This window comes from Drosophila montana, unplaced genomic scaffold (assembly GCF_035044405.1).
Source record: "Drosophila montana isolate Dmon_TW-CO22-7 unplaced genomic scaffold, ASM3504440v1 contig_329_1, whole genome shotgun sequence".
In the NCBI taxonomy this organism is placed as follows: Eukaryota; Metazoa; Arthropoda; class Insecta; order Diptera; family Drosophilidae; genus Drosophila; species Drosophila montana.
In genome coordinates this window covers 1-288,358 of record NW_026998183.1, presented here as the reverse complement: position 1 = coordinate 288,358, position 288,358 = coordinate 1, and the positions used below count along the sequence as shown (strand labels likewise).

Here is a 288,358-nt window from a genome sequence, read left to right as displayed (position 1 = left end):
AGAGCCCGAGTCACAAGGGTCTTTTTCCCGGTGTCGAGCAGCACTATGGCGGGGGGCAGTATACTGACCCCCTTGTGCTGGAGAAGGGACGTAAGCGACGTCCGTATAATAGCACGTCTCGGGCTTGGGGGTGATGTGCCGCTGGAGGGCGAGGAGCCAGAAGCTCTTCTTGTGGGCCTGTTGTCTGACCGAGAGGGTCGAGCGCTGCGGGGATCACGCATGTGGAGTAAGGTGTGGTGGTCCTTTTTGCAAATTTTGCACTTGGCTCCACTGCGACATGATTCCCCTGAATGCTGATGAGCCAGGCAGTTGGAGCAATATTTGTTAATCAAAACGGCTCGGAGACGCTTCTCGGGCGTGAGCTTCAAGAAGCGCTGGCACTTGCGTAGCGCATGGATGCCTCTACACACCCGGCATCTAAAACAGTCCGTTCCTTGGCGTTGATTGGATGCCTTCGCTGACGGTGCCATGCTGGTTCTCTGCAGAGGTGTGAACTGGAGAATAAGATGTAGGAAAGGTGTTATTATATGATGGTTTTGTTTTGAAAGAGGGATTAGTTGCCTTTAAGGATTAGTCGGTGGTGTTATTTGCCTCAGTAGGAAGAAGGACCAATTTGGCTATTGGCCTTCGGATGACACAACGAGCGGTAAGCACGTCCACTACGCGGACCTTATCATCTGTGCCTGGGCAAGCCAGCTGGACTCGGCCACGGCGCCATTCATTTATTGGTAGGTTATCTTCCTTGATAATCACCATATCACCGACTTGGAGGTCCCTTGTAGGGGACTGCCATTTGTTTCGCTTATGGAGCTCTTTTAAAAATTCTTTTTTATCAGGCTAGATTTTAAGAAATCTAATTCTGCTTGTAGCTTTTGGGCTGTTGCCCAAGTAGGTGGTGGTGATTTTGTGTATAATAGCCACTTAATGTGGGCTATTCTTTTATTTATTTTAGTTTTCTGACCACCGCTGTGTTTTCCCATTGGCGCACTCTACTCAGTCAGTAATTTGTATTTTTCCGGTCCACGATCCTCGTCATCTGCCTCCAGGCAGGGATTTATTTATCCTCTTTTCTTTGTGTTCGACTGCCTCCAGGCAGGGATTTATTTATCCTCTTTTCTTTGTGTTCGACTGCCTCCAGGCAGGGATTTATTTATCCTCTTGTTTTTCTACTGCCTCCAGGCAGGGAATCGTGGTCCTGTCACGGTCGCCATGTAATGATGATATCTTCCACTTGTATAGTATTGTAAGTGTTCCACTTATAAATGTTTCAAACTGATAGATAAAGGCACGTCAGTGCTGTTTTGCATTGTTCATAAGAATGATTTTATTCTGAGTCAATATAATCACTAACCAAAAAACATATAGACTGGACATGCCGTGTACAATAGGTGGTCTCCAAAAATTGGTTTGCATGTGGTCCAACGAGCGAGTAAGATATACATATGACATCTTTTGATCGCTCACACTACAGGAAACTCCTTTGACTTACTCTCTTCCATATGATTTGTGCGATAGAACGGCATCGCTGTTTTTTATCTCGCTCCCACTACAGGAAACTGCTTTGGCTTACTCTCTTCCATATAATTTGTGCGATAGAACGGCATCGCTGTTTATTTTTATCTCGCTCGCACTTACTCTCAGTGCTCTCAATGCTCTCTTTATGTCTAGGTACCGTTTAAATGTTTGTGTGTGCATGTGGCCGCACAAGCAAAAATGCCCACAAATTCAATTTTTGTCAAAAGTCGGTGGCATTTCTTCCCTTTTGAGGGGACGAGTAATATGAAATCATGAAAGGGTTTGCCAAGTCGATGCGAAATTCTTTCATTTTAGCTCGGTATTGCTGGAAAGGGTACCTAAGCGTTGGCATGTGTGCATTTTAAAGTTTTTGGACTTGCTATTCACGCATACTTGCGTATTTTGTATTTGAATAGAAGCATTTATGCGCATGTGTGCCTGTTGGTCCCTGCCTGCCTGTCCGATCCAAATTTGACAATATTTTGTGATTTCTGAATTTCGAGCTCTGCGCACACACACACACAGACACAAATGTGTGTGAATGGGCAGATCATGGGCGCAAAAGAAAATATCATTTTTGGCCTGCGGTTGTCACGCACCCTTCTTTTTATGATGTTGGGTTTGAACCCCTGCAGCAGCCCGTTGGGTGGAAAGGGTAAAATTTTGCCAAGCACCTGTACCTGCATATGTAGGTCAAGTGACTGATCACTTAACTAGTTTTAGGAAAATTGTGTAAAAAATAAAATCTTTAAAATATTCAAATATACCAAATACAAAATAAGAGCAATTATATATTTATAGTATTCATAATTTTATTGTCTTTAAATATTTAGCTTTTTCATATGTATATGAATTGGATCTGCAGGTATTGAGGGGTCAACATTTTTTCATCGATTCAACCCCAAAATTAAAAAAAGAAGGGTGCGCGACAACCGCGGGCCAAAAATGATATTTTCTTTTGCGCCCATGATCTGCCCATTCACACACATTTGTGTCTGTGTGTGTGTGTGCGCAGAGCTCGAAATTCAGAAATCACAAAATATTGTGAAATTTGGATCGGACAGGCAGGCAGGGACCAACAGGCACACATGCGCATAAATGCTTCTATTCAAATACAAAATACGCAAGTATGCGTGAATAGCAAGTCCAAAAACTTTAAAATGCACACATGCCAACGCTTAGGTACCCTTTCCAGCAATACCGAGCTAAAATGAAAGAATTTCGCATCGACTTGGCAAACCCTTTCATGATTTCATATTACTCGTCCCCTCAAAAGGGAAGAAATGCCACCGACTTTTGACAAAAATTGAATTTGTGGGCATTTTTGCTTGTGCGGCCACATGCACACACAAACATTTAAACGGTACCTAGACATAAAGAGAGCATTGAGAGCACTGAGAGTAAGTGCGAGCGAGATAAAAATAAACAGCGATGCCGTTCTATCGCACAAATTATATGGAAGAGAGTAAGCCAAAGCAGTTTCCTGTAGTGGGAGCGAGATAAAAAACAGCGATGCCGTTCTATCGCACAAATCATATGGAAGAGAGTAAGTCAAAGGAGTTTCCTGTAGTGTGAGCGATCAAAAGATGTCATATGTATATCTTACTCGCTCGTTGGACCACATGCAAACCAATTTTTGGAGACCACCTATTGTACACGGCATGTCCAGTCTATATGTTTTTTGGTTAGTGATATAATGCACTAAGCCTATGGATACATGTATACCACTTACCAAATAACATATAGATGGGACATGCCGTACTAGAAATTTGGTCACCAAAAAAAATATGCATCTGGTCCAACGAGCGAGTAAGATATACATATGATATCTTTTGATCGCTCACACTACAGGAAACTCCTTTGGCTTACTCACTTCCATATGATAAAAGAAAGAGCGAGATAAAAATAAACAGCGATTCCGTTCTATCGCACAAATCATATGGAAAGTTCGTTTTTTTTTGCGATGATTTATCGATAGAAATATCGGTGTTGTGAAAAATGTGAATGTGTTCATTATCATAAACAGCTGATATTGCAACGAAGGCAAGCGGTAACTTTAAATTATAATTTTAAATTTTAATATTCCCACAGTTCTGAATATTTAAAATTGGCCATATCCCGAAAAGAGTCCATTAAATGAAGCCCCTACTTCGGGGCCGTATTACTTGACTTGGAAGGAAATCTTTGCGGCGCATATGTAAATTAAAGCAAGTCGATCAGCTGCTTATGTAAAGAAGCGGCACTTTTGCAACTCGCATGTTACCGACAGCCGATGGAGCACCAATATGTGAAATTTGAAAATGTGACATTTCTTAAGCATAGTGGACAAAGGCTATAAGGCTATTAAAATTTTTGCCATGCCAGCATCTTCCCATTAATTTCAACATATCTGAGAGATGCTCCTATCCTACACTGTTCCATACAATATTTAGCCGATTATGTTTTGTATATCCGTAAACAATCGTCAAGCCATTTTAAAAGTTTATTTAAAATGTCTGACGAGCGTGCAAGTAAGTATTGAAGACAATATGATATATTTATATTTATTTAATTTTTGTGTCTATGGGTGTAAATTCCCACATATATGTATATGTATGTAAATGAAGATGTCAGAGCAGATTAAGCAATCCGGGTGCACTGGGGGATGGACTCACATCCAATCTAAATTGAATAACCTCACCCGGAAATTTGAGTAAGATTTTATGTTGCAGTGGAAAATAGATTAATTGAATATATTTCTGACAAGAAAAACAATACAATTGGACCGAGTAGAGGAGCTCCATATACATGGGTCCATAATAAATTGACCAAATATTAGGCTCGTTTAAGAGCTATGCTGCTGTCACGGTGGATAACCATGGTAAGTTGTAATAATAGTGTTTAATTATTTAGTTGGTATGCGTATTATATTTTGCATATTTTACCGAGTACCTTCAAATATACAACAGTTGCCAATTTTATTATTAATTCATATTTTTGGGGCTTTTTTTGACAACTATCAGTTGTAAATATGTTAGTTGTTCGAAGTTAGCAATGTGAACGCAGTTTCACATCTTCATTTCATTAGTTTCCCGAAAATATACTCAGTGTAAATTGACCATTACTTGCGACTGCAAGTATCCACATTAAAAATATTGGATTTAAGTCCATGATCTATAAAAACAGTAGTAGACGCTATCATGCACCCGATTTTTGAATGAACTAATAATTCAGTTCGCATAAGCATTCGTTGCACGTGACATTATTGGCAGCATCGATAGTTTGGGTAGTTTTTTTGCATTCTTTATTATCGGCCACGCCGATATCTTGTCAGAGTATCAGGGGTGAAGCCGCCACACAGCGTCTTCTTCTTCCAATTAATGGAAGAGTGGCAACGCCGGGCTTGCGATCCACGGTTCCGAAAGGGGAACGAAATGTTATTGTCCGCCCGATTCGGTCCTAAAGAGATTATAGGGAGAGCGGATCGCATGCACTAATGGCCTTGGCCTTCATTGGGGCCCGTTGACCCAAGAATGCAGCTGTGCATATGGGCAGCAACGGTGACCACCAAATGTATGCGTGTGCCGAAATTCGGCACCGATGATGTTGATGCCCAACAATTTATAGCAGTGGAGTTCGACTTGGTCAGCGGTTAACGGCAGGCGTGTTGTGCACAAACGCAGCTTTGAGATAAATTTAAAGAACCCATAAATTAACATTATGTAATGCAAATAGAAATAGAACAGACATACCTGCAGCAGCCTGTTGGGCCGAAAGGGCCCAAGCACCTGGACCAGCATATGAAGGTCAAGTGACTGATCACTTAAATAATTTAAGGACCAGCGGAAATTTGTGAAAAAAATGAAATCTTTAAAATTTTCAAATATACCAAATACAAAAAAGGAGCGATTATATATTTATAGTATTAATAATTTTATTGGCTTTTTCATATATGATTTTGATCTGCAGGTAATAAGGGGTCAACATTCATTTAACCATTCAAACCCAAAATCTAGTGCCAGTAATGATATTTTCTTTTGCGCCCATGATCTGCCCATTCACACATTCGAAATTCAGAAATCACAAAATATTGTCAAATTTGCATCGGACAGGCTGGCAGGGACCAACAGGCACACATGCGCATAAATGCTTCTATTCATATACAAAATATGCAAGTATGCGTGAATAGCAAGTCCAAAAACTTTAAAATGCACACATGCCAACGCTTAGGTACCCTTTCCAACAATAACGAGCTAAAATGCAAGAATTTCGTTTTCATTATTTTCATTATTTCATATTACTGTCCATTCAAAAGGGAAGATATTTGAGAAAAATTTAATTTGTGGGCATTTTTGCTTGTGCGGACACACACACACAAACATTTAAACGGTACCTAGACATAAAGAGAGCATTGAGAGCACTGAGAGTAAGTGCAAGCGAGATAAAAATAAACAGCGATGCCGTTCTATCGCACAAATCATATGGAAGAGAGTAAGCCAAAGCTGTTTCCTGTAGTGTAAGCGATCAAAAGACATCATATGTATATCTTACTCGCTCGTTGGACCAGATGTACCGATATTTTTTGTGTCCACTTTGGTGACACGGCATGTCCCATCTATATGTTCTTTGGTTAGTGATTCAAGCGATGTATGTATCGATAGAATAAGGGAATTTATCGATGTCGGAAATAAGGCAACATCAATAAAAAGGAGGAAAGACGGCACTAATGTTTGAGCGGTTGAACTGAGTGGAAATTAAGAAAAATTGTAGCATAAAGATAAAATAAGAAAAGAGTACGAACTTTACAAATCAGGTGTGGGGTTTGCCCAGTAAATCAAATTGTAAATATAGAAAAGGTGGATAATTTGGTCGATGCGGCGGTTCCAAACTAACATGTTGAGAATGTGGCCTGTTAGCAGATTTCGAGACAAGCAACGCCGACAACGTGGCGCCGGCCTCCGATGAAATTCTGGTAAGAAACAAAATAGCAGAACAACCGTTATGTACAGCACAAAACTTGAACAACGCAAATGCAGACTAATTATGCGAAATAGCGGAAAACTATGTGACCGATGTGACTCGCACTGAGTCAGTGCAAAAAGATGCTTTGAGCATTAAAGATGTTGAAGCTTTGGTACGTGCTTCCTCTGGTGACGATAACTAACCTGTGTCAATTTGGACACGCGATTTCGAGGATATTATGGACCTCCACAAAGTAAACTTGATGAAACGATTTATTTATGCTAAACATCTGCTGGCCGGATCTGCCCAATTATATATGAACAATACTGGAATCTTAACTTGGAAGGACATGACAGAGGAGTTAATCCATATCTTTTAGGGTTAGGGTGAAAACTTGGGGCATTGGGAAGCAGATGGAGTTAAGAAAAAAGAAAAAAAAGAAGAAAGCACTCTTCAGTATTTCGTTGCGATGTGCAGCATAGCTGTGCAAGCAGAGTTGGCAACGAATGACGTCATTCAGTTCATTGTGAAGGGACTGCAATTATCTTGGCGCTAACAGGCGCTGCTGCATTTTTGATTTATTGTACATCGCTGGATGAACTGCTTGAAAAGCTCCTCAATCGATCAGTTTCGTGAAAAGCCAGCAGTTGCTGTTGCTAGTGCTGAAGGTAGCGGAAATACTAAGCCGAGGACATCTTTGGTTCAACAAGAAATAAGGTGCTTTAACTGCCGTCAGTTGGGGCATCGGATAACTGATTGTAAGCAGCCAAAAAGACCCGAGGGAGCCTGCTTCAAATGTTGGAGCACCGAGCATCAGTATCGTCAGTATCGACGACAGGGGGTTAATGGCTGCACAGTGATGCTACAAGAAGAATCCAAATCTGGAGAAAAATTAGAGGAGTGTACGACAATCGCTGTAACGCAGCTGTTTGATTTATGAGTAGCGCCTGGTGAGCAGAGATATTATATTCGTGCTTTTATTGATACCGGTAGTCCAGTAAGTTTCATTGATGAATCATAAGTTTCACAATCTTTAGTATTAAGACCATGCTTTGAAAAATATTATGGATTAGGAGGAAATATTATCCCAATAAAGGCCAGATTGATTTTATTTTATGTGGTAAGATCCAAAGTATTACCCAGCAACGTGTTATTCGGCCGTGATTTCTTGACAAAAATGAATATTAAATTAGTTTATCAAAATAAAATGAAAAAAACGCAAATGATAATAATCAATCTTTGTTCACCAATACTATTGATAATGGGAAAATAAATAATCTACCGTCTAACAAAATAACTTCAGACACCAGTCCATTGCAGCCGACGTGTAACAATGAAAGCGACAACATTAATGAATTTTGCGCAAATATTGATACTTAAATAAATGAAGAGTATAATGTCGGGCCAGGTTTTGGCAAGCAGGCAACTGACGAATATACTGTACTGATAGATCAAGATATTTGAGTAGCAAAAGTGACAATACCACACGTCAGAGACAGCAGATGACTATTAGATTAACTGATACAACACCATTTCATTGTACACCCAGACGTCTTATTATTAAAGAGAGATAGTGGCCGAAATTGTTGAGGACTTATTAAAAAAAAATATAATACGGCCTAGTGCGGCTCCATATGCATCTCCCATTGTTCTAGTAAAAAAGAAATCGGGAGAGATTCATATGTGTGTTGATTATAGAGACCGTAATTAACATACTGTTCGTGATATTTTATTTATTTATTTACTTATTCAATACTAGCGGGTATAACCCGGCCTTGCCCGTGGCACGTATGTTATAAAATCAATGTTCTCAAACAAATTCGAAATGATTTTGAAACTGATCGGACGGTAAACAAATAACTTTCTGTTTGTGGTGGAGGCGTCGGATAAGTAAAAATAGTCGTCTTCAAATCAAACAATGGTTTTTTGCTTTAAATTGTAGTAGGTTTTATTTCACTTGTGGCTGCATATAACGAACTTTACATTAGAAGTGATTTGCATTTTCTTGTGTCAAAACGGTTGAGGTGGAGTGGAGATCGTGGGGAGAGTTCTGAGCGTACTTTGGATCCTATTTGAGAGTGAGTCTCTCTCAGTGAGTGAGTCTGTCTCACTGAGTGACTCTCTCACACTGAGTGAGGCTCAGTCGATGCTGTGTTCAGACTAGCAATGAACTGGCATGAACATTCTCCCCCCCCCTGGCAATATGCAGATTGCAAGGATTACTATTGCGTGCATGTGCCAGAGAGTATCCATCCAAACTTAGTATTTTGAGCCATCGGCAGACCGCCTTGGCTCGGGAGGATACCTGGTAGGATGATGTCTGGGTAGACGTCGGCGCCGAGTACCAAAGGTACTGGAGATGGACGGAACCAGTCGTTGTCCGCCAAAGCGACGTTGCTAAACGGGTCCTTCATGTCCGCTCTGATAGCTCGGGCTGGAGTTATGCAGCTGAGTTGCGGGTCAGCCATTAAGACCACCTCTCGAGACATCTGAGTTGTCTTGGAGCGTAGCACGGCTGTGCACGCTCCTTCTGCGCCAATGCGTGTGACGGAAAGGCCATAGGCCCTTGCCACGGTTGCATTAATGCGGCTTACTGAACAACATGGATCGATCAGAGCCCGAGTCACAAGGGTCTTTTTCCCGGTGTCGAGCAGCACTATGGCGGTGGGCAGTATACTGACCCCCTTGTGCTGGAGAAGGGACGTAAGCGACGTCCGTATAGTAGCACGTCTCGGGCTTGGGGGTGATGTGCCGCTGGAGGGCGAGGAGCCAGAAGCTCTTCTTGTGGGCCTGTTGTCTGACCGAGAGGGTCGAGCGCTGCGGGGATCACGCATGTGGAGTAAGGTGTGGTGGTCCTTTTTGCAAATTTTGCACTTGGCTCCACTGCGACATGATTCCCCTGAATGCTGATGAGCCAGGCAGTTGGAGCAATATTTGTTAATCAAAACGGCTCGGAGACGCTTCTCGGGCGTGAGCTTCAAGAAGCGCTGGCACTTGCGTAGCGCATGGATGCCTCTACACACCCGGCATCTAAAAGAGTCCGTTCCTTGGCGTTGATTGGATGCCTTCGCTGACGGTGCCATGCTGGTTCTCTGCAGAGGTGTGAACTGGAGAATAAGATGTAGGAAAGGTGTTATTATATGATGGTTTTGTTTTGAAAGAGGGATTAGTTGCCTTTAAGGATTAGTCGGTGGTGTTATTTGCCTCAGTAGGAAGAAGGACCAATTTGGCTATTGGCCTTCGGATGACACAACGAGCGGTAAGCACGTCCACTACGCGGACCTTATCATCTGTGCCTGGGCAAGCCAGCTGGACTCGGCCAAGGCGCCATTCATTTATTGGTAGGTTATCTTCCTTGATAATCACCATATCACCGACTTGGAGGTCCCTTGTAGGGGACTGCCATTTGTTTCGCTTATGGAGCTCTTTTAAAAATTCTTTTTTATCAGGCTAGATTTTAAGAAATCTAATTCTGCTTGTAGCTTTTGGGCTGTTGCCCAAGTAGGTGGTGGTGATTTTGTGTATAATAGCCACTTAATGTGGGCTATTCTTTTATTTATTTTAGTTTTCTGACCACCGCTGTGTTTTCCCATTGGCGCACTCTACTCAGTCAGTAATTTGTATTTTTCCGGTCCACGATCCTCGTCATCTGCCTCCAGGCAGGGATTTATTTATCCTCTTTTCTTTGTGTTCGACTGCCTCCAGGCAGAGATTTATTTATCCTCTTGTTTTTCTACTGCCTCCAGGCAGGGAATCGTGGTCCTGTCACGGTCGCCATGTAATGATGATATCTTCCACTTGTATAGTATTGTAAGTGTTCCACTTATAAATGTTTCAAACTGATAGATAAAGGCACGTCAGTGCTGTTTTGCATTGTTCATAAGAATGATTTTATTCTGAGTCAATATAATCACTAACCAAAAAACATATAGACTGGACATGCCGTGTACAATAGGTGGTCTCCAAAAATTGGTTTGCATGTGGTCCAACGAGCGAGTAAGATATACATATGACATCTTTTGATCGCTCACACTACAGGAAACTCCTTTGACTTACTCTCTTCCATATGATTTGTGCGATAGAACGGCATCGCTGTTTTTTATCTCGCTCCCACTACAGGAAACTGCTTTGGCTTACTCTCTTCCATATAATTTGTGCGATAGAACGGCATCGCTGTTTATTTTTATCTCGCTCGCACTTACTCTCAGTGCTCTCAATGCTCTCTTTATGTCTAGGTACCGTTTAAATGTTTGTGTGTGCATGTGGCCGCACAAGCAAAAATGCCCACAAATTCAATTTTTGTCAAAAGTCGGTGGCATTTCTTCCCTTTTGAGGGGACGAGTAATATGAAATCATGAAAGGGTTTGCCAAGTCGATGCGAAATTCTTTCATTTTAGCTCGGTATTGCTGGAAAGGGTACCTAAGCGTTGGCATGTGTGCATTTTAAAGTTTTTGGACTTGCTATTCACGCATACTTGCGTATTTTGTATTTGAATAGAAGCATTTATGCGCATGTGTGCCTGTTGGTCCCTGCCTGCCTGTCCGATCCAAATTTCACAATATTTTGTGATTTCTGAATTTCGAGCTCTGCGCACACACACACACAGACACAAATGTGTGTGAATGGGCAGATCATGGGCGCAAAAGAAAATATCATTTTTGGCCCGCGGTTGTCGCGCACCCTTCTTTTTTTAATTTTGGGGTTGAATCGATGAAAAAATGTTGACCCCTCAATACCTGCAGATCCAATTCATATACATATGAAAAAGCTAAATATTTAAAGACAATAAAATTATGAATACTATAAATATATAATTGCTCTTATTTTGTATTTGGTATATTTGAATATTTTAAAGATTTTATTTTTTACACAATTTTCCTAAAACTAGTTAAGTGATCAGTCACTTGACCTACATATGCAGGTACAGGTGCTTGGCAAAATTTTACCCTTTCCACCCAACGGGCTGCTGCAGGGGTTCAAACCCAACATCATAAAAAGAAGGGTGCGTGACAACCGCAGGCCAAAAATGATATTTTCTTTTGCGCCCATGATCTGCCCATTCACACACATTTGTGTCTGTGTGTGTGTGTGCGCAGAGCTCGAAATTCAGAAATCACAAAATATTGTCAAATTTGGATCGGACAGGCAGGCAGGGACCAACAGGCACACATGCGCATAAATGCTTCTATTCAAATACAAAATACGCAAGTATGCGTGAATAGCAAGTCCAAAAACTTTAAAATGCACACATGCCAACGCTTAGGTACCCTTTCCAGCAATACCGAGCTAAAATGAAAGAATTTCGCATCGACTTGGCAAACCCTTTCATGATTTCATATTACTCGTCCCCTCAAAAGGGAAGAAATGCCACCGACTTTTGACAAAAATTGAATTTGTGGGCATTTTTGCTTGTGCGGCCACATGCACACACAAACATTTAAACGGTACCTAGACATAAAGAGAGCATTGAGAGCACTGAGAGTAAGTGCGAGCGAGATAAAAATAAACAGCGATGCCGTTCTATCGCACAAATTATATGGAAGAGAGTAAGCCAAAGCAGTTTCCTGTAGTGGGAGCGAGATAAAAAACAGCGATGCCGTTCTATCGCACAAATCATATGGAAGAGAGTAAGTCAAAGGAGTTTCCTGTAGTGTGAGCGATCAAAAGATGTCATATGTATATCTTACTCGCTCGTTGGACCAGATGCAAACCAATTTTTGGAGACCACCTATTGTACACGGCATGTCCAGTCTATATGTTTTTTGGTTAGTGATATAATGCACTAAGCCTATGGATACATGTATACCACTTACCAAATAACATATAGATGGGACATGCCGTACTAGAAATTTGGTCACCAAAAAAAATATGCATCTGGTCCAACGAGCGAGTAAGATATACATATGATATCTTTTGATCGCTCACACTACAGGAAACTCCTTTGGCTTACTCACTTCCATATGATAAAAGGAAGAGCGAGATAAAAATAAACAGCGATTCCGTTCTATCGCACAAATCATTTGGAAAGTTCGTTTTTTTTTGCGATGATTTATCGATAGAAATATCGGTGTTGTGAAAAATTTGAATGTGTTCATTATCATAAACAGCTGATATTGCAACGAAGGCAAGCGGTAACTTTAAATTATAATTTTAAATTTTAATATTCCCACAGTTCTGAATATTTAAAATTGGCCATATCCCGAAAAGAGTCCATTAAATGAAGCCCCTACTTCGGGGCCGTATTACTTGACTTGGAAGGAAATCTTTGTGGTGCATATGTTAATTAAAGCAAGTCGATCAGCTGCTTATGTAAAGAAGCGGCACTTTTGCAACTCGCATGTTACCGACAGCCGATGGAGCACCAATATGTGAAATTTGAAAATGTGACATTTCTTAAGCATAGTGGACAAAGGCTTTAAGGCTATTAAAATTTTTGCCATGCCAGCATCTTCCCATTAATTTCAACATATCTGAGAGATGCTCCTATCCTACACTGTTCCATACAACATTTAGCCGATTATGTTTTGTATATCCGTAAACAATCGTCAAGCCATTTTAAAAGTTTATTTAAAATGTCTGACGAGCGTGCAAGTAAGTATTGAAGACAATATGATATATTTATATTTATTTAATTTTTGTGTCTATGGGTGTAAATTCCCACATATATGTATATGTATGTAAATGAAGATGTCAGAGCAGATTAAGCAATCCGGGTGCACTGGGGGATGGACTCACATCCAATCTAAATTGAATAACCTCACCCGGAAATTTGAGTAAGATTTTATGTTGCAGTGGAAAATAGATTAATTGAATATATTTCTGACAAGAAAAACAATACAATTGGACCGAGTAGAGGAGCTCCATATACATGGGTCCATAATAAATTGACCAAATATTAGGCTCGTTTAAGAGCTATGCTGCTGTCACGGTGGATAACCATGGTAAGTTGTAATAATAGTGTTTAATTATTTAGTTGGTATGCGTATTATATTTTGCATATTTTACCGAGTACCTTCAAATATACAACAGTTGCCAATTTTATTATTAATTCATATTTTTGGGGCTTTTTTTGACAACTATCAGTTGTAAATATGTTAGTTGTTCGAAGTTAGCAATGTGAACGCAGTTTCACATCTTCATTTCATTAGTTTCCCGAAAATATACTCAGTGTAAATTGACCATTACTTGCGACTGCAAGTATCCACATTAAAAATATTGGATTTAAGTCCATGATCTATAAAAACAGTAGTAGACGCTATCATGCACCCGATTTTTGAATGAACTAATAATTCAGTTCGCATAAGCATTCGTTGCACGTGACATTATTGGCAGCATCGATAGTTTGGGTAGTTTTTTTGCATTCTTTATTATCGGCCACGCCGATATCTTGTCAGAGTATCAGGGGTGAAGCCGCCACACAGCGTCTTCTTCTTCCAATTAATGGAAGAGTGGCAACGCCGGGCTTGCGATCCACGGTTCCGAAAGGGGAACGAAATGTTATTGTCCGCCCGATTCGGTCCTAAAGAGATTATAGGGAGAGCGGATCGCATGCACTAATGGCCTTGGCCTTCATTGGGGCCCGTTGACCCAAGAATGCAGCTGTGCATATGGGCAGCAACGGTGACCACCAAATGTATGCGTGTGCCGAAATTCGGCACCGATGATGTTGATGCCCAACAATTTATAGCAGTGGAGTTCGACTTGGTCAGCGGTTAACGGCAGGCGTGTTGTGCACAAACGCACCTTTGAGATAAATTTAAAGAACCCATAAATTAACATTATGTAATGCAAATAGAAATAGAACAGACATACCTGCAGCAGCCTGTTGGGCCGAAAGGGCCCAAGCACCTGGACCAGCATATGAAGGTCAAGTGACTGATCACTTAAATAATTTAAGGACCAGCGGAAATTTGTGAAAAAAATGAAATCTTTAAAATTTTCAAATTTACCAAATACAAAAAAGGAGCGATTATATATTTATAGTATTAATAATTTTATTGGCTTTTTCATATATGATTTTGATCTGCAGGTAATAAGGGGTCAACATTCATTTAACCATTCAAACCCAAAATCTAGTGCCAGTAATGATATTTTCTTTTGCGCCCATGATCTGCCCATTCACACATTCGAAATTCAGGCATTTTTGCTTGTGCGGACACACACACACAAACATTTAAACGGTACCTAGACATAAAGAGAGCATTGAGAGCACTGAGAGTAAGTGCAAGCGAGATAAAAATAAACAGCGATGCCGTTCTATCGCACAAATCATATGGAAGAGAGTAAGCCAAAGCTGTTTCCTGTAGTGTAAGCGATCAAAAGACATCATATGTATATCTTACTCGCTCGTTGGACCAGATGTACCGATATTTTTTGTGTCCACTTTGGTGACACGGCATGTCCCATCTATATGTTCTTTGGTTAGTGATTCAAGCGATGTATGTATCGATAGAATAAGGGAATTTATCGGTGTCGGAAATAAGGCAACATCAATAAAAAGGAGGAAAGACGGCACTAATGTTTGAGCGGTTGAACTGAGTGGAAATTAAGAAAAATTGTAGCATAAAGATAAAATATGAAAAGAGTACGAACTTTACAAATCAGGTGTGGGGTTTGCCCAGTAAATCAAATTGTAAATATAGAAAAGGTGGATAATTTGGTCGATGCGGCTCCAAACTAACATGTTGAGAATGTGGCCTGTTAGCAGGTTTCGAGACAAGCAACGCCGACAACGTGGCGCCGGCCTCCGATGAAATTCTGGTAAGAAACAAAATAGCAGAACAACCGTTATGTACAGCACAAAACTTGAACAACGCAAATGCAGACTAATTATGCGAAATAGCGGAAAACTATGTGACCGATGTGACTCGCACTGAGTCAGTGCAAAAAGATGCTTTGAGCATTAAAGATGTTGAAGCTTTGGTACGTGCTTCCTCTGGTGACGATAACTAACCTGTGTCAATTTGGACACGCGATTTCGAGGATATTATGGACCTCCACAAAGTAAACTTGATGAAACGATTTATTTATGCTAAACATCTGCTGGCCGGATCTGCCCAATTATATATGAACAATACTGGAATCTTAACTTGGAAGGACATGACAGAGGAGTTAATCCATATCTTTTAGGGTTAGGGTGAAAACTTGGGGCATTGGGAAGCAGATGGAGTTAAGAAAAAAGAAAAAAAAGAAGAAAGCACTCTTCAGTATTTCGTTGCGATGTGCAGCATAGCTGTGCAAGCAGAGTTGGCAACGAATGACGTCATTCAGTTCATTGTGAAGGGACTGCAATTATCTTGGCGCTAACAGGCGCTGCTGCATTTTTGATTTATTGTACATCGCTGGATGAACTGCTTGAAAAGCTCCTCAATCGATCAGTTTCGTGAAAAGCCAGCAGTTGCTGTTGCTAGTGCTGAAGGTAGCGGAAATACTAAGCCGAGGACATCTTTGGTTCAACAAGAAATAAGGTGCTTTAACTGCCGTCAGTTGGGGCATCGGATAACTGATTGTAAGCAGCCAAAAAGACCCGAGGGAGCCTGCTTCAAATGTTGGAGCACCGAGCATCAGTATCGTCAGTATCGACGACAGGGGGTTAATGGCTGCACAGTGATGCTACAAGAAGAATCCAAATCTGGAGAAAAATTAGAGGAGTGTACGACAATCGCTGTAACGCAGCTGTTTGATTTATGAGTAGCGCCTGGTGAGCAGAGATATTATATTCGTGCTTTTATTGATACCGGTAGTCCAGTAAGTTTCATTGATGAATCATAAGTTTCACAATCTTTAGTATTAAGACCATGCTTTGAAAAATATTATGGATTAGGAGGAAATATTATCCCAATAAAGGCCAGATTGATTTTAATTTATGTGGTAAGATCCAAAGTATTACCCAGCAACGTGTTATTCGGCCGTGATTTCTTGACAAAAATGAATATTAAATTAGTTTATCAAAATAAAATGAAAAACGCAAATGATAATAATCAATCTTTGTTCACCAATACTATTGATAATGGGAAAATAAATAATCTACCGTCTAACAAAATAACTTCAGACACCAGTCCATTGCAGCCGACGTGTAACAATGAAAGCGACAACATTAATGAATTTTGCGCAAATATTGATACTTAAATAAATGAAGAGTATAATGTCGGGCCAGGTTTTGGCAAGCAGGCAACTGACGAATATACTGTACTGATAGATCAAGATATTTGAGTAGCAAAAGTGACAATACCACACGTCAGAGACAGCAGATGACTATTAGATTAACTGATACAACACCATTTCATTGTACACCCAGACGTCTTATTATTAAAGAGAGATAGTGGCCGAAATTGTTGAGGACTTATTAAAAAAAAATATAATACGGCCTAGTGCGGCTCCATATGCATCTCCCATTGTTCTAGTAAAAAAGAAATCGGGAGAGATTCATATGTGTGTTGATTATAGAGACCGTAATTAACATACTGTTCGTGATATTTTATTTATTTATTTACTTATTCAATACTAGCGGGTATAACCCGGCCTTGCCCGTGGCACGTATGTTATAAAATCAATGTTCTCAAACAAATTCGAAATGATTTTGAAACTGATCGGACGGTAAACAAATAACTTTCTGTTTGTGGTGGAGGCGTCGGATAAGTAAAAATAGTCGTCTTCAAATCAAACAATGGTTTTTTGCTATTGATTGTAGTAGGTTTTATTTCACTTGTGGCTGCATATAACGAACTTTACATTAGAAGTGATTTGCATTTTTCTAGTGTCAAAACGGTTGAGGTGGAGTGGAGATCGTGGGGAGAGTTCTGAGCGTACTTTGGATCCTATTTGAGAGTGAGTCTCTCTCAGTGAGTGAGTCTGTCTCACTGAGTGACTCTCTCACACTGAGTGAGGCTCAGTCGATGCTGTGTTCAGACTAGCTATGAACTGGCATGAACATTCTCCCCCCCCCTGGCAATATGCAGATTGCAAGGATTACTATTGCGTGCATGTGCCAGAGAGTATCCATCCAAACTTAGTATTTTGAGCCATCGGCAGACCGCCTTGGCTCGGGAGGATACCTGGTAGGATGATGTCTGGGTAGACGTCGGCGCCGAGTACCAAAGGTACTGGAGATGGACGGAACCAGTCGTTGTCCGCCAAAGCGACATTGCTAAACGGGTCCTTCATGTCCGCTCTGACAGCTCGGGCTGGAGTTATGCAGCTGAGTTGCGGGTCAGCCATTAAGACCACCTCTCGAGACATCTGAGTTGTCTTGGAGCGTAGCACGGCTGTGCACGCTCCTTCTGCGCCAATGCGTGTGACGGAAAGGCCATAGGCCCTTGCCACGGTTGCATTAATGCGGCTTACTGAACAACATGGATCGATCAGAGCCCGAGTCTCAAGGGTCTTTTTCCCGGTGTCGAGCAGCACTATGGCGGTGGGCAGTATACTGACCCCCTTGTGCTGGAGAAGGGACGTAAGCGACGTCCGTATAGTAGCACGTCTCGGGCTTGGGGGTGATGTGCCGCTGGAGGGCGAGGAGCCAGAAGCTCTTCGAAAGGTCCGGCAAAGTCTACACCCGTATGTGTGAAGGGTCGGGAAAAGGTTGATCTCGCCCTTGGGAGCTCGCCCATAAGTTGGGTCTGGAGTCGTCTGCGGTGTATTACACAGACCTTGCAGGAGTTTATGGTAGATTTTACCAGGACCTTGAGCTTTGGGATCCAGTATTTTGCTCTTATGAGGCGCATTACCAACTGATTGCCTCCGTGAAAACAAATGAGGTGGGTAAATCGGACCAGGAGGCGTGAAAAATCACAATTGGCCGGAATGATTATGGGGTGTCGCTCATCATAGCCTAACGAGGTTGACGCTCTCACCCGTGCACAGGATCGCAGAATACCCCTTTGATCGATGAAAGGGGTTAAATTGCGAATGCTGCTTGATCCTTGAATTGGCTTCTTATCGAGCAAACAGCTATACTCCTTAGGATAAGCTTGGCGTTGAGTATACTCGATAAGTCGGAACTGAACTCTCGTAAGTTCTTCATTACGGAGCTCGGCGGGAAAGTGGATCGCTGGATTTCTACAGCGCTGGATAAAGCGACAGACATATGCGATAACTCGCAATGCCTTGTCGAATCTGGAGAATCGTTCCAGAAGGTTATAGGAGGGTAGCTGTGAGACATTGCACTTCACTGCGCGTTGTTCAATCTCTGTCTCAAGTACCGTAACAGGAACTGGCCATTGGGTTTGTGGTAGTTGTAACCATTCCGGTCCATGCCACCACAAAGTGCTGCCTAATAGGTCCCGAGGAGAAACCCCCCGACTAGCTAGGTCAGCTGGGTTATGTTCGGATCGAACATGGGACCATTTGCCATTGGTTGATGTTATCTTGGCTACCCGATTAGCCACAAAGGTAGACCATTTGCATGGAGGTTTATCCAACCAGGCAAGAACAATAGTGGAGTCTGTCCAATTGAAATTTTCTCTACTCTGGATGGGGAGCTGAGGAATAAGAGCCGTGGTGAGCTCGGAAAGAAGAACGGCGCCACACAGCTCTAAGCGTGGTAGTGATACCGTCTTAACTGGCGCGACTCTCGTTTTTGCTGCGAGAAGGTGAGTGGAGATGCATCCGTTGATCTCGACGCGCAAATAAAGTGCAGCACCATATGCGCGCTGGGACGCGTCGCAGAAGCCGTGAAACTGCACCTTTGCCTTTTGCTGAAAATCGACCCATCTTGGAATACGGATCTCTTCGAGAGAGGGATAGTCGGTTAGGAAGTCATGCCAACGTTGAACGAGATCTTCCGGCAGGGAATCATCCCACCCCAGCTCTTGGAGCCAGATCTCTTGCATGAAAATCTTTGCTCGAACTATCACAGGTGCTAGCCATCCAGCAGGATCGAACAATTTCGCAATCTGTGATAGTACTTCACGTTAGTGAAGGCTGAGATACCATTTTGGACGGAGCAAAGAAAAACTGGTCTGTTGTGGCTTGCCATCGAATGCCTAGCGTTTTAGCGACGCTGGCCTCTTCGATTTCTAAGAAATCCGCACACAGTAAGTGGTCCCTTGGTATTCCTTTTAACACTTCCTTTGTGTTGGATGTCCACTTTCTCAGAGGGAACCCGGCTCTGTCGAGTGCCATGCGGAGTTCTGCAATGGCTGAAATGGCTTGTTGCTTCGTGTGTGCCCCTGCTAGAACATCATCGACATACATATTCAATTACATACAATTTTCAATTATGTCGGATGCGATACGACATTGTTCTCGTATATCACGAGCAAGTTGATGGAGGACCCGAATTGCGAGGTATGGGGCACAGTTTACCCCAAAGGTAACTGTATTGAGTTCGAAGTCGCAAAGTTCTTCGTTCTCATTGCGAAATAGTATTCGTTGGTAGGGCGTATGTCTTGGATCGACCTGGATTTGCCGATACATCTTAGTTATATCGGCATTGAAAACGTAGCGGTAGAATCGCCACTTTAGTATCTGAATCGTCAGATCGGATTGGAGTACTGGTCCCGTGTGTAGGATATCATTGTGGTCGATAATTTGCCATTGGTAGACGGGCTGGAGGCGCTAAACGCAACGTGGAACACTTTGTTGCTGGTGCCATCGAGCTTAACTTCGAGCATGATGCGGCAAGTCACGACATTGTGAATCCGCTGTCTCATTGAGATCTTGATGAGATTTATCATCTGGCTTCGCCCGCTCTCCCCGCCGCACTACATGTACAATCCGAGTCAAGACGATAAAGACCAACACAATGGGCACCATCAATGTCACTGGGCCTGTTAAAATCCACCCGAAAATAGTTTCCTGGCCCAGCAACGTGCCACATATATTAGGATGGGAGCCGCCCGTTAGTATCCGCAGCACAGACATCTATCTGCGAACTCCTGTGGAAATTCGGGTCCGCTAACTGGAGATTTGGCAGGGTTGTCAATAAACTTTGGGGGATCGAACATGATGGTAGATTCCCTGCCAAATGTGGTAGGACGTAGGCTGATGCCTCGATTTGGATACGAGGCTTGGAAGGAGAGCCAATACTAAAATGGCAGAGCTTGCGAGGCTGGGCTGCAACAGCTTGATTTAATCCCGATACTTGTGCCTGTACGGATTTGTAGGTGGAAGAGTCGCTCGGAAATAAATGTTGCCTCTGATCCCGAGTCGATCAGTGCACGAGCTGTATAATTTACACCCAAATGGCGAACATATATAACAGCCGTACTTAGGAGAACACCGTGGGTATTAATTGCAACATAATTGTGAACATTCATTTGTTGGGATGGAGTGGACTGTATGGATTGATTGAAGGGAGCTGTTGCTTGTGGCATGGAGACTACCGTAGGGCTCAATTGTGGAGTGTCACTACGATGCAAGAGCGTATTGTGACGACCCTTGCACGTAAAACAATTGTGAGCACTTGTGCAATCCCTTAACTGATGACCCCTAGCGAAACAGTTCAAACATAGTTTTTGCTGTTTGATGTAAGTTGCCCGTTCGCTGACGGGCATTTGGAGAAATCGTGGGCACAGACGGATAGGGTGATTCTCCCTGGAGCACAATTTGCAGGCTTGCGGCTTGTTAGCGACCTTATTCTCAAATGAGTTAAGCCTTCTAGTGGTAGGAGGTTCTGTTCGAACAATTCTGGAGTGCGCTGGAGTATTTGCGCTTGGCTTAAGCTCTTCTATCGCTTCTAGAATGCGATAGCGTTCTAAGAGAAAGGCGTTCATCTCAAGCCAAGATGAGATGTCGTTTTTTCTGGAGATGGACTGTTCCCATAAGGAGAGTGTTAATTTGGGTAATTTGGAGGAACATAGGAACACGAGGATACAGTCCCAGTTTTCTATGTTGATTTCGGATAACTCCAGAGCTGTTAAGCAACCTTGAATGGTGCTCTGAAGTTCCTTAATTGCCGTTCCAGACTCTTGGGAGATTGGCTGCAGGTTGAAAAGAATCTTGAGCTGGCTGTTGACTAACAATTTTCGGTTCTCAAAACGCTCAGTCAGATTGGCCCAGGCTGATCGGAAGCCATCGTTAGTCAAAGGTGACTTCGATACAATCGCCTGAGCCTCACCGCTGGTTTTCGCATTGAGATGGAATAATTTCTCGACCTCTGATAACCTAGGATTATTTATGTAAATTGCGGTAAAGAGGTCTCGAAATGTGGGCCAACGTATGTAATCTCCGCTGAAGATTTCTGTGTCGCAAGGAGGTAAGCGACACCCGGTGGGAACATATGTCGGAATGGTGGACTGAGCGGATGGTCTATTTTGGGCGTTAGCGGTATCGATTTGCTCGCTAAGTTTAGCGGCGCATCTCTCATATACCATGTAACAATAGTCGTACTTGGACTGCATAACTGAAATGGTTTCCATTGAACCGGCTTCCGAGATTATTGTTGAGCCGACCTCGTACTCTTTTTCAACCTTGTCCCACAAGGCTCGCACTTGGTCCCGACGGACCTGGCACGTATAGAGAGACGGGTCAGAGCCTCCAGGAGTGTTTATTTTTGCCTCAAACTGACTTAGCCGATCAGTGACAGCAATAAACTTGATTAAGGCCGCGTCTGTCATATTTTGGGCCGTTTTGGTATTAGCTCGCGTGGAAATCGGACTAGATCTTGTGCTAATGGTTGCCTTAGTGCGTCCGACTGCAGTGGTCAGGGATGCTTCGCTTTTAGCTTTGGACGGCGGGCGACTGATTTTTATCAGTGGACTTGGCCTCGAACTAAGAGGTGCCTTAACAGTTCCCCTTGGCGTGGACGCGGATGATTCGCTTTTAGTCCGGGACGATGTTTCCCTTTCGACTCTAAGGGCTGCTGTTGGAGACGGAGAAGTTCTGGAGGTGCTTGCGGACGGAACTGCTAATTGATGCTTTGTTTCTTCCCCTTTGCCAGTTGGCATACTAGGCGGAAGCGATTGGGTAGGAAAACAAAGGTGCTCGCTTCTAGTAGAAGAGGTTGCGATGCTTAAAACAAAGAAACACTGGAATGCCGAGACAGGTAAATAATCGAGTTTATAATTCGATTGAGATTGCGGAAGATTTAAAAAATTTTGCTTGAAATTAAAAATTTATTTGATTTGATCAATTTAATTAATAAATTTTTAACTTGGTAATTTAAAAAAAATACGATTATTTATTGAACAAGGGAAATAATAATAAAGAATTTCGATGCTCGTTTTCGATAATTTTATTATTATATTAGTCTTTAAATACGGTAACGGTTGGTTTACTTTTACTTTTTTGTGGTACTCATAAAATACCCACTATTGTGGCTGAGTACACACCGCTGACAAATGTAGAACTTCGAAGTTAATGTGTAGTGTTTTTGTTTATTTACAATAAATTAGTAGTATTATTAATCTATTAATTATGATTGTTGTGTTTTTATTGGTGCGTCTCGGAACAAGAGTAATTGTATGGGAATGTGTGCAATTGCATAAAAACGTGTAATTGGAGTACGGATCGGCAGCTGTTTATTTTTACATATGTGTGTGGTGTGTACATACGCACTTACGCCGGTTGTAATTGCAATGTGTTATAATTGTTATAATTATTCTATTGTATATTGTGCACTTAAAAATATTATATGTGGACACGCATAGTACAGATGATTTGTGGATTTATTTATCGGATGTGTGTACTATGTGGTTGCACAAATATATTCGGTTGCACTATGCAATAAATCATCAGTTGAGAAATTGAACTGGAGTTTTTATTTATGTTTATTAAATAATAATGTTAAATATAGTGTCTATTCAAAATGCATATGGGCAATTATATTCGGATTGAATATATGTATGTACGTATGCATGTATGTACAATACGTGCTGGTGACCCTGGTGTATGTTTGTGTGTCGGACCAAGAACATGAATTAACAATATTAATTAGGAAACAATATTGTGGAGCAACTTGTCGGATTAAATGCGGACACGTAATTAATTTTTTTTTTCTTTTATAGTTAGGAAAGTGCACGAGTGCGTACGTATGTACATACAAAAAAAATGTTGAAGTGGATTTCTTTTGTAGTTGGAAGTAACTACCACAAAATTTAACTAAACTGTTTTTAGTTTTTATCGGATAATTTATATATATTTGTATATATATATAATATATATATTTTCAGAAAATTGCCGATCACTTTTCTTAAAGGAAAAAATATGGCGGATATTGCCGAATATATATATAAAGGAAATTTTGTATTTACTTATCTTTGCCAAAAAAACTTGTGTAGGGGCGAACGGTTTATATATATCCGGCTCGAAGGACCAATAGGACCGTTGATCCATAGGTCGCTGGTTCATATCCGGCTCGAAGGACCAATGTTTGTGGTGGAGGCGTCGGATAAGTAAAAATAGTCGTCTTCAAATCAAACAATGGTTTTTTGCTATTGATTGTAGTAGGTTTTATTTCACTTGTGGCTGCATATAACGAACTTTACATTAGAAGTGATTTGCATTTTTCTAGTGTCAAAACGGTTGAGGTGGAGTGGAGATCGTGGGGAGAGTTCTGAGCGTACTTTGGATCCTATTTGAGAGTGAGTCTCTCTCAGTGAGTGAGTCTGTCTCACTGAGTGACTCTCTCACACTGAGTGAGGCTCAGTCGATGCTGTGTTCAGACTAGCTATGAACTGGCATGAACACTTTCATGCAAACGTTTTCCGCCAATTTACCACTGTTACGAGTGGAATTTCCCAAATCGCTGAAATACGTATTCATTACATTCTTATGTACAGCTTTGAAAATAAGTTTGAAGCAAATCGGACACAATTTAAAACTTCGCACAAAAAATCTTTGAGTCGCATTCCACCCGAAAAAGTTTGGATTCTGCGAAAAGTGTGAAACACGTATCAAATGATTTTTCTTATAGATCTTTGGAAACGAATTTGAGCGCGAAACGTCACCCACCAAATCTCTGACCTCCATTTCCACCAAGGAGGATCGGATTTTTCGAAATGTATGAAACAGCCCTTAAATGAATTTGAACAAAGATCTTTGAAAATAAGTTTGGGGCCTATCGGATGGTAAACAAAAAACTTTCATACAACCGTTTTCCGCCAATTTACCATTGTTGCGGGTGGAATTTCCCAAATCGCTAAAATACGTATTTATTAAGTTCTTATGTAGAGCTTTGAAAATAAGTTTGAAGCATATCGGACACAACTTAAAACTTCTCCCAAAAAATTTTTAAATCGCATTCCCCCCGAAGAAGTTTGAATTCTGCGAAAAGTGTGAAACACGTATCAAATGATTTTTCTTATAAATCTCTGGAAATGAATTTGAGCGCGAAACGTCACCCACCAAATCTTTGACCTCCATTTCCACCCAGGAGGAACGGATTTTTCTAAAAGTGTGAAACACCCCTCAAATGAATTTGAACAAAGATCTTTGAAAATAAGTTTGAGGCCGATCGGATGGTAAACAAAAAAGTTACATACAAATGTTTTTCGCGATTTTTCCACACTTGCGGGTGGAATTTCCCGAAACCCCGTCTTAACGTGCACCTACATCACATAAGGTAGCTACAGTGAAAATTTCAGCTTCCTAGCTCTTACGGTTTGGGCTGTGCGTTGATCACCAATCAGTCAGTCAGTCAGTCAGTCAGTCAGGACAAACAGTTTTATATATAGAGATAAGTAAGATTTGTTGGTGGATGTTTATTTACTTATTTATTTAATAGGAATTGTTTGTGAAGTTTTTTTTTGTGTTAGAGTTAGTAAGCCTTATAGTAAAGAGGGGTACATTTTTCTGAACGGATTAGGATGGCTGAGGAACAGGTGTCGGACTGGGTTTCTGACGCTGACGAAGCGTCGGCACTGCCGCCGCCGCGTCCAGCAGGAGGTCTCGCGCGAACGCCAATGAATTTCCCCGGATTTTATGAGCGACATATCCCGGCGGAGGGTCATCTGGTAGACTTAGAGAAGGAATTAGCGCAACAAGATAGATCTCCACAAAACCTAGAGTTCCCAAAAGTGACTAAGGACTCAGTGCTCACATCGGCAGCGAACCCGGCAATTGCTCAAACCCACCAGACATATTTGCATGCTCTGCCATCCGGCATCAGCGAGGAGATGCAAACAGGCTTCATAGAGCTGATGAAGGGCATCATTAATGTGCTAAGGCCGCCAGGAAGCTACGCCGGAGAGCCCAACACCGAAGCCGCCGAGACACGTCGTGCCGGGACCGCGAACAGGCGCCATTCCGAAAGAGCAAAAGAGATCTAGCGCGAGGCATTTCCCCCACCGAAACCACACAGATAAGGCGCGCGAGGAGCGGAGTACTCATTCAGCAGCCCAGTATACGTCGCAGATGCTCAGACGAGGAACTGGCGTAATCAGAATAATCGCCACTTCCGAGTATAGGCCGGAGAGCGGATGACTTTCAGCCGGAGGAAGCGTATGCCAACGTACGAGACGCAGCGTACCTGAAGCTCGAGCGGTGGAATGTAAAGTTCGATGGCGAGGACGCCATGAATTCTGTCGAGGAGTTTGTGTTTCGGCTGGAGTTCCTGCTGAGGCAATATCAATGCCCGTGGAAGGAGGTCCTGCTCGGTTTTCATCTGCTCCAGACCAGCCGTGCCCGCGAATGGTATTGGATGCACGCGCGGCATTTTAGGGTCGGCAGCTGGTACAACTGCGGCACGCTCTCTAAGACAGGTTCCGGGGCTATCAGATGGAGCATGATGTGATGCAGGAGCTACTACAGCGAGAGCAACAGACCAGCGAAGGGGCGGATGTTTTCATCCACCACATGCGTCAGCTCGCAGCGCGATTCCAGAAGCCGTTGAGAGACCGCGAACTGGTTAAAACATTTAAAGCGTGGATTGAAGGAGAGTCTGTCAAAATACATCTATGCTATGGATGTACTCACAGTGGATGAGCTGCGTCAAGAGTGCATAAAAGTGGAGAGGCACATTGGGCATTCTAACGATTAGCTGACTTAGAAGATATTAGTGTAGGATCCTGAGGCTAACGCGGCTTATAAAGGCGTATGTTGCTCCAGGGTTTGTGTTTCTATTAATTTATCTGGCTGTCTCACGGGAGCTGTTTTGTCTTCGCTTCGTTTTTTAATACTTAACGATTTGCCAATACGAACATTGCCTGCTACAAAAATATTGATATGAACGAGACCGAGGCTGATAAAATGTTGTGATATAGAGTAAATTAGGCTAGTAAATAATTGTGCCGGTGAAAATAAGTAAATTCGGTTTTTTTGTGTTGTTTCCTCGTAGTGGTCTTCAGGTCTATCTTGACGTCAGAGCTTTCCCAGAGAATGATGAAGTCACTTTGCGTTGCACTATAATTCTGGGTAGAGTAATAGCATATCTCGATTTAGGAAATCGTAATGGATTATTTGACGCTGGTAAATGATTTTGCACTGCCGGTCATCCACGAGAGGTATGACGTGAGCAATGGACAATCAAACCTAGGAGTCGGAAATTGGATGGTGTAGTTTAGATTAGATGGCATTCCAACCAAAACATGGCATTCCCTCCCCTCTTTAATTGATAGGTGATTGTTATAAAGCAGGCGTTAGAATTTCGGTGGCATTAGAATTTAATTTAAATGGCGACTGGCCGAGGTCAAGGTGAACATGGTCACCAATCCCGGTCTAGGGACCTGACTAGGAATTATTACTTGTAGAGCGAGGGCGAGATTACAGAGCAAACGGTATTGGGTCTGCTATTAATGTGTCGTTGGATCAAGCCTAGGCCACTTATAAGCAGCCGTTAACCGGGGGGTTAAGTGATTCGTTTAGGGAAGAGATCACGGCCGGCATGCAGACCATGATTCAACTCCTGTAGACGCACAAAAAGCTGAACGCTCGGAAACTCCGCTGGTTAAGGCAAATGTAGTTCTACAGGACCGTCTGCCATTGGCAAGAACAATTTAAAAGACACTCTTTCAAAAGGGCCACTTTTTCGACTGAAATCAGTGCATAGTAGCCCAGAGTATTAATCGCGCAGGGATCATGATTGGCGTAAACCATAGGGAAAAATGCTATGCTTTCATACGCTCTTGACTCGCAAAGCTAGAATTGGTATTGGCTGCATGTGAGGCGATCGAATGTCGATCAGTGGCCATTTCTGAGAAGGCGATGCTTGATAGGTTTCGGGTCCGTGGTCTGAGCATGACCAGATGCACGAGCTACTACAACGCGGGCGTCATGGGACACCTAGCGTCGCAGCTACTGTCTTAGTCAGACAGACATTTAGTGGAAATATTAAATATTAAAAAAGGTCTGCGAGAGAATGTAACCAGAAACGTATACGCGTAGACATCTTCACAGTCGACCAGTTTATGAATGAGCTTAACGAGGTGGAAGCCAGTTTCGGCTCCTCCACGATATAGTGAAGGACAAAAACCAATCGTGAATGAGTTAGAGGCGAAGAAATCGTGGACGAAGTACGCTCTGATCAGAGGCGCACGAACAGACTCGGATGCTGGAACTGTGGGAAGTGCGCCCCAGATTTCACCGACTGCCCATCTATAGAACGGAAACTGCTTTGCTTTAAATGAGGTTATCCAGGCACCATCTCTTCCAAATGTCCAGAATGCTCGGGAAAACCTTGGGTGGGCGTGAAGGGGCGTGGCGACTCACGTTCGGAACGCAGTCTTCTGAAGAAAGGTGGAGGAAATAATTAGAAATAATGTATTTAATGCGTGACAATTAGGTGGGATGCTAACAGTGACACCCCGTATCAAAAAGTCATGAGATTTGGTCGAAAAACTAGGGGTTAGGGTGTGTGTGGGCGAGGCGTCAGATAAGTAATCCGTCTTCAATTGAATCAGTATAATTTTCGTTTTATATAGTAGCTTATAATAAAAGCGGCTCCATATAAGGAACTTTACATAAGAAGTGATTTGCATATTTTTTATATCGGAGCTGTTGTTGTGGAGTGGAAACCGTGGGGAGAGTTCTGAGTGAACTCAGGATCGTGTATGTGAGTGAATCTTTCTCATTGAGTGAGTCTCTCTCACTGAATGAGACTCTCCCACTAAGTGAGTCTCAGTCAATGCTGTGTTCAGGCACTGGCACTGAACTCGGTTCAATATTTTCCCTTCCCTTGCAACATGCAGATTGAAAAGCTCCCTATTTTGTGCACGTGGCAGAGAGGATCTATCCAAACTTTGAATGTTGGGCCATGGGCAGGCCGCCTTGGCTCGGGTAGAATATTGTGTGGGTAGAAGTCGGCGCCGAGTACTAATCGTACTGGAGATAGGCGGAACCAGTCGTTGTCGCAAAGGAAATTGTTCATTGCTGAATCAGCTAATTTATGCAACCGATTGGTCTTTCTTATATGACTCCCTCTTAGATATGTGTATTCCCAAGTCAATTCCTTCGATTACTTCTTTAAAGCCACCTTGGTTTACTCCCAGATAATCAAATCTAAAAAATATGAAATCTAAATATTTTAAAAAGTTTAATAAGTCTGGATCGTGTACAGACTTGGCTAAATATTCCATTGCCAAGTCGAACTTCTTTCTTCTGAATTCTCAATGCTATGAGAATTATCTAACTCGTTGCAAAAGGCAATTTGCCCTAAATCCGAGACAGTTTTACAATTTTGTAAGCTTGAAGCGTAAATCTTCAAGTTTCCCATCTTCTTTTTCTCTCGGGATGGATAAAGCTAGTAATGACTCTGTTTCTGCTAACCTCTTTGCTAATTTGTTCTAATCAACCTACTCTTCAGTCTGTCCTAATAATAATTCTTACCCTTATACTATTACTTCCTCTAGTTCTATACCTCCTCCTATTATTTCCCATTCCTCTCTCCTTTTAGCTTTAAATTCTTTAAAATCTTCTTTCTCTCCTGGGCCTGACAATATCCCTAGTTGTCTACTCAAGGAGTGTAGTTCTTCCCTTGTTTATCCATTGCTAAGGCTTTTTAATCTATCCCTTGAATCTTCTGTCTTTCCATCTATTTGGAAAGAATCTCATAACATTCCTCTCCACAAGAAAGGTGGAAAGTCTGATATACTAAATTATAGGGGCATTGCAAAACTGTCCGCTATTCCTAAATTATTTGAAAAAATAATCACTTCGAATTTGCAGCATTTCTGCAAATCAGTTGTTTCCCCTGTTCAACATGGATTCGTAAAGAATCGGTCAACTACGACCAATCTGCTTGAGTTTACTTCCTTGGTAAATGATGCTTTCCTTTCGAAAATGCAACTGATGTCATTTACACTGACTTCAGTAAGGCGTTTGACTCTGTGCACCATGACATTTTACTTTTTAAACTTGACCGAATAGGTTTCCCTCCGTCTCTTTTGCTTTGGATTAGTTCTTATTTAAAAGGTAGGACCCAAAGAGTAATGCTGAGGCTGACTACCTCTAAACAGGTTCACGTTACTTCTGGTGTTCCTCAAGGTAGTCATCTTGGACCTTTACTCTTTACTCTTTTTATTAATGATCTCCCCTCTGTTATATCCCATGCCCGTGTACTCATGTATGCGGACGACGTGAAACTTATTGTATCATACACTAATCCCCTACATCATTCTCGTCTTCAAGACGATTTGAACGCTATGCAACTTTGGTGTTCGGCCAATCAATTGCATCTGAATTGTTCAAAGTGTATGTTTATGACATTTAATCGTACTACACCTTATCTTGTCAGTTATACAATCGACAATACTCCATTGCAACGTATACTAACAGTTAAGGATCTAGGCGTTCTTATTGATTCTAAACTCTGCTTCAATCTTCACATAGATACCATCGTTAATGAGGCAAAAGGTGTACTTGGATTCATTAAACGATGGTCTAAAGAGTTTAACGATCCTTTTATAACGAAACTTCTGTACATCTCTCTTGTTCGTCCTATCCTTGAATAGTGCACTTGTATCTGGTCTCCGCAGTATAACAATAGCCAGGATCGTATTGAATCTGTTCAGAAGCAATTTCTGCTTTTTGCCTTACGAGGTTTAAATTGGGACCCTAATCTTCGTTTGCTTTCCAGCAGGCTGCTTCTTCTTAATCTTCCGTCGTTAACCAACCGTAGGACAATTCTCGGTGTTGTCCTTCTACATAAGTTGGTTGTTGGCGATATAGATTCTCCTTTTCTGCTAGGGCGTCTTCAATTATCTGTTCCAGCTAGACCAACCAGAAATTACCGCTCCTTATTCCTATCGACGTGCACAACAGACTACGCTATGCACAATCCTTTTCGCGTGCTATGTAAAAATTACAATAGTTTGCATCACGTTTTCTCTACCGAACTTTCTCTACCCCTAATAAAATCGTTGCTTTCAGGATACCTTCGGGAACTCACTGACCATTCCCAGCTATGAGCAGGGGCATAGCTTGCCGGACTGGCTGTAAATTTTCCCTCACCGGGTCGGTGATTTCCCATTACTATATCTTTATCCTATCTACTTAACACTCTGTATATCTAGCATACAGTTCTTTACTTTATTAACAATCTTCTTACTTTCTTTTCTCCTATTTATAGTATATTCTTAAATAATATAGCAAATTAAGATTATTTTTAAATTTAGTTAAGAACACTTTTTCCTACTTACACCCTTCTTCTTAGATGTAGGCTCTAATAGCGTCACTGACAAAATTAGCTGTGAAAAGGGGCACAGCTGGCCGGACTGGCAAATAAAACACCTCCATCGGTCAGTGATGATATTAGAAATTTGTGTTCCCTAACTAGGCTTTTAGCATTTAATTTTCATAATTGTATATAAAATGTATTGAATAATTAGGAAGACACTCGACTTGTCGACCACTAATAAATAAATAAATAAAAAAAAAAATAAAAATTTAGGCTTTTGCCGTTGGAAGACGGTCTGGAGGAGCCAACTGTTGTTGTGGTGCTGTCGGCATTAAAAACAACAAGCTTAAACATTTTTGGGGTTGCTGTTTGGAGAAACTTGCGTCATATGACCCAACTCGGAGGACTCCTGAATCACGGAGTCGTACTGCTCTTTCAAAGGAATGTTTTTTTTAAACAATTCTCGTTCTTTAGAAACTGTGCCAGTGCGATAGACCTTGAATGTCCTAAGTTTATGTGATTAGTTTCCCGGAAAGGTAGGGTACCTATATGTCTGCCATTCTCGCTCCTCGTTGTTGTTTGAATGAAATTACTCTATTAGGAGTCGAAGTTCTACCAATTTGACTGGAAAACCACCTCTCAAAATTTTGTGAGAATAAAGTATAATTATTCTTCTTGAGATACGGATATACGAGTTAAATATGACGAGATTGCGTTGGATGCTGTCTTTTAAATTGGGCCTGTAAGAATCCAGTCGAAAACAGTTTCCTGACCCATCAACGTGCCACATATATTAGGATGGGAGCCGCCTCTGTGTATGGACGGCAGGATATCAGCGCCAATCAGAACATCTATCTGCGAACTCCTATAGAAATTAGTTTCAGCCAACTGGAGGGTTGCCAGGGCTCTCAATAAACTTTGGGGGATCGAACACAATGGTAGATTCCCTGTTAAGTGTGGTAGGACATAGGCTGATGCCTCGATTTGGATACGGGGCTCGGAAGAGAAAATATTAAAATGGCAGAGCTTGCGAGGCTGGGCTGTAACAACTTGGTTAAGTCCCGATACCTGTGCCTGTACGGATTTGTAAGGCAGCTTTATCAGGCAGAAGAGTCGCTCGGAAATAAAGGTTGCCTCTGATTTCGAGTCGATCAGTGCACAAGCTGTAAATTTTACATCCAAATAGGAAGCATTTATAAAAGCTGTATGGATCGATTGGAGGGAACTGATACAGCTTGTAGCATGGAGGCTACGACAGGGGCCAATTGTGGGGTGTCATTACGGGGAAAGAGTGTGTTGTGACGACCCTTGCACGTAAAACAATTTTGAGCACTTGTGTAATCCTTTAAATGGTGGCCCTTCGCGAAACAGTTCAAACATAGTTTTTGATTTTTGTTGTAAGAAGCCCGTTCGATGACGCGCATTTGGAGGAATCGTAGGCACAGACGGATAGGGTGATTCTCCTTGGAGTACAATTTAAAAAATTTGCAGCTTGTTAGCGACCTTTTTCTCAGGAGGTTCTGTGCGAATAATTCTGGAGTGCGCTTCCATATTTGCGATTGGCTAAGCTCTTCCTAGTGTGATAGCATTCTAAGAGAAAGGCGTTCATCTCAAGCCATGATGAGATGTCGTTTTTTCTCAAAATGGATTGTTCCCATAAGGAGAGTGTAATCTTGGGTAGCTTGGAGGAGTAAAGGAACACGAGGATACAATCCCAGTTTTCAATATTATTCTCGGATAACTCTAGAGCTGTTAAGCATCCTTGGATGGTGCTCTGAAGTTCTTTTATTGCCGTTCCCGATTCTTGGGAGATTGGTTGCAACAATCTTCAGTCAGATTGACACAGGCTGATCGAAAGCAATCGTTAGTCAAAGGTAACTTCGACACAATCGCCTGAGCCTCGCCGCGTTGAGATGGAATAATTTCTCTACATCTGAAATTTGGTCCAAAGTATATAGTCTGGGTGGACGGTGTATTTTGGGCTTTAGCAGCAACAATTTGCGTACTAAGTTTAGCGGCGCATATTGCAGGAGTCTTACATAAACTGCACGACTGGAATGTTTTCTATTTTACCGGCTTCTGAAATTGCTGCAGAACAGACCTCATAATCTTTTTAAACCTTGTCCCACAAGGCTCGCACTTGGTCCCGGGGGCCCTGGTACGTATAGAGAAACGGGTCAGAGCTTCGAGGAGTGGTTAGTTTTGCCTCAAACTGACAGAGCCTTTCAGTGACAGCAATTAACTTTACTAAAGCTGCCCCTGTCATATTTTGTGCCGTTTTGGTGTTAGCCCGTGTGGTAATCGGACTACTTCTTTGGCTTATGGGTGCCTTGGTGCGTCCGACAACAGTGATCAGGAATGCTTCGTTTTGCTTAGCTTTGGACGCCGGGAGACTGATATTTATCAGTGGACTTGGAATTTGAAATTTTAAATGCACACCTGCCAGCGGTTAGGTACCCTTACCAACAATAACGAGCTAAACTCTAAGAATTTCAAATCGAAGTGCAAACTCTTTCATTATTTCATATTACTCGCCCCTTCAAAAGGGGAAAAATGCTCATTGTTGCTTGTGCGGACACGTATGTGTCACACATACACACATACATTTAAACGATCCGTAGACATAATGAGAGAGCACTGAGAGTAAGCCAAAGCAGTTTCCTGAGAGCGAGATAAAAAACAGCGATGCCGTTCTATCACACATGAACACGTTAAAGCGAGTCTCACTTAGACCATACGTAAAATTTCATTTTGTACCAAACTGCAAGCAGCAGCATAAAAATAGATGACACTCATGTGGTCGCTTAAGATTGTAAAGTGACCCACGAAAAGAAATTGTGAAAGTGCCTGTTGTTTAAATAGAAATTTGAAAATTATGAATGCTCGCTATACACATTATTTCCGCCATGACTGTAATTAGAATCCACATAAGCTTTCATGCTGTACGATCAAGAACATATGATATGATGAGGCTGCGCTTTGGGAAGCTTATATGCAGGTGTGCATTGAAAAGCTTGGGCTGCGGAGTCTTTTCTACATCTACTGTGATCAAGTGCAGAAGTGCCCAATTAAGTTTTTCTAAGTCTCGGTGATACATAAACTAATCCGAGTTTACTGTTCCTAAATCTCGTCCAAATACGAGAGCAAATACTCGAAATACACCACAGGTATCTACTGTACGTTCAAACCAAAATACTCAACTTTGGCGTGAAAGTATCCGTCAGAGAGCCGCCTCCGATTCTAATGGTTTGTCAGAAGAGAAAATTCAGCAGATTATTTTGAAATCCCTAGAAAGTTATAAGGCTAGTATGATTGCAACCGTGACAGAGCAAATAAGTGCGACTCTAGGAAATTTAAATGTATCCTCTCGAGATGTTCGGGAAGATCCTCAACTGGAATGGCACAATGAGATTCCCAATGTGCGTCCACGCTCAAACAATGTTCGCGATAGCTTTCCGAGAATTAGACACTCTGTTGATCAAGCCAATGGAAGCGACTTCACAGTCGATCGACCCGATAGGATCTCAAGTGTGATTTCGAACTGGCATTTAAAATTTAGCGGCTCGGCAAAGGATATTAATATTGAAGATTTTATTTATAGGCTTAATTGTCTAACTTCACAGTGTCTTAATGGAAACTTTGAGTTGTTGTATCAATTCGCAAATCTACTGTTTACGGGTTCTGCTTTAACCTTCTACTGGCGAGTCCATCGGGACTCAGAGAATATGGGTTGGTTTAGCCTATGTAATCGTTTTAGGGAAAGATATCAAGACCAACGTACTGATCGAGATATCAAGAATGCTATGCGGCGTCGTAAGCAGAGTGGCAATGAATCCTTTGACGATTTTCTAGACGCAATGCTAGTCATAGCTGATGCTTTAAGAGAGCCTATGTCTGAGAGCGACATGGCGATAGAAGTTAGACACAACTTAAGGTCAGAATTACAACATGAGCTGTTACATGTAGATACTCCAAACCTGGCAATTCTCCGAAGAGAATGTCACAAGCATGAAGAATTTATTAATGGTCTCCGATCGAAACAATTTTCTCGTTCAAATCGTTGTACGTGCAATGAAATTTTCGTTGATGAAGAAGATAACAGTCTTGCGACTTACAACCTCAGAATGTCGAAGAGATCTGTGCAATACGCTCTACAGATAAACCAAAATGCTGGAATTGCGACGAGCTAGGTCATAGATATCACGATTGCCTAAAGGCGCGTCGAGTGTTTTGTTATGGGTGCGGTGCACCAAACACATACAAACCCAACTGTGTAAAATGCAAACCAGCTTCGGAAAACTCGGCATCGGATGTTCGTCGGCCTCCGAGAGCGGATGTCCATCATTAATCTCGGAATTAAAAATAAATAACCCCGCTAGTCCTGAAATATCACCGGACTTACAACGCACCACAAAGTGTACTCCCTTTAGACCACTGCACATACGTCTAGAAGAATATTATTTGCACAATTCAAAAATAGATCGCTCTAAGAAATGTGAATATCCTAGGAAAAATCCGCAGAACGTATGCGAAAGTTTGGAGCAATATAGTAGTTATAGTTTCACCATATCTTCTTTGTGTATAAGAGTAGCGATATAAGACCTTTCACGAAAGTAGAAATTTTTGGCCAACCATTCCTGGCACTATTAGATAGTGGAGCCAATAAGAGCGTAATCGGTGGAGCCCTAGCGGAACAAATTATATCTAAACAATTAAAGTTCAACAGAAGGAAAGGTGTGGTTCGAACTGCAGATGGGCAAACACAAACTATTATAGGCACAATTACAATACCGTTAACCTACAATTCAACCAAAGAAGAAATGAACATTCTAATAGTACCGTCAATTAAACAAGATGTTATATGTGGAATGGACTTTTGGAAAAAATTCGGCATTTCTATTTCCCATTCTTGTCACATTAATGAAGTTCAAACAGATTTGGAAGAGGGAGCTGATACGTTAAAGCTAACTTCTAGTCAACAATCTAAGTTACAGTCCATAATTGATTTCTTTCCTTCCTTCGAAAGAGATGGACTCGGCAAGACAACATTGATAGAGCACTCGATTGACACATTCAATTCCAGACCCATTAAGCAGAGATTTTATCCTCTGTCTCCAGCGAAAGAAAAAGTTTTATGCAAAGAGATTGATCGCATGATGGAGTAAGGTGTTATCGAAGAAGCCCCATCGTCGCCTTGGTCATCTCCGGTTATATTGATTATAAAACCTGGCAAGGTTAGATTTTGTTTAGATGCGCGTAAATTAAATGCCGTCACCATAAAAGATGCATATATGCAATTAGTTGTTACGACTACCACCTGTGTATGGCATCTCGAAAATAGACCTCAAGGACGCGTTCTGGCAAATTTGCTTAGATTTTTCGTCACGACCAACAACAGCATTTACAGTTCCAAATCGTCCACTATATCAATTCAAAAAATGCCATTTGGATTAACAAATGCCCCCAAACGATGTGTCGACTTATGGACCAGGTCATTCCATATCAGTTAAAGTCACATGTCTTAGTAAATCTGGATGATCTGTTGGAATTATCAAATAGGTTTTGAGGAACATTTCTTGCACCTTGCTGAGGTTGCCACTCAACTGCGTAAAGCAGGACTGACTATTAACATTAAGAAAATGAAATTCTTCCTCAAAAAGTGCTACCTTGGATACGTAGTAGGCGAAGGTACTTTGCGAATTAATCCCGACAAAATTCGAGCAGTTGCGGAATTTCCGGTTCCTAAAACTCAGAAGCAGCTAAGAACATTTTTGGCGATGACTGGGTGGTCCGTAATTCTCAATAAACCTCTTCATCTACAGAACTGCTACTAACCATATATGGAATGAGAGAATTGCTGGTATCTAGCACAATGCGATAAACCTGGATCGTAGAAGCGACCAATTGTACGTAGTGCGATTAATCTGACGATGTCGACCAATTGCAACATGTCCAAAAAGCTAAATAAAGCCCAGCGTAACTATACAGTAACGGAGTTGGAATGTCTAGCAGTGGTCCTGGCTATCAAAAAGTTTCGTATGTTAATTGAGGGTCATTCATTCAAAGTAGTAACTGACCATGCAAGTCTTCGTTGGTTGATGAGTCAGTCAGACCTCAGTGGAAGACTGGCGCGCAGGGCGATTAAATTGCAAGGATTTTGTTTTGAAATTGAGCATCGAAAAGGGAAAGAAAATGTAGTACCCGATGCTCTCTCACGCTGTTTTGAAGACACAGCCTGATATCGCTGCTGTTACTATCGAAACTTTGCCCGAAATTGATATACAATCCGAGGCCTTTCGATCAGCAGAGTACTCGAGCTTAAGAGAAAATTTTAAGTTATCTAAATTACCAGACTTTCAGGTAGTCGATGACTACATCTATCACAGAACTTGTTTTCCGAGCAGTTCAGAAAATGCTGATGACTGCTGGAAGTTGTTTATTCCCGAAGAGTTGCGCAAAGGCGTGATCAGCACGTGTCACGATCAGCCATCATCGGCACACTGCGGCATAGCTAAATGTTTGGAGCGCATTCGACGTAGTTTTTACTGGCCGAAAATGGTCACTGATGTGCGAAATTATATAGCGAAATGCGAATTATGACAAACCTCTAAATATCCTACGTGTATTCTTAAACCTCCTATGGGCAGTCAAGTTATAAGTGAAAGGCCATTCCAAAGATTATTTATTGATTTTATTGGACCCTTCCCGCGCACGAAGAAAGGAAATATTGGTATATTTATCGTTCTAGATCACTTCTCTAAATTTACCTTTCCCAAGGCAGTAAAAAAGTTTAATTCGTGTGTAGCGATTGAATACTTGGGAGAAATATTTGCATGCTTCGGTGTTCCTGAAATAATTGTGAGCGACAATGGAACTCAGTTTAAAAGCCATGAATTCGCTAATTTTCTTGCGTACGGCGTGCGACGCAATCAAACGCTGCAGAACGAGTAAACCGTTCTATTAATGCTGCATTACGAGCATATTTGCGATCAGACCAACGAGATTGGGACACTTTCCTCAGTAGCATAAATTGTGCTTTAAGAAATTCGATTCACCAATCGATTGGGTTTGCCATCCTTTTAGCTTATTCGTTCTCGAGTCTTTGGTCAACATATAATCACCCACGGCCATGACTATAAACTGCTGAAAAATTTACATTTACTTAGTGAGGGTGCCGTATCATTACAAAGAACCGATGAATTCTCAAAGATTCGTTCTGACATTCAAAAGAATTTACGAAAAGCATACATGAAAAATCAGCGAACATATGATTTACGAGCCAGACCTCGTTCATTTGAAATAGGGCAAATCGTTATCGAAAGAAATTTCGCCTTAAGTAATTTAGCGGCCAATTTTAATGCAAAATTAGCACCGACTGGAATTAAGGCCCGCGTAAAACAAAAATTGGGTCAGTCTGTATATCTGCTCGAAGATATGCATGGAAAGGAGTTAGGAAAAATCCACGCAAAAGACATTTGGGAAGCATAAAATATTTCCACCCTTTTTCCAGCATTTTAAAAAATTCATCTGACGCGCAGATGGGCGCTTTAATATATATTTTCGCCCCCAAAGTGGAAAAATATACTTTTAACGGACATAACCTTAATATAAGGTATTGATACGAAGTATAGCGTCCAAACTCTGTCTTAAGGTGTATTTTTTTTTGCAGTGTTCTCTCGACGTGTACCCTTAAGACCATTGCAATTTTGGCATCACTACTTTCCTTGTCATATTTTCGGTGTGAAAGTGGTGATTGCTGCCGGTCCGAATATAGCACGTGGCCAACCCTATCTGGCCTAAGGCCAGTTATGAGGCACTAAGATTCATAACATCTTCAAAGAGGACTAGGCCTCGACAAAACCTAGAGAAAAAAAAGAGAATAAGGAAAACAAAAAAATCGTCCCCATGCAGTTTGGCAGTGCCTAATTCAGGAAGCCCCCTCCAGGTTTCGTAAGGGCAAATTCAGTTGCGAGGCATAATAACTTGGTCAATCTAATGGCACGGTCACTCCATGTCTTTCTACGGAATACGATGCGGAATGATTTTTAGTATCGCCACGTAAATGAAAAGATTAAAATTATAATTGTTATATACTAGTTTATACTTATTCTTAATTTCGATCTACTTTAGTTTATGCGCCGCTAACAACATTTAACCAGATAACTTAATGCACATTTAGCAAATCATCATCAACGTCAACAGGCCTGCTGACATCGATGGACTCGACGACTTGTATAAATGCATATGTTAGGTTAAATGTGTTAGCGCACCCACATTGTAAGCTCAGCTGATAAGCATACATTCAACCTTTTTGCGCCAGCTTTTACTCAGCTATTATGTTGCGTTGAGCTTTCAATATAATCTACATAGATAATAAGCTTAACGATCATCCAACATACAGATTATTTGTTTTTATTTTCTTTATGACAAAAGAGCCATCTGCTTTATAATGATCATTAGTGAACACAAAGAATTTATCAGTTCAACATATTTTTTTTCTTTTGCCTTGTTTTGCTCATCCTATTTGTAAACAATTGCTAGACTTAAGTAAACTTTGTAATCACCTGAAGTCTAACGTGGATTCTCCTTTTATATGATATTCTTTTCTTGAGCATATTAATCTAAGCAAATGTTGTACGAACGCGATACCTTTTTGAATTATATTATAGATATCTAAAATGAATCAGTGCTAGAGTTATTTTTTGGGCTCCTTTTAGCAGCCAGCACCACATGCATGTATAGGGTAGAATTAGAATTCTACATGGCAGGGCGGGTACAGAAAGAAGGACTTTAACATCTTAGCTCTTCTTCAATTACTGCATCACATTAAATTAATACTATGGTTTGTATCTTCCTGTCCCTTTCGGGGACAGGATACTCTGTCAGTATATAAGGCCAAGGATTTGTAAGAATGAATTAGTATCTATCAAGTACTCAATAAGAACACACTTGTTCACACAAATCATATGGATGAGAGTAAGACAAAGCAGTTTCCTGAAGTGAGAGCGAGCAAAAAAAACAGTGATGCCGTACTACCTCACAAATCATAAGTATTTCTTACTCTCTTGCTCTCTGGGCAAATGAGCGAGTCTCGGACCCGAACAAAAACGAAGTCGAGTGTGGACCAGTCCTAAAAAATTTCAATGTCCACATGCAATCGTACTAGAAGTATTATGGTTAGTGGATTTATGTACTATATGGTTGCACAAATACATTATTTGCACTATGCAGTAAATCATAAGTTAATAAATTAAACTTGTGTTCGCATCAGCACAGTGAAACCATTCATTTCAATATACCGAACTGCTGGAAGAAAGGATCAATCGGTTATCGGTCGGGTCGAACTCCCAATATCGTGCGGGGAACAGAAAAACAAAATAACGTTTCGTATCTGCCTTTACCTGGAACAGCGATCCTATTTTGGAATTGATTTCTGGCATTAGACCTAGCTCCCGAAGAAAGCCAAGTAGAAGAGTTACTGGACGTTTCGATGACACACTATGGGGAAGAAGGGAAAGAGAAGAAATGGTAGTGTACCGGATTCCTGGAAGTTGTCTAGGGAGGAAGAAACAGTTGCAGGCGGTCAAGCGGGAATTTTTGTCTTTTGAACAAAGTGGATTGGAAACAACGTACTTAAAGAAACATACGGTCGACTTAGTCTACCAGCCGTTCCAATATGAACACTACCTGTTATCGCCAGCGACGCAGAGAGTAGTGGATGTTGCGGTTAAAAGAAGAGTGCAATAGCCCATGGAGTAACCGCACCACAGTACACAGTGCAGTAATCAATTTGACAGTGAACATCGCGTATCCGTTACTCTGTATAGAAGGCATTCTATTTAAAATAGATCAGACCTACTATATATTTAGTGTAGATTTGAAGTTCGCGCATTGGCAAGTCGAGCAAGACGACAAAAATATGCCCTATAGAGCATTTACAGTCCTAGGCAGACCCTTTGATCAATTCTTGCCATTTGAGCTACACAATGCAGCACAACGATTAGTTTGCCAAGATAATCTCCACCGAGCTACGGTTCTATGTGTTTGTTAGCTTATCTAGATCTGCTGGTTATTGCCCCAGAATCGGATAGTGACTAAGGAAATCAAATTTCTCCATCGGGCTGCACAAATCCAAATGCTGCTGCAAAGTTTTGAAATACCGAACAGGTTATAGCTAATAAGCGAATCCTAGCCCTTGTTCGCGCAAAAAAGTCTCCCCACTTTTGAGTAAAGCCGGTTTGAAATTGCTTTTTATGCGAGATTTTGCGGCCATGGCTACACCACTGACGGAAATGCTAAAGAAGGATAACGGCAAGTTTGTGTTGATGGAAGAGGCAATACAAGCCATTGATAAATTGAAGGCCGCACTGACCAGAGCACAAGTGCTTGTGCATGCCGACTTTTCTAAACCATTCTTCTTGCATCGGGGAGCGGTGTTGTTCTAAAATGACGCCAATAATCAGGGACGACCCAGAGACTTTTTTTTAGCCAAGTTGAATAAACTCCAACGGAACTATTCCATCAGTGAAAAGGAGTGTTTAGCGCCGATACTGTCACTATCAGCCATCATCGGCACACTGCGGCTTAGCTAAATGTTTGGAGCGCATTCGACGTCACTGATGTGCGAAATTATATAGCGAAATGCGAATTATGTCAAACCTCTAAATATCCTACGTGTATTCTTAAACCTCCTATGGGCAGTCAAGTTATAAGTGAAAGGCCATTCCAACGAGTATTTATTGATTTTATTGGACCCTTCCCGCGCACGAAGAAAGGAAATATTGGTATATTTATCGTTCTAGATCACTTCTCTAAATTTACCTTTCTCAAGGCAGTAAAAAAGTTTAATTCGTGTGTAGCGATTGAATACTTGGGAGAAATATTTGCAACTCAGTTTAAAAGCCATGAATTCGCTAACTTTATTTCTAAATATGGCGTGGACCATAGGTTTACTGGTGCGTACGCTCCGCAATCAAACGCTGCAGAACAAGTAAACCGTTCTATTAATGCTGCATTACGAGCATATTTGCGATCAGACCATCGAGATTGGGACACTTTCCTCAGTAGCATAAATTGTGCGTTAAGAAATTCGATTCACCAATCGATTGGATTGCCTCCTTACTTTGTAGTCTTTGGTCAACATATGATCACCCATGGCCATGACTATAAACTGCTGAAAAATTTACATTTACTTAGTGAGGGTGCCGTATCATTACAAAGAACCGATGAATTCTCAAAGATTCGTTCTGACATTCAAAAGAATTTACGAAAAGCATACATGAAAAATCAGCGAACATATGATTTACGAGCCAGACCTCGTTCATTTGAAATAGGGCAAATCCTTATCAAAAGAAATTTTGCCTTAAGTAATTTAGCGGCCAATTTTAATGCAAAATTAGCACCGACTGGAATTAAGGCCCGCGTAAAACAAAAACTGTATATCTGCTAGAAGATATGCATGGAAAGGAGTTAGGAAAAATCCACGCAAAAGACATTTGGGAAGCATAAAATATTTTCCACCCTTTTTCCAGCTTTTATTTTCATCTCGTCGCCAAAAATCAAACCTGTGTTTGTGAGGGTGCCTGTTGTTTAAATAGAAATTTGAAAATTATGAATGCTCGCTATACGCATTATTTCCGCCATGACTGTAATTAGAATCCACATAAGCTTTCATGCTGTGCGATCAAGAACATGTGTGCTTTGGGAAGCTTATATGCAGGTGTGCATTGAAAAGCTTTTACGCATGTGTCATTTGTGGTCTGCCGAGTCTTTTCTACATCTACTGTGATCAAGTGCAGAAGTGCCCAATTAAGTTTTCCCAAGTGTCGGTGATACATAAACTAATCCGAGTTTATTGATGCGAAATAAAAGCATCCTCCAAAATATATATGGAAAAAATTTGTCTGCCGCTCAGAAGGGCGCTTTAATATATATTTTCGTCCCCAAAGTGGAAAAATATACTTTTAACGGACATAACCTTAATATAAGGTATGTAGAGTATAGAGTCCAAACTCTGTCTTAAGGTGTATTTTTTTTTTTTGCAGTGTTCCTTACCCTTAAGACATCACTACTTTCCTTGTCATATTTTCGGTGTGAAAGTGGTGATTGATTGCCGGTCGGAATATAGCACGTGGCCAACCCTATCTGGCCTAAGGCCAGTATTTTTTTTTTTGCAGTGTTCCTTACCCTTAAGACATCACTACTTTCCTTATCATATTTTCGGTGTGAAAGTGGTGATTGATTGCCGGTCGGAATATAGCACGTGGCCAACCCTATCTGGCCTAAGGCCAGTATTTTTTTTTTTGCAGTGTTCCTTACCCTTAAGACATCACTACTTTCCTTGTCATATTTTCGGTGTGAAAGTGGTGATTGATTGCCGGTCGGAATATAGCACGTGGCCAACCCTATCTGGCACTAAGTTTCATAACATCTTCAAAGAGGACTAGGCCTCGACAAAACCTAGAGAAAAAAAAAAGAATAAGGAAAACAAAAATCGTCCCCAATGCAATTTGGCAGTGCCTAAGTCAGGAAGCCCCCTCCAGGTTTCGTAATGGCAAATTCAGTTGCGAGGCATAACAACTTGGTCAATCTAATGGCACGGTCACTCCACGTCTTTCTACCGAACACGATGCGGAATGATTTTTAGTATCGCCAGTATCGCCGTAAATGAAATGATTAAAATTATAATTGTTATTAACTAGTTTATACTTATTCTTAATTTCGATCTACTTTAGTTTATGCGCCGCTAACAACATTTAACCAGATAACTTAATGCACATTTAGCAAATTATCATCAACGTCAACAGGCCTGCTGACATCGATGGACTCGACGACTTGTAAGTACGGCACAGCCGGCGTAAGCATGCATGCATAAATGCATATGTTAGGTTAAAAGTGTTAGCGCACCCACATTGTAAGCTCAGCTGATAAGCATACATACAACCTTTTTGCGCCAGCTTTTACTCAGCTATTATGTTGCGTTGCGCTTTCAATATAATCTACATAGATAATAAGCTTAACGATCAACCAACATACAGATTATTTGTTTTTATTTTCTTTATGACAAAAGAGCCTTCTGCTTTATAATGATCATTAGCCTTTCTTTTGCCTTGTTTTGCTCATCTTATTTGAAAACAATTGCTAGACTTAAGTAAACTTTGTAACCACCTGAAGTCTAACGTGTATTCTCCTTTTATATGATATTCTTTTCTTGAGCATATTAATCTAAGCAAATGTTGTACGAACGCGATACCTTTTTGAAATTTATTATAGATATCTAAAATGAATCAGTGCTAGAGTAATTTTGGGGCTCCTAGAATTAGAACTCTACATGGCAGGGCGGGTACAGAAAGAAGGACTTTAACATCTTAGCTCTTCTTCAATTACTGCATCACATTTAATTAATACTATGGTTTGTATATTCCTGTCCCTTTCGGGGACAGGATACTCTGTCAGTATATAAGGCCAAGGATTTGTAAGAATGAATTAGTATCTATCAAGTACTCAATAAGAACACACTTGTTCACACAAATCATATGGATGAGAGTAAGGCAAAGCAGTTTCCTGAAGTGAATGCGAGCAAAAAAAACAGTGATGCCGTACTACCTCACAAATCATAAGTATTTCTTACTCTCTTGCTCTCTGGGCAAATGAGCGAGTCTCGGACCCGAACAAAAACGAAGTCGAGTGTGGACCAGTCCTAAAAAAATTCAATGTCCACATGCAATCGTACTAGAAGAATTATGGTTAGTGGATTTATGTACTATATGGTTGCACAAATACATTATTTGCACTATGCAGTAAATCATAAGTTAATAAATTAAACTTGTGTTCGCATCAGCACAGTGAAACCATTCATTTCAATATACCGAACTGCTGGAAGAAAGGATCAATCGGTTATCGGTCGGGTCGAACTCCCAATATCGTGCGGGGAACAGAAAAACAAAATAACGTTTCGTATCTGCCTTTACCTGGAACAGCGATCCTATTTTGGAATTGATTTCTGGCATTAGACCTAGCTCCCGAAGAAAGCCAAGTAGAAGAGTTACTGGACGTTTCAATGACACACTATGGGGAAGAAGGGAAAGAGAAGAAATGGTAGTGTACCGGATTCCTGGAAGTTGTCTAGGGAGGAAGAAACAGTTGCGGGCGGTCAAGCGGGAATTTTTGTCTTTTGAACAAAGTGGATTGGAAACAACGTACTTAAAGAAACATACGGTCGACTTAGTCGACCAGCCGTTCCAATATGAACACTACCTGTTATCGCCAGCGACGCAGAGAGTAGTGGATGTTGCGGTTAAAAGAAGAGTGCAATAGCCCATGGAGTAACCGCACCACAGTACACAGTGCAGTAATCAATTTGACAGTGAACATCGCGTATCCGTTACTCTGTATAGAAGGCATTCTATTTAAAATAGATCAGACCTACTATATATTTAGTGTAGATTTGAAGTTCGCGTATTGGCAAGTCGAGCAAGACGACAAAAATAAGCCCTATAGAGCATTTACAGTCCTAGGCAGACCCTTTGATCAATTCTTGCCATTTGAGCTACACAATGCAGCACAACGATTAGTTTGCCAAGATAATCTCCACCGAGCTACGGTTCTATGTGTTTGTTAGCTTATATAGATCTGCTGGTTATTGCCCCAGAATCGGATAGTGACTAAGGAAATCAAATTTCTCCATCGGGCTGCACAAATCCAAATGCTGCTGCAAAGTTTTGAAATACCGAACAGGTTATAGCTAATAAGCGAATCCTAGCCCTTGTTCGCGCAAAAAAGTCTCCCCACTTTTGAGTAAAGCCGGTTTGAAATTGCTTTTTATGCGAGATTTTGCGGCCATGGCTACACCACTGACGGAAATGCTAAAGAAGGATAACGGCAAGTTTGTGTTGATGGAAGAGGCAATACAAGCCATTGATAAATTGAAGGCCGCACTGAGCAGAGCACAAGTGCTTGTGCATGCCGACTTTTCTAAACCATTCTTCTTGCATCGGGGAGCGGTGTTGTTCTAAAATGACGCCAATAATCAGGGACGACCTAGAGACTTTTTTTTAGCCAAGTTGAATAAACATCAACGGAACTATTCCATCAGTGAAAAGGAGTGTTTAGCGCCGATACTGGCCACAAAAAAAAAAGACTGAACATAGAAGGGCTGCCATTTACGTGCATCGTGGACAACTCCAGCTTAAAATGGCTGATGTCCATAAAGGACCTATACGGAAGGTCGTTGTGTTTTGTAACTACCAGGCTACGATTTAATATTGAGCGCAGCAAAGGTACCGAAGTAGCCGATATTCTATCGCGCAGGGTGAAAGCTGTAGGCAGGGATTCTGAAAGGCTGTTGGGATTTGTGACCACTGAGTTCGAGTGAGCTGAATAGCAAGCATTGGTCGAACAGGTACGGTAGAATCAGGACAAATTGCTAGGGTTATGGTTGTGGGACATCTGTTTTTTTAATGGCATAAGCTTGGGTCGCCTAGAAGATGAGTTAGAGGGCACAGTATGGATGTTGTGGGTGCAAGCTCTTTGACAGCCGGCCTGATAGCCAAGGCTTATATATACGAGATGGCTGGCAAAAGATACTTGAGACTTTGCAATGTCAGTTTCACTGGCTCGGCGATGTGCAAGGAATGCAAGTCTCCCAAATTTCGCATGCAAGTGGGCCTGAGAAAAGAGGTAGTGACCGAGCGACCGTTCCAAAAACTTAACGTGGACTTTTATGGGAAATACCCCCTATCTAAGCAAAGGCACTCGTGGATATTCGTTGTAGTTGATTATTTCACGGGGTTCCCGTTTTTGAAAGCGACGCGGATTTCACGGCATCTAAAGTAGTAAACTTATTGATAAACGATGTCTTTTACAAGTTTGGAGTGCCCGAGGTCAACTCCGAAAAGGGACGCCAATTCATATCCAATATCTTCCAAAGCATGATTGAAGCTTCGGAATCGCTCAAATGCGCACCGCAGACTGCGCGCCACACAGTATTGCAGTCGAGCGAGTTAACCGTTGCGCAATCAGGGCATACCTTGAGCAAGATCGCCGCGAGTGGGACTTCTGCCTTCTGGAAGCCATTCCCAATGCGATACACACGGGGACTGAGTGACTCCATTCTTCGCAGTTTTAGGACATAACATGCGATTATGAGATTTCTCATTTGCTCCCAGCAGACATAATACATATCATTCGGGCAGTTAAATAATTCCGATTTTGTTTTAATAAATTTAGCTACCCTTTGTCTCTAGCCTTTGTATGCATTTTGGGAGTCAGCTGCTTGGTAATTTGCAGATTTAGTGTAGTGTTGTGCATCCCTAAAGAGAGTACTAGCCTGCGCTGCCCCTCGATAGATAAACCGACACTTATCAAGTTTCTGCTGAAATTTTCCGAAACCTAGTCTGAGTTTGCTCTTACATCACATAGGATAACTTTGGCTAAAAATGCAGCTTTTCAATTCTTTTTTTTGAGCTGGCACCGCGCACATCATTTCCCGTCATAATAAACGATAAATCTTGAAAGGTATTTCTAGTATATAAAGATTGAGCACTTTGCTACGGTCATGCTTATTTCTCTTTGGTTCGCGCCGACTGGCTCATCGGTTCCCAGGGTAGTCGGATCCCTGGACCGTATAATAAACATTTGTAGCGAGTGCACTTAAGCAACACTACAGCAGAACGAACTACAAAAATGAACATCAAAGGCATCTAAGACTGCAAAGTAATGACAACTAAATTTAGACTCTAATCACAACAAACAAGTAAGATGTTTTAGTCTGGAGCTCCCGACTAGGGAATACCCTGAACACTCTTATCCCAACACTAAATGCAGCTCGCGCTACCCGCTCGTTTGCTTTAGTAGTAATAAAGGTAAATAAAAAATTTATAAACATGTTTCCTTGGCAGGGTTCGAACTCGCAATTGTCCGCATTACTTGCTGTCGCCTCTACTCAGCAGCCACAATAATTAAGTCTTAATGAGAAAAAAACGAAGTAAAAAAGCAGTACAGAAAACAATACAACCGTAATTTCAATGCTGTTGACAGAATTTAAAGCAGACGCGCGTGAATTTGCATGTGTACATGTATACAGAAATTCTCGGAAATTGCGCTTGCTGCCGCTGATACGAGGGAAGCCAAGAAACGTTTTCTTAAATAACTACTGTGTGTTCTTAACCGATTTTGATGAAATTTTCTACAGTATCCACATCTTATTGTGCTATACAAATTTTCAAAAAGTCAATTACAGTTAAATTGTGGCTTATATTGGTGGGCAGCATAAATTAGTTTATTTACTTTATTTATAGTTATGAGGTAGTAGCGGGGAGGTGGTGATAGCTATAAAATGAAAGATACTTTATATATATATATATATATATACTATTCTAGTAGCTACATGTCAAGTTTAGTGACTCTAGCTCTTAATATTTACCAAAATTTCTAAACAAACAGGATTTTGATATCGATTTTTATAGATTACTTCGAAACGGGGAAAGCTGTCGAATATCGGAAACAAACTCGATCTGCGCAGGCACTAGGAGGACCTACTGATAAAATGTTAACTCTCTAGCTCTTATAGGTTCTAAGATCCCTGCGTTCATACATACGGACGGACGGACAGGCGTACATGGCTAGATCGACTCGGCTATTAGTTTTTTTTACTACTAATGCTGATTTTGGCAACCTTTCCATATTTAAATTATTTCGTTGGCTGGCTCGAAGTCCGGGGATCCCGGACGTCCCAGGCTGAAATTCGTTTTTGACGATCTGGTGCAGAACAGCGCCAACGGATGTATCGCTTGCGTCCGAAGAATTTTATTAATCTCTTACTTACTTATCGTCCCATAAGATTTCTCGGGTGTGGTAAGTGGCGATGCAGGGAGGCATTCTACTGCGGAAATGTGTATAAGCGAGAATGGTTCGTGTTTGTGATTAATATTCAAATTAAATCCGTTAATGGCTGAAATAATTTAAGAATTTTCCTCTCCTTCCTTTCTTTTCAACTTGCCATACAAAAATAACTTCCAGATAAAAATTGAACTTCTAGCATACAAAATGAATTTAAATAAACAAAATCAATTCAATTTTCCTGCAGCCGCTGCTGCTTCTTGACTAAGTCTGAGGCGGACTTACCGCTTTTCTTCCGTCGTTGTCGTGCCCCGTGCCCCTGGTCCTCCCCCCGCTTCGTTAAAGATTTGCTGGACCCGGAAATGTTGTCGGCCAGTCCAGCGCCTTTGGCGAGGATATTTTTAGACTACGATAATATATGTATATAGTTCTTTTCAGATCATTCTAATGTGTAAGATTTCTGTTTTTCCCTGTTCAGTTTTAGTTTTAATTTTAAAGGGGCCCGATAATTGTACGACGTTTTTATTGTTGTGCGGAACAGTAAAACCTTGAAAGTTTTAGTCTTCGGCCGGCAGAATTAATTTTCTAAAATTGTTTTATTTATTTGTTTTCAACTTTGGGAAAGTTTACAAAGTTTTGGCTCAGAGATTTTAGCTGGCAAATATTTAACGCCTGTCGTTGACCGCCACCAAAGTCGAATTCCTCGCCCGCTACTCATCTAGAAAGCAACTAAACCGATGCCGTTGCAGCCCATCTGCACAGTTATATATATTTGTCAACGGCCTAGGCTAAGGGAATCTCAAAAGGCACCAAAATCGCTTTACTTTTATTGTTGACTGAATTTTATAAAATCGTTGGTTGGTCGCAGAATTAGCTGGATTAAAAGGTTTTTGCTTGAGTTAGTCTAACGGTGTTACATATTACGTTTTTTTCCAAAAATTAAAACGACGAGTCCGTGCTATAAAAAATTATTTCGCGTGCTTTCCACGCAAACTTCATCAACGCGAAGAGCACGATCTCTAAAGTCAAGCTCCAGACAAAAACGTGTACATATCCAACTCTACTGTCTCATAAATAAATACAATTTTATATCAAAAATTAATAATACAAAATATTTGATTATATCATTACCGCTTGCGCGTGGCCAAGTCCTATAAATTAAAGCAATTCCTATAAGTAATAATATTAATTTAATTATAATATTATATTACATAATATGCGTTTAATTATTAATTATGTGAATACCATTTATTTATATTATTTGCTTCTTTTTGAGCGAAGAAGGAGTCTGGGAGCCAATGGTGCGAACCCCGCCGGTGAGGACAGCAGCTCTTGCTGCTGTGTGTTTATATCAGCCTTTCACTTTAAAGCTGCTTGCCAAGAATTCTTTACAAAAATGTCGATTATATTAAGACAAAATCTGCGTGCGCCCTGGCTTTTTAAGCAAATTTGTTACAGCACCAGCGCTAAACCAAGCGGCGATGCAGCTGCGACAGCCAAAACAATACCCAAAAATTTGCTCGAGGATAAGCAAACGGCGAATTTGCAAAAGGAAAACGGCGCCGTATTCGACAAGCGACCATTTAAACTGCATCTGGAGAAAGATAAAACCTACAGCTGGTGCCTGTGCGGCAAGTCCAAGTCGCAGCTGCTGTGCGATGGCACGCACAAAAATGAATTTCTCAAGATTAAGCTGAGGCCCATTCGGTTCAAGGTGGAGAAAACCGGCGACTATTGGCTCTGCAACTGCAAACACACCACACACCGACCCTTCTGCGATGGCACCCACAAGCAGCCGGACATTTAGTCAGCCGTTAGATAATTAATAAATTTTAATTCAATACTTTGTTTAATATTGAATGCATTTTGTAGCATATATTAAAAATGCGATGAGCATAATTTTAAATCAAAAAAAAAAAAAAAAAAAAAAATTATGTTATTTATGAAAAACCAACCACCCACGGGTGGTGGCCAATCCACTAAACTAGGGCCTGATCCTCGTCTGGCTTATCTGCGGCTCCTCCCGAATAGTGGAACTCTTAGTTCACAACCTTTTTTGTTATCGCAAATATTCTTCTAATTTTGTTTTGTATACTTATTGTTATCCCCTCAACCTTTTGAAAATGGGTAAAAATGGTATAATGTATTTGTGCAAATGTGTGCAGAAGGAAGCATCTCGGACCCCATAATACATATTCTTGATCAGCATCCATAGCCAATTCGATCTAGCAATGTCCGTCTGTTTGTCCGTCTATCCGTATGCATGAACGCAAGGATCTCAGAACCTATAAGAGCTGGAGACTTGAAATTTGGAATGTAGGTCTTCCTAGTGCCCGAGTTATCGTCCCTGGCCGAGAGATAACGCTAGAAGTCCTGGTTGAAGGAGGGAATTTTATTCCAATTTCACTGTGTATTTAAATGTATAAAAGAATGTGTTTCCAATAAAGTGACCACTGGTGGGTTTGGTTGTTCAGTAAGGTCTGATTTTACATTATATTCTTTGATCTTAAGCTAAGCTAGTGTTTACAATAACTTTTGAAGTTGCTTCTCAACACGAGTCTGAGAAATTGCTGAATTTGGTATTTTCGAATGCTAGCAACAAGAAATGTCGCAACCACATCCTCGTAAACTGTTTCACTTGAAACTTCATACCTTGCACTTAAACTGTAACAATGTACTCATGCCCTCTTGATTGGGCAGCGAGAGTTAAGAGGAAAAGGGGAAGGGGTCTTTTTTGTATACGTCTTGCTGGTTTGGCTGGTTGTATCGACTCTGCGATATGCAGATCCTTGATCCTTGTATGGATCTTTTTTCTCCGCAGTCTGAATCTATGTTGGTTGCTGGTGCGTTAAATACAAATATCACACTTTTCTCTGGTTCAAATATTTGTTGGTGTTTACCTAGGTTTTTGTGCTACAACTACTTGTGTTTTGTTTAAAGATAGTAGTTATACAATTTTTGTTTGTTATAATTTCCTCCATTTCTGAGGCTTCGCAAATGTTTAGTGTGTGTATTTTGTGCCATGGTATGTTGATTTGTCTTATGGTATTCTTATTATATAGTACATATTTGGGTGTTATAACAAACTGTGTTTCGTTTATTGGTAGTGGTATGATTCGCTACATTTGAAATTCTTCATTGCTTAATATAGGTATCTTAATTTGGAATATGATACTTTGGTTTTGTTGAATTGTCTCTAAGGTTAACGATCTGTATAAGTGTTCTACTGATTGTATTTTAATATTTTGTATTTCTATGGTCTTTGTGATTTTTTCTATTTCTTCATTAGTTAGTATGAATTTAGGTATGATTTTTAATTTGGATAGTAAAATACTCTCTGCTATATTGTTTAAGTAATAATAAAATATGTCTATATTGAAACTTATTCTATACATATATTGTATTAATGCAATTTGTTTACTTTCTAGGTTTAGATCTTTATATATTGAATTTTGGTAATTTCTTAAAAAATTATTTATTGTTTCTTGTTCTTTGTTGATGTTTGTAGATATGTTTGTGAGTCTTATTAGTATCTCTTTATTTAATTCAACTTCTATTTTAATATTATTTGTATAATTATTAGTTTCCTTTTTTAATTTTTTAATGTCTCTGTCTACTCTGTCTTCTGCATCCATGTTTCCCGTTATGGTTTTAATTACTGTGCCTAATCCGTTAATTATCCCTCTTCGATGTCTTTTGGTAGTTATAAGGCTTTGGACCCTATATTCTAATTGGTTTACTTTTTCTTTGAGGACGTTTTTTAATTCGTTTGTTTCTTGTTCGTCTTCGATAGTTTCTATAGCTGTTTTAAATTTATCTATGCTACTTTCGTATTATTTTAGGTGTATAACGTGTGATTTGGTTTTAAATGAGTTTACTGTCCTTGTCGGTCCTAAGTTGATCTTTGCAATCGGTTGTTCTCCGGTAATTGAGTGAAATTCAATATTTGTTTGTTTGCTAAGTCTTTGTGTCATTTTATTTCGTCTATTTTTTTTCTAAATACCGTTTCTTCTGTCTCGTATTCTTCAGGCTGGTTCCAGTCTTTGTTCAGTTTTCCTAATCTACTGTTTTTTCTTCTGAGATATGTTTTTGAATTTTCCGATATAGTTCCTGTCTAAATTTGTTTAATTTTCTGAGGTAGTCGTGTTCATTGTCAAATTTTATGTCTCTGTTGAATATGTGTGTTCGTCCACTGAAAAGTTCGAATGGGGTATATTGTGTGGCAGAGTGGATTGAGTTATTGTAAGTCATCATTGTTTCCGCCAACACTTCCTCATGATCTATTGGTGTGTTAGTTTTCTTTTTCTTTTCTACTATTATTCTATGTATTTCAGTCAATGTCGAATGCAGTCTTTCTGCAGGGGCTTATGGATGACAGCTGGAAGGATGTTATGTGGAGTTGTAGGTTATACTGTTTACAAAAATCTTTAAAAAGATTTGAAGAGTATTCTGCTCTTTGGTCGCAAATAATTTTTCTTGGTATAACGAATGATTGTATAAAGTGTTGGATTGCCTTAACCACATTTGTGCTATCCCGTATCGGGATTGTGGTGCCTGTTGTAAATCGTGAAAATTTGTCGATTATTGTACTTTCCATTTAATGTGTATAGGTCTGTATATATAATGTCTAATGGTTTTTTGGGTGTTTCAGTTTCTTGAAATTGTATTTTAGGTGGGTATCGATCGTACTTCAGTGTTTTGCAGGTGTCACAGTTGTTAATTGCTTGCGTGACTTTTGCTTTTATGTTTGGGAAAAAATATTGTCCTTTCAATTGGGCGGTGACCTCGTCAATGCCTCTATGATTAGACGAAATGTGTTGTCCACGGATTTCTTCTTCCTTAGTGTCTGCTGTTGTCAGGTCTATTTATTGAATCGTACATCTAACAACTTTATAAATTCTGCTGTGTGCGAAGAATCTCGCGTAACTTTCCTTAATTATTTTGAAGATTTCATCTGGTGCGTAAATTGCACAAGCCTTGTTCCGGTTCGGTAATAGTTCGTCTAATTTTGTTTTTAAAAGGCATAATTGTGAGGATTTTAGAGTTTTTGTCTATTGAAAATATCAATTGAATATTGTAGTCGTTTATCGGTTTTTCTGATATATAAATATGATCATCTAGTTCTTCTAAATTGGAGTGTATTGGAGACAGGAGACAGTGTTAGCAATTATCGACTCGTGATCGTTAACATGGTCTTCTATTTGAATTCTACTTAATGCGTCTGCCATTATATTTTGTGATCCTTTTTTATAGATAACTTCAAAATCGTATTCTAATAGTTGGAGTTTCCAACCAACCAACTTTGAATTGGGTTCTTTAAAACTCATGAGCCAAGTTAATTGTCGATGGTCTGTGATGATTTTGAATTCGTTACCATAAAGGTAGGGTCTATAGTATTTTGTCACCCAAATTATTCTTTTTCGACGGTTGAGTAATTTTGTTCCGTCTCAGACAAGGTTCAGCTGGCGAATGACACTGGTCTGTCTTTTGCTAATGTACCCTGTGAAAGGACTGCTCCTATCGCTACATTGCTAGCGTCAGTGGTTAGAATAAATTGTTTTGAAAAGTCCGGGTATTGGAGTATTGGATCATTGCAGAATAAAGTTTTGCAAAGCTCAAAGGTATCTGTGTGTTCTTTCTTTATGATTACTTGCTTTTTGCCTTTTAATTGCGTTGTAAGGGGTTTTGTGACCTTTGCGAAGTCTTTAATAAATTGTCTGTAATAACCCAATGGTTCTAAAAAAGATTTAATTTCTTTTCTAGTTTTGGGGAGTGGCAATTTTTTTATTGTGTCAATTTTCTTTGGGTTTGGTTTTATTCTATTTCTTTTTTTAAAAACTCAGATTTTTCCGGTTGTAGTTTTAGCTATGCGTCTGTCAGTTTGTTAAATACTTGTTTTAAGTTTTCCTCTTATGTCTTGTAAGGCACTGTCCATAATTGTTTGGAATGTCGCGGGTGCATTTGTTAGCCCGAAGGGCATTCTAGTGAACTAATCGTGTCCGCCTTCGGCCGAAAATGCCGTTTTTGCTATATCTTAGAGTGCCATCTCTATCTGATGGTAGCCACTTGCTAAGTCAAGAATCGAAAAGTATTGTGCCCTTCCTATTCTGTCGAGTACGTCGTTAATATTGGGCATGGGATATTTATCTTTGATAGTTTTTTCATTTAATTTTCTACAATTGATCTCCATATTTTCTCTAGGAATGCGTCCTGTTTTTTCGGTAGCGAGACTGGAGCACTCCAGGGTGAATGGCCGGTCGTTGTAAAATAAGGATGGATACCTATTGCATAATTTTATAATCTTCGTACGTTCTTCAGGGTGGTTTACTCGTATGTTGAGGTGGTTTGCTCTGTCCGTTTCTTTTTCCTTGGTATAAATGTCTATTGTGTTTATTTCTATGTATTCGTTAATTTCAAATTGTTTTACCGGTAAGGGGGAGTCTAGATAAGTTTTTTGAGGTTGGTATGAATAATTGACCACTTCCATATAGCTTATGTGCTCTTTGGCTTGATAAAGCCCTTCAGTAATGTACACTTTTTCTGTTATTTGAATTTCAGTTTCTAGAAATGTGCCATTGTTGATGTTTACCAGGAGTGGTACTATGGCTTATAGTTTTCCTCTATTGTATAGCTTTGTGTTATTTTGTTTTGGTTGAAAATTGGTAAGTTAGCTTGGGGTGTATGGAGATATAGTTTTTCTAAGTCTAATTTGGCTTTTAATTGTTGTAGAATGCCGATGCCTATTAGGCCATCGTGAAATTTGAATAAGAGGAATGTTAGTTTTCCACTGGTTTGAAATTCCTTGAATATGGGAAATTCGAGTTTTTCGTAAAGTGTATGTTCGTTTAGAACTGTTTTGATCTGAACTGGTATATTTAGCTTGATTCTATTTATTTTCTGGGTAAACATAGGGTCAAGGAAAGAGCTTGATGCTCCTGTATCTACTAAGAATTTTAGCGGTCTGCCAAATGGGGAATCTTTTTTAATAAATGGAAGTGTTGATACGTGTTTGTTCACGTCTATGTATCCTGTCTGTGGTTTGAGGCTTCTATTTGAAAATTTGATTGTTCGTTAAAATTGTGTGAATGGTCTGTCATCGTGTTTGCGTTCTTTCTTCTATATTGTAAATTTGATTGTTAGGGTATCTCTGTGTCTGAGTACTAGTCTTTTCGGGTTTTGGCATAATTGCCGGTCTATTGGAATTGTTGTTCGAGTTATTGTTCCAGCTGTTATTTGATCGTTGCTGATTCTTGTTATGTGGGTAATCGTTGTCCTGTCTCCTACCTTGTCCGTTATAAGAGTTTGAGTTATATGGCTTGTTCTTATTATTTCTGTATTCTATTGGTTTGTCCTTTCTATCAGTTTGGTTTCTATTTCCTGATGGTCTTGCCCTTTCCGAAGTGTTACGTCTACGTCGGCATTCTTGATAGTAAATGTCTCTTTCCTGAATTGCTGCGTCATAAGCATCTTTAAGATATGTTGGTCTCATTGCCCTTAGAAATGCTCCTAAGAGTCCCCTTACTCCTGTTACGAAAGTGTTTAGACATATTTTCATGTACGAATCTTTTTTTGCTTTAATAATGCTATGTTCTACTTCTGTATTTTCTATTAGGTTGAATAGGGCTATTTTTATTTCATTTATTTGTTCGTACAGTCGGGTCACTTACGAGTCTTTTTGTGTTAGCAAGTGTAAATCATATAGAAGGGCGGATTCTTCGCGTTTATCTGCAAAATTGTTTATAAGTGTCTCTTTAATTTGGTCCCAATCGAGTGGGATCCCTGCTGATAATAGTACGTCGTTGGATTTTCCCTCTATTTCATTCCTGATAGCTCTCATTAATAATTGTCCGTACGGAGTGTGGTCTGTGCCTCTAATTAGTAGTAAGATTTCTTCAACGTTTGTTATAAATTCTTTAAGTGCCTTAATATTCCCGTCAAAGGGTGGTAGATAACGAATTGCATCTGGGATGCGCATAGATGCAAATACATCTTGGGGGTTAGGCGGTGTCGGTTGGTGTGGGGGTAGTGTGTTCGAGGTCGATGCCATTGTTACCGCCATTTCTTGTGTAATATTCTTGGGTGTGTGTATAGTTTTGCGGGCAGTTACTTCTGTTATATCGGACAAACTAGCACTTATTCTTGTTCTACTTCTTGTTAACGTTGGCTTTACTTTTCCTAATTTAGACATTAATGTTTGTGTTTTGTTATTTGTTGTTCTTATGCTTAGTAGTTTAGGTATTGTTATGTATGTGTCTTATATTAAAACTTAGATTATTATTATATTATGTGTTGTTTTTTTTTTGTATACTTATAATAATGTGTCTTATTTCCAGGTTATTGTATGTTTGTATGTAGTTGCTCGTATCTATGATGAATCGCTGTGTGGTGTGTTTTGTGTTTCACAATGTTCTGTAATAAGAGATACTTTAGTATTTTATTTCTTTCATAATCTTAACTTACATCTTGTGAATAAAAATTGAATTGGTAGGTTATTGAATATTTTTTTTTTTTTTAATTTTTGTATATATCTATTTATAACTTGTATATAACTTTATTGATATTCTTTTATTCTATTTATTTTTTGTTAAAAAATTTTGTTTTGCTTTTTTGCAATGGTACCACCCCATTTTGTGTTCACTCTTATTTGGTTCGACTGCAGATCGGTAGAATGCAACGTATGAAACTTGCTCGATGCAATTCCCACCATCAATGCGATTCCACACATTCTTTAGTCTGCGGCCAAAAAGCGATCATATTATTATCGTTGATAATATTCCCTTTCTGCAATGGTTCTTTCTTAACCTTGAAGAGCATGACTTGTTTATTTCTTGCCGAATGTTGCGAAGTGTCAAGCCAATTGAAATTGGTTTGCGTCCAACAAGCTTTACAACGCGGTTCGATCCCGCCCTTAATTATTAGTACATGCCATCGTTTATGTTTGAGCTCGCCATCGTATTGCTAAGTTCGGTCCCAACTCTATCGTGTCTGCCGCGCCGCACTTATTCGTCCGAGCCTCGCATTGCAACGGATTTGTTGGATTGAGCGGACGCAAACGTTCGTTTGCCCCGTTCCAATATGTTGCGCCTAAGTCCGAATCGAACCACTGCAGCTACGCCACACGATATGACGTGGTCCGCTACTTGTCGCATCACTTTTAACGTCGCCTGTACAATTGTTTTGCATTTATTTCTTTTAATTTCGTTATTTTTGTATCTTATATGCACTTTTTTCTTTACTTGTAACGCTACCATTTCACTTTTCGTTTTTTGCTTTCTTTTTGGGTACTTATACTATTACTTTACATAATTGTTGTTCTCCTACATTGTTATGAATATAGCGGTTGATATCATGATTAGTCCGAGTCCGGCTACGCCAGTTATCGTCCCTTGCCGAGAGATAACGCTAGAAGTCCTGGTTGAAGGAGGGAATTTTATTCCAATTTCACTGTGTATTTAAATGTATAAAAGAATGTGTTTCCAATAAAGTGACCACTGGTGGGTTTGGTTGTTTTAGTAAGGGCTGATTTTACATTATATTCTTTGATCTTAAGCTAAGCTAGTGTTTACAATAACTTTTTAAGTTGCTTCTCAACATGAGTCTGAGAAATTGCTGAATTAGGTATTTTCGAATGCTAACAACAATAAATGTCGCAACCACATCCTCTTAAACTGCTTCGCTTGAAATTTTTTTTTTTAGCTTATTATTTTGGTTTATTTTGCGCTGGAATCGATCAGTGCCTTCTGATCTCTACCAAGCGGAGTTAAAGGTAAAGTGTATAGTTATTATTTAATAACTTAAATGATTATTACAGACTTAATGCTGTTGATAGAATTCAAAGCGGACGCGCATGAATGTGTGTGTGTAGATGTATACAGAAATTCTTGGAATTTGCGCTAGCTGCCGCAAACACGTGGACAGGCAAAAAAAATTTCTTTTGTGTTTTTTAACCGATTTTGATGAAATTTTCAGAAGCAGATCTTATTATACTATAAAATATCGTATTCTTACAATGACAATTGCGTCGTTTATATTGGTGGGCAGCATAAATTTGTTTATATACTTGATTTATAGCCTTGAGGTAGTAGCGGGGAGGTGGTGATTGTTATAAAATGAAATATACTTGATATATATATAGTGACATATGTACCACACCCACAACACATACTACACTTGCACATACACTTATATAGCATATAACATAAGTCCACTGCACTCAATTCCAACCCCTTATACATAAGCCCTAGCAACTAAGCACATCACCTAAATATTGTAATACGATACATACCAATTGGAATTTGTATTTGGTGACAATAACAATGCTGGCGTGGGACAAATCATAAAATCACTAGACATAAACATCCGCCACAATCGTTATTCCCACCAAATGCCCAAATTACCAACGCAGCACAAATCCAGGCTCTTAGAATATTCCAGAAAACTCACAAAGAGAGTTCATAATAAAGACCATTGCTAAAAGAGAAAAAGCTCATGATCTTGAAAGCTCAGCCGAGGTTTGCTAAGCGTTGATAACAGTTTGGAGTTTGAGTTTATCCGACGCATCCAAACCGTCAACTTGAATATATTATTTCCGCTTAAGTTACGCACCGTTAAATAAATTAAAAAAATTAAAAATTGGCGCAGCCGGTAGGATACGCGAGTGATAAAAGACCAATAAAGGACAATTGTAGTCCCAGGTCTTAAAAGCAAATCGAAGTCGGCGCTGACGATCGACGCGAACGCACAATCATTCAAAAACGTATCCGCATAAGGACACACGCGAACTTGCCGCGATTGCCGTTGACCGCTAAAGGATTATTATATCCCAGGTCAACCAATAACCCAACAACGCAATTTTATTGCGATAAACTAGTAATTCATTCTGGTATTGATCCATTGGATAATCGGAATTACTAGGTAGTGAATCTGCTTCACTACATAACAGTAAGTGTGCCCGTGGATTTGCAAATCCTTTGATCCCTGCAAAACGCACTCATTGGTTAGCGCGCGCGACTAACGCGAATAACGTTAAACCAAATAAAAAGACACCACAAAGACAACAAAACAAAAAGTGAAGTGAATTAAGATGGCACAGCCAACGGAATCAATACTCCAGTTGAGTGAGCTGCATCTAAATCAAGCACTTGGCCAGATTAGGCAAGTGGCAACGTTCAATGGAGCTACAGAAAGATCTAAGCGCCTTTAAAAGATGCATTGACTTTATAATGCTCTTGTATCCAACGAGAGACGTGCGACAACATAGCGTCCTGTTCGGCGCTATTGAATTACAAATCGGAGGAGATGCCCAGAGAGCAACACAGCTATCCGCTTCAAACACCTGGACAGAGTTGAGGTCAGCACTTATTTCGGAATTCAAGACGCAGACACCCTGCGAAGAGCTCCTTAGACGTATCTACAATATCCCCTTCACTGGAAGTATTCGTAAGTTTGTAGAAGAACTAGAATACAAATCTTATATTATATCAAAAAGTTAATGTTAGAAGATAACCAAATGAATACGATGCTTTATACAAGCGCTTTAAACAACGCAGTTAAAGACGTGATAATGAGAAAATTTCCTGACAGACTGTTCATGACCCTAGCTCGTCATGATATAACTACAGTTTCTAGGCTCAAGCAAGCAGCGCAACGAGAAGGCGTCTACGATGTAGCATTGTCCGATAAATCTAAAAATCAAAACAATCAAAATGGTCTGTCTAACTCTAACAAAAATCGGAGCAATAACGACTCCCGTGAGATTGCAAAAAATCATAATTATAGCTAATCATAATTAGGCTCTCGCTTAAACACAAAACTATAGTAACAACACGCAGAAACCAAAATCCCAAGTCGATTGTAGTCCGCAAATAAATCAAGAATTTAGGCAGGGCTCAAAATCCTATTAACTACCAAAACCAACAAAGCTATTCAGCAGCCCCTAATCCACCAGTTAAGAGGCAACGCGAAAGCGCTAGCGGGTAGATGAAAATGGAACCCAGTGAAAGTTTTCATCAAGCTGCCTCGGATTCAGAAACAGACACTGAAGAACCAACCCATATATAAAACAAACTATGAACAACAAAGTTCTAAAATGCATATTAGACACAGGGTCGTCTATTAATTTAATGAAAGAAAATTTTGTGAAATTCCCCATAAAAAATGGCTAACTAGAAGTTCATACCATTAAAGGTATAGTAACATTAAATCAAAGCATTTCGCTGAAACCTAGCAAGCTTTGCCCAACACATCAGAAATTTTATTTACATAATTTTTCAGAAAATTTTGATTTGCTATTAGGTCGTGAATTCCAAGAGAGTTCTCAAGCATTAATAGACTATACAAATAAAACCGTTCGTATTAATGAATACACATTTACCATGCAAAACAATTCAGAAATCGAATTGTCACCGGACGAGTCAAAAACTGAATACCTCGTTCCATCCCCATCTGACGACGAACAATTTGTGTCCGCCATCAACAACGAACTCTCAGAGTTCAACGAATTCCGCCTAGATCATCTAAACGATAAAGAGAAAGGCAAACTAACTAAAGTCTTACATGAGTTTGGTGACATTCAGTACCGAGAAGGTGAAAATTTGACTTTCACGAGTACTGTGAAACATGTCATTCAAACCAAACATGAAGACCCGGCTTACAAAAACCACACAAATATGCCCAAGCATACGACCAAGAAGTCGAAAACCAGACCAAAGAAATGATCAAACAAGGGATAGTTCGCAAGTCGAAATCTCCTTACTGCTCGCCTATTTGGATCTAACCCAAAAAGAGGGATGCATCCGGCAAACAAAAATTTAAGATAATCATTGACTATCGAAGCCTTCATGAAATCACAATAGATGACAAATACCCTATACCAGCAATCCAAATGGATGAAAACTCAATTCCTAAGACACCGTTTTCAACGAAAATTGGAAATTATGAGTACACTCGAATGCCGTTTGGTTTGAAAAATGCACCTGCAACGTTTCAACGCTGCATGAACAATCTCCTTGAAGATTTGATCTACAAGGATTGTCTTGTCTATATGGACGACATACTTGTATACTCCACTTCATTGGAGGAACATATATTGTCATTGAGGAAGGTATTCACAAAGGTCAATCTAAAACTACAATGAAATAAATGTGAATTCATGAAAAAACAAACTTAATGTTTAGGCCATATAATCACATCGGAAGGTATAAAACCTAACCCAGCCAAAATTGAGGCGATACAAAAATTCCTAATACCTAAAACGGCGAAAGGAATTCAATCATTTTTGGGACTTTGCGGTTTCTACCGAAAGTTCATCCCAAATTTTGCAAAAATAGCAAAGCAAATGACAGCAAATAATGTAACCAAGTTAGAACCACTATCATACATTCATGCCAAAGAAATTGTAAAAGATCACACTAAAATATACAACACTTTTCAAATTGTAATTATAACCATACTTTGCATAATCGTAATCGGTAAAATATTGTACATTATCTATAAGTTTAAAGCATTACCCCAAAAAATAATTGTAAAATATAAGAAACAAAAAGAAGAAATACAAATTGAAGAAATCAATGCACAACCACATGAAAATATTATAAGCAAAAGAAACCTAAATGAAACCGATAATATTGTAATTACCAATACCCCAACATTATATCCATAAATGTCCGCCTGAAGACAGGCTAGTTTCTTAGGGATGGGGAAGTGACATATGTACCACACCCACAACACATACTACACTTGCACATACACTTATATAGCATATAGCATATGTCCACTGCACTCAATTCCAACCCCTTATACATAAGCCCTAGCAACTAAGCACATCACCTAAATATTGTAATACAATACACACCAATTGGAATTTGTATTTGGTGACAATAACAATGCTGGCGTGGGACAAATCATAAAATCACTAGACATAAACATCCGCCACAATCGTTATTCCCACCAAATGCCCAAATTACCAACGCAGCACAAATCCAGGCTCTTAGAATATTCCAGAAAACTCACAAAGAGAGTTCATAATAAAGACCATTGCTAAAAGAGAAAAAGCTCATGATCTTGAAAGCTCAGCCGAGGTTTGCTAAGCGTTGATAACAGTTTGGAGTTTGAGTTTATCCGACGCATCCAAACCGTCAACTTGAATATATTATTTCTGCAAATTCCGCTTAAGTTACGCACCGTTAAATAAAATTATATTTTTATTTTGAAGAACGCGTTTTGACTTATTTAATTATATACTATTCTAGAAGCTACATGTCAAGTTTGGAGACTCTTGCTCTTATTATTTACCAAAATTGCTCAAAAAAAAGGATTTCGATATCGATTTTTATCGATTGCTTGAAAACGGAAGTTATCGAATATCGGCAACAAACTTGATCTGCGCAGGCACTAGGAGGACCTACAGCTAAATTTGCAAGTCTCTAGCTCTTATAGGTTCTGAGACCCGTGCGTTCATACATACGGACGGATGGACGGACGGACATGGCTAGATCGACTCGGCTATTGATGCTGATCAAGAATATATATACTTTATGGTGTCGGAGATGCTTCCTTCTGCCTGTTACATACATTTGCACAAATACATTATACTCTTTTTACCCATTTTCAAAGGGTTCGGCGTATATAAAAAGGTATATACAAATTTAGAAGAATATTTGCAATAACAAAATATATATATTTCATTAAATTTGATAGTGCTTGCATTGCTGCAGAAGGATTGGCTATCGGATAGGGATGTGGAAAGTTTTGGGCTTAGTGAATGCAAGAGATTGGTGAAAGAGTGTGTTCTATCTGACTGGTAAGTCAGGTAGGACGCATGTGTGAATGGGCGTGTCACTTATCGGTTTGTATGGGAGAATACATTTGCCGGCAGCCGACCAGACTTCGGGTTCTGCCTGAGTCTTGGATTCCCTTTGATGCATTTTTGCATTCGAGAAGCCTTTGCAGAGACATGGGAGCATGTTCTCTGTGAGTGCACAAGGTATGCAGATCTTCGTGATCTGAGGGGGATGGGCATCTGTGAGGTTAGTGGCGGGTTTGAAGTAAGTCAATCACTCTCCAGTGATAGGGTTAGAAGAATAAGTGATCTTGCAAGAGCTGCATTTGCAAGGCGACGTTTGCAATTACAGGAAGGAACTGTATGAATGACTAGCGGGTATAACCCGGCCTTGCCCGTGGCACGTATGTTATAAAATCAATGTTTTCAAAAGGCTTTGAAAATGATTTTGAAACTGATCGGACGGGAATCAAACAACTTTTATGCAAAATAGATTTTGTGAAAAATGTGAAACACGTCTCAAATGATTTTTCTTATAGATCTTTGGAAATAAATTTTAACGCAAAACGTTGACCACCAAATCTTCGAACACCTTTGCACCAAGGAGGGAGTGATTTTTCATAAAGTATGAAACACCCCTGAAATGAATTTGAACATAAATCTTTGAAAATTAGTTTGGGGCCGATCGGATGGTAAACAAAAAACCGTTTTCCGCCAATTTACCACTGTTGCGGGTGGAATTTCCCAAATCGCAGAAATACGCATTTATTAAGTTCTTATGTAGAGCTTTGAAAATAAGTTTGAAGCAAATCGGACACAACTTAAAACTTCGCCCAAAAAATCTTTAATTCGCATTCCCCCCGAAGAAGATTGAATTCTGCGAAAAGTGTAAAAGACACGTCTCAAATAATTTTTCTTATAGATCTCTGGAAATAAATTTGAACACAAAACGTCATCCACCAAATCTTCGACTCCCATTTGCACCAAGGAGGGATGGAATTTTAAAAAAGTGTGAAACACCCCTCAAATGAATTTGAAAATAAGTTTGGGGGCGATCGGATGGCAAACAAAAAAGTTACATACAAACGTTTTTCGCGTTTTTTCCACACTTGCGGGTGGAATTTCCCGAAACCCCGTCTTAACGTGCACCTGCATCACACAAGGTAACAGTGAAAATTACAGCTTCCTAGCTCTTACGGTTTGGGCTGTGCGTTGATCACCAATCAGTCAGTCAGTCAGTCAGTCAGGACAAACAGTTTTATATATAGAGATAGATGGTATATTTACAAATGTGGGGTACGAATGTTGGGGTACGAACGTTTGGGTGTGTATGTGTATGGGCATCTCAATGAACATTGTGTTTGTCCGGGGCTACCAGTCCCCAGCATCATTGAGCTAAAACTGGAAGTATCCTTTTAGGGTACGAGCTCTGACCAGGGGACTGGTCTGGTACCTTGGGCGTTGGGGAACACAGAGGCGGTCTCGGCTCTCTGCTCTCTTCGCCATAGTCTTTTGGGACTCGTTGGGGACACTAGCTGGCCGCCTAGCGGTTTAGTCTATGATCAACTTGTAAATGCCGTCGTTTGCGGAAGAGGCAGGAATAAGCCTACCTCCCCACAGTGAGAAAACCATGCCCATAAACATAGCGTATACTGTTTCACCTCTTAGTGCTGTTTTTACATCAATTGCGTTCTATTCCCTGCAGCAGTGTTTAATCGTTTCTGGGGCCACCAACCCTAAACTGTTTGGAGTTTAAATTAGAACTACCCTTCTGGTACGAGGCCTGACCAGAGGCTTGTTATCTGGTACCATGGGTAATCAGAGGCCCACGGAACTTGTTCCGTCTTGATTTTTTTGATGCGGCCCTTCGGGGAGTATCGTGCGGGTAGAGCGTCGCTCGACGTGGAGTTGCGTTATACAGCCGGGTTCCGTGATCCACAGATCGGAAGAGGCTTAGATGGGCCTCGTGCCAAACCAAAGTAGAAGACACAACCAAACAGTCGTGTCTTTAATTGATACTTGCGGAATTGATGTTCCAAGGGGGCGGTGATTGACGCTTAAATTAATCCTATATTAGAAACCGTGAGATTAAGCCATCGTGGCAGGTGCTCGCGTAAAGCCCACTGACTTTCATGTCCGTCTGTCTGTCCTCCGTCCGTTCATCTGTCCGTATGTATGAAGGCAAGTATCTCAGAACGTATAAAAGCTAGGGAAACCTATAAAAGCAGAACCTTAAAAGCTAAATGAAAGCATCGTTTGCTTACACAAGTTATGGGAAATTTACCAGCAAATTGGTTCCGAGTGCTCAGCCAACTTTTATACCTTTGTAGTGGGTATTAAATTTTTTAGACATGAAATGTGTAACGCATAGAAGGATCTCCGACCACATATAGTATATATATTCTAGATCAACGTAAATAGCCGAGTTAATATAGCCCTGTCCGCATATCCGTCTTTCGTGTTCTATGCGTACTAGCCCCTCAGTTCTAAAGCTATCTTGTAGCTTAAAACTTTGCATAGGTCCGTCTTTATGTTCGCAGGCAGTATATAAATTAACCAATTCGATGGTAATATTTATAAAAAAAATATAATTTTTATTATTTATCAGCACCATGTGCTTACATTGAGTTGCAGTTATAAACTAAATTTTATATCTTAATTAATCCCTAATGAAACTTCAGTCCAACTAAGAAGCGTCGCTGTCGGCGTCGGCGCCTCCAGCTTGGTGTTATTGCATCTGTGGAAATGCCCCCATTCTGCATTTCGCAGGGGTTCGCATTTCTTGGGAACCAACGAACTTTATTGATTCCGCTGATTCCACAATTATTCGCATGTGCGGTAAATATGCCAATTTAGCGATCCCACGGTTGGCTGTCCCATGATTGCATACGCGACACCTTGCTTCAGCTTTTCCCAGCACGTTGAATGGTCACGTGCGGGAACCAAATGTTGGTAAGCTGGATATCAAAGGTGTTGTTATTTTGGATATCTTAGGTATTAAGTCCTCCCTCTCTGATCTCGAACGTCCTGGTCGATTGTTAGAAACCAGGTAAATCGTGGATGCTTCTGTGTTTTTTTATGTGGCTTTCCGGGGGAATTTCTGTTACGTCAACTTTGTCTGGGCGCTGTTCGTTGCTGGTGGGAGTGGCTGTAACTTCAATAACAGTGGTTTGCCTGCTCAGCTTGAGTTATAGTGCATAAACCACGAAGACCAATAGTATTCCGGCAGTTACTCCGAAATTAGCGATAGTGTTTGTTTTGAAATTGTCTCGTAGTATGCCTATCTTCTCAGTGTTCTTGGTATGGAGATCTCTCATTAGCTGCAGTGATAACACCTCTTCTATTGCCGTTATTGGCCTTTCCAGTTGGATCATGGCTGGTATTGGTTTAAAGTTGGAGGTTTCATATGAAGAGAAAAATTCGTTTCCTATCCCTAATGTACAGTTGTTAAACTTAATTACAAATGACCCTTTAATGGGTTTTAGTTCGTTATCGATAGAAATGTTACCCTTAAAATCATTAAGCAGAATAATGCCAGTATCTATTGATTCTACTACAATGGTACAATTATTGTGCCTGCTTGTTAGTAACTTAGCAATACAATTATCGTTTGAGATATCTATAAAGTTTGACTTTAAACACATACTGATTTTATTAATATTTTTACATTGATTGTTAATAGCAAAAACTGCATTTTTACATTTTATAATGTTTTCATGTCTTATTTTAATTACATTTCCTGTCTTCTATAAAGGTTTTAAAAGTAAATGTTTACAAATTTTTTTGTCAGATTTAGGGATGTCGATTACATAAATAAGCTTTTCGCCATTAAATGCGATTTTGATGTTTGCAAAATATAAGGCTTCTTCTATGTTATTAAATGGAATATTTTCTTCAGCAAAAATGTTACTTATTATTCTAGTCTCCTCTTCGGAAATGATAAAAGTGTTTACAATATTGGCTTTCGACAAATGTATAGCAAGGTTTATGATATTTAAATCTTCTTTAATTAAATCTATTTTACATTTTAACTGCGTAGCAAGAATATTTTGAAAGTTTTCTGAATTTTTTAAATTTATTTTTAATTATGACATTATTGTCGTTGGTTATCTTATTTATCCTATCTATAATGTCTTTGTTTATTATAACTTGTTCATTATTGTTTTTTATTATATTGTGTAAGTTATTTGAGATTATCTCGAAATTTTCATGGTCTGGATTTCCTGCAATCTATTTCCATACAGATCCGATTTCGTTTATGGCCCGTTTACGTATAACGTGGGAAGTTAGTTTATTAATTTGAAAGTTAATTAGATTGATTTCATTCTTTATAAAAGGAAAAAGAGGATTGTTTTAGGAAATGTTAGTGAGTTCTTTTTCTATTTGATCTGTGGTGACCTTATTATCATTAATGTTAATATTGTGTAGAATTTTATAATTTCCTGACTGTACTTTACTATCTCCGAGTTCGATGATGGCTACCTCGGACTTGGAGTAATCCAAAATTTCGTATGTGGCATAGCAACATGAGATGAACCTGGTGGGCAGGGGAGAATGAAGAAATTTTTAATTTCTTATATGATTTTTATGGATTGCGTAGTAACAGTAGAGTGCTTGTTTTCTTTTACTATTTCTTCTTTTAAACGCTTAGACATTTTAGTCCCTACTCTGATATTTCTTTTTTTGTTGTTGTGAAAATCTAAATCCTGCTGTTGTTTTTTATAAGTTTTTCATAATTATTGTTTCTGGTTTTTTCGTAGTCTGCTGTACCAAAGTTAGTAGGTCTTCCAAAAAATAAATCAACGGGTTTTTTTCCTGTGGTGGAATGAATAGTATGATTGTATTCACACACTGCCAAATGTAGTAGATCGTCAAAATTGTCTATGCCTTTTTCTTGTTTTATGCATCTTATTATCTCTATTAGAGTTGAGTGGAACCTCTCGACCTGGCCATTTACTGTACTCTTGTGCGGTGGTGTGTTAAAAACTTCAATTCCTAATTCATTTTTTAGCATGAACTCTATTGACTGTGAATTAAGTGACTTTTCGTTATCGATGATAACTGATTTCGGAAGTCCAAAATAAAACAAAATTTCTCGTAATGGTTTTCTGATGGCCTCAATCACTAACCAAATAACATATAGACTGGTCAAACCGTACTTTTGTTGGTGACATTCGTTTTTTTTTGCGGCTGGTCCAAACTCGCCTTCGTTTTTGTTCGGGTGCGAGACATGCCCGCATGCTCGCACAGCAAGAGAGTAAGAATACATATGTGTCGTGGAACGGCATCGCTGTCTTTTTACTCGCTCACTCTACAGGAAACTGCTTTGGCTTACTCTCATCCATATGATTTGTGCGATAGAACGGCATAGCTGATTTTTATCTCTCTCCCACTACATGAAACTGCTTTGGCTTACTCTCAGTGCTCTTTCAATTTGTCTATGTACCGTTTAAATGTTTGTGTGTGTATGTGCCCCCACAAGCAAAAATGCCCACAAATTCAATTTTTCTCAAAAGTCGGTGGCATTTCTTCCCTTTTGAGGGGACGAGTAATATGAAATAATGAAAGGGTTTGCCAAGTCGATGCGAAATTCTTTCATTTTAGCTCGTTCTTGTTCGAAAGGGTACCTAAGCGTTGGCATGTGTGCATTTAAAAGTTTTTGGACTTGCTATTCACGCATACTTGCATATTTTGTATATGAATAGAAACATTTATGTACCTGTTGGTACCTACACACACACACAGAGACACAAATGTGTGAATGGGCTGAATTGGCACGCGACAGTCTGTCGACAGTCTGTCGCGTGCCAATTCAGTCTGTCGACAGTCTGTCGCGTGCCAATTCAGCCCATTCACACATTTGTGTCTCTGTGTGTGTGTGTAGAGCTCGAAATTCAGAAAACCAAAAATATTGTCAAATTTGCATCGGACAGGCAGGCAGGGACCAACAGGCACACATGCGCATAAATGTTTCTATTCATATACAAAATATGCAAGTATGCGTGAATAGCAAGTCCAAAAACTTTTAAATGCACACATGCCAACGCTTAGGTACCCTTTCGAACAAGAACGAGCTAAAAACAAAGAATTTCGCATCGACTTGGCAAACCCTTTCATTATTTCATATTACTCGTCCCCTCAAAAGGGAAGTAATGCCACCGACTTTTGAGAAAAATTGAATTTGTGGGCATTTTTGCTTGTGGGGGCACATACACACACAAACATTTAAACGGTACATAGACAAATTGAAAGAGCACTGAGAGTAAGCCAAAGCAGTTTCATGTAGTGGGAGAGAGATAAAAAACAGCTATGCCGTTCTATCGCACAAATCATATGGATGAGAGTAAGCCAAAGCAGTTTCCTGTAGAGTGAGCGAGTAAAAAGACAGCGATGCCGTTCCACGACACAGGCCATATGTATTCTTACTCTCTTGCTGTGAGAGCATGCGGGCATGTCTCAAACCTGAACAAAAACGAGGGCGAGTTTGGACCAGCCGCAAAAATAACGAATGTCACCAACAAAAGTACGGTTTGACCAGTCTATATGTTATTTGGTTAGTGCCTCAATGCTTCTGTTTTCTAATGGTTTAACGACTGATAATTTTGTAAATTTATCTATAGAAGCTAGTACCAGTTCTCTGTTTGCCGAAAAAATGTCTATGTGAAGTATTTCTCCTGGATACCTGGGTAAGGGTGTTTCTCCAAGTTTTATATTATTTGGATGTCGTTCATATTTATTTTCCTTGCAAATTTTACAAAGTTTAAAATTTTTTTTAATTTTTTGCCTCATAGATGAAAATATGCTGTTTCTAAAATTTGAAGTCTATTTTCTTTTTCGTTCCTGTGTGCTCTATTGTGAGTTTTTATTATGATTTCTCGCTGCTCCTACACGTTCGTTACGTCGTCTACTACAATTTGGGTAAAACGTACTTTATAATTCGAAAAATGTAATGGGTAAATGCTTTAGATTGTAAGCATAATTGGTTCCGTTGTTTTTATGCAATTTATAATTGACGGGTTTAGATATCGCTTAAGTAATTGTTTTAAATGTTCAATCGAGAATTCTTTTTCTTTTATTATGTGTCGGTGATACGTGGGAAATACTATTTTGAATTGGTATGACGAACTTTCGTTAATTTCAAAGAATATTTGATTTTTAAAAGCATTAATAGGAATTTCTACTGAGTGTATTAGTTTTTCTGAGGAGCTTGCGCTACTGTGCATAGTAGGGGTTAATGAATTTAAACTGGCCTGAGGGGGTCTAGATAAAAGATCTGCAACTACGTTGGTGTTGCCTGGTTTATAAAAAAGTTCGTAATTTTATTCTTCTAACTGAGCCTTCCATCTTATCATTTTAGCGTTAGTGTTTTTGTTGCTAAGCGCAAAAGTTAGCGGCTGGTGATCTGTGAAAATTTTGAGTTTGCTTACATCATAGAGAAAACAGCGTAGCTCTCGAAGTGCCCAAATAATTCCTAGCATTTCTTTTTCATTTGTAGCGTAATTTTCTTCGGATGAACTAAGTGTTCGTGAAAGCAAGGTTATTGGCCTGCCTCCTTGAGAAACGTTAGCGCCTAAAGCACAGTTTGATGAGTTAATGGTTAGTTCAAATGGTTCAGTGAATTTGGGAAAATGTAATATTACGTCTTCGGAAATGAGACAATTTTTTACTTTATTAAAGGCTTCTATTTGTTTTGTATCTAAGTTGATATGAGTTCTTTTTGAAATTGTTTTAGAGATTCTACCCGCTTCTCCTCTAATGGTTTTGTTATTTCTGCGTAACCTTTGATGAATCTGCGATAATATCCAGACATGCCTAAAAATGAAAGAAGGTCATGGATTGTTTTTGGTTTAGGAAAGTTGACAAATGTTTTTACTTTTTATGAGTTGGTTTTTAAACCGTCTTTGCTGATTACAAATCCTAAAAATTCTAAATTATCTTTCATAAATTCGCATTTGTCCAATTGGACTTTGAGATTGGCTCGTTCGAGCGTCTCGAAAACTAATCGTAAGTTGTTAAAATGTTCTTCTTTTGTTTTTCCGAATATTACGATGTCATCTATGTAAACATAGCATCGTTTACCTATGTGTTCTCTTAATATGTCATCAAGAGTTCTTTGAAAAATGGCTGGGGCGTTGCGTAGCCCGAAGGGGAGTCTGAGGAATTCGAATTTTCCATTATTGATAGAAAAGGCTGTCTTTTCGATGTCTGAATCTTTTAACGCAATTTGATGAAATCCGCTTTTGAGGTCTATTGTGGTGAAGAAGTTGTTCTCACCGAGATTTGATAAGATACTATTTATTTCTGGCATTGGATACCTGTCAGGGATGGTAATTTCGTTTCACTTTCTGTAGTCGATTACCATGCGGTGTTTTTTTTTCCCTGACGCGTCTTCTTTTTTTGGAACAATGAAGACCGGAGAACTATATGGGGAGCGCGACGGTCGAACAATGCCGTCGGCTAACAATACTTTTATCTGACTATCTATTGCTTCTTTTAGTGCCATAGGGTAGGTGTACGCCTTGGAATAGACAGGATTATCGCTTTAAGTTTTTATTTCACCTCTAACTTGAGTGACGAAGGTGAGTTTTCTGTCCGGTTCGTCGAAGAGACCTGGGCATTCTAAGTGAGAAAGTCTAAGTTCTATGTAAGTTATAAGTCCCATTGAGAGTTCCTTAGTTTTGTATTAAAATTTTCCTAACAGCGTAAAATAGTTTCCATGTGTATCTATTAAGGCCTTTAAATTTTTTAATGTGTCGTGACCTATGATACCGTCAAAGGTACCTAGTTCTGATAAGAGGAAAAATTGAATTTTGCCTATTCCGTTGCCGATTTGTATCTATGTTTGCATAATGCGTGATATTAGTCTTGCCTCCTATGGACTTTGCTGCGAAGCATATTTCATTCGGTATGGGTGCCCGAATGAGTGAAGGTTTTACGTCATTTTTGTTGGAGCCGGTATCTATTAAACATTTTATTTTTTTCTCGTTCCTCATTTTAACCTCTATTTCTTGATTATCAGTTAGAACATACTCTTGCTCGTTATAATCTTGTTCTTTTTCATAACCCTGTTCTTCTTCTATGATAACTTCTGTATTGTAAACTCTCTGTTGTTTGTTGGGTTGGTGTGTGACCTGAGAAAGAGGTCGTTTCATTTGCTGCGGAGCTTGATTATTCTGTCTATTTTGCGGAGCTGTTTGTCTATAACTCTGTTGTGTGGTATTTGGACGCTGAACTGCTATTTGAGGTCTATTTTGGTAGTTAACTTGATGCGTTTGTACGGAACTATCTACCTCCATCGGAGTGGGTGGAAGTTGACGCCCTGGCGGTAATGAGGGTGGGAATTGTTGTTGCTGTTGTACGAATCTGGGCTGACCTTGTCCAAAATGTGCTTATTCTGGGAAAAAGTGTTGGTTACGTACTGGTCTTTGAGGTACTTGTCTGCCTCCGTTGTTGTAGTATGTTGGCTGTGGACCACGTCTAACGTTATGCGACAAGGTGTTATACATAGTGTTAGCTTGATTCGCCCTAAAATTTAGGTTGTCCAACTTAAGACAAATGTTCAAGGCTTCTGGCAAGCTTGTAGGTCTATTAACACTTAACAGACTTGGCCAGTTGCCGTTTAATCCTCTTATGAACGTGTCTAATGCCTTATCTCTATAAGAATTAGTCATTGCAAGCAATGCTTCCACCTTATAATCTAGACAGTCGATCTTGTCCAGGATTAACGAGACAATCTCGTAGATTTTTTGATAGTAGGAGTTTATATTATCTCTGCCTTGAACTGGCGTGTAAGGTACCAATATCTCGTTTGTCTGCGTAATGTTGCATGAGGCAACGTCTGATTTTGGTCCAGTTTAGAGGCGTACGATACGACGGCCTCTCCTATAATCTTGTGTCTGATAGTATTCCAAGTGGCAAAGTATTTTGGTGAATTTTTCTGACTTTCGTACTTTCGATTTTTTCGATTTTCTCCATAAGTTAAACTCACTTGCTTTTCCTGAAAATTCCCTGAGACATTTTACTATGTCTGGTACCTTTTCAGAATCTGAGAGGTTTTTGCTGAAATCTATTTGTGGCTCGTCATCTTCTTCTATGACCGAACTAACAGCGTTTATAACTACCTGTTCAATCAAGTTGGTTAGTTCTATTTTTTGGGATGTGAAAAAAAGAGTAAGTGGGGAAGGACCTGAGGGGTTAGTCGTATTGGGCAAATTATTTAGTGACATTGTTGACAAGTATTCTATTATCAGCTCTTCTGCATTCATATAATTTGTATTTCTTAAAGTTTTTTTTTTTCTTTTTTCTTAATAATAGTGATTCTTAATTGCTGAAGCTCTTGTAGTTTAACAATATAAATGATAATAATGACTAACATTAAGGTTAAAACTATCCTGGAATCCATGTGGGTATTTTCGGAGTAGTTATAGTTGGAGTTGATCTTCTTGTAGTAGATGTTTATTTGTTGTTCTTGTTTTGCTCTGCCTTCTTCTAGGCTTCGTACTATAGTTAGTAGTTTCTTTTGTTTTTGTTTGTGGTTGATTTTTTTTTAATTTTTTTTGGTCACTTTTTTATTTATTATGTGAACCCCTTTTTTTGTTATTAGTAATCACTACGTGATTATTTGTTTTTCTACACTATGTGAATTTTATATTATTGTGAACAGGATGTGGCTGGGACTAAACATGTCCCTCCTTTTTGCACTAAACTTGTGTTGGTAGCCTACTAAGGGGCCAATCACTATAACACGTTTGACTCGCGAAAAACTTTAAAAACTGTAGCCTTTGTTGGCTTTAGTTGAACGAACTTCTTATGGTCCTTTTTGTTTTTATAAGTTTCGCGGGTCCCTGTTCGGGCGCCAATTAACCAATTCGATGGTAATATTTATAAAAAAAATATAATTTTTTTATTATTAATCAGCACTATGTGCTTACATTGAGTTCCAGTTATAAACTAATTTTTATATCTTAATTAATCCCTAATGAAACTTCAGTCCAACTAAGAAGCGCCGCTGTCGGCGTCGGCGTCTCCAGCTTGGTGTTATTGCATCTGTGGAAATGCCCCCATTCTGCATTTCGCAGGGGTTCGCATTTCTTGGGAACCAACGAACTTTATTGATTCCGCTGATTCCACAATTATTCGCATGTGCGGTAAATATGCCAATTTAGCGATCCCACGGTTGGCTGTCCCATGAGCGCGTTGACCTGCTATGCACCTAAATTTGCATACGCGACACCTTGCTTCAGCTTTTCCCAGCACGTTGAATGGCCACGTGCGGGAACCAAATGTTGGTAAGCTGGATATCAAAAGTGTTGTTATTTTTTATATCTTAGGTATTAACTTATAAGTCGAAGCTGGCCGGATCGGAGCCCTAAGCCATATAGCTACCATAGAAACGATCGATCGAAATGAAGTACTTATATGAACAATGTTTTTTTTATTAAGGTATCTAACCAAAATTCGGCATTAATAAGTTTTACTTTACCCCCTACGTGTGTACAAAATCTTATCACCATCACCATTATATCCTATAGCTGCTATAGAAACCTTTTTTTTATTAAGGTAACTTGAGCAAACTCGAGATTTGTTAGTTCTATTATGGTCAACATTGGACAACTATGTCATTTAGCTGCTATAGAAAAGATCGGTGGAACAGTTGGATCTTATAAGTCAAAATATTTTGTTTTGAAAGCATTATCGAGCTGCACTATTCTCACGTTTCTGCGAAAGGGAAGTTTCTGCAAGATATCCTTACTTGCTCGTTTATTTGTGCAATAGATTTTCTTGCTCCAAACGCGATTTTGTCTTTTCAAAGGATCGGGGATCGTGTGAGAAAGGTATGAAGTCTACAAAACATCTACTCCTACGGACTGTAGGCAGTCTGCTGTGATCGACAGCAGAGCTCCAGACGACTCTAGTCGCGGTGAAAGCCGTTTTAATTTTAAAGCGCGCACCATCGCCTTCAAACGTGACCATGGGAGAGCTGGTAGTTGTCGCCAAAGAGCAATCTGCAGCCACAGAAGATTGCTTCATCACTTCGCCACCATGGCTTAATCTAGCCTTTAGAATTTTTAAAGTTAAGTTGCAAAAAATGATATGAACTATCACCACGAGGCGCCCAATTTTGTGTTTTAAGACCACCAATAATTTGGGTTTGTAATTTATATAAACGTATAAACATTTTCAGGAAGGAATGCAATCGCTGTGCGAAGAACTGCAAGAAACTCAGCTTCAATGGGGCGGTTTTTTCGTGGTGATGCTAGTTTTGTAGGTATGCATATAGGAGATCGTTGCTATCGTTAATTTTGCTTCGTATATAACCATAATAATTTCCGACAGAAGCTTCTATATTTTTTTGTTCACTTTCGCAATATAGCTTTAAAATGCAAGCCTTCCAGTATTTGTATCTTTCAGTTGTTCATTATGTAATAGTCCAGCCAAAACGGTGGTAGATATATTCGGTTTAAGAAATTTTAAATGTAAGTCCTCCTAGTGCTTGCGCAGTACGAGTTTGTTTCCGATATTTGAGTTATCAAAGTAATCGATAAAAATCAATACTAAAGTACGGTTTTTTTAGCAATTTAAGCCACAATTTAAATGAAATTGAGAATATATAAATATTCTGTAATACAATAAGATCTACTGTTAAAAATTTCATCAAGATAGGTTAAGATACACAAAAGTAATTAAATAAACTGCGATTCTATTGTTTTCCGTGCTGCTATTTTAAATCGTTTTTTCTCATTAAGACTCAATTATTGGTGTGGCCGTTAAGTAGAGGCGGCGGCAATAGTGTGGTCTGTTGCGAGTTCGAACCCTACGAGGGAACTATTTATTTTTTAAATTTATTTTTATTACTACTTAAGAAATGAACGCGAAACGCGAGCTGCATATGGTGTTGGTAGAAGAGGATTCAGGGTATCCTCAAGTCGGGAGCTCCCGACTAGAGCCTCTTACTTGTTTTTTTTCTATTTTAATGCTCCTCCCAACAACGAAAATCGCTCTAGGGGAGAAATATACAGATAGAGATATACCTTAAGAACTTGGTGTCTTCTTCTGACTTATCATGGGACACTTCTGGCAGTCTCTCCATGTATATGATCCTGGAAATAACATTCCTAATATTCATTTTTATTACTTTTATTAAATTATAGCATCGCCTGGATGTACTCCTCGATCGTATCTCGTGAGTGACTACCTCAGATTCAGCCAATCTGGGATCGCGGATGTATGTTAGTGTATCCAATACCACTCCTTTGCCTGACTAGGACGTGGAAGTCGTGGCGACTCTCCATGGAACCTGGTAAGTTAGCTGCATATGCTCCAAGCAAAAGATAATCTCTGACACCAGCATTCTTCTAGTTCCGCCATTAATACCAATCCCCATCTCCGGATAAGCACCACTTCTGTCATGGGCAGCGGTTCGGATGAACTTGGCATCCAGTACCTCTAAGCTCGTGTGGAATACCATTTGTCCAGACTTGTACCGGATCTGTGTGGCCCCACTGAGCGGCTTCTAGCAATCGATGATCGACCGCTCTGGCTGGATGTACTGGACGGTCGACTCTCATTGCTGCTACGACGTGAGTCAGGCTTGTGTTCTGTAACGAATAACGTCAAGGTGCTGTTGGGCGGCTAACCAAATCGGAGTGCGCACTGGCATCGGCTGTGGCTCGTCGGCATGCACCCGCACTGATTTCACTGATTCTGCTGGTTAATTTGCTCCCAAAGTTATATATCTACTTCATTAAAATTCACGTACTGAATGAGGAAGGGGGAGAGGAATACGGGTTAGGGGGTACAATAAGACTAGAAAATGAAATGACAGGATGATGTGCATATGCCCACCCTTCCATGATCCTGCAAAAAGGCCAATTAAAATATAGATATTGGCAGGATCCCTATAGGCAGTATAGTTTTGACTAAGTCACCTCCCTCAGGCGATGCATCGCTCCAAAAAAGACAAATATTTACTCAGACATAATTTATTCTAGGGTGACAGATAAACAAAAATAATTATTATGCATAACGCTCGAAGCTTCAAATTAATAACGAAGGGGCCTGACATATGTTTTTCGGCAAGTGGAAGAAGTGCTGTAACAGATAGTTATATTATACTAAAATAATTAAGAATATATAAATATAAATATATGAGTATTCATATGGTATTTTATATTAATTAATTACAAAAAAAAAGCATAATATATAAAAGAAATCGTAAAAGAATATGTTTAAGTTAAATTCGGTATTCATAAAGCAAATGTTCAAAATCATCTAGTCGGGGAGCTGCGTATTTACTCCGAATGTTACTGGGACAACAAATGCAAAGTGCTATATTACCATATCCAGACAAGGATATCAACATCTTAACAGAAGTAATTGATGACAAATATTTCATGCAAAACAAACAAGCGTACATGGCATTTTTTATTTTCCGCTCTTTGGACAGTCTCTAAAGACATGGTCGAACTGCCTGCAGTTCCAGCACACTAGCCGGGATGATGTCCTGCCTCGCACGAAGGCCTCCTCCAGTTCTTCAACCTCGTGAACTGTCGGCTTCGTTCCTTGCGAGTAACGCGACGGCTGCACGTACCCAGTCCGGCTTCTGCGACCAATGTGCCTCTCCACTTCTATGCACTTTTGGCGCAGCTCATCTACGGTGAGTACATCCATAGCATAAATGTATTTTGCCAGACTTTCCTTCAAACCACGCCTTATAATCTTCACCAGTTTGCGGTCTCTTAGCGGCTTCTGGAATCGCGCGGCGAGCTGACGCATGTGAAGGATATAATCGTCCATCCTTCGCTGGTCTGTTGCTCTCGTAGTAGAAGCTCTTGCATCACATCATGCTCCGTCTGATAGCCCCGGAACCTGTCTAAGAGAGCGTGTCGCAGTTGCATCCAGCTGTCGACCCGAGAATGCCGTACGTGCATCCAATGCCACAATATCAATGTTCACGGGCATTGATATTGCCTCAGCAGGAACTCCAGCCGAAACACAAACTCCTCGACAGAATTCATGGCGTCCTCGCCATCGAACTTGACGTTCCACCGCTCGAGCTTCAGGTACGCTGCGTCTCGTAAATTGGCATACGCTTCCTCCGGCTGAAAGTCATCCGCTCTCCGGTCCTATACTCGGAAGTAGCGATTATTCTGATTACGCCAGTTCCTCGTCTGAGCATCTGCAACGTATACTGGGCTGCTGGATGAGTACTCCGCTCCTCGCGCGCATGGTCTGTGAAGCTTCGGTGGCACTGGTGGTGGAAATGCCTCGAGCTGAGCCCCTTCTCGCTGTTTCGGGCTGGCGCCTGTTCGTGGTCCCGGCACGACGTGTCTCGGTGGCATTGGCACAGTGTTAGGCTCTCCGGCGTGGCTCCCTGGCGGCCTAAGCACGTCAATGATACCCTTTGTCATTTCCATGAAGCCAGTTCGCTTCTCCTGGCGGATGAACTCGCTGATGATAGATGGCAGAGCATGCTGATATGTCTGGTGGGCCTGAGCTATCGCCGCGTTCGCTGCCGATGTGAGCACTGAGTCCTTAGTCGCTTTTGGGAACTCTAGGTTCCGTGGAGGTCTATCTTGTTGCGCCAATTCCTTCTCTAGGTCTACCAGATGACCCTCCGCCGGGATCTGGTGCTCCTGAAATCTGCGGAAATTCATTGGCGTTCTCACCAGACCTCTTTCCGGACGCGGCGGTGGCAGTGCCGACGCTCCGTCAGCGTCAGAAGCCCAGTCCGACTCCTGTTCTTCAGCCATACTGATTCTTGCAGAAAACCGTACCCCTCTCTACTTACTAACCTAACTTACTAACCCTAATACAAAAAAAAAACATCACAAATAATTCCTATTAAATAAATAAACATCTACAAACAAATCTTACTTATATTAAAAAAAATAAATAAATATACATAGACCACAAAGCTAACTAACACAAAACTAACTAAACTAACACAGAGTGGGGCAAAACAAATAGTAAACATTAAACAAAAGCTAACCAAAACATACCCTAATATCAGATTTTATCACAAGATGCCTTTGTCATCGCGGTTATCACCACATGCGAACGTGACTTTCCGCCATCAACCACGACAAGAGAAACTTCTTATGCTCAGTGATATCCTAGTAATCTCTGCTTCCGTCGTGCTTCTCGGATTCCACTACACGCTGCGCGATTATGAGCCACCTACTGGTGCCACATAAGACACCAGCGGCGTGGATCCTAAAGCCAAGGGAAACTTTTCCTTGTACCTGCATTGATATTTTTATTTATTTTTTTGATATCTGCCCCCCGACTTCAAAGAAGCCGGGTGCTTCTCCAACTTGGGCGCCATATTGTAGCGGAGCTGCTTGTTTATCGGTGGGCCGCGCTAAAAGTGAGACGCTCAATATAAATTAACAAAAAAACACCATTTACAATTTACTCTTCCAGATCGGGTCCCGGTTCCGGACCCAGCGTACTCGCCCTACCTGAGACGATCACCTGATCTCGTCTCCCTCATTTTGGCCACTAGATGGCCTGCATCAGCCCGTGTCGGCAGGTATGCCCACTCTCCCCATCAATTTAACCTTAGCCGGACATTCTTTTCCTTCAATGTGTGCATATAATTGGTTGCGTTTTCTTGAAATTAATAACAATTAATATCATTTCTTACTGCATTTATCTTTGCAGCCACTTACAATCTCATGCCAGCGGACATTTCCCTCAACTTCACAGGTGCGTATAATTATTCGTGCATTCTTATAATTATTGACAATTAATATAACTTCTATTGCAGGTATCTCTGCTGGCTATCTCCACTCAACTATTTACGTTCTCATACACGTGGACATTTCTTCACCAGGTGCGCATAATTGTTTATATATTCTTATAATTATGGACAATATGTATTAATTTCGAAAATTACAATTCTTTTATAGCCGGACAACACAAAGAAAGGGCGACACCGAAAGCTAGTGCCAACCGCCGTTGGGAACAACGTGGGAGAACAAATATTATAAATATTAAATTGAGCGATTGTTGTCACGCTGAAATAAAATGGTATGTTATAAAGAAGCTTATATAAAAAAGAAATTTGTATGAATCAAATCGCCTAAGTACACTTAGCATACCTAAAGAGCTCTCTGGGGCGCTAAGAATGATGGAAATAAATGATTTTTTGGTATATATATGTATGGATCGTGTGGATTCGAAATTACTTCGTTTTTTGTTTTTTTCTTCTTAGAAGGCAGACGCAAAGTGAGTGAGTGAAATATGACTTAATTTATAAAAAAAAACTTTAATCTATGAACAGGAAAAACAACTGCAGCTTGATGTCAGCAGCACGCCTTCTCTGGGCTGAGTCTGGGGAGGGGAGTGCTTGGAACTGACTCACTTGGAACTGACTCACTATCGCCACGGTTCTTGGCCTGTCCATCTAGGTAGCGTCGTAGACCGTGCCCGAGGGTATGGATGAGGTGCGCCGCAGCGTCGAAAACTGGCCGGGGGTGACTTTGTTGGCCTCTCTGGTCCGAGAGCTGGTCCCTTCGTTGCCGGAGCCGTTTTTTTTGTTAATAGTCTTATTATTTTTATTTGTTCGTCTCGTGTCGCACGTAAGTTTTAAGTTTTTTCTAATTTTTGTATATTGTGACACAATGTTTAAATTCAGATTTTATTATTAAACGGCAAAAATAAATTCGTTGTTTAATTTTAATTTGCGGAAAACTTTTGTAGGACTTTTTTTATCCGACATGTACAAAAATAACTTTAAGCTCGCTTCGAGCTGGCACGCCTGCCGTTGACCGCTGATCAAATCGAATTCCTTGCTGTACATTTGGGCAGCAACATCATCGGTGCCGAATCTCGGCACACGCATACATATACGAGGCGGGCTCCATTGCTGCCCATCTGCACAGCTGTATTTATATTTGTGGGTCAACGGCCCAAATGAAGGCCAAGGGCAGGCGGTCCGCTCTCCCTATAATCTCTTTAGGACCGAATCGGGCGGCCAAAAGCAATCGCCCCTTTTGGCGCCGTGGATCGCAAGCCCGGCGTTGCCACTATTCAATAAATTGTGCCCGGCTTCACCCCTGATACTCTGACCCTATGACAAACGATATCGGCATGGCCGATAATAAAGAACGCACCCAACTAGGCAAACTATCGATGCTGCCGATAACGTTAAGTGCAACATCACCACGCAGATTATTGTAAACGCGAACCCGACCGTTACAAAGAATCTGCGTGCGCATTTCCTAGCTTGACCAAGCCGGCTAAGAAAGATGCACAACAGAGAACTGATGAGCCAGCCGGCGCGGCCCACCGAGAAACAAGCAGTCACGTAACAGATTAATAGCGTATAGAACACCAACAGCGGCAGAAAGTAGAAAAAAATCAAAGCACAAGTTGAAAAAAAGATTGCTTGCTTGCTCACGAATCCTTGCACACCACCAGAGACGATGTGCAGTTAAACATAAACAACCCGCAGCGCATAAACAAAAATGCACAAGAACACAAATTAAAAGTATAACAATATTTTTATGATAAAATGCACAGGCCACAAGCATGCACTCGCGATAAAATAAAAAAATAAACCGATAAGGCAAACAGAATAATGGAAATATTTTCAATATAAATATTAAAACGCCGGTGTTTTATTAAAATCAAAACAAAACGGAGAGCACAAAAAAATCAGGTCTGTTCGCTTTAAAGAGGAGAACGAATTCGAATATTTTTGGTTGTTAACAAGGTGAGCTTTTTTCAACCTCGCCGTAATCTGTATGAGGGTCATGTTGCCCTGCCTGAGTGTGCCAATTTCCTGTTCAATCAGGTGAACCGCTCGTTTTTCGGCAGACGTAAAATCTAATTTAGCTATAATGCCATCAAAATTTAATTTTGTGCCGAAAGCTGCCAGTGTGTTGTCAGCTGTGCCCCATATTTTTTTCGGCTGATAATGGCGTGAGCTCCCTTTATGATTGCTATAAAGTCTATATGCAGCCTTTGTCACTTGAAGCCAAGATACATAGTGCTCTTGAGCCCCATCAAATTCTGAGAGAGACATTACATCATCGACAGTTTCGTCGCAAAGTACAACCCGCTTCCTTGTCACATCGCCATACACTTATATGTCAGGTTCCAATACCAACACCGTTTGTATTCGGCTTGTGAGCTCTTGTTATATCCTATTAAACTCGTCTCTTTGGCCCTCTAACGAAGGGCCCACTGCTGTTGCTATAATAGCCTGCAACTGCGCCGCGTTCATAACTTGTTCATTGTCAGAAGTACTGGACTGGACGCAAATTTCAATTCTCACTTTCGGCTCTTTTGTAAAAAAACAGTTTTGTCGGACAGAATGAATAAGAGAAAACATACAAAGTTCTGTCTCTACGCAGCAGACCCTATGCACAGGCCAAAACAGTTTGCGTTTTTTTTTCGCAAATGTTTTTCTACGAACACTGAACAGAAAAAAGAACCGCCAAAAAAAATTCAATACATTGCAAGTGCAGGAGTCATTGATTTCGTGAATTAATAAAATGGTTACAACAGATGGCAGGCCCTTTTTGCTTTTGGGCAGCGAAGGGTTCGCCGAATTTAAACCTAATTTATAGTGTTATGTCAATGTCGCAGTTTTCTTCCCGTAACATAATGCATTATGTGAACATAAGGGGACAGCGCATCAATGCTGGCATACAGCGATTACTGCAAAACTTGGAAAATTTGTATCTTTAACAATAGATGTGGCCACTCGAATGGACAAAGCGCATTTTGGGTGTGAATTTAAAAGTTATTCACCCGAATTACGAGAAATATAAAATCGTGGTGAAAACTCTTGGAATGATGGAGCTGTTTTAATTGCATTCTGGATTATACATTAAACTGAAGACTACAGATAATGATGCGATGAAAGAGTTTTCAGCGGATGATGACATAAGCGGAGACGATTTTATGGAAAAGCTGGACTCCATTGCTTTTGCAAATATGCGACATATACGACATATATACATATACACATATAAACGACAATAACATAAAACTTGAGCGGACGTAATTTATTAATTTGTTACTTGTTTTTTTCTATTTTAATGCTCCTCCCAACAACGAAAATCGCTCTAAGGGAGAAATATACAGATAGAGATATACCTTAAGAACTTGGTGTCTTCTTCTGACTTCCCATGGGACACTTCTGGCAGTCTCTCCATGTATATGATCCTGGAAATAACATTCCTAATATTCATTTTTATTACTTTTATTAAATTATAGCATCGCCTGGATGTACTCCTCGATCGTATCTCGTGAGTGACTACCTCAGATTCAGCCAATCTGGGATCGCGGATGTATGTTAGTGTATCCAATACCACTCCTTTGCCTGACTAGGACGTGGAAGTCGTGGCGACTCTCCATGGAACCTGGTAAGTTAGCTGCATATGCTCCAAGCAAAAGATAATCTCTGACACCAGCATTCTTCTAGTTCCGCCATTAATACCAATCCCCGTCTCCGGATAAGCACCACTTCTGTCATGGGCAGCGGTTCGGATGAACTTGGCATCCAGTACCTCTAAGCTCGTGTGGAATACCATTAGTCCAGACTTGTACCGGATCTGTGTGGCCCCACTGAGCAGCTTCCAGCAATCGATGATCGACCGCTCTGGCTGGATGTACTGGACGGTCGACTCTCATTGCTGCTACGACGTGAGTCAGGCTTGTGTTCTGTAACGAATAACGTCAAGGTGCTGTTGGGCGGCTAACCAAATCGGAGTGCGCACTGGCATCGGCTGTGGCTCGTCGGCATGCACCCGCACTGATTTCACTGATTCTGCTGGTTAATTTGCTCCCAAAGTTATATATCTACTTCATTAAAATTCACGTACTGAATGAGGAAGGGGGAGAGGAATACGGGTTAGGGGGTACAATAAGACTAGAAAATGAAATGACAGGATGATGTGCATATGCCCACCCTTCCATGATCCTGCAAAAAGGCCAATTAAAATATAGATATTGGCAGGATCCCTATAGGCAGTATGGTTTTGACTAAGTCACCTCCCTCAGGCGATGCATGGCTCCAAAAAAGACAAATATTTACTTAGACATAATTTATTCTAGGGTGACAGATAAACAAAAATAATTATTATGCATAACGCTCGAAGCTTCAAATTAATAACGAAGGGGCCTGACATATGTTTTTCGGCAAGTGGAAGAAGTGCTGTAACAGATAGTTATATTATACTAAAATAATTAAGAATATATAAATATAAATATATGAGTATTCATATGGTATTTTATATTAATTAATTACAAAAAAAAAGCATAATATATAAAAGAAATCGTAAAAGAATATGTTTAAGTTAAATTCGGTATTCATAAAGCAAATGTTCAAAATCATCTAGTCGGAGAGCTGCGTATTTACTCCGAATGTTACTGGGACAACAAATGCAAAGTGCTATATTACCATATCCAGACAAGGATATAAACATCTTAACAGAAGTAATTGATGACAAATATTTCATGCAAAACAAACAAGCCTACATGGCATCTTTTATTTTCCGCTCTTTGGACAGTCTCTAAAGACATGGTCGAACTGCCTGCAGTTCCAGCACACTAGCCGGGATGATGTCCTGCCTCGCACGAAGGCCTCCTCCAGTTCTTCAACCTCGTGAACTGTCGGCTTCGTTCCTTGCGAGTAACGCGACGGCTGCACGTACCCAGTCCGGCTTCTGCGACCAATGTGCCTCTCCACTTCTATGCACTTTTGGCGCAGCTCATCTACGGTGAGTACATCCATAGCATAAATGTATTTTGCCAGACTTTCCTTCAAACCACGCCTTATAATCTTCACCAGTTTGCGGTCTCTTAGCGGCTTCTGGAATCGCGCGGCGAGCTGACGCATGTGATGGATATAATCGTCCATCCTTCGCTGGTCTGTTGCTCTCGTAGTAGAAGCTCTTGCATCACATCATGCTCCGTCTGATAGCCCCGGAACCTGTCTAAGAGAGCGTGTCGCAGTTGCATCCAGCTGTCGACCCGAGAATGCCGTACGTGCATCCAATGCCACAATATCAATGTTCACGGGCATTGATATTGCCTCAGCAGGAACTCCAGCCGAAACACAAACTCCTCGACAGAATTCATGGCGTCCTCGCCATCGAACTTGACGTTCCACCGCTCGAGCTTCAGGTACGCTGCGTCTCGTAAGTTGGCATACGCTTCCTCCGGCTGAAAGTCATCCGCTCTCCGGTCCTATACTCGGAAGTAGCGATTATTCTGATTACGCCAGTTCCTCGTCTGAGCATCTGCAACGTATACTGGGCTGCTGGATGAGTACTCCGCTCCTCGCGCGCATGGTCTGTGAAGCTTCGGTGGCACTGGTGGTGGAAATGCCTCGAGCTGAGCCCCTTCTCGCTGTTTCGGGCTGGCGCCTGTTCGTGGTCCCGGCACGACGTGTCTCGGTGGCATTGGCACAGTGTTAGGCTCTCCGGCGTGGCTCCCTGGCGGCCTAAGCACGTCAATGATACCCTTTGTCATTTCCATGAAGCCAGTTCGCTTCTCCTGGCGGATGAACTCGCTGATGATAGATGGCAGAGCATGCTGATATGTCTGGTGGGCCTGAGCTATCGCCGCGTTCGCTGCCGATGTGAGCACTGAGTCCTTAGTCGCTTTTGGGAACTCTAGGTTCCGTGGAGGTCTATCTTGTTGCGCCAATTCCTTCTCTAGGTCTACCAGATGACCCTCCGCCGGGATCTGGTGCTCCTGAAATCTGCGGAAATTCATTGGCGTTCTCACCAGACCTCTTTCCGGACGCGGCGGTGGCAGTGCCGACGCTCCGTCAGCGTCAGAAGCCCAGTCCGACTCCTGTTCTTCAGCCATACTGATTCTTGCAGAAAACCGTACCCCTCTCTACTTACTAACCTAACTTACTAACCCTAATACAAAAAAAAAACATCACAAATAATTCCTATTAAATAAATAAACATCTACAAACAAATCTTACTAATATTAAAAAAAATAAATAAATATACATAGACCACAAAACTAACTAACACAAAACTAACTAAACTAACACAGAGTGGGGCAAAACAAATAGTAAACATTAAACAAAAGCTAACCAAAACATACCCTAATATCAGATTTTATCACAAGATGCCTTTGTCATCGCGGTTATCACCACATGCGAACGTGACTTTCCGCCATCAACCACGACAAGAGAAACTTCTTATGCTCAGTGATATCCTAGTAATCTCTGCTTCCGTCGTGCTTCTCGGATTCCACTACACGCTGCGCGATTATGAGCCACCTACTGGTGCCACATAAGACACCAGCGGCGTGGATCCTAAAGCCAAGGGAAACTTTTCCTTGTACCTGCATTGATATTTTTATTTATTTTTTTGATATCTGCCCCCCGACTTCAAAGAAGCCGGGTGCTTCTCCAACTTGGGCGCCATATTGTAGCGGAGCTGCTTGTTTATCGGTGGGCCGCGCTAAAAGTGAGACGCTCAATATAAATTAACAAAAAAACACCATTTACAATTTACTCTTCCAGATCGGGTCCCGGTTCCGGACCCAGCGTACTCGCCCTACCTGAGACGATCACCTGATCTCGTCTCCCTCATTTTGGCCACTAGATGGCCTGCATCAGCCCGTGTCGGCAGGTATGCCCACTCTCCCCATCAATTTAACCTTAGCCGGACATTCTTTTCCTTCAATGTGTGCATATAATTGGTTGCGTTTTCTTGAAATTAATAACAATTAATATCATTTCTTACTGCATTTATCTTTGCAGCCACAGGTGCGTATAATTATTCGTGCATTCTTATAATTATTGACAATTAATATAACTTCTATTGCAGGTATCTCTGCTGGCTATCTCCACTCAACTATTTACGTTCTCATACACGTGGACATTTCTTCACCAGGTGCGCATAATTGTTTATATATTCTTATAATTATGGACAATATGTATTAATTTCGAAAATTACAATTCTTTTATAGCCGGACAACACAAAGAAAGGGCGACACCGAAAGCTAGTGCCAACCGCCGTTGGGAACAACGTGGGAGAACAAATATTATAAATATTAAATTGAGCGATTGTTGTCACGCTGAAATAAAATAGTATGTTATAAAGAAGCTTATATAAAAAAGAAATTTGTATGAATCAAATCGCCTAAGTACACTTAGCATACCTAAAGAGCTCTCTGGGGCGCTAAGAATGATGGAAATAAATGATTTTTTGGTATATATATGTATGGATCGTGTGGATTCGAAATTACTTCGTTTTTTGTTTTTTTCTTCTTAGAAGGCAGACGCAAAGTGAGTGAGTGAAATATGACTTAATTTATAAAAAAAAACTTTAATCTATGAACAGGAAAAACAACTGCAGCTTGATGTCAGCAGCACGCCTTCTCTGGGCTGAGTCTGGGGAGGGGAGTGCTTGGAACTGACTCACTTGGAACTGACTCACTATCGCCACGGTTCTTGGCCTGACCATCTGGGTAGCGTCGTAGACCGTGCCCGAGGGTATGGATGAGGTGCGCCGCAGCGTCGAAAACTGGCCGGGGGTGACTTTGTTGGCCTCTCTGGTCCGAGAGCTGGTCCCTTCGTTGCCGGAGCCGTTTTTTTTGATAATAGTCTTATTATTTTTATTTGTTCGTCTCGTGTCGCACGTAAGTTTTAAGTTTTTTCTAATTTTTGTATATTGTGACACAATGTTTAAATTCAGATTTTATTATTAAACGGCAAAAATAAATTCGTTGTTTAGTTTTAATTTGCGGAAAACTTTTGTAGGACTTTTTTTATCCGACATGTACAAAAATAACTTTAAGCTCGCTTCGAGCTGGCACGCCTGCCGTTGACCGCTGATCAAATCGAATTCCTTGCTGTACATTTGGGCAGCAACATCATTTTGGCGCCGTGGATCGCAAGCCCGGCGTTGCCACTATTCAATAAATTGTGCCCGGCTTCACCCCTGATACTCTGACCCTATGACAAACGATATCGGCATGGCCGATAATAAAGAACGCACCCAACTAGGCAAACTATCGATGCTGCCAATAACGTTAAGTGCAACATCACCACGCAGATTATTGTAAACGCGAACCCGACCGTTACAAAGAATCTGCGTGCGCATTTCCTAGCATGACCAAGCCGGCTAAGAAAGATGCACAACAGAGAACTGATGAGCCAGCCGGCGCGGCCCACCGAGAAACAAGCAGTCACGTAACAGATTAATAGCGTATAGAACACCAACAGCGGCAGAAAGTAGAAAAAAATCAAAGCACAAGTTGAAAAAAAGATTGCTTGCTTGCTCACGAAACCTTGCACACCACCAGAGACGATGTGCAGTTAAACATAAACAACCCGCAGCGCATAAACAAAAATGCACAAGAACACAAATTAAAAGTATAACAATATTTTTATGATAAAATGCACAGGCCACAAGCATGCACTCGCGATAAAATAAAAAAATAAACCGATAAGGCAAACAGAATAATGGAAATATTTTCAATATAAATATTAAAACGCCGGTGTTTTATTAAAATCAAAACAAAACGGAGAGCACAAAAAAATCAGGTCTGTTCGCTTTAAAGAGGAGAACGAATTCGAATATTTTTGGTTGTTAACAAGGTGAGCTTTTTTCAACCTCGCCGTAATCTGTATGAGGGTCATGTTGCCCTGCCTGAGTGTGCCAATTTCCTGTTCAATCAGGTGAACCGCTCGTTTTTCGGCAGACGTAAAATCTAATTTAGCTATAATGCCATCAAAATTTAATTTTGTGCCGAAAGCTGCCAGTGTGTTGTCAGCTTTGCCCCATATTTTTTTCGGCTGATAATGGCGTGAGCTCCCTTTATGATTGCTATAAAGTCTATATGCAGCCTTTGTCACTTGAAGCCAAGATACATAGTGCTCTTGAGCCCCATTAAATTCTGAGAGAGACATCGACAGTTTTGTCGCAAAGTACAACCCGCTTCCTTGTCACATCGCCATACACTTATATGTCAGGTTCCAATACCAACACCGTTTGTATTCGGCTTGTGAGCTCTTGTTATATCCTATTAAACTCGTTCTTTGGCCCTCTAACGAAGGGCCCACTGCTGTTGCTATAATAGCCTGCAACTGCGCCGCGTTCATAACTTGTTCATTGTCAGAAGTACTGGACTGGACGCAAATTTCACTTCTCACTTTCGGCTCTTTTGTAAAAAAACAGTTTTGTCGGACAGAATGAATAAGAGAAAACATACAAAGTTCTGTCTCTACGCAGCAGACCCTATGCACAGGCCAAAACAGTTTGCGTTTTTTTTTCGCAAATGTTTTTCCACGAACACTGAACAGAAAAAAGAACCGCCAAAAAAAATTCAATACATTGCAAGTGCGGACGTAATTTATTAATTTAATCCAAAACAACCAACAAAAAATGTTGGCAAATAAAATTTAAAAAAATAAGACACCGCATGTTTGAAGTAAGACAAAAAATGTGGGTATAAGTGTCATTGTAGTGCAGTTCCGTTCTATTGTCATCAAGTATTTTATGTTATATAGCAATCAATGTTTTGTATTTTAGAATAAATGTTTTTAACAAGTAAAGTTGTCCTTTTTTAAAATTAATTTGATATTTGATTTGTCATATACCTCATATATATATATTAGTTAGTGTATCAATAGCAATGTCATAAACAGAGTATGTTAAGATTATTGTAACTCTCTTCTACATATGCAATTTAACGCCATAAGCACACATACTCATGTACGAAGTCTCGCTCTCTTTCGAATTCTGTAAATACTCAGTCCCTTTAATCTTAAGGTTTGTTTAAAAAAAATCAGTTCTGTACGCAGCTGTAGTAAAATGTTCCAATAGTTGTTCTTTTATTCATTGGAGCTTCTGCTCCAATGTAAACTTTGTTCTGTGGCTCTTTGTGTTTGAATGATTCTTACAATCTTAACTTAGGTACTACTTAACTAAGACCGCGCAAAATGCGCTGCCAGCGACGCCGGCAGCGGAGCGGTTATATTATATACTTATATATGTATGCAGCATTGAGAGCCGCGCTTAGAGAGAGTATGTTATGTGCACTTATGTATTGTAGTGCGCAGCCGGCTTGCGTGGGAAACGCTGACACTGCGTTGTTGCCTACACACATATATGTGTGGTCATATTACATATGTATGTATGCACTTGAAATATGCGAATGTAAACATTGCAACAAAGTGTTACAGTGTGACAGTTTGATATATTATGAGTACAGTGTGTACTCTATATGTGCGCATATCACATCTCCCTCCTTTTGAAAAATAACGTAATATTGTGAAGTTATTTTATATATTACTAGCGGGTATAACCCGGCCTTGCCCGTGGCACGTATGTTATAAAATCAAAAAAGCTTGGAAAATGATTTTGAAACTGATCGGACGGGAATCAAACAACTTTTAAGCAAATCGGAAAATTCTTAAAATTCACCAAAAAAATCTTAAAAATGCATTTTCCACCGAAGGAGTTTAGATTTTGCGAGAAATGTGAAACACGTCTCTACTGATTTTTCTTATAGATCTTTGGAAATAAATTTGAACACAAAACGTCACCCACCAAATCTTCGACCCCCATTTGCACCAAGGAGGGATGGATTTTTCAAAAAGTGTGAAACACCCCTTAAATTAATTTAAACATAGCAAAGCAATTCGGACACAACTTAAAACTTCGCACAAAAAATCTTTAAATCGCATTCCCCCCGAAGAAGTTTGAATTCTGCGAAAAGTGAGAAACACGCCTCAAATGATTTTTCATATAGATCACTGGAAATGAGTTTGAGCGCGAAACGTCACCCACCAAATGTTTGACCTCCATTTCCACCAAGGAGGAATGGGTTTTCCGAAAAGTGCGAAACACCACTCAAATGAATTTGAACAAAGATCTTTGAAAATAAGTTTGGGGCCGATCGGATGGTAAACAAAAAAGTTACATACAAACGTTTTTCGCGATTTTTCCACACTTGCGAGTGAAATTGTCCGAAACCCCGTCTTAACGTGCACCTACATCACATAAGGTAGCTACAGTGAAAATTTCAGCTTCCTAGCTCTTACGGTTTGGGCTGTGCGTTGATCACCAATCAGTCAGTCAGTCAGTCAGTCAGTCAGTCAGGACAAACAGTTTTATATATAGAGATAGTATTAAATGTGTATATATTTAGAATTAAAAAGCTTTTTTTTTCGTTTGCGAATATATATTTGCATGTAATAATATTTAAAAGGGTTTTCCATTTTTTTTTTTGTTTTTATTAGTTTTTTTTTTATATTTGAATAAAAAAAAATTTTTGAAAGAAATAAATGTTTTATCTAAAAATGTTATATTTATATGGTTATATATGTATAAAATATATATATACATTTTTTTTTTTTTTGTTTTGTGTTTGTATGGCCATACTACAAAAATGATTATGTATTAAAAATGTTTAACCTATCCTTATGTACTTTTTGTTTTTTTTTTTTATTTTTAGTATCTGATATTACTATATTATCTCTATCCTCTATACCAGTGACCTTATATGGTCCAATATAATTAAAATCTAGCTTATGACCTGTTTCATTTCTTAGTAAGACCTTATCTGACCTTATTGATATTCTTATGTCATTTACTTTTAAATCGTATAACTGTCTATTCTTTCTTTTATTTTCTTCGATCATTACTCTTGCTCGTTTATATGCTACTTCCAATCTATATTTACTTTCTTTAGCATAGTCTTCTATATTGTATAATGGACTTATATTACTTACTGAATTAAAATACGATGGAAAATTACTTTGTTTGCTGAAAACTAACTCAAAAATAACTCATATAACTCATAGTTATGTGCCATAGTGGGGGTCGTGTTGAAACAGTAAACAAAGTATTGGAGCCATACATCCCAATCAGTTTTATCAACTGATATATAAGAACGTATGTACTCGTTGAAAGTTCTATGGCTTCTTTCTACTGTTCCAACTGTCTGGTGGTGGTGTGCTATAGACGTTAAATTGTCTATCTTTAAGTATTTGCACAGGTCATTAATAATAGAATTTTTATATTCAGTTCCCCGAAATGAACGTCTTCATCGGACCAAACTTCACTATAAAAGATTCAAATATTGCTTTTGCAACTGTATTAGCGGATTTGTTTGGTACTGGAATAGCTACAAGATATTTCGTTAAATCGTATATCATTGTAATTGCATATTCGTTTCCATTTTCGGATTTTGGTAGTGGACCTATAGTGTCCACTATCACTCTGTCGAACTCATTTATCGGCGTTGCTGTAATGGTCAGAGGTGTTTTTGTGTGTGTCGTTGTTTTTGACTTTTGGTATTTAGGACATCTGCGTATATTTTTGGTTGTATGACGTGTCATATTTTTCCATATACGTTGGGCTTAGAAGCGTTGTCAAGAGTTTGCATAGGCAAATCTACTTGATCTTTTCCTGCGCAGGAGTTCTTCTGTTTACTTTGTTGCCTGGTAGTGACTTTCAGGACTTTAAGTTGTAAGTCTTTGAGTTCTTTGATGGTTATTCTTGATAACGCATCAGCTACATAGTTATCTTTACCCTATAGATACTCTACTGTGTAATCGTATTTTTCTAATTCGAGCCGCATACGTGTTAACTTTGAACTAGGATTGGCCATTGAAAACAAATATATTAATGGTCTGTGATCTGTTCGGACTGTAAAATGTTTGCCATAAATATATGGTCGAAAATGTGTAATTGCCCAGTGTATTGCTGCTAATTCTTGTTCTGTTGTACTTTTATTACTTTCTCCCTTAGTAAATGACCGTGATGCATAAGCAATTGGGAGTTGGAGCCCATTATGGTTTTGAGTTAAAACCGCTCCACAAGGTTGCTTACTTGCATCAGTTATTATGCAAAATTCTTTGCTGAAATCCGGGTATTGTAATTGTATTGTATTGTATTGTAATAAAATTGGGTTTATTAGTGCCGATTTGAGTTGTTCGAAGGCATGCTGGCAGTCGGCTGTCCATTCGAACTTAACATCTTTTTTACATAATCTTGTTATGTGACGAGAATAGTCGGCAAAATTTTTTATAAAACGTCTGTAATAAGTGCAGAATGCAACGAATCTTCGAGAGCTGTCCGCATCGTGTGGGACTGGATAATTTTTAATGACGTCGTATTTTTTGTCAGCTGGCAAGATTCCTTTATCGGTGCATTTGTGTCCCAGAAATGTGACTTCATGCATAAAAAATGAACATTTTTCAGGATGTAACTTCTTCAGGTTGTATTTCCTACATTTCTTAAAAACATCAGTTAAGTTTTTAAGCATATGTTTTTCGGAACAACCTATAACTATTAGATCATCCATTTAAAGGAATGCTTGAGAAGGTTCGAGTCCAGAGAATGCAATAGTCATCATTCTCTGGAATGAATTTGGAATGAATATTTTTAAACCAAAAGGTAATCGCGTAAAGCGATATGAGCCATTGCTCGTTGAAAAAGACGTTATATTTCTTGAACTTTCTTCAAGTTCAATTTGGTGAAAGCCTGACATTAAGTCAAGGCATGAAAAATATTTTGCTCTACCTAGTTGATCTTAAATATCATCAATTCTGGGTAGTGGAAATTTATCAAACAGTTTTTTTATTAATTTGACGATAGTCAATTACTAATCGCCATTTCTTATCTTCTGAGCCTGGAAGTGCTTTCTTTGGAACTAGTAAAAGTGGGCTATTGTATTCTGAAACTGATCGTTCGACAATTTTGTCAGAGATCAATTTGCCTACTTGTTTTTGAATTTCTTCTACCTGACTATGCGGGCTTCGATAGTTTTTAATATAAATTGGTTCAGTATCCTTCAATCTCAATGTTTGTTTATAAAAATTAATTGTTGTTATTGATTCGGTTTCAAGTCCGAATACATCAATATACTTGGTGCATAGTTCTATTAATTGTGGTTGATTTTTTTGGAAATTGTTTTGGAAAGTTTTTATTTAATTGAGCTATTACTGTGTTTTTTCTGTTCTAGTTTGAACTACGTCGAAGTTCGAAAGTGGTTCAAAGTTCAGATTATTTATATTAATTAATTGGTCTTTATTGGTCGTATTAAGAAATCTGACAAATGTATTCTTTTGTGTTGCAACTGTGTTTGCCACGTAAATACCAGGTTTAATTTCCTGATTTGTGATTAAAATATTATCTTCACTTGAAGTTAGTTGAACTTTTTGGACAACTTCTGATCGTGCAGGTAGACGTATTGAATTGTTACCAGAACTGATTGTTATTGGAACATAAATTTGGACATTTATATTGTTTGGTCTTATTATAAACCAATCTTCGGACTGTTCTAGGTCTATTTTGCAATTAAGACCTCTAATGAAATCTATGCCTATTATTCCGTCACACGGTATAGCGAAATTTGCATCGACTATATGAAAATTGAGAGGAATTATATATTTGTCTGCTTGTAGCTCAAGTGGGGCGAGGCCTTTGGATTTTATGATTCCTTGACGTATACCTTGAATGTCTATAGTGTTATTCAACGTTGTCGTTGAAGACATCAGAATCTTCTTTTAAAATTGAGATATCTGCACCTGCACCTGCACCTGCACAAATACCAGTTTATTTCCTGATTCTATATTATAAAAAGAGACAAAAATATTGAGATTGAAGTTTATCGAATGAACTTTTATTAATTCTGTGTGTCTAAAGGGGGTTGTTGGTTTCCCGAATTATTTTGGGCTACCCTAACATTGTTTCTGTTGTTATTGTTATTACGGTTATAACCTCTAGATCCTCCACGGCCTCTGTTATTATTATTATTACCACCGCGGTTGTTATTACCACCGCGGTAGTAGCCACGGCCGTATGAGTTGTTACCATATGAGCCGGTTGCCCTTAATCTGTAGTTACCTCGACCGCGGTTTCCGCCGCGCTGAGAGTAATTCTGGCAGACTAGATACTGTTGGACTGCCCAGTTGCTTCTGTGCAACTATTTACAAATTTTGCGATAGCATCATTCATGTTACTGAATGTGCCTGCCTGCATGATAAGTTTTACCTTATCTATAGAGCAGTTCTTGGTCATTGCCTTTACAGCTTGGGTTGTGCTATATTTATTAGCCAATTCTGGTGGCTTTTGTTAACTGCTCAACCTCTTGAGTGTACTGGTTGGCAGTTTTGCTTTTCTGTTGCAAGTTAAGTAGTTTGGCTGACAATACTTCGACTGATTCGCCTTTTACTGTGCTTGATTATTTTGCAATTATTTGAGCGATAGTTTGCTCAGTGCTTATCAAGTTTCTCGCAACAGTGACTTATCAAATGTTACCGGTGTATTTAACACTGATGGTAGATAAAGCTTGAGATCATACTTTTTATTTAAGTTTACCACATTATCCCCTAGACGCTGTAAAACGTCTGAAGTTTGGACTCTGTGTAAACTTGTCAGTTTATTTTGACACTCGGTAACTAGACTCCTGATTTCATTGTACTCATATAAAAGGATCTCAGTGTTTTTAATTATGGTGGTTCTCAAAATTGGTGCGCTTTTATTAAGGCACTTGTATGATTTATCAAAATTTTCCCTATGCCGCTTTATTTTTCTACTATTTGGGGCCAGCCCATGTGAACTTCCCCTACTTAAATATTTTTATTTAAGCAGCGGCTTAGACCTTGTCTAAGTCATTGGCTCGACTCATGTAACGCTTCCTCAGTGATTTTTTATGCAGAAGATAAATCTTCAGAAGGATGTTTGCTGAGGCTATTACAATGAGTATTGTTAGCAGTATGTTTGTTAACTGCACATGGGGAGTGGTGTCTACAACTTCTACCACGTTAACTACATTGGCAGTGTTATCATCTGCCTTTGATTGTTTTCCACCCATCTTCCTATATAATGACTCTTGCTATTTTTGATACTACCTATGCAGACGTACAAAGACAATTGTTGTCGGCCCAAGAATCGGATGCTCGTCAATAATTGTTTTTATTTTGACGTAGGGTAAGGTCGACAAGGTTATTCCACACTCTATTTTAGAACATGAATAGAGTGGACTTGTTACTGTGCCATATTTTTCTATATATTCGGATTCGAACTCATATACTGATATGAATTCTCTATGCCTTTGCAAAATTTGTATGGCTCGCATACGAAAGTCTGTATAGTCGTTGTATACTTTGTTAATTTTGTCTTCAATCTTGACTAATTTATGTACATAATTGTTGAAACACCTAATGAGGCAAACGGAGCATTTATTTCTGTTATTTTTTTTCAATTTTTGGAGTGCCCATACAAATACAAAATATATGTATCTAATTTTATCTAATTCTCTCTACTTCCATAAATTTTCTTAAATTTTTTTTTTATATTTTAAAATGTAAGTTGATTTAAAATGTACCTATTTTAACCTACATGCAATTATATATTCGTTCTGTTAATGGAAAAAGTCGGTTAGTTGTACATACGATTGGCTTACACGTTTTTCGTTATACAATTCTATGGCAATCATATGGTATTAGTATATAGCCTAGCAGAGGTTAGTAGCTTCCAAGTTGCACTTTGAGGGTGCTTCAACTTGTTTGTAAGAATTTAAACTAAAGGCAAAGTGGGGCATTCCCATTTCTGCAGCCCTTTTTGCGTTACTTCGCATCAGTGCGAAGTTGTTTATTTAACTCGTCTATACGCTCTTGGCAGCGTTGTCGGTCTTCCTCGTTGGTGTAAGTTTTCTGTAAATCCAGTTCCAGTCGTCTTTTTCGAAGAAGTTTTCTTATCCGTCCACCACGCTTCGTCTTCTTGGGTTGTTTCTTCAGTTGTCTTGCCCTGTACTCAGCTAATGTGAGTGGGCGGGTTCCATCGTTTGGATACACCTCTAAAGCCTCAGCTAGGCTCGGTGCATCCCTTTGCTCAACAGGAGCAGTATCCTCTAAGCTGTCGGAATCCACTTTCTTGGTTTAAATGTAAACTTGATTTAAATTTGTTATATTCTTTTTTTTTCTGCTGCAGTAGTCCGGGGCCTATGGGCTCAGGCGGTGCTGGTGCTGGTCATCGCACAGACCGTGGTGAAAAGTGGTCCCTCGCAGTCTTCTGGGCACTTCTTTGTTGGTCTGGGCAGCTGTTTTTTCTGTGGCGGTGGAATTTTTGTATTATTATTTATGGTTTTGATATTTTGAGGAGAAGGTGTTACTTGTGCTTTAAGTCGCTTTGCCTCTTCAGTGAGGAAATCTAGCTCTCTTGCTAGTCTATTTGAATCTTCCCAAGTCGGGGGCTTATTGCTATTATATAATAGCTTGCATATCTCTGCTTTGATTTCTTGGTTTTTTTTTTTCTATTTGATTTTGATCAACGGCCGGGGAACTGGCCGTTAATCTTCTTTTCTTTTGCGACGCACTTTTGTAACCACCTCACTCACTCAGACTATTTTAGTTCCACCGCCGTGTTAATTTCCATCGACGTAAGTTGCTGCCGCTGTTGTTGTTGACGCTCTTGTTTTTCATTCAAAATGGAATGTAATAGTTTTGACCTTTTCCTGTATTTCCATCGACGTAAGTTGCTGCCGCTGTTGCTGTTGACTATTTATATGTTATCCTTCTACTGCCTCCAGGCAGGGATTAAAGTCCTGTCACGTTCGCCATGAAGTAAAATGTTCCAATAGTTGTTCTTTTATTCATTGGAGCTTCTGCTCCAATGCAAACTTTATTCTGTGGCTCTTTGTGTTTGAATGATTCTTACAATCTTTACTTAGGTACTACTTAGCTAAGACCGCGCGAACTGCGCTGCCAGCGACGCCGGCAGCGGAGCGGTTCTATTATATACTTATATATGTATGCAGCATTGAGAGCCGCGCTTAGAGAGAGTATGTTATGTGCACTTATGTATTGTAGTGCGCAGCCGGCTTGCGTGGGAAACGCTGACGCTGCGTTGTTGCCTACACACATATATGTGTGGTCATATTACATATGTATGCACTTGAAATGTGCATATGTAAGCACTGCAACAAAGTGTTACAGTGTGACAGTTTGATATATTATGAGTACAGTGTGTACTCTATATGTGCGCATATCACACAGCATCATAGAAGTCAGCTCGTGTTGATCAGCACATTGTTTAACCTTTATTAAAACTTCATACCATTCACACACAGCCACTTGAGATTAGATTCTCAAAAGGTGAGCGTGACATTACTAGATTAATGTTAGGCTGTTAAGATTTTGGAGTATCAGAACTGTCACTCGGTCACATCGGTGATCACAACATTCTCGATATATAATGTCAACTCTTGAAACAAACTTGCGTAAGCGAGCTAACATAAAACGCAATATCGCACACTTAGAAGATTTTGTAAGGGTGTCTACTGAGGTCGATGGCAGTAAAAAAAAGATTGTCATATGGCGAGCTACAATTTCGCTTGAACATGTTGGAGATATATATTAAGGAGGTTTTGGGAGTACAATCCGAAATTGAGTTAGAAGACCCTCAGGACAATTAAAGTGCAGTGGAAGACAGATATGTGAGTATCAAATTGTCCATCCAATCCCAACTGGATGATGAACTGCATAGCACCTCATTTGCTAACCCTGCTCCAACTCGCTCTTCGCCGTCATCGAGTCTTTCTCGATTGGCTCTGCCTGTGTTTGATGGGAAACGAGCAGAGTTCAAAAACTTAATAGCATCATTCAATCAGATTATCGGTCGTGAGTACTCTCTTTCGAATATTGAAAAGTTTAATCATCTGCTGAATTGTTTGAAGGGCCCTGCCCTACAGGCGGTAAAGGCATTCCAAGTGACTCAGGAAAATTATCCCAAGGCTCTTGCTTAAGTGAACGTTATGACAATCTTACCTTAAATTTTTAGACACAATAAAATCGCTGTTCAATCTACAGCCAGTCGAGAAGCCGGACGGAAATCAGCTGCGCAATCTGCTGTACAATGCGTCAGCCCTGTACTCATCATTATCGTCATTGGATACCAGATCAGATATTGCATTACGTACATTACTAAATTGGGCTCACTGCACAACTATTTTGGAACGCCATTGTCAGTTTCTGCAATCAAGCGGCATCGCATCGTATCGAATGGCTGATTTTTCGAAACAAAAACACGTGTACAAGCCTAGCTAGGGATTATCATTTGATATTACTTAAACCAACATGCATTGTATGTTCCAGCTCCGACCATAAAATTGTACAATGTTCTCAGTTTCAAGACATGAGTCCCAAGCTCAAGTACGGAGTCGTAAAAATGCTGGACTTAGCATTAATTGCCTTCAAATAGGACATCGGATGGCTCAGTGTCCTTCTAACAATCGTTGTCGAAGCTGCAAGCTGCTGCATTTTGGCCAACCGCCTGCATCATCATCGTCTACATCGCCATCATCCATAGCGCAAATGTCCTCAACAACTGCTGCTGCAACGCTGTCGCATATGAATCAATTGCGAGGCAGACAAATCATTCTTGCTATTGCAAAGGTACTAGTGCGAGATTCATCAGGTGCTTATAAACAAGGTAGAGCATTGCTTGACTCATGTTCCCAAGTCAATTTCATAACTGATCAATTCGCCCAACGGCTGCATCTACGCCATGATAAGCATCATTTCGAAATCCGCAGCATAGAAGTGTCATCGAATAAAATTAACAACTGTACAACTACTGGAACTAAGTCTCGTTTGTCACCACTTGAAGTAACACTACAGTTCTGCATAACGTCTCCCATTCCATCGACACGTCAGATTGGAGGTTGCCCACGAATACGCCACTTGCGGACGAACCTTTCAACAGGTCAGGTCGGATTGATCTCCTTCTCGGCGCAGAGGCAATTTTCGAATGCCTGGCTGTTGGACAGATCAATGGAGACAATTTGCCAGTCCTTCAAAAAACGTTGCTTGGATGGGTTGGGTCTGGCAGCTATCGTCATCAGTCGGCTAAGCAGTCATCAACGTGCTTGCTTTCTGTGGAGGAGTAAATTGACGAAAATCTTCAATTACTGAGGAGCATTATTACTATACAAAATTCTCCAAAGTCAACCAATCCGGAACATCGGTTCTGTTAAGATGTGCATTCAAGGACAACACAGATGGACAACGGCAGGATTGTTGTGCATCTACCTTTCATGGGAGATCCAATGGGCCTTGGCAATTTAAGCGATGTTGCAAGTCGTCATTTTTTTCGCTCGAGAGGCCTACCATTCAATATGTAACTTTCATGAATGAATATCAGGATCTCGGCCATATGACTTTAGTGACGAATCCAAGATTAAGTGAGCCACACTTTTACATACCTCACCATTGTGTTTTCAAAACCACTGTGCATCAACGAAGCTACGCCTACATCATCCCAGCATTCATTAAATGATTTGTTTCTCGTTGCTCCAACACTCCAAGAAGATCTGTTTATAATTCTCCTTCGTTTTCGATTGATTCGTTACGTTATCACAGCGGACATTACGAAAATGTATAGACAAGATTTAGTCAGCCCAGTGTATCGGAAATTTCAATATATATTTTGCAGAGCATCCCCTGATACTCATTCGCAGACCTTTGAGCTAAATAGAGTGACGCATGGAACGGCCTCGGCCCCATACTTAGCAATATCTAGCAGATCTGCATATGAACGAGTTTCCCATTGGCGCATCCATTGTAAAATCATCTGCTTTGCGGAGCAAACGAGCTCATCAAGTTGCCGAATATTAAACACGAGGTCACCAAGATACTTCGCCGAGAACACTTCCCATTTGTTAAGTGGCACTCCAATCATCCCGCCCTCAGTGACGATGAATCGGTAAAGGATTTAAACTTGGATGAAAACGCTGTCACTAGCGCATTTGGCTAGCTTGGTATCAACGTCGTGATGTGCTGCTATTTGAATTTAATCCCAAAAAATTGTATTCAACAGCCACAAAGAGGACTATTCTCTCGACTGCGTCTTCTCTGTTCGATCCATTAGAATTGCTGGCACCAATCATACTCGTCTCAAAAATCATCATACAAGAGCTATGACTACTAAAACTCGCCTGGGATGAATCTGTTACGCAATCGTTCCCTCAAGCATGCAGAAATTGCGTAACGTCTCTCAAAGAATTGTCGTAAATTTCAGTACCCCGTTTTTGCTTGCAAGCTGAGCACACAGATATACAACTGCACGCCTTTTGTGACTCATAAATAGGTGCTTACGGCTGTTGCGTGTATGTGCGTTCCACGGACTCGTACGGCAATGTCCAGGTTCAGCTTCTGACTGTTAAATCCCGGGTGGCTCCTGTCAAGAAGCTGATACTTCCTCGATTAGAGTTAAGCGGAGCTCAACTTCTGAGTAAGTTATATAAAACGGTAAAAAACATATTCATCGGCAAACCGCACAGCGCGCATTTATGGTCTGATTATCAGATTGTCTCTCACTGACTGCAACAACACTCTATCACATTGTCGACATTTGTTGGAAACAGAGTATCCATTATACAAGATCAAACAGCAGATGGAAAGTGGAGACAGGTACCGTCAAAATTGAACCCTGCTGACATCGTGTTACATGGATGTCCAGCTTATCAATCAATCATCAACTGGTTTACAATCAATTTGGTTTACAGGACCTGCGTTTCTGCGTGATTCTGAGACTCAATGGCCCTGCCAACAATTCGACAATGATTTGGAAATGGACATTATCGACGCTGATAAGCGGAAATCTACATCTGCTGCAGTTATCGAAAGTAATCATATTCTGGCATAGATTTTCGGTTTAACCATATTGCCAAAAAGGAAAACCCTGTCGAAAGTTTGCCGCCATCCCCAGAAGCACTTCGCCACGCGTTGCACTGCATCATCTAGATCTTCCAATAAGGCTATTTCAAGGAAGATTTGCAATTGCAAAGAAAACGAAGAGACTTAAAAAGCAATTTTAAGTTTCTTAGCCCCTTCATGGACGACTCTTTAGGATTCGAGCTTATCAAGGTTGACGGCAGACTCGAGCATGCTGGTATCCCCTCTCTTCAAAGGCACCCTTTACTCGTTCCCAAGGATTCGCACTTTGTCTACAATTATGTTCGACATCTACACCTGCGCAATTACCATGCAGGACCAAATGCATTAGTTGGACTACTGCGGCTTCAATTCTGGATCGTAAACGCAAGAGCTTTAGCACGCAACATTGTACGTTCTTGAATACGCTGTGTCAGATATCGTCCTGTTCTACCTTGTCAATTCATGGGTTCCATGCCTCCTTATCCACAGATAAACCATTTCGCCACATTGGAGTCGACTTCTGCGGTCCAGTGAACACCTATCTTCGAATACGTGGCAAGAGTCGCAAAAAATCCTATATCGCCATATTTGTCTGCATGGCCGTGAAGGACGTTCACATTGAAATCATGTAAGATCCTTCATCGGATAAGTTTTTGGAATCGTTGAAACGCATGGTTGCTCGTCGTGGGCCAGTATCGCACATCTTTTGTGACATCGCCACAAATTTTTTTCGGAGCATCCAACAAGCTACTCGAAATGAAGAAGTTCATGTTCAACACCAGCACTCAACTTACCAACCAAGCATATTGTTCCTCTGAAGAAATTACCTTTCATTTCGTTCCACCTAGGACTTCACACTTTGGCAATCTTTGGGAGGCAGCTGTCAAGAGCGCAAAGGGTCTCCTGGTGCGTAGCCTCGCCAACACCCTTGAAGAGCTGAACACCGCAGTCGTTGAGATAGAAGCAGTACTCTCGCCCGCTGTCACCGCTATCATCTGATCCCAACGACTTTAGCGTTCTCACTGCACTTTCCAAATGGAGATGCACCGCGCGCTTTGCCTGAGCGTGAAATTATCATTAACATTGTAAAGTAGTTTCTTGGCCGGGGTAATAACTCAATCTTACCAGGTCCACTCTACAAGAAAGGGGGGTAAGGAGCCGTAGGCATAACTCCGCCACAGAATGGTTGCTAATACTTGTAAGGAAGGAGGGGGCCGCTAGGATCGCTCCGCCGCGGTTAGGTTAAGGTAGGTCAGCGTGATGGGTACTGCTAGGATTTCTACATCATTTCTACGAGAACCAAAACGCAAACACTGCTTTGATTTGTATATTAACGCTATTATTTTATTTCCTAAGCTTCTTTGGCCCTGCTAATCCGTCAGTTCTCGACCACTATTTCGTAACCTTGCAGCTAACTCGCGGTCCCTCTGAGACTGTATGTCGTTACGTTCGCACGTCTAATAGTCACGCCTGCTGATTTCAAAGTGAAGTTGCTGATCAGCTTCAGCAGCTCACGACCCTTTTTCGTTCTGCGGCGAAAACTCTCTCTCTCTCGAACATTTGCTCTCTTCTACTCCTACTGTTAAAGTCGTTTGGAGTCAGATTTGCATGTGATTCCATTTCATTTGCACTCGGCCTCTCTTAACTTAATAAATGTTCTCTTAAATGATAAGTATTTTAAGCTATTTTAGACTTCAATATGTTTAACTTTACTTAATATTAACTGATAATCTGATAATATTATATTTTATAATTCTTATTGTGACCCCGCGTCACTATCGTTACGAGCAGATCACGGCTGTCAAACAACAATTTCGGCGTCGTTGGTCTGCGGAATATGTGAACGAGCTTAGAGCTAGGACAAAGTGGACTTCGACTTCCCCAAATCTCACGGTTGGTTCTATGGTCATCATATATGAGGACAACACACCACCTTTGCTTTGGAAATTAGGGCGGGTTGAGTCCGTTGTGAGTTTCAAGGATGACCGTGTTCGTGTCGCCTATATTCGCACTGCCTCCGGACACACATACTTATGTATTGATTCTCGCTCTCTTTCGAACTCTGTAATTGCTCAGTCCCTTTAATCTTAAGTTATGTTAAAAAAAAATCAGTTCTGTACGCAGCATCAGCTCGTGTTGATCAGCACATTGCTAAACCTTTATTAAAACTTCATCCCATCCACACACGCCCATTTGAGATTAGATTCTCAAAAGAACAAAAAACGCTTTTGATTATTTAAATCATAATACCGCATGCTTATTTATTTTATAGGTCCATGGTACCAAACGGAATGAGTCTACAAGTTCTGAAGCACAAGCTTGTTTAGTTGAGGGAGAACTATCATCCTCCACTGATACGAGTGCTTCAGGAGAAAAAATACTGCTTTCTGCATATTTGGATAATATGCAGACAGTAACCCAAACTAAAGAAGAGCCAATATCTGAAAAATTTGCGGCAATATATTGGAAATCGATTAAAGCGAAAAATTCATATTTTCTAGATTAAGATGCACCTACAATATTTATGGAAATAAGTAAAAAAAATAAGACGCCAATACTTTGTATGACGGCCCTTGGCAGCACATACAGCCTGCAATCTCCGGTTTATAGACTTAACCAGGCTATCGATTTTTCGTTTTGCTCTTTGATAGACAAACATTTTCTGAGCGCTTGACCCCATTTGTCCTGTTAAGATGCTACTATTAAACAGAACAGTGTGTATTGGTCAACCAGAAACACGAAACACACGCAACGAAATAAAGTGTTTGACGAAGAGCGAAACCGAATCTGGTCCGTTTTTTTCTGTTTGTGTGCAGATCGCATTAAAAATATGTGTTGATTGTAATTTGCAACCTCTGTTTAAAATGATAGACTGACAGATGGACAAGGCTTTATTAACTCGCCAGTACTCAATATAATACTATATTGGGTCGGAGATGCCTATGCGTTACGCAATACATCACAAATTATCATACCCATTACAATTTTATAAAAACAGAAAAAACAAGAATAATAATTGGAAGAGATTTTAGCTTCTTCATGAGTCCTTAAAAATGCATAATAACTTCAGAACTATGTCAATTAATTTATATGAGAAACTTAATTATTTATTTTTATTAAGATTCAATTGGTTAATAAATCGATTGTTAAAGCTTCTTCTTAGGAATATGATACAGTTTGAAGCAATTGGTACCAGTATTGCAAAGTTTTATAAAGCCCCCTCATCCGACAATTTTTCAGTGGCATTACCAGAAATATATTAACAGTTCAATAACCCTTTACGGGTAATAAAGATATGTATATGCATGTGAAAACGCCTATCGATAGATCGATAACAACGGCTTTTTGTAAATTTAAGTTTTTTTTATATTTTTTTTTTATATTTGTTGTTTACAACCATACAGGCAATTATTATGAATAAATTTACCGTTTTTCGCTGCCATCATTTTGTGTAGAACATGACAACCCTCATGCAACTTGCAACGGCGCTGAATAAAATACCGGCTTCTGATGGGTAATACTATGCCCAAGTGTGTATTTGTGTGTTTGTGTGTATGTGTGTGATTTACATGTATGTTTGTAAAGAGTGAGTTCTATGTGTGGAAAATACAGACTATAAATTACTGAAGCGTTTTGACAGCAAGTTTTACCTCAGTTGTGTTTATTTATTATTTTTTTGGTGAGACATATGCAAATTTTTTATAGCAATCTTTATTAAAATGCTCAATATTTGCAGCTAACAACGAAAGCTGAATTCGGCAGCAAATGTCAGGCGTGGATCAGGTAATAGCATTTATACATACAGACATTTATGTATGTATGCCTATAAAATATACATGTGTGGTTCATTATATATTAAAAGGCTCACAGAAAATTTCTAAAATTCTAAACAAACATGTTTATTTATATATATTTGAATTCACATATGTATATATTATTTTCAATTTAAATCCGCTAGAAACAAAGTAATGAATCTTCTTCTTTCAGAAATTATCCGGAACTGCAGGTACATGTAAAGAGTAATCCGCACTTCTCTAGTTATTCAATATATAAATATATAATTCCACATAGATAAACATACACACATATATATGTGCCAATGTATATAAGTGTATTAATATTTGCTTTAAATATCCCCACCTTTTGTCTAAGATCTATATATGCAACATTCAAGCTTATGTTTGTCTTTTACTTATTATTGTTAACGGTGAAACAATGCATTCACTAGCTAAATCTGTCGAGGAGCGTAATATACCATGGAGCCAACAAGTTGATGAGGCCTTCTATGAAAATCTATCTTCTCCAGCCAACGATGATAGCTCTGGTAGCGTTAAATTAAATACATTTTAAATTTAACTATACTCTTTGCTATAATCCAAATATTACAGGAATTCAAAGCTCAATGCAATTTCAATTTCCGCCATTTAATGTAAAAGAGAATAACCGTTTATCATTGAGTAATGCGGGGAAAGGACGTAGAACATCTCACAACCATGGTATGTACTAGCAATACTGGCAACTAATTAATACAATTTACGTTTACACACTACAAAAATGTGTAAAAATATGCATAATGTAAGGCATTTTATATGTGGCATTTAATAGGCAAGTCTACTTCCGAGTATTCATGGGTACACAACGTCGTTTTCAACATTCAACACTACATCCATTATGTATTATGGATTTGTGGTAACGAATATAAAAAGTCATTAAGACGAAGAGCTTAGTCGATTCTTGCCTGTCTGTTTGTATAAATTTGTCCAACTAGGAAATGACATCAACAGTATATCCACTCGTATTCAACATCGATCAATATCGGATTAGAAGCAAGGGTTTGAAACAGCATAGATACCCCAAAATTGGAATTTAGGGTATATGTTCTAATAAACCGGTTAAAAACCTTTTCTTTTTTTTTTAACTCACCACGTTCTCCCTAAACGTGTACAAACTTATTAGGGTCCATATTCAAGCCCATAAAATTTGATTGAGATCGAACTGCAAATATTTAAGTTTTTCAATTATGGAATTTCCAGCAACACCGTCGACCCCCGAAGCAGCACTGAATTGACATGGCAGGTGGTCACTCGCGAGATTTCCTTGCATTTTTTTCATAGATTTATGGACTTTGACGACTTTCAAGCATGGAACCTGAATTGACGAATTCAAGCCTGCACTCTTGAGTTCCCTTTTAAAATTATGAGTAAATTGTTGTGTGACCTTTGGGTGACTATAGTTGTACTAGCGGGTATTGCCCGGGCTTGCCCGTGGAACGTGCTACAATTTTTACATATTTCCTTTCCACTAAGTAGACGCCCGTGGAAAATTGAAATCTACGCGTTCCATTTTGAACTCCACTTCTATTTAAAAATATGTTTAAAGTGCATCGATTAAAGAACCAAATGTTGTAATCAGAGGTTTCCGCCTTGTTAGTCTTGTGATAAGAGTCTTGGGGCCGAATAAAAAACTTGCGTTTACAGACCCGCAAATTCGATCCAATACTGGTTTACTTTGCGAAGGCGTGTCAAATAAGTTCTGATAAAGATCTTTCATAATGAGTTTGAAACCGATAATAAACTAAAAAGTTAAGTTAATTTGTTCCGCCGGATTTCTACAGTAGCGGGTGGAATTTTTTAAATCGCTGAAATACGTATTCATTAATTTTTTATGTAGAGTTTTGAAAATAAGTTTGATGCAAATCGTACAAAATGTAAAGCTTCACCAAAAAATCTTTGAATCGCACTTTTTCCCAAAGAAGCTTTGATTTTGCGAAAAATGTGAAACACGTCTCAAATGATTTTTCATATAGATCCTTAGAAATGAAGTTCAGCGCGAAACGTCACCCACCAAATCTTTAAGCTCCATTTCCACCAAGGAGGAATGCGTTTTTCGAAAAGTATGATACACACCTCAAATGAATTTGAACGAACATCTTTGAAAATAAGTTTGAGGCCGATCGGATGGTAAACAAAAAAGTTTCATACAAACGTTTTTCCTGATTTTTCCACACTTGCAGATGGAATTTTGCGAAACCCCGTGTTAACGTGCACTTTCATCACATAAGGTAACTACATGGAACTTTTCAGCTTCCTAGCTCTTACGGTATCGGCTGTGCGTTGATCACGATTTCACACTTTTCGCAGAATTCAAACTCCTTCGGGGCGGAATGCGATTTAAAGATTTTTTGGGCGAAGTTTTAAGTTGTGTCCGATTTGCTTCAAACTTATTTTCAAAGATCTACATAAGAACTTAATAAATACGTATTTCAGCAATTTGGGAAATTCCACCCGCAACAGTGATAAATATGCGGAAAACGGTGGTATGAAAGTTTTTTGTTTACAATCCGATCGGCCCCAAACTTATTTTCAAAGACTTTTGTTCAAATTCATTTAAGGGGTGTTTCACACTTTTCGAAAAATCCGTTCCTCGGTGGAAATGGAGGTCAAAGATTTGGTGGGTGACGTTTCGCGCTCAAGTTCGTTTCCAAAGATCTATAGGAAAAATTATTTGAGACATGTTTCACACTTTTCGCAGAATCCAAACTTTTTCGGGTGGAATGCGACTCAAAGATTTTTTGTGCGAATTTTTAAGTTGTGTCCGATTTGCTTCAATCTTATTTTCAAAGCTCTACATAAGAGCTTAATGAATACGTATTTCAGCGATTTGGGAAATTCCACCCGCAACAGTGGTAAATTGGCGGAAAAAGGTTGTATGAAAGTTTTTTGTTAACCATCCGATCGGCCCCAAACTCATTTTCAAAAGTCTATGTTCAAATTAATTTGAGGGGTGTTTCACACTTTTTGAAAAATCCATCCCTCCTTGGTGCAAATGGGGGTCGAAGATTTGGTGGATGACGTTTTGTGTTCAAATTTATTTCCAAAGATCAATCAAAAATATCATTTGAGACGTGTTTCACATTTTTCGAAAAATCTAAACTCCTTCGGTGGAGAATGCATTTCAAAGATTTTTTGGTGAATTATAAGTTTTGGCCGATTTGCATTAAAGTTGTTTGATTTCAAAATCATTTTCAAAGCCTTTTGAAAACATTGATTTTATAACACGTTTATAACACCGCTAGTATAATATATATAGATTCGTAACAAATGTAATGAATGCTTTTTTAAGTGCTTAAATACCACAAGTTTCAATTGAAAATGTTCATTTTATTATTTTCTTGATTATTATATTTGAAGTAACTATTATTATTCTTAGACCATTCTTGATGGTATTATTATTTTGTCATGAAATGTGCATTTTACATCTGCGGCCCCTTTATGTATATACATATATTCTTGATCAGTATTAGCAAAGACAATATAAACACTAAGATGAGTAACGCCATACAATAAAATGCTTCTATTCAGCTTGATTTTTTGAAAATTGAGAACGCAAACGAAATCTGTATCATTGCGCTCTCACAGCCGAAAGAGCGAAAAGCTAAAAATAGAATGTACCCTCAGCTTTGGCTCTATGAGGGTCGCGCAAGCAATTATTTTTGTATGTGTGTGAATATACATCCATAATAGTATATTTTAATGTGTTGTTATTCACAGGTCTAGCTTAAGCTGGCAGAGAAACAAATTTTGCTAGTTTTCTAGCGCTGATCCTAACCTATTCCAGTTTTGTGTTGACATATCAATGCATTTTGCGTGCTGAAGTTGGCTCGGTAGAAAATCTATATTTTTTAATTATTTTATTCTTAAGAATTCATTTCATGGATATAGCAAAAGTACTATGAGTCGATCGTAAGTTGAAAACTATTTCGCTCAATGTATTTCGAAAACGAAGCGACGCAAAGCACCATCGACCAGCTTTGCTGAAGGCAGGCTGGCGACTAACTTCATTGCTCGTGTCAGCATCAGCAAGCCGCGACTTCGGCATTTGTTCGTTTGACTTTTAGAGAACAGGCTAAAAATTTCGCATCGCATTCAAATGTATGTGCGTTACTCATCTTAGTGTTTATATTGTCTTTGGCATTAGTATCAGTTGATATAGCCATGCTTCCGTCCGTCTGTCTGTTTCTATGCAAACTAGTCTTTCAGATTTAAAGCTATCGTCTTGAAACTTAGCGTAGGTTCGTCTTTCTGTTGCGGGCGGTATATATCGGAACTGGCCGGATCAGACCACCTATCTTCTATAGCTGTCTTACAAATGTTTGGTCGAAAAGTAGGTTCATGTAGAAATACTGTTAACAATATTTTGACCAAACGCGGCACTTATTAGTTTTAATATGATCCTTACATATATGCAGAATCCTATCAACATCGAAACACAATATTATATAGCTGCCATACGATCATCAAAACTTAAGTTCTTGTATGATTAAAGTTTAATTTTTTCTATCGAGATGTTTTGACCAAACCATTATATACTACTACTACTATATTATATAGCTCTATAGGAAGGATAGGTCCTAAAATACATTTTTGTTTGGAAAAATATTAATTTTTTCAAGATACTTTTACCAAATTCAACATTTACGAGCTTTAATTTTCTTGTTGGATTTATTAACTTTTTTTTTACCGAAAATGCTTTGCGGATCTTTTTCGCAGACATTGTATCGACCATCAAAGGAAATGAATCTAAAATAACCAATTTAAATTTTCTTTAATGTTTTCTACAAAAGCCAAATGTAATTGTTATTTTTTAATGCCTTCTTCCCTTAGACGTTGAAGGCTTTTTCTGCTTTTGGAATATATAGTTGCTTAAAATAAATATAACAATTTTTGAGAAACACTGTTATTTTATTTTGAATTAATGTTAGAACATTTTTGTCCTGACTGACTAACTAACTGACTGACTAACTGACTGACTGACTGATCACCGCGCAACTAGGAAGCTGAAATTTTCCTTGTAGCTACCTTATGAGATGACGGTGCACGTTACGACGGGGTTTCGGGAAGTTCCAACCGCAAGTATGGAAAAATCGGAAAAAACGCTTGCATGAAATTTTTTTGTTTACCATCATGAGACAATTTCTTTTATAGGTGCCACGGGCAAGACCAGGCAATACCCGCTAGTATAAAGTATGCTGAAAACTTTTGAATATCTCAAATATTCGAAATTAACATTTTTGGTAAATACAGGTTTTTATCGTCTGAACCCATTGAAAATGGGTAAAAAGGGTATAATGTATTTGTGCAGCATCAATAGCCGAGTCGATCTAGCCATGTCCGTCTGTCTGTTGGTCCGTATGTATGAACGCAAGGATCGCAGATCCTATAAGATCTAGATAAATTTGGAACGTAGGTGATCCTAGTGCCCGCGCGAGTTTGTTTCCGATTATCGATAACATGCCCCGTTTCTAAGCAATCGGGGAAAATCTATATCGAAATCCTATTTTTTGAGCAAATCTCTTAGGTCTTAGAATCACCAAATTTGACTTGAATCTTCTTGAATAGTATATATGTATGTATCAAGTATCTTTCATTCTATAGTTTCGCTGCGAATGAGCTGCTTCTTTTCTCAGCCCCACATTATGGGAAATGCTTTTGTTTGTAGGGTATACATATGACAACTAAATGTTTGTAAATACCAGACAATTAATTTAAAAATAACTTATTTTTTTTTCAATTTTTAGATGGAAGTGGGGGTGGTTCATAATGTGAAATATTCTGGAGCTGTGTATGCTATACGAGAGTCTAAATACGAATAAGCTCTTATTAGCTCCGACATATACTCATAAAACAGGATTTCGATAACGATATTGACCGATTTCACGGGAGCAGGGCAAGTTATCTCTAATTGAAAACTTACTTTCAAAATTTGGTGTCAATATTTTAGTTTCCGAGATCGACGTGTTGATACATACGGACGAACGAACAGACAGACAATCGCTAGATTGCCTTGCTTAATAATGTTTGTCAATAATATATGTACTGTACAGGGTCGCAGATGTCTTTACCTACCTGTTACATATACATACATATTCCATGGGTTCAGTGTTTTTGTGCAAATGTATGTAACATAAGGAAACATTTTCGATCCCATAAAGTGTATATAATCACGGTCAGCATCAATGGCCGAGTCGATATAACCGAGTCCTTCTTTCTTTTCGTATATACGAACCATGAAGTTTTATATAATAAAAGATTTTATGCGTGAAGTTTCGCGCTCAAATTCCCTTCCAAAGATCTTTATGAAATTTTACTTGTAGCATATGGTTAGGAATTCTACTTCCGTATATTCATTGCAACGGACCTTCGTTTTTAACATTCAACATTCCCTCTACTCATTATGTATAATGAATATTTGGTCAGTCAGTCAAAATTCATTAAGACGAAGAGATTAGTCGATCCACGTCTATCTTTCCGGCCAAGAGCTAGAGACAGCAAATTTGGACTTTAGTTTATACTGTATATACGTTAAAAATATTTCATTTTTTGAAATCTCACCCCGTTCTCCCTAATATAAGTCAATTCTTAGGTGACTTCATAGTTCTAAATACCACAAATATCAATTGAATAATTTTTTTAGTAGAGGATATTATGACAAAAGTCATGAAATGTGTACCGCAATTAACATCTGCGACCCTATAGTGTATATACATATATTATTGATCAGTATTAACAGCCGACATGATATAGCGATGTGCTTCCGTCCGTCTTTCTATTTCTATGCAAACTAGTCGTATCAGTTTTAAGCTTGAAACTTTGCATAGGTCAGTTTTTCTGTTGGATCGGACCACCTATCATATAGCTATCATACTAAAGTTTGGTCGAAAAGTAGGTAAAAACTGTTTCAAGATATCTTGACCAAACTTATGCACTATATACTACTACTTCTTTATTAAAAAGCTCCACAGGAAGAATAGGTCGTAAAATAAGTTTTTGTATATAAAATATTCTGTTTTCAAGATATTTTTACCGAACTCAGTATTTACGAGCTTTAATATTCCAACATATCTGCAAAGCCGAAAGGAGTACAAGAGTATTAATTCTTCGGGGTGCCTAATATAACCGTTCTTTGTTGTTAGATTTAATCTTTATTTTAATGGAAAATGCTTTATTTAACTTCCAGACACTTTATACCTTGAAAATGGGTAAAACGAGTATAATAGTTTTTTGTAAATGTATGTAACAGGCAGCAGGAAGCATCTCTAATCCCATATATTTAATATATTCCTGATCATCATCAATAGCCGAGTCGATCTATCCATGTCTGTCCGGATGAACGTATGTCCGTATGTATGAACGCAAGGATCTTAGAACCTATCAGAGCTAGAGACTTGAAGTTTAAAACGTAGGTGCTCCCAGTTCCCGCGCAGTACAGTTTGTTTCCGATAATCGATAGCTTTCCTAGTTTGCAAGCAATCAGTAAAAACCTAAATCCTGAAACACTATTAATTTATTAATGCTTTGAAAATAAAATTGAGGCCGATCGGACGGATTTTTAAAACTACGCCCCCCTAAAACCATTAACCCGCATTTATCATCCAAAATTTTCACAATGATCTCTGAAAATGATTATGAAGCCGATCAGATGATCAACCATACTGCGGGTAGAATTTCCAAAACAGCTGAAACACGTATTCGTTAAGTTCTTATGTAGAGCTTTGAAAATAAGTTTGAAGCAAATCGGGCAAAACTTACAACTTCGCCCAATAGATCAACGAGGAAGCTGAGACTCTGCGAAAAGTTTGAAAAAGGTCTCAAATGATTTTTCTTAAAGAAATTAATTTATGCACGAAACTTCACGCACATATTTGTTTATTTAAAACATTAAACAGAAACCTTGAACCCATCGAATATGTTGGTATATGTAACAGCAACCTAGCTATCGTCTGTTTGTTCGTTCGTCCGATTTCGATAATCGATACCTTGCTCCTATTTCCAAGAAATTGATAAAAATAAATATCGAAATGCTTTCTTTTTAGCAAATCTCTTGGGCTTGAAAGCTAGAGTCACAACATTTTTCTTCAGTATTATATATATAGTATTTTTCATTTTATAGCTATCGCTAGCCCGCCTCCATCCCTTAGTTATAATGAAATAAATAAATCAATTGAAACAACCCAATAAATTAAGACACAATTTTAATGCTGTTGTCTTCTTGAGATATACAAATTAGGATAATGAAGTGTGTCCTGCCTTATCTAGAGGCTTTGCAACTCCTCGGTTTATCCCGCTTATATAGTATTGAATCAAGAAACAGTTATAGCTTGTTGCTTTATTGCTTCTCTTATACTAAATACAAAGAAAATATTTTTCTAAGCTCATATCCTTTCTTTCCATCTTGAGGCATCTAGCGATTTCTATCAGGGTGCTATGAAAACGCTCTACCTGTCCGTTAGATGTACTATAAATATATCTATACCAATCTGATTTTTTAACAATGAAGTTATTGGTTCCGAATTGAATGACGCTTGTTGTCACAGTATATGGTTTTTGTCCTGGGAAAGGTATTTAAAATCTGGATGAATGGCATTTTGACGTCGGCTATCGTCCGAGATACCTTTGGTTGGATAATAGCAAATTTGGAATTGGATGAATGGCATTTTGACGTCGGCTATAGTTCGAGATACTCTTGGTTGGATAATAGCAAATTTGGAATATTTCTCAATGAAAGTTAAAATTGCTTTATGTCCATTGAAAAAATATTTATGTGCAGCTTTTCCCCCGCGAATTGGAGTCACTCCTAACTCCTGTTTTTTCGGTTATATGCCATACTTGGCCAATCTTACAGTTTGCAACAACTTCAAAGGCCAGCTTAGACATTTTAGGAAAAAAATAGTTGCACAGTACCTGTTTGACGTTTATCTGAGCTGCTCTGTCGTTACTATTTCCCTCTGTTCGGTCTTGTCGGTAACGTCATTAACTATGTTCTTGCAATACCCAAACTTGAGACTTGTCTAGACATATACTTACTGACAGAACCATTTTCACCTTTGGTGAACTCTGTGAGAGGCCTTGCAATTGCTGCGAAATCCTTAATGAAACATCTGTAGTACCTAGCTAGTTTTAAAAATTTTCTAAGTGACAACAAGCTGTCAGGTTCTACAAACTCTTGCATCGCTTTTACCTTTTCGAGGTCGGTTTTTTTGCCGCCCCTAGGTACCATGAACCCCAAATATTCCAAACTTTTTTAAAAAAGTGAGTTTTCTCCTTGGCGACACAAAGGCTCTTTAAAACCCAGTCAATGTGTTTGACGTGGTCAGATTCATTTTCTGAGAAAATGATGACATCGTCTATGTAAACATAGCATGTTTTGCCAAGTTGTTCATGGAGGACATCTTCAATCGCTCTTTGGAATATACTGCCCGCGTTCTCTACACCAAACGGCAGTCGGCAAAATTCATATTTCCCACCATTTACGAAGAGAGAAGTCTTCTCACGAACTAGTTCCGCTAGGTGAAGTATTTAGACATCCCTAGATTGGCCAATATCATAGGGATACATGGCATAGAATATCGATCTGCGATAGATCGCGCGTTTAACTTGCGGAAGTCAATTACCAAACGCTTGTTCCTGTTACCCAAATTATCGCAACTTTTTTATCAAGAACCCAAGTGGTTATTGTGGGTGATATATAGTTCTTTAATTTCATTGTTAACGAAATCGGCTACCCAAATGGTGTGGGGGATAATTTCGAATAGACCGGGATGTTGTCCTCGGTACGGATTCTTGCAACGACTGACGTGTTGAAAGGTAACAACTCACTAAAAGTGGAAAATGCTTTGATACGGTTCAAAATCATTTTTTTGAATTCTGCTCTCACAGAATCCGGGACCACTATATCGTCTTCACCGGGCGCGTCCAAAAAAAAAATGTGACCTCGAATTTCTGATGCTCTTCTTCGCTGAACTTTGCGGAGCTCGTAATGTGCGTTTAGGATTTCGGCAGCAGCTGCCTCGTGGGTCATCACTATTTTATTTGTGTCAAGGGTAAGCCTCTTCTCGACCTCATCATAATACTCCATCAGGGGCATGTCGCCTTGCCTAACATTGTCTAGGTCCTGTTGGAGTGTTCTTAGAGTCCTCTTATCGGCGTAATAGAATTTAGTCTAACGATTATGGCCTTAAAGTTGAGCACTACTGCCTCATTGTGTCTTGAGCTGCCGTTGTATGGCTCAAACACTTCGAAGGCGTCCGTTGCTCCTTGTCTCCAAGCAACTTAGTCTTCTTGTTTGCCTCAAAGTTCGTGGCACTCTACACCAGGGTTGTGTAACAATCTTCTGGTATGTCTCTATCAAAAACATATCTGAGACCTGAGACAATAACCTTGTCTGAGCTGTATGCTCTGTTGGGCAAGCGCTTTAATCGCTGCAGCTTACAATAGGTGAGGAAAGTGTCGCGACTTTTAATGCTAATATTTATGCGGCAGCACTTATTGCACGTTACTTTGAATTTATTTTTATTTAAACACGTTTCGTTTAATAATTTGTGGCAAACTTCAATTACCACTTTTGAGTTTGTTATTGGGGTCTCTTTAACCAGGAGGTTACTTACATGGTTTGATGGTTCTGAAAAAAAAGGGGTATGTCTTTCTTCGGAACTTGGTTGGTACTGTCAACGTCGTTAAGTAATAGAAGTGGTGTTCCCTCGTTGCGTACGTACGGTTGGGCACAAATTAAGATAATGATGTGATTCCTGCCTTATCTACAGGTTTTGGAACTCCTCGGTTTATTCCGCCAATATGGAATTGAATCAAGACACAGTTATAGTCTGCGTGGAGCTCGAAATTCAAATCTTGTCAAATTTACATCGAATAGGCAGGCAACCAGCAGGCACACAAACGCATAAATGCTTCCATCCATTTAGAAAAGTGTGTGTGCTTGGCAGGGCCAAAAAGTTCTCATGCACACATGCCAACGTTCAGGTACCCATACCCTTACAACAAGCATGGAAAATAGGAGTTTTGCACATGAACAGGCCAAACCCTTAAAAGAGTGTGCGTGTGCACTAGTAGCAAGTCGCAAAAATTGAACAACTTCAATTTCTGGACTTTTTTTTTAATTTTTCGACAAGCCGACGATGAATTACCCTTGCAGGAATACTACTTAGATTTTTATTTTATTTTAATCAAAATAGGTCCCTACAGTAAACAAAAAAATTAGAATATAAACTGTAAATATTTCATTTGGGTCATTTAAGCATTTTATTAAATATAAATAAATTAGATTCTTCTCATTATGCCTGACTGGACGAAGAAATACAAGATAGAGCATTTGAATGTGTGTGCCTTTTGCTACCAACGGCAGAAATGGCACACAATTGAAGAAAAAATCTCTGGCTCGCGAAAAACGCCGTGATCTACTTGTGCGCATATCAAAACAACACAAACATATGTACATATGTTTGTAGATCTCGGGGTTTTTTGAGAATCTATGCAGGGAGAAAGAGATGCACACAAGTGCGCAAAGCAATAAGTGAGAGCGAGGCAAACTCTGCACATGCATACACACATTTGTTTTTGGGCTGTAAGGATTTAAAACTAACATACATATATTAAGAAAAAGCATCAGCCGCAGCAAATTTGTGGGCTGAGCGAGATGCGGCTTCATACTGAACGTTCGGCTTTTGAGGCCGATGCAGGCACTCATAGGGCTGACGCGTTGCGATTTATCGTGTTTCGATTTTTCTGCTGTTTGACATATCTATGCATTGTATGGTTAGTAGTCGCATATATACGGGCGTTTCTTATCTTAGTATTTAACTTTGTCTTAAGTATTGTGAAGTCGGTTAGAATCAACTAAAGATATAGTATGAGTGTATGCAAATTTTTTTGAGGTAGAAGGCAATAACTGAACAATAATATTATCATAATATATTTATAAATTTTAAGGGTTGTAATTTGCTTATATCAATTCATTGCGGTTCGAAAAATTACTGCACACCAAAATCTGCAAAGTATGATTCAATAAGAATAAAGCTGTACATATCTTTAGTAAAATTTACCTTAGCTCTTAATATATCCTCTGTCCAGTCCTCCTGTGTAATACCTTTTATAGCATTAATTAGAACTCTTTGAACTTTTTCAACCTGCTTTTTGAATGTATATATTATTTCGTGCGTAGTTGCTATTGGCTGGTTAGTGCACCAACACTCTTTATTGGTCACGAAACTCAAAGAGGCGTAAAGAATACCGGCTTCCTTGGCTAATACTGCTTCTGGACATAATGTCATGCTCAAGAGGTCAGCTCCCCAATTACGGTACAGGTTGTTTTCTGAAACAGTAGAATATCGTGGTCCCTCTAATGTGATTACAGTTCCTTTAGAGTGTATGGGGAGGTGCAGCTCATTGGCTGCTTTCAAGAGGTGAAAACGCGTACGTTCGCAAAATGCAGGATACATGGGAAGGTGACATACGCCAAAAGGACTGCCTATAGCGCCGTCATAAAATGTTTGAGCACGTTTTGTTGTAATGTCAATAAAATCGTGTGGAACAATAACGTCTCCAGGATTAATATTTTCTCGCAGCGAGCTGACGGTGTGTGTAACTAAGATATGTGTGCATCCCAACTTACGCATGGCCCAAATATTAGCTCTGTAATTAATATTAGAAGGCATTATGTCATGAAGTCGTCCATTTCGCGATAAAAGGGCACAGTTGACATCTTCAATTTTTCCCTCAATTATAATATCTGAAGGTTTGCCGAATGGCGTACATACAGCACATTCCCTTCTATCGCTTAGTACAATTGGTGTATCGAGGCCAGATTCTCCAATAATTCCAATTTTGACTTCTTCGCCTTCATCAATTTTGTGTTCCATAATGTTGGGGTAATTTTGGCGTTTTTCGAAAATCCTAATCTGTTTTTGGAAATGTATTATAAACAGTTCATTTTATTTCATTTTCACATTAAGAAAAGTGACAGATTAATTGACTTCTCACGCTTAGCTATCCTAAACTAAAAATTAAATTAAATAAAAAATAATTGATATTATATTCTGCATGTACGCATATATATATATTTGAATGAGAGTTAAGGTAAAGTACATATTATTTGTTTACCCTGTCCATCATTATGGCCACGTTGATGATATCAAAGAGAGCTAGCCACTTTATATTCCGAATTTAGGTCCTCTTGCTGCCCGTACAGATGTAGTTCAAATCATCGATAGCTGAATAAGTCAGAAACCGATGGAGCCTATGTATTTTAAATATTTTTATTTATTACTAATCATCGACAAAACAAGTGTTAACCTAAGAATTTATTACATTCAAATAACAAAATTAAAAACTAAATCTTAATCAGGACGTGTCGGGGATGTTATTAAAGTCTACGCTAAGAAGAAGTGAAAAAGCTTTCTTATATAAAAATTAAAATAATCTTCAATAACTATATTTTTTTAGAATGTAAATAGGTTAAAAAACGAATGTAAATAGGTTAGAAAGGAGGCAGAAAAAAAAGTATGGAAAAAGTAATTAAATTTGAAATACGCTATAGACTGTTAAGTTGAAATCACCGACCCGTTGGGATAAAGTGTGAGTGTCCGACAAGGTGTACCCCTTCTTATAGCTAGGAACGGTCAGTGAATTCCCGAAGATATCCTGAATGTTATATCCCACAGTTGGCTAAAGAGGGAACATAAAGTAGAAGAAGCCTGCTGGAATGCGGTGGTAACCAAAGATTGGAGTCCCAGTTTAAACATCGTAAGGCAAAAAGTAGAAATTGCTTCTGAACAGATTCAATACGGTCCTGGCTATTGTTATACTGCGGAGACCAGATACAAGAGCAGTATTCAAGGATAGGACGAACAAGAGAGATGTACAGAAGTTTCGTTATAAAAGGATCGTTAAACTCTTTAGACCATCGTTTAAGGAATCCAAGCACACCTTTTGCCTCATTAACGATGGTATCTATGTGAAGATTGAAGCAGAGTTTAGAGTCAAAAAGAACGCCTAGATCCTTAACTGTTAGTATACGTTGCAATGGAGTATTGTCGATTGTATAACTGACAAGATAAGGTGTAGTACGATTAAATGTCATAAACATACACTTTGAACAATTCAGATGCAATTGATTGGCCGAACACCAAAGTTGCATAGCGTTCAAATCGTCTTGAAGGCGAGAATGATGTAGGGGATTAGTGTATGATAGAATAAGTTTCACGTCCTCCGCATACATGAGTACACGGGCATGGGATATACCAGAGGGAAGATCATTAATAAAAAGAGTAAAGAGTAAAGGTCTAAGATGACTACCTTGAGGAACACCAGAAGTAACGTGAACCTGTTTAGAGGTAGTCAGCCTCAGCATTACTCTTTGGGTCCTACCTTTTAAATAAGAACTAATCCAAAGCAATAGAGACGGAGGGAAACCTATTCGGTCAAGTTTAAAAAGTAAAATGTCATGGTGCACAGAGTCAAACGCCTTACTGAAGTCAGTGTAAATGACATCAGTTTGCATTTTCGAAAGGAAAGCATCATTTACCAAGGAGGTAAACTCAAGCAGATTGGTCGTAGTTGACCGATTCTTTACGAATCCACGTTGAACAGGGGAAACAACTGATTTGCAGAAATGCTGCAAATTCGAAGTGATAATTTTTTCAAATAATTTAGGAATAGCGGACAGTTTTGCAATGCCCCTATAATTTTGTATATCAGACTTTCCACCTTTCTTGTGGAGAGGAATGATATAAGATTCTTTCCAAAGAGATGGAAAGACAGAAGATTCAAGGGATAGATTAACAAGCCTTAGCAATGGATAAACAAATGAAGAACTACACTCCTTGAGTAGACAACTAGGAATATTGTCAGGCCCAGGAGAGAAAGAAGATTTTAAAGATTTAAAGCTAAAAGGAGAGAGGAATGGGAAATAATAGGAGGAGGTATAGAACTAGAGGAAGTAATAGTATAAGGGTAAGAATTATTATTAGGACAGACTGAAGAGTAGGTTGATTAGAAAAAATTAGCAAAGAGGTTAGCAGAAACAGAGTCATTGCTAGCTTTCTCCATCCCGAGAGAAAAAGAAGATGGCAAACTTGAAGATTTACGCTTCAAGCTTACAAAATTGTAAAACTGTCTCGGACTTAGGGCAAATTGCCTTTTGCAACGAGTTAGATAATTCTTATAGCATTGAGAATTCAGAAGAAAGAAGTTCGACTTGGCAATGGAATATTTAGCCAAGTCTGTACACGATCCAGACTTATTAAACTTTTTAAAATATTTAGATTTTATATTTTTTAGATTTGATAATCTGGAAGTAAACCAAGGTGGCTTTGAAGAAGTAGTCGAAGGAATTGACTTGGGAATACACATATCTAAGAGGGAGTTTAGGGTGTTATAAAAAAAGTTAATAGCAGTATTCATGTCAACCGAGTCATATAAGAAAGACCAATCGGTTGCATAAATAAGCTGATTCAGCAATGAACAATTTCCTTTGCGAAAGCAATGGCGGGGCTTATTGGCTTAACTTATTGGCTTATTGGAAATGAGAGGATTACAATTGAACATTGCAACCTCTAAAGTAGGATGATATACATCCTCAGGAAGAGATAAAGGAGAGGACCTAGACACATTAGAAATAAGGTAGTCGTTAACAAATACAATCAAGTGTTCTATTCAAATGATTAGAAATTGAATTGATTTGAAACAAACAAAAGGTCAAGCATGCAATCTATAAAGTCATGCTGTGCTGAGGGCACTAGATAATTTTCGGCAGTGAAAAGTGACCAACAGATGTTCGGTAAATTAAAATCACCCAACACAATAAATAGGTCATTATCACGCACGTGTGAAGAAACTTCTTTAATACAAGAAATATGTTTCATATAAACTTGAATATCAGAAGAAGGAAGAACATAATGTATATATGTAATATAAATATTCCGTGTAGGAAAAGACACCTTGACTGAGACAATCTCAGCGTCAGTAGGCGTACTAAAACAGAAAAGTTCTGACTGGAGAGTGGCTTTAACGGCAATTAATACCCCAACCCCTTGAGTCGGCCGATCATTTCTATGCAAAATAAAATTATTCGAAAAAACCTCAAAATCAGATATGGTTGAATTTAACCATGTTTCTGAAAATGCGATTATATCCGAATCGAAGTAAGTGCTGGCCATGAAAAGATTTTTAAGTTTTGAAATGAGACCTCTGACATTCTGATAATGAATAGAGACTTGGTCAGAAGAAGAAGTTAGTTTTTTTGTGCAGAAATGGTACCCTGTATTGAAGGGACTGGAAGGGTGACAGGCTGGTTACGCTTTTTTGGCTTGAACTCGTAAACAATCATGTGTGGTGGCCAAAATTTGGGATCACAAATGATTGGGAACATATCATGTGAAACATTTATTTTGAATGATGATATTTCACGAGGAGTGGAGAAATTAAATTTGGTAATTGACACGCTAGCAGAAGATTTGCTAGCAATATAGGCTGCCAATGACTCAGAGGTGGTGTCAGACGAATGTCGAGATACAAAAACTTGCCTACGAGGGGCAACAACAGTTAAGAGAGCAGTCGAGAGCTGCTTAGCCACGTTATTTGGTTTTAAGAATTGATTTCTCACAGAATTATACATTCTGGAGAAATCAATTTGCTTGTCGATGCATTCTGGGCACGACCAACGCAAGCCGCCGCAGCCCTACTTGGCAGTTGCAGCGATCTTGTCGCAATTACGCCCAGTGAGACCTGCACATTTAGCATGCATTATATTCTCACACAGCCAGCAATTAACAAATTGCGGCAATGCAGAATCATCAGCCTGCTTGAACGTGCAAGGTTTCTTACAGCACGACATAATTTCTACCAGCGTTAAAAGATAAGCAGAAGTTGCGAGAGCGCAGGGTAAAACGAAACACGGTGCACAAAAATAGAGCAAGTAAACGCTCAAAAAATAACTATCGTACACAAACAAATTGTTTGGAGCGAAAAGCAACAGCAAAAATTTGCGAGAGCGCGGTGCACAAGCAGAAATATGCAGCAGCGAACACACGCACAAACAAGTGTATGCACAGGGGAGCACCAAAGCAAAATAATCAAAACAGGCAATAACAACAATACGGAACTGACGCCGAGTTACGCTGCACAATAGATAACACTTTGCACAAGTTATAAAAGCTTTTTAAATAAAGCACAAATAATGCAAAATTTGGAAATAAAAAGCAGGATTTAAGCGCAAAAATATATAAAAATCTTGTAGCACAAGTAAAACAAGTCAATCACTCTAAACTGAGAACTCTCTCTTGAGAGAGTCTGAGTCTGAGTCTGATTAGAGGCGTCGGAAAGTAGCGCGGTCAGTTACGAGTTCGAACCCTACCGAGGAAGCTTTTGTTTTTTTTGGCTGGTGTGGCTGTTGCGTAGAGGCGGCAGCAAGTAATGCGGTCAGTTGCGAGTTCGAACCCGCCAAGGGAACTTTTTTTTTAATTTATCTATAGTACTACTAAAGCAAACGAGCGCGTAGCCTGAGCTGCATTTGGTGTTGGAATAAGAGGGTTCATGGTTCAGGTTCTAGTCCCGACTAGAACCTCTTACTTGTTTTTATTTCATTTTTGTACCCTGAACCCATTAAAAATGGGTAAAAACTTTTTACTTAAAAGGGAATAATGCACTTGTGAAAATTTTTGTAACCGGCAAAAGGAAGCATCTCCGACTCCATAAATTATATAAATTGTTGATTAGCATCAAAAGCCGAGTCGATCCAGCCATGTCCGTCCGTTCGTAAGTATGAACGCCACAATCTCAGAACTTATAAGAGCTAGAGACTTGAAATAGTGCCCGCGCAAAGTTTGTTCCCGATAATCGATAAATCGTCTCGTCTCAAGCAATCGAAGAAAATCGATATCAAAATCCTGTTTTTTTAGCAAATCTCGTTAATTTGGTCTATGATATAAGAGCTAGAGTCACCAAAATGGACATGTAGATTCTTAAATAGTCAATATTCCAAATAGTCAATATGAAGTGTATCAAACGGAACTGGCTTTTTTGTATGCTGTGTACTGTTCTGTAGTGAACTGTTATCGGGACGGAATGAAGACTACAGGGTAAGCAGTTTCGAATATACATATGTCTCTATTTTGTCTAAGGGTAACTAGTATTTTCTTTTCAGTTCATTGGCACACATTCAGCCAACATTTTTCATCCGTATTTCTCATATACACAATACTATCAACTAACTCAAAATCAGCAACATAACCTTTCTCTAGTTTCTCACGCAATATATGTTCGCTAGGGCATAACACAGGTTCTCGGAATGTTCTAGAAATTCACACAGGTCATAGTTATTCTCAATTTTACGATCAGACGGCATTATACACGAGTCGATGGTCTTCTCAGTGGCATTTTTCAGCAATTCAGTTTGTTTACTTAGAGTGTCTACGTGGGTTATATTCAGGTCGGTGGGTTATCGAAAAGTTTTAAGCTGCTAACTCTAATGACCATCGGGCGACCTGACAAAGTTTAAACTAGAGAGTTGCAATCGATAACAATCATAAAGATGCACATAGAATCAACGTTATGCATAGATTATGGCTAGGGTCTCTAGCTCAAAGCCATGTTAACAAGACTAGGCTGCCGTGTCCTTTCTAGATTAGAAAGACTGTCGCTGCATCAATACCGTGTCAAAACTATATGAACTGGCATTGGTATTCAACTGTTTTAAAGCTGGGATTAAATGTTAATCTCAGTGACAAACGAATCTCTCCTGCTCTTACATGGGAATTCGTGATACGACAAAAGTTAGTGACAAACTTGCAAAAATATGAAAATAAACCTAAGCACAAGTGCAATGGCCTGCAATTACGAACATGGTTCTGGGTAATCCTGAATAACCTTAATGTTCAATATTCGGTAAAATTCCTTCAGCATTATATCCTAAGATTCGTTTCGGTGGAAATCTGCTCTTTTTGAAGCTAATTTCATGGTTATACCACTAACCACACAATGTATAGATACGTCAAACATCGAAATAATCGAAACACGATAAATTTACCATTTTGTTATGCCCAGAGAAGCATCTGCGTTTTTGTGCCTGTTGGTTGCCTGCCTGTCCGACGCGAATTTGACAAGATTTGAAGTTTTGGGATTTGCAGAAATACGACTTAGATTCTTAGGTCCCGAAAGCAAACAAAATAGTTATAGTACATAATATATATTATTCATACAGAAATACATGATAGAGTATTTGAATTTGTGTGTCTTCTGCTACCACATGCACAAAAGCCACACATTTGAAGAAAAAATCTCTGGCTCGCGAAAAACGCCGTGATCTACTTGATTGTACATCCACACAACACAAATATGTGTATGTTTTTAGATATCGGGTTTTTTTGAAAAGCTATACAGGAAGAATGATATGCACACAAGTGCGCAAAGCAATGAGTGAGAGCGAGGCAAACTCTGCACATGCATACACACATTTGTTTTTGGGCTGTAAGGATTTAAAACTAACATACATATAATAAGAAAAACCACCAGCCGCAGCGACGTTGTCCGCTGAGCGAGATGCGGCTTCATACTGAACGTTCCGCTTTCAAGGCCGGCGTTCGGCTGCCACTCTCAGTAGTCCTACTCGCTCTAGGAATAACAAAATGGTTGCAAGCACCCTGAAATGAGTTACCGTTTGCGTCCTTCTCATCATAATAGGTACCCATGGCAACTTGTAAGGTTTGCCGATTTCAAAACAATTGCAGCAGCCTCCTTCCAGTCTTTTGGGACGCACGCAATCCTTGTTCAGATACCCCATTTGACGGTAGATGTGACATCTGGTCTCACGGAGTGCACTCATAGTGGCGTCACTAGGCACGCGGACTGCAACAGACGCCTGAAATCGCTTTTTAGCATTATCAAGATGCACAGCCTGGTATCGCATCAATTTTTATCGCAGCTCGTTTAACGAAGTGCAATAATACAACGGAGCGGCTTTTCCGGAACGGTCTCCAAGTCCATCTATATACTTGACTACGTCTGCTTCCTCAAATTTTCCTTGCTGAGCAATGTTTCGCATGGTAATGAAATAGCTCAAAAGTGATTCTCCTTTTCCAATCGAGCGGCTTAGCAAACGATTTAAAACTTGGTGATTGGACAACGCAAAGCTTAATACATTAATTGGAGAATCGCTTAGCTCCTTCCAAGTTTTCGTCTGTTCGTACATCATATAATCCTTGGCTGAGCCGCGTAATAGCCGGCTGGCAAGTGTCCAGGATATGTGAATGGACAAATGGTCATCTCCAGAAAAAATGGCACGGTGGACTCGACATCGTTGATATCTACACGGCGACGTCAATCGGATGCCTTAACTTCGCTTTTCAGTTCCATAACACTTGCCGCCAGCTCTGAAAGATTTTAACGAGCAGTGCACACATTCACTTCTGAACTTGTAACATTCGCACTAGGCATTAGAGGGCTCACATGGCCGGGTTCATCCTCAAGCAACTTTGCAGGCTGTTCTTGGACGACGTTATCATGTAACTGCTCCAAAAGTAGACCTGCATGTCCCAAATGTCTCGGCAATTACTGATCTCATCAGAGTACGCAACTGGTAAATAAACGCTTCGTTGCACACAGGAATCCTTTTACCGCAATCTGTTGCTTGAGCTCTAATTTAGTCATCTTGATGATATCGGCGTATAGCATAAATCAGCGTACTTTTAGGCAAACCCCACGTCTGATTTGTAAACCCCTTTATTTTTATTTAATCGTTTTTCTTTATTTCATCAGTCGGTGTCACCTTGCCTTCTTTTCTTAGTACCCAACTTGGCTTTTTTACTTATATAAAGCTTATATTACTATTGCTTTACAACACTAAATGTTGTAGCTATTGACTTTTGAAAGTTTACATTAATGTTCACTGTTTACAGCAAATATCTCTGTTAAAATTTATTAAACACGCTTCTCGCGATATCCACCGCGCTTGGATATAAAATGCGGGTCAAATGTTTAATAAACAAAAGTTTTATTTGCGGCCTCAAAATCATCACTACAAGACTAACATGGGCGGAAAACGTGATTCCATTTTATGGTTCTTTCTTTGATGGACTTAAATAGATGTGGAATTTAATAAAGTACGTGCAGAATTTAATTTTCGACGGGCGGAAACTGGGTGAAAAGTAATATGTAAAATGTTTGCCACAGGCAAGGCTGGCTGGTACCTATTTATCTATAAAATTTCAGAAATACCACTATTGTATACACCCCATCTATAAAATGTAAAAAAAAATGAACGGCTGTTAAGTTAGAGGGCCAAGCTAACACAGTGCGATGCCCTAGTGTAAATGCACAGAGAGTAGTATCTTTTAGGAACGCTGAAATCTTCTCGTTGCTTTACGCTTGAAATACGAAGCTGCTTAAAAGTGCTCATTTATTGCTGTTTGTAAGTTTATATATTTATATTACGTTTCTATGCAACTATATACATACTTTCAAAAAACTATAAAAGATAGTCGACATGGTTGAACAATGCATTTTTCAAAAATTAAATAATAAATGAGCCAACAAAATTCTCTAATTTCACACTTCCCAGATACAAAGAAAAAATATGGAAATTCAGGTTCATACAATTCAAAGCGTGACGATAGCCAGATAAATGCCTGGAGTTCAAGACGACTTTTAACGGAAAGTTCTACGCCTTCTGTTCGGGTATGTAGTGATTTTATGATTCTTGCAATAATGCTTAAAGAATAGTCAAGTCCATATAGGCAAATCCGTATCACTTTTACAATTCAAATAAATCTCCTATTGAAAAGCAAATAAAAACATCTAAGAAATAACTCGTTTGTTCTTTAAGATATTATAATTATTTTAATAATATTTCCAAATGCTACTAAAATAGGAGCTAAATCTTATCAGCGTGGATCTTCACATTATAACATGAACCTTCTATCGATATAATTCCCTCTGTAAGAGTAAAGAGCCAAAAACTCAATTAAGTCAACTTCTCCGTTGCACAATATTTGATTCCTGATATATTAAAACCTCATAAAAAAATTATAATAATTAGTTGTACAAATTATTATTTCGTACATATCGACACGTAACAAGTTATTGTTAACAAATATTTGACATTTATTTGGTATTACAATAAACACGTAAAACAGAATTAATATCATAATTATTAATGTATATATGCAGAATACTCCAAATGAAAATGGGCCCTCTAAATTGGACAATCGCACATGCAAATCTGTAGATGAAATCAAGATACACGTAGTAAGTGTCGCACCAAAAAAGACAACATGGGCATCTATAGCTTCGCAGCCAGCAAAACTAACTTCGAAAGTAAGTAAATTAAATACTTATTGATGTCAATATTATAACTATTATCTTGCCTTATTTGCACACGCAGACTACATATACTGCTTCTAGCCATAAAAAGAAGGGTCCCGGCATGCCACCACCTCCAATGGTACCGGGAAAACATAATTTAGATGTTAATGTATGGGAATTGCCAAACAGTAATCCACCGCCAGTACCATCCCCGCCTTTACCAATTGAATTATCCTGTTCGGAACATAATTTTTCTGTATCTACTAGCGAAGAACCACCGCCGGGTACACGATCTGAAAAGGATGATTGCCTCAGATTGGCCAGTAACAGTAATTTTGGAAGCGCTAAACCTTCTCCGAACGGTCAACACCGCAAAAACTGGGTTGCACAGCATCTAGCTCACCAACAAGAATCACGACAGGCTAGCGTAACCTCTGTGCAAGCTATCCGACGAACCACCCCTACCGGCCCTCAAAATCGATTTAACGAACGCAAAGGAAATTTTGCTCGCAGCGATTATGACAAAAACTTTAAGTACGAATGTCGTGATGAAAATAGTCCCCTTGTTGCACAAAGTGCGTCTATAGCTGCAGAGGTCACTGCTGACCCGCAAATATTATTGGACGAGTTGAAAGACAAGAATAATTATAACCCTTCAGAAATTGATTTAGATAAAGCAACAGCCGCACGGTAAATAACTTAGAATGCAATATAATCAAATTAATAATAAATGCTATTTTTTTTGTTTAGATTTTTTGTCATAAAATCTTATTCGGAAGATGACATTCATCGCAGTATAAAATATGAGATTTGGTGTTCCACAGATCACGGCAATAAGCGCTTGGATGACGCTTTTAAGGAACGACATAAAGGAGGCGGCCATATTTTGCTTTTCTTTTCGGTAAATGGCTCTGGCCATTTTTGTGGAATGGCACAAATGATGACATCGGTGGATTATAACTCTACATCCAGCGTTTGGTCTCAAGACAAATGGAAGGGAAAGTTCAAAGTTAAATGGATATATGTGAAAGACGTGCCTAATGGAAAGCTTCGACATATTCGACTCGAAAACAATGACAATAAATCAGTGACGCATTCAAGAGATACACAGGAGATACCAAACACGAAAGGCATAGAGGTGTTACAGATACTTCACTCATATAGGCATTCAACATCCATTTTCGATGATTTTTCCCATTATGAAAAGAAACAGGAAGAGGAAGTTTCGTCTAAGCGACCAACAATTAATGTAACAGATGCCATTAGCCAAACTCAAGTACCAGTTAACCGACATTATGTCCGTGAAAACGACGATAGGGTAAGGGAAAGAGATGTGCGAGACAGTCGTAGCTTAACGATTAATATGACTCAAAAGAATTTTCTCGGCGGTGGCAGTAACTTCCGCGATCGGAATTCGGTCCACAAAAGTGTCACAGGATCCGGAAACTATAACAGCAGCTATAGCGACTATAGACGGGGTTTCGATTGTCAGCGAACAATAAGCGGGGATTATGTGTCGAAGGAAAGTGAAAATGTACAAAATGATAGAGAAAATCATTTTGGTATACGTCATGGGTCTAACAATCGACGGGACGAACATTCGCACAGCCATTCAACTAAGACAAGGTTAAATAAGCGGGATTTCAATACAGAGCAAATAAAAAGTGACGTGCGATTTAGAACTGAACTGTCCACATCCAGGGATTTACCAAAAGTATGCATTAATCTAAAAAATCTCTAAAAATCTTCATAAATATATATATATATATATATATGCATATATATATGTAAATACATGTTAACCAATTTTGCGTTGCAGATAAATGAAAATGATAGAATGCGGAACAATGACTATTAAGGACTGAGCTGCGGAAATAAACAATTGAATGGCGTCTGATGGACGTTATATGGAATCCTCATGCCAATGTGCACCCAAGATTCGCTAATTTCATGTTTAAGATTTTTTAAAATTCTGTGTACAAGCAGTAAATCAGAAAGATAAAATTAAGCTAAAAATAAAGCCAACAACCGGTAATTAGGTATAAATACAATAATATGATAACATTTTTATGTAATTTATTATATTTATATAAATCGATCGACGCTTTCATTGAACGGTTCATTCGAATTTAATTCAATCGATTTGTACACAATTTAAAGTCAAGAGTTTACTTGATTCATTCCTTGTAGCTGCACTACTAATATTTATTTAACTTATTTCACCTATATAAAGTGTAATCTGAGTATGTGAAATAATTAAAGTTACAATTTTCATTATACCCATTGTTGCCTCAATCTCAACAGCACTGATATCAATTTATATATTAATATGTACAAGAAAAACTTAAATAATCTGATAATAAAATATTTCATAGCGAATTTCAAAATTCAGAATTTTATGGATATCCAATTTGTTGACCAATTTTAAATGATTTTGAGGTCAAATGAATAAGAAAAATAAGTTTCCTGAAACTAACTAATATCTAGTCTTTTCTTGTTTGTACCCTGCGGGCCGAATTTTAAGAGTACGACCCAAAACAAACAGAAAATCAACGTTTTCAAACACCTATAGTTAAACACAGTTGAGAAAAGATAAAATATATAAATTATACGATTATTTCCAAAATTTAAAAACATGAATGTCGGAATCGGCTTTTAAAATAATACTAGCAGGTATTTCTAGACCTTGCCCGTGAAACATTTTGTGGTAAAAATTTAAATGTGAGAATCTTTAAGCTGTGAGAATCTTGCGCTTAAATCTTTTTCCGTATTTGACACCCAAGAACGTTAGGTTGTTTTCAAAAACTTTTCATTAAAACCGTTTTTCGCTAATTGACCACTGTTGTGGGTGGAATTTCCCAAATCGCTGAAACACGTATTCATTCAGTTCTTATGTAGAGCTTTGAAAATAAGTTTAAAGCAAATCGGACAAAACTTCACCAAAAATTCTTAGAATCGTAGTTTTTACCGAGGAAGTTTGGATTCTGCGTAAACTGTGAAACACGTCTCAAATGATTTTTCGTATAGATTTTTTAAAATAAGTTTGAGCATGAAACTTTACCCACCATATCTTTGACCCCCATTTTCACCTTGAATCTAAGGAATAAACTTTCGTTAAATAAACCTTTTATCCTTATTAGACAGATCTTTGAAATTGTTTTTGAAGCCAATCGGATGGTAAACAAAAAAATTCATGCAAACGGTTTTCGCGTTTGTTCCACACATGCGGGTGGAATTTCCCGAAAACCCGCTTTAATGCAACTTCACTACATAAGGTTACTACAGTGAAAATTGCAGCTTCTTAGCTCTTACGGTTTGGGCTGTGCGGTGATCACCATTCAGTCAGTCAGAACAAACACTTTTATATATAGTTTCCGCCCGTATATTCGAAAAAGTCGTGTTTAAGATTTTTAAGTGAAAAGTGAAAAAAGTGAAAGTCTTAACTGATAAAAATGTTTTTACTGTAGCTTGACTTCAGAGATCGTGGTTGGTGGAGTGTTGGTGAGGCTTGCACAGACCCGCACAGAGCACGCACGAAAGACTGTTTTGCAGCGCGAAACTGTCACACGGCCCATACAGGTGGATCCTGAACCCATAGGAAATGGGTAATAAGCGTAGTATATATATACTCTTAATCAGCATAAATAGCCGAGCCGATGTAGCCAATGGCGCCTATCTGTGCATTTGTCCGTCCATCTGCCAGTATATATGAGCCCGTCCATCTCAGATACTATTTTTTGTAGCTTTAGCATGAAGGCTAACATGACTCACTCGAAGGCTTCTCTGATTTTATAAAGCATATTTATTTCTTATCGCATCCTTCTTTTAGTCTGTACAAGGGCTCACCAAACCTTACCAATTAACGCCAATAGTGGCGTGGCACTTGTTCACTTTTGACACGAGGTCGAACCAGAGTACTCTAATCTTGTAGAAAAGCCCCATATGGGGCAACACGGCAGATAAAATTACCCATTCCTTGTTTGTCGCCAACAGAACTGGAGAGCAGCTACTGCTATTACTACTGTTATGTGGGGAAAGTCTTGATAGTTGTCACGCAGTAGAGTAGCGTGTCAACTAAGTGCTGTACCCAGAGGCCAGAAGAGGATTGTGATGGGCCTCGCCCCGCATCAAGGAGGAATGTCATGCTCGACTAACACGCATTCAATTAGTAGCGAAAGGATACTGTGCATGCAGTGTCCCTGAAGGGCGCTTGCCGCTGCTTTGTTTCGGCCCGCTGCATGTCACAAATGTGGCATATTTGAATACCGTGGTAGTAAGCCCCACGGGGTACATGTCACGTAAAACAAATGTCTGTGGATTCGTCCATCCAGATAGTTATAATAATAAGCGATCAAGATTATTTCAAATATTCAATTAGTAAGTAGGATCACGTTCAGTGCACATAGATCTAGAACACATCATTAACTTTTTATATAATTCCCTCTGTTCGCCCAAAATTATAGTAAACTAATCATTTTTGAAGGTATAGACTGACTATACATACATTCATATACCCTACTCAACATTTACGTTAGTCAATAAAGTATTTTTTATAATGTGGGCTTAAGGATTTGGAGGTATAGACTGACTGTACACATTCAGATACCCTACTTAACATTAATGTTAGTCAATAAAGTATTTTTGATAATGTGGGCTTGAGGAAAAAATAAACACAGCACAAAGTAAACTCAACCTAAAACATCAATGTCGGTAAATACGAGTAGTTGCATGTTCTACACATAGGAGCAAAATGTAAGCAACAAAACCGATCAAATAATCAGTTTTTGGATGGGAAAGGGTTATACCCTTAATCTATTGAAAATGGCTAAAAGGGGTATAATGTTTTTGTGCAAATGTAACAGGCAGAATGAAGCATCTCCGACCCCATGAAGTATATATATTCTTGATCAGCATCAATAGCCGAAGCGATCTAGCCATGTTCGTCTGTCTGTATCTCCCTCCATCCATCTGTCCGTATGTATCAAGGCGTCGACCTCAGAACCTATAAAAGTTAGAGACTTCAAATGTTAAACATTTGTTTACGTAGTGCCCGCGCAGTACGAGTTTGTTTCCGAGGTTAGTATACTACTGACCATCAAAAATCAACCAGCTCAAAAATCAAAAGACGACTAATTTCAGCTTTTACTCCACCGTGAAGAGAGGTATGTATGTCATACGGCTAGAAAGCTCCGGGCAAAATTCTCCAAGTCCATCACTCTACTAGGTCAAATCTTAGTGAATAAGTCAGAAGCTGCAATAATTTTTTCCTATACATACTGAGCCCCATTTCATAAACGATTTCCTACCTACAATGCTCATTAAAAAGGAACTAGTCGAGTAAAAAGCCTATAGCCTTCGACTCCTTCAACATATAAAAATTTTTGCGAGCATGGTTTGCCATACTGCCGATGTCAATCTTAAATCTCAATATTCTGAGGAAATTGTAATACATGTTACGTTAAGGTTTATAGGCTGTTACATGAATGTATGTACATATGTATGTATTTATATACAAGGCTGTGTAGAAACATTATTTTTTTAACTATGAGTAGGTCGTTGATAATAAATTTGTTGGTATAGAAGGGTAAACTCGTTACTTATGTTATTTTTCTATGTACACACGTGTGTGTGTGTATGTGTATGGTGCGTCATAAAATTAAGAGAAGCGGTAAGCTGACGCAGATTTCTCATCAGTTCGTTCGAAACTGTCTCGGCGCTTTGAGCTGCTCGCTAATTTTTCTCGTAATCGTTTGCAATCGAGCTAAAAATGGATGAGGAGCAGATGTGGAAAGGGTTTTTTAATAAAGTACAAGAAATTAAAATGAACCCTCCCACAGAGCACGAACATCAGTAAGTAAATATAATGTTCAGTTCACATTTATTGTACTTCCATATATGTATGTACATACATATGAATCACAAGTCTATTTACGTTACCTACATTTGGATGTAAATACTATGAGATTGTACAAAGTAAAATAATACACTTTATGTGTGTTAATATGCAATACGTAATGTATGTAAAAACATGTGCATACGTACACATGATCTTGCTTTATCTAAAAAAATGACTCATCTAGAACCGACATTAATAAGATGATACATTCGTACATACATACATACATATGTATGTACGTATATAGGCCCAGTTTCTTTTCTAAATTATCGACGAAATTACGTTCAAACAGAAATATTTTAACAGATTATGCGAATAAATATGTACAAATGCATATTGGATATCGATTTTATTTTTAAATCTAAATAGAGACACATAAAAATTTTACGCACTAAAAGAACAGAAAGACATTAGTTCACTTTAATTTATTTGCATGTTTATTAATTTTCTGCGTAACATACATATGTAATTCGGAATGGAAAAAAGTCACACCATATGTTTGTGTGAACCTGGATTTGTAAAATCAAAACTAACGGTTTATTAAAAAGGCAATTTAGAATAATATTTCACACTAAATTTGGCGTACGTTGTTCTTATAAGCTCCGCGCTGTACTTAAAAATCAGGATTTAGTTATCGGTATTTTTCGATTTCCTGGAAACGGGACAAACTATCGATGATTTGGAGAAAACTTGATCTGTGACTGCAATAAAAGAAGTACCGTTGTGGAGAGATGATCACTGTAGCTTGCGTAAAACCACTAACCAAAGAACATATAGATGGGACATGCCGTACTAGAAATGTGGGCACTAAGAAATCGGGATATCTGGTCCAAAAAAAGAGTAAGATATACATATGATGTCTTTTCTTCGCTTACACTACAGGAAACTGCTTTGGCTTACTCTCTTCCATATTATTTGTGCGATAGAACGGCATCGCTGTTTATTTTTATCTCATTTTTTTTAGCTAGCGCAAATAATCAGTGATAGAGTCACCAAACTTCACATTTAACTTCTACAATAGTATACATGTATATATCATGTATCTTTCATTTTATAGCTATTACTACCTCCCCGCTACTAACTTATAGCTATAAATAAAGTTAATAATCCAACTTGTATTAATTTAAATTTCATAGACTTTTTGAGAATACACAAATATTCTATGGGATAAGATGTACTGTCGAAAATTTCATTCAGATCGGTTAAGAAACACAAAAGTTATATGTTTTACGCACGTGTCAGCGAAAGCTAGCGCAAATTCCAAGAATTTCTGTATACATGTACACACACACGCATTCATGCTCGTCTGCTTTGAATTCTATCACGGGCATTGGAATTGCGATTGGTGGTTTTCTGTGCTGCTATTTTATATTCTCGTTAAGACTCTATTATTGGTGTGGATGTTGAGTAGAGGCGACGGCAAGTAGTGTGGTCTGTCACGAGTTCTAGACCTATTGAGGGATCTATTTGTTATATACCCTGAACCCATAAATATTGGTTAAAAGCCACTACGTAGCAAAAAATCAAATACATTTGAACAACCCACCAACTTAAGCTACATTTTGAAATCAATTGTATTTTTAAGAATATACGAATATTCTATAGCGCAATAAGCTCTACTGAAAATTTCATCAAGATCAGTTAAGAAACACACTGAAAACGTGTTTCGGATGGATTCGTGTTGCGGCAGCTAGGGGAAATTGCAAGAATTTCCATATACATGTACACACACAAAATCATATTGCGGTTGTATCGTTTTCTATGCTGCTATTTTAATCCGTTTTTTTTCTCATTGAGACTAAATTCTTGTTGTGGCTGTTAAGTAGAGGCGGCGGCAAGTAGTGTGGTGTGTCACGAGTTTGAGACCTATCGAGGAAACATTGTTTTTTTTAATTTAGTTTTCTTACTTCTAAAATAAACGAGCGCGTAGCGCGAGCTACATTTGGTGTTGGTAGAAGAGGGTTCAGGGTATTCCCTAGTCGGGAGCTCCCGACTAGAGCCTCTTACCTGTTATACCCTTGCAGAGGGTATTATAATTTTGTCGTGAAATGTGTAACGCATAGAAGGAGACATCTCCGACCCCATAAAGTATATATATCCATGATCAGTATCATCAGCCGAGTCGATATAGCCATGTCCGTCTGTCTGTTTCTATGCGAACTAGTCTCTCAGTTTTAAAGCTATCTTTATAAAACTTAGCAGAAGTCCCTCTTTCTGCTGCACGCAGTTCATATGTCAAAACCAGCTGGATCGGAAAAGTAGGTTCTTGTATGAAAAACAATTTTGTTTATAAAGATATCTTGATCAAACTCGGCATTTATTAGTTTTACTATGCTTACTATGCAAAATCCTATTAAGATCTCATATAGCTGCCACAGGAACGATCGGTCGAAAATTAAGTTGTTGTATGGAAAACTCGCCATTCATTTGTTTTACTATGCACCTCATATATATGCAAAATCCTATTTAGATCGGACCACTATATCATATAGCTGTAATAGGAACGATCGGTCTAACATTAAGTTGTTGTATGGAAAATTTGTTTGTTTTTCACGATATCTTGACCAAACTCGGCATTTATTTGTTTTACTATGCTCCTCATATATATGCAAATTCCTATTAAGATCGGACCACTATATCATATAGCTGCCATAGGAACGATCAGTTTAAAATTAAGTTGTTGTATGAAAAACTTTTTTGTTTTTCAAGACACCTTAACCATACTCGGCATTGACTTTTCCCTGTGCTTCTTAGATATGAACATTATGAAAAGGTTGGGTCTGATAGGGGATTAAATCTTCGGCGTGCCGAAGTTAGCCTCATTTAAACTCAATTATCGATGTGGCTGTTTGTAGCGAGTTCGAACCCTACCGAGGAAACTTTTTTTGTTTTCGATATAGCCATGTCCGTCTGTCTATTTCTATTCGAACTAGTCTCTCAGCTTTAAAGCTATCTTTATAAAACTTTGCAGAAGTGTCTCTTTCTGTTGCACGCAGTTCATATGTCAAAACCAGCTGGATCAAAGCACTATATCATATAGCTGCCATAAGAATGATCTGTCGAAAAGTCGGTTCTTGTATGAAAAACATTTTTGTTTCTCGAGATATCTTGATCAAACACGTCATTTATTAGTTTTACTATGCTCCTCATATATATGCAAAACCATGTTAATATCGGACCACTATATTATATAGCTGCCATAGGAACCATTGGTCGAAAATTAAGTTGTTGTATGCAATTTATTTTATTTTTCAAGATATCGTGACCAAAATGAAAAACATTATGGTTTATCAAGATCTCTTGACCAAACTTAACATTTATTAGTTTTACTATGCTCTTTATATATATGCAAAATCCTATCAACATCGGACCACTATATCATATAGCTGCCATAGGAACGAGCGGTCGAAAAGTAAGTTCTTGTATGAAAAACATTTTTATTTAACAAGATATCTTGACCAAACTTTGCATTTATATCTCTATATATATTTATATTTATATCTTTATATATATATATTTAGTTTTCTATACTCCTCATATATGTATATGCAAAATCCTATCAACATCAGACCACTATATCATATAGCTGTCATAAGAAGGATCGGTCAAAAATTAAATGTTATATGGAACAAAGTTTTGTTTTTCACGATATCTTGACCGAACTCGGCATTTATTAGTTTTACTACGCTCACTACGCTCTACTACGCATTTATGCAAAATCTTATTTACATCGGACTATTTTATCATATAGCTGCCATAGGAACGATCGGTCGTAAAGTAAGTTGCTGTATGGAAAAATTATTTGTTTTTCAAGATAACTTAGCCAAACTCGGCATTAACTATTTTCCCTGTGCTTCTAAGATATGGGCAAAGCACTATGAGCATTATGAAAAGGTTGGGTCTGCAAGGGTATTAAATCTTCCGCGTGCCGAAGATAGCCCTTCTTGCCCTTGCAGAGGGTATTATAATTTTGTCGTGAAACGTGTAAAGTATATATATATAAAAGTATATATATTCTGGATCAGTATCAACAGCCGAGTCGATATAGCCATGTCCGTCTGTCTGTTTCTATGCTAACTAGTCTCTCAGTTTTAAGCTATCTACATACATATGTATTTGAAATTTGCAAAAGTCCAAAACTCGGTATTTATTTGTTTTACTATGCTCGATGTGGCATCTGACAATACTGAAATTCAAATTTTGTGTGCTTGCCGTTCTATCTAAATATATATGTATGTACTAGCGGGTATAACCCGGCCTTGCCCGTGGCACGTATGTTGTAAAATCAATGTTCTCAAAAAAATTTGAAATGATTTTGAAACTGATCGGACAGTAAACAAATAACTTTCATACAAACGTTTTCCGCCAATTTCCCACTGTTGCGAGTGGAATTTCCCAAATCGCTGAAATACGTATTTATTAAGTTCTTATGTAGAGCTTTGAAAATAAGTTTGAAGCAAATCGGACACAACTTAAAACTTCTCCCAAAAAATCTTTAAATCGCATTCCTCCCGAATAAGTTTGAATTCTGCGAAAAGTGTGAAACACGTATCAAATGATTTTTCTTATAGATCTCTGGAAATGAATTTGAGCGCGAAACGTCACCCACCAAATCTTTGACCTCCATTTCCATCAAGGGGGAACGGATTTTCCTAAAAGTGTGAAACACCCCTCAAATGAATTTGAACAAATATCTTTGAAAAAGTTACATACAAACGTTTTTGCGATTTTTCGCGATTTTTCCATACTTGTGGGTGGAATTTCCCGAAACCCCGTCTTAACGTGCACCTACATCACATAAGGTAGCTACAGTGAAAATTTCAGCTTCCTAGCTGTTACGGTTTGGGCTGTGCGTTGATCACCAATCAGTCAGTCAGTCAGTCAGTCAGTCAGCCAGGCAGTCAGTCAGTCAGTCAGTCAGTCAGTCAGTCAGGACAAACAGTTTTATATATAGAGATGTGTGGTTAGTAATATGGGGTTTTATGCGTATTTGCTCTTCACGGGCGTTACCGCCTTCAATAAGCCACACATTTCGTTGAAAATATTCTCTGCATGGGTATAACCTCTAAACATATGAACCGACCGGCTGAATTCTAAACGCACGAATCGATCTAACGACATGTAAAGTTATTTGTACGTACACGCACATAAATTTACTTATGCATACGTGAGCACTTTGTTTCGGTTTTCGTGGCTGATGCATACTTATTTTTATGTATGTATGTATATATATACATACTTATGGATACATCCCTATGGTTGTTGGCGCTCACGATTGTTAAAGCCATGATATATTTGTATGCATGTATGTATGTATGTACGGTCTTTGTTGTTATAAGGGGTTGGTAGCACACCAAGTCATAAAAGTGGGATTTGAAGTTGAGTTTGTATACAAACGATTAATATACATACATATAAATGTATACATGTATATGTATGTTTGTATATGCAGGTATGTCGTAAATTCATGAACCATGAAGTCAATTTCTAAGTATGTAAACAAAATGTTGGTATTATGCATATGTATGTATTTGTATGCTTCTTTGGCTACTAACGTGTGAAGTTTTTACTTTTCAAACAGTTCTTAAACAAATGCTGTCTTAAAAGCAGTTGGCTTATGTTCTGTGTAACCAAAATGTTGTTTTTTTTTTTGTGATAAATTGATTGAATTATTTCGTGAAATGAGAAATTGTTTATTTACATACATATGTAGATCAAAAAATGATTACAAATTGAAACCAAATGAAGCTGCGTAACCGAATAAAATATATAAGACAACAGTGTGTTCAGTCTATAATAATATGTGGGGGAAATAGGTAATATAATTTTTGTATATATGTACGTAAGTGATAAATCTATCAAAATATTTAACTTAGTTCATACATATGTACATTTTGTACCTGTGTAAATTAAAAGAGAATAAAGTTTCGCTACTCAACTACAAATATACATATGTGTTTACATTGTCTTTGGTCCCATCGACAAAAAAACACATATTCTTTTGTGTTTCTTAACCGACCCTAATGATATTTACGACAGTACATCTTATTGTAGAATAGAATAAAGAATATTTGTGTATTCTCAAAAATTCATTTGCATATAAATGTGGCTTAAATTGTGGATAATTAACTTGATTTATAGCTTTTTGGTGGTAGCGGGGAGGTGGCGATAGGTATAAAATGAAGGATACTTGATATATATACTATTCTTGAAGCTACATGTCAAGTTTGGTGACTCTAGCTCTTATTATTTGACAAAATTGCTCAAAAAACAGGATTTTGATATCGATTTTTATCGATTACTTGGAAACGGGGCAAGTTGAGATGCTTGCTTCTGCCTGTTACCACTAACCATACAATCACTAACCATACAATGCATAGACTTGTCAAATGTCAAAATAATCGGATACCGATAAATCGTCAACGACTGAGCCCCATGGGTGTCCGCGACCATTTTAGTGTGCCCAGACAAAGTAAGACTGCTGAGAGTGGCAGCCGAACGCCGGCCTCGACAGCCGAACGTTCAGTATGAAGCCGCATCCCGCTCAGCGCACAACGTTGCTGCGGCTGATGCTGTTTTGTAATATATGTATCTTTTCAGCCCAAATACATACATATGTGTATATGCGTGTGCAGAGTGCCCCTCGCTCACACTTATTGCTTTGCGCACTTGTGTGCATCTCCTTCTCCCTGCATAGCTTCTCAAAAACCCCGAGATCTACAAACATACATATGTTTGTGTTGTGTGGATGTGCGCACAAGTAGATCGCGGCGTTTGTCGCGAGCCAGAGATTTTTTCTTCAATTGTGTGCCCTTTGTGCCTGTGGTGGCAAAAGGCACACACATTCAAATGCTCTATCATGTATTTCTTCGTCCAGTCAGGCATAATGAGAAGAATCTGATATATTTATATTCATTAAAAACTTAAATGACCTAAATGATATATTTATATATTATATTTTAATTTTTTTGTTTACTGTGGGGACCAATTTTGCCTAAAATTAAAAAAAAACTAGGTCGTATTTCTGCAAGGGTAATGCTTCGTCGGCTTGTCGAATAATTTAAGAAAAGAACAAACATTGAAAATGTTCAATTTTTTCAACTTGCTACTTGTGCACACGCACACTCTTTCGAGTAAGCAGTTGTGTGACATTATTAAAGGGTTTGGCCTGTGTTCATGTGCAAAACTCCTATTTTCCATGCTTGTTGTAAGGGTAAGGGTACCTGAAGGTTGGCATGTGTGCATATTTATTTTTTGGGCCTGCCAGGGCCTGCACACACACTTACACACTTATCTATATGGATGGAAGCGTTTATGCGTTTGTGTGCGTGTTGGTTGCCTGCCTGCCTGCCCGATGCAAATTTGACCAAATTTGAAGTTTTTGGCATTTCAGAATTTCGAGCTCTACACACAGACACACACACACACAAATGTGTGCGAATGAGCCGATCAAGGGTTTGTCGTGAGACAAAGATATTTTTATCAATGGGTGCGTAAATTTGGGCGACGGTGGGCTTGCGGCCGCGTAAGGCACACATGTGTGAACAGGCAATGAAAACAGGTGAACCGCACTTGCCGCTCGTTTGCACTTTGATATGGAAAAAATGCAAGTGATCTTTTTATTTATTTTTTGACATAGTAAACATTTTGGGTTAAAGGGTGTTATGGCAGGCAATAAACGATCAGAATGTCCAGCATGCGTCTGCATCCATTTGTCCATTTGTTCACACATTTGTGCCTTACGCGGCCGCAAGCCCACCGTCGCCCAAATTTACGCACCCATTGATAAAAATATCTTTGTCTCACGACAAACCCTTGATCGGCTCATTCGCACACATTTGTGTGTGTGTGTGTCTGTGTGTAGAGCTCGAAATTCTGAAATGCCAAAAACTTCAAATTTGGTCAAATTTGCATCGGGCAGGCAGGAAGGCAACCAACACGCACACAAACGCATAAACGCTTCCATCCATATAGATAAGTGTGTAAGTGTGTGTGCAGGCCCTGGCAGGCCCAAAAAATAAATATGCACACATGCCAACGTTCAGGTACCCTTACCCTTACAACAAGCATGGAAAATAGGAGTTTTGCACATGAACACAGGCCAAACCCTTTAATAATGTCACACAACTGCTTACTCGAAAGAGTGTGCGTGTGCACAAGTAGCAAGTTGAAAAAATTGAACATTTTCAATGTTTGGTCTTTTCTTAAATTATTCGACAAGCCGACGAAGCATTACCCTTGCAGAAATACGACCTAGTTTTTTTTTAATTTTAGGCAAAATTGGTCCCCACAGTAAACAAAAAAATTAAAATATAATATATAAATATATCATTTAGGTCATTTAAGTTTTTAATGAATATAAATATATCAGATTCTTCTCATTATGCCTGACTGGACGAAGAAATACATGATAGAGCATTTGAATGTGTGTGCCTTTTGCCACCACAGGCACAAAGGGCACACAATTGAAGAAAAAATCTCTGGCTCGCGACAAACGCCGCGATCTACTTGTGCGCACATCCACACAACACAAACATATGTATGTTTGTAGATCTCGGGGTTTTTGAGAAGCTATGCAGGGAGAAGGAGATGCACACAAGTGCGCAAAGCAATAAGTGTGAGCGAGGGGCACTCTGCACACGCATATACACATATGTATGTATTTGGGCTGAAAAGATACATATATTACAAAACAGCATCAGCCGCAGCAACGTTGTGCGCTGAGCGGGATGCGGCTTCATACTGAACGTTCGGCTGTCGAGGCCGGCGTTCGGCTGCCACTCTCAGCAGTCTTACTTTGTCTGGGCACACTAAAATGGTCGCGGACACCCATGGGGCTCAGTCGTTGACGATTTATCGGTATCCGATTATTTTGACATTTGACAGGTCTATGCATTGTATGGTTAGTGCTGTTACATACATTTGCACAAATACAATATACCCTGTTTACCCATTTTCAATGGGGTTAGGGTATAAAAATGGTAAAGTGAATCTTTAGAAACAAAAAATTTGCTCTCCCATTTCATTTTTTTTATTTCTTAAAAATAATAATAATATAATTAAAAATTTATTTGACATTCGTTTATATAAATATTTGCATCGACTTTAAAAAACAGATTTTCTACGGAGCCATCCTCAGTACACAACATGCATTCATATGTCAACACACAATTGGGATAGGTTAGGATCAGTGCTAGAAAACTAACAAAATTTGTTTCTTTGCTAGCTAAAGCCAGAGTTGAGAATAGCAACACATTCAAATATACTTGTTATGTATATTCACGCACATAAAAACATAATTGCTTGCACGGCCCTCATAGAGCCGAAGTTGAGGGTAAGCTTTTCGCTCTTTCGGCTGTGAGAGCGCAATGATACTGATGTCGTTTTCGTTCTCAAATTTAAAAAAAAATCAAGCTGCATAGTAGCATTTTGTTGTATGGCGTTACTCATCTTAGTGTTTATATTGTCTTTGATGGGACAATGTTTTACTTTCTATGATTATGCACGCACACTTACACAAATTTGCCAATACTTCAATTTCTTGGGATTTAAATTTCTTAGGGTGAATGAGCAGAAGATCAGAGGCAGAAAAGAATATATTCTTATTGGCGAGCGTCTGTCGCGAGATAGTGTTTTTATGATTTACAATATAATTAATTTTAAAAAATTAAAAATAATATTATCATGTAAAAAATGATCTTATTTTCTGTCCAACAAATATGTTTTGTAGACAGCGAGCCCCAGCGTCATCAGGTATCCCCTAGTCCGGCACTCCCGAAGCAGCAGTCTTACTTTCAACTATTTACCTGCTTTATATCATAATACATAAAAGTGTTTTAATACAAAAACTGAAAATGTAAATAAATAAATTTTATACTAAATAATACGTATGGGCGTCTATTATAAATAAAACTTTGCTCATTCGTAAGTATACTTAGCTTCAGCTATAATGTTAAAATGATATGTTCTTCGGTGAGAGTGAAATTACAGATGGACGTTCTTATTTTCATAGAACATTTAATTCTGTCGACTGGTCTTAACTGTACAATTGAGCAGAGTGTGATGTTACCAGTAAATTCATCAATGATACAAAACAAGGTCAAGGTAGCAAGGTTAGATCGGTCTCCATGGTTATTAGGCGAATTAACAAGATTTCAAATATTAGATCGCGGTTTTATATACAATTTAGGAAATCTACAATATTTTCATAACTTCGCTGACTCCATATTCAAGTTGTTTCTGCTTTCAAAGCGCATGTGAGAGAATCGTTAATTATGTTTCTGGCCGTTGCAAATATCTCTGTCTTATCGGGTGCAGTACTTACAAGAAGTTTGTAAGCATTAATTTTTATCGTTTTTATTTTTTACGACGGTATTTACAATGCACTACGCGCAAAGCCGGGCAATTTTCAAAACTGCACATCATCATTTCGCTGTTCACTTCCGAGATGAAGTTTAACTCTCGCAGTGGCAATTTTGAGGGTGGCTACGCTGATTGTCGCCTCATTTTCCACTCCCTTCAGCGCAGACGTCATGATATCCCCAGTTCCGTTAGTGGAAGCTTTTCATACCGCAAAAAATCCACAGCCGTCAGGATTCAGTTCATCCCTGCGTGAAAGCTCTCCAGCCACAAGCGGCACTGAACGATTAAGCCTACCATAGCTAATTCTCCATGCAGGACTTTTTGCTTGTCTCTTACAATCGCGGGTGTCTGTTGACAGCGGGGGCTACCGTCCGTCGCTAGTCCTAGCCGGCTGGAAGCATCCCAGCGGCTGACGGCACAGTCATTTCAATTGTTTAAGACTATTTTCTTACATACTTAAAGCAGATGCATATTCAAGTATTCAAGTGAAAAATATTATTAAGAATGTTAACTATTGCACTCCGGCCTTTTCGCTTATACACTCTAATTGTAATTCAGTCCTTAAGATCATAATTTAACACAATATTTAATTTGGAACACACGAGAAAACGAAAAATGCTCTTATAATATATTTGTTATTATTATTACGGTAATCCTTGTTCCTGGCTTCGAATGCTACCTCTGACATCATACTAACTGGAAGAGAAACATAGCTTATAATGTCTGCACAGTGTATTAATATTTTATAAATAGAATAAAATGTTTAAAATCATGGATATGGCCTTCGCAGGTAAAACAACACTAAATCGATGTATAATAGATTCGTTTACTCCTGCTATCTACGCAGTTATATTTGGTTGTTGAAAGAAATTTCTGTCTGTAATTCCAGACATGGAAATGTCTACCACTAGCCCCATGTCCTTCCTTAACTTATCATGTACAAATATTATATCTGTTTAAAAAATTCGCTTTTTAGCATGTCGGACTTGCTTATCCTATATATATAAAAGTTATAAAAATATGAAGGATAAAATCGTAGAAGATATTCCTAGTGCGCGGAGTTTTTAAACCATATTCGAACAAATTAATGTTAATTAAGCATTTTTTATCTTGCTTATCCTGTACATATTTAAGTCTATAAAAATATGTATATGTAAAATATGTGTATAAATATAAGAACAAATTAATGTTAATTTAGACTTTTTTCTACTACACATTCCAGAGGCGTATCAAGCGATTTCCGCTTGATTTTCTCAAGAAACCATGCTTCCGCCACACAAATTTCACTTCAAAAAACGGCCCATTGCAATATTTGCTGTCAATAGTCATCTGTTCTAGCTTATTATAGTTACGGTTATATATAATTGAACCAAAAGCATACGGCGATGCTCACGTTAGGTCACATTAATATTAAGTGGCTCGTTCTAATACGGACAATTAATCTGTTAAATTTTGAAACAAGGACTCACACTTGTGTTAGGAAAAGTAAGATGCCTCTCTCTTCCTTGTTTTCTTTAACTTTTTTCCTCTCTTTGTTTTTTACGGCACCGGCATATTTGGTTTTAAAAAACAAGTAAAATTGCTCTAGTTCTAGTAAAGTGTCCGATAGAGGATACCCTGAGCCTTCCTATTCCAACAATAAATGCAGCTCACACTGCTTGAGCTCGTTTGCCTTAACATTACAATTATTTAAAGGAGCATATACTTGCATTACTTATCAATCAATCGGTGAAACTCATTTTTAAAAATGGTTGGTTAAATTAATTTGAGGGATGTTTCAAAGTTTTCGGGAAAACCATTTCTTCTTCGTGGAAATGTGGGTCAAAAGGATCTTTATGAAAAATTTTTTGAGACGTGTCTTTTTGTCTTTCTTTGTGGGAAACGCGAATCAAAATTTTTTTTGTGAAATTATAAAGTTTTGTTTGATTGACTTCAAACATATATTCAAAGCCCAACATAAAAACATGGATTCTGTTCCCCTTATTTTTCTGCTATATAGAACAAGCAGCGCAATGTTAGATAAGGAGCTAAATTTGTTCCATAAGTCTTTTTGAAAATTTTTTTGAGACGTGTCTTATTGTCTATCTTTGTGGAAAATGTGGATCAAAATTTTGTTGGGTAATTATGAAGTTTTGTTTGATTGACTTCAAACATATATTCAAAGCCCAACATAAAAACATGGATTCTGTTCCCCTTATTTTTCTGCTATATAGAACAAGCAGCGCAATGTTAGATAAGGAGCAAAATTTGTTCCATAAGCAACAGTTTACAGACGCATATACGTATAAATGAACGCTGGAAGTTGCGATGATAATCCATTATTACAACTAGCTTTTACATCTTGTCTATATCTATGTATATCTTAAAATCTTGTGCGCACGGCAAATAAAAAACGACTTGCTAGTATTGTTGCTTTTTGGTCGTTAGGTCAAAAACCATTAAACCGAATTTCTCTATTGGCCAAGTTTATTCCCCCATTTATTACGATAACAATGGCCACGGTAGCTTTTTACAATCCCTTTCGCCTTACCACTTATAGAGGGTCTCTATTTTTGTGAATTAAATTAAAAACTAGCGTGCCGAAAATGTCTTGCTTGGTGCCAAGGGTCTTAAGATCATCTTATTGGAAATTTACAGTGTCCACAAGTACTCTCAGAGTCTCCGAGTCTGCATGCTTGAGACGTTTCAGATTTAATGGCTCGTTTATATGAGATTGGACAATAATTGCTTTATTTTGCTAATGGTCTTACAGTAATCGCCGATAATTCAATGGTTTACAAGGGAACGGCGCCTAAAGTGGATCGTAAATGTAATAACTTCGGCAAGTTATCAAGCTCAGCGTTTTACCCTATCAGCATAGTATTGAACTAACTGGTGCACTCGGTGTACAATTTTTAGGACTCAGGCATATAATTTCCTTCAATAAGGAGAAATAGAATGCTTCCCAATCTGCAGGTGTCATTGAACCATTATGCTTAGTAATACAATTTTAGTTGCGCGTAAAGGAATTCACTTAACTGGCCCGTGAAGTGAATTCTAGATTCTATTTTTTTTAAACTTTGCGCCAACCACTGATTAATAAAAAATGTAAAAATAATTTTCCCAATGCTTAAGTACAACCACAATGTATAATTTTGTATTTAAATGTTCGTTTAAGATTGCCATATACTGTATCTTGCAAACAAAGCTCTTAAGCTCTGTTACTCTCCAAAATAGGCTAATTGTTAATCATTAATCATTTTTGCTGCTGTACCTGTAGAGAGCCATAAAATTCTCAGCGTACATAAAGAACCGCTACTTTTAGCGTCCATATAAGAATATCGAATTACGCAATCTTTATCTTCTAACAAGAAGACCTAGTTGCAGCTAAATAAAGGAATTCGCGGTCACTTTCAAGTCAATGTCAGTCGGTTGGTCGCTATGATGCAATGTATGTATTTCGGCGTGTGAGTGTATAAAATAGCGCTCGTAAATTTGAAAAGCTGTGAGCTTGGTGTTCATATAATGCAGCTGTAATTCTCAATATGTTACTGTTCGTTTGCATGAGTGCATATCACACTGTATTGCCTATAATACTATAAAGAGTGTTTTTAGCCGGGGTTATAGAACTTAGTCTACCCGGGTCCACTTCCAAAAATTTGTAATCTTCCGACACGCGATGCTAGAAGGGGAGGAGTGGGGGTGGTGGGGGTAACTGCTGGGATCACCGCAGAGTAACTTAGTTAGACGAGAGGAAGGGAATTGCAGGGAGCGCTCCCCAGTGGTGTAGGTGAGGGTTAATAAGAGTAAGCAGCACCCATGCTGGGATTGCTCCGTCGCACAGTTAAAACTTGTAAAAAAATTGCCGCTGTTCGGCCAAAATTACCCAAAGATCAACAAAAAAATTCAAAGCACTGTGTGTTTTAAAATTAAGTTCTATTCATTTTTATGCGAATAACTTTTTGGCCCTGCTGCCCCGTAATTCGATTTTAAACTTTTACTAACTTCGCGAATGTCCCCTAGCGTGCCTAATTCTCGCTGTCCGTTCGCACGTCCGCCAATAACGATCGCTTCTTCCAACTTGAAGCTGCTGATCAGGCTCACCGTCTTACGATCCTCTCTCGTTCTCTTCGCTATGCGGTGAGAACTATCTCTTAAGCCTCTTCGCTCCTCCTGTTAATATTTTAGGAGTCAGAGTTGCTTCTAATTAAACTAAATCTATAATCAGTTTCCTATTTAACTTCAATAAATCCTCTCCTTGGTATTTTCTTAATAATTAATTTTATTCCATTTTTACTTCATTTCAGTTACTTATTAAAAATAGTTATTATAAAAATATCTAATAATTTGTTCTTGACGGCGGGTGATCGTTCCCTTCAGTTACCGTCCTTGACATCGAACCGGTTCCGGCGGATCCCAGACTGCGGACCGCTGATATAGGCGGCAACACGGTCTCGTTCGTTGGGGCGGGAGGACATTCTCACGCGGCGCAGGTCGCCATTCTTCTACGGGCCTCGCCAGGCTGCTCGAGGCCGGGCTCCCACCCCTCGATCCCCTCGAATGGCTCTTCCAGATTCTACCAGGGTGGGCTGGGGGATGGGTCCCTCGTTCAATCTTCGATACCCTCGGTACCAGCGGTGGCGTGAGTCGCCCCAGACGATGTCGGAAGTCCTAGAGACCAGTGGTGGTGGCGAGCCACCCGACATGATGCTGGGAGTCCTAGGTACCTGCGGTGGTGGCGAGTTGTCGAATCTGAAGCTAGGAGCCCATAGTCGCCGCTGGTGTCGCTGACAACCTGCCTTCATCTCGTCACTCGAAATGCTGTCCATTTTACCTCTAGGGATATTGATATTTACAATTCATTAGCTTATGTTCTCTACCATCTTATCCACCCTCCCTATAGTACAGCTTGGCATGTCAGTTGGCGTTACTAGATCCCTACGGTGCGGCTTACAAAAGGCTCTTTTTACCACAAGTTAGCATGCTAATTATTACAATTCCTTTTAAGCTACTCTGCATCTGAGTTGTCCTCTCTCTTGGTTTTTCCCTTCGCAGGGGTCGAGAGCGCCGAAGCCGTGATCGCTCGCGTCCGTCTGCAGCACGAACTTCTTGCTGAAGTCGGGGCAGGCGAGGAGCGGAGCAGTCGTTATCCGCTCTTTAAGTTGCTCCAACGCGGCGGTCATCGGCTACACCGTCGATGCCACGATGCCATTCCCAGGCACTGCCGCAGATCCTTGCAGTTCGACGGAGCCATCCGCCTCCCGATGGCCAGCACCTTCGTAGGATCCGAACAAATTCCCTCGGCGCTCACCATATGCCCCAAGTACACCAGTTCCTTTTGCAAGTGAGGTATCTGGGTAGTACCTCTGTTTTATGAGCACGTTGTCCTTCATTACGATCCGATTGCTGGCTTTATGGGATACACCCTCCAGCCTCTCAAATCGCGCCAACAGTTCCTTCAATAGTACTTGTTGACCGGGCTCCAGGTCTGCTAGCCAAACGTCCTCACTGTCCGAAGCCCCCTGTTCAGACCCTTCTCCACCGCTAGCCTCGTGGTGGAGTCCCGCGGCCGGGTTCTTCTCCGCTGCTAGATCGCCTGCCAGCACGACACCTTCTGAGGCGCGAGGTTGATTCTCTCGCCCGTGTGATCCAGCCACCCTTCCCAGCGACGTTCTCTTTGGTGCCGATCCACACCGGGTTCTCGAATCCTCTCCTCCGCTGACCTCTGTCGTCGCCTGTCTTTTTCCTCTTTCCCTCGTCGAGTCCCCTATTCGCTCACATTTCGGCGCTCCTGCTGGTATCATGGACACGCCTTTATTGCCTGACCGCGCCTCCGAGATTCTCTCCGCGGGGCATACTGTTGCCCCTTACCGAATCTTTAACCTCACCTCCGACCTCCGCTGGGAAAACTGTTGACCCTTCCTGAATCCCTGACCCCTCTATTGTTCCGTAAATCATCTCGCTGCCTCCGCATCGTATCCTCGTGCCTATCGCACGGAGGAAATCCATCCCTAGGATCACCTGGTCTAGCATTGACGTCATTATCAGAAGGGGCACGCCAATCATGTGATCTGATAAGCTGACCTTTGCCTGCACCATCCGTGCGGCATCTAACCCTGATCCTTCCGTTAACCGTATCCTAGTCCGCACTTCCCTGGTCTCCCCATTCTTTACCTCTTTAGCCGCGCAGGCCCTACTTATGAAAGATCGGGTCGCGTTGGTGTAGATCGTCGCCATGATTCGACCTCGCCCATCCTTATCGTTGCGACGTCGCGGCCCCTTCGACTCGCAATGTTCATACTGGTTCCGAACTCTGTTGGCGTTGCCGCCCTACCCGCTCCCGGTTCGGATGGCGCTGCTGCCCGTTTCCCTGAGCCGGTCGCCTACAACATTCTTGGCTGCTCACCCTTCTAGCGCCACATTGCACTCAGAAAATGGTCTGAGCATCGGGACATTCCATCATAAAATACCCGCTCGGCCGGTGTACCTGGTTCTTGACCGATCATCCTGTTGGCGGCACCTCTTTATTGCATCAGCAGTGACCCGGGGATCGTTATTCGAAGCGGTTTGTTTAGTACGTTTATCGATGGCTCCTGTCCGACGCCCAGATACGCGCCCATAATAAATCTTATTCGAGACAGCGAGCCTGGCGGATACTGTTGACCTTGTTGTCTTATGCTATCATATTCGAAGGGCAACTATATGAGCTTGGGCAAAGACGAGAAGTCTTATCTCCGCACATACAGTTTGTATTCCAGGGCCGTATTTTCGAAAATCCTCCTTAATTCTCTCTCAGGGCTGTAACCAGCATGGCGCAATAACGTACTGTTTGAACTAGTCGACGACGCAAATCTTCAACCCGCCCTAGCTCACTCAGCCCAAACTCACGAGCGTTCGCCTCCAGCTCTACTTGGCTCCGTTGGTGGATCCTGTAATATTTGCCTTTTAATATTCAACACTTCTTTTGTCGTATTCTGATTTATTCTTTAATACATAAAATGGACTTAAGCTAAATACATAATGTTCATATTCTATGTGTTCTGTATATATGTTTATGCAGAAGGCATAAACCTCAGATATATACATAGCGTAACCTCTGGCGCGCTGGCGGCAAAGTGCATGCTTAGCGTTTCTCATGCGACTTCATCGGTCTGCACATAAGTGGCTGATCGAGTTTCAAGTGCGCTGGAATGTTTATATGTTTATGTGTGGTTACTTTATATATTTAGTTATGTATATCGCGACAAAGTGTCACAAAGTATATTTTACATAGATACACTACAATATGTTGGGCATGCATACTACACCTCCATTTTTAGAGAAATGATGTAATATTCCATGGAGTTAATTAAAAGTGTAGTGCATATATTGATTGTATTTATTTTTATTATTATTATTATTATTTTTTTTTGTGGAGTGCACATTTTAATTTTTTGTTGTTTTTGTTTTTTGTTATACCTTGAACCCATTAAAAATGGGTAAAAGGGGTCTAGCCATGTCCGTCTCTCTGTCCGTCCGTCCGTCTGTCCATTTATCCGTGCGTTCGTATGTATGAACGCAAGGATCTCCGAACCTATAACAGCTAGAGAAATTTGAAATTTTAGCTGTAGGTCCTCCTAGTGCCCGCGCAGATCGAGTTTGTTTCCGATATTCGATAACTTGCCCCGTTTTCAAGTAATCGATTAAAATCGATATCGAATTCCTGCTTTTTGAGCAATTTTGCTAAATAATAATAGCTATCGCCACCTCCCCGACACACAACAATGCTATAAATCATTTTAGTAAACCAACTTGTATTGCATACCTATTTAAGCCTCAGTTTAAATGAAATTGTCTTTTTGAGATATTTTATTGTATTATACAATAAGATCTACTGCTAAATTTCATCAGGATCGGTTAAGAAACACAAAAGTTATGTGCGCACGTGTTAGCAGCAGCTAGCGCAAATTCCAAGAATTTCTGTATACAAGTACACACACATTCATGCGCGTCGGCTTTGAATTCTATCAACAGCATTGCAATTGCGATTGTAATGTTTTCTGTGCTGCTATTTGAATTCTTTTTTTCTTATTAATACTTAATTGTTGGTGTGGCTATTGAGTAGAGGCGGCGGAATGTAGCGCGATCAGTTACGAGTTCGAACCCTATTTTTATACCCTGAACCCATTGAAATGGGTAAAAGGGGTATTATGTATTTGTGCAAACATATGTAACAGGCAGAAGGAAGCATCTCCGACGCCATAAAGTATATACATTCTTGATCAGCATCAATAGCCGCGTCGATTTAGCCATGTCCATCTGTCTGTCCGTCTGTCCGTCCGGCCGTCTGTCCGTAAGTATGAATGCTAGGGTCTCAGAACCTATAAGAGCTAGAGACTTGAAATTTTAGTTGTAGGTCCTCCTAGTACCCGCGCAGATCGAGTTTGTTTCCGATATTCGATAACTTGCTTGGTAACTTGCTAAATAATATGAGCTGGATTCACCAAACTTGACATGTAACTTCTAAAATAGTATTTATATATCAAGTATCTTTTATTTTATAGCTATCACTACCTCCCCGCTACTACCTTATAGCTATAAATCAAGTAAATAATCCAATTTTTATTGCCCACCAATTTAAGCCACAATTTAAATGCGATAGACTTTTTGAGAATACTCACATATTCCATGGGATAAGATGTAATGCCGAAAATTTCATTAAGATCAGTTAAGAAAGCTGGTGCAAATTTCAAGAATTTCTGTATACATGTACACACACATATTCATGCGCGTCTGCTTTGAATTCTATCAAGAGCATTGGAATTGCGATTGATGGTTTTCTGTGCTGCTATTTTAATTTGCTTTTTTACTCGTTAAGACTCAATTATTGGTGTGGATGTTGAGTAGAGGCGGCGGCAAGTAGTGTGGTCTGTCACGAGTTCGAGACCTATTGAGGGATCTATTTGTTATATACCCTGAACCCATAAAAAATGGTTAAAAGATACTACATAGCAATAAATCAATTACATTTGAACAACCCACCAACTTAAGCTACATTTTGAAATCAATTGTATTTTTAAGAATTTGCGAATATTCTACAGCACAATAAGCTCTACTGAAAATTTCATCAATATCAGTTAGGAAACAGAATGAAAATGTGTTTTGGATGGCTTCGTGTTGCGGCAGCTAGGAAAAATTGTAAGAATTTCTATATACATATACACACACAATATCATACACGTCTTTATTGAATTCTATCAACAGCATTGCATTTGCGGTTGTTTTGTTTTCTATGCTGCTATTTTAATCCATTTTTTTCTTATTGAGACTGAATTCTTGGTGTGGCTGTTGAGTAGAGGCGGCGGCAAGTAGTGTGGTGTGTCACGAGTTTGAGACCTATCAAGGATTTTTTTTTGTTAATATATTTTTATATCCTGAACCCATTGAAAATGGGTAAAAAGGGTATAATGTATTTGTGCAAATGTGTGTAACAGAAAGAAGGAAGCATCTCCGACCCCATAAAGTATATATATTCTTGATCAGCATCAACAGCCGAGTCGATCAAGCCATGTCCGTCTGTCTGTCCGTCCGTATGTATGAACGCAAGGATCTCAGAACCTATAAGAGCCAGAGACTGAATTTTTAGCTGTAGGTCCTCCTAGTTTATGCGCAGGTCGAGTTTGTTTCCGATAACCGATAACTTTCCCCGTTTCCACGTAATTGATAAAGATCGATATCGCAATTCTGTTTTTTGAGCAAATTGGGTAAATAATATGAGCTAGAGTCACCTAACTTGATATGTTGGTTCTAGAATAGTAAATATATAGCAGTATCTTTCATTTTATACCTATCGCCACCTCCCCGCTACCAGCGTAAAGCTATAAATCAAGTAAATAAACCGATTTACATATGCTGCACACCAATATAGACCACAATTTAAATGCAATTGTGAGAATACTTGAGTGTTTTAAAGTACAATAAGATCTACTGATGAAAGTTACGTCAAGATCGGGTAAGAATCACAAAAGAAAATGTGTTTCGGCTGCCCACGTTTTTCTGTATACATGGACATATACACATTCATGCGCGTCTTCTTTGAATTCTATCAACAGCATTGCAATTGCGATTGTATTGTTTTCTGTGCTCAATAATTGGTGTGGCGGTTGAGTAGAGGCGGCGGCAAGTAGTGCGGTTAGTTGCGAGTTCGAACCTTGCCAAGGAAACGTTTTTTTTTTAGTTTATCTTTATCACTAAAGCAAATGAGCTCGTTGCGCGAGCAGCATTGGTGTTGGAAGAAGAGGGTTGAGGGTATCCTCGAGTCGGGAGCTCCCGACTAGAACCTCTTACTTTTTTTTTTTTTTTTTGGCTTGTGTGGCTGTTGCGTTGAGGATGCAGCAAGTAATGCGGTCAGTTGCGAGTTCAAAATCTGCCAAGGGAACTTTTTTTTTAAATTTATCTTTATTACTACTAAAGCAAACGACCACGTAACGCGAGCTGTATTTGGTGTTGGAATAAGAGGGTTCAGGGTATCCCCTAGTCGGGAGCTACCGACTAGATCCTTTTACTTGTTTGAATTGCGGCGGAAAATTTTTCTTAAGCTGAACTAAGACGATTTCGTTTCTATTTTCTTGATTAGTTTAAACTACGTCATAGTTCGAAAGGGGTTCATATTCTAATTTGTTTATGGTGACCAACTGGTAAGTATTAGTTGTATTTAATAAACGGACAAATGTATATTGGGATGTTGCTATTGTGTTTGCAAAGTAAATACCATAATTTATTTCTTAATTTGGTATTAATATATAGTCTTCTTTTGTGCTTATCTCAATTTTCCTTATAACTTGGGATCTTGCTGGTAGAAGTTATAAATTGTTACGGAATTTAATTTAAGAAGTGAAATGTCTGCACCTGTGTCTACGAGGAATGTTAGCTTTATTTTGGTTAGTGCATTCTGAAATGACACATAAATATTGAGACTAAAATTTATTAAATGAACCTTAATACTTAGGTCACGTTGCTTAAAGGGTTCTGAGAGTTTCCCGACGTGTTTTGCGTAGCTTTGACATTATTGCTGTTTCCTCTGTTTGAGTTAAAACGGCCTCTAGAGTGTCCTCTATTTTGGCCATGTCCCCTATTATGATTTCTGTTTAACTTTATTTATTATTTCGGAAAGCATTATTCTTGTAATTACCTCTGCCAAGATAATTACCTCGGTTTCAGTACAGAATTTGCCTGTCCTGTTGCTTGCGTACAACTGTTGACAAATTTTGAAATGGCATCATTCATGTTGTTGAATGTGCCTGCCTGCATTATAAGTTTTACTTTATCAATTGCGCAGTTTTGCGTCATGGCTTTTAGCGCTAATGTCAAGCTGTACTTGTTTGCTATTTCTGGGTTTAACATCACCATCACTGATATAAGCTCCTTCTAGAGACTGGGTCAATTTTTCTTACTCTTAGGTTTACTGGTTTGCCGTTATCTTTTTTGCTGCAGATAAGGGATTTTTGCAGATATTACGTCTACAGATTCTCCTTTTACAGCTTTGGATAATTGATTAATAATGGCAAGAATTGTCTGCTCATTACTTATCAATTTTCTAGCGTGTCCTTTCAGCTTTGTCTTAATAATGCTTACAGCAGTTAGTTCATGAGAGCCTTTTTAAGAATCTATTATATTAAATACATCCAAGAAACTTTGTAGGTTTTCTGCCTTTCCATTAAATTCTGGTCTCAGCGATGAGGCTAAATTTAAAAAATTTACTACTGTCTGTGCCATGGTTAAGTTTAAATCAATGATTTCTTTTCTTGAATTGATTCTTGATTCTTCACCAATTTTTTCTAGTGTTTCTATGTCAGTTTCTGTTTCTGAGTCGCTACTTTGTTTTGACTCTTCTAAATCTTCAAGCTGGCTTGGATTGAAATCAGCTAATTGATTTAGGTGTTCTGACACTTTTATTTTAAAGTTTCGTTTATTATTAAGATTTATTAATCTTGCATTAAGGGATTTTATTACTTGTAAACACTTACTTTTGTGTTCTATTGCTAATCTTTTTTCTTATGCATTAACTATTCCTACTATATTATTGTATTTATTTACAATTATTGTTATGTGGTGTGTTAGCGTTTCGACCTTTATATTTGAATTGATCTTTTGAATCTGTAACGAAATTAATCTTTTTGTCGCGCTATTGCACTCAATTCCATAACTTTTTATATTAAAAAATTTCAAGAAAGATAATTACGTGTGCATTCGAACTAAAACTATGGTTGCTGGCCGTAGAATGGGATGTTATTCACTAACTGTTTTTACCTTTACATATGGTAAAGTTGCTAAAACTATTCCTTTCTCTAGTTTAGAACAAGAAGAAAGTGGGCTTACTTCTACGCTATATGTTCCCATATATTCCTGTTCAAATTGGTGTCTGAGTATGGATTCTCTATATCTTTGTAAAATTTGTATGGCTTACATACAAAAGTTTTGATTGTCGGTGTACATTTTATCAATTATGTTTTCAGTCATGTTGACGAATATAAAAAATATTTATATACATAGCTTCTAGGTTGTTTGCTCTGCTTATGTAACGCTTTTTCTGTGATTTTTTGTGTAGAAGATATATCTTCAGACGAATATTCACTGATGCTATTACAATTAGTATAATTAGCAGTACGTTTGTTAACTGCAAATAGGGTGTAGTGTCTACAACTTCTACCACGTTTACTACACTGACAGTGCTATCATCTGCCTTGGATTGTTTTCCACCCATTTTTATACAATGACCTGGCCTTTTTCAATCGGACAATTAGAATTGATTACAATAATTTTTGTTATTTTAATTATAGACTTTTACAACTTTACCTAACAGAGTTCTATTGTTAGTTTACCCTTTTAATACCCTGAACCCATTAAAAATGGGTAAACCCCATAAAGTATATATATTCTCCATAAAGTATATATATTCTTGATCAGCATTAATATCCGAGTCGATCTAGCCATTTCCGTCTGTCTGTCTGTCCGTCCGTCCGTCTGTCCGTATGTATGAACGCAAGGATATCAGAACCTATAAAAGCTAGGGACTTGAAATTAGCTGTAGGTCCTCCTAATGCCACCGCGCATATCGAGTTTGTTTCCGATATTCGATAGCTTGCCCCGTTTCCAAGTAATCGATAAAAATCGATATCGAAATCTGGTTTTATGTGCAATTCCGGCAAATAATATGAGCTAGAGTCACCAAACTTGACATGTAGCTTCTAGAATAGTATATATGTATTAAGTATATTTAATTTTATACCTATCGCAACCTCCCCGCTACCACCTCAAACCTATAAATCAAGTTAATTATCGAACTTGTATTGGCCTTCAATTTAAGCCACAATTTATATGAAATTGAATTTTTGAGAATACGCAAATATTCTTAATTATATTCTACAATAAGATGTACTGTCGTAAATATCATTAAGGTCGGTTAAGAAACACAAAAGTTATATGCGCACGTGTTAGCAGCAGCTAGCGCAAATTAAAAGAATTTCTATATACCTGCACAAACACACACATTCATGCGCGACTGCTTTGAATTCTATCAACAGCATTGCAGTTGCGATTGTATTGTTTTCTGAGCTGCTATTTGAATTCGTTTTCTTCTCATTAAGACTTAATTGTTGGTGTGGCTATTGAGTAGAGGCGGCGGAAAGTAGCGTGATGATCAGTTACCCAACAACTTTTTATTGTCCACCAATTTAAGCTACGATCTTAATGCAACTCACTTTTTGAGAATACACAAATATTCCATAGCGCTACTCTAGAAAATTTCATTAAGATCGGGTTAAGAAACAAACAAAAGTTATGTGTATTAGACAGCTGCGCATGTGTTGTTAGCAGCAGCTAACTCAGATGAAAGAATTTCTATATATATGTACACACACACATTCATGCGCGTCTGCTTTGAATTCTATTAACACCATTGCAATTGCCATTGTATTGTTTTCTGTGCCGCTATTTTAATTCGCTGTTTTCTTAATTATTGGTGTGTCTATTGAGTAGAGGCGGCGGAAAGTAGCGCGGTCAGTTACGAGGTCGAAACCTGCCGAGGAAAATGTGTTTTTTTTTTTTGGCTGGTGTGTCTGTTGAGTAGCGTCGGCGGCAAATAATTAAAATGTCCGATCAAATGTTGTTAGTAAAAGCCTAACAGTGACTTGTGTTTTGAAATTGCACCTTTAGGGTGCTTCAACTTTATAGAGAACCGGCAAAGTGAGGCATTCTCATTTCTGCAGCCCTTTTGCATTACTTCGCTCTTTTTGGACGAAGTTGCTTGTTGAGGCGTCTTAACGTTCTTTGCAGCGTTGTCTTCTTCATCTGAGTGCGTCTTCAATAGTTACAGCTCTAGACGTCTTTGCTGTAGCAGCCGCTTTGTTCGGCCGCCACGCTTCGTCTTCGTTTTCCCCCGGGGGTTTTTTTCTTGCCTTGCCCTGTACTCAGCTATTGTGGGTGGGCGTGGTCCCGCGTTTGGACACACCTCCAAATATTCTTGGATTGTCGGTGCGGCCCTTTGCTCGAAAGGAGCAACGTTTTCCTCTATAAAGATGCTCATGTGTTGTCTTTTGCCATGTGGTGCTGTTGTTGTTGTTGTTGTGCTGTTACAGCTGGTGCTGTTATTGTCGTTAGTGTTGTTGTGCTATTACTGCTTTGGGGTCTTGTTACCCGATTGCCGGTAATAGATCCTTGGAAATAAATTTGAGCGGGAAACGTCACCCGCCATATCTTTCACTCCATTTTCCACCTCGGAGGATTGCATTTTTCAAAAAGTGTGAAACACCCTTGAAATGAATTTGAACAAAGATCTTTGAAAATGAGTTTGAGACCGATCAGAGGGTAAACACAAAAGTTTCTTACAAACATTTTTCGTGAATTTTCCACACATGTGGATGGAATATTCCGAAACCCCGTCTTAACGTACACCCTTATTACAAAAGGTAGCTACAGTGAAAATTTAAGCTTCCTAGCTCTTACGGTTTGAGCTGTGCGTTGATCACCAATCAGTCAGTCAATAAGTCAGTCAGGACAAACAGTTTTATAATAACGAATATATTTATTTAATTTAATTAATTACCTTTATTTTTTGTATATCTCGTTTTTTTTTCAATATTTATTCAATATTATGTTATATTTATTGTTTTTATTAATTATTAATTTTTTTTTTTATATTATATTTCGTTTTCATTTAATATTTGTATTATTTTGTATTAGATTATATTTATTTTATATTCGTTATTTTTATTTCCTGACTCCGACACAGTTCATGTTTATCTTCCTCTTGTTCGTTATTTATTACTTCCACCGAACACCAAATAAAACGAAAAAAAAAATCAATAATGATATATTTGTTTTTTTGTTTTTTTGTTTATAACGAATATTCTTTTCACAATCATCATAATGAACATTTCTTTTTTAATGAACAAAATCATCTATATTTGTCTTCTTATGTTCACCAAGCACATAAAAATAAAAATATCCACTACGGAATATTGTATATTGTTTAAATGTTTAATTTAATTTAATTGTTATTAGCACTTCGAACTTCGTTCTAACGTCGCTCTCATTCGAATTATGCAATTGTTCGAAGCCCTAGTCGTAGCTAAATTTATTATATATTATCACCGCAGATCAACTAAGTTAGAGGAGAGGGAGGAAACCGCATGGATCGGTCCGCAGTGGTGTAGGTAAGGGTTAACAAGAGTTATGGGTGCTGCTGGGATCGCTCCGTCGTAGACCTAAAACATGTAAGCAAATTGCCTCTGTTCGGCCACGATTACAGAATGATCATTAATTAAAATTAAAAGCACTGACATTGGTTATAGGCCCAGGTCCCGTTGTTTCGGTCAAATAAGTACACAAAGTGTCTACATTTTTTGAAACCTTCGTTTTGTTAAATTTTGAAAAGTTTATTTCGTGCAAAAATAACGTAGTGAAATTGTCAAAATGAACATGTTGCATCAAATAGAAAAACAGTTATGTCAAGGAGAAGTATCGCACATGTGCTGCGACCGCAGCATGTTCCTTACGTATGTTGATAAAAAGACGTCGATAATGTTGGCCGCAAATAAATTTATCGATTCACCCAGTGGCAGTGGCAGTGTTGAGATGCAATGCAATAGAATACAACTAAAGCTGCAAAATGTTTTATATGTCCCTGATTTAAGCATGAATTTTTTATCAGTAAGTGATGCAGCAAAGTTTGAGAATTCTAGCATATTTGAAGGGAAAATTGCGCTGACAAAAGACAAAGAAGGCAACGAGATAATAAAGGCAGACACGAAAATGGTTTGTATGTGTACAAACATAGTCTTGATCAGGTTCATGTGCTAAATAGTTCTGATTCATCTCCCATAAAATGGCACAATAGATTTAACCACCTGAATTTTAAGGATTTGGAATTGACAATGACAACTGGTGCGTGGTATGAAAGTAAAATATACAAGTGGAAACAAATTGCCATGCATGTAATCAAGCAAAAATTTGTGCTTTGCCATTCCCACAGAAAGCATATCGTGTCTCAAAGCACGTACTGGACTTAGTACATGCATACGTATGTGGTCCGATACATGTTAAGTCGCTTGCAGGCAATGATGATTACTCACGCAAGATATTTGTTTACCTTATGCACTCAAAAAGCCAAGTATTTGAGAAGTTTAAAATTTTAAAACTTTTGTAGAACGCCAAACAGGAAATAAAATAAAGGCTGTGCGCAGCGACAATGGAACAGAGTATGTGACTAAGCTGTTCATTGCCTTTTTGAACGAGTGCGGTATAAAAAGGTTCCTTACACTCCGCAGCAAAACGGTGTAGTCGAACATGCTAATCATTCAAAGCTTGAAGCATTTTTGTGGGCAGAGGCTGTCGCAACAGCAGCTTATGTGCGCAACAGATGTCCCACAAAAGCATTAGCTGGAAGTACACCATTTGAGGTATGTGCAAATCGCAAGCCAACAGTACAGCACTTGAGTGTATTTGGCTCGCGGGCATTTGCACTCGACTCAGAACAAGTACGAGGTTCTAGTCGGGAGCTCCCGACTAGGGGATGCCCTGAACCCTCTTCTTCCAACACCAAATGCAGCTCCCGCTACGCGCTCGTTTGCTTTAGTGGTAATAAAAAAAAATTAAAATAAAACAAAAAATTGTTCCTTGGTTCGAACGCGCAACTAACCGCACCACTTGCCGCCGCCTCTAATCAAGAGCCACACCAACTATTTAGTTTTAATGAGAAAAATACCAATTATAAAAACGGCACAGAAAACAATACAATCGCAATTGTAATGCTGTTGATAGAATTCAAAGCTGCTGCTAACACGTTTTCGACAGTAGAATAGAATATAGAATATTTGTGTATTCTCAAAAAGTCAATTGGATACAAATTGTGACTTAAATTGATGGGCAATAATTAACTTGAATTATAGCTTTGTGGTGGTAAAGGGGAGGTGGCGATAAATATAAAATGGAAGATACTTGATATATATACACTATTCTAGAAGCTACATGCCAAGTTTGGTGACTCTAGCTCATATTATTTACCAAAATTGCTAAAAAAAAAAACAGGATCGATATCGATTTTTACAAACTCGATCTGCGCGTGCACTAGGAGGACCTACACCTAAAACTTCAAGTCCCTAGCTCTTATAGGTTTAGAGATCATTGCGTTCATACATACGGACAGACGGACGGCCAGACAGACGGACATGGCTGTTGATGCTGACCAAGAATATATATACTTCATGGGGTTAGATGCTTCCTTCTGCCTGTTACATACATTTGCACAAATACATTATACCCTTTTTACCCATTTTTAATGGGTTCAGATTATTTTATTTATTTATTTATTAGTGGTCGACAAAACGAGTGTCTTCCTAATTATTCAATACATTATATATACAATTATGAAAATTAAATGCCAAAAGCCTAGTTAGAGAACACAAATTTCTAATAGCATCACCGACCGATGGAGGTGTTTTATTTGCCAGTCCGGCCAGCTGTGCCCCTTTTCACAGCTAATTTTGTCAGTGACGCTATTAGAGCCTACATCTAAGAAGAAGGGTGTAAGTAGGAAAAAGTGTTCTTAACTAAAATTAAAAATAATCTTAATTTGCTATATTATTTAGGAATATATTATTTAGAAAAGAAAGTAAGAAGATTGTTAATAAAGTAAAGAACTGTATGCTAGATATACAGAGTGTTAAGTAGATAGGATAAAGAGATAGTAATGGGAAATCACCGACCCGGTGAGGGAAAATTTACAGCCAGTCCGGCAAGCTATGCTCCTGCTCATAGCTGGGAATGGTCAGTGAGTTCCCGAAGGTATCCTGAAAGCAACGATTTTATCAGGGGTAGAGAAAGTTCGGTAGAGAAAACGTGATGCAAACTATTGTAATTTTTACATATCACGCGAAAAGGATTGTGCATAGCGTAGTCTGTTGTGCACGTCGATAGGAATAAGGGGCGGTAATTTCTGGTTGGTCTAGCTGGAACAGATAATTGAAGACGCCCTAGCAGAAAAGGAGAATCTATATCGCCAACAACCAACTTATGTAGAAAGAGAACACCGAAAATCGTCCTAAGGTTGGTTAACGACGGAAGATTAAGAAGAAGCAGCCTGCTGGAATAGGATGGCAACCGAAGATTAGGGTCCCAATTTAAACCTCGTAAGGCAAAAAGCAGAAATTGCTTCTGAACAGATTCAATACGGTCCTGGCTATTGTTATACTGCGGAGACCAGATACAAGAGCAGTATTCAAGGATAGGACGAACAAGAGAGATGTACAGAAGTTTCGTTATAAAAGGATCGTTAAACTCTTTAGACCATCGTTTAAGGAATCCAAGCACACCTTTTGCCTCATTAACGATGGCATCTATGTGAAGATTGAAGCAGAGTTTAGAGTCAAAAAGAACGCCTAGATCCCTAACTGTTAGTATACGTTGCAATGGAGTATTGTCGATTGTATAACTGACAAGATAAGGTGTAGTACGATTAAATGTCATAAACATACACTTTGAACAATTCAGATGCAATTGATTGGCCGAACACCAAAGTTGCATAGCGTTCAAATCGTCTTGAAGACGAGAATGATGTAGGGGATTAGTGTATGATAGAATAAGTTTCACGTCGTCCGCATACATGAGTACACGGGCATGGGATATAACAGAGGGGAGATCATTTATAAAAAGAGTAAAGAGTAAAGGTCCAAGATGACTACCTTGAGGAACACCAGAAGTAACGTGAACCTGTTTAGAGGTAGTCAGCCTCAGCATTACTCTTTGGGTCCTACCTTTTAAATAAGAACTAATCCAAAGCAAAAGAGACGGAGGGAAACCTATTCGGTCAAGTTTAAAAAGTAAAATGTCATGGTGCACAGAGTCAAACGCCTTACTGAAGTCAGTGTAAATGACATCAGTTTGCATTTTCGAAAGGAAAGCATCATTTACCAAGGAGGTAAACTCAAGCAGATTGGTCGTAGTTGACCGATTCTTTACGAATCCATGTTGAACAGGGGAAACAACTGATTTGCAGAAATGCTGCAAATTCGAAGTGATTATTTTTTCAAATAATTTAGGAATAGCGGACAGTTTTGCAATGCCCCTATAATTTTGTATATCAGACTTTCCACCTTTCTTGTGGAGAGGAATGATATAAGATTCTTTCCAAAGAGATGGAAAGACAGAAGATTCAAGGGATAGATTAACAAGCCTTAGCAATGGATAAACAAATGAAGAACTACACTCCTTGAGTAGACAACTAGGAATATTGTCAGACCCAGGAGAGAAAGAAGATTTTAAAGAATTTAAAGCTAAAAGGAGAGATGAATGGGAAATAATAGGAGGAGGTATAGAACTAGAGGAAGTAATAGTATAAGGGTAAGAATTATTATTAGGACAGACTGAAGAGTAGGTTGACTAGAAAAAATTAGCAAAGAGGTTAGCAGAAACAGAGTCATTGCTAGCTTTCTCCATCCCGAGAGAAAAAGAAGATGGCAAACTTGAAGATTTACGCTTCAAGCTTACAAAATTGTAAAACTGATTTAGCGGATTTAGGGCAAATTGCCTTTTGCAACGAATTAGATAATTCTCATAGCATTGAGAATTCAGAAGAAAGAAGTTCGACTTGGCAATGGAATATTTAGCCAAGTCTGTACACGATCCAGACTTATTAAACTTTTTAAAATATTCAGATTTTATATTTTTTAGATTTGATAATCTGGGAGTAAACCAAGGTGGCTTTGAAGAAGTAGTCGAAGGAATTGACTTGGGAATACACATATCTAAGAGGGAATTTAGGGTGTTATAAAAAAAGTTAATAGCACTATTCATGTCAAAGACCAATCGGTTGCATAAATAAGCTGATTCAGCAATGAACAATTTCCTTTGCGAAAGCAACGGCGGGGCTTATTGGCTGATGAGCACGAAATGAGAGGATTACAATTGAACATTGCAACCTCTAAAGTAGGATGATATACATCCTCAGGAAGAGATAAAGGAGAGGACCTAGACACATTAGAAATAAGGTAGTCGTTAACAAATACAAGATCAAGTGTTCTATTCAAATGATTAGAAATTGAATTGATTTGAAACAACAAACAACAGTCATGCTTTGCTGAGGGCACTAGATAATTTTCGGCAGTGAAAAGTGACCAAGAGATGTTCGGTAAATTAAAATCACCCAACACTAAATAGGTCATTATCACGCACGTGTGAAGAAACTTCTTTAATACAAGAAATATGTTTCATATAAACTTGAATATCAGAAGAAGGAAGAACATAGTGTATATATGTAATATAAATATTCCGTGTAGGAAAAGACACCTTGACTGAGACAATCTCAGCGTCAGTAGGCGTACTAAGACAGAAAAGTTCTGACTGGAGAGTGGCTTTAACGGCAATTAATACCCCACCACCTCGAGTCGGCCGATTATTTCTATGCAAAATAAAATTATTCGAAAAAACCTCAAAATCAGATATGGTTGAATTTAATCGAATCGAATCGAAGGAAGTGCTGGCCATGAAAATTTTGAAATGAGAACTCTGACATTCTGATAATGAATAGAGACTTGGTCTGAAGAAGAAGTTAGTTTTTTTGGGCAGAAATGGTACCCTGTATTGAAGGGACTGGAAGGGTGATAGGCTGGTTACGCTTTTTTGGCTTGAACTCGTGAACAATCATGTGTGGAGGCCAAAATTTGGGATCACAAATGATTGGGAACATATCATGCGAAACGTTTATTTTGAATGATAAATTTGGTAATTGACACGCTAGCAGAAGATTTGCTAGCAATATAGGCTGCCAATGAATCAGAGGTGGTGTCAGAGGAAAGTCGAGTCACAAAAACTTGCCTACGAGGGGCAACAACAGTTAACGTAGGAGCTGATGGGGCTGCAGGGAGAGCAGGATTTGGAGGGGCCAAAGAGGCACCATGATGGTTTTTAACAATTTGAGCAAGATTGCGCGCAGGTCTACCTTTGCGGCCAGGAGCTGAGGGGGCTGAGGCAGTTTGGCTAACTGGGACAGGTTCAGCTACGGGGTCTAATGGGACTATTACAGGGGATAAAACGGGTAATATTTGGGCAGTCGCTCGGAAAAGGCGATATTGACAACATTGGAGATAAATCCAAGTTGCTAGGCAGGAACAACAGAGGCATAGGTGTCTGGACAGACGGAGAGGGCAACTGCATAAATTGAGGCTCCAACCGGCGATTGGTTAGAGACTCGAATTTGTATTTGCTAAGCAACTCACAACTCGAATCAAAACTACTCGAGAGCTGCTTAGCCACGTTATTTGGATTTAAGAATTTATTTCTCACAGAATTATACATTCTGGAGAAATCAATTTGCTTGTCGATGCATTCTGGGCACGACCAATGCAAGCCGCCGCAGCCCTTCTTGGCAATTGCAGCGATCTTGTCGCAATCACGCCCATCAGCCTGCTTGAACGTGCAAGGTTTCTTACAGCACGACATAATTACTACCAGCGTTAAAAAATAAGCAAAAGTTGCGAGAGCGCAGGGCAAAACGAAACACGGTGAACAAAAATAGAGCAAGTAAACGCTCAAAAAATAACTATTCGTACACAAACAAATTGTTTGGAGCGAAAAGCAACAGCAAAAATTTGCGAGAGCGCGATGCACAAGCAGAAATATGCAGCAGCGAACACACGCACAAACAAGTGTATGCACAGGGGAGCACCAAAGCAAAAGAATCAAAACAGGCAATAACAACAGTGCGGAACTGACGCCGAGTTTAATAAATGCAATAATTAACAGACTAACGCTGCACAAAAGATAACACTTTGCACAAGTTACAAAAGCTTTTTAAATAGAGCCCAAAAAATGCAAAATTTGGAAATAAAAAGCAGGATTTAATATATAAAAATCTTGGAGCACAAGTAAAACACGTCAATCACTCTCAACTGAGAAGCAAGGGTAAGGAGTACATTTTTGTTGGTTACTCCTTTACAGCAAAGGCATTCCGCCTATATGATCGCGAGAAGCGAACAGCTATTGAAAGAAGGGATGTCATATTCATTGAAGGTGAGTTTGAAATAGCAACAGCTTCAGACAGAAATAACTTCACGACGTACATTATCCCGTTTGAGTCAAATCATGAGGTTGCAAAAAACAACCTAGAGCAACCTGCAAAGGTGCAAAAGTACAACAGTGACTCAAATGAAGAAGAGGAGGAGGATTTTGTGAGCGCGAATGATTTAGAAGAAGATAGCAACGATGACGACAACGACCAAGTAGCGCTGCCACAAGTTGATGCTGTAGTACAACATGGCCGTGGCAGGCCAAAAATTATACTTACAGGTCAGCTTGAAGACATTGAAACTCCGCAGTCTGTTGCAGAAGCTTTACATGGCCAAAATGCCCAGGATTGTGAAAAGTCTTTGAGAATAGAGTACGGCGCTACAAGACATAGTCAGTGTGTGAGCTACCTCCTGGACTAAAGGCCATCGGTTCAAAATGGGTTTACCGAATCAAGATAGATATACTCTAGACTAGTTGCACAAGGGTGTTGGCAACAAATTTGATGTCAATTACTGGGAAACGTTTTCTCCCGAAACCATTCGCATGTTGTTTGCAATAGCTGCCGAAAAAGAGCTGTATATGCATCAAGTCGACATTTCAAACGCATATTTAAATAGTAAGCTTAAGGAAACTGTGTACATGAAGCAGCCGCCGAATTTTATTAACAAGCAGCATCCAAATAAAGTCCTCAAACTAGAAAAGGCAATTTACGGATTTAAACAATCCGGACGGGTATGGGACAATACGCTCGCTGAGGTATTAAGAGGCATGGATTTTAAAAGATGCAAAAATGAATCATGCTTATTCGTCAAGCAAAATCAACAACAATTCAGCTACATCGCTGACTACGTCGACGATTTAATCATAGTGTGTCCCAGCGAAGAAGACATAGCCGTGATTAAGAAGAATATTGCATCAAATTTTAAAATGTACGATGGTGGCCCCATTAGCTATTTCCTAGGCATGGAAATCCACCGCGACGGCAATCGAGGCTCCGTTTCGCTGTGTCCGAAAACGCATATTCAAGGCCTACTGGACAAGTATGGCATGAGCAATTGCCGTCCAGTAAGCACACCGTTTGACCCAGGTTTTCAAGTGGAGCAGTTTTAAGCCGACCAGACATTTTGCATTCTGTAAACAAATTATCACAAGGAAATGCTGATCCTCATGGAGAACACCAGTCTGCCGCAAATACATTCTAAGATATCTTGCGGGTAAAAAGAATACGAAATTAGTACAGGACAGGAGATCTTATATCCTGGCAGGCAGTGCGTTCTTTTGGACTTCATCAAAGAAAAGCGTTGTCGCATTAAGCAGCACCGAAGCAGAATATATTTCTTTGTCCATGGCTGCCAAAGAAGACGTTTATCTACGCAGGCTACTTAGTGAGATGCGATGGTCAAAGGATACAGAGCCGTTGACTATATGTGGCGACAACCTAAGTGTGCAACATATTGCTCAAAATCCAGTCCATCATAAGCGCACTAAGCACATAGACATTAGGTATCATTTTATACGTGAAAAGGTACAATGTAATGATATTGCATTAGAATGAGTACCTACAAATAATAATGTTGCAGATATACTAACAAAATGTTTAAGTAAGCAAAATCACGCAGGCTTTGTAAAAACACTTGAATTAAATTAAATTTGTTATTTTGCAACAGATTATAATAAGCTTAAGAAGAAGTCTTAAAATAGTTACTGTAAGCTGGTAAGCATCTTTATAATCTGGCAACATTGTATCAGCATAGTACTCATTCTGTAATTGAGTACTTGTTTGGATTTGTACTCATGCTTGAAGTTTCTATTACACGTTTAACCGAACCACTATATGTGTTTTCTCTATGTACATCTTAGGCACACTAGAAATAACCCAACACATTTGGCTACGTTGTTACAGTAAAACCCCATAATAATCTCCATCTCGGAGATTGACAGGGTGGCTGTAGGAGTTGTTTTCGGAAGTTTCTGAATCTTTATTTCATGTTCCTATATTCTCCAACTATTTTACATGTCTGTTTGCCAAAGACATCTTAAAGCTATAAAATCTATCTCCTCCCTACTTTCTGATAAAGAGCTCCTAGTAGTTCTTGGAGACTTTAATCTCCCAGATGTCGATTGGTAATCGCCATTAGTTTCAAACTTTCTGTTGCCCTCTTTGTCAAATGAATTTATTGATGGTCTACATGAAATGTCCTTACGGCAGGTTAATGGGCTGCGCAATTCAAGAAATAGATCTCTTGATCTGATCTTCATGTTGGAGTACACGTTTGGCAGTGTTGTGCACAGGATTGACCCGCTCACACTTCCTGAAGACCCTTTTGCATCCAACTCTGAATATAATTATTGATCTACCAGTCCGAGTGCCTATCAAGGAATCGGGATTGGCTGATCGTGTCAGTTGTTGTCGTAAGGCTGACTTTCAATAGCTAAATAATCCCTTTCTGCAAGTCGATTGGTCCCAACTGTACAATTGTGCAGACATTGATGTTACCATTAAACTATTTTATAATACTTTATACTCGCTCTTTGATATCTACGTCCTCCTTGATCACCCAGCGAGGTCTGATAGGCCCCCCTGGCTCTCAAGGGAAAAAATGAGATTAAATAAGTACGAGGTTCTTATCTGCAGTTCCCAACCAGGGGCAAGGATAGAATTCAAAAAAGATGCGCATGAATGTGTTTGTGTACATGTATACAGAAATTCTTGCAATTTGTGCTTGCTGCCGCTGATACGAGGCAACCCCAAACACGTTTTCTTTAATAACTTCTGTATGTTTTTAACCGATCTTGATGAAATTTTCAATAGTAGATCTTATTGTACCATAGAATATTTGTATATTCTCAAAAAGTCAATTGCATTTAAATTATTGCTTAGCTCTTAGCACTAGCTCTTATTATTTACCAATGTGCTCAAGAAACAAGATTTCCATATCGATTACTGGAAAACGGGGCAGCTTATCGAATATCGGAGCCTCTAGCTCTTATAGATTCTGAGATCCTTACGTTCATACATACGAACGGATGAACGGACAGACAGATGGGCATGGCTAGATCGTCTCGGCTTGTGATGCTGATCAAGAATACCCTTTTACCCATTTTCAATGGGTTCAGGTTATAAAAATCTGAAGTCGAGGTGTTATAAAAAGCTTTAAAAATTTGGTAACCACTCTGATTTCTCCCACAGTATCCCGATCAAACTTTTCCACGCAAAACTCCATATGCTATAAGGATTACCTTCGCCATTGTTGCCTTCAGCTTGCACAAAATCTTAAGCAATTTTTTAACTTTGTCAACTCTCAACGTAAGATACCCATACATACTGATCCAGGCATTGCAGATCTGTTCGCAAATTTTTTAAAACTTCTTGCTACTGTGGTCATAATGTCCAAAATTTATTTTGGGTTTCATCAAGCGATAGTCAAATGTGTTTGCCAATTTGTACACGATCCTTTATCCTTTAAAGACCCAGAATTGTTTTGGGTTTCATCAAGCGAAGGTCGAAGGAGTTTGACGATCCGTACACGACAAAAACCCTTTATATATCTTTGGTACGACCTAGACTAGAGTATGCCTCATGTATCTGGTCTCCACAATATTCTATTCATCAAGACATAATTGAACCTGTACAGAAATAATTCTTATTGGTTGCCTCTCGTAGTTCTTTTTTTTATTTGTTTAACGCGAATCCCGATGCAATGTGCTGCATCCCACCTCCCGCCCAACCGTCCGAGGGGCGCAGTCGTATAACGTACGACACGAGCTGCAAAGTAAAAAAAGAATTCTAACTACAAGTATATTGAAACAAAATTGAAGCGATAAGGGTGAAAAATTAAGTGTTAGTCTAGTAGGGATAGAGAAATTTAATTGGCTCGTCAACACAGAAGAGTCAATTTCACCAATAATTAATTTATGGATAAATATTACACCCAGCATGGTTCTACGATTAGTTAAAGAAGGAAGGTTAATCATCAGAAGTCTGCTGGAGTATGATGGTAACCGCACACGAGGATCCCAATTAAAACCACGAAGGAGAAATAACAAGAATTGTTTCTAAACGGATTCAATTATGTCTTGATGGATAGAGTACTGTCGTGAGCAGATACAAGAGGCATACTCAAGTATAGGTCGTACAAAAGATATATAAGGGGTTTTTGTCGTGTACGGATCGTCAAACTCCTTCGACCATCGCTTAATGAAACCCAAAACAATTCTGGCCTTATTAACCACGGGCTTAGCATGAGAGTCGAATTAAAGTTTATGATCAAGGATGACACCTAGATAAGAAGTACTGTTGAAGTACTGTTGACACGCTCGAGCGGTAAGCTATCAAGGATGTAAGAAACCAATTGAGGAAGGCTTCAGTAGAAAGTCATTACCTTACATTTGGAGCAGTTTAAGTTTAAGAGGTTGGCTAGACACCAAGCCTGAAACGCATCCATGTCAGCTTGTAAAAGATAACATGATACCATATCTTTAAATGTAAGGCATACATCATACATACATTAATACTCGAGAGTGAGCCAGTATCGAGGGAAGGTCATTGATGAAAAGAGTAAAAAGTAGCGGGCCAAGATCACTACCTTGAGGAACACCGATAGTCACCTCAATTCGTTTAGAAAACGAATTTCTGAAAGGTACCTTTTGGCTTCTGTTACGCAAATACTCTGAAATCCAGTTCAAGAGATTGACTGGGAAGCCGAGAAGACATCATTTATGAAGCGGCAAGGAGTGGTTGACAGAGTCGCAAGCTTTACTAAAATCAGTGTAGATGACGTCAGTCTGCATGCTTTTCTTAAGAAGGTTAGTGGTTGTAGATCTGCGCTTCACGAACCCATGCTGGGAAGGTTAAAAAAATAAAACTACATAAATGTTGCAGTTGAGATGTTATTATTCTCTCAAAAGCCTTAGGTATAGCGGATAATTTGGAAATACCTCTCGAGTTTAGATTTAAGACCTCTAACATTCTGGTAGGCAAGGTCGAAAGAAGAATTTAGTTTTTTGACGCAGCAACTAAAGTTGATGCGCACTAGAAACAGATGGTAATAAAATAAGAGTCAGATTTTTCTTTTTGGCCTTATAATCTTTGACAATTAAGTGTTCCGTCCAAAACTCTTTACAAATATTAGTAATTATTTCTGGCGGAACATTTATTTTAAAGGATGCAATATCCCTTTCATAGGCGAACTTAAATTTCTCCACGTTTATACCTGGGGCTTGAAGTTTTGCCTGTATAAAGTTCAAAATGGGATCCTCAATTACGCTTGCCGTCACACTCCGTTATACGTTTTGTACTTCGCGACTCGTGTCGTACGTTACACGGTTGGTTATGAGGTGAGATGCAGTACATTGCATCGAAACTCACGCGAAAAAAAACCCAACTAAAACAATGGCGGAATTGCTCATACGGACGTCAGGAGACGCCTTGCTACTCACTACTAGTTAACTAAAGTACCAAAAGTGGTGTTTCTTGGGAATTGGTATCTACTGACATATATAGCTTTTGAATACCATTATGCCTCGCTCAAATATAATAATTGGTATAGCGTTTTACAGAAAGTTCAACAGGCCAAGTATTGGATTTCCGAGAGAGAAAGGTTTCGCGTACCCTGTGTGCACTTTTGGCTGGTGGTCAGCCAGAGACGCTAGCTCTCTGCTAAGCTGTACGCTCTAGTTGGCTGCCAAACTGCAATGCAAGCTTTCGCAACTTCACCTGGAGTTTGCGCACTTCCCTTCCCTCTCGACAGTGTTGGGCCACCACTCAGCCAAATACGACTAATTGCCGTTGTGTTTAAATTTAAACTTTGACTATCTTTTTTAAGCTTCTTATGTTTCGTATCTTTAATTTTACAGAAACGACTCCTTGACTTAATTCACTATCACGTACTAAACATACTATGATAATATGTGGTACTATGATTTAAGGTTTGCCTTCTTCGCTTGCCGTCTCATATAATAAACTGTAGTATTTATTCATTTAGCATGGTTTGTGAGGTGTAGGTTTATTCAAACCTAATTTAGCCTTCTTGAGCTTTCTTCTCTACTAAAAGAACGAAGACTGACGTATTTTTACTGATTTAAGTAAGGAGTTCAATCCATTCAATCATTTCTTGCTAGAAAGTATATCTTCTCGACTTCCCAGTATTGAAAAGAATTAATTAATTAAAAATTATGATACTTTCAATTTTTTTATATAGGCTCCAGGATGTTGACGATGGCTTTTTCGAAAAGTTTGGGTCCCTTTTAAGACAAAAGTCACAACTGGATGAAAATATTTTTAAAACTTCACTGGCTCCGTTTCATGAAGAGGAAGAGGATGTTATTACAAAGGTTGATGCTGGATCTTACGCCGACAGTGAAGTGGAAACAAAAAATTATGATAATGCGGCATTGGGTAGCGTGCCAGATTTATTATTCGTCGAAAATATAAGAGAAAATGTTTTTGATACAACAATTTGTATGAATGTAAGTAAATTGGATTTTTAGAACGTAATATTACTATACACTTTTTTTTCATTTTACGAAAATCCCAATGCAAGTTACTGCATCCCACCTCTCGCCCCACCGACCGAGGGGCGCAGGGGCGAGGGACTCGCGAAGTACAAAACGAATTTAAACTTCGACTATATGCTAAGACTATCTACTTGAAGAGACTCCGAGTAGAATATTTTGTAATGCTTGTTATAATTATCACAGAAAATAGGCATAGGCATAGTTAGATGAGCACACAAGGATCCCAATTTCCCGAAGGGCAAACAAAAATAATTGTTTCTGTACAGATTCAATTCTGTCCTAATAGATAGAATATTGTGGTGACCACATATATGAGGCATACTCGAGTAAAGGTCGTACCAAATATATATAAAGAGTCTTTGTCGGGTACGCATCGTCAAACTCCTTCGGCAGTCGCTTGATGAAATCTAAAACAATTCTGGCCTTATTGACCACGGTCTTAAAATGAGCGTCGAATTTAAGTTAATAATCAAGAATGACACCTAGATCATTATCTGCATTTCAAGTACTGGTGACAGGCTCGAGCGATAAGGAACCAATTGGGGAGGGCTTCTATAGAAATTTATTACCTTACATTTAGACCAGTTTAATTTCAATAGGTTGGCTAAACAACAAGCCTGAAAGATAATATGATGCCATATCTTAATATGCAAGGCATAATTTCACATTAATACTCGAGAGTGAGACAGTATCGATAGAAGGTCATTGATGAAAAGAGTAAAGAGTAGCAGGCGAAGATGACTACCTTGAGGAACACCGGACGTCGCCAAAATACGTTTAGAAAACGAAGTTCTGAAAATAGCATTTTGGGTTCTGTTACGAAAATACTCTGAAATCCAGTTCAAGAGATTGACTGCGAAGCCGAGAAGTTATAATTTATGAAGCAGTAAGGAGTGGTTGACAGAGTCGATAGCTTTACTGAAATCAGTATAGATGACGTCAGTCTGTGTATGTAGACCGACGTTTAAGAAATATTTAGGGCATAAATATGAGTTTTCAAGTTTTAGGCGATGGGGACAGGTATCCAAAATCTGTATATACAAGAACCCATATACCAAAATTGCTCCATATTCATTAAATACAAGCTATTTACATGTACAGATACTAACCCATTTTCAATTGGTATAAAAAAAATGTATTCCATGATTTTTTGTTTGTTTATTATATTAAATTTGTGCATTTTCGTAGATAAAAAGATCGCATTTACGTCTGTGTATATTTGCGTATTATATATATGTATAAGTTATAAAAACCGATGATGAGGCAAATGTGCCTAACTGAAATCGTTGTTAATGCTTATTTCTGTTTCTTATCTTTACCGTACGTTTTCACAACTCCATAAAATTTTTTTATTCTAACTGGTACGGTATAAATCGGATTGGAGCTCCTATACATATGTATCTATTCAAATTTATAAAATTGTTAAATAATAAATGAAAACTATACAATTTCTCAAAATATATGAACTCGTAATTAAATTCAATTCAATTCTTATCATTCCCAAATGAATCTCTGAATAGACCGCAAATTTATTTAAACATTTCTCTTTCGATTTCAGCATTGAATACATTTCCTTGTGCTTCAAATATAAATATATTTACTTGTCTAGTATATTGTACATATATACATACATACATATGTAGTTTAATTGCAAACAATAAGAACAACATCATCAACGTCATTATGTGTTAAATGTGTGTTAAATTAATCATAAAAACAGAACCAAAAACAAATTAACTCATTCCCAAAGAAACGATTAAAAAGTCTACAAACTTGTTTGCTTTAGTATCTACTTATGTATATATGTACATAGATTGTTTTTGTGTACACATATTCTGTATGTACACAAAAATCATTTATTCATTCACTTGTTCTGCATAGCTTTTCTTTCCTACATAGTTTACAAAATACGTTTTTCATTATCATTGAGCTTTTTTTTTTAATTCTAAAAATAAAGTATGTGCTCAAAGCTCTACTATTTAATGCTTTTCTCTTCATCTTGTGAGATACTTGGAAAACAATATCGAATTCGAATGCTGCTCATACACACCCAAAAGCAGCCCACGGTCAACGCAATTAATATTAAAATTTTTAGTTCTCGGCATTGACACTGTTAATGGGTCTTCATTTTACACAATCGTAAAGTGTTTGGATACATGTGAAAATACGCATACTGATTTAGTTTGATACCAAAAACAATAGTGACATGAAAACAAATATTTACAAAAAAATTATCATAATCATGTGTACACCAAAGTGCGAAATGCTAAAAAAATAATAACGCAGAGTTTGATAAATTGGTGTTTAAAAATGAGTTATTTATCCTTGCCCCGAGTTCTATCTAATATCAGTTCTCGAAACTTCACCGACAAAAATTCAAACTTTCTAAGTTTAAACCGTGCCGCTGGTCATGAGAGGCGACAAATTCCAAAAGTATTTTCTACTCTTTCATTAAATGAAACAGCGGAGCGACGTAAACGAATTCTTAACAGAAATGGAAGTATTTCTAATCAGCATTTTCGTGGTGTTCACAAGCATTTATTAGAATCTCACACCAAAGTAGTTTGTCATTCAATGACAGTAAGTATAATTTTAACGATTATTGCATACATGAACCCATTAAAAATGGGTAAAAAGGTTATCTTTTATTTTGCAAGTGTAATATTTATGTGAAATATTGATTTTCGAACATGAGTTTATAAATGCTGATACACCAAATTTAGTATGTATACACAGGTACAAAATATTTCCGTTTTAAGATACTCCCCTTATTTAAACGTAAGCTCTTAATGTGTTTATGTGTTGGTCAATCATTTGGTGGGTGATGTTTCGCGTTCAAAGTAATTGCCATATGTAAATCATTTGGGACGTGTTTCACTCTTTTAGCAAAATCCAAGCTTCTTCTATGAAAAATACGATTGTCTGATTTGCCCTACATAACAACTTAATGAATACGCGTTTTTGAAATTCTGCTAGTGGGAGAGGCTGTTACTCCAATAGTAATCGTTTGCCTGCATAGCTTCAGTTTTATTGTATAGGCAACGAAAACCAAAAGTATTCCGGATGTTACTCCGAGATTGGTGATGGTGTTAACCTTGAAATTGGCTCGTAAAGCGCCTATCCTTTCGGTGTTCTTAGTATGGAGGTCTTTCATCAGCTGCAGTGACAACACCTCTTCTATTGCCGTTAAGGGTCTCTCCAGTTGGATCACGGCTGGTAGTCTTTAAGAAGTAAAATACCCGTATCTATTGATTCAATTGTCTTTATATGATCATTGCTAGTAATGATACATTTGTTGTGTCTACTTGTTAATAATTTAAAAATGCAGTTATCATTTGAATCTATAATGTTTGATTTTAAACACATACTGATTTTATTAATATTTTTACACTGACTTTTACAATAGCAAAAACTGAATTTTTACACTTTATAACATTGCCACACCTACTGTTTACAAATTTCTTTATCTGCTTTTTGAATGAAAATGGAATATTTTCTTCTGTAAAAATGTTAATTATTATTGAGTGTACTCTAGTTTCTTCTTCGGATATTATAAAAGTATTTACTATATTAGCTTTTAACAAATGTAAAGCAAGGCTTATATTACATAAATCTTCTTTAATTAAATCTATTTTACATTTTAATTGCCCAGAAAGAATATTTTGGAAGTCTTCTGAATTTTTTATAGCTTTAATTATTACATTATTATCGTTGGTTATCTTAATTATTCTTTCTATAATGTCCTTATTTATTAGAACTTGTCCCTCGTTATTTTAAAACCCTGAACCCATTGAAAATGGGTAAAAAGGGTATAATGATTTCGTGCAAATGTATGTAACAGATAGAAGAAAGCATCTCCGACAACATAAAGTATATATATTCTTGATTAGCATCAATAGCCGAGTCGATCTAGTCATGTCCGTCCGTCCGTATGCCCGTCCATATGTATGAACGCAAGGATCTCAAAACCTATACGAGCTAGAGAGTATTTTAGCTGTAGGTCCTCCTACTACCTCATAACTATAAATCAAGTAAAAATAACAATTTATGCCGCCCATCGAGATGTGCCAGAAGTGAAATACAATTGTCATTTTGAGAATGCATGAATATTTTATAGTACAATAAGATCTACTGATGAAAATAACATCATGATCGGGTAAGAAACACAAAAGAAAATGTGTTTCGGTTGCCCACGTGTTTGTGGCAGCTAGCGTAAATTGCAAGAAGTTCTGTATACACACATTCATGCGCGTCTTCTTTGAATTCTATCAACAGCATTGCAGTTGCTATTGTATTGTTTTCTGTGCTGCTATTTTAATTTATTTTTTCTCATTAAGACTCAATAATTGGTGTGGCTGTTAGGGAGAGGCGGGCAAGGGTAGTGCGGTTAATAACAAGTTCGAACCCCTGGAAATTTTTTTTTTTATTAATTTATCGTTATTACTTAAGCAAACGAGAGCGTAGCGCGAGCTGCATTTGGTGTTCGAAGAAGAGGGTTCAGGGTATCCTCTAGTCGGGAGTTCCCGAATAGAACCTCTTACTTGTTTTAATTTTAAGTTTTCTTTATTACTACTAAAGCAAACGAGCGCGTCGCACGAGCTGCATTTGGTGTCGGAAGAAGAGGGTTCAGGGTATCCCCTACTCGGGAGCTCCCGATTAGAACCTCTTACTTGTTTATTATATTGTTTAAATTATTTGATATTATTACGAAATCTTCATGGTCTGGATTTCCTGCAGTCCATTTCCATACAGATCTTATAAGAGAATCCGAAATTTTCCGGATTGTGTAGTGACGGTTGAGCGCTTTTTTTCTTTTACTATTTCTTCTTTAAACCTTTAGATATTTAAGTCCAAACTGTGTTATTTTGTTTTGTAAAAATGTTGTGCATACTGAATGACTTATTTTTTATTTGTGTTGTGAAAATCTAAGTCTTGCTGTTGTTTTTTTTTATGAGTTTGTTCACACATGAACACGTGACACCGAGTCTAAATTTTACCCTCGAGCGGTGCAGTAAAGCGCAGCACGCCGAACAAAAAATATCGAGCGGTGCAGCCAAGAGCAGCACGCCGAACAAAAACATCGAGCGGTGCAGCCAAGAGCAGCACGCCAAACCAAAAAACTATCGGGCGGTGCAGACAAGAGCAGCGCGCCGAACAGAAGACCAGACAGCAAAGGAGAGCGAGATCCAATGCTAGAAGGTGACCAAGGCCCATCCAGAGGGCAAACTCTTCAAGAAGTACTCCTCCCACGACCCACACCAGCGGCGCTTCAAGGGACACCTAAAAAACAACAAGGAGCCCTAGCATCTGGACGAGGAGAAATTAGTAGCGCTTACCAACAAGCGCTACAGAAAATCATCGCAGAAGAGCCACAAGCAGGACCGAAGCCCTTGTCAATAAAAGAATATTGGGCAAGGCAACCGGCGGCCAGGGCAGCAGCAGCAGCACGAAAGGCAGAAGAGGAAAAACTTCTGGCAATCCCGTCTGCCAAAGCCCCGAAAAGGAGGGGGCCAAAAAGCGAAACTGTACAGGAAAGAAGAGCCCTATCAGAACGGGTCAACTGGAAGCCACCACCAGCGTGGGACATAGCCACGACATTGTGGCTACGAATAGACGCAATCGAGCGTCAGGTAAAACGCAACAACATAAACAATAAAATGAGAGTGCGCCTTGTAGCGCACCCATGCGAAAACGGCGGCAAGATCGCCTCGCAATAAAACAAAAATTTTTTTTTTAAATACAGTACATTGAAGTAAAAGTTAAAATTAAAATTAAAAAGAACCTTTTATGTAAAATAAATAATAAGTTTTGTTAAAAATATGTTGTCAGACAAAGTCATAGAATTGTTGACGAAGCAGTCACAATTGGTGGAAAGAATTAGAGAGACAAGTAGGAGTAACTGCAAAGGCAGTTTCAAAGCAATCACAGCGCATTGTGTAAAATGGATAGCGATTCATAAGAAACAATAGACGTGATAATGACGTATAGGCAAAATTAAAGAAAAACTTTCAGGTGCCTAACTAGCAAAATACCAGAAGAGAGGGCGAAACCAGTTCGCCAAGATAGGACAATGCCTAAGTCAGAGGTAATGGAGAAGAGAGCCAATGAGTTCGACAGGCAGGTAGATGTATTGAACAAATATTTAGAGGAAACGCAGGTGGACATTAGGGAAAACAACAGTAAAATGTTTGGATGGAGAAAGATAGTATTTCTTTGGGAAGAAATAAAAAAGAAATACAATTCTTTAAAGAAAAGTTTGACAGCAACGTACGTTTGATAGGGAAATTAAAACACTAGATTTCGACGTACAGAACACGGTAGAAAAACTAGCAAAACAGGTTCAAGACAAGTGTCAACCAAAAATGGAGGGCTGCATGTCAAAACAAGGAGCTACCAATGCTCCCGAAAATGCAGGTACCCACCTTTTACGGGGATTCCAAAGAATGGGATCTCTTTGCCGAGTTGTTTACAGAGTTGGTTCAATCAAGAGAGGATTTGAGTCCAGCTCTATAATTTTTCAACTATTTGAAAACGGCATTAAAAGAGAAGCAAGATGCATGGTGTCGCATTTGCTAATAGGCTCCGCAGAAAATTTCAATGCGACTTGGGAATTATTAACCAAGCGTTATGAAAACAAAAGAGAAAATATTTTCCGAACAATTAAATAGGCTTATAGAGTTGCCAGGACTGAACAATGATTCAGCAAAGCACATTAAAGCATTTATTGATTCAATTAATGAATCAATACATTTAATAAAATTGAAAACGGTCTTATCAGAAGACGTTGATGTAATTTTTGCACACATGATTATTTGCAAGTTTAATAGAGAAACGTTGCAATCATATGAAAATCATGTTAAAAGAACAAAAGAAGTTCAAAAATTGTCCGACGTAATGGAGTATTTAGAGCAAAGGTTGAACGCTCTAGGCTCATTGAAGGATGAGGAGAAAAAACCGAAAGTCAATAGGGACTTTTCGGAAAATTGCCCAATTTGCAAAGTAGCAGGGCATTATGCATTACAATGCTTTAAATTTAGAGGCATGAGCCCAGTAGAAAGGGCAGAAGCCGCAAGAAAGGCACAATTATGTTTAAAGTGCTTAAAACATTCAAGTGCCAAGAGGTGCACAAGTGAAATTTTATGTGCGAAATGCAACAAATACCACCACACAACTTTGATAGAAGTGAAAAGGCACATGGTGGTGCAAACTACAATCATATCTGAGGCGGCAGTCCAGATACTAAAGTTACCTAGATTGAGGGCGATCACCAAAATTAGTGGAGTATCCTCAACAGAGTCTAGTGTATCAAAATATAAGGTCAAAGTATGTGTGGATACTTTAGACCCAAAAAAGGAGCCGCTTACAGTAGATCCAATAGTTTTGCTAAAACTGATGAAAGCGCTCCCAATAAAATCAATAAATATTGATAAAATTAAATGGGAAAGCTGATGCGCAGTTTAACAAACCAGGTCGAGTAGATATAGCTATCAAAAATGACCTGTACACTCACCTTTTAAAAAATGGAGTAGTAAAAATCGACGGGCTTCTCGGCCAGAACACAGAATTCGGGTGGATAGTGTCTGGGTGCACGAAATCCAAAGGAGAAGAAAAAATAGTCGCGTCGGCCATTGAGGTTAAAGATAGAGAGATGGGAGTTAGAAGAGAGATAAAGAGATGCAGAAGCAGAAATCTGCGAGATTATTGCAACAGAAGCCAGGTAGGTTACGTTAGCATTCCGCAAAGAAGAGAAAGAGTTAGGAGCAAGACCACAAGCAATGGCACGGTTTCTGAACTTAGAGAAAAAATTCAAAGGAGAAATACAAAGCTGAAGGAAAGTTACAGCAATTTCTTGTCTATGAACTTAGGACATATGGTCGAGTTCAACGAAAAGGGGAAGTATTATTATGTTAAGAGACTCTAGTCTCACAACCAAGTTGAGAGTAGTTTTCGATGCATCCGCAAACACCACGGACAACAAAAGCTTAAATGATATAATGTGGGTGGGACCCAGGGTCCAAAAAGATATTTTCGACGTCGTATTAAAATAACGCAAGTGGCAGTTTGCCGTCTCTGCAGATATAGAAAAAATATATCGGCAGATTAATGTTGACAAAAAGGATCAACAATATTTGTATATTCTGTGGAGAACAACTCCGAATCAGCAGATTAAAAACTATAAACTCACAACGGTTGCATACGGTACCGCGTCAGCCCCATCATAACAACAAAGTGCTGAGAGTAGCTATTGTAAATCATCATGGGGCACGAAATGACTTAAGGAGATCTGAGTCGGGAGCAGGCTCCATACAAGTTGCAGAAGTAATTCTTGGGAGCTAGCGGAAGCTGGAATTTGAGAAAATGGATTGCAAATAAACAAGAGATTATAGAACATGTAGAATATACTGAGGAAAATAAAGTAATAGCGATTGAAGACAATTAGTCTATTAAAACATTGGGATTACAGTGGGAACCCTTGAAAGACGAATTCAAATTTAAGGTCAATTGTTAGGGCTGAGAAAACATAAACAAAAGACAAGTATTATCCACGCTTGCAAAGATTTATGATCCATTAGGTTGGCTAGCCCCAGTACAGTTGAAGGAAAATTATTCATACAATAGGTTAAATGATGGGATGGCACTAAGCATGGAGTGCAATGTCGGAGCAGATGGAAACCATTAGAGACATAAGAATCCTAAGATGGTTACAAACCAGCATGAAGCTTGAAATACAGCTGCATGGATTCGCGGATGCATCAGAGAAAGCATACGCAGCAGTGGTATATGCAAAAGTAGGAAATTCAGTCACGATAATAGGCAGCAAGAGTAAGATAAACCCAATAAAAAATAGAAAAACTATACAGAATTTAGAAATATGCGCAGCACATCTGTTAGCAAAATTAATGAAAAGAATACATGAGTCAATACCAATGGCAAGACAATTATATGCATGGAGTGACTCTACAATTAGTTAGCTTGGATAAAAAACAGTACAAATAAGAACAAGTTCATAAGAAAAAGAACTGAAGAAATAAAAAACACAAATATAAATTGGGGTCATGTAAAATCAGAAGAGAATCCAGCGGATGTGGCCTCAAGGGGAGTTTGTCCAAGTAAATTAAGAGAGTGCCAAGTTTGGTGGAAAGGGCCAGAGTGGCTATCAAAGTCTAAAGAAAATTGGCCAAAAGAACAGACGACCGAAGATATGATAATAGTCAATACAATATTATTAAACTTCGGAAGTAGGATTATACAAGAGTTAATTCAAAGCTATTCTTGCTTACAAAAATTAGAAAGGATAATAGCTTATATACTAAGATTTATTGCAATCAAAATTACAAAGGAGGTGTTTCCATCCCATCTAACAGTTAAAGAAATCAGAAAAGCAAATATAATGTTACTTAGGCAAGAACAGACAAATCAATTTATCACAGAAATAAATTGCTTACGTCAGAAAAAAGAAATTGAAACGAAGAGTAAAATACTAGGACTAAACCCATTTTTAGATCAAAATGGGATATTAAGAGTCGGGGGTAGACTCAAATAACTGCAGATCAATACTCCATAATTTTAGACAAAGGTGACATAGCTTCTCTAATAATAAGAAAAGCACATAAAGAAACATTGCATAGTGGAATTAACCTAATGAGAAATCATATCCAGAGAAAATACTGGATAATCGGATTAAGAAACTCCTTAAAGAAATATTTGAAAGAATGTGTCAAATGTACTAGATACCGGCAACACACAGTAGAACAAATAATGGGAAATCTCCCGAAATATAGGACAACAGAATCTTTCCCGTTCTTAAATACAGGAGTAGACTATGCAGGACCATATAACATTAGGTGCTCAAAAACTCGGGGACATAAAACATATAAGGGGTACATAGCAGTATTCGTATGTATGGCCACAAAAGCAATTCACCTAGAAGTAGTTAGTGATTTAACATCAGATGCATTTTTAGCAGCACTAAGAAGATTTATAGCAAGACGCGGAAAATGTGCTCACATATACTCCGACAATGGAACTAATTTCGTAGGTGCGTCAAGGAAGCTAGATCAAGATTTTCTAAAAGCGATCAAAAGTAATAATGAGATTGCCCCTATACTAGAAAATGAAAAAATCCAGTGGCATTTTATCCCGCCGGCAGACCTCACTTCGGAGGTATTTGGGCAAGTCAGTATCATAGTCAGCAAAGGGAAGGCGACAACAATCTAACCTTCGAAGAAATATCAACATTGTTGTGTCAAATTGAAGCAGTATTAAACTCACGACCTTTGTACACATACGGAGAAGACATTGACGATAACGAAGTGCTGACACCAGAGACACAGAATAGAATAGGCAACTTAGACAGATGGAAACTGATTCAAAGAATGAAGAAAGAGTTTTGGTCAAAGTGGAAAGAAGATTATTTGTATACCCTACAACAAAGAAGTAAGTGGAAAAAAGAAACACGGGATATACAAGAGGGACAAATAGTAATAATGAAAGACGAAAACTGTCATCCAGCAAGATGGCCCTTGGGCAAAGTAGAAGAGGTACATAGGGGAAAAGATAACAAAGTCAGGGTAGTAAAAGTAAAATTACAGGATGGATTTACCACAAGACCAATTACAAAAGTGTGCCCGCTTATTGGCATACAGGCACAAGACAAAAATGAAAATGAGCAGAAAAATAATGAGGAGGAAAGGAGAAGCTCTAAGAGATGTAAAATCTCAAAGTTAGGATTGATGATGATGATACTCATGCTGTCTGCCAAGTATCAAATACAACCCGTTAGGGACAAGAAAGATGGTGATAGAAAAAATTAATAGCTCCTAGCAATGTATCTAGATCCAATGGGTGAGGTAGAAATAGTGTCATCCTCGTGGGATCTGGTCATATTTTACGACATGAAACCATATTTTGAAATGCTGCATAGAGGAAGCAAGTTAGTGCAAAAAATGAGAGTGGTTTGTGAGAAACTCCATGGGTTTGAACTTCAGTGTAACTTAATACTCAATAGCACACAAAGACAAATTGCGGAATTAGAAGAAAATAACGAACTATTTACAACAAAAATCCCATAAGAAAGAAGCGTTCACCATTGAATTTTATGGGTTCTCTATATCACATTTTGTTTGGTATAATGGACGCCGACGATAGGGAAATAATGGAAGAAAAAATGAAAACATTACTTCAAAATCAACAAAATTTAAAACGAATTACAGAAAAAACAGACGTCAGTAATCGACTCAACAGCAAATATAATAAAAACGACAACAGAGGACATAAATAGAAACTTTGAAAAAATGAATCAACGAGTAGAGAACATGACCGAACTTCTCAAGGAGAGTTATTATGTTCATAAGGAATCCATTAGTTTCTTCATAATAACTAAACAACTTAGCTCATTAATTGATGAATGCGACAAAATACAAACAGGAATTATAGGACTATTAATTGACATAAATCATGGGCGACTCAATCCAAACATTTTAAAGCCCAGACAATTAAGGGACGAAGTCTCCAAGATAAAAGATAGCCTATCCGAAAAATTAGTACTTCCAGGAAAGAGAACAAATACAGAAATTAAGGAGATTTACACACTGTTAAAGGCAAAGGGTATTTTTATAGAGAATAAACTCATCATAAATGCCAAAATACCATTGTTCAGTAGACACCCGTCCCAGCTGTTTAGAATTATACCAGTGCCAATACAAAGAGATGGACAGATGATAATGATACAGTTAAGTTCAGAATATTTAGTATATAACTTTGAGATGGATTCGTACCATCTAATGATTGAATCAACATTAAACAAATGCCAAAAATGGCAATCAAACAAGCGAGTGTGTGAAGGAAATTGGCCTTGGAGCAGTGCCAGTGATAGCACCTGTGAAACTTCACCTTTTAAACCAAACAGACCATCGAATTGTGTTTATAGATCTGTAGTAGCATCCAAAACATACTGGGTAGAATTAGAAGGCAGAAGCAGTTGGCTCTTTAAAAACCTGCGTAATACGACAGCTAGGATCCACTGTGAAAAAACACCACCAGAAATAGTGAACTTGCCAGAGCAAGGAATACTATCAATCAGATCTGACTGTACGGCTAGACGGAAGACAAATTGTTAATTGCTCACCATAAGATGCAATCAGAAAGGCAGGAAACCATTATGCCCTCTTACATAGGAGAATTGAAAGAAATACCTAAAATTACGTGGGATCCATTAACAGAAACTAAGATTAGTACTTCTGAGGAATTAAATAAGCTACTAAGTAAAGTTCAAGAACTAAAAGACCACCACGTTGAATTAAAAGGTTTAAACTTCCACCACGTATCGGGACATGCTTCGTTAATGATTGTATTAATTTTAGTCGTAATAATTATTGTATACCTGATAAGAAAAATAACTGTAACAAAAAACTGCAGGCCATCACCTTTGTCGGCCCTCCGCAGAATGTTCACACATGAACACGTGACACCGAGTCTAAATTTGACCCTCGGTAAAATTATATCTCACACCATCGTGTACGACTGCAGCCAGCAGCATAATAATAGATAGCGCACTTGTGGTCGGTTAAGATTGTAAGAGCGCCTACGCCAAGAAATGTCATATTAGAAATATAAGTAGCAAGGGTAAAAAATAGCCTAATTAAACACAATAGTTTATGACCGCTGCTGCCGCATGCATTGACAGCAGGCCTAAATTAAGACACTCTGTTAGTATATAAGACATAGGATTCGTAAGAATAAAATCAGTATCTTACAAGTACTCAAATTGGACATATCCGTTCAGAGTTTTTCATAATTGTTGTGTCTAGGTTTTTCGTATTCTGCTGCATTAAAGTTAGTAAGTCTTCAAAAAAATAAGTCAATGGGTTTTTCCCCTATGTTAGAATGAATAGTATGATTGTATTAACACACTGCCAATTCGATTGGTTCATCAAAGTTCTCTATGCCTTTTCCTTGTTTTATGCACTTTATTATCCCTATTAAGAGTTGATTGATCCTTTCGACTTGACCATTTACTGCGGTGGTGTGTTAATAACTTCCTAATTAATTTTTATAAAATGGGTAAAAATGGGTAAAAGGGTATAATGTGTTTGTGCAAATGTATGTAACAGGCAGAAGGAAGCATCTCCGACCCCATAAAGTATATATATACTTGATCAGCATCAATAGCCGAGTCGATCTAGCCATGTCCGTTTGTCTGTCTGTCCGTCCGTCCGTCCGTATGTATGAACGCAAGGATATCAAAACCTATAAGAGCTAGAGACTTGAAATTTTAGCTGTAGGTCCTCCTAATGCCCGCTCAGATCGAGTTTGTTTCCGATATTCGATAACTTGCCCGTTTCTAAGTAATCGATAAAAATCGATATCGAAATCCTATTTTTTGAGCAATTTTGGCAAATAATATAAGCTAGAGTCACCAAACTTGGCATGTAGCTTCTAGAATAGAATATATATATAAAGTATCGTTCATTTTGTACCTATCGCCCCCTCCCCGCTACCACCGCATAGCCATAAATCAAGTTAATAATCCAACTTGTATTGCCGATCAATTTAAGCCACAAGTTATAAGCAATTGACTTTTTGAGAATATATAAATTGCATTTGCGATTGTATTGTTTTCTGTGCTGCTATTTAAATTGGTTTTCTTCTCAGTGCTACCCAATTATTGGAGTAGAGGCGGCGGCAATTGGTGCAGTATGTAGTGAGTTCGAAGCCTATGGAGGAAACTTTTTTTTTTGTTGGCTGGTGTGGCTGTTGAGTAGAGGAGGCATCAAGGGAACTTTATTTTTTTAATTTATCTTTATTATTACTAAAGCAAACGAGCGCGTAGCGCGAGCTGCATTTAGTGTTGGAGTAAGAGGGTTCAGGGTATCCCCTAGTCGGGAGCTCCCGACTAGAACCTCTTACTTGTTTAGCATGAACTCTATTGACTGTGGATTAAGTGGCTTTTCGTTATCGATGATAACCGATTTTGGTAGACCAAAATAAAACAAAAATTCTTTTAATGGTTTTCTGATGATTTAACGTTTCTAGTTTCTAGGGGTTTAGCTACTGCTAATTTACTAAGTAGTAGTGAAGTACTCTTCTAGTTTGCTATTGTGCACGTTCCTTATGTCTTCTACTGCAATTTGGGTAAAGCGTATTTTAAAATTCGAAAAATGTAATGGGTAAATACTTTAGACTTTAAGCATAACTTGTTCTGTTGTTTTGATACAATTGATAACTGAATGATTAAAACAATACTTAAATTTTATTTTAAATTTTCAGTCGGGAATTCTTTCTCTTTAATTATTATGGTATTATATGTCAGAAATAATATTTTGAATTGGTATGGTCAATTTCAATTAATATTTTATTTTCCAAAGCATTTATAGGGATTTCTACTGAATGTATTAAATTTTCTGCAGAGCTTTCGCTACTTCGATAGACGAGGTTAACGCATCTAAACTGGCTTGAGGAGGTCTAAATTTTGAGTTTGCTGAAATAGAGAAAACAGCGTAGCTCTCGAAGTGCCCAAATAATATAAATGTATCTTTTTCATTTGTTGTGGTCTGCCTCATTGCGATACGACGGCGCCTAAAGCATAGTTTGATGTATCAGTGGATAGTTCAAATAGCTCACTGAACTTGAGGAAATGTAATATGAAGCCGTCAGGAATGCGACAATTTTTAACTTTGTTGATTATTTTAGTGACTCTGCCGGCTTCTCCTTTAAGAAGGGTAATGGTTTTGGTATTTCTGCGTATCCTTTAATGAATCTCCGATAATATCCCAACATGCATAAAATGAACGAAGGTCATAGATTGTTTTTGGCTTAGAAAATTAACTATTGATTTTACTTTTTTTGGGTTATGAATCACTAACCATACAATGCATATACTTGTCAAACAGCGGAATAATCGGATACCGATAAATCGTCAACGACTGAGCCCCATTGGTGTCCGCGACCATTTTAGTGTGCCCAGACAAAGTAAGACTGCTGAGAGTGGCAACCGAACGCCGGCCTCGAAAGCCGAACGTTCAATATGAAGCCGCATCTCGCTCAGCGCACAACGTTGCACGTTTGCACTTTGATATGGAAAAAATGCAAGTGATCTTTTTATGTATTTTTTGACATAGTAAACATTTTGGGTTAAAGGGTTTTATGGCAGGCAATTAACGATAAGAATGTGCAGCATGCGTCTGCATCCATATCAAAGTGCAAACGAGCACTTGCAGCACGAGGCATGCAGGCAGGCAACCTACACGCACACAAACGCATAAATGCTTCCATCCATATAGAAAAGTGTGTAAGTGTGTGTGCTTGGCAAGCCCAAAAAGTTATTATGCACACATGCCAACGTTCAGGTACCCTTACCCTTACAACATGCATGGAAAATAGAAGTTTTGCACATGAACAGGCCAAACCCTTTACTAATGTCACCCAACTGCTTACTCGAAAGAGTGTGCGTGTGCACAAGTAGCAAGTCGAAAAAATTGAACATTTTCAATTTTTGGTCTTTTCTTAAATTACTCGACTAGCCGACGAAGAATTACCACGACAATTACCACGAGAATTAAAATACGACATATTTTTTTTTTTTAATTTTAAGCAAAATTGGTAACCACAGTAAACAAAAAAATTAAAATATAATATACTAGCGGGTATAACCCGGCCTTGCCCGTGGCACGTATGTTATAAAATCAAAAAAGCTTTGAAAATTATTTTGAAACTGATCGGACGGGAATCAAACAACTTTTATGCAAATCGGAAAACTCTTAAAATTCACCAAAAAAATCTTAAAAATGCATTTTCCACCGAAGGAGTTTAGATTTTGCGAGAAATGTGAAACACGTCTCAAATGATTTTTCTTATAGATCTTTGGAAATAAATTTGAACACAAAACGTCATCCATCAAATCTTCGACCCCCATTTGCACCAAGGAGGGATGGATTTTTCAAAAAGTGTGAAACACCCCTCAAATGAATTTGAGTATAAATTTTTGAAAATGAGCTTGTGGCCGATCGGATGGTAAACAAAAAACTTTCATACAACCGATTTCCGCCAATTTACCACTGTTCCGGGTGGAATTTTCCAAATCGTCGAAATTCGTATTCATTAAGTTCTTATTGAAAGCATTGAAAATAAGTTTGAAGCAAATCGGACACAACTTAAAACTTCGAACAAAAAATCTTTAAATCGCATTCCCCACGAAGAAGTTTGAATTCTGCGAAAAGTGTGAAACACGTCTCAAATGCTTTTTCTAATAGATCTCTGGAAATGAATTTGAGCGTGAAACGTCACCCACCAAATCTGTGACCTCCATTTCCACCAAGGAGGAATGGGTTTTCCGAAAAGTGCGAAACACCCCTCAGATGAATTTGAACAAAGATCTTTGAAAATAAGTTTGGGGCCGATCGGATGGTAAACAAAAAAGTTACATACAAACGTTTTTCGCGATTTTTGCACACTTGCGAGTGGAATTTCCCGAAACCCCGTCTTAACGTGCACCTACATCACATAAGGTAACTACAGTGAAGATTTCAGCTTCCTAGCTCTTATGGTTTGGGCTGTGTGTTGATCACCAATCAGTCAGTCAGTCAGGACAAACAGTTTTACATATAGAGATAAATATATCATTTGGGTCATTTAAGTTTTTAATAAATATAAATATATCAGATTATTCTCATTATGCCTGACTGGACGAAGAAATACATAATAGAGCATTTGAATGTGTGTGCCTTTTGCCACCACAGACACAAAGGGCAGACAATTGAAGAAAAAATCTCTGGCTCGCGACAAACGCCGCGATCTACTTGTGCGCACATCCACACAACACATACATATGTGTGTTTGTAGATCTCGGGGTTTTTGAGCAGCTATGGGAGAAGGAAATGCACACAAGTGCGCAAAGCAATAAGTGTGAGCGAGGCACACTCTGCACACGCATATACAAATTATAATAACGAGAAGTTTGTTTCTTTATATTTTATTGTTCGCGGGTCAGCTTTGACCATTCGAGGGTTCTTATAAAACTGATTAAAGCATGCAATTATAAACATAACTTGAGCTACGGACTCCCGGCAGCGATGTTGGCAGAATGCTGACCATGCGCCTCGTGACACATTCCAGTGGCCGCTTGGCGTACGGATCATATTGCATTGCTGGGGATCGCAACTTCCTTGCGCATGTTTAAATTGCAGACTGCTGAGCGGCAACTTTGTCGCACACGCATCCGGTCAGCCTATTTTGGTTTAGCTGGCGTTAACTTACACATATGTATGTATTTGGGCTGAAAAGATTTACAAACTAACATACATATATTACGAAACAGCATCAGCCGCAGCAACGTTGTGCGCTGAGCGAGATGCAGCTTCATACTGAACGTTCGTCTTTCGAGGCCGGCGCTCGGCTGCCACTCTCAGCAGTCTTACTTTGTCTGGGCACACTAAAATGGTCGCGGACACCCATGGGGTTGACGATTTATCGGTATCCGATTATTCCGCTTTTTGACAAGTCTATGCATTGTATGGTTTGTGGTTATGAATCCTAAAAATTATAAATTATCTTTCATAAATTCGCATTACTCTAATTGGACTTTGCGATAAGCTCTTTCAAACGTCTCGAAAACGAATTGTAACCCGAGAGGGAGTCTTAAGACTTCAAATTACCATTATTATTTGAATAAACTGTCATTTCTTTGTCGGAATTGGATGAAATCCGCTATTAAGATCGATTGTGATGAAGAAATTAACAATTTCGGTGAGAACACCGATGTTTAATAAAATCCTGTTTATCTCTGGCATTGGTTCCCTACCAGCAACGGTAATTTCGCTTAACTTTCTATAATCAATAACCAGGCGGTATTTTTTCTTCCCTGACGGGGAACGCGACGGTCGAATAATACCGTCGGCTAATAATTCTTTTATTTGCCTATCTATTTCATCTCTTAATGCTATAGGGCAAGTATAAGGTTTAGAATAGACTGGATTATCGATTTTAGTTTTTATGGCCTGGGCATTCTTTAACTATTTCTTAAATTGTTTGGCTGGTGTTGCGATCTAAATGCGGAAGTCTAAGTTGTATGTTGGCTATGTGTACTTGAATTTTTGTAATAACGTCAAATAGTCTTTTCATAGTGTCGTTGCCTATGATACTGTCAAAGGTTCCTAGTTCATACGAGAGAAAAAATTGTGTCCCCTTGCCAAAATCATCGATATTTGCGTAATGAGTAATATTGGTTTCGCCTCATATTGATTTTGCTGCAAATCATATTTCATTCGGTATGGGTGCCTGAATGAGTGAAGGTTTGACTTAATTTTTGTTTGAGCTGGTGTCATTTCTCTCTTTCTTCCTCATTTCTAACTAAATACCTCCATCGGTGTGAGTGGAAATTGATGCCTTAGCCGAATTTCAGATGTGAATTGTTGTTGCTGTTATACGAATCTAGGCTAACCCTGTCCAAAATGTGCTAATTTTGGGAACAAGTTTTAGTTACGTACTGGTCTTTGAAGTATATGTCTGCCTCTCTTGTTGTAATATTGTGGCTGCGGACCATTTCTAACGTTATGCGACAAGGTGTTATAAACAGTAGTAGCCTGATTCGCCCTATACCTTAGGTTGTCCAACCTAAGGCAGGTGTTCAAGGCCGCTGGCAAGCTTGTCGGTCTTTTAGCACTTAACAGACTTGTCAAGTTGCCGTTTACTACTGTTATGAACGTGTCTAATGCCTTATCATTATTAGAATTGGTCGGTGCAAGCAATGTGTCCTCCTTATAATCTAGGCAGTCGATTTTATTTTGGAATAATGAGAGAATCTCGTACATTTTTTGATAGTAAGCGGTAATATTAACCCTGCCTCTAAGGTACCAATGTCCAGTTTGTCTGCGTATGTTAAGAAGCGTACGATACTACTCTAATGCTGTATTGGCTTCTCCGGTAATCTTATGTCTGATTGTATGCAAAATGGCGAAATATTTTGGATCTGATTACTGATTTTCTCCATGAGTTAAACTCACTGGCTTTTCCTGAAAATTCTCTGAGACATTTTACAATGTCTGGTACCTTCTCGGAATCGGAAAAATTTCTGTTGAAATATATTTGTGGCTCCTCCTCTGTTACCGGATTAAAAGCGTTCCTAACTGCCTGTTCAATCAGCTTGGTTAGTTCTATTTGTTGCTATGTAGGAAAAAGAGTTTGCGCAGAGAAACCAAAGAAGTAAATTGATCCGTTGCATTTGCATATGTGCATTTGTACTAAATAGATGAATGGCATCATCCGATTGCTGAAAAATGCTTTATCAGATCAGACTTATATGATAATCTTTCATGTTTCCTGATACCATATTATTTTATGCTGAATCAAACGATTGATCCTTCCTTTGTCGCATGATTTGTGCGAGCTCAAAATACTTGAAAAGATCTCACACTTATGAAGCATAAATTCCACTGTAGAGATCATTAGAGTTGGCTTAAAAAATTTAACGGAACGTATGACTATTATCTAAATACCGCCGATTGAAGAAGTATTTTTAAAAATTTGTTTAAAACGAATCTCAAACTAGGAAAACATTTTGGAGCCTTCCAAAGATATTTCATATATAGTATAATATAATAATAATAATAAGTTTAAAGACTATTAATCTTGATTGCATTATTTAAGGCCCTTAATCGGAGTCAGATTGATTTACTGTTAAGAAAATCATGGAATGCAGAGTTGAGCGATTGATTCCGAAAAATGCTTCACGACCGCATAATTGACATTGCGCAAAAAATTTAAAAATCACGTTTTTCTTTAAGTGACCTGACTATATCTTCTAATCATTCAGCTGGATCTATAACTGGAAGTTCCATTAATCTGTTGTCTTTTAAATCTAGATTCTTGTCATTATGTTTAAGACATTTAATTGAGGATTTATTTCTTGAAAACATAATACTCGAAATCTATTATCTACTACGGCTTCCTGGGCGGATATATCCGAACTCGAAATAAACTTATGCGCAGCAACTTACAGCATACTGCAAGTTTTGCTCGTTTGCTGCTTCACGCACTAGCTTTCAAATTCCTCTCTGGGACTTGTTGGTTGTCGTGGGACAAAAAGTTGTTGAAATAGCAAGGTTATTTAAAGATTCACGATCAACCGCATATGCTAAAACAGGCTGAATTGTTTCAAAATTTCTACGATGCACATGATTATTTTCAGCACCCTATTCTAATGGGAATATTATTTTGTTTATGCATGGGAGGGTGTGGAATACAAAATCTACAAATGGAATCTACAAACTTACGTCTAACTACTAATATGAATTCTGATAAACTGTTCAATAATGGATGTCACAAAAGGAACGCTTGATTTATTGCAAGTCAACCTTCGGGGCATTTTTCAGCCAAAACATGCCACGAATGTGGGGGGCTCCCCTTAACTGCAACCACTAACTATAAAATGCATATTAAGTCAAATATCAGAATAATTGGATCACGATAAATCGCAACGACTGAGTCCCATAGGTGCCCACGACCATTTTAGTGTGCCCAGATTGAGTAAGACTGCTGAGTGGCAGCCGATGCCGGCCCCGAAAGCCGAATGTTCAGTATGAAGCCGCATCTCGCTCAGCCCACAACGTCGCTGCGGCTGATGCGTTTTCATAATATATGTGCATATGTTAGTTTTAAATTCTTACAGCCCAAATATATATGTGTGTATGCATGTGCAGAGTGTGCCTCGCTCCCACTCAATGCTTTGCGCAGTTGTGTGCATATCTTTCTCACTGCATATCTTCTAAAAAACACCGAGATCTACAAACACATATATGTTTGTGTTGTGTGAATGTATGCTCAAGTAGATCACGGCGTTTGTCCGCGAGCCAGAGATATTTTTTTCAATTGTCTGCCCTTTGTGCCTGTGGTAGCAAAAGGCACACACATTCAAATGCTCTATATTGTATTTCTTCGCCTAGTCAGGCATAATGAGAAGAATTGGATATATTTATAATAATCAAAAACTTAAATGATCTAATTGATTTATTTATTTATATAATAGTTAGGTATAATTAAAAATTAAGACTAACTTATTTCTAAAGCACTGGCTGCGGGGGCCTTCGGCTAGCTGCTATACTTATTTACATTTTTTATATACATATTACACTTACATAATTACATATTACACATTGGGTTAGGTCATAGAAGGCGATACATGTTTGTTGTTTTAAGGAATTCAATTATTTTGGAGATATTTTCAGGGGTTGGGTTTTCGAGAAGCGATAGGGGGCACCTGTTTCGGAATATTTGGTTTTTTAAGTATGAAGTTGCAGTGCAGTTGGTGAGGATATGTTTAATTGTCAGATCATTTGTTGTATGACAGTTTGGGCAGGGTATGATGTTGTCCGGGTTGTTGTAGTGTTGTTGTGTGAATCTTGTGTGTCCTAGTCTGAGTCTAACTATTTTAATTTGGTCGCTGCGTGTAATGTTTTTTTGATTTATATTTTTTAGGTAAAGGGTTGTGTTTGTTGGGTTTGTGTTTAGTTGTTTGTACCATCTGTTGCAGAGCTCTAAGTTTTGTTTGAGTTTATAAGTTAGCTCCTTCGCCAGAAATTTTGTTATGTCTGTAGTGTTAAAGTTAGGGGTATAGTGTAGGGGCATATTGTATGTGGATTTGGCTGTCGTGTCGGCTAGCTCGTTTCCTTCAATGCCACAGTGGCCAGGTATCCAAAGGAGTTTTATTCTAGGGGCAGTTTTTGTGAGGATGGATCTAATGGTTATGGGATATAAGTTGTTGTTGTTGATGTTCCGGACGGATTTTAAGGATGCGAGGGAGTCAGAACCGACTATGTAGTTGCCCGGTCTTTTTTGAATTAGTTTTATTGCGTCTAGAATTGCTAGTGTTTCGGCTGAGAGGACTGATGAGTAGTGGGGTAGAATGCATCTTTTTAGGATTTCATTTTCGGTGGTGATGGCAAAAGTGGCTGTGCCATCTGTGTATATGAATGTATGGTTATTGTATTTGTCTTTGAGTTCCAGAAATTGTTGTCTGTATACGGTTGGCGTGGTGTTGGTGTGTTTGATTTGCTAAATTTTTGTAGTGTAGTGTTGATAAGGGAGGGGGAAAATGTCCATTGGGGGTGGTTGTTTTGTTAGGAAAAGGGAGGTAGGGAATGTTGTGTTGTTTGCATGAGAGGATGATTTTTTCTAGTGTTGACGTTAATTTGCTTCTTTTTTGGGTCCCGTATTGTTTAATGTATTTGTAAAGTGGTGAGTTTGAACTGTGTAGTAGTGTTTTGTATGTTTTAGATGTGATAAGGTCTCTTTTTTGTTCTATTGTGGGTACGTTTGCTTCAAAAAGCAGGTTGGGGATGGGGGTTGAGCGAAGTGCTCAAGTGAGTTTGTTGAGGGTTGATTTAGGTGCGTGGACGTAGATAAAAAGTGCGTAGTTTATTTTTGAGATTAGGGTTGATTTAGTTATATTTAAAAGCGTGTGTGTGTTGCAGTTTAGTTTCGGGCTTGATAGGCATTTAATTATGTTAAGTTTGTTGTTTAAGGCCGGTTGAATTTGTTTTATGTGTGAGTCCCATCTGTATTTATTGTTTATTGTTAGTCCTAAGATTTTTAGGTTGGAGACTGAGGGAATTGGGGTATTATTGCATGAAATGTTGCATGTGCAGTTCTGCTTTCGGCAAATGTGTTGGCATTTTTCTAGGGAGAGTGAGGCTCCTGAGTATGAACACCATTCGTGAATTTTTGAGAAGAGGCTGTTGAGGTTGTACGTTTGGTTTTTTTGTCTATTGAGGGGAATAATAAGGAAAAAGTAGTCGGCATAGGCACTGAATTGTATTTCTTTTTGTAGGCTGATGATGTAAGCGAGTCTGTTGTAGGCAATTAAGAAAAGAATGACCGATATTGGCGAACCTTGGGGGATGCCGTTGTAGAGGGGATATGGGGATCTAATGCTATTTTTTATTTTCAGTCTTTTTTTTTCTGTTTGACATAAAGTTTTTGACGAAGTTAATAATTTTAGGGCCAACTTTCCAGCTGATTAGCTGGTCGACTATAGTGTGCACTCCGACTCTGTCGAAGGCCTTTGAAAAGTCAAGGGCAATGACAGAGGTGTGCTTTTTTGTTTTCATCGACTTGGTTATCAGGTGGTCTGCAAGGAGCAGACCGTCTGAAACCGATTTGCCGTGTTTAAAACCCGATTGGTTGGGGTGGATGAGGTTTTTTTGGGTTACAAACCACCATAGGCGTTCGGCTATTATTTTTTCTAAAGTTTTGGATAGGCAGCAGTGGGGTAGGATATTCTATTAACGCCAGGAGTGGTGCAGCTAGGAGTTCTATTTGTGTAATATCAGATTCTATTGTCTGTGCTGTCTCACTGGGAATGTAGTTGGTTGGTTTGGCTGTGTATTTGTTGTCGGTGAAGTTTTGGTTGAAGTTTTCGTCTTTGGAGTGGTCTGACCAGTGTTGAGCAAAAAGTTGAGTTATGTGGGATGTGTCTGTCGTGAGTAGGTTGTTATTTGGATCTGTGATACTATGTATGGTTTTTGTTGGATTAAGTCCGCAGAAACGTCTGATGTTTGACCAGATTTTGTCTGACGGGGTGTTGGGTGAAATTGTGGATGTGAAGTCGGTCATAGCTTTATTTTTTGATATTTTTAGCTCTCTCCGGAAGAGTGCATTAGCTCGTTTGTATTTAATGAGATTTTCTGTACTGTTAAAGTGTTTGAAGGTTTGCCAGGTTTTGAATTTATTTGTCCTAAGTTTGGTCAGGGTCTTATTCCACCATGGGGTGTTTTTGCTGTAGTGTTGTGGGGTTGTCTGAGGTATACTATGATGGGCTGATTGTAGGATTATTTTGTTGAGGATTGTCGCTTCTTTATTGATGTTTGTACTGTTAGGTATAAGTTCGCTTATATCATTGGTTAATTTTGAGAAAACTGCCAGTCTGCTTCTTTTGGAGGTCTTCGAGTATTTTCCAGTTAGTGAGGGGGGTGAGTTGGGGACAGCATAACGAAAGGTCTATATGGGTGAGTGTGTTGTGAGTTGAGAAGTGGGTGGGTGAGCCGTCGTTAAGTATAGTGAGGTTGGCGTTTTTGATAAATTTGGATAGGATTCTGCCTCTTCTGTTGTCTTGATGTGATCCCCAGGAGTGGTGCCAGCTATTGAAGTCACCTAGTATAATTTGGTTGGTGTTGGTATTGTGCGTTTCAAACTGGTCGCTTAAACATTTAAGTGAAAAAGTTTTGTTGGGAGGAATGTACGTTGAAAAGATTCTGATTTTTGTTTTGGACATGATCTCTATTCCAAGAGTTTCTAGGGGTCTAGGTTGGTTTAATTGAGTGTGTTGTACGGATTTGTGGACTAATATGGCTACTCCACCGAATCGGTTGGAGGCTGTATTTGTATAGATTTGGTAATTTATTGGGACGGGGATGGGGGTATTTGTGTTGTAATAATGGGTTTCTTGGAGGCAAATGACTTGTGGTGAGTATTTTTTTATTATAGTTGAGAGTTCACTGTAGTTGTTTGTGTAACCCTTGATGTTCAATTGAAGTATTATGAGTGACATTTTTGACATTTGGGTGTTATGGGTTTGGTTTAGGTTTAGGTTAAATTAAATTGAGTTGAGGTTATGAGTGTTATGGGTTTGGTTTGATTTAGGTTTAAGTTAAGGTTAAGTGTTAAATTGAATTAAGTTTTTTTTTTTTTTATATGGAATCGCTTTCGCTGTTGTTTGTGTATTTGTTTTTGTTTGAGGTTTTGGATTTGGTTTTAGTGTTTGGTTTGGTTGTTTTGAGGGTGGTAGAAAGATTGTTAGACTTATCTTTAGCAAATAGTTTGATTTTTAGGTCTTCTGTGAGGTGTGATGTGTATGGCTTGTTTGTTGCTTTGGTGTGGTGGGTGATGTCGGTATCCATGTCTTCTGGTTCTGGTTCGATCAAGTTAGGTTGCTGTGCAGATGTTGGTGATGGTGCTGGTGGTGTTTTGGTTGATGATGTTGTGTAAGAGGCTGCATTGAGTCTGCTGTGGGCGTGCAGTGCAGCTGAGATGGTTTGGTGTGTTGTTTTAGTAAGGGGTGTGAGTTGGGTGATTGGCGATGTGTTTGTTGGCGTATGAGTATTTGGTTTATTTGGTGCTTGCGTGATGGTTGAGTGTTGTGTTGTATTGGCGAGAGTTTTTGCATAAGATGTTCTGACGTGTTGGCCGTGTCGATTGTTATAGATGTTAAGTGCGGTTTTGTGGTCTGTTTTTTCTGTAATTTTTATAGCTGTTAGTTCTTGTTGTTTCAAGAATGCAGGGCATTTGCGGTCGAGGGGGCTGTGTTGGTGATCGATATCCGGATTGTTGTTGCAGTTAAGGCATTTTTTTCGTTTTTGCAAAGTTCGTTCTCATTTGTATGTTTTGCGTTTGAGCAGTTTATGCATGTTTCTATGCCTTTACATACTGGTGTTGGGTGACCAAAACGGAGGCACTTTCTGCATCGTAGGGGTAAGGGGATGTACGGGCGCACTCGGACTGTTTCGTAGCCGATTCTTATTTTTTCTGGGAGATTCAAGGTTCCGAAAGTTATTATGATGAGTCCAGTTTCTATTAGCATAGTGTTGTTTTCAACAGAGTTTGTGTTTGTTGGTGGTTTTTTTAAGATTTTTCTAACTTCTGTTACATGTTGTGTTTTTAGTTCCATGAGTATTTCATTTTCGGCTATGCCGCGCAATTCGTTGCAGTAAATGACTCCCTTTGTGGAATTTAGAGTTTTGTGTTCGGTGGCAGTGATTTCAATATTTGTCATTAGTTTTAGTCTTAGTAGTTTGATGGCTTGTAATTTGTTTTTTGTTTTGATTAAGAGTGAGCCGTTTTTTGTTTTCTTGCATGTTTCAACTTCCCCATCGCAAGCGAAGTCAATTGTTTTTTTGATAACGAACGGTGAAACGTTTTCAAAAGTGTTGTTGTCGTTTCGTTTTAATGTTATGTACTTGGGTTCGCCTAGGTTTGTGTTGTTGGATTATAGTCCGTGTGTTCTTATGTCCGGTGGTTCGTGCATGTTTGTTATTGTTGGGCAGATGCCCGCGATAACTGTTGATGCTGTTTTTGTTGTTGTGTTTTTCGTTTGCTGAACTTTGTGAACTTTGTGTTGGTTTTGGTTTGCTGTTTGTCGCGGTTTTAGGTTTTGCTGTAACACGTCTTATCTCTTCGGAGGTTGAAGTGGTACTGGATCTAATTGATATATTTTTATTTATTTTCTAAGTTTTTCTGTACTGTGAGGATCTATTTTTTCTTAAAATAAAAAAAAACTAAGTCGTAAAATTGAAAATGTTTAATTTTTGCGACTTGCTGGCTCACCTGTTTTCGTTGACTGTTCACACATCTGTGCCTTACGCTGCCGCAAGCCCACCGCAGGCATGCCAAAAAAACAAACACCGTGCCCGTCGCCCAACTTTACGAACCCATTGATGAAAATATCTCTGTCTCACGACAAACCCTTGATCGGCTCATTCGCACAAATTTGTGTGTCTGTGTGTGTGTAGAGCTCGAAAATCAGAAATGCCAAAATCTTCAAATCTTGTCAAATTGCATAGGGCAGGCAGGCAACCAACACGCACACAAACACACAAATGCTTCTTTTGCGCTATTAAGCTTTTTCCATAGCTTTCACAAAAAGAAATTATTAACTTTATTTTACTTCTTGTGTTCAAATTTGTTTGTATATTCGTTATAAGTTACAACAAGCAGGCAGACCCGAATTGGTCTGTGCTTATTATTTAAGAACAATCGGTTTTTTAGGCAAGCGATCCCGAATTGGTACGTGCCGATTAAAGCGAAGCGACAATTGCGACAAAATAATATGTTTAATAATGCTAGTGGCCGATGCGTACCAAATGCACGAAGCGAACGAACTTAACTAGCTCGACGTGCAGCATCGAGGCCTTCGCATAGCTTAATGCTAGGGCAATAAAAGATTATTACAGCGAAGAGTGCAGGTTAATGTAAATAATCTAAAGAGCGAAATTTAAGCAGTTGCTTCGCAGAGCAAGTATTACAAGATAAGAAGACGGTGCTGCTCTTATCAGTGGCGAGGTCGCTTCAGCTGTTTTAACTGCGTAGACATTCTCCCCCCGTTGAAAGGCATGGGATTATCTCTCCTGTTGCGGTGCGCAAGATGGCTACGCAAGCGACTCCATCACTTCCCACGATTAGCTCCGAGATCCTCGCCACTGGCCACCTTAGAGGCGGCAGATTTTCATCCTTTACGAGGACTAGGTCGTTGACACATAGGCGTGGTTTCGGAGTACGCCATTTGGAGCGCTGCTGAAGCAGCGGTAAATATTCTTCACGCCAGCGGGACCAAAACAGTTGTTGGAGGTGTGTTACGCGTTGCCAGCCATCCAGACGATTGAATTGAAGGTGCATCACATCAGGCTCAACGAACGATGAGCTGGGCGCACCAATCAAGAAATGAGCTGGAGTGAGCACATCTAGGTCTGCGGGATCTTCTGAAAGAGGAAACAATGACCTGGAGTTAATTATCGATGCTATGTGGCAGACTAGGGTGCGAAGTTCTTCGAAGTTAAGAGCCGACAGCACGATTAAAATGATGCTTCGCCAAAATTATCGCGACTGATGAAAAGACGCTTGAGTTCCATAAGCTCGTTCTTGGCGCCGACAAAGTTGGTAGCGTTATCCGACCATTTCTGAGATGGCCGATATAATACTCTTGAGCGCATTCAAGAATGAAGCCGTCGACAGATCCTTGACCAGCTCCAGGTGAACTGCTTTAGTCGCGAAGCAGACGAAGACAGCAATGTAGCATTTGACTGGAGCTTTATTACGTACGTCTGGCTTTTAGAAAAATGGTCCACAATAGTCAACGCCAGAGACTTCAAAGGCTCGACAAGCAGTCAAACGTTCTTTGAGAAGATCAGCCATTATATGCTCTACTAATCGTGGCTTGACACGAAAGCTTCTCACAAATTTGCCAACCACCTTAAATACGGTCTTCCTTCCACCAATCGGCCAATACTGTAACCGAATATGAGCCAGAAGTGCCCATGGACCAGCGTGTAAGTCCTGATTGTGAAACCTTGTAATGAGTGAATCTGTGATGGGATAGTGCCGCGGAAGAATTATTGAATGGAGAGCTTCGAAAGCCAGCGAAGAGTTTTTCAGGCGCCCATCAACTCTAAGAATGCCGAACTCATCCAAAAAAGGGTTAAGTGATGCGATACAACTGGATGGCTTAACAGCTTTTCTCGATCCCAGTGATTTAATCGCTTCCCACAGGTGTGCTCTCTGGACGAGCCGCAGTAAGAGTTGGGTCCCATGTTGTATATCACACACTGTTAATCCAGGATGCCTGCTTCTGTGTATGAATTTATAGATATATGCATTGTATCAAATGAGTAAGAACTAAGAATTTCCTTTGCTTCTTGAATCGAGTCACCACCTGAAATGAGGTCGTCAACGTAGAAGTCACCTTGCAGAATCCGAGATTCAATTCGGAAGTTAATTTCTTCATCCACAGACAGCTGAAGCATAACACGGACAGAGAGAAATGATGCTGGCTTTGCTCCGTATGTAACTTTATCCAGTTAAAAAATCTTTACATCCTGTTCTGGCGAGTCTCGCCACAGAATGCATTGGGGGAAATCGTCCGGTGCCGTAACGCGTACGCAGCGATACATCTTACCAATATCTCCTGTTAGGGCGACCGAGAATTTACGAAAGCGAAGAATGATGTGAAACAGCGGACTTGGAATAACAGGACCAGCCATCAATAGTTCATTTAATGAATATCCTGACGAGGTAGCTGCGGAGCCGTCAAAACGACTCGCAACTTTGTCGTTGAACTGTCTTCTTTAAAGACACAGTGATGAGGAAGAACATATTGATAAAGTCCTACGGACTCTGGAGCGACAGGCGACATATGACCGAGATCCAAGTATTCCTTTAGAAAATTTGAATATTGAATCTTCAGGTCTGGACGATTTTGTAGTTTTCGTTCCAGGGTCAGGAACCGACGAAAGGCTTGTTGGTATGACGTCCCAAGACATTCCAAACTTCGCTTGAAGGGTAAATGAACCGAATATTGGCCACTAGGCAATCTGGTATGAGTCCTTAAGAAATGCTCTTCACAATCAGTTTCTTCCTTTGATATGGTAGGTGTAATTTCCAAGCAGGCTTCTATCTCCCAAAATCGAAGCACCAATTCATCAGCACGTTCTTCAGAACTTGACTCAAGTTTGCCCGCAGTATGCTTCGCAATCAATTTAGAACCCCCAAACGCGGCCCGCCTCCAGAAACTACCCAACCAAGCCTTGTTTTCTGAAGACATGGTAGCCCTGGGAGAAGATTTATCAGGCCGACGCTGAGAAGCTCATAAAACCAACTAGCTCCATGCAGCAAGTCCACGCGATGTGGTTTAAAGAAAGACGGATCTGCAAGTTTTATGTTAGCGGGAATATTCCAATGTGTGTTCCTAGTGTTGATTATAAAATTCGGTTGACTATCAGTTATGGTAGGCGCTACCAGGGCTGTGAGGCATGTTGAGTACTCAGTTAATCGGGATTGTATCAATATAGTGACCGTATTTTCTTCTGTGTCAAAACGAGAACCTCCTAGACCAGAGACAATGGCTGAGGACTTGTGCTTCTTTAACTGAAGCTGTTGAGCAAGGCGAGACGATATAAGGTGAAGCTGAGAGCCGGAATCCAAAAGGCCACGACAAGGTATCAAAGTGCCGGAGCGATTTTTAATGAACACCATAGCAGTAACCAAGAGGACAACATCACTATTGAAATACTGGGCAACAAGAGAGGAGGAGGTAGATGGCGACGACATAGCGAAAGAGGCGTGGGCAATTGACGAAGAATCAGCAGGCGCAGTCAGCTGACCAGACGGAAAACCAGAATTATTTAAATGCAGCAGGGAATAATGCTTCGCCCCGCAGGTCCGACAGCATCCAGAGCTGATTGATCGCAATTGATAGCCTTTCTTTAGGCAATTCAAGCACAATGCAAGTCGTTTTGCCCCCCTTAGCCGTAATGCAGGGGACAACTTTCCAAATCGGGAAATATTTATATATACCGTGACCAGGGCTATCACAAAAAACGCAGACAGGGGCGTCGTGGTTAGTGGCGATAAATGACGATATACTTGTGTTAATTGCTCTAGTTTTTCCCACCTGATGGCTAGGGACATACCTTGCCATAGCAAAAGTTGCTGTTTCCATTGTTCGGCATCTCTGCTCCAGAAACGTAGCCATATGCTCCCACGATTGTATTAAGTTGACGAACGTCGAATACTTTAGCCTTTCTTCCCACTTGGCTTGTGATGTTGGGTCCAGCTTTTGTAGGATAATCTGCAAAACGATGCATCCAGCCATCTTTTCGGTGTTGCCCATGCTCTTTAATGCGCGAATGTGTGCGGTTAATTGGTCGGAAAACTCCCTTAGCGCCACGGCCGATCCACCTGCCGCTCTCTTGAGCTCCAATATCTCAAGTATGTGTGCCTGAAAAACCAAACGTCTATTGTTAAACCTTTTCTCCAATAAATTAAGTGCTATGGCATAATTATCGTTTGTTATTTCTAATGATCGAATTGCGTCCAGCGCTGAATCCTTCAGGCACGATCGAAGATGCTGCAGCTTTTCGATATCTGCTAAATCCGGATGGTTTTTCTATGACGGTTGTGAACATAGAATAAAAGTCGGCCCATTCTGTGTAACCACCACTGAACGTAGGCAACTTTAATGAGGGTAATGCCGGCGGTGCCTTAGCTCTAACTCTCTGCGCGGGCAGCACAGATTGGTCGCGAAATGTTGAGCAGGGCAATATTGAGACACTTTTCGCGATTTCACTCCGAACCGAAATTTCCATAGAAACGGCTATCTCGTCGAAATCCTCACGCAATTGGCTACCAATTTCTTGTGTTCTAGTGTGAGTAATATCAAATGAGGCCTGAAGTCGCTCGATTTGCTTCAGCCTAACACTAAGACCGCACTCATCAATTGCACTAAGTGTCGAATTAGTTAGAGCATTTTGAAGTGTTTGCAAACTGTCATAAATTGAAATGACTTTGCGCTTCAGAAAAGTCACTCTGTTTTCAGAGAGCACTTCACTAGAGGCGTTATTTTCTGTTGCCATTAGAAGCGTCGATAGAAAGTGTGTGCGAAACTAGCTGAGTACCTAGCAACGGTGATCGCTGGTACATGTAAACCGCTCAAAAACAATAGCTGTAAGAACTTCGGCGAACGCAAGTGTCAAGCTATGTAACGAAGCAACGGCAATAGCTTGTACATAAGTTAAGCAGAGTAAGCAAAGCGACGGCGATTGCTTATATGAATAAGCCGCATAAAACGAAATGTCAGGTTGCTGATCTTTTAAGTTTATTGCTTTAATGTAAAGCAATAATGTAACAACAACAAAAATCACGCCGGGGTCACCAAAATGTTGCGCTATTGAGCATTTTCAATAGCTTTCAAAAAAAGAAATGATTAACTTTATTTCACTTCTTGTGTTCAAATTTGTTTGTATATTCGTTATAAGTTACAACAAGCAGGCAGACCCGAATTGGTCTGTGCTTATTATTTAAGAACAATAGTTTTGTAGGCAAGCGAACCCGAATTAATATGTTTTTATAATGCAAGTGGCCGATGCGTACCAAATGCATGAAGCGAACGAACTTAACTAGCTCGACGTGCAGCATCGAGGCCTTCGCTGGGGTAATGCTAGGCCAATAAAAGATTATTACAGCGAAGAGTGCAGGTTAATGTAAATAATCTAAAGAGCGAAATTTAAGCAGTTGCTTCGCAGAGCAAGTATTACAAGATAAGAAGACGATGCTGCTCTTATCAGTGGCGAGGTCGCTCCAGCTGTTTTGGCTGCGTAGCCAGACAGCTTCTATGAAAAATAGGAGTTTTGCACATGAACAGGCCAAACCCTTTAAGAATGTCACCTAACTGCTTTCTCGAAAGAGTGTGCGTGTGCACAAGTAGCAAGTCGCAAAAGTTGGAGATGAAGCCGAAGATGAATTACCCTTGCAGAAATACGACTTAGTTTTTTTTTTTTTTTTTAAAGCAAAATAAGTTAATTATAAATATATCATTTAGGTTCTTTAAATTTTTAATAAATATAAATATATCAGATTCTTCTCATTATGCCTGACTGGACGAAGAAATACATTATAAAGCATTTGAATGTGTGCGTAATCTACTTGTGCATACATCCACACAACACAAACATATGTGTGTTTGTAGATCTCGGTGCTTTTTTAGAAGATATGCAGTGAGAAAGATATGCACACAACTGCGCAAAGCATTGAGTGGGAGCGAGGCACACTCTGCACATGCATACACACATATATATTTGGGCTGTAAGGATTTAAAACTAAGATATGTACATATATTATGAAAACGCATCAGCCGCAGCGACGTTGTGCGCTGAGCGAGATGCGGCTTCATACTGAACATTCGGCTTTCGGGGCCGGCATCGGCTGCCACTCTCAGCAGTCTTACTCAATCTGGGCACACTAAAATGGTCGTGGGTCGCACCCATGGGGCTCAGTCGTTGCGATTTATCGTATCCGATTATTCTGCTTTTTGACATATCTATGCAGTGTATAGTTTGTGTTGAAACTCAATTTACCAACTTGATTTACGACCCTACGATTTGCTAAAGCACCGCTTTCCCTTTTAATTAGTTTTAAAGCTTATAGCCTTAAGCCTATAACGAAAATTAAAATACCTTGCACAAGTAACAGTGTCAGCTCTAATCCGACAGGCCTTCATATCAAAACTTAAATTGACTCCTAATTCTTTGGAAATATCTAACTTGTCTACGTTCTTAGAAGGTAAAACTAACAGTTCTGACCATATAGTTTCTACTGCCGATCAGGTTATAAAAAAAGTCGGAAAACCACTCTGCATTATGATCGCCATGACATTTTTCTCTTTTGTGGTGAAGTGCGAATACTTTTCAGATCCTATACCCATCACCGTGACGTATTTAGTATTCTAAATGTTCCTCATTAGGAGCTTGTGCTGCCGAAATGTCTTGTGTGACGCTGTGCTTGCGCAAGAAAATAGAGGTATTGTTCCTTATATTCATCAATTTCAATTTTGTATTATTAAGCTCCACTTATCAAAGTTTCTAAGTTCTTTTATTAATGCCAGAAAAATAATTGGTATGGCCAGCTTATCTGAGTCACAATCTTCGATCATGTCTAAGGGACGCTGACCCTCTCCAGGAGCTATAACTATTCTTTGCTTGGCAATATTTTTGACAGGGACTTTTCTAACAATATTTCCTGGCCTCCTGGATTAATATCTTCTATATTATTTTGCTCATTAATAGAGGCTTGAGCAGATCTTTCTACTAATTGTGATACTTACTGCCTGTCGACAGCAGGAGCAACAAATGGAACTTCGTCACACGAAAAGGCCGACTACCACTGTTCTGTAACAGTAATTAAATGCTTTTTGTTAAGCACGGTGTTGACCACAAATTTGATTGCATCAGCAATGGAGGCCCTAATGGTTTCCGTCATGAAATTATGGCTATATTACATCCTAGGTTTCACATAAATCTGAACTATCTCGCTCTCATTAAACCACCTCGGAAGGGACGTAACAGCGTTGGACAGGAATTGGTACATTGACCACTGAGACCTTTATTGCATTTTGTCGGCCATATCCATAAGACTTAAGAATCATGAAGCAAAGGAGTGGGGAAATAATACTTTCGTCTAATGGCGTTTATTTTTTCTTACTATCTAGTAGATCGGGAAAATCTAGACCAATTGTTATAGAATGTTGCGAATACATTTTTTATGAAAATTATATTTATTATTGACAGATGGTATAATGAAGTATGGATATTAAAAATCGGAGCTTGCAGCAGTGCAGAACTGCTCTTGCTTTCAATAAACTCACGAAAAATTTTTTTGACATGATGTGGAAACCATAACATTTGCAACAAAGGCAAACCTGATCGTGACCCTGCTTGGCAGTTATATGACTATATGGCTAATTCGATGGTCTCTATTGGCGTCAAAAAGACTTGTGGCGCGTAAATTCGAGCACTTTGCCTTGCACTTTTATGGCGAGCTTGCTCAATTATTCTGCATATCGGATTTTTTCTAACCTGTGATCTTTGATTCCTAACCCGACTCGAGCGGTCTTCAGTATTTTTTCTCTGCTCGTTTGGCCTATAAGCTCGACCGACGAAAAATATTTTCCAATTGCTCCTGGTGCCTAAAAGGAGCACTAGCTTGTCGAGTCGAGGGGTCTTCAGTATTTTTCCTCTGTTCATTTACCCTTTAATCTAGGTCTTGTGTACGAACTTGGTTACGTTGCTTAGTCCTATTTCTCGCAGTTTAATTAAAATCTTTCTCTTTTCAAAGCTCTGGTTGATCCTCTATGTTATTATTATTTAATTTAACTACCTTGTAGCCCGTTGTCTCTGAGACCTATTAATAACTGACAACTTATTTGTCTTAGTGATTTTACTTAACTTAAAAATTTGAATTAAAAAAATAAAATAAAAATTAATTATTTATAGTAATTTTATAGTAATTCAAATTTAATATTTAAAATTAAATTTATTCAAATTAAATTAATTATTAAACTTTATTTAGAATTAAAAATATAATTTAATATTTTTTAAAATTTCCAATATGTACGGTGCATAAATACATTCAAACATTTATACATTTACGCTTGCTATTCAAACGACACACTACTTCAAAACACCAGCTGAGCGAATGGCACTCGCACAAATGTGGTTCCTTATAAATGTCTATCATACGCTTGGATATACACGCCAAATTGTAAATACCGATAACTATTTTTATCGATGTTTTGTAAAACGATGACGAGACACTTCCAGCTATTTATTGTCAACAGCAACCGGGTAAAATAGTTAATTTTCTTAATAATCATTAATAATTCGGTGAAATATGCAAAAATCACAAATCGTCAATCAAAAATCGGCAACACGCATACCTGAACCTGTATTCTTGAGACAATCACTTTCAGTAGCATTTATCATTTTATTTTAATAAGAACGAGATCACTAATGGCGCGAACTTTATCAACTTTATAAGCTTTTTCAGGATAGTTGTGATCACCTGTGCCACAGTTAAAGTAATATTCTTTTTTTAGGGCCTTGCGCACTTTGCGGTTTGACACTGGCTCTAGCTAATTCTTAGTTTTTCCTCTTCTCGTTTATGGTCAAACGCTTATACAGTGGCTCACAGCTTATTTCAACCAGTACATAAAAAAAACTTTGGGAAGCTATAAAAACTAAATTAAGAATGATATTCAAATGATATAAATGCAGGTTTTTAAATTATTGTTTCAAGTTTTAAACTATGACTTCATATATTTTTTAAATATTTTTTTTAACATCTTATAACAACTAAAAACAAAATCACAACCCAAAACAATGTCACAGCTTATTTCAACCATTTTCTTAATTCAATTTCAAATAAAAAGTTTACAGCTAAACAATATTTTTTAATATTTAGTATGACCACCCTTGTGGTCAATAACCATTTTGAGCCTTTTTGGCATGGATTCTACCAACTTTTGGGTAACCTGTGGCTAAATGTTGGCCCATTCCTCAACCAATGCAATTTTTAGATCTTACTTATTAGATATTTTGCGTTTGCGAATGTTTGAATCCAAAATGGACCACAAATTTTTAATAACATTTATGTCTGGCGACTGTGCCGGTGGCTGCATAACATGTGGACAGTTCCAGATCAACCATGTCTGAACAATACCCGACTTATGTTTCGGATCATTGTCTTGATAAAATCTGAACACATCCCGAATGCCCAGATTTTCCGCACTTTCTAATAAATTATTTTTCAAAATCTCAAGATATTGAGATTTGTCCATTGTCGTCTCAATAAATTGCAGATTTCCAACGCCGGCTGCCGACATACAGGCCCAAACCATAACGCTCCCACCGCCATGTTTTACTGTAGCCTTCAAATTTTTTGTTTGCAGCTCTGTATTTGGTTTACGCCACACATATGAGGCTCCATCAGAGCCAAAAATATTAAATTTGGACTCATCGCAGAATATGACGGTGTTCCAAAAACTATCGTCCTTATTAAAGTGCTCCTGGGCAAGCCTTGGATTTTCCCGGATTTTCCGAACAATATAACGCTCGTCGGTTGAATTAAAAATTTTGTTGGGAGCATTTCTCCCCTTATCGTGGGTTCTATTTTCTCGGACAAATCGGTATGTTATACTCTGCACAATTTCACCAATTTTCCTGCGCGAATGACCGTTTTTAAAATGATTGAGAACGAGTTCTCTCTGCTCGATAGTTGTTCGTGGTCCCATTTCGCTAAATACAATTTTCCCCAAGATTTATTCTCAAAATTCAGCTAAAATGTATTTCACCATATTGCGAATTTAATAAGTAAAGCAAAAAAAAAGGAAACAACCGTTGCATCGTAAGATAACGGATCATTGCCCAATTGCAAAGAATTAATTGACAGCGCAATATTTGCCTTTTTTTAGTTTTGACTGTTTTTTTACCTTTTGTGTTTTGAATTTTGTTATTTTTGTGCCTTATATCTAAGAAGAATACTTAGAATAATAACTATATGCAAAAAAAAGTTTAGAAAAACTAGTTAGAGTCGGTAAAATAAAAGCTTAAAAATTAATTTGTGTGATGTTTTTCATTTTGCTCATCATACATACGCTTTCCGCCTCAAGAAAAAGTTTAGCTGCACCGGTCATCTTTCCCCTAGCATGCATATATTTTTATTTCTTCTGTGAGGTTATAAGGGGCTGCATTTTTTTCAAAATGTCGAACCATTTTTCTATTGTGGCGTTTGTTTAGTTTTCGTATCAACAGTATTTCCTTCACTGCCCTCCCTAGCATTTGCCATCTCGTTTCCACCCGAACGCATCTTTACTCCTGTCTCTCTTTGTCTTCTATTTTCTACGTTCGAACTGTGCTTCTTTATCGGCGTTTTCTTCATTTCGTGTCTGTATATACCACAAAAGTAACGGTTTCTATATAAAGTAACGGCACAACTTTTTTAAATGATTGACACCACGATCGTTTTAAAACCTTGTGTCTGCTGGTATGCCACAGGGTTCGGATTGTTCAATTTAATGTTTATAGCCACTTGTAATAACTTTACAAATTTTAAGCCAAACTTCAGCAGCATTTCGGAGATCCTGATCTTGCTCCAGCCACCTTAGTTTTTGTTTATTTTTTTATTATTAATGCCATATGTAATAATATGTATTGATTCATGATACAGAGTAAATTGTTTGAAAATAATAGTCTAGATGATTTCAACTTTGCTGCAGACATAAAACGACTATGTCGCGACAACAACGACTGCTCATTTCTATGTGTGTGTATATCGCTAGTTTATCGATAGATCATAGTTAGATAAATGTTAATTAACAGAAAAGTTTTAACTCCTGCCATTTAAATGTATGTACTTTATAAATGTACCTAGGAACAGAGATCGCAAATAACAGTTAACACATATTTTCGATGCGTTCTGTACACAAAAAACAGAAAAAAACTAATCTCCATCGAACACGTTATTTCATTCCGCCTGAAAGCTTTTTTATATATGTATGTATTTGTACATGCATATATTCAATGCTATAAGCAAACACCCATTCAATAATTTATAGTTTATTTATATATGTGTATTTTTATTATTACTGCGCTTACCATAATACGCTTTTTACTTAAAATAAAGTGAACAACCTAGAATGCTCTTTCGCCCGACACCTGAGTTGTCGGTTTGGCCAGCACTACCTGTGCAAGCTCACTGAGGAAAGGTGGTTTCAATATAATTTGTTGATCAAAATCCAATACTTTTCTCTCAAATGGTAAACGACCATAAGCCATATCGAAATTTTCAATTTCTAAATATATCGCCGCCAATTTTTCAGATGTTGGATCTTCTTAAGTTTGGGTTACTGTCTGCATATTATCCAAATATGCATAAAAAAGTATTTTCTCTCCTGATGCACTCGTATCAGTGGAGGACGATAATTCTCTCTCAACTAAAACAGTTTGTGCTTTAGAACTTGTAACCTCATTCCGGTTGGTTTAAAATTTAATTAATTTCATATACCAAATGTATTAAAAGATTAAACTACTTGTTTTAAACAATTATTCTAAAAAAAAACATTGACTGCTATATAACATAAAATACTTGAGGACAATAGATTGAACCCTACACTTCAATGACACTTATACCCACATTTTAATACCCTGAACCCATTAAAAATGGGTAAACAGGGTATATTGTATTTGTTCAAATGTATGTAACAGGCAGAAGGAAGCATCTCCGACCCCATAAAGTCTATATTTTCTTGATCAGCATCAATAGCCGAGTCGATCTAGCCATGTCCGTCTGTCTGTCTGTCCGTCTGTCCGTCCGTCCGTATGTATGAACGCAAGGATATCAGAAACTATAAGAGCTAGAGACTTGAAATTAGCTGTAGGTCCTCCTAATGCCCGCTTAGATCTAGTTTGTTTCCGATATTCGATAACTTGCCCCGTTTCCAAGTAATCGATAAAAATCGTTTAGAAATCCTGTTTTTTGAGAATTTTCGGCAAATAATATGAGCTAGAGTCACCAAACTTGACATGTAGCTTCTAGAATAGTATACATATATCAAGTATCTTTCATTTTATAGCTATCGCTACCTCCCCGCTACCACCGCAAAGCTATAAATCAAGTTAATTATCCAACTTTTATTGCCCATCAATTTAAGCCACAATTTATGCAATTGATTTTTTGAGAATACACAAATATTCTTTATTCTATTCTACAATAAGATGTACTGTCGAAAATTTTATTAAGATCGGTTAAGAAACACAAAAGTTATATGCGCACGTGTTATCAGCTTAGCTGCTGCGCAATTCCAAGAATTTCTGTATACATGTACACACACACATTCATGCGCGTCTGCTTTGAATTCTATCAACAGCATTGCAATTGCGATTGTATTGTTTTCTGTGCTGCCTATTTTAAATGGTTTTTTTCGATATTGAAGCTCAATTATTGGTGTGGCCTTTTAGTAGAGGCAGCGGCAAGGGAGTGGTGCGGTTAGTTGCGAGTTCGAACCCTGCCCAGGGAAAATTTTTTTATTTTATTTTATTTTTCTTAATTACTACTAAATCAAACGAGTGCGTAGCTCGAGCGGCATTTGGTGTTGGAAGAAGAGGGTTCAGGCTATCCACTTGTCGGGAGCTCCCGACTAGAACCTCTTACTTGTTTTGTCTTAGCTTTTGCTTTTGTTGTGCTCCATTAAGCTACGTCTGCGCAAGTTTAATGTTAATGACATATATATATATATATATATATATATATATATATATAAATATATATACATATATATCTTCTTTCATTCTTCTCTATTTATAGAAAGAAGATGATAACATACTCATATTTACCAGGAAGCAGCATTTTGCACAATTTCCATAAATTCTGCTCCGCTTATGTCTTCATCGGCTCAAGACTCTTCTGTCGCATCATTATTGAGCATTTCGATGGCCTTTACAATGTTCTTGCCATGATCAGATTTTATGCTAACGGCAATATTTTTATTCTTTAATATGAAAAAAACAACATATTAAACCCTCACCTGAAAAACTAAATGATCTCTGAAACTTTTCTTTGATGTATAATCCAGTATCCGATTGAAACAGCTGCATCATTCCAAGAGTTTTCAACACGATTTTAGACGTCCGGAATTCGAGTGAATAACTTGTAAATTCACACCCACAAATCGCTCCTTTTTTTTTTGTAATGCTAATCCCGATGCAATGTACTGCATACCACCTCCCGCCCAACTGACCGAGGGGCGCAGTCGAGTAATATACGACACGAGTTGCAAAGTAAAAAACGAATTCAAACTACGACTATGTATACAAATACAATTACAAATAAAAATAAGACTATCTACTTGCTAAATAGTTTAGAATAGAAGACTTTATACGAGGAAAAGAAGACTCCGAGCAGAATACTCTGTAATGCTTGTTATAGTCATCACAGAGAACCCTGAACGGTTCACGTGTAAAATAACGTGTTAGTCTAGTAGTGATAGAGAAATTTAATTGGATAGTTAACACCGAACAGTCGATTTCACAAAAAATTAGGTTATGAATAAATATTACTCCAAACATGGCTCAACATGGCGATTAATTAAGGAAGGAAGATTAACCATCAGAAGTCTGCTGGAGTATGACGGCAACCGCACACGAGGATCCTAATTTAAGCCACGAAGAGCAAAGAACAAGAATTATTTCCGTACGGATTCAATTCTGTCTTGATGGATAGAATATTGGGGTGAACAGATACAAGAGGCATACTCAAGTATAGGGCGTACAAAAGATATATAAAGGGTTTTTGTCATGTACGGATCGTCAAACTCCTTCGTCCATCGCTTGTTGAAACCCAAAAAATTCTGGCCTTATTGACCACGGTCTTAACGCGAGAGTCGAGTTTTAGTTTATGATCAAGAATGACACCTAGATTATTAACTTAATAACAGGTACTGTTGACACGCTCGAGCAGTAAACTATCAAGAATGTAAAAAACCCATTGGCGAGGGCTTCTATAGAAAGTCATTACATTTGCCGCAGCTTAAATTTAAGAGGTTCGCTAGACACCAAGACTGAAACGCATCAATGTCGGCTTGTAATCGGTAACATGATGCCATATCTTTATATGCAAGGCATAATTTCACATCATCATCATACATTAATACTCGAGAGTTACACTATTTAAGGATTTATGATTTAAGAATCTGTTTGATCTCTGTAACTGATAAAGATAAGGCTGATTTTTATCAGTATTCGCGCACTCATTTGTAAACTTAACCAAAGAAGGCAAAATAGATGTGTTACGCTTAGAATTGACAATGGTAAAAAATTTCTTAGGAATATGTGGAAATTGGAAGGTAATTTTTTTAACAGAAGGATATTTGCTTAGAAAAATTTGATAGGGCAACTGCATAACGGGAGAAATCAGAGTGATTTCCCGATTACTTAAAACTTCGACTTCAAATTTTTATACCCTAAACCCATTAAAAATGGGTAAAAAGCGTATAATGTATTTGTGCAAATGTATATAACAGGCAGAAGAAAGCATCTCCGACCCCATAAAGTATATATATCCTTGATCAGCATCAACAGCCGAGTCGATCTAGCCATGTCTGTCCGTCTGTCCGTATGTATGAACGCAAGGATCTCAGAACCTATAAGAACTAGAGTCTTGAAATTTTAGCTCTATGCCTCCTAGTCCCCGCGCAGGTCGAGTTTTTTTCCGATATTCGATAACTTTCCCCGTTTCCAAGTAATCGATAAGAATCGATATCAAAATCCTGTTTTATTTAAAAATTTTGGTAAAAAATAAGAGCTAGAGTCGCAAAACTTGAGATGTAGCCTCTAAAATAGTATATATATATGAAGTATCTTTCATTTTATAGTTGTCACCACCCCTTTACCACAAAGCTATAATTCAAGTTAATAAACCAACTTGTATTGCCCACTAATTTAAGCCACAATTAATGCAATTGATAATACAAGCTACGAGTATATGCACAAATACAATTACAAAAAATAAAAATAAGACTACTAGCTAAACAGTTTAGAATAGAAGACTCCGAGCAGAACACTCTGTAATGCTTGTTATAGTCATCACAGAGAACCCTGAACGGTTCATGCAAGGTATAAATAGCTGAGCAAAATTGAAGCGATAAGGGTGTAAAATTACGTGTTACTCTAGTAGGGATAGAGCAATTTAATTGGCTAGCCAACATAGAAGAGTCAATTTCACCGGTAATTAATTTATGGATAAATATTACACCCAGCATGGTTCTACGATTAGTTAAAGAAGGAAGGTTAATCATCAGAAGTCTGCAGGAGTATGACGGTTACTGCACACGCGGATCCCAATTTAAAACCACGAAGGGCAAACAACAAGAATTGTTGCTGAACGGATTCAATTCTGTCTTGATGGATAGATTGTGGTGACCAGACACATGAGGCATACTCGTGTACGGATCGTCAAACTCCTTAATGAAACCCAAAACAATTCTTGCCTTTTTGACCACGGTCTTAGCATGAGAGTCAAATTTAAGTTTATGATCAAGAATGACACCTAGATCAATAACTTGATTAGAAGTTCTGTTAACACGCTCGAGCGGTAAACTATCAAGGATGTAAGAAACCAATTGAGGAGGGCTTCTATAGAAGGTCATTACCTTACATTTAGAGCAGTTTAAGTTTAACAGGTTGGCTAGGCACCAAGCCTGAAACGCATCAATGTCCGCTTGTTAGAGATAACATGATGCCATATCCTTATAACTTTACATCATCGGCATACATTAATACTCGAGAGTGAGACAGTATCGAGGGGATGTTATTAATGAAAAGAATAAAGAGTTGCGGGCCAAGATGACTACCTTGAGGAACACCGATAGTCACCTCAATTCGTGTAAAAAAAGAATTTCCGAAAAAAACCTTTTGGATTCTGTTACGCAAATACTCTGAAATCCAGTTCAAGAGATTGACTGGGAAGCCGAGAAGACATAATTTTTGACGCAGCAAGGAGTGGTTGACAGAGTCGAAAGCTTTACTGAAATCGGTGTAGATGACGTCAGTCTGCATGCTTTTCTTAAACCCATCAATTACAAGCGAAGTAAACTCAAGAAGGTTAGTGGTTGTAGATCTGCGCTTCACGAACCCATGCTGGGAAGGTTAAAAAAATAAAACTACATAAATGTTGCAGCTGAGATGTTATTATTCTCTCAAAAGCTTTAGGTATAGCGGATAATAGTTTTCTATAGTTTTCGACATCTGACTTACTCCTTTTCTTGTAGAGAGGGATAGTGTATGATTCGTTCCAAATGGTCGGAAAAATATAGTGTTTACGGACAATTCAAAAGTTATAAAACAGGTTTACAAAGTGCTGCAGCACAGTTGCTGAGCACACGAGCAGGAACACTATCCGGTCCCGGTGAGTAAACCGGCTTGATAGTCTTTAGGTCGCTAAGAAGCGAACTTTTCGTAATAATGGGATTAAAGATGAAGTTTGGCCTCTGTAACTGATAAGGATAAGGCTGATTTTTATTATACCTAGAGGAGGAGTAGGTAGTTTGAAAAAGTTTGCGAACAGATCGGCTATGCCTGGTTCAGTATTCGCGCTCTCTTCTGCAAACTTAACCGAAGAAGGCAAAATAGATGTCTTTCGCTTAGGATTGACAAAGTTAAAAAACTGCTAAGGATTATGAAAAAATTGGAGGCGACAACGGCGAGGGTAATCCTTATAGTAGATGGAATTTTGTGTAGAAAAATTTGATTGGGCAACTGCATAACGGGTGAAATCAGAGTGATTTCCCAATTTTATAGCACCTCAACTTCACATTTTTTAATCTCATAAGTTCACTTGAGGACCAGGGAGGCCTATCACGCCTCGCTGGGTGATCAAGAGGAACGCAGACATCAAAAAACGAGTACAAGGTATCATAAAAGTGCAAAACACTGTCGAACGAATCCAACAGGAAATTTCTTGAATCGCGCACACGATTAACTTGCCGTAAGGACATTTCATGTAGACCATCAATAAATTCCTTTGACGAAGACGGCAACAGAAAGTTAGAGTCCGATGGCCATGACCAATCGACATCTGGGAGATCAAAGTCCCCAAGAACCACTAAAAGGTACCTATCAGAAAGTAGGGAGGAGATAGATTTAATAGCATTAAGAAGGGTTTGATAAATTGACAAGTTAGATAGAAGGGGTATATATGAACAGGAAATAAAGATACAAAAACTTCCAAATACAACTCTTACAGCCACCAACTCAATATCTGAGATGGGAAGTTCAATGGAAGTTCCTCCTCTGCTACGGGAAGCTCGATCACATATGTGAGTGGTGTATTTGGAGGTAAAAATGGAAGAGTCTGAGATGTCCGGCTTCAGCTAGGTCTTAGTAGAAGCGGTAATTTGAAAATTAAAAGCAAGACAATCTATTGACAGGTTAACGCAGCAACTAAAGTTGATGCGCCACTAGAAACAGATGGTAATAAAATCGGAGTCTGATTTTTCTTTTCGGCCTTATATTCTTTGACTATTAAGTGCTCCGGCCAAAACTCTTTACAACAAATGTTAGTAAATATTTCTGGCGGAACACTTATTTTGAAGGATGCAATATCGCTTTCATAGGCGAACCTAAATTTCTACACCGTTATACTTGGGGCTTGAGTTTTAGCCTGTATAAAGGCTTTTACAACAAAACTATGTCTTTTCGGTGGAATACCCACTAGAGGCTTAGGCGCCAGTGGGAACACTATTAGCTGTGGTACCTAAAACAGCCGGTATTCTGGACGTCGAGCCTTCTAGCGGATTCTGTAAATTTAATTGTTGCTTTCGCCCATTCGGAACTTCTACGTCAGCGGACGACAAGGATAAATTGACTGCCGATATCACACATTCGGGATAGAACCAGTGTCCACAGCAGACCTCACAACTACCGGAGTAACAAAGGAGATGAGCTGCTGTGTAATCGGTGTAGTCGGCTGCTGAATTGCAGTCGGAGGCTGAAGGGTATTAGGCAACGGCAAATCACAATGAGTGGTCTTTTTAGGCCCTGAGACTCATCTAAGAGATTTAGGCTATTAAATTGGGTATCCAGGGCCATGAGCTGATCGTTTAGTTTACGAAAAAGAACAAACAATCAGACCCCTAAATCCACTCCTGGCCTGACGCATAATATCCCGCATTTCACCATCAATCTCCCTACACGAGTCGCAACTATAGTGCAAGCCATTTCGTTTGGCAATAGCATTCCCCACTAGGCCAGTGTAATCCGCACATTTAGAATGCATGACATTATCACATAGCCAACAAGGTATGCTGGATTGACTTGCCGTAATTTGTCTTTGGCAAGTTTTTTTAAAGCAGACAATTATTATGGGTCTTTACTGTAATAACGCAGCCAAATGTTAAAAGAGAGTTATTTAGATTACTAGCGTATAGAACACCAACAAGCTGCAGAAAGTAGAAAAAGATCAAAGCACAAGCTGAAAAAATTAAAATCGTAGAGCACAAAAAAACACGTCTGTTCGCTTCAAAAAGGAAAAAAGGAATTTGATGTCCACGTCTACTTTTAAAGATACAAGTTTTCCGTGCACTAATCGCTGTATGTCAACTTTGATGGACTTATCCTTAATTTTCACATAATACATTATGTTACGGGAAGAAATAGGCGACAGGGACAAAGCATTATAAATTGGGCTTATAATTTCGCGAAACCCTTCCTTGTCCAAAAGCAAAAAGGGCCTGCCGTCTGTCGTTACAATTTTAATAATTGCCGAAAATAATAACTCTTCAGTCTCATCGTATGAAAAAAAAATAACACATACGTTACACACCGATTTGTTTGTATCGATATCAAACTTAACTTTTTAAATCGAATTTTTTTGTTTAAGTCCCGACCCATTTTCGCGCACGATTAGATGAAATCAAGTTAAGAACATGCAACACACCCCAGTAGTTAAAAACGAATAAAGGAATTTATGCCTTACATGCAATTTCGTTAGACACACACAAGCACGCAAGTACATACATGCATATCTACGAAAGATACTTTGGCAATTTTTTTTCCTGTTCAGTGTTCGAGGAAAAACATGTGCGAAAAAACGAAACGAAAGTGTTTTTGCTCGTGCCTAGGGTCTGGTGAGTAGAAACACAACTTCGTGTGCTTTCTTTCTCCGTTATTCAAATTTATGTAAATTAGATAATTTGTATTATAATTTGTGAAATGTTATGTTAGATGGCCGATCGTCACGAAACAAGTGACTTGAATTTAATTGCTTATTATTGGGCAGGCGGCCGCGATTGTTTCCAAATTCCTGCTGCAAAGCACTGCAGTCGCTATCGCCCAAAAAATGCTGCTAAAGCTAAGCCTAAGAATTCCTGTCTCAAAGCACTGCAGTCGCTGACGCTGTCGCTGACCACTAGGCGCGCCGCTGGCCAGTGCGCATATTGTGGCAGTAAGTGGTTAACGACTCCCCTTATAAAGTGCGACCGTCCACGATTATACCTGGATTCCTTTATTTTGTGGATGTTTTGTCACTTTCTGATATAATGCGTTAGGAATATGAAACCTCAAACCCTAGCGCAAAGCTCCAGCCCCAAGCCAAATGCTGCCCAAGTTTTTGAGTCACCGGAAAACTCGCTCTTTATATTTTTTAGATGGTGCTTATATGGGAGGCTGACTACCGCGTTGTGGCGGCTAATGTTCAGCAGCGGGGATGTTGTGACACCAGGGAACCGGGTTTGGTCGCTGCTGACGAATTTTGATTCGGTCACCAGGGCGTAGCGATCGAATGTGGCGAAGCTCGTCCCTGCTACTTTGGTTTCGATGCCTCCGTCATAGGTGACAATGGCCGGTCTTTTGTTGATGATACCATCGGTTACCAAGGCAAACGGACGGAGATGGTTCGGTTATCTTTGGGAATGTGCCATGCTATCAGAATGCGAACGGCACGAGTGGTTCGCTGCTTGTCTGAAAATTGCAACCTTTTTGCATCGAATCTTAACTCTAGAATACTCTATGATGAAATGGAATACATTATTTGATTGCAAAATCTTTAAAGAAGATGTACCTAAAAGTCTAGTGACGTTCGTATCTGTGAGATGGTCAGCAAAAATGGTTTGTAGATCGGCGAGGTCATTTTTGAAGGGGCTTATAATATTCAATTTCTAAAGCATAGTGAGCATTAAGTTACTTAACTCCGTAATGAGTATTCAGTTTCTCGCTAACAGGCTCTAACAGGTGAGCTGTGTCAACCTCTCTTTTTAAGCGTAGGCTTGTAAGTTGTTAACGGTTTATGTTAATTGATTTATCTTTGTTTGAGCTATCTTGCCTATTATCACTTGCCTATTGTATGCCTCGGCCAATTGCGTCTGTGTAGAAATCTAGACTTTTTGCCGTTCTATGGTGCATGTTTATTGCGGTTAAAAGGTCTTGTAGTCTAACTGCATCTGAAATTGCGAATGCCTGCCATTTTTATTTTCGCGACCGTTATCAGTATGTAGTTGGTTCGCAGTATATGTTAAGTAGTACTTATTCATCTATTATTATCTCTCTACCATTTAATTATTTGCTGTTTGAGCCTTATGGTTATTGCCAACTACTTTTTGCTTTGTACTAGGGGTCGGGGCGTGGAGAACGTCGTCCGGTTTTCTATTTGTGACGGAGTGCACCGATTTATTGTACTCCGTCGTAGCCTGGAGGCTAAAATTGGTCGTTTGCTCGGACTCCATCTGAAGCTTGATGCAACTTTAAAAAATTTCTAAAAGAAGGCTATGAAACCGCTCAACTTGGCCGTTCGGTTTGCTTTGGAAAGGGCGGCATTGGTAATGCTGACCCCAAACTTATTAAAAAGTAAAGCCCTAATGGTCTCGGAGTTAAATGCGGGACCATTGTCACACATGCTTAGCATACGGAAAGGAGTTCATCAGTACCATAAGTGGCGCCTTCATGTCCTCAATGGTACGGGAAGCTATGGGTTCCTTTATTGCGAATTAAGAGAAGTTTTCAACGGACGTCAAAAAAATTTCTTATCGATTAAAAAAACGTTAATGTGTAACATTACTCCGGGCGACAAGGGATTGGCGTGTGGCCAAGATCTTGCTTCTTTGGGGGCCTTTCGTACTTTGCTTGTGAGTTTTGCAGTTAAGGGCCTCCTTACTCGAGATTTTGGTCATGTTCTGAAAGTAATAGTCAGACATAACCTGTCTCACGTTTTACTGCGTTTGGTTTTTTCGAACAAAATCTATCTTCTTTTCAATGGGAAGCACGCGTCCTCAAGGACAATCTTATTCCTAAGGCCTTTCCCAAGCTTGTCTTTCGTCTCGATGTGTTCGTCAAAAACAGCCAAAACGAGCCAGTGCCAAACACTTGCGTTGGGACTCGTTAATGAAATTGAATTACGTAGTTGATTTCCCTGTATTCCTAAGTTCTGGAAATTATTGTTACTGGTCGCTGATTTCAAGAAAGGACTCTCCCAATACTGTGATCCAAAGCATCGGTAGTCAGGTCAAAAGGCTGGGGTTTGATTTAACATTTGTTTGATTTAACGGGTTTTACATTGTCCGCCTCGTTTTTCGAGAACTCGATGACATCATCGCAAAAACATAACTAGTCTTGGCGATTTGAAAAAGGTACCCGGATTACGTCTATTAGCCACTTGGGAGGCTTGATATAATTCTTGGACGCGCCCGTATCGATAAAAATGTTATGTTTGTTCTTGCTACTCTGTGGCATATTAATGGCAGCAGGACCTTCCGAGCTTAGTTCATGCGTCGGCGACAAACTTGTTATACGCCTCCTCGCTTCAACCAGGGTTGGTGGTGGTCTACTTTTTGCCTCCTTATCCGGCCATGGGATTCGCGTTAAGCTTACTCGATCCGGAAGGCTTTTGGTAATAAGTTGTTGTAGATAGGTCTATATCCATTGGCTCAGGCTGGCCCTTGTTACTGGGTTTGGCTGTAGCTGATCGGACTGACGTTGGCCCCCGTGTAAATGAAGAAACTGGCGTGATTAGCCTGAATTTCCCCAGCATTCGCTAAGGCTGACAGCAAATCAGGTGACAGATATGTCTGTCAGGTTACTTTTCAAACCAGATATGAATACCCGTAGGCCTTCTCGCAAAGGCCACTTGCCATGGTCTTATCATAGGACATGTTCGCCCTACTGGTTACCAAGGCCAATTTCTATTCCACCTTATCGTAATACAGCAAGATGGTTACATTACCCTGTCTGAGTGTATCCATTAACTGTACTATGCCATAGATGGGGCGCTTATCAGTGTAGCTAAAATCTACGTGGGTAATGATGGCCTCAATGCTTAAAACTGTATTCAAGGAGGTCAGAGCAACGTCGGCTGGACTCCTGATCTTGCTCCTTATTTTAATGATCACTTGGTAGTGGCTTAAGCTGCCATAGTATCTTTCGAAAATTCTGTTCGCAACATGTTCCGCTTGGCGCTACGCTACATACGTTTTCTATGTGCCGAGGAGCTCTGGAAGACACTTTAGTGCGTCTAGAGGATCGTTGCTTTGGACTTCGTCCTCAATTTCATTAATTTCGTATTTTCAGCACTTTCGGGGCAATAGGGAATAGTTTAGTTATAAAAATTGAAAAATTCAATCCCCAAAAAACACATATTTTACGGGCTGAGTAGGAAACACCAACAAAAAAACACTGCATCCAAATGCCGAGTCATTTTTACTCTCTCTCTCTTGACCATGTTGCACTCCGACCACGAGTAATATTTGAAACAAAAGCAACACTATTCTCTCTCCTGTACACGCATTTTTATCGCAACGATCCCACTGCAACGCTCGTGTGCGAGTGGTCACATACGAGCTCATTTGTGAGCATTTTGCGAGATCCTCGGTAAAGGCTCGCGTGTTGGTCCGCTGGGAGCTTATATGTTTCTTAACCGATCTTGATGAAAATTTCAGATATAGATCTTATTGTACTGTAGAAATTCACATATTCGCAAAAATTGTAGCTTAAATAGGTGCGTAGTTTGATTGATTAATTTATTTATTTTATGTGCATATGAGATGTTGTGACTTTTTTCTGGTAACCTAAGAGATTTGCTTAAAAACAGGATTTCCTTATCGGTTTGAGATCGCTTTGAAACGGAGTAAGTTATCGATCATCGGATCAAACTTGTACAGCTTGCGCAATAGGAGGACTTACGTTCAAAATTTTAAGTCACTAGCTCTTATATGAACGGGTGGACGCACGAACTGGCTGACGGACATGGCTAGATCGACTTTGCTTCACATGCTGATCAAGAATGTATGTACTTTATGGGGTGGGAAATGCTTCCTTTTGCATGTAACATACATATGGATGAAAACATACAGTCTGGTTTTAAAAATATTCAAGCTGAGTTTTTTACTAAAGTTATCCGTTGTTTTGCAAAAGCATACTAAGTCCGTTTTTTTTCTCCGCAACTGTGGGAAATTTGGGGGAGCGGTTGCAAAAAACCATTTTGCTTACCATTCTATCGGCTAAAAACTTATTTTTAAGCAATTTGTCCAAATTGAAAACTTTTCACAAAATTCTGGGTGGGATATGGAAGTTAATGGTTATATGGGGGATAGTTTAAGTTGAGACCGATTGGATTCAAACTTATTTTATAAAGTTCTTTGTTCATATTTATTTGAGGGCTGTGTCACACATTTCGGAAAATCCGTTTTCCGGGTTGAAAATTATTTCCAAGGATCTTTATGAAAAATCTTTTGAGACTTGTTTCGAATTTTTCGCAGAATCCAAATTTAAAACTGTTGGTCTTTACTGATTGATGCTCAACTAAAACCGTAAGAGCTTAAATTCATAATTTTTTGCTGTAGATTTCTTATGAGATATAAATGCACACTAAGACGGAGTTGTAAGAAATATTATCCGCCCTGTGAAAAACTTGTTGAAAATGGATCTATTCAATTTTTGTTGCTTATCATTTTCGAATTCAAACTCGTTTAAAATAGTACATAGTTCCTTTAGTAAATATTAGTTCATATAGGTTACATAATTATGAAAATTAAGAAAGCACGTTTATGTTATACACAGCTTACTTTTCATAGATTGAGGACTTGTACGAAGAGGTTCTGTTTGAAATTTACAACAACATTGGTTGTGAGACTAGTGATGTTTGTACAGATGGCCTGGTGGAGTTTGCAAAGGACGTTTTCAAAATACCTAACTCAACTCATTTGGAAATTTCTGAAATTGCCAAGATGAAGGAACCACCTAACCTAAGACTTAATGTTGAAGTCATAAAAGCAGAAAATTTACTTTCAAAGGATTCAAATGGATTATCAGATCCGTTTGTAACATTATACTTGGAATCAAACAATTCGCACCGTTATAATTCATCCGTAAAAATGTCTACATTGAATCCTACATGGGAGGAACACTTTTCATTGTAAGTTTATTTTAGTTATATTTAAAACAATTTTAAATGATGTTCGATTTAGTAAAGTAAATGAAAAGCAAAATATGTTCAAGAATATTAATATCGAACCACAAAACTCCTTGTTGGATAACAATTTTCTAACATAAATATGAAAATATATTAACCACCCTCATTATGCTATATGTCGAAACGACCTGTTTTTTCTAAACATATTTAGACTATACTTTTATTAATTTGTATTTAAACCTTTTTTTTTTAATTACATTTTTATAGGCCAATTATTGAAGGTCCTCATGAGGAAATTCTAATTATTGAAGTTTGGTAAGTTTATATAAATCTTTGTTTACATATATTGCATTGTATTTCACTTAGATAAACAGTTCTTAAAGTTTTCGATAGCTATATAGTTATTCTTAGTTTATGAAAAACAAAAATTGCTGTGTAGCCATGTGCTTTCATATGCTTCAATTTATTTTATATTCTTACAAAGGTTATAAATATTAATTTAACGCAAAGAAATATAATTAAATTTCTAAAAATATCCGATTCGACTTAGCAATATTCGTGTCTCTGTCTGTTTCTATGGTTATTATTATCTTCGTTTTAAGGCTATCTGGATGAATTCTTGCATATTTTTTTTAATGGCAGTTTGTATTTATTTCATATTCGACCGAATCAGGCAGCCTAAACATGTTTTCTTTGATAACTTCTGTGTTTCTAAATCGATCTTGATGAAATTTTCTAGAGTAGATCTTATTAAGCTATATAATATTCATGTATTCTCAAATTGACAATTGCATTTAAATTGTGGCTTATATTGGGTGGAAGTATAAATTGGTTTATTTAGTTGATTGATATCTATGAGGTAGTAGCGGAGAGGTGCTGATAGCTATAAAATGAAAGATATATATATACATATACTATTCTAGAAGCTACATGTCAAGTATGGTGACTTAAGCTCTTATTATACCCTGAACCCATTGAAAATGGGTAAAGAGGGTATAATGTTTTTGTGCAAATGTATGTAACAGGCAGAAGGAAGCATCTCCGACCCCATAAAGTATATATATTCTTGATCAGCATCAACAGCCGAGTCGATCTAGCCATGTCCGTCTGTCTGTCCGTCCGTCCGTCCGTCCGTCCGTCCGTCCGTCCGTATGTATAAACGCAAGGATATAAGAACCTATAAGAGCTAGAGACTTGAAATTTTAGGTCCTCCTAGTGCCCGCGCAAATCGATATCGAAATCCTGTTTTTAGATCAATTTTGGTAAATAATATAAGCTAGAGTCACCAAACTTGGCATGTAGCTTCTAGAATAGTATATATATATCAAGTATCTTTCATTTTATACCTATCGCCCCCTCCCCACTACCACCACACAGCTATAAATCAAGTTAATTATCCAACTTGTATTGCCCATCAATTTAAGCCACAATTTATATGCAATTGTATTTTTGGATACACAAATATTCTATATTCTATTCTACAAAAAGATTTAATGTCGAAAATTTCATTCAGATCGGTTAAGAAACACAGAAGTTATGTACGCACGTGTTAGCATCGGGTAGCGCAAATTTCAATAATTTCTGTAGCGTTGCAGTTGCGATTGTATTGTTTTTTTCTTGTTAAAACTCAATTAATTGTGTGGCTCTTGAGTAGAGTCGGCGGCAAGTGGTGCGGTTAGTTACGAGTTTGAACCCTGCCAAGGGAACATATTTTTTTTATTTTCATTTTTCTTTATTACAACTAAAGCAAACGATTCCGTAGCGCGATCTGCATTGGTGTTGAAAGAAGACGGTTCAGGGTTACTTGTTTTTTACCTAAATTGCTCAAAAATAGGATTTCAATATCGATTTTTATCGATTACTTGAATATGCGGAAAGTTATCAAATATCGGAAACAACTTCGATCTGCGCGGGCACTAAGAGGACCTACAGCTTAAATATCAAGTTTCTATCTCTTATTGGTTTGAGATCCTTGCGTTCATACATACGGACAAACGGACAGACGGATGGACAGACAGACGGAAATGGCTAGATCGACCCGGCTTGTGATGCTGATCAAGAATGTATACACTTTATGGGGTCTGAGATGATTCCTTCTGCCTGTTACATACATATTCACAAATACATTATACCCTGTTTACCCATTTTCAATGGGTTCAGGGTATAAAAAACGTTTTCTTGGCAGGGTTCGAACTTGCAACTCATCGCACTACTTGCCACCGCCTCTACCCAACAGCCACACAAAAAAAAAAATTAAAATAGCAGCACAGAAAACAATACAATACCAATTGCAATGTTGTTGGTAGAATTCAAAGCAGACGCGCATGAATGTGTGTGTGTACATGTATATAAAAATTCTTGCAATTTGCGCTAGCTGCCGCAAACATTTCCTTTTGTGTTTCTTAACCGATCTTGATGAAATTTTTAGCTGTACATCTTATTGTACTAAAAAATATTCGTGTATTCTCAAAATGACAATTGCATTTAAATTGAGGTTTATATTGATGGGCAGTTGGTATTTGGTGAATCTAGCTTTAATTATTTACCAAAATCGCTTAAAAAACAGGATTTCTATATCGATTTTTATCGATTACTTGGAAACAGGGCAATTTATCGAATATCGGAAGCAAACTCGATCTGCGTATGGACTAGGAGGACCTACAGCTATTTTCAATTATGACGGACATAGCTAGATCGACTAGGCTTTTGATGCTGATCGAGAATATATATACTTTATGGGGTCGGAGATGCTTCCTTCTGCCTGTTACATACATTCGCACAAATACATTATACCCTATTTGCCCTTCAAACAATGGGTTCTGGGTACAACAATAGAATCAATAGACACAGGCATTATTCTTCTTAACGATTTTAATGGTAACATTCGTATCGATAACGAACTAAAAATAATTAAAGGGTCCCTTGTAATTAAATTTAACAACTGTACATTAGGAAAAGGAAATACATATGAAACCTCCAACTTTAAACTACTACCAGCCATGAGCCAACTGGAAAGGCCAATAACGGCGATAGAAGAGGTGTTGTTACTGCAGCTAATGAGAGATCTCCATACCAAGAACACTGAGAAGATAGGCATGCTACGAGAAAATTTCAAAACAAACACCATCACTAATTTCGGAATAACTTCTGGAATTATATTGGTCTTCGTTGCCTATGCACTAAAACTCAAGCTGAGCAGGCAAACCACTGTTATTAAAGTTACAGCCACTCCCACCAGCAACGAACACCGCCCAGAGTAGGTTGACGTAACAGAAACTCCCCCGGAAAACCACATAAAAGAAAATAGAAGCATCCACGATCTACCTGGTTTCTAACAATCGACCGGGACGTTCGACATCAGAGAGGGAGGAGTTAATACCTAAGTTATCCAAATAACAACATTTTGATAATCAGCTTTCCCTCATTTGGTTCCCGCTCGTGGCCATTCAATGTGCTGGAAAAGCTGAAGCAAAGTGTCGCGTATGTAACTTGAGGTGCATAAGTGGTCAACGCGCTCGTTGGACAGCCAACCGTGGGATCGCAAATTTTGCATAATTATTGCACATGCCGATAATTGAGGAATCAGCGGAACCAATAAAGTTCGTTGGTTCCCAAGAAATGCGAACCCCTTCGGAATGCAGAATTGAGGCATTTCAACAAATGCAGCAACACCAAGCTGGAGACGCAGACAAATACCTCAAAGACCAGTACGTAACCAAAACCTTTTCCCAGAATTATCACATTTTGGTTAGGGTCAGCCTAGATTTGTACAACAGCAACAACAATTCCCACCCTTATTACCGCAAAGGCGTGAAATCCCATCCACTCCGATGGAGGGAGATTGTTCCGTACAAACGCGTCAAATTAATTACCAAAATAGACCTCAAATAGCAGTCTAGCAAAACATGTTTTCTTTAATAACTTCTGTGTTTCTAAACCGATCTTGATGACATTTTATACACTATATCTTATTAAGCTATAAAATATTCTCAAAATGTCAACTGCATTTAAATTGTGGCTGATATTGGTGGGCAATACAAATTAGTTTATTTATTTGATTAATATCTATGAGGTAGTAGCGGAGAGGTGGTAAAAGCTATAAAATGAAAGACATAAAACAAAATTACTCAAAAAACAGGATTTCGATATTGATTTTTATCGATTACTTGGAAACGCGGAAAGTTATCAAATATCGGAAACAAACTCGATCTGCGCGGCCACTAGGAAGAGCTACAGCTAATATTTCAAGTCTCTAGCTCTTATAAGTTTTGAGATCCTTTCGTTCATACATACGGACAAACGGACAGCAAGACGGATGGACAGACAGATGGAAATGGCTAGATCGACACGGCTGGTGATGCTGATCAAGAATGTATATACTTTATGGGGTCGGAGATGGCCTCTTCTGCCTGTTACATACATTTGCACAAATACATTATACCCTTTTTATCTATTTTCATGGTGTTCAGGGTATAAAATATATAATGTTTATGTGTTTTTTATAGCTTTGAATATACGCATATACACCTATATAAAATAGCTTGCCTACATGCATAACTGTATTGTGTCATGCCCTCTTTTTCTCTCTCTTACTCTCTCTCGCTCTAGCTTTCATTTATATCGTCACACGACAACAACAAGAAAAGACACTTTTCGCTTCCACATTGTTCGTTTTGCTCTTAAAATAAAACACATTTCTGAGCGACCGACCGACCGAATGTGTCCTGTTAAGATCTTACTGTCTGACATAGCAACGGAAATGCTCAAGCAAATGTACAAGCAGACTACACATTTGCTAGGAAATAAAGTGTTCGATGGAGAGCAAAACCGAATTCGCTTTGTTTTTTCTATTTATTCGAGAGCCGACCGAATTGTAAATAAGTGTTGACTCGGCTGTTGATGCCTATCAAGAATATAAATACTTTATGGGGTCGGAGATGCTTCCTTCTGCCTGTGACATACACTTGCACAAATACAATATACCCTGATTACCCATTTTTAATGGGTTCAGGGTTTAATAATTCTCAATTGAACATTTAAAACAATTACTTAAGCGATATCTAAACCCTTCGGTTATGAATTGCATAAAAACAATGGATTTATGCATAAAATCCAAAGCATTTACTCATTACATTATTCGAATTACAAAGTACGTTTTAGCCAAATTGTAGTAGAAGACACAACGAACGAGCAGGAGTAGCAAGAAATCATAATAAAATCACATAATAGTTCACACAACGAAAAAGAAAATACAGTTCAAATTTTAGAAACAGCATATTTTCCGTGTATGAGGCAAAAATTTATAAAAATACTTAAACTTAAACTTTAATAGAAAAATTTACAAAATTATTAGCAGTTAAACCATTAGAAAATAGGAGCATTGAGGCCATCAGAAAACCATTAAGAGAAATTTTGTTTTCTTTGGACTACCAAAATCGGTTATCATCGATAGCGAAAAGTCGCTTAAGTCACAGTAAATAGAGCTCATGCTAAATGATTTAGGAGTTGAAGTTTTTAACACACCACCGCACAAGAGTACAGTAAATGGCCATGGCGAAAGGTTCCACTCAACTCTAATGGATATAATGAGGTGCATAAATTAAAAAAAAGGCATAGAGAATTTTGACGCACTAATCGAATTAGCAGTGCGTGGATACAATCATACTATTCATTTTACCACAGGGAAAAAATCCGTTGATTTATTTTTAGGAAGACCTACTAACTCTGGTACAGCAGACCAGACCGAAAAAAAACAGAAACAAAAATTGGGGAAAACTCATAAAAAAAAAAAAACAACAGCAGGAATTAGATTTTCATAACAAAAATAAAAAAGAAATTATTCAGTATGCACCTGGCGCTAAAATTTTCGTTCAACAAAATAACAGAGTATGGACTAAAATATCTAAACGTTTTAAAGAAGAAATAGTTAAAGAAAACAAGCACTCAACTGTCACTACTCAATCCGGAAAAATTGCCCACAAAAATCATAAAAGAAATTTAAAAAAATAATAAAAAGTTGCCTTATTCTCCCCTGCTCAACAAGTTTTATCTCGTGTTGCTATGCCACATATGAAATTTTGAATTACTCCAAGTCCGAGATAGCCATCATCGAACTCGGAGATAATAAAATACAGTCAGGAAATTTTAAAATTAACATTAACGATTATAAGGTCACCACAGATTAAATAGAAAAAGATCTTACTAACAGTTCCCAAACCAATCCTCTTTTTCCTTTCATAAAAACAAAATCAATATAATTAACTTTCAAATTAATAAACTAACTTCCCACGTAATACGAAAACGGGCCATAAACAAAATCGGATCTGTATGGAAATGGATTTCGAGATAATATCAAATAACTTAAACAATATAATAAAGGACAATAATGAACAAGTTTTAATAAGCAAAGACATTATAGATAGGATAAATAAGATAACCAACGACAATAATGTAATAATTAAAACTTACAAAAATTCAGAAAACTTCCAAAATATTCTTGCTACACAATTAAAATGTAAAATAGATTAATTTAAAGAATATTTAAGTAACATAAGCCTTGATATATATTTGTCGAAAGCCAATATAGTAAACACTTTTATAATATCCGAAGAAGAAACTAGAATAACAAGTAACATTTTTGCTGAAGAAAATATTCCATTTAATAATAATAATATAGAAGAAGCCTTTAATTTTGCTTATATCAAAATCGCTTTCAATGGCGAAAAGCTAATTTACGTAATCGACATCCCTAACTCAGACAAAGAAGTTTGTAAACATTTACTTTAAAACCCTTGAAGAAAACGGAAAGTGTAATTAAAATAACATATGAAAACGTAATAAAATGTAAAACTGCTGGTTTTGCGATTAACAATCAATGTAAAAATATTAATAAAATCAGTATGTGTTTAAAATCGAACATTAAAGATATTTCAAACGATAACTGCTTTTCTAAGGTATTAACAAGCATGCCCAATATTTATACCATTACTAACAATGACCATATAAAAACAAGTAAAAGGTTCTAGTCGGGAGCTCCCGACTAGAGGAAGCCCCGAACCCTCTTCTTCCAACACCAAATTTAGTAGCAATAAAGATAAATTAAAAACAAGTAAGAGGTTATAGGCGGGAGCTCCCGACTAGGGGATACCCTGAACCCTCTTCTTTCAACACCAATGCAGATCGCACTACGCCCTCGTTTGTTTTAGTAGTAATAAAGAAAAATGAAAATAAAAAAAATGGTCTCTTGGCAGGGTTCGAACTCGCAACTAACCGCACCACTTGCCGGTGCCTCTATACCAATAACTGAGCTTTAATGACAAAAAAACCAATAAAAATAACAGCACAGAAAACAATACAATCGCAATTGCAATGCTGTTGATAGAATTCAAATTCATATTATTTACCAAAATTGCTCAAAAAACAGGATTTGGATATCGATTTTTATCGATTACTTGCAAAAGGGTAAGAAGTTATCGAATATCGGAAACAAACCCGATCTGCGCGTGCACTATGAGGACCTAGTCTCTAGCTCTTATAGGTTCTGATATCCTTGCGTTCATACATACGGACGGATGGAAGGACGGACAGACAGACGGACATAGCTAGATCGACTAGGCTTTTGATGCTGATCGAGAATATATATACTTTATGGGGTCGGAGATGCTTCATTCTGCCTGTTACATAAATTTGCACAAATACATTATACCCTATTTGCCCATCAAACAATGGGTTCTGGGTACAACAATAGAATCAATAGACACAGGCATTATTCTTCTTAACGATTTTAAGGGTAACATTTGTATCGATAACGAACTAAAAATAATTAAAGGGTCATTTGTAATTAAATTTAACAACTATACATTAGGAAAAGGAAATACATTTTTCTCTTCATATGAAACCTCCAACTTTAAACTACTACCAGCCATGAGCCAACTGGAAAGGCCAATAACGGCGATAGAAGAGGTGTTGTTACTGCAGCTAATGAGAGATCTCCATACCAAGAACACTGAGAAGATAGGCATGCTACGAGAAAATTTCAAAACAAACACCATCACTAATTTCGGAATAACTTCTGGAATTATATTGGTCTTCGTTGCCTATGCACTAAAACTCAAGCTGAGCAGGCAAACCACTGTTATTAAAGTTACAGCCACTCCCACCAGCAACGAACACCGCCCAGAGTAGGTTGACGTAACAGAAACTCCCCCGGAAAACCACATAAAAGAAAATAGAAGCATCCACGATCTACCTGGTTTCTAACAATCGAACGGGACGTTCGAGATCAGAGAGGGAGGAGTTAATACCTAAGTTATCCAAATAACAACATTTTGTTAATCAGCTTTCCATCATTTGGTTCCTGCACGTGGTCATTCAACGTGCTGGGAAAAGCTGAAGCAAAGTGTCGCGTATGTAACTTTAGATTGTAGTGTCCATGTGTATACGGGGGGCAGTCGATGCTGCCTTCTACATGGAGTGTCCACGTCCATTTGTAACCCTCTATGACGTTTTCGCCCTTAATGGCTTACGTTGGTCGCGGGGCGTTGGGTTCGGGGGCGCGTACTTCTTGCTTTTGCTCAATTTAGCTCGTCGTGGTCGGGGTTCTTCCTCGCCCAATCTGCCTATCAACACCAATACACTGAAATGAAGAATATCAAGTACGCTTCAAAAAAAAAAACAAGATCAAATACTATCATAAAATTTATCTTTATTTCTCTATCCTGTAAATAAGTGTTCCGACAAACACCACAAAACTCGGGATCCAATATGCCTAATGGAGGGATCTTGGTGTTAGTTGTCCCTCGTCTCTACCCTCTCTACCATAGCAACCAGAAAATCGTAGATTGCCCCTATGCGAGACTCTAACGCATTAACGCATTTCAACAGAATTCAGCATGGTTCTCGACAGACAAGATAATTATTCACCGATTCATATTAAAATATAACAAAATCATTTAATTGAAGCAAGCCGTTGATCTCAAGATACATGATTATATTACAAGCGAATTATCAATTCCCTAAGATTTACCGAAACATTCATATTCGAATTCATGATTTTAAAAATAATAATATACTGATTTTTGTTCAACAAAATAACTTCAGTTTTCCAACATAACTTACTGAAGAAAACTGTTATCTTACGCTCACGTTGGCAATAGGTTCGAGATCAATGCAATGTCAATCGTAAATATATATATATACAACAGATATACAAAAATAATAGTCCTCACTACTCTATATTAACTCACTCATACTTCCATCGTTGCGTGCGCTTGGGCCCAATATGACGTCGATGTTGGCGGGTGTGTGTAGGTGTATTATTGTATGGGTATCATTGTTGCCTTTGTACAAAGAAAGTTAATTGTAAGTATATATATAAATATTGACGTGCATTTAAATGACACAACCTTACCCTTGCCAAATATATTCATAGGTCAAAAAGAATGTTACTACTGCTGCTTAACTCTAATATCTATCGACTAATTTTTAGTTCAATATAATACATTTTTTTTCATGTTTGTTTAGTTGCTTAAATTTACTTTAGCTTCGATCAATGGGAATAGATTAGGTAGACATCCGCTGATCGCAATGTCAAAAATTTAAGTTTAATGTGATGTATGTATGGATGCGTGCTTCGAATTTCGTTCAGATGGCTTCTGTTTTACTAATTGTAGTTGCTTTTATCTTTTAGCTTGTTCGTGCGCTTTACTCTTTGTCAATTCTAATTCTCATTCTCTCAATAAGAGCGACGAAGGTAGCACAAAGGAGAATAAATAATCAATTACACTACGCAACACAGATATTAAGTCAGAATTTCTTGTGGATCTGAATAAACTTGTGACTTTGGTATCCATTTATATAAGTCACTTAACGCCAGACACATTTGATGATCATCAACGAGCAGTCTCGAATGTGGCACTGGAGCACGGTTCCGAAATCTCCTTGGAGTAGATTTACTACCCTTGTCTCCGAGCCAATATATATGCACCAAGAGATTGGTGAAAAGCGAACCAGCGCTTGCGGCAGCACCCCTGCCACGAGGCTGTAAAATTAAACAAGGGTCAAACACCAATCCATTGATACTAGGCTAATATAAAATCACCTGTTTCAATATCTTTCACTACTTAGATTTTACAATACTTTTCCACTCGCACGTCTGCTTCAATACGCTTTCTATTATTTTTATTACTTATTTTAACTTTAGACTTCGTTTTAACACTGTTTAATCTTCTTGACGAAGTACGTCTTTTCGCTTCCAATCTGAACTGAAGACTGTCGCACGCGGTCGCCCGCTCCTTTTATAGACCTAGCTGTAACGGTGATAAAAGCTTTCGCGATCGGTCCTCAGTTTAACTGCATTATCGTATGATCTGTGTGAGCGAGGGTAGCACATAAAGTTTCTAACAATCAAGAACTGTTCCCACTCGGCTACTACAAGGTACATAAGAGGTCGACGCGCTCGTTGGACAGTCAACCGTGGGATCGCAAATTCGGCATAATTATTGCACATGCCAATAATTGAGGAATCAGCGGAACCAATAAAGTTCGTTGGTTCCCAAGGTATGCGAACCCCTGCGAAATGTAGAATTGGGGCATTTCAACATATGCAACAACACCAAGCTAGAGACGCCGACGCCGGCTGCGACGCTTCCTCGTTGGACTGAGGTTTCACTAGGTATTAATTAAGATACAAAGTTTAGTATATAACTTGGACTCATTGTAAGCACATAGTGCTGTTAAATAAATAAAAATATATATTTTTTAAAACTTACAACCATTGAATTCGTTAATTTATACATTCTTGTACTATACATACAGAAGATTTTAGTTTTTCAATAGCTGGATAGCTCTGTGCCATATTTAAGCTCTAACAATTTTTAAGGACCGGGCAATAAAACTTAAAGTTATTGAAAGGTGTTTATGGATTTATCCCGGTGGTGTGTTCAGGTTGTGTATTACTTGTTTTAACTTCAATTTTAAACAGTTCAGTTAAAACATTTTGTTATTTAATTTTTAATAAGAAAAAAAATTTGGTCACTTTTTATAGTATATTAAGCTGGGGATAAAATGAACCAAAAACAAACAATTGACACTTGCATATTATAGTTAACCCACGCTTAAAAATTTTAAGCTGTACTATTCAACTAATCTTCAGTTTTGTCATTATTATGTTGACTGCTCACTTTAACGCATTAAAAAAGATATCGTAAAAGTTTAAATTGGTTGTCAGTATTTGCGCCGTCTGCCTGTCATGGCTCATCATTAAATTAAAATAACCGGCGAACAGATTGACGTCACAACACAATTTATATACCATATCCCTGTACAACTAAACGAGATATACATATGTACTTCGAGATTATCCATTCTGTCCAACCGCCGCTCCTGAGACAATTTAATATTGGGCTTGTGAAGTATATATATATATATATATATAAATATATATATGTATATATATATATTTATCATTTACTAGAGTATAAGATGCTCATCGTTAATATAATAGGTTATAAAAAATGTGTTGAATTAATAATATTTTTGCACCCTACTGTCATTTGAACTTGTTATCCATAGAGCTGCGACAACGCTATTAAAAAAACTCGCAATATATTAATTCAGCACAATTTATTTAGGGATTTCGATGCTGCGGAAACCATCAAAGACAAGTTTAATAAACTTTTGGATGTCAAAGGCGTGAAAGGCCTTAGTAAGCTAATGAAGGAAATTGCCGTTACTGCTTCTTCTGGAAAACATGATAACGAATTAATTGGGCGTGCAGTGATTTCACTTAAGGTATAGTATTCTTATTCATTAATCTATCTACCATATTTTTTTAATACTTAAGTGTAGCCGAGATATCCTAAAACGATTTAAAAAAAAAAAGAATGTATTCGTTTCCCATGCGAATTGATTATTTTTTTATTTATATTAAAACCTTTAACACTTTACTAAATCAATAATTTCGTAGTGAATATCAATTTATTTTATTGGGGAATATGCTGTTCTTTGTTTATTAAATCATTTAATTTGTGAATGTGTGCTTAACAGCATGCTGTTTTTGTCTTTTTAAGGTTTGTTATAGTTTAAAATTTTCTATGTCTAAGTCAGTTGATTTAAAAAACTGTAATAAACTGTATTTATGTTGCAGCAATATTCTTGTGGCTAAGCTTCTAAAGGGCGTTGTGTCCAAAAATAATTTTTATTGTTTCCAGCCTTCATCAAGTTTTTCGAAAGTTTGTATTCAAACCTTAAATTTCCTTATTCCACTCGAAATATTTTGATGCTAATACTGATCCTCGCCAATATAAAGAATATAAACTTGCCTTAACCTTCCAGGTCTCATGAGTTTATTTACAGTATGTATATTTTGTCACTGCAAAGTATAATCCACATTTAACTTCAAAGGACAGATCGCTTTGATTATTGTGTTTGGATACCTTTAACAATGCTGTGGTTGATTCGCTTTCACATCCCCTCTCATCATACTTTGAATTTGGCCATTGAACTACCAATCGGCATAGGTATACGGCCTATCGTAAGGCTGATTTTTGTTAGCTCGACGATCTTATACTATAATTCGACTGTTTACAATCCACTGTTCGATTGTGCAGAACTGGCTTTTTATGTATAGGTTCCACTTGATTACCCATGGATGACTGATTGGCCTGCCTGGTTTCAGGGGAATTAACGAGATTAACAAATGTGAAATCGTAATACTACACAAAATTAAGAAATCGGGAAATCACTCTGATTTCTCACGCTATGCAGTTCTCAGATCAAACTTATCGACGCGGTGAACTTATCAAATGGGAGTGCAAATACTGGACCGGAAATTGTCTTAGCATACTTTTTAAAAACTAGGTATATTAACAAGCTAGAAGCTCTAGTCCAGAGTGCCTGACAAGGGAGTACCTTGAGAATTCGAGCTCGTTTGCTTTAGGAGTAATAAAAATAAATTTAAATAAAAAATAGTTTCCTCAACTGGTCTCGAACCCGTAAGCAACCAAACAACTTGCTATCGCCTCTGCTCGACAGCTATACAAACAGTTTATTTTTGATTTAAAATAGCAGCACATTGACATAACACATAATACAATATAATCGCAATTGAAATGCTGTTAATGGTGTTCAATAAAAACGCGCATGAATGTGTGTGCGTACATATATACCACAGTTATTGCGCTTGCTGCCGCTGACACGTGGCTAACCTCACGTTTTCTTTAATAAGCTCAGCTCTTCTTAACTGATGTTAATAAAATTTTCGGGTGTTGATCTTATTGTGTTATAGAAAATTCGTATATTTTCAAAAACACAACATTAAAATTGTAGCGTAAATTGGTGCGTAGTTTCAATAGAACCCCTTAAATCCAGTTCGACAACGAATTTTAATCGAACGTGTGAGAATTAAGACCTAAAATATCGCTTAAAAAAATTGTTAAATAACAAAAGATAAAACCCCAACACAAAGTGTTGTGGGAACCAAATGAAAAGAAAAAACAGAACAAAAAAAAACCCAACACGAGCGAATTGAGCAAATTAAATTAGAAGCAAGTAAGAGGTTCTAGTCGGGAGCTCCTGACTAGAAGAAACCCTGAACCCTCTTCTTCCAACACCAAATGCAGCTCGTGCGACGCGCTCGTTTGCTTTAGTAGTAATAAAGATAAATTAAAAAACGTTTTCTTGGCAGGGAACGAACTCGCAACTCACCGCACTACTTGCCGCCGCCTCTACCCAACAGCCACACCAATTATCGAGTCTTCAAAGCAGACGCGCATTTATGGGTGTGTGTACATGTATACAAAAATTCTTGCAATTTGCGCTAGCTGCCGCAAACACGTGGACAGACGAAACACATTTTCTTTGGTGTTTCTTAACCGATCTTGATGAAATTTTTAGCAGTACATCTTATTGTACTAAAAAATATTCACGTATTCTCAAAATGACAATTGCATTTAAATTCAGGCTTATATTGATGGGAAACATTAATTGGTTTATTTACTTGATTTATAGCTATGAGGTAGTAGCGGGGAGGTGGTGATAGCTATAAAATGAAAGATACTTGATATATATATATACTATTCTAGCTACATGTTTTACTTGGTGAATCTAGCTCTTATTATTTACCCAAAACGGCATAAAAACAGGATTTCTATATCGATTGGAAACGGGGCAAGTTATCCAATATCGGAAGCAAACTCGATCTGCGGATGGACTATGAGGACCTACAGCTAAAATTTCAAGTCTCTAGCTCTTATAGGTTCTAAGATCCTTGCGTTCATACATACGGACGGACGGAAGGACAGACGGACGGACGGACAGACAGAGAGACATGGCTAGATCGACTCGGCTGTTGAAGCTGATCAAAAATATATATACTTTATGGGGTCGGAGATGCTTCCTTCTGCCTGTTACATACATTTGCACAAATACATTAAACCCTTTTTACCCATTTTTAATGGGTTCTGGGTAAAAAAACATCAGCAACAACGTCAGCTGCTGCGACAGATTTCATAAGGAAAGACGAGTCCCTGCCACTCACACTAAGCTAGCACCGCACCGACTCACCGTTCAAAATAAAAAATGTTCATATTTTAAATAAAATAAGTAATAGGCTCTAGTCGGGAGTTTCCAACACACACACACACAAATTTGTGCAAATGAGCCGATCAAGGGTTTGTCGTGAGACAGAGATATTTTCATCAATGGTTGCGTAAATTTGGGCGACGAGCACGGTCTTAGTTTTTTGGCATGCCTGCGGTGGGCTAGCGGCCGCAAAAGGTGTGTGTGTGTAGAGCTCGAAATTCATAAATGCCAGAATCTTCAAATCTTGTCAAATTGCATCGGGCAGGCAGGCAGGCAACCAACACGCACACAAACGTATAAATGCTTCCATCCATATAGAAAAGTGTGTAAGTGTGTGTGCTTGGCAGGCCCAAAAAGTTGTTATGCAGACATGCCAACGTTCAGGTACCCTTACCCTTATAACAATCATGGCAAATAGGAGTTTCGCACATGAACAGGCCAAACCCTTTACTAATGTCACCCAACTGCTTAGTCGAAAGAGTGTGCGTGTATTCGACAAGCCGACGAAGAATTACCCTTGCAGAAATACGACTTAGTTTTTTGTTTAATTTTAAGCAAAATTGGTCCCCACAGTAAACAAAAAAATTAAAATATAATATATAAATATATCATTTAGGTCATTTAAGTTTTTAATAAATATAAATATATCAGATTCTTCTCATTATGCCTGACTGGACGAAGAAATACATGATAGATCATTTGAATGTGTGTGCCACAGGCAAAAAGGACACACAATTGAAGAAAAAATCTCTGGCTCGCGACAAACGCCGCGATCTACTTGTGCGCACATCCACACAACACAAACATATGTATGCAGGGAGAAGGAGATGCACACAAGTGCGCAAATCAATAAGTGAGAGCGAGACACACTCTGCACATGCATACACACATATGTATGTATGTTTTTGGGATGTAAGGAATTGTGGCGATCTGGCAGCACAGGAACTGATACATTTTAAGTTTTTTCTCTTTGATAAGTTTGGTTACACTAATTTTGAATTTCACCATATTGCAAAAAAGCACGTACAACCTTCTTCTAGCTCGAGCTCTCTAACGTTCAGCTTATACGCATCTAAATATTAACTCTTTTTGGTATATAATAAGTAAAGCACTGTTGCTATATCGAGATATTTTACTTGTGTTAACGGATGTAGAATTTGACTATTAAGTTCCATCCAAATAACCAAATTGGTGACCCCCGACAATAACCAAAGTGTGCGCAACTCAGGAGAGACGGAGCACCTACTTAAATTGCAATCATCACCAACAGGCATACTTCAAGATCATACTAAAGTTTTCGCCAATTCAATTTAGAATTATAAGCTAATTGACACACTCATATATATAGCTTTGCTGCGACATACTCCCACAAAGATAGACATTTTGCGCAGTTCCACGAAATACATGACGCTTAAAATACAAAATGGAGGACGAGAATAATGCTAGCGCTTACATTGAGAACAGCAATGCAGGAGCTGCAAACAATGTAAATTCTGTTTTCGTCAAGATGCCTTTTCCTCAACTACACACGGTTACAAATATTGAAATGTTTTTTACAAAGCTAGACAGTTGGTTTCTTTTACAAAGCATAGGCTTACGAAAGGAACACGAGAACTACGCAGCCGTCATCACATATGCGGATCCCAAATACTTAGATCAAGTTCACGATCTTGTTCAAAATGAGCCTTAAACAAAACCATACACTACACTCAAACAAGCCATCCTGGCAAAGTTCGCTGAGTCAGAGATGACACGCCTCGACAAACTTGCCACTGGCATTGAACTTGGTGATGGACGTCCAAGCCATCTCCTCAGCCAACTACAGCAAACCAACGCTACTAACGACGAATCAGTTGTACGTCGTTATTGGATTAAACGCCTACCTCCTGCAGCTCGCGTTGTCATCGCAGGTATTCTTGAGACTTCCCCGAATACAACACTATCGCAACTTGCAACAGCCGCTGACGCCGTAATGGATACATTAAGTTATACTTCATGTGATAACGTCGCAGTGCTTTCCCGTAACAACACTGCAGCTGAGCATCAAATGGACAACCGCATCAGTACGATAGAAAAACGTCTGGATGCCCAGGACATAATGTTTCAAAACATCAATACAAAACTTGGTCAGCTGCTCAACAGCAATAAAAACAACGGAAATCGACGCACTCGCAGTCGCAATCGATCACAAACCAACCGCAGCAATGCACCGAACGCACAGGCCGATTCAAACCAAAATTGTTGGTATCATAACAAGTATGGCTGCAGTGCCCAACACTGCATTGCACCATGTTCCTTTAATCGAAAAAACACCAACAACCAAAAAAACTAGCAAACACCGTCGAAGAAAATCAAATTGGCCACTTCGACGGCCAATCTGTTCATGCCATAAAAAATTTTTCCAAGCTTAGTATAAACGTTCACAGTATAACAACCTCTAATCGACTATTTATTCCAGATACAAAGTCTGGTAAAAAGTTCCTTATCGACACTGGCGCTGATGTGTCAGTCATACCTTCTGCAGCCATAAACCGACGTTTCTTAGCCACCAGCGAAAACCCTCTATATGCTGCTAACGGCACTACCATTAAAACATATGGCTCAACCCGTCTCACTCTCGATCTTGGGTTACGTCGTCCATACACATGGAATTTTATCATTGCTGACACAAAATTTCTAATCATTGGATCAGATTTCCTACAGCACTATAACCTTCTTGTCAATATCAAAGATGGTAAATTAATCGACGCTCAAACTTCGATAGCACGTCAAGGTGTCTGCAGCCTTCGATCTTTAACAACGTTAAAAACGTTTAACGCATCCTGTGAGTTCGCCCGGCTGCTGGAGGAATTCAAGGACATCACACAGTTCAATGCCTTATCACCGAAGCACACAACATCTAGTGTAACTCAGTGCATTGAGACAAAAGGCCCACCAACATTCGCAAGACCTCGTCGACTCACTCCGGACAAATTTAGGGCTGCCAAAATGGAATTCGAGTTCTTGCTTAAAATAGGTGTGTGCCGACCATCAAAAAGTGCATACGCATCGCCGTTGCAGATGGTCCGCAAGCCAACAGGCGAATGGCGGCCATGTGGTGATTACCGCGCCCTCAACGCACAAACTGTTCCGGATAGGTATCCACTTCCACACATACAAGACTGTACACATATTTTTCATGTCAAGAAAATATTCTCAAAAATTGATCTTAACCGTGCATATCACCAGATCCCCATCGAACCAGGCGACATCCCAAAGACTGCAATAACCACACCATTTGGATTATTTGAGTATACACACATGACATTTGGATTGTGCAACGCTGCACAAACCTTCCAAAGGTACATGCATTCCGCACTGAGGGATTTAGACTTTGTTTTCGTCTATATAGATGATATCGCCGTGGCATCAGACAATATGAAGCAACACCAAATCCATCTTCGGCAAGTTTTTGAACGACTTCGACTTTTCATCTCAAAATCAACACTAGCAAATGTCGTTTCGGTCAAACATCAATCGAGTTTCTTGGGCATTTGATCGATCATAGTGGCATCAAACCATTACCAGACAAAGTAAAAACCATCATCGAATTTCCCTTGCCCACAGTCGCAAAAGAACTGAAACGTTTTTTGGCAATGATTAAATTTGATCGAAGATTCCTACCAAAAGCAATCACCCATCAAGCACCACTGGTACAATTAATACCGGGTAACAAAAAAAACGACTCAACTCCAATAACTTGGACAGGTGACACGCTGAAACATATTGATGAATGTAAGCGTTCTCTAGCTGCAGCAACACTTTTGGTACATCCTGCTCCAGATGCTCAGTTATCGCTCAGCACGGACGCAAGCGATACAGCCGTTGGCGCTGTACTGCATCAAATCGTCAACAATGAACCTCAGCCAATGGGATTTTTTAGCGTTAAACTTACTGACGCACAACGCAAGTACAGTACTTATGATCGAGAGCTTCTTGCAATTTACCTTAGTATCAAGCATTTCCCCTACATGCTCGAAGGAAAAATGTTTGATGTCCACACTGACCATAAACCATTGGTATACGCTTTTACGCAAAAATCTGAAAAAGCTTCTCCACGGCAGCTTCGACAGCTAGATTTTATCGAACAGCTCACGACATCGAAAAAATATTATCAGCAAGATACATGGCATTGCCCATGGAGGAGTTGGTTCAACAATTAAACTCATCAAACAGCGCTTCGTTTGGCCTTGTATGCATAAAGATATAGCTCACTTCGTCAAACACTGCATCCCTTGCCAAAAATCTAAAGTCACACGCCACGTTCATTCACCACTCCAACAATACACTGTGCCTTCACGCAGATTTGAACACATCAATGTAGACCTCATTGGACCACTTCCTCAATCTGGTCAATTTAGATATTGTCTCACGATTATCGATCGCTATACCAGATGGCCAGATGGAGTCGCCATTGAGGATATCCAAGCTGAAACAGTAGCCGCAGCACTCATCAATACATGGATTTCGCGCTTTGGAGTTCCAGCACGCATTACCACGGACCAAGGCAGACAATTTGAATCCAGGTTATTTAACGAGCTATCGCGCCTCCTCGGCATTGACCATTTACGAACAACCGCCTACCATCCACAGGCAAACGGAATCATCGAACGTTGGCACCGCACGATTAAGGCAGCTATAATGTGTCACAACAGGATCGGCTGGCCATCCAAATTGCCAATGATTCTCTTCGGCCTACGCTCAGCATATAAGCCCGACATCCAAACAACAGCAGCACAGCTTGTTTACGGTACAACTCTTCGTCTTCCTGGAGAATTTTTCAATAACTCCAGTCAATTTCAACCACAAACTGATTTCGCCAAGGATCTAACAGAGATGATGCGCAAAGTCCGACCAATTCAAACAGTCAACCACGACTCATCAAAGCCTTTCATCTTCAAGCAATTAGCTGATTCAACTCATGTTTTTCTGCGTAACGACACGGTACGTGGATCGCAAGGATACTCCCAACACACCTATACCGCTTCAACAATCTACAAGGCCTCGCCGCACAATTAGACTCCCCGTTCGTTTCACAACTTGAAGTCTAGAAGGGGGTACTGTGGCGATCTGGCAGCACAGGAACTGATACATTTTAAGTTTTTTCTCTTTGATAAGTTTGGTAGAACCTTCTTCTATCTCGAGCTCTCTAACCTTCAGCTTATACGCATCTAAATATTAACTCTTTTTGGTATATCTCTATATATAAAACTGTTTGTCCTGACTGACTGACTGACTGACTGACTGACTGACTGGTGATCAACGCACAGCCCAAACCGCAAGAGCTAGGAAGCTGAAATTTTCACTGTAGCTACCTTATGTGATGTAGGTGCACGTTAAGACGGGGTTTCGGGAAACTCCACCCACAAGTGTGGAAAAATCGCTAAAAACGTTTGTATGTAACTTTTTTGTTGACCATCCGATCGGCCTCAAACTTATTTTCAAAGATCTTTTTTCAAATTCATTTGAGTGGTGTTTCACACTTTTAGGAAAATTTGTTCCTCCTTGGTGGAAATGGAGGTCAGAGATTTGGTGGGTGACATTTCGCGCTCAAATTCATTTCCAGAGTTCTATAAGAAAAATCATTTGATACGTGTTTCACACTTTTCGCAGAATTCAAACTTCTTCGGGAGGAATGCGATTTAAAGATTTTTTGGGCGGCGTTTTAAGTTGTGTCCGATTTGCTTCAAACTTATTTTTAAAGCTCTTCACAAGAACTTAATAAGTACGTATTTCAGCGATTTGGAAAATTCAACCCGCAACAGTGGTAAATTGGCGGAAAACGGTTGTATAAAAGTTTTTTGTTTACCATCCGATCGGCCCCAAACTTATTTTCAAAGATCTTTGTTCAAATTCATTTGACGGGTGTTTCACACTTTTAGGAAAATTTGTTCCTCCTTGGTGGAAATGGAGGTCAAAGATTTGGTGGGTGACATTTCGCGCTCAAATTCATTTCCAGAGTTCTATAAGAAAAATCATTTGATACGTGTTTCACACTTTTCGCAGAATTCAAACTTCTTCGGGGGGAATGCGATTAAAAGATTTTTTGGGCGAAGTTTAAAGTTGTGTCCGATTTGCATCAAACTTATTTTCAAAGCTCTACATAAGAACTTAATAAACACGTATTTCAGCGATTTGGAAAATTCCACTCGCAACAGTGGTAAATTGGCGGAAAACGTTTGTATGAAAGTTATTTGTTTACCGTCCGATCAGTTTCAAAATCATTTCAAATTTGTTTGAGATCATTGATTTTATAACATACGTGCCACGGGCAAGGCCGGGTTATACCCGCTAGTAATAAATAAAGCACTATTGCTTTATCGAGATATTTTACTTGTGTTAACGGATGTAGAATTTGACTATTAAGTTACATCCAAATAACCAAAGAATTAAAAACTAACATAGATATATTATGAAAAGGCATCAGCCGCGGCGACGTTATGCGCTGAGCGAAATGCGGCTTCATACTGAACGTTCGGCTTTCGAGGCCGGCGTTCGACTGCCACTCTCAGCAGTCTTACTTTGTCTGGGCACACTAAAATGGTCGCGGACACCCATGGGGCTCAGTCGTTGACGATTTATCGGTATCCGATTATTCCGCTGTTTGACATGTGCATGTATAGTTAGTGCTCTAGCTCTATTTGAGATTTCGGTATAGATTTTTATCGATTACTTGGAAACGGGGCAAGCTGTCAATTATCGGAAACAATCTGGTACTGCACGGGCACTAGGAAGACCTACATTCCACTCCTACATTTCAAGTCTCTAGCTCTTATAGGTTTTGAGATCCTTGCGAAATAATAAATTCTGAAAAATCAAACAAATGTTATCCATAGTGCGCCATTATTAAAAAAATCATAACCAAAACTTAATAAACTTAATAAATAATAAAAACATAAACTTAATAACAAGTTTTTTATTTTACTAATAAAAAAAACTAAGAACTAAGAAAACTAATGTATAGTAAAAATATTAGTACAGATGGTGCTAGTGATAAGAGTTGCTACCATGTAAGAGAGGAAATTTTGCGACAATCCACAAACTGCCAACAGTGTTAAGGGCCATTTATACAGGCCACCGTAAATGGGGAACTAGAACATCAAGAAAAAAACATCGAAGAATAACTAAGAATAATGCAACAAGTCATAGTGTACATGAATAAGCCAACATGTTATTAGAGGTTATTTTTAATAACCCTTTAGATATAGTGAAGTAAATGACACAATTTGACGGCAACCCACAATATTATGTTTCTTGGCGGCAAACTAAAACTGCAGCATTTGAGCACTCCTAAGCTCTCGACATTACCAAGTAGTTGCAATCATTCCCAACAAGATTGGAGGCCCGGCAGTCGCAGCACTAGCATATTTTAACACAGCGTAAAATTTCAACGCAATTATTGCCCGTCTTGACTTCACTAACGCGGACATTCAGCAACTTTTAGATATAATAAGGTAAGGTGTCTTGCCCTTGTTAAAATCTTACAACAAAATTACAAAAAAGCTCACGTTCTTAAAAAATAAAACTTCAGAGACTATGTATTACAAACTTTTCTGTCTGGTCTTAAAAGGTTTCTGAAGCAAGCATTGTTTCCCGATCAACCACGGGATCTGCCAACTGCTTTGGCCTAGACAAAAAAGGCAGAAGTGAGCAATGATCGCTATATTTATGCAGCAAAGTATGTTAGACATATGGAAGACAAATTGCAAAAGTCTGAGAGCCAGCGCTCCCAAGGGTGGCGACAAAATAACTCAAGTAACTCTCAAAATGAATCGAGAGGAAACGCTCAGCGAAAAAACCGTCAAAGTTATCAAGGTAGAATCCCTCCTTATACTAGAAGTGAACGTATCAAGAATCTGGCCCAACATAGTTACGAATCAAATAGTTTAGAAAAAGTCAAAGACAACATAATCAGAACTCAGAGCGAATCGATCGTCAGGCTGGAGACAAACAGATAAACTAAAGAGATATCCAAGGTCAGAGGACCAGTCTATACGGAGCCGACAATAAGTGAATCACACAGCTCAAGAGCAAATAAACTATTAAAGTTATGAGTTTCTTCGGAAGCTACAGCGGTCGATGAAGATATGTCCGATGTATAATCATGCACCTTTTTAGGGGAGAGGCCCTGCTCTCCTTAATTACACGAACAGCAGCAGAGAAAATAATTAGATTGTTGTTTGAGACGGGCACCTCCAAAAATTACATTGAACTATTTACAGGGAAGTCACACTTTGTGCGTGTCGAGAATTTTCAAGTAAAATCTAGATGTATGAAATAAGGCCAAGGCAAAAATCGATTTAACACAAAATTTAATAGAGCATGACCACGGCTCTGGATTCTTTTTTACTTACGAAGTGTCAGAACGTGAACTTCATAAGCATTGACGACGTAGACGTACCGGTCGCTTTCAGAAAAGATTTGAACCAACTGATGAAATAAAGATCGAAGGCCTTCGCGGACCCAAACGAGTGCCTGCCTTATAATATTAAAACGGTGGCTACCATACGTACGAATGGAGAACCAGTTTATTCAAAATTGTATTTTTATCTAATGGGCGTCAAAAAGGTATCGACGATGTAGGCCATAGAAAGAAAAGACTGGTAAGAGATTTCCGAATATTAAACCAGCAGACCATTGATGACTAATCTCCGATACCCTCTGTTACGAAAATAAATACATACATAATACATAAGAAAATCCGAGTATTTAACGAACTTAGACTTATAGTTGGGTGAGAGTTAGAAAAATCGAGAAAGGCAGGCTTTACGGTAAGCAATGGAAGGTATCAATTTCGGGTAGTATGTCTTCCTTTCGGGCTGAAAAGCATCCCTAGCATATTCCAGCCGGAAATTATTGATGTCCTGCGCGAACGAATTTTCAATAATATTTTGAGCTAATAAAGAAGATCTTATTAGTGAAATCGACAAAGTCATTAGACATTTGACTACGCAGGCACAAGAGTGTCCCAGGAAAACTACAGGTTAAAAAAAAAGCGTGGAATACCTAGGATTTGTAAAGGGTGGAATAGGTTGAAATTAAACAAACGCCTTGGAAACAAAATAATACCTTGGAATAAGAAATAATAACATAAGAAGTAATGGAGGCCGTTGTGGCCACCACAGTTTTTATTTAGGGGATTGGTAGTCCATAAGAACAGCATTAGGTAGCTACATCCTACATTAAGATTTTAATTCAAACAATTTTTTTCTATTTAATGGTAAAACAATTATTACCAACACTATTATTGCCAAGTTTTACACTTGTCACTGACAATTCGAAGCATAATGATTAATCAAACTCAGACCCCTTATCCATAAAAGGACGTATGGGTACATAGGACACATGACTAACGTGACGTCGTACAAAACATACGCTGACGAAACCAAAAATACCTTGGACTCCTTACCAAGGAACACATGGAACAGATCCTTACCACGAGCATCAGACATATAGAATCATTGCTGGCCACTTTAGGAGTTCATCACTGGCATGCCCGTAGTAGAAACATTGAAAGTAATAGTAAGAAATCCCGATTTTAATGATTGGAAGAAAATCAAGTTCAAACAAGATCAGCTAGTAGAGTCAATAAATGATCAAATAGAAATAAATACAAAACTGGAAGTTCAGTTTAACGAGATCCCTAACTCTATACATACCGTTCATATAGCAGACAGTGTGTAAACAGAACATTTGTATGAAACAATTTGCACGAAAAACATGATAGTTATAACAGATTTAGAAAATGTAATATTTGTAATAACTTTATCGTAAATAAGCCCGATCAGCGGCACTATTTTGGATGACATTGATGTTGAAGAAATTTAGAATGAACAGGTTACTAATGAACCTGAACTACCTAGAAGTAGCCGGTGTTATAATTATAATTTGTATTTTATTACTGTGCTATTTTGATTGTTTTCGTTGGAGGTAGACCTCTCTAAGGGGACCTAAGTTAGTTTTTTACCATGAACCCATTGAAATTGGATCTGTGCAAATGTATGTATCGGGGTGAAGGAAGCTAACGCATTTATATATTTACGCACACATACATACGATCCAAACCTAGCCCTAACATGTTCATGTTATACGTACAAAAGTACAAACATACAGAGGTCGCAAATAACAGTCAACACATACATATGTTCAATGCCGTCTGTACTCAAAAAAAAAAAAAAAACCAAAAAAACGAGTCAGATTCGGTGTCGACGAGAAGTGTCTTTGCTCGTGCCTAGGGTCTGGTTTCGAACTCTGCATACATACAGGGCATACAGGCATGTCTCGAACCCGAAAAAAAACGAAGGCGACTTTGGACCAGCCGCACTGAAAACACTTGTCCTCAGCATTAGTACTGGTTGTCCAGTCTATATGCTGTTTGGTTAGTGGTAGAAGACCATAGTGTAGACATTTTTCAGCACTGTCACTTTAAATCAGCGTGTCATTTATAATTGCTATTGACTATTAATTTATAAAATTAGTCGTCAATCAAAGAGAAGGTAATTGATAAAAATAATAAATATTATCTTTAGATAAATGCTGTAATACATGTGTTTCTAATAAATAAGTTGTAGCGCGCGCATTTTCATATGTATGTATGTATGTATATTATAGCTTCGTGGTAGGGGAGTGAGTATTTTCTAGCACTCTTACTTCAAAACTATTTTCGATTGCCGATTTTTCATTTTTGAGTTTTTTACCGATTTGTTAAACGATTTTTAAAGAAATAAACTTTTTTAGCCGGTTAGGAGCTATTGGTATTAAATAGCTGGCAGTGTTTACTGATCATTTTAATAAAAACAAGACTTTCTTTTTAATTAGTAACAGTGCTCTAGTCGTAAGTTTCCTGTTAGGGGATGCCCTGTACCATTTTCTAACAACACCAATTGCAGGTCAACCAACGCTACAAGAGAAAGTTGCTTTCTCATACCGGACTCGCAAACTCCATTCTAGCTAGCTGCCAACCAACTGATCTACTTGCCCCCAATTCATACTCCACATCCAAACTAAGAATTAAATTTCAATGAAATAAACGGAATTATAATAGGAGCACATACACAGAGCATAGCATACGATATACATATGTACATACATAATTGAAATTCTATTTGTGTGTATGCATGTGTGTATGTGTGCACTTGTATACAGAAATTCTTGCAATTTCCGCGAGCTGCCGCCAACTATTGGCCTTCCAATATACATATGGACAAATATTAGGAACCATATTTATGCAAATGCGATTTGTATAGCTGGTGCTCTGAAATAGACCCTCCCCTCCCCCTCTTTATACAACAAACAGTGTGATCTCTGTGCAACGTTTGAATAGCGTGCTTGAATTCATGAACATTTTATGTACATACATATGTATTTATGTATATAAACCTAATTCTGTGTTTTCACGGTAGATTGGTTCCAGAAAAAACCGTGTAAAAAAAGAAATTGATCTTATGCAAAAATAGGTGATTGGTTTCTTATCTCTAAAACCTATTAAAATAAGTGAAAAACAAGAAAGAAGTGCTATCTTCGGCACACCGAAGATTTAATACCCTTGCAGACCCAACCTTTTCAAAATGCTCATAGTGCTTTGCCCGTATTTAAGAAGCACAGGGAAAATAGTTAATGCCGAGTATGGTTAGATATCTTGAAAAACAAAACGGAAACCTGTACAACAACTTAATTTTCGACCGATCATTCCTATGTCAGCTATATGATATAGTAACCCGATGTGAATAAGATTTTGCATAAGTGGAGGGAGCATAGTAAAACTAATAAATGCCGAGTTTGGTCAAGATATCTTGAAAAACAAAAAAAATTCCATACAACAGCATAATTTTCGACCGATCGTTCCTATGGCAGCTATATGATATAGTTGTCCGATCTTAATAGAATTTTGCATATATATGGGGAGCGTAGTAAAACTAATAAATATCGAGTTTGGTCAAGATATCAGACGGACAGACGGACATGGCTATATCTACTCGGCTGTTGATACTGATCAAGAATATATATACTTTATGGGGTCGGAGATGTCTCCTTCTATGCGTTAACAAGGATTTTTTAAGAACAAGTATTCATGTTTATTTTATTAAATCACAAAGATAATGTGTATTTACACAAGCATTGATATTAAAAAAAAAAGATATGCACTCTAAGCTTGAAAGTAATGTAAATTAAATGTATGACAAATTCAGGAACTGACAAGAGGTTCTAGTCGGAAGTTCCCGACTAGGGGATACCGTGCACCCTCTTATTCCAACACCAAGTGCAGCTCGCGCTACGCGCACTTTCATGCCCGTCTGCTTTGAATTCTATCATCAGCAATTGCAATTGTATTATTTTCTCTGCTGCTATTTTAATTCGTTTTTTTCTCATTAAGACTCAATTATTGGTGTGCCTGTTGGGTAGAAGCGGGAGCAAGTAATGCGGTCAGTTGCGAGTTCGAACCCTGCCAAGGAATTTTTTTTTTTTAATTTATCTTTATTACTAAAGCAGTCGAGCGCGTAGCTCGATCTGCAATTGGTGTAGGAATAAGAGGGTTCAGGGTATCCCCTGGGCGGGAGCTCCCGACTAGAAACTCTTACTTGTTTTTAAATGTCTTTTTAAAAACTATTCAAACATTTCTTACATACTTTTTTCATTTATTTTAGAAATATTACATTATAATAAATATATATTTTTATATTTTTTTTAAATTGTTTAAGTAATTGTATAAATTGATTGAATTTATCTTAATGTTAATTGTTTTTTGTTTTTGGGTTAGTGCCCTGAAGACGGTTCTCGAAGTGCAGCCGAAATATATTGGTGATATTTAAAAAAAATTGCGTTTTTATACCCTGAACCCATTAAAAATTTGTAAAAAGGGTATAATGTATTTGTGCAAATGTATGTAACAGGCATAAGTAATCATCTCCGACCCCATAAAGTATATATATTCTTCATCAGCACCAAAAGCCTAGTAGATCTAGCTATGTCCGTCTGTCTGCCCGTCCGTCCGTCTGTCCGTCTGTCCTTCCGTCCGTCCGTATGTATGAACGCAAGGACCTCAGAACCTATAAGAGCTAGAAACTTGAAAATAGCTGTAGGTCCTCCTTGTAAATCCGCAGATCGAGTTTGCTTCCGATATTCGATAACTTGCCCTGTTTCCAAGTAATCGATAAAAATCGATATAGAAATCCTGTTTTTTAAGAAATAATTGAAGCTAGATTCACCAAATATGACATGTAGCTTCTAGAATAGTATATACTTATATATCAAGTATCTTTCATTTTATACCTATCGCCACCTCCCATCAATTTAAGCCACAATTTATTTGCAATTGACTTTTTGAGATTACATAAATATTCTATAGTCTATTCTAAAATAAGATGCACTGTCGAAAATTTTATTAAGATCGGTTAAGAAACACAAAGTTATGTGCGCACTTGTTAGCAGCAGCTAGTGCAAATTCCAAGAATTTCTGTATACATGTACACACAGACATTCATGCGCGTCTGCTTTGAATACTATCACTAACCAAAAAACATATAGACCGGACATGCAGAGTAAAATAGGTGGTCTCCAAAAATTGGTTTGCATCTGGTCCAACGAGCGAGTAAGATATACATATGACATCTTTTGATCGCTCACACTACAGGAAACTCCTTTGGCTTACTCTCTTCCATATGATTTGTGCGATAGAACGGCATCGCTGTTTATTTTTATCTCGCTCGCACTTACTCTCAGTGCTCTCAATGCTCTCTTCATGTCTAGGTACCGTTTAAATGTTTGTGTGTGCATGTGGCCGCACAAGCAAAAATGCCCACAAATTCAATTTTTGTCAAAAGTCGGTGGCATTTCTTCCCTTTTGAGGGGACGAGTAATATGAAATCATGAAAGGGTTTGCCAAGTCGATGCGAAATTCTTTCATTTTAGCTCGGTATTGCTAGAAAGGGTACCTAAGCGTTGGCATGTGTGCATTTTAAAGTTTTTGGACTTGCTATTCACGCATACTTGCGTATTTTGTATATGAATAGAAGCATTTATGCGCATGTGTGCCTGTTGGTCCCTGCCTGCCTGTCCGATCCAAATTTGACAATATTTTGTGATTTCTGAATTTCGAGCTCTGCGCACACACACACACAGCACAAATGTGTGTGAATGGGCAGATCATGGGCGCAAAAGAAAATATCATTTTTGGCCCGCGGTTGTCGCGCACCCTTCTTTTTATGATTTTGGGGTTGAATCGATGAAAAAATGTTGACCCCTGCAGCAGCCCGTTGGGTGGAAAGGGTAAAATTTTGCCAAGCACCTGTACCTGCATATGTAGGTCAAGTGACTGATCACTTAACTAGTTTTAGGAAAATTGTGTAAAAAATAAAATCTTTAAAATATTCAAATATACCAAATACAAAATAGGAGCAATTACATACATATATATTTATAGTATTCATAATTTTATTGTCTTTAAATATTTAGCTTTTTCATATATGAATTGGATCTGCAGGTATTGAGGGGTCAACATTTTTTCATCGATTCAAACCCAAAATTATAAAAAGAAGGGTGCGCGACAACCGCGGGCCAAAAATGATATTTTCTTTTGCGCCCATGATCTGCCCATTCACACACATTTGTGTCTGTGTGTGTGTGTGCGCAGAGCTCGAAATTCAGAAATCACAAAATATTGTCAAATTTGGATCGGACAGGCAGGCAGGGACCAACAGGCACACATGCGCATAAATGCTTCTATTCATATACAAAATACGCAAGTATGCGTGAATAGCAAGTCCAAAAACTTTAAAATGCACACATGCCAACGCTTAGGTACCCTTTCTAGCAATACCGAGCTAAAATGAAAGAATTTCGCATCGACTTGGCAAACCCTTTCATGATTTCATATTACTCGTCCCCTCAAAAGGGAAGAAATGCCACCGACTTTTGACAAAAATTGAATTTGTGGGCATTTTTGCTTGTGCGGCCACATGCACACACAAACATTTAAACGGTACCTAGACATGAAGAGAGCATTGAGAGCACTGAGAGTAAGTGCGAGCGAGATAAAAATAAACAGCGATGCCGTTCTATCGCACAAATCATATGGAAGAGAGTAAGCCAAAGGAGTTTCCTGTAGTGTGAGCGATCAAAAGATGTCATATGTATATCTTACTCGCTCGTTGGACCAGATGCAAACCAATTTTTGGAGACCACCTATTTTACTCTGCATGTCCGGTCTATATGTTTTTTGGTTAGTGATACTATCAATATCATTGCATTTGCGTTTGTATTGTTTTCTGTGCTGCTATTTTAATTGGTTTTTTTCTCATTGAAACTCAATACTTGGTGTTTCATATTTGTCTTGAATAAAATCCCCGGACCTCGAGCCAGCCAAACAAATAATTAAAACATGGAAAGGTCGCCAAATCCAGCATCATATGTATACACCATATATATATATATATACTAGCGGGTATAACCCGGCCTTGCCCGTGGCACGTATAAAATAAATGTTCTCAAAAAGCTTTGAAAATTATTTTGAAACTGATTGGACGGTAAACAAACAACTTTTATCCATACGACTTTCACTATGACTGACTGATTGAAATTGATCTGAAATTTTCCCTGGAGTCACCTTATGTGATATAGGTGCACGATAAGACGGAGTTTCGGGAAATTTCACCAGCAAGAGTGGAAAAATAGATAAAAACCTTTGTATGCAATTTGTTTGTTTATTATAATTCTGTCAACATTTCTTAAATTTTTTTGCGAATGTAACATTATTTTCTAATGTGAAATATGTTGCTTGTATCGATGATTTATCGAATATCGTATTGATGTTATAAAAAATATAAAAGTATCCTTGCCATAAACAGCTGATATAGCAACGAAGGCAAGCGATAACTTTCAATTATAATATTAAATTTTACTAATCCCACAGTTTTTAGCTTTCAAAGATGGCCAAGTTCCGCAAAGAGTCCATTAATTGGAGCGCCTACTTTGCGGCGGTTATGTATGCCGTTACCGACAACTAACCCTTGCTAATGGAGTCGCAGAATGTGTAGTTTGTAAATGTAACATATTTCGAGCATAGTGGAATCAGGCTATTAAACAACAGGAGCAAGTTGTGAATAGTTTTCGTCGATCGAGACACAGATAAGATACAGTTTATAGGGAAAATTAACAGAGACAAAATAGTGAAGACCATTCAACTCGGCGTGCTAATTCTCCATTTTGACAACAGACGCAGCCAAACCCAGTTTATAGGAAAAAATAAATAGTAAAATAACTGAGCAAGCACTTAATAAAAGTATAAAGCGAGATGCTCGGATTGACGCCAATAGCAGTTTGTGGCAGCGACAGAGAATTGGCGCAATGAGACCAGGAAAAGGGAAGAACATCCTGATACTTTTCGAGAGAATAGAAGACTTTAAGCTAGTCTGATTGCTGGATAGTCTGATTGCTGCGATTAATAGAACAGTTAAGAAGGGTCCCGATGAGGTTTGCCTTTGTTGCAAACGTTTCCACATAAAGTGGATATCATTTTTTCGTGAGGTTATTAGTGCCGAAGCAAGCACCGATATTTAATGTCCATAGTCAATATTCATATCTAGCAATTATAAATATAGTTTTCGTAAAACATATTTTTGCAGCATTCTATAACAAATGGTCTAAATTTTCCAGATCTACAAAATGGTTTGAAAGGCTTATCGGCTTTATAAGAAAGGTTTATCTCCCCACTCGATTATTTTAGATTATTAAGTCTTATGGATATGGTGAACAAAATGCAATAAAGGGCTCAGTGGTCAATTTACCAATTCCTGTACAAGGCTGTTACGTCCCTTCCGAGGGGGTTTTATGAGAACGAGGTAGTTCAGATTTATCTGAAACCTAGGATGGAATATAGATATAGTTCAGATATAATGACTGAAACCATTAGGCCCTGTAAAGTTGCTGATGCAATCAGCTTTACAGAAAGCATGTAATTACTGTTAACGAACAGTGGTAGTCGGTCTTTTCGTCTGACGAAGCTTCATTTGCTGCATCTGCTGTCGACAGGCACTTGGTATTACAACTAGTAGAAAGATCTGCTCAATCCTCCATGAATGAGCAAAATAATCTAGACGATATTAATCCAGGAGAAAAGTCTTAGCTCCTGGAGAGGGTCAGCGTCCTTTAGACATGATCGAAGATTGTGACTCAGATGAGCTTGCCATACCAATTTCTTCCTGGAGATCATTATGCAGATTGGTCTTCCGTCTTTTTTTTAACCTTTTCGGCAGCAGAAACTGGATGGGCAGAATAGTTGGTTTTACCTTTTAAGAACGAAATTTCCGATGAATTAGGAGCTAATTTAAGTTTTGACAATAAGACCTGTCTAATTAGAGATTACCCGGTTACTTAAGCTAGCTATTTTGATTTTCGTGATAGGCTTAAGGCTTTAGGTTTTAAAACTATTGAAAAGGGTAAAACGGTGTTTTTGGCACTAATCCTATATTGATCAGTTTATCAGAACCAATGTAAGCAAATAGTTAGACGAGAATTTTGTAAATTCTATTTTCTGAAAATAAACATGTGCACCATAGAAATGTTGAAAAAATGCAGGGCGTTTTACAAAGAGCGTTTGATCGTGAAACTTAAGATAACCTTAGATATTTCAACAACTTTTTATTTCACGAGCCAACAAGGTTATCCAGAGGGGAAATTTAAAGCTAATGCGTGAAGCAGCAAACGAGATGAGCAGGGGCATTCAAAAAAAGTCAAAACCTACAGCATATAGCTCATAAGTGTATAACGATTTCCAGAAATTAATCCTCAATTAAATATCTTAAACATAAGATAACAATGTCCGATTAATCAAACTTCCAGCTCCAGGTTACTTAAGGAAAAACATGCCTATTAAATAATAAGGCGCCTTTTTTAAAGCTGTTTTTCAATCATTCTTTGTAATGTTCAATAGTAGGCCAAGAAGTTATTCAACTTCTGTCAAAATGCAATTGTGTGCCCCAACAGGTAAAGCTTTTTTCGGAATCAGTCGCTCAACTCTGCATGCCATGTTTCCTTGACAGTAAATCAATTTGGTTCCGATTGAGGGACTTAAGTAATGCATCCAAGGCTAATAGGCCCTTAACTCATTTAATTAGATAAAATATATTTGGGAGGCACTAAAATGTTTTCCCAGTTGATTTTGCATTAAATAATATGGCGTCGTTAAACATGACAGATAATCATATTAGTCCGGTCTGATCTAGCATTTGTTAACAATCGGATGATGCCATTCATCTATTTAGTACAAACGCAAATATTTATAACACGATAAAGCTAAACTAAATTGCGACGGATCCATTTACAGCTTATGATTTTTTTTAAAAGCTACACATTTAAGTGTGGCTTGCAGACAGAGATTTTAGAAGCAGTTAGTAGCAATATGTCGCTACTGTCAATTATATGATTACGGTAAATGTGAATACTCGTGATAGATTATTGAATGGGGCAACAGGCATGTAAATGCAAATTGATCTTGATGATTCCAGCACAAAAACTTTATGGATGAAATTTTCAGATGATATCATTGGAGTACTTTCTCGCTCAAAGTGTGCCCTTCGGACAAAAGCTTTATAGACCCAAATTCAGAAGATATCTACAAATTTTTAATAAAGAAGAAATGAGCAACTTTCTATTGACCGTATGGTGTTTTCAGTTATACCTGAATTAGATATAACTATTTACAAGGGAGCCACATATAGGAAAGTGGTGGTTCTCACTTGCTGCAATATACGTAGTTTGTAGTAGAGCAACATGGGCTTCCGGGTTGTTTATTATATGAGATTTAGTTCATGATCACTCAGCTTACATTTACTTTCATAGTACTGAAAGCATATTGAAGATTTTCGATAAGATAGGTAATTGCTTCCGTGGTCTTTTCTATGTTTTGTTGAGGCCTCAACACATTTAAACGAAAAGACATTTAAACGATGAAAGAGTTGCCGTAAAATATTGTCACCGACTTTGTAGTGATATTGGGACTGAAGTCCGGCCGCAGCAGCTCATTCTCCTTGGTGAAACCAGATGATTGCTCTTTCTGTTGCTTGCAAGACACCCTATTTACGCGCTAATGAAAGTTACAGCAACTTAGCCTGGCGAAGATGTCGTAGATGCTAATGATAAAGATATTCTGAAGGAGCTTAATTAGGGTTAAGTTTGGGTTTAGTTATTGCGTTAATTTATTTTCATATTCGGTTTGTAGAGGATGCATTTTGGTGGTGAGCAATCGTAAATCTGTCTGTTAATTTGAGCACCATTCTTAGTAAGTCTTAAATCCTTGTCAATGGTGGATCTCAATTTAGTCATTTGTCTAGTGTAATACCAAGATATCGGTGATTTCAAGTTTGGAGTATCGAAAAATACAACTGGAGAGATGCTGCGTAAAATCTTATTATTCCACAGCCTTGCCCACTCCTAAATTAGTACAAGATGTTCTTGAAGGCCGTTTTTACAAAAAAATCATACCATATTGGAATGACTCTCGAGTGCAGTAGATGGTACTGGAATCAGATGTTTCTGCTTTACTCCAGTAAACTTCTAATGATTAATCGCCCCTCTTTAAATAATCTTGAAATTAGTTGGAGCTATATTTATTTATAATTTACCCACAATTACGGAATCCAGTTGTCTCAGAAGCCAACACGAAAGACATTGGATATGGAAATAGGCGTAAGTAAATTCTGTATTTAATTATAAATAAAGAAACTGATGAGAATTTTGAAACCTATAGTAAAGTAAACATAATGAAATTAGAATAACAAACAAAATTGTATATTTACGATTATAATTGTGGAATTAAATTGAAATAAGAATAATTGTAAAGATTGTTTAAAATTCCAGGCTGAGAATAGTAGTCTCACGCTTTTCAGGGCTTTATGCAGGCTTTATGCATGAGTCTCTCGAGAGCGAGCGCTCGTGTGCATTCTCTGCTAAATCAGCGTTGTTTCTACGCTGCCGGAGAGCAGAGTCATTCGAATAAGATCACTCAAATTAAACCAACGGTTGTGTGAAATCGATCGAATGGTTTTATTAACTGTCCGCCCACAAATGTGATTTTCCGATTCCAAGCAAAGAATTTTATTTATTTTTATTTTGAGTTGTAGTGTTTGCTAATTTCTTGGCAAGAAATGAATATGCGACGACGAATCTAAGAGCGCTCTCGCACATTGATGGGTACCAGAATGATCCTTGATATTCAAAATCGCCGTATCTGTCCTGGTCACGCTGGTATAGTGAGATATGCTGACATTTTCTCTTCTAGTTCAGTATTTATGGTTTGCAATGTCAACTGTTTCAATTGATTTATGAAATGTTAATCTGATTGACCAAGGAAACACATTGGCTGACTCGACTGAACAGCGGTCAGAGAAGTTTTGTCCCCTTATATTAGCTTTATCAGACCTTGAAAAAATCGATAACGATTCAACAACTGAGAATTCGGAATTTCACAAACTTTGGCAAATTTATTGACCATAATTTCACTACCTGTCATGTTGGACCGATCAATTGGGATGTCCTTCCTTTTGAAAAAATGGGTGCTCAGCCTTACCTAATTAAATTGCCTTAATTGGAGACGCGCAAAATTTTTAAATTAGACTACGAAGCTTTGCCAGGACCTATTCGATTTTAAACGTACTGTCAATCTACCAAATTGAAATTTCTAGCTGATACCATCCCCGATGAAACGTAAACATAATTTTTTGTAGTTTGAATGTCCCTTATACCATATTGTGAAATTGAAATAGACATATAATATTTAAACCCATTTAGTCTCAGCATGATGTACTGGTTTTGCAGAAAGACTTAGACATAACCAGCTTTCATTGAACTTAGCTAAATGCTATCACATCTTGTTTAGCAAGAGTTTCTATATCCTTCTTTCATCCTATTCCTTTAGTGGGCAAGAACTTATTCGTAAATCTGAAACTTTGGAATTAGGAGAAATTTTCTACTCTAAGTTCTTATTCGTTCAGCATATAAACTATTTTTTGCCTAAGCCGTATGCGATGTTTGGGTTTGTTAGGCTCAACTCTACCCAGTTTAAGGTCCCGCCTTTGTGCGCCCAATATTAGAGTATACCTCTTATATCAGTTACAATAGCTGACCCCTTACCTTCTAGCTAGGTGTCGATTATTATATTTATCAACTCTGGAAGATAGAAGAATGATAGCAGCGCTGCTTTTTTTAAAAAAACGTAATTGAAGGAATTATTGACTGCCCGACCCTTCTAGCACGCGTTTACTTTAATGTTTCGAGCAGATCCTTGCGAGACCGTTTGCCGTTTTCTGTGGGGACCTATAGAACTGCTAATGCAAGCAAGGAACTCATAAATAGATCATTAAAGCTTTATAACAATCGTCCAACTGAAATGATATTTCAGCCAATAGTGCTTTGATTAAACATAAGCTTAAAGAATTCTTTCTTTAAAACTAATTAATTTATATTTTCTTTTGGATTTATGTTTTCTGTTTAATTATATGGTAGTTATTAAAAGGTAATATTTTTTTTAATTTAAGATAACCTGAATGCTACCAGCATTGGCTAACAAATAAATATATTGCCACTAACGCATTGTATGGTAGACTTGTCAAATGTCAAAATAATCGGATACCGATAAATCGTCAACGACTGAGCCCCATGGGTGACCGCGACCATTTTAGTGTGCCCAGACAAAGTAAGACTGCTGAGAGTGGCAGCCGAACGCCGGCCTCGACAGCCGAACGTTCAGTATGAAGCCGCATCCCGCTCAGCGCACAACGTTGCTGCGGCTGATGCTGTTTTGTAATATATGTATCTTTTCAGCCCAAATACATACATATGTGTATATGCGTGTGCAGAGTGCCCCTCGCTCACACTTATTGCTTTGCGCACTTGTGTGCATCTCCTTCTCCCTGCATAGCTTCTCAAAAACCCCGAGATCTACAAACATACATACATATGTTTGTGTTGTGTGGATGTGCGCACAAGTAGATCGCGGCGTTTGTCGCGAGCCAGAGATTTTTTCTTCAATTGTGTGCCCTTTGTGCCTGTGGTGGCAAAAGGCACACACATTCAAATGCTCTATCATATATTTCTTCGTCCAGTCAGGCATAATGAGAAGAATCTGATATATTTATATTCATTAAAAACTTAAATGACCTAAATGATATATTTATGTATTATATTTTAATTTTTTTGTTTACTGTGGGGACCAATTTTGCTTAAAATTAAAAAAAAACTAAGTCGTATTTCTGCAAGGGTAATTCTTCGTCGGCTTGTCGAATAATTTAAGAAAAGACCAAACATTGAAAATATTCAATTTTTTCGTCTTGCTACTTGTGCACACGCACACTCTTTCGAGTAAGCAGTTGGGTGACATTATTAAAGGGTTTGGCCTGTTCATGTGCAAAACGCCTATTTTCCATGCATGGTGTAAGGGTAAGGGTACCTGAACGTTGGCATGTGTGCATAATAACTTTTTGGGCCTGCCAAGCACACACACTAACACACTTTTCTATATGGATGGAAGCATTTATGCGTTTGTGTGCGTGTTGGTTGCCTGCCTGCCTGCCCGATGCAAATTTGACCAAATTTGAAGTTTTTGGCATTTCTGAATTTCGAGCTCTACACACAGACACACACACACACACAAAAATGTGTGCGAATGAGCCGATCAAGGGTTTGTCGTGAGACAGAGATATTTTCATCAATGGGTGCGTAAATTTGGGCGACGGTGGGCTTGCGGCCGCGTAAGGCACAAATGTGTGAACAAATGGACAAATGGATGCAGACGCATGCTGCACATTCTTATCGTTAATTGCCTGCCATAACACCCTTTAACCCAAAATGTTTACTATGTCAAAAAATAAATAAAAAGATCACTTGCATTTTTTCCATATCAAAGTGCAAACGAGCGGCAAGTGCGGTTCACCTGTTTTCGTTGCCTGTTCACACATGTGTGCCTTACGCGGCCGCAAGCCCACCGTCGCCCAAATTTACGCACCCATTGATGAAAATATCTCTGTCTCACGACAAACCCTTGATCGGCTCATTCGCACACATTTTTGTGTGTGTGTGTGTGTCTGTGTGTAGAGCTCGAAATTCAGAAATGCCAAAAACTTCAAATTTGGTCAAATTTGCATCGGGCAGGCAGGCAGGCAACCAACACGCACACAAACGCATAAATGCTTCCATCCATATAGAAAAGTGTGTTAGTGTGTGTGCTTGGCAGGCCCAAAAAGTTATTATGCACACATGCCAACGTTCAGGTACCCTTACCCTTACACCATGCATGGAAAATAGGCGTTTTGCACATGAACAGGCCAAACCCTTTAATAATGTCACCCAACTGCTTACTCGAAAGAGTGTGCGTGTGCACAAGTAGCAAGACGAAAAAATTGAATATTTTCAATGTTTGGTCTTTTCTTAAATTATTCGACAAGCCGACGAAGAATTACCCTTGCAGAAATACGACTTAGTTTTTTTTTAATTTTAAGCAAAATTGGTCCCCACAGTAAACAAAAAAATTAAAATATAATACATAAATATATCATTTAGGTCATTTAAGTTTTTAATGAATATAAATATATCAGATTCTTCTCATTATGCCTGACTGGACGAAGAAATATATGATAGAGCATTTGAATGTGTGTGCCTTTTGCCACCACAGGCACAAAGGGCACACAATTGAAGAAAAAATCTCTGGCTCGCGACAAACGCCGCGATCTACTTGTGCGCACATCCACACAACACAAACATATGTATGTATGTTTGTAGATCTCGGGGTTTTTGAGAAGCTATGCAGGGAGAAGGAGATGCACACAAGTGCGCAAAGCAATAAGTGTGAGCGAGGGGCACTCTGCACACGCATATACACATATGTATGTATTTGGGCTGAAAAGATACATATATTACAAAACAGCATCAGCCGCAGCAACGTTGTGCGCTGAGCGGGATGCGGCTTCATACTGTACGTTCGGCTGTCGAGGCCGGCGTTCGGCTGCCACTCTCAGCAGTCTTACTTTGTCTGGGCACACTAAAATGGTCGCGGTCACCCATGGGGCTCAGTCGTTGACGATTTATCGGTATCCGATTATTTTGACATTTGACAAGTCTATGCATTGTATGGTTAGTGATATTGCTCTTTGTCTAAAATGGAGTCATCCATATATTTGTTTCCTCTGCCTTTATTCCAGTCATATTTGTTACAATATTAGCTACTACCAACTTCGAAATGAGCTTGGTGGCTAGCAGGCGTAAATCGTAATTAAATGGTAGTATTTTTCCATATTTAAGAATATGTCAATCAATTATGTCTATATGCAAATAAGTGGGAAACCATAACACTAACGCTAAAACTTCGCAGTAATTCAAAAAAGGTGGGTGGTCAATGTAAGACTGTCCGAATTCCAATGTTAACTCTGATTATGCGTTTTGAGTGTATGTCCATTTTATTTTTTGTTTTAATGTTACTATTTTTTTCAATTAGCCTCAATTTATCTGCATTTGTGACCTGTATTTTATTCTCCAAAAGCTAGTATCAAGTCATCGCCAATTCAAATGCACCAAGTTCACCCATAGTGCAATCCCAGTCCAGAAGTTAGCCAATGTCGTCAAACGGGAGCCAAAAAAGCTTGACCAAACGGGAAAAGCGAAATCTAGGGTCGATATGTAGCGAGCCACATCGTGGCACTTCACAACTTGTTCCGTAAGAATTCTTGAAGCTAGCTTCCAGTTTTGTCTTCTTGCATTAGTCTTCGCTGGAGCAGTGATTTGCGGCACAGATAAACTTATATATCTGGACAGAGGGTAATATGTTACTTGTGTGGTCTTCTCCACCTCATTATCTGTGAAGGTTCCGTTTGCTTTCTTAGTTCTGAAAGGCTATTGCCTTTAGATATGGCTTCAAACACTCTAGTGCTTCTCTTTCCTTATTTAAGAGTTTTCTTACTTCCAGTCTAAGTTTCACTAGCTGTGGAATGTAACTGTGGAAAAGCCTTCTTGAGTTCGTCTAGAGTACTCAGATTTAAATCCAAGGTGGGCCAACATATTAGACAGTCTATCCTTCTCCGGCTTACGATTTTCTTAATGAGGAGTGTGCTCTTCTTGATGTTGAATAGTATAGTATAGTACATCATAATCGCATTTCCCAAGATGAAAATTGTACCCCTCCATCGGGTCGCAAACTTTATCTTGGACGGCTTTCACAGGAAGGAGTATGTCGTGGCATCATACCTCGACCGGGTGTGGCACGCAGGTCTCCTCTCAAAGATAAAGGGCAAATTAAATCCGCAGCTCTTTTACATCATTGCGAGCTTCCTGAGCGAGAGAACATTCCAAGTGGTACAGGATGGCATAGCCACCCACACCAAACGCATAAGAGCGGGCGTCCCACAAGGAAGCGTGTTGGGTCCCACACTCTATATACACCTCAGTGAACCCTGAAAAATGTATTACGGTCACGTGCACTCTGCGCAAAGACACCAAAAAAAGAAAACCGGGCGTTTGAGCTGGCTACTAAACCCCAACAAGGTCCTTATCTATAAAGTGTTCCTTGCCCCTGCGTGGCGATATGGGCTCCAAGTTTAAGGTATTGCCACAAAAACACACCTAAACAAAGTTCGCATCATCCAGGCCAAGACCTTGCGAAAACGTTCCAAAGCCGAATGGAATATTCGTACACGGAATATTGCAAAGGACCTTAACTTAAACCTGTTTGCTGTTGGAACCTGCTTCGATTAAAATAAAAAATTTCTTTAGTCTTTATTCTATAACACATTTAAAATCTTGCCTCGTATAAGCAGCTCACATAATCAGAAAAATGTATTTATTACAAGTTGTATGGTTAGTGATAATACATATACAAACGTGTGTTAGTTTGCGTGTATGTTTACCCGAAATAGTATTCATGCAAACCTTCCTAATTTCAAATATCTTTACCAGCAGCTAGCGTGGAAAACAATAATTAGGCACATCGACGGGTATGCGTGTGTGTACACAAGCAGCAAAGCCCAAATTTTGAACATTTTCAATTTTCGGTTTTCAGAATTCTTCAGCAAGTCGAGGATTAATTACCCTTGCAGAAATACAATTTACAAGTCTTTTTATATTAGGCGAAATAGCTCCCAACGTCAAACAGCACAAAGGCATGGGAACATTTTAAATATAATTATTAATTTTTTTAAATATTTATTAAATACAAATTAATCTGCTTTTTTTTATTTATTTATTTATTTATTTATTTATTTATTAGTGGTCGACAAAACGAGTGTCTTCCTAATTATTCCATACATTATATTTACAATTATGAAATTTAGATGCTAGAAGCCTAGATAGAGAACACAAATTTCTAATAGCATCACCGACCGATGGAGGTGTTTTATTTGCCAGTCCGGCCAGCTGTGCCCCTTTTCACAGCTAATTTTGTCAGTGACGCTATTAGAGCCTACATCTAAGAAGAAGGGTGTAAGTAGGAAAAAGTGCTCTTAAGTAAAATTAAAAATAATCTTAATTTGCTATATTATTTAAGAATATATCATAAATAGGAGAAAAGAAAGTAAAAAGATTGTTAATAAAGTAAAGAACTGTATGCTAGATATACAGAGTGTTAAGTAGATAGGATAAAGAGATAGTATTGGGAAAGTAATGGGAAATCACCGACCCGGTGCGGGAAAATTTACAGCCTGTCCGGCAAGCTATGCCCCTGCTCATAGCTGGGAATGGTCAGTGACTTCCCGAAGGTATCCTGAAAGCAACGATTTTATTAGGGGTAGAGAAAGTTCGGTAGAGAAAACGTGATGCAAACTATTGTAATTTTTACATAGCACGCGAAAAGGATTGTGCATAGCGTAGTCTGTTGTGCACGTAGATAGGAATAAGGGGCGGTAATTTCTGGTTGGTCTAGCCGGAACAGAGAATTGAAGACGCCCTAGCAGAAAAGGAGAATCTATATCGCCAACAACCAACTTATGTAGAAAGACAACACCGAGAATTGTCCTACGGTTGGTTAACAACGGAAGGTTAAGAAGAAGCAACCTGCTGGAATAGGATGGCAACCGAAGATTAGGGTCCCAATTTAAACCTCGTAAGGCAAAAAGCAGAAATTGCTTCTGAACAGATTCAATACGATCCTGGCTATTGTTATACTGCGGAGACCAGATGCAAGAGCAGTATTTAAGGATAGGGCGAACAAGAGATATGTACAGAAGTTTCGTTATAAAAGGATCGTTAAACTCTTTAGACCATCGTTTAATGAATCCAAGTACACCTTTTGCCTCATTAACGATGGTATCTATGTGAAGATTGAAACAGAGTTTAGAATCAAAAAGAACGCAATGGAGTATTGTCGATTGTATAACTGACCAGATAAGGTGTAGTACGATTAAATGTCATAAACATACACTTTGAACAATTCAGATGCAATTGATTGGCCGAGCACCAAAGTTGCATAGCGTTCAAATCGTCTTGAAGACGAGAATGATGTAGGGGATTGGTGTATGATAGAATAAGTTTCACGTCGTCTGCATACATGAGTACACGGGCATGAGTTATAACAGAGGGAAGATCATTTATAAAAAGAGTAAATAGTAAAGGTCCAAGATGACTACCTTAAGGAACACCAGAAGTAACGTGAACCTGTTTAGAGGTAGTCAGCCTCAGCATTACTCTTTGGGTCCTACCTTTTAAATAAGAACTAATCCAAAGCAATAGAGACGGAGGGAAACCTATTCGGTCAAGTTTAAAAAGTAAAATGTCATGGTGCACGGAGTCAAACGCCTTACTGAAGTCAGTGTAAATGACATCAGTTTGCATTTTCGAAAGGAAAGCATCATTTACAAAGGAAGTAAACTCAAGCAGATTGGTCGTAGTAGACCGATTCTTTACGAATCCGTGTTGAACAGGGGAAACAACTGATTTGCAGAAATGCTGCAAATTCGAAGTGATTATTTTTTCAAATAATTTGGGAATAGCGGACAGTTTTGCAATGCCCCAGACTTTCCACCTTTCTTGTGGAGAAGAATGATATAAGATTCTTTCCAAAGAGATGGAAAGTCAGAAGATTCACGGGATAGATTAAAAGGCTTTAGCAATGGATAAACAAATGAAGAACTACACTCCTTGAGTAGACAACTAGGAATATTGTCAGGCCCAGGAGAGAAAGAAGATTTTAAAGAATTTAAAGCTAAAAGGAGAGAGGAATGGGAAATAATAGGAGGAGGTATAGAACTAGAGGAAGTAATAGTATAAGGGTAAGAATTGTTGATTGAAAAAAATTAGCAAAGAGGTTAGCAGAATCAGAGTCATTGCTAGCTTTATCCATCCCGAGAGAAAAAGAAGATGGCAAACTTGAAGATTTACGCTTCGAGTTTACAAAATTGTAAAACTGTCTTGGATTTAGGGCAAATTGCCTTTTGCAACGAGTTAGATAATTCTCATAGCATTGAGAATTCAGAAGAAAGAAGTTCGACTTGGCTATGGAATATTTAGCCAAGTCAGTACACGAACCAGACTTTTTAAACTTTTTAAAATATTTTGATTTTATATTTTTTAGATTCGTTAATCTGGGAGTAAACCAAGGTGGCATTGAAGAGGTAGTCGAAGGAATTGACTTGGGAATACACATATCTAAGAGGGAGTTTAGGGTGTTATAAAAAAAGTTAATAGCCGTATTCATGTCAACCGAGTCATATAAGAAAGACCAATCGGTTGCATAAATAAGCTGATTCAGCAATGAATAATTTCCTTTGCGAAAGCAACGGCGGGGCTTATTGGCTGATGAGCATGAAATGAGAGGATTACAATTGAACATTGCAATGATGGAACATTTGAATAGATGTGTTAGCTTCCTGGCAGGCATAAAAGGGTCTATCAAAAAGCAAAAGGCAGCATCCATAAATTGAAGAAAATATCTATAGCTAATAAAATCACAATCCAAACAAACATGCATACACAGATTCCGAATATATTGCTTTGAGGATGACTGCTCCAGGCCGCCGATCAGTATGTAAATGTATGCTATAATTTTTGGGTTATGCTTTAAAAACAGAATTGAGAGTGTCTGTTTATCAAATAATTCATGAACCAATTATTTTCATGTTTAAATTATTCCTAATTGGACTTATATTCACCGCATTTGTATGTCAATCACTTGAACATTAACATTTACACATCAGCAAATAACAGAACGTCGCTTAAGTAGTTGTTTACCAACAGTGTTGGACCTACCCATGGTGGTCCGGTTAAAGTAAATAAATTTAACTTTCTGATTTTATTTAACATATAAAATTATGAAATAAGTTCTGAAAAGGCCATGCTACCTAGGCTCAAAGACGTTTGAATTAAGTTTTAACGAACAGAAAGTCGAAGGTTTTGTCGACTCTATAATTGACTATAAAGCTTATATAGGCAAGTGCTAGTTCTAGTTCATTGACGTCACAGCGGCCGCAACAACCTTTAGGACATGCCGTGGCGGACTAAAATATATCAAAGGAAAGAAGCCGCCCATCGTCCTAAATGGCATCGACGACATCAACGACGTGTGAATCATACAATCCGAAGTAGTGGACTTGGATAGCCTGGCCATCAAATCCAACCTAGGTAGGACTAGCCAATGATGTGCCCACATACAGGGCCATCGCACAGAAACTGGAAGAAAACAACATTGAGTTCTATTCATACCAGCTGCAGGAGGATTTGCCACATCTCCTCATCAGACGACGCGAGCGTGGTGCCAACAATAAATTGACCAGTCCAGTTCGCATATATGCTTCCAATGGATATGCTCTCTTGGCACCACCTGATATCGACGAAGAGATGGAGACTGACGTATCTGGGCCGAGCAGGTAGACTCAGCCCAAGAAGGGAACTTACCTGCCCCAGCTACTCCTCAGGTTGGGGGCGGCAGCCATTCCAACGCTGTCGCCCATGCCAGCACCAGAGCCTCCGTGCCAGAAAAAAAGGGCCAACAACAATTCCCCCAATGGAAGAAAGAAGCATCGTCCTAAATGGCATCGACGTGTGGCTCATACTATCCGAAATTGTGGACCTGGATAGCCTGATCATCAGATCAAACCTAGGTAGGACTAGCCGATGATGTGCCCACATACAGGGCCATCGTACAGAAACTGGAAGAAACCAAAATTTAGTTCTACTCATAACAGCTGCAGGAAGACAAGCCCTACCGCATAGTAATCAAAGGCCTCCACCACTCCACACTCAACCGAGAGCTCATCGACGACCTGCGGAGCCAGGGCCATACCGTTCTCCCCGTACACAATCCGAGCAGCAAAGTCACCAAGGAACCCATGAATATTAACTTCATTAACTTGCAGCCGGCGGCCAACAACAAGGAGCGTCTTACCATAAGGAATAGACTGCTCAAAGAAGCCGGGTTCAATGCCGCAGATGTCAGGAGTACGGGCACACGGCCACATACTGTAGGAAACAACACAAATGCGCTTAATGCGGGCTCAATCATCGCACTGTTGATTGCACACGGACCGACTCAGTTCCAGCAACATGCGCCCACTGCGGGTAACCAACCTGCCAACTATAAGTGCTGCGAGTGGTTCACCGAATATATAACGAGTGCAGGGGACCCTTAGCCCGCCAAAATGAAAAATCTCTCACCGATTCAAGCGAACCGAAGCCGCAGCGATAAAATTCATGGGGCTACACCTGTTGACTTCCCCAGAACAGCACCCACTGAATAAGTAGAAAGGCTTTCATACGCCGCTGCCACCAGAAGAGGACTAGCTGCATTCAGCAAAGTGAAGAACGCCCCCAGCTCTAGCCAGCGAGATGGACCAGCGTTAGCTAGGCTTCATAGACTGCTGAGGGAACAGTAACAGGAGAGGCTGACTGCGCAACAACAGCAATAGCAGATATCCGGAAACGGAGAAGAACTTTCCTCTGCCATCAAGGACATGAGCCGAGCTATCGAGAGGATAGCAGAAATGTAACAGCAGGTTTTGGGTATGCAACAGCATTACCATTTTAACCGCGTTGCTATCCAAATAAACACACTACTGAAAGTATTAATCTGGAATGCCAATGACATTTCTGGTAAATTACTGGAGCTGGAGCCCCTAGTACAAAAACACGCCATCGGAATAATTCTGCTGTCAGAGACTAGAACCAGCAGTTCTACTTTCCGCAGAATCTTTGGCTTCGAGGCGTACCCTGTACACTGGACTCAAAATCACTCAGCTAGTGTTGGCTGCGCTGTCCCTACCCAAAGTAACTTGATACACTTCCCGCAATCGAGCATTGCCAATCGTGTTTACCAATATTCGACTGCGAAAAGTGCTGGTAACATGGACTTTAGAGCAGTTTATTGCAGTCCCAATGAGCAGACGGCGACTGATGACTTCAACGTCATACTCAACTCGGCTGGAAGCAGATATCTGGTGGGAGGCGACTGGAATGCACATCACTGGGTATGGGGCGCAAATAGCAGCAATGCGCGCGGCAAACTAGCTAGCAGCCTAGCGCATCGTCAAGCGAAGTTATTGGCCACAGGTGTTCCCACAAGATACCTGTATGGCAACAGAGGCACGTCGACTTACATAGACTTCGCCATCTACCAGGGGATCTCTGACCAGCTCCTCTCAGTCGCTGACGATTGGGATATCCCGAGCCCCCACCTGGCCCTGATACTTACCCTGGAGAGCAGGGCCAAGGGGGTCAGCGCAATACCGATCCTGAGAAACAGATGAGTGAAAGTATCTACCTCAGCACCGAAATCTGCACTGGACTAAATGTAGAGGACGCCATTCAACGCAGCATCCGTGGGACAAGGCGGAGTGGCAACTCAAGGAGGCCCTTCGCAGACTCAAAGACGCATCCTTCTCTAGAAGGTTGGAGAGCATGGACTATACCCATGACTCAGGATACTCGCTCTGACGAGCAACTTAAAACCTGAAGCGCCAACCCTGGAAAACCGTTCCCTTTCTTCGCCACAATGGACAATACTGCCTTACAGACGAAGAGCAAGCTAATACCTTCGCCAGTTACCTGGAGGAACGGTTTACACCTTTTGATTTTGCCTCCCCAGAAGAGCCCAATGAGACTAGTTGATCTTCAACGGCATATTCAGGACACAGCACTTCCCTGCCCAGTGGATGTTAGCGAGGATCCATATAATCCATAAGTCGGGCAAGTCGGAATATGACCCTGAGTTATACCGGCCGATCAGTCTCTTGCCATCCTTGTCGAAGGTCTGGGAAAGACTGATTGTCGCCCGACTTGCAAGGCTTATGGATCACATGGCCATCCTTTTTGATCACCAATTTGAGTTCAGGGGAGAGCATGGCAATGTTGAACAGGTTCACAGAGTGGTTAACGATATTCTTAAGGCTTACGACAAAGACTACTGCTATGGAGTCTTTGCAGACGTTAAGCAGGCCTTCGACCAAGTCTGGATTGATGGATTGCTCCAGAATATCCAAATGAGTCTCCCCGCCCGCTACTTTCTATTTCTGCGCTCGTATCTAACGGAGCGAAAGTTCGAAGTCAAAGTTAGCTCAGCAATCTCTCCTGTTCGCAAAATGAAAGCACCTCAAGGCAGCGTTCTGGGCCCCTTTCTCTACAATTTGTACACGGCAGACATCCCGGACATCTCCGGATGACCTAAACGATTTTGCCACCCCTGGCAAACACCTGATGGCTACATTTGCCGTTGATGTGGCAATATTTTTACTCCGGCCAACTCGAGTACGAAGCCACTGACGGGGCCCAGGAATACATCCACTTGCTTGAGAGCTGGGCACGAAGTGCTAGGCGGTCAACTACACACTGAGGCGCGCCAAGGCTCCAGCCGTCTGGATATATGGCACCTTGGCAGAAGCGCCAAGTATCTTAGAATTGTGTTGGATAAGAGGCTTAGCTTTCAGGCGCACATCAACGGCCTTCTTAAGCAGTGCCGCCTTAAGATGGCCAAGGCCATTGCTACTCCGCGTCAACCGGTTGCTTACATCGTCTTGGTGGCGCCAACTTGGAGATACGGTATCCAGGTTTGGGACATTGCATCTGGGACAAATCGAAGACAGATTCAGACACTCTAAAAATTGGTACGTCAGAAGTTCTACAGAAGTTCTCAGAGACATCAAAATGGCGACCATAGACAGCCAAGTCGGAGCATTCGCCAACCAGTACAACGAACTCTTGCAGCGACAATGCAACCGGTTAGCAAGAGACCTCGCTGTGAGGTGTTTAGTCAGGAGGCTCAAGAGAAGATCGTTGAAGGACCTCCTCCAAGCACGACATAGGAGACGCCCCAGAGTCACCCGACTAGCTACATGACGATGGAGCGTTATTTAAAACAAACGCCTTTTACTTTTGCCACGATAAAGCCTGAGGACTCAACCAGGCGTGGCGAAACATCACCAAAGCCAACTGTGTTGTAATAAAAATGTATGCCATTTTTGATCCAATACAATAAACATTTATAATCAAAAAAAATCGCTGATCGAAGCAAACTGTTTCTTTGGACAAGGAGGAAAAAAGTTCACTCTCCACCATGTGTCACATAGACATTGTATCAAAACTATGCATTATCGCACTTTGATTTGCACACGGGGTTTCAGAACGATGCACCTAAAATTCTGGGCATTAAAGAGCGTTAAAGGGCAAAACGTCTATAAATCCACGTTAGCGATCTGTGACAGGCCATGTCATCGAAAGACGTCGTACTCTTTGATGTTGGTTTAAGAATAAGACATTAAAGGGTCCGCACTAAATAATGCCCTTCAAGTGGGTTTATGTATCTAGCGCTGTATGCTTACACTTTGAAATTCATATGCTTATATTTTCCGCAGATAAAATCATAATATTTCTTCAAATCTGGGTCACTGACGATTACCAAAGCTATCAGCGAGTTGTAAGATCACACTGTCTGGGTTGCTTAATCATAATATTTTGCACAGTCTTATATGGCAAATCATGTGCGTAATTTCTAGCTGTCAGGGTGTTGGAACAATATGCAACAGATTAAAATGAAGAATACTCACGCGCTGCAAAGCTTCTCTTAAAAGGCTTTTGTGTTGACGACATTCTAAAAAGGGCATATTCTGAAGAGGGTCTAAATCAGCTACGAGGTTAGCTTATTTACCTAAAGTCACACGCGCAACTGAAAAGTGCAAATTAAATTTCAAACAGTTAACGCATTGTGAATCGCGCACTTACAAGGGCGAGATTGGGCAATCGTAGACAAATGGGTGACAATAAAACATCAGGTGGCTGGACACAGGATCCCAAATAAGACAAAATTTTTGGCAATGTCGATGCCATCGTCTTCCGATGATTTGAGGTGTCACGAGGAAATCTGCTATCACGTTGTCTATAGCCTTAACTATGGTGTTTTCTCTAGTAATAAAATCATCTACATACAAATATTGTTGGGAAACAAACAACGTTGCGTGAACACACAAGAATAAGGTAAGGTGTGACATGGGTCGCAGAGTTCAAATTGTAGATTACACTTCCGCCACAAAATACGGTTGAGGCAATAATCACGAAAGATCACACAAAGACAGCAATACATTTTGCAAATGTATCCTAGTAGTTAAATTAGATGAGTGCATTTATTTAGTCTGTATGACTGAACCCACCTTATGAATCGACGAACCAACTCGTTCAGACAAGCATCTATATAGATAGCGTCGTTAACCGCCGTACTGAAAACTGCCAAAAGCGTCACCTTATGCGCTCCTTGAAGTTTTGTAGAAAGGTAATTCTGAAAAGCTTTTGATTCGCCCAATACTCAAAAATGCAGTAGAACTTTAGCTGTAGATTCGTGTCTATATACATGTTTTTATTCCCAAGACATCAAACAGTAGCTGAGTAGTAGAAATATGACACCTAACTAAAAACAGTCAAGAGCCTGAATCAAGTGGTTTTCCACAACAAAATAATAAACCAGAGCGGCTTATGATCAGAACTGTGATGGTGACCAGAGCAAATCATCGGATTAAAGACAATGGGTAGAAAAGGAGTCGGAAGATTGTGATAATGCGACAGAAGCTTTTTCCCAACGTTCTTGAGATTGAGATGCTACCAAATAAATTGTATAGCTGTTGACTGCGGTTTATCAATGTGAAGCAAAGTACCGCAAATTTTGACGGCGCTGATCTAAGTGTACGAAAAACTTTTTATACCAGCAACAATGCATGTTGAAGATATAGAAAAACGATTTTCCATAAGCACAGAGACGAAAGGAGAACTATCATTTTCTCGTAGTCGTTGTTGCACATAAATTAGGCAAAACGAAAACAAATGAAGCAAGAAAATGACTAAAAGCTTTAACGTGATCTTTTTTTTTTTTTTGTATTTGTTCGTATGAGGCGTTTAAGTACCACCAGTGGTCAAATCGGAATTCTATTACTACTACGAAATTACTCTCCTGCGCTGTAAAACCACGAGCAAGTGATTTTCTAATGCAAAAATTATGTTGCGGGTTAAAATGTCACAGAAAATACATGGGCGCGGTTTTATTGCCTTAGATTCTATTTTAATATGTTATGGGTATTATGGCTCAACGTTTTCGAGGGGACAATCGGACATACTGACAGGGCTGTTAATACATATCAGTAGTAAATATATTTCGAAGGATTGGTTCTTTCATCCTTCTGCCTGTAACATATATTTACATAATTTCTTTATACCTCTTTTGACCAATTTTAAATTAGATAAATATGAGCTATTATGATTTACCTTCACTCTTTTATAATTTAAAATTTTTAAAGTCTATTCCAGTTTCTGGACTCACAGTTTGGTATAATCTGGAAAAAGGGAGTAAAACAAAGAGTCGCGGATCTATTTTAGTGAATATTGCGCTAAGTGCTGAAAAAAATAAAAATGTAGCAACCCAAGAACATAAACACCTTTTAAAATTGTTACTCATGCATGAGTTGGATACGTCGCAAGTGGCCAACTTTTGGTGGAGCGGTAAATTTAGCTCCATGGCCGAAGCTATTAGAACTCAACACGCTGTTCAAAGTGGACTATCTTCCTTCGATTGTGCACTTAGTCAATGGCATGCGTATAGTACTGTTCATGAGACCCACAAACTTAATTTTGTTCTCTTCAATTCTATACTCGACGTTTTGGTTTCAGTAATTAGCTGTTTACAAAAAGACTCTGAAAACCTTAAAACATTTTGGGAGGGTGCAAAAAGGCTGCTGCCATCTTGCTTTTCGGTATTAAGACAACTACGCTCCAGAAACGTCAGTGATAACAAAATACTAAAAGCACTCTCTGAAGTATTAGATATTCTATCGAAACTGAAAACGTTTGAAGTGCCAGAAACAATTGAAATATTTCCTAAATCAGTCTATGGATGGATGGAAAAAGGTGATTCTCAAGAATCATGCAATATCGATTCCGCTATCGTTGATGCAATAAATAGTGGAGCGAAAGAATGGATGGAACATATTATTGAAGGCAGCAATCTAACAAAAGACAATGGTTCCGATGAAAATAAATTGCAAAATGTTATTAAAATAATACAAATGGTTCGAGCAGATCTACAACGTGCAATGGAATATTTTGATAAATTGTTTTACCAGTAAGTATCGATACTAATTTTATTAAATATAATATATAAGCGATAAAAGGCTCCTTTAAAAATCATCGTTTGACTTGAAGATACAAACATTTTATTCATTTGTACATGAGTAAAAAATTAGTTTGTGTAAATTTATGAAATAGTAGAAATATTAAAAGTTCACATAATTGTTTGCAAATGAAAAACATCACATAAATTCTTTCTTAAACTTATATTTTACCTACTCAACCTTTTTTTCTATTTTTTTTTTTTTGCATATAAGTATTATTATAAGTATTCTTCATAAATATGAGGCAAACAAGTAAGAGGTTCTAGTCGGGAGCTCCCGAGTATGGGATACCCTGAACCCTCTGATTCCAACACTAAATACAGTTCGCGCTACGCGTTTGCTTTATTAGTAATAAAGATAAATTAAAAAAAAAAAAAGTTCCCTTGGCAGGGTTCGAACTCTAACTACAACAACTAACCGCACTACTTGCCACCGCCTCTACCCAACAGCCACACTAGACAACAAAAAAATAGATCCCTCGGTAGGGTTCGAACTCACTACAGACCGCGCTACTTTCCGACGCCTCTACTCAATAGCCAAACCAATACTTAACTCTTAATGAGAAAAAAACCAACTAAAAAGCAGCACAGAAAACGATAATTGCAATGCTTTTGATAGAATTCAAAGCAGACGCGCATGAATGTTTGTGCGTACATGTATACAGAAATTCTTGCAATTTGCGCTTGCTGCCGTAAACACATGGGCTGCCAAAACATATTTTCTTTCGTGTTTCTTAACCGATCTTGATGAAATTTTCTGCAGTACATCATATTGTACTAGAGAATATTCGTGTATTATCAAAGAGTCAATTTCATTTATATTGTAGCTTATATTGTGGGCAGCATAAATTGGTTTATTTACTTGATTTATTGCTATGAAGTAGTAGCGGGAAGGTGGTGATAGGCTTAAAATGAATATACTTGATATATATATATACACTATTCTAGAAGCTACATGTCAAGTTTGCCTAGCCTGACTCTAGCTCTTATTATTTACCAAAATATATCGATTTTTACCGATTACTTGGAAACGGCGCAAGTTATCAAATATCGGATACAAACTCGATCTACGCGGGCACTAGGTGGCCTTACAGCTACAATTTCAAGTCTCTAGCTCTTATAGGTTCTGAGATCCTTGCTTTCATACATACGGACGGACAGACGGGCAGTCAGATGGACATGGCTAGATCGTCTCGGCTATTGATGCTGATCAAGAATTTATATACTTTATGGGGGTCGGAGATGCTTCCTTCTGCCTGTTACATACATTTGCACAAATACATTATACCCTTTTTACCCATTTTCAATGGGTTCAGGGTATAAAAAATTCCAAAATTCAAAACACAAAAGTATAAAAAACAGACAAAAATAAAATTGGGCAAATATTGGGCTGTCAATTAATTCGTAGCAAAATTCAAACACAATTTGAAACAGAGCCGAAGCTATCTTACGGTACTTCCAATTCTAAAAAAATTAAATAAATGAGTCATTGCTATGTATTGTGCGAATGCCTTCTTAAGTATTTTGCGTTTTGAACAGCACACATCTTGCCTAATTTAGTGCTTTTTACAATGCCTGGCGAACGAGATAATGAAAACCTAATTAAATTAGTTTATTTCTACTACCCTAAGAGGAAATCTGCTAAGGAATTAAGCGGAATTGTTCCCAATTAGGCTAAGAACTATTTATAACATTAACCGCGCCGAAAAAGAAAAGAGCTTAGATCAAAACCCTCCGGAGGCAGCCCACCGAAGCTCACTAGATGCGTACATTAAAAAATTTTAAAACAGATTAACAATTATCCCCAAATGACTTTTGAATGACAGTTGTCATCGGACTTAAAAATGATTGCTTGAAGACAGTGATCCATGAGACAGCTCGAAATGTTTTTAAAATGCATAAGTACTGCTCGCAAATACCCAGAAAGAAGCCATTACTGTCTGCAATAAATATTCAGAGACTTTATTGCCCATGTCACCAAGACCGTGTAGTACTGGGATGACGTTATTTTTGGCGACGAGACAAAAATAATGTTCGTATAACATTAAGGTTATAACGCACCCAGCAAAGTTTGGAAGAAGCCGAACACAGCTCTAGAGCAAAGAAATGTAATACCAACTGTAAAGTTGGCAAGCTCTTTGTAATGGTGTGGTGTTGCATATCGTCGAAGGGTGTTGGTGAGTTGCGCATTTTCAATGAAGTTTTGATGAAAGAGTTTTTCTTGAACATTCTAAAGAATGAATTGTCAAGGAGCGGAATAAAGTTTGGTTTCGTAGACCCCCAAAAACACCAATAAACAGAGGTACAAGCTTTAACAGAACAACGAGCACAAGCAAAAATCGTTTCTGTGCAGAACTTGGCTGCTGTACAATTGCAGCAAAGTCATTGAAACCCCTGCCCGCAAGCGCACTCTTTTGGCCACGATCACAGTTGGGTTTAACAAATCCCCATGACGAACAAAGGTTGAATGGGACGGGGCGTTAGATTGACTTCGCTAAATATGTACACAAACGCGAGCTTTAACCATGGCTACCACCTCGTCGAAATTATTGCGTAACTTGCTGCAAATTGCATTAAAATTCAGCTCCGCTAGTGTGTTATGGGCGGCATTAAAGGCAGACTTAGTTTGTTCAATTAAGAAAAGAAGTACTTCTAAGTCGGCGGCATAAGAGGTATTAATTTTCTCCTCAGATAAATCCTTTTCAGTACCCTTGGCTCGCTCCAACAATGCAACCGCCTTGCGCTTAAGAAAAAGCACCCTGTTTGCCTGCATATCACTTGTGTTCTCGCCTTGGGTGATTTGTTTTTCACAAACTCTAAATCGGAATAACAAAACTATTTAGCTGAAGAACAACGCACACAAAAAAACGCGACGAATTGTGCAGCTGCTTATGTACAAGCGTATGTATATAAGCTGAATCCAAATGTTGAGTTGATAATGTTTTTTACAAACTGTTTTGAAACTTTAATCAAGATTTAAACTCAATTTTGATTTTTCACAACAACGCGTTATAAAAAGTTTTATTTGTCGAATTTATATAAGATATAATGTTATTTATCTGTGGCTCAGAAATATTTATTTGCTTCGCTTCGATCAACAACGAAAAAGAAAGTGTGTGAGATAAAGATGAATATGCACTTTTATAGCAGCTGCGATAAGTGCAAGAGAGACTTTCCAACCTTGATTACAACGAACAGCTGTTTCTCCAACCTAAGTTCTTGAATACTTGCTCATATTAATTTGATGCGACTGCTGCTTAGAAGTTCTTAATTAAGTAAGAAAATTTATACTAGATATATAACGTGTTAAGTAGACGGGATGAAGAGTTAGTGATGGGAAATCACCGACCCGGTGGGGGAAATTTATAGTAGGTCTAGACGGAACAGATAATTGAAGACAACCTAACAAAAATGAAGAATCAATGTCGCTAAAAACACCTTATGTATGAAGACAACACCGAGGATTGCCCTTGGTTAACGACGGAAGATTAAAGAAGAAGAAGCCTGCTGGAGTAGGATGGCAACCGAAGATTTGGGTCCCAATTTAAAACTCGTAAGGAAAAAAACAGAAATTGCTTCTAAACTGATTCAATACGATCCTGCCTATTGTTATACTGCGGAATCCAGATGCCAAAGCTTTTACAAATCACTGTTTATTACTACCAGTAATATTAGTTTATCTCATGTTGTTATGCAACAAGCTGGCATTATAATAACCAACTTGCTTACTGCAGATCAGTGCTAAGCACACATTTTCGCGAACACGGCTCAAATTGCAGTTCGTTGGCCTCAAATACGCAATACCTACATACATACATATAAGTGCAAACACGTAATACCTATAAAACTAATCGGCGCTCCACTTTGCCGCCGGTTAACCCTCGCTGTTGTTAAGGAAATCAAGTGCACTATTGTGCGTTTACTTTAACATTTAAATAAAATAAGTCAAATACAGTTCTTTCAATTGAAATACCCTTTATATTTTTTATCTCGTTGAAAGCAAAACCAAATTTAAGAAATGTACAAGCAAAAGTAACAGTGAACCTGTACTGATTAATCATGAACCTTGCGAGTCTAGCCACAGTACGGAGCGCCCTAGTCGCAGAAGCTGAAATTTCAGACAGAAGGGTCGTTGCCTTAAAAAAACAGCTTAGGCAAAAAACTGAGAGCGAGTTACCGTATCTCCCAGCGAGGGTATCGCAGAGTCGCTACCTCAAACTAATCCACCAAGAAGCGAATAGAATGGCACTCCCTTCCCCTTACATCTCGTTGCCCACTCAAGAGGGCATCAGTACATTGTCACAATTTTTAAGTACATTGTATCAAATTCCGAACGAAGCAGTTTAAGGGGATGTGGTTGCGACACTTCTTTCGCTAGAAATTGAAAACAGCTAAATCAGCAATTTCTCAGACTCTTGTTGAGAAACAATTCCAAAACATATTGTAAACATTAGGTTAGCATAAGATTCAAGAATAAACGAAGAATCAAACCCAACAGTTGGTTGTTTATTAAATATATAAAATATATTATTTAAAATATAATATATATATAAGAACAATACACGTGAAACTGGTTTAACAACCTCCTTCAACCAGGAACCTATTCGTTATCTCTCTCGGCCACGGAAGATAACTCGCGCACTGCGAGATACCCGAAATACGAAAAATTCAAGATAACGACCTTAATTCCGGTCATAATCAAAGTCTTAAGCCCATTCGATTAAATCAACGGTCTTTTTGTACAAAACCTCACCTAAGGACCACAAACATCTTTTGCGTCACTTATAACATAAGACAGATCATAATAAGCTACAAAGCACAAAGTGAAATTAAATCTTGAAACCTTCTTCGCGATAAACGTTTTGCAATCAAATAGTATAGTAAATAGCTATGTAGAAAGGGCAGTACCTTTGCGGCTGCACACAGTGAATGTATCCTGCAACTCCTCGACAATATCGTGAAAGAAGGTGGAATCCAGGTATTAGCTGTAATATGTTACACGGCTGAAGACGTCCCAAAAGGAACACGACACCCAATAATTATGGGACAAGTAGAACTTTCCTTCGCTTAGCTTAATTGAGCTGTGTTGAGATTATAGAGAGAGCGGATCGCCTGCCCATGATGTTGCTGCCCAAGTGTACAGCGTGGAGTTCGATTTGGTCAGCGGTGAACGACAAACGTGTTGTGCGCAAGCGCACCCTTGAAAGAAAATTTAAAATTCAATTTAAATAAATTAACATTGTGTAAGGCCAAATGAAATGGCAAAGTTTACAAAATTAAATTCTATATGATAAAATAACGCCGCGCAACGTAGTAAAAATATATATGTGTATATAAACCCATATACACAAAAATACATCGAGCAGCGTCGGCCGTGAATAAAAAGGAAACAACTTGAGCCGTGCGCCAAAATTTATTGACAAGATTAATGCTCAGAAGATAATCAAACAAGATAAAAATAACATAAAATAATAAACATCAAAGAGCCAGCCAAGGAGCCACGCAGAGGACGGCCGGGTGGTTCTCCCGCCTCACAAGCCGTTATCTGTGGCCTGGCCAATATCATCGACGCGAGAGGGATCCGCATTAGAAGGCACGTCGGCGACTGCCAACGTCTCTTCGCCCCGTCGCCGACACCGAGTCGACCTGGAGAGGAAGCTGACACAGGCGAGACCACGCCCATTGTATCGAGTGAGTCCGAGAGCGTTTTGCCACCCTCTAGAGGCAGGGCCCAGTGAAACCGAGGGGCAGTCCAACTCGGTCCCATTTTAGTTGGTCAAAGATAAGAATAAGAAATTTTTACATAATTAAGATCAGTTAGTTTTTGTTGCCTACTGTGCAATCTAAAATTTAACTAAAAGAAAAAAAAGGAATACATACATTGCCGAGGTTGCATCGAAAGAGACGACCAAAAGGTTACGGCTGGTGCCAGGGGAATCTGAAAAGGAAAAGTTTTGATTCCACGCTATCCGTACATACGTATATATATAAACGAGATAATCATTTACTTACCCTTAGCAATCTCTCTGGGTCTGGCTCTTTAGGTAGGCTTAAAGTAATTAAGCGATTTAATTTATATAAATATTTTATATACAAGAATTTTTACCACATACCATTTTTTTTCAACGTGGTTATACATGCGTATATACGGCATGAGTGTGTGGGGGAGCCAATCGCTCAATTAAGTTTTATAAATTCGTTCTCCAACGTTGTTCCCGGCGGCAATTGGCCATAACTTTCAGTGATGTCATTCCCCTTCTTTGTGTTGTTCGGCTATAAATTGTAATTTTTTGGAATTAATACATATTCTACATAATTATTATTACAAAGTTGAGGGAAATATCCGCGTGAGATTGTAAATAGCTGCAAAGATCAATGCACTAAGGAAAAACATGATATTAATTGTTATTAATTTCAAGAAAATGCAACCAATTATATGCACACATTGAAGGAAAAGAATGTCCGGCTAAGGTTAAATTTATGGGGAGAGTGGGCATAACTGCCGACACGGGCTGATGCAGGCCATCAAGTGGCCAAAATGAGGGAGACGAGATCAGGTGATCGTCTCAGGTAGGACGGGTACGCTGGGTCCGGAACCCCGGACCCGATCTGGAAGAGTAGAGTGGATAAATAGTGTTTTTTGATAATTTATATTGAGCGTCTCACCTTTGTTGTTTACATTTTCTTGTGTTACAGCTGTTAGTGTTGTTCATTTGTTAGAAGTTCCGACAGTTTGTTGTTATCGATTATGTCGTTCATTTTGAATAGTGTTGTGTAGGTCTGTTTTGCTACAGACGTAGCTTTGTTGATATCGATAGTGCGGACTGCGGGCCAGGGATGGGACTACACCCTGAGAACCGATGAGCCAGCCAGCGCTGCCCACCGAGAGCAGTTCCGTAACATCACTAACCAAAAAACATTTAGATAGGACAACCAGTGTAAACATGTTGGTCACCAAAAATTGGTTTACATCTGGTCCAACGAGCGAATAAGATAAACATATGACATCTTTTGATCGCTCACACTACAGGAAACTCCTTTGGCTTACTCTCTTTTATATGATTTGTGCGATAGAACGGCATCGCTGTTTTTTATCTCGCTCCCACTACAGGAAACTGCTTTGGCTTACTCTCTTCCGAATGATTTGTGCGATAGAACGGCATCGCTGTTTTTTTTTATGTCGCTCGCACGTACTCTCAGTGCTCTCAATGCTCTCTTCATGTCTAGGTACCGTTTAAATGTTTGTGTGTGCAAAATCATAAAAAAGAAGGGTGCGCGACAGACGCGTGCCAAAAATGATATTTTCTTTTGCGCCCATGATCTGCCCATTCACACACATTTGTGTCTGTGTGTGTGTGTGCGCAGAGCTCGAAATTCAGAAATTCCAAAATGTTGTCAAATTTGGATCGGACAGGCAGGCAGGGACCAACAGGCACACATGCGCATAAATGCTTCTATTCATATACAAAATACGCGAGTATGCGTGAATAGCAAGTCCAAAAACTTTTAAATGCACACATGCCAACGCTTAGGTACCCTTTCCAGCAATACCGAGCTAAAATGAAAGAATTTCGCATCGACTTGGCAAACCCTTTCATTATTTCATATTACTCGTCCCCTCAAAAGGGAAGAAATACCACCGACTTTTGACAAAAATTGAATTTGTGGGCATTTTTGCTTGTGTGGCCACATGCACACACAAACATTTAAACGGTACCTAGACATGAAGAGAGCATTGAGAGCACTGAGAGTACGTGCGAGCGAGATAAAAATAAACAGCGATGCCGTTCTATCGCACAAATCATATGGAAGAGAGTAAGCCAAAGCAGTTTCCAGTAGTGGGAGCGAGATAAAAAACAGCGATGCCGTTCTATCGCACAAATCATATGGAAGAGAGTAAGCCAAAGGAGTTTCCTGTAGTGTGAGCGATCAAAAGATGTCATATGTATATCTTACTCGCTCGTTGGACCAGATGTAAACCAATTTTTGGTGACCAACATGTTTACACTGGTTGTCCTATCTATATGTTTTTTGGTTAGTGGTAACATCTTTGCGCAATTTACGGTGTCCGTTTTATAGTTTAGTTGTTTTGTTGGGTGTGTTTATTATGTGTAACATTTCACTTGCAGACGAAATATATGGGCGAAATTTTAAGAAAAATTGTGTTTTTTTGTTGTCAATATTTATACTTTATTTCTTTATTTATATGTGTTACACATTTCATGAAAAATGAAGTTGCACTTTACAAGGGTATACAAAGTTGCAGTAGTATTTTAAAAAAACCCAGGTTATGGTACGCCTGGGTTTTGAAATACTGACTCGAATCAAAGTTTGGTTCACAGCAACAAAATTTTTATAAAAAGCCTTGTGGCGATCCACATGCACAAACATCCCATAGCCATTTAAAATGATGATTTTTAAACAACTGTTTGACTTCTAAAATTATTAATACATTTAAATGTTTTGTCTTTCAGCAAAATTCGTCTTAACTATTCTACTACACTATTTCTGTTTTATGATTCAAAACTGGTGGAGATATGTAAAACTAATGTAAAAGAAGTGTGTACCAACATTAAAATGTTAGATGTTCCTGATGATCAGTTTGAATATTTACCAAATATTGATGAAGTGAATATGGGAACTACATTATTTGAAGTTTATTTGGTTCTTAAACGGTACAATACTCTAGGTAAAAAGTTTAAAAAAGTATCTGCACGGTTATCATAATTTAATTTTGGATATTATAGGGCAATCACTATGTCCCAACTGTAAATTGGAGATGACTGAATTTTATCAATGGTTTGAAAGGGGTGTAACACATTGGCTTGATATTTCAATAATAAAAGCCCTTAATCGCATTCAGAAAGCTATAGACTTAGACCAACTCCATGCTGTCGATGAAACGGTTAAGTATAGTTCATCTGCAGTAGACACGTTGGCCATTTTTTATCAGATTAAAATATTTTGGCAACAATTGGACTGGCCAGAAATAGAAGGATCGTACACATTTGTAGCGAAAATTGTAAATGTAAGATTTTTGACAACACTATATAAAATTTATCATACATTTTTCAAATACCCTTGTTTTAAAGGATATATGCCGATGTTGCGTTTTCTATGCACAGCGTATGTCACGCCGTGTAGAAACCATAACCAAATTAGAAGAGAACGAGGAAATGTTTAGTAAGTAAATAAGTTATAAGTTTTCCTTATACTAGTTTTGACATTTTTTTTCAGTTTTATCGCAAGAATGGTGTTTGGCTATTAACAACATGGACTACATCCGCCAGAGCTTACCCTCATTTATAAAGGTATGATTAAAATACATAAAAAATTAAATACGATTAAGAAAAAGCGAGAGGATGCTAGCAATATATGAAAATCATCCTACATTTATTTTAGCAGATTGGTAGACGTGTAGCACTAACCATTCAATATATACATAGATGCTTTAAATGCTAAAATAATCGTAACAACAATTTTTAATGCGACTGAGCCACATGAGTGCCTGCGACCATTTTGTTATTCCCAGAGGGAGTAGGACTGCTAAGAGTGGCAGCCGAACGATGGCCTCGAGAGCCGAACGATCAGTATGACGCCGTATCTCGCTCAGCGCACAGCGTCGCTGCGGATGATGCCTTTTCATAAATCATGTTAGTTTTTAATTCCTTACAGCCCAAAAATATGTGTGTGTATGCATGTGCAGAGTGTGCCTCGCTCTCACTCATTGCTTTGTGGGCTTGTGTGCATCTCATTCTCCCTGAATATCTTTTCAATAATCCCCGAGATATTCAAGCATACATAAGTATGTATTTTGTCGATGTGCGCACAATAAAATCACGGCGTTTGTCGAGAGCCAGAGATTTTTCTGCAATGGGTTGGCGCTGCCTTCGGTTTTTTGGTAGACCCTTTTATATTTATACCCTGAACCCATTGAAAATTGGTAAAAAGGGTATAATGTATTTGTGCAAATGTATGTAACAGGTCGAAGGAAGCATCTCCGACCCCATAAAGTATATATATTCTTGATCAGCATCAGCAGCCGAGTCGATTTAGCCATGTCCGTCTGTCTGTCCGTCCGTCCGTCTGTCCGTATGTATGAACGCAAGGATCTCAGAACCTATAAGAGCTAGAGACTGAAATTTTAGATGTAGGTCCCCCTAGTCCATGCGCTGATCGAGTTTGTTTCCGATAATCGATAATTTGCCCCGTTTCCAAGTAATCGATAAAAATCGATATCGAAATCCTGTTTTTTGAGCAATTTTGGTAAACATTAACTACTCACCAAACTTGACATGAAGCTTCTAGAATAGTATATATATATCAACTATCTTTCATTTTATACCTATCGCCACCGCCCCGCTACTACCTAAAGGCTATAAATCATGTTAGTAAACCAACTTGTTTTGCCTATCTAATTAAGCCACAATTTAAATGCAATTGTCATTTTGAGAATACACGAATATTTTATAGTACAATAAGATCTACTACTGAAAATTTCATCAAGATCGGTTGAGAAACACGTTTTGGCCTGCAAACACGTGCAGCAGCAAGCGCAAATTACAAGAATTTCTATATACATGTACACACACACATTCATGCGATTGTATTGTTTTCTGTGCTGCTTAACTTTAACTCGCTTTTTCTCATTAAGACTTAATTATTGGTGTGGCTATTGAGTAGAGGCGGCGGAAAGTAGCGCGGTCAGTTACGAGTTCGAGCCTTGCCGAGGAAACTATTTACTTATATTTTGGCTGGTGTGGCTGTTGCGTAGAGACGGCAGCAAGTAATCCGGTCAGTTGCGAGTTCAAACCTTGCCAAGGGAACTTTTTTTTTTAATTTATCTTTATTACTACTAAAGCAAACGAGTGCGAGCTGCATTTGGTGTATATAAGAATAAGAGAGTTCAGGGTATCCCCTAGTCGGGAGCTCCCGACTAGAACCTCTTACTTGTTTATATAATAATTTTGTTATTTGAGGTGGGGAACTATATTGCTTTAAATCGTCGGCTTGTCGAAGAATTCTGAAAAAGACCAAAAGTTGAAAAACAAAATATTTATACTTTATTTCTTTATGTTATTTACTACAAGTTTGACAAATTTATAAACAAATTTTTGACATTAAATGCTTTAAAATGCAAACATTGTTTGTCATAATTTGTATTGCATTGAAACGCATACCGACACCATAAGGTATCTACAGTATATAATGATAAATTGCACACCTTGCATTAAAAAGTAATATGACGCAATTAGCGCCAGTGTGCATTTAAATAAAATTTATTTTTGCTTAAATTTTAAATAATAGAATTCGACTCCATTCGATATGTACGTATGTTTAGTTAATGGCTCGGGATCCGTCTTTAAATGTGATTTTTCTTACTTAACATTAGCATCTTTGTTACTAAATTCAAAATTTGAATTAAGAATTCTTCACAACTATTCTAAAGGTTAAATGGCTTAAAAAATTCTTCCTCACGTTTAGCTTCACTGCTACTGTATATGCATGCTGTCATGGCCATATAGTAATCGATATTTGCATCAATAGAGACGTGGTCTCTCTCTGAATGGATTGACACGGCAAGATCTTAAAAATTTAATTTAATCTTTGTAAGAGCAACTTGTAATTTTTTTTTTGCATTCGAGTATGTGCTTCTGTTTGTCAAACGGTGGAAGAAGCCATCGAGTGGCTATATATCTGTGGAAGCTGAATATTATGTGCAAAGCAGTATCGATAATATCGCATGAGCTGCATATGCTATCGGGGTTAATGTGTATTTTGACAAGTGTGTGTCTGTGGAAAGCGTTGTCACTGCGGAGTCTGTTTAGATTTCTTCCATTCCCATTCGACCTTTTTGCCTCTATTCTAGTCTAATGATATCCTTGAGTGTCCAGTTCACAGTTTAGAATGTTCTATACACTGGGGCATTTTAGGCAGCCGAGTCTAATGTGTTATTATATGTACGCTATACTAGCATGGCCTTGCATAAAGTGAAATTCACTTTTTTGGAAAGTTTTGTCCCGATGGGTGAAGTAAATGCAACTGGCGGCACAGGCCACATTCAAGCAGAAGGCATTGTCAAGCGATTTCACTGTGGCAATTAATACTGCTGTAAGTGAAGAGAGTGCCATATCTACGTAAGGCTGGAAAACTGCCCTGATCGAGCCCGTTCGACTGGTTACAGAGTCATCCGTGTAGTATATTTTATATTCTTCAGAGACGCTTCTCGTCTTTATCCTATGCAGCTTTATAATTATATTACTGTTGATGTATTTTTTTTTTATGGCTACACCATTAAAAACTCTTTACTGGTCCGAATCGGCACGCCGAAGATTTTATACCCTTGCAGAACGAACCTTTTCAAAATGGTCATAATGCTTTGCTCGTTCCTAAGAAGAAAATAAAATAGTTAATGCCAAGAATGGTTAAGATATCTTGAAAAATAAAAAGTTTTTCATACAATAACCTAATTTTTAACCGATCCTCCCTGTGGCAGCTATACA

General features: G+C 38.7%; 6 protein-coding genes and 1 long non-coding RNA gene across 14 annotated transcripts in view; 4 read left to right on the top strand and 3 right to left on the bottom strand.

The window, feature by feature from the left end:
- Positions 1-81,215, top strand: part of LOC135434357 (uncharacterized) — an 86,480-nt gene extending 5,265 nt beyond the window's left edge. Inside the window, exons 4-18 of one of the 2 annotated variants that reach the window (XM_064690913.1) lie at positions 3,607-4,025; positions 4,122-4,207; positions 4,262-4,375; positions 12,630-13,048; positions 13,145-13,398; positions 76,716-76,864; positions 76,924-77,936; positions 78,011-78,220; positions 78,292-79,933; positions 79,990-80,098; positions 80,230-80,274; positions 80,336-80,401; positions 80,478-80,598; positions 80,656-80,800; positions 80,867-81,215. In XM_064690913.1, the coding sequence (XP_064546983.1) occupies positions 79,735-79,933; positions 79,990-80,098; positions 80,230-80,274; positions 80,336-80,401; positions 80,478-80,514 (456 nt within the window). In that variant the 5' untranslated portion in view covers positions 3,607-4,025; positions 4,122-4,207; positions 4,262-4,375; ... (4 more) ...; positions 78,011-78,220; positions 78,292-79,734 and the 3' untranslated portion in view covers positions 80,515-80,598; positions 80,656-80,800; positions 80,867-81,215. Of the gene's footprint in view, positions 1-3,606; positions 4,026-4,121; positions 4,208-4,261; positions 4,376-12,629; positions 13,049-13,144; positions 13,399-76,715; positions 76,865-76,923; positions 77,937-78,010; positions 78,221-78,291; positions 79,934-79,989; positions 80,154-80,229; positions 80,275-80,335; positions 80,402-80,477; positions 80,599-80,655; positions 80,801-80,851 lie in introns of those variants that run through there. The other variant, XM_064690914.1, reaches the window with a different exon arrangement.
- On the bottom strand, positions 8,405-23,717 carry LOC135434354 (uncharacterized). Its single transcript, XM_064690911.1, has 2 exons — positions 23,650-23,717; positions 8,405-9,563 (listed from the first exon to the last, which is right to left on the bottom strand). The coding sequence occupies exon 2, from the start codon at positions 9,537-9,539 to the stop codon at positions 8,679-8,681; it is 861 nt and encodes a 286-aa protein (XP_064546981.1). The 5' UTR covers positions 9,540-9,563; positions 23,650-23,717; the 3' UTR covers positions 8,405-8,678.
- On the top strand, positions 50,124-50,619 carry LOC135434363 (CDGSH iron-sulfur domain-containing protein 3, mitochondrial-like). The gene has a single exon (XM_064690925.1). The coding sequence runs from the start codon at positions 50,182-50,184 to the stop codon at positions 50,590-50,592; it is 411 nt and encodes a 136-aa protein (XP_064546995.1). The 5' UTR covers positions 50,124-50,181; the 3' UTR covers positions 50,593-50,619.
- A 24,536-nt stretch (positions 81,216-105,751) lies between the features above and the next one.
- On the top strand, positions 105,752-130,482 carry Ythdf (YTH domain-containing family protein). Of its 4 annotated transcripts, XM_064690916.1 has the most exons (10): positions 105,752-105,902; positions 105,960-106,006; positions 106,211-106,229; positions 106,452-106,547; positions 106,612-106,719; positions 127,625-127,740; positions 128,233-128,379; positions 128,447-129,057; positions 129,118-130,081; positions 130,187-130,482. In XM_064690916.1, the coding sequence occupies exons 2-10, from the start codon at positions 105,989-105,991 to the stop codon at positions 130,223-130,225; spliced, it is 2,118 nt and encodes a 705-aa protein (XP_064546986.1). In that variant the 5' UTR covers positions 105,752-105,902; positions 105,960-105,988; the 3' UTR covers positions 130,226-130,482. The 4 variants fall into 4 exon arrangements, with proteins under 4 accessions (XP_064546986.1, XP_064546987.1, XP_064546989.1 ...); XM_064690919.1 differs by lacking the exon at positions 105,752-105,902 and having other exon boundaries at positions 105,965-106,006; positions 106,376-106,547; XM_064690917.1 differs by lacking the exons at positions 106,452-106,547; positions 106,612-106,719.
- LOC135434359 (purine nucleoside phosphorylase) lies at positions 117,917-119,027 on the bottom strand. The gene is made up of 2 exons (XM_064690920.1): positions 118,116-119,027; positions 117,917-118,060 (listed from the first exon to the last, which is right to left on the bottom strand). The coding sequence occupies exons 1-2, from the start codon at positions 118,929-118,931 to the stop codon at positions 118,016-118,018; spliced, it is 861 nt and encodes a 286-aa protein (XP_064546990.1). The 5' UTR covers positions 118,932-119,027; the 3' UTR covers positions 117,917-118,015.
- Positions 130,483-134,057: 3,575 nt separating the features above from the next.
- Positions 134,058-285,332, top strand: stac (C2 and C2B_Munc13-like domain-containing protein staccato). 4 transcript variants are annotated; one of them, XM_064690921.1, is made up of 11 exons: positions 134,058-134,217; positions 173,344-173,611; positions 224,298-224,638; positions 224,903-224,950; positions 236,266-236,425; positions 274,987-275,807; positions 284,330-284,544; positions 284,603-284,883; positions 284,948-285,038; positions 285,093-285,166; positions 285,258-285,332. In XM_064690921.1, the coding sequence occupies exons 1-11, from the start codon at positions 134,135-134,137 to the stop codon at positions 285,315-285,317; spliced, it is 2,442 nt and encodes an 813-aa protein (XP_064546991.1). In that variant the 5' UTR covers positions 134,058-134,134; the 3' UTR covers positions 285,318-285,332. The 4 variants fall into 4 exon arrangements, with proteins under 4 accessions (XP_064546991.1, XP_064546992.1, XP_064546993.1 ...); XM_064690922.1 differs by lacking the exon at positions 134,058-134,217 and adding an exon at positions 139,973-140,079; XM_064690923.1 differs by lacking the exons at positions 134,058-134,217; positions 173,344-173,611 and adding an exon at positions 175,767-176,239.
- LOC135434362 (uncharacterized) lies at positions 281,293-282,684 on the bottom strand. Its single transcript, XR_010437230.1, has 5 exons — positions 282,522-282,684; positions 282,300-282,464; positions 281,969-282,235; positions 281,868-281,904; positions 281,293-281,793 (listed from the first exon to the last, which is right to left on the bottom strand). It is a non-coding gene; the product is annotated as an uncharacterized LOC135434362 (long non-coding RNA).
- Positions 285,333-288,358: the final 3,026 nt, after the last annotated feature.

Bases quoted from the DNA above. Each gene is read 5' to 3' on its own strand.
- LOC135434354 (XM_064690911.1), bottom strand. From the start codon at position 9,539: ATGGCACCGTCAGCGAAGGCATCCAATCAACGCCAAGGAACGGACTCT.
- LOC135434363 (XM_064690925.1), top strand. From the start codon at position 50,182: ATGTCGATTATATTAAGACAAAATCTGCGTGCGCCCTGGCTTTTTAAG.
- Ythdf (XM_064690916.1), top strand. The intron at 106,720-127,624 runs GTATGTACTAGC...CACACTTCCCAG, and splicing joins TAGAACATCTCACAACCATG to ATACAAAGAAAAAATATGGA. The intron at 129,058-129,117 runs GTAAATAACTTA...TTTTTTGTTTAG, and splicing joins GATAAAGCAACAGCCGCACG to ATTTTTTGTCATAAAATCTT.
- LOC135434359 (XM_064690920.1), bottom strand. From the start codon at position 118,931: ATGGAACACAAAATTGATGAAGGCGAAGAAGTCAAAATTGGAATTATT. The intron at 118,061-118,115 runs GTAAATTTTACT...CATACTTTGCAG, and splicing joins AGGATATATTAAGAGCTAAG to ATTTTGGTGTGCAGTAATTT.
- stac (XM_064690921.1), top strand. From the start codon at position 134,135: ATGGATGAGGAGCAGATGTGGAAAGGGTTTTTTAATAAAGTACAAGAA. The intron at 134,218-173,343 runs GTAAGTAAATAT...TTTTTTATATAG, and splicing joins CCCACAGAGCACGAACATCA to GCTCCAGGATGTTGACGATG. The intron at 285,167-285,257 runs GTATGATTAAAA...CATTTATTTTAG, and splicing joins GCTTACCCTCATTTATAAAG to CAGATTGGTAGACGTGTAGC.